The following is a 242043-nucleotide window of genomic DNA, read 5'->3' as shown; positions in this document are numbered from 1 at the left end:
TTGTAGAAAAGATGTTTTGAGTTAAGCTTTTGATACATATATGCTTCTCAGCTGTCTGCAATCATATTAGTACCCAGTGCAAAGAATAAGTATGAACTTGTTTCACCTATAGTGGCACAAGGGTACAAATATTCAATAACCTGAGCATACTAATCACTAGTGATATATTTACAATTAAAGACCAAACATTTTTTACTTGTTTGGTTTCATGTCTACTGCTGTTCACTACACTCCAGATCCAATTGTCTACAGTAAATTAAATTTGAAGTTAACGTTAGGCCATGTTTACTCATAGTAATTGAAATAGCCATCCTTTATCTTTTAAAACAAGGAAGAATAATTTGGTGAATCACAAATTCCCCTCAAGGAGTTCTACGTACTCCAGTGGCTGTTAACTGTCTAAGTTACTGTGAAGAGAATGGAGGCATTTCTGTCTCCAAATCACTGCCATTTAATTTGGGCTCGCTAATGCCTGAGAATACACAAACTGTTCTCTGGAAAACCGAGGAAGGAGGTCAAGTTGCTTTTTAAAGTTTGTGTCGAGCAGAGAAGGGGACGACAGAGTGTGAAGTAGAAGGGCTCCCTTAAAATCAGAACCTTGTCTCCTAGGCCAGCAAGAATGAGTAGGCCGTTCTAGGCAGAATTGCAGAAGCAAGAATCAGCATGGAATGCTTAGAGAACTCTAAATAGTCATCTGCCCCTAGAGCAGGGAGTCCAAAGCAAGAAAATATGGAGGCCAGCCCAATGGCAGAATTGTTAAGCTTGGGTGCTCAGCTTCAGCATCCCGGGGTTCACAGGTTCAGATCCTGGACATGGACCTACACACCGCTCATCAAGCCATGCTGAGGTGGCATCCCACACAGAACTAGAAGGACTTACAACTAGGATATACAGCTATGTACTGAGGTTCTGGGGAGGAAAAAAACAAAAAGAGGAAGATTGGCAACAGGTATTAGCTCAGGGCCAAACTTCCTCACCAAAAAAAGAAAAGGAAGAAAACATGGGACATAAAACATTAAATATGGGACATCCATCAGGACTGAGATGCTGAAGTTCCTTAAACATGAGGCCAAGGAGTTGAGACAATTGGAATGTGGTTTTCGGCCCCTTCAGGACATGGCCCCCATCTCCACCCTCACCTTTCACTCTTCTGTCCTCCGAGAAGCCTTTCATTGCCCCAGGGTCAGGTATTCAGTGCTTCCTCTATCTTAGATAATGCACCTCACTACAATGTATTCTTCATTACTGTTTTTCTCAGCAAACAGTAAGCCCTCTGATTGAATCTGTTCGCTCATCTCTGATTTCCATTCCTTTACACATCGGGTATACTCAATAAAAATTGTTCAATGAATGGATTGCTTCATTTGGAAAGCTATAAAGTGCCATAAAATAATTTTAAACAAGGGAGTGACATCATCCGATTTATGAATGAAAAAAGGCATGCTGGCAGAAACATTAATGATAGAATGAAGATGACTAAGAATGATGTCAAGGAAACTGCTTAAAAATGTACTTCAATGTTTAGCTAATAAGTCTTGAAAGCCTGCATTAATTCATTTGTTCAACACTTATTTATTGAGCATGCACTATGTACCAGCCACTGGCCTAGGCACTAGAGATAGAGCTCTGAACAAGGCCCTCTTGGAGATTCCAAAAACAAAGAAGTAAACAAGGTAATTTCTGAAAGTGATAAGTTGCTGCTAAGAAATCGCAGGCTGGCGTGATAGTAAAGTGATGTGAAGAGAAGAAGTAGCAGTGATGTGAGAGAATGGAATGAACATGAGTATTTCATAAATAGAATGGAAGGAGATTTGGGATGAGGCATTTGTAGAGAAGTGATGTAAAGATCATGGCAGGAACAGAGATTAAGTGTGGCCTTCTGATTTATGCCATTAGATAAACCAAGTTGCTACTTAGAAAATTGGCTCATACCCAAGGAGGATGAACTTGGAATAGGAAAGGAAGTATGCCACTTACCTTCAGATCAGTTCCCACATTTCCCCACCTCTTCTACACCTCAGGAGGGTGACCTATATGAAATACAGGTTCCCTCGCCATCTGGCTTCCAGTTGGGTTCAGCCAATGGGGAAAAATGGCAAAAAATGGGGAGAGATATGCCTCTGGATCCCTCCTTGAGGGCCTACCTTGGGCTGGCTGTTTCCCCTGACAGAGTGCCACCGTTTCTGTCAGTGTGGCCTTTTCTACATGAATCTTTCTTCTAGATTCCAGTAAACATTCTTCTTCTTTTCCCTTCAGGACTAGTAGTACTAATTGCTCAGGTGTTACTAGTTTTCAGCTCCTAAGTTACTGGATTATCCCTTGTGGTTTTCCTACTACCCACAACTGTATAAAGACTCCTTAAATCAAATACTCAGAGTCATCCAATTTAGATAACTTGGAATTTATCCTAATTTGAACATACCATTTGTTTTCTGCTGGGTCCCTGACTAATAATACTGGTAATTATTTCAGGTTGGAACCAATTTTGACTTTCCAACACCAGTGGGATATCTGTGTGGAGTTATCCAGTAGTCAACTGGAAAATATGGTCATAGCACTGCTAAGTGAAATCTGAACTAGAGCCGTTGAACTTAGAGTTTTCCAATATCTTCCTCACATCTCTCTCTGCCCTGATAAGAAGCAAGTTTACCACCGGGGGGCTGCCTGTGATATCTGGGGAAGAAGCACTGAGGGAAGTGTTGCCAGATCACAGACTTCTCTTCAGAAGAACTCGACCACTGATGAAATTCCCTCCAGAGTAGTCTGGCTATTCCAGTAATAAGCTTTTGTGCCTCTAGCTGCTTCTGGGTATTTACCCACAGCCTCTTTTCCTCCCCAGAATTCTGTCCATAAACTCCCACAGGTCTTACTGGGCACTATAAGTCAGCAGAGTGGTACCAGCCAGAACTCAGCTAAATGAGTCAGGAGGGTCTCTTGGGAAGGGCGTTACAGCAGAAGGAAAACAGGGAGTTTGTGGTTACTCCAAAGCTGGGGCTTGCGTCTGTTCCCAGTTTTGAATTCCCTGTGAGAGTTCTTAGAAACATATTTCGGGAGTTCTTGCAACATGCATCCCTTTCGTTGCCATTATCTGCAAAATGAGTACAAACAACTTAAAGAGAAACTGAAAGATTTCTTCTTTTTATTTTTTTAGAACAATCCAGATTGTGAGCTCTACAATCAAAGAATAAAATCTAAGGGACCGATGGTCAAAATGATGACCTCGCTGCTTTGACGGCAGTGCCAGGTTAGCATGCCCCCTTGGCACACTGCCGCTGCTGTCCTTACATGTCCTTGTCTACCAGCTCTGCTATTTCACACCATGCTCCTCCTCAGAGTCCCGAGATGAATCCCATCTGGGCGGCAGTGATTTACCGCACTTGAGTTTCTTAAGTTGTTCCCTAAGTGCCTCTTTGAGACCTCAGGGTCTAGTCAGACCACACTGGTTGCACCCCCGAATTTAGGGTGTTAGAATGAGTGTTTCCAAATACTTCTCTGCAGACAAGTCAGTTGCAATAAATGTATCCTTAATCGGGGGGGGGGGGGGTGTGGAGTGAGGGGGCTTATAACACAGGTGTCTATTATCTTGGTTCTACAGAGAAGGAAATGTGCCTTCAACACACAGCAGTTTAAAGTTTAGACAAGATTGTCAGATCTAAATATATGGTAAATTCATAAAACTTCATAAAACAATAGAATTTCTCCATCTAGTGCAGATACTAATGTTAACTTGTCTATGAAATAATACATATAACTGTCCATTTTGAAGGCAATAGATTGACATTTGTATACAATTTAAATCTATACCAGAGGCACTAGAGATATAATTAGCTAAAATATTTTCTAAATATATTATGCCTAGGTAAAAACACAACTATGCATATAAAACAGCTATCTTTCAAGTAAAATCTTCATTTGTAAGCCCAGAGTTTACTGTGGACGTATGTTTTTGATTCATGATTTAATAGTTTTGAACATAAATATTACTGTCTTATTTTCTGTGGATAGACGTTCTCAAAAGGGGTTAAGGAGGATGTATTTCCATGATTACTGAAAAGAGTTCTATTATTTTTCATAAAATAATATTGGAAGACAGATAAAAATGATATATATATTTAGGGTGGCAAACACTCAAAGTTAAATACTTTGAGATTTCATTGGGTTTTTTTGTTATGAGTTATTTTGCATAATCGACTGTTTTTGCAGAAAAATTTTTATAAGATCAATATAGTTTTAGTGAATGCTTAATTACATTTATTACATACCTAATTATATTTATTACATTCCTAGAAAAGTCTAATTGAGTGAGTCATTAAAGATAACGTGCCTCTTAAGAATAGCGGAGGCGTTATGAGGACCATGTAAACATAAGAAAAGAAATAGCTATAATTACAAAGGTGGAGAAGGTCCTCAAGGAAGTGTCCACAGATGCCAAATATTCATGATGTTATAAATCTTTTAACCAATGGGGTTACAGAAAATAGTAAGAGCCACGAAACTGATTTCTAGCTATGGATAAGGTTAAGATTCTATATGTTTTACATTCATTATTTAGTTTAATACTGACAAAAAACTCTTTGAGGGCTAGTTTTGTCTTTTTACAGAATTTTTCAAACCCTAATGGTTAAAGAGGTTAAGCAATTTCTCAGTCTTAGAATAGTAAATAAAAAATTGTAATTGAACACAGATACAGCAGATTTCAGAATCTTCTATCTTCATTCCTAAGCTCTACTCCTGACCACTCCAGTTGTAATTATGTAATTTATATACTTGCCAAACAACCAGGAAGTACCTATTTTAAATATTCTTCTCTGAGGGGCTATCTATGTCAACTTAGATCATATGTGTATAATTTGGATGCTTTTACCTGTAATAAAGTGTTTTAAACAATAAGGAATACAGATTATTTCCTATAACAAATTCAAGGCAGAACATCTCAAGGATGGATTAACTTAGCAGCTCAATGATATCTTTGAGGACTCAAATTTTTCTTCTCCACCATTTTCACTGTTCCTGAATGTCTGGCACAGTTCCGGCTTTGTATTTGTATTTGAAGAAATGGAAATATAGAAATTCAAAATGTCATAATTGACTTACTCTAATAAGAATTGACGCTGAATCACTTGGGACAAGGGTAGTCTCCCAAATAAAATCAGATTTCTCTTAGCAAAGAGGAAAGGGAGAGGGTACCTGGGTAGGGAGCCAAGAGTTTCTCCTACAAAAGTCTTCACTACTAATTAAATGATGGATATCATGGCCGTGACCAAATAAACCAGATCAATTTGGGTTTAAGTTCTATTTTTCATTTGGCTATTTGAAACTAAATAGCCCAAACCTAAAAATTTATTTCTCAGCCTATCAAAATGCTTGAGCTTTACCAATTCAGGATTTTCCCTCTATTTATTAATGAACAAAATTTGTTTAGTAGAAAACAATATTGGTTGCTTTGTGTCAATAAGAACTTTTCATCACCTTCCAGTGGAACTTCTTCCAGAAACATGGGGATCATCCATTCATTGCAGGGGAAAAGATTGAAGGCTTTGCTGCTGACAGTCACGTGCAGAACGCAGTGAGTTTTGGTGGAACCACCACTGCCTGCTTTTCTCCTCTTTTCTGGAAACTGCAATCCACACAGATGTGCTCTTTAGAGGACTCGTCTATTGGTTTGGCATCTCTGCCTTAGTAGCTCTAGAAAGGTTAAAGGAACAAATGTTTCTCAGACAATAATAAAGAAAGAATAGCAAAGGTTCCTGGTGCCAAATAAGTGAACCATCCAGGTCAGAAAGGTAATGCTTAGAAGTTAAAGGTGAGATAAAATATATAAAAGGAAATGATGGGAAACAAAATCTCCATAAAGAGGAAATTCAGAAGTAGTAGATATCTATTAGGAGCAAGTTTCAGAGACATCCTATTCTTTTTGGATTATTTGATCAAAATTAGTCTCTACAAATAATAAGCAATTTGACTAAAATATTAGAATTTAAAGATATATAATAGGGGCATTAACATATTTTGTCTTCCTGATATCTCAATAATAGAGAAAGAGCTTGGAGATTAGTTTTGAGGGGTTTGTCAGAGCGAAATGGTTGATTAGAACATGAAGATTTATCTAGCACTCCCATGTTTGTATTGAACCTTGATGGAACTGGGGCGGTGGGTCAGAGTGGTGATCAGGAGTGAGTAGAACCGGCAGTCCTTGGCATTATTGGCAGCAATCTTGAAACACACAAGGATTGTTTACCGTAAAAATCATATGAAGTATTCTACCCTTTGTATTAGTTATTTCAACCATACAACTAGGAAATAAAACAAAATATCATTTTATGCATTCATCTGATTGTCTTACAAATACTGTAAATTTCTTTCATCACAGGTATTAATTCTTTCCCATCTTTTCTTCTTCTTCTCCTCCCATCTTTTTTTAGAAACTTTTTTTTATCTGACTTCATGAAAGACAGGAGAGAAACAATCTCAGAAAAGGGGAAATCAGCTAGCAGCAGAGAAAAAGTAGAATACTGTGACAATGACTAACAAAGAGACACTGTCCATAGGAACATGCAGATCAACGTCTTTAGTCATTTCATAGCCCATTCTCCTTCACAAATGCACTTCAAGGAAAACACCCAGTAAAGTAAAATAAGTACATTACTCATCTCATAAGGTGCCAGCATGAAGACAATTACACATCAAAGGTAAATTCAATCCTACTTATGCTAATGCCTTCTTTTAGTTCAACAGTCAACAAATGTTTCTTGACTAGAAGATCCAGAAAATCCTCTAAGGGAGTACTATTTGAGTTGAGAACTAAAAGTTGAGATGGAAGAAACCACATGGTGGAAAATCATTCTAAGCAGAAAGAAGAGAAAGAACAAGTGATAAGTCCCTAGGATGAGATTGAGCTTCATATGTTCAAGCCACAGAAAGTGAAGGGTGTAGAACAGAGAGAGTAAGGAAGATAAGAGTGGTCAAAGATGAAGTCAGAGGACTCAACAGGAGGAAACTTGAGGTGAGTTGCATTTCATTCTGATTGCAACATGAATTCTTCAGATGGTTTCAAAGAGAAGAATGATATAACTTAAATTAGGTTCTGGGGAAATCTGGCTGCTGTTTGGAAAAAAGATTGAATGTAGGCAAAAATGGAAGCAGGGAAACCAATTAAGAGACTGATTCTGTATCCAGGGGAGAAAATGAATGTAGATTAGATGAGGATTGTCTCACTGGAGATGTGAAATATCATCTGGTTTGGAATAAAAATACTGGAGGTAAAGCCAACTAGGCTTATTGATATACAAGATACAGGACATGAGGAAAATCTAGAAATCAATGTAGATACATATTGGATTTTTTTTACCTGGAGTAGAATATATTTGGTAATTTAGAGCAAAGGGAAATGTATGTCTGGTTTTTGGATCCAATTATGCTTCAAGATGGCATAAACATTCAAATAAAAATTTTTAATTGACACTTGTCATATGAAGGTAGAGCCCCAGAGTAAAGTCTAGCTCGAATCATCAGTGTATGAATGTTATTTACAATCATGAGAATTTAAGAAATCACTTAGCAAAGGAATGTAGAAAAAGATAGAAAAAGACTGAGAAAAATGCCATGGGCCATTTCAACACTTAGCGGTCTGGGAAGAGCAAGATGAGAAAACAAGGCTACCATGAAGATAGCCAATAAGAAATGAAGGTTACCAGGGACAAGCCAAGTGGATAGAGGTTTCCAAAATGGAGGATATGTTCAATGGTGTCAGATATTGCCAAGAGATTGAATACAATAAGGATAACTAATTTTGACTTTGGCATAATGTAAGTCATTGAGATCTTGAATAGATCTTATTGACAGGGTGGAGACAGAAGCTCAATTACATTGGGTTAAAGAGAGAATGAAAAATGAGGAAATGAAGACAACGAATGTAGTTAATCCTTGTGAGAAGTTTTGTTCCTAAGGGGACCATTGTAATGGGGTTTTATATGTAGAGTTTCTGTGAAGTATGAGGTCATCAACTGAGAAGTGAGAAGAGGAGTTTATAGAAATGTGAGAAGGGAGAGAGTGAAATGGTTATTTTGGAAAATGAATAAATAAATGTACAAGGGAAGTATTGTAGAGGCAATATGTCTAAGCCTATGTTGGTTCAAGTCATTATTGGCTCACTTACTTGTTTTATGATTTAGGTTGAGTTGCCTAAATTCTCTGAGCTTCGTCCCCTCAATAATGAAACAAGGAGATTAAAAGCACATACCTTATAGGGTTTCAAAAGGAAGAAATTAGCTAGTATGCATAAGTCCATTATAACTGTGCCTGGAACATGGTAAGAATTATATGTGGACTTTCTACTATATAATTATTATTCAAATTACCTGACATATTTGAGATTTGTGGTCAAAAATCAAAATATACATGTCAGTAGAACTGGTTGATTTTTCTCCATCACCCAATCAGGTGTCAAGAGCTGGATTTTACCACAGTTGGAGTTTTCCCAGGTGAGTTCAATGGAGGGCAGAAGAAGAGGCAGGGGAACTTAATTACAAATTAGTTGAGCCATTCTGGCAGTGAGAGGAAGCCAGCATGGGTCATAGAAAATGGAGGATAGTTGGATCCAAGCATGGTGGTCTTGCAGGAGATCAAGAGTTGAAGTGAGAATGCTGGTATAACAACTGGATAAGTGGGAAGTGGGAGGTGAAATCAATTTCACAAGTTACAGTCAATAGGACTGTGGGAGAAGTAGCCAGAGTTGAAGGGGACATCGAGACGAAAGACATTTTAAATGAAGCAAATAAGGACTAAGAGGTCAGGTGTCAGGTAGTTAACCTACAGGGGTGTGAAAGTCACCAAAGAGGATGATAAGAGTGGTAATGGAGACAAGAGCAGTAATGGAGAAAAAAGCAAAGAAACAAGCAAAAAACAGTGAGCCAGGAACTGAAGTCATCATGAGTGAGAAGGAATTATTAGGAGAATAGAAGATGACAAAAAGGATCAGTAATGGGTACCTAAATTTGATGACATTTTCTTCAGAGATTTGAGGTATTTTGAAGCAGCAGGAAGGAGAAACGTTTTTGGAGCAGAAAAAGGAATGAAGGGGAATGTAGAACTTCAAGTCCTGAAGAACATGAGCTGTGGGAGGAAATGGCTTAAAATTGAGAGGATCGAGTCTCCAGGCTCCAATCAGGTTGCAGTTGGCCCAATGCTACAGTTCTTAAACTCATCCTCATCATAATCACTTTGAGGAGTTGTTAGACAAAGCTTTTTGAGGTCTATCTCCTGAGTTTCTATTTAGTTTATCTGGGGTGAGGTGAGAATTTGCATTCCCAGTAGGTTCCCAGGTGATGCTGACACTGCTGTCCTAGGGGCTGTACTTTGAGAACCACTGGTCTAGTGGCTCTCAACCCTGTGTAGCCAACCTAATCATCTGGGAAGCATTTAGACTTACTGATGTTGATGCTCCTTCCCTCTGGATTTAATTGATGTGACATAGTCCAGAACATTGGTATTTTTTTGATCTTCTATGATGATTCTTATATCCACTCTATGATGAAGAATAATTGAATGAGAGTAAGGAAAAAGTAAAGTGAACATGCTAAAGATATAGACAAGTATGGTGATGACCAAGAGTGAAGTCCTGAAGCCCAATGGAAGGATCTGGAAGGGCAGGGAAGAATGGTAGGTGGGACTCTACTGGGAAAAAGCAGAGTGAAGGGATAAGCAAACACAAAACAATGGATGATCTGGGCAGCTGGGACTTCTGATGGCATGTGAGGCTCTCTTGGACTTTTTCTGGAAATCACCATGCATGAAGAGAATGAAGATCTTGTAACTGATGTCTTGCAAGTGGAAATGTAGATGGTAAGCTCCTCGACATTGGTCTTGGTGATGATTTTTTGGACTTGACAGCAATAGCAAAGGCAGCAAAACAAAATTAAACAAGCGGGACTACATCAAACTAAAAAGCTTCTGCACAGCAAAAGAAACAATCAACAAAATGAAAAGGTAACCTACAGAATGGGAGAAAATATTTGCAAATCATTTGTCTGATAAGGGATTAATATCCAAAATATGTAAGGAAATCATATAAGTCAATAGCAAAAAAAAAAAAAAAAAGAAATAATCCTACATAAAAATGGGTGGAGGAACTGAATACAAATTCTTCCAAAGAAGACTCCAAATGGCCAACAGGTATGTGAAAAGATGCTCAACATCATTAATCACCAGGTAAATGCAAATCAAAACCACAGTAATATATCACCTCATACCAGTTTAGAATGGTTATCATCAAAAAGATAAGAGATAAGGGCCTGCCCCAGTGGCCTAGTGGTTAAGTTCAGTATGCTCTGTTTCAGAGGCCCAGGTTCGATTCCCTGGCACAGACCTACACTGCTCTGTTAGCAGCCATGCTGTGCTGGCGGCCCACATACTAAAAAATAAAGGCATGGATGCTAGGTCATGGAAATCTTCCTCAGGGGAAAAAAAAGATGAGATAAGTATTGGTGAGGATGTGGAGAAAAGGGAACACTTGTGTACTGTTGATGAGAATGTAAACTAATGCAGCCACTAAAGAAAACACTATGGACGTTCCTCAAAAAACTAAAAATAGAAGCACCATTTGATCCAGCAATCTCATTTCTGGGTATATGTCCAAAGAAATGAAATCAGAATCTTGAAGATATACTTGCACTTCTATGTTCATTGCACAATTATTCACAATAGCCAAGATATGGAAACAGCCTGAGTGTTTGTCTGTGAATGAATGGATAAAGAAGATAAATATATATCTTTTTACATATAATCTTCTTACATGATATGATACATACATGTACACACACAATGGAACATTAGCCATGAGAAATAAAGAAATCTTGCCATTTGCGAGAACATAGATGGAACTTGAGGGCAGTATGCTAAGTGAAGTAAGCCAAACGGAGTATATGGTAGCATTTTGATGTGGAATCTAAAAAAGCTGAACTCATAGAAACAGAGAGCAGAATGGTGGTTGCCAGGGGCTGAGGGAAATGGAGGATATTGGTCAAAGCTTGCAAACTTCCAGTTAGTTATGAGATGAAGAAGTTCTGGGGATCTAATGTACAGCATGGTGACTGTAGTTAACAATACCATATTTAATACTTGAAAGCTACTAGGAGAGTAGATCTTAAATGTTCTCACCACAAAAAAGAAACAGTACCTATGTGAGGTGATGGAGGCGTTAACTAACCCTACTGTGGCAGTCATTTCTCAATGTATAAGTGTATCAGATCATCATATTGTAACCTTAACCTTAAACAATGTTATATGTAAGTTATACCTTAGTAAAGCTGAGGGCAAAAACATAATCTTGCTTCCAATACATCCCCAAATAGATTCTATGTGTTTGAGTCTTTGAACCATTCAGTAGGAAAGAAGAGAGAGCACTATCAGAAAATAATTTATATATTGGTAAAGATAACCAGATTTTGTTTACGGCTTCACCAACATAGGGTTTAAACATTAATGTTATGACTTAATTACATGATGAGCCTGGGGTGTTTGATCTGATGCACATTTCGACGTGCAGCACCTGGGGAGGTTAGATATTGCCACATGAATTTGAACTTTATTTTTCCATCTGCCTTGAGTGGCCAGGAAGCAAAATTATACAAAGCATAAAAAATTTAAAAATAAACATTTTAGTCATTGAAGCAAACTTTTACCAATAGCTCCTCTTATTTGTAAGGATACCACTTTATAAGGCCAAATTCTCATCCTCTGCTGATCTGAGTATGTTAATTGAGGATATTCTTTATGTTATCTAGATCCTAAACTTACTATAGCGACAGTTCTAATATTTTAAAGGAATAAAATATTAGATGGAATAAAATATTACCCTTTTAATGGGTAAGTGGCCTAACACAGGAACACATGAAACAGTTCTGAGGAATCAAAGCAACTTAAGAAACAGTAAAGGATCAAAACATTATATGATTTCCTTGCAACATATTTTAGCACGCATGCAAAGATAATGAATGCTTACCTATTTATTCATGGTCCGAACTCAGAAGGCTCTATTCCTCCTGATGGTGAGAAACATATCTTAAAATTGCCGAGAAAAGTAACCCAAATGCTGATTCAGATTAATTCAGTCCTCTAGGAAAACTAATCAGCTAGTTTAACTTTTGAATTCCCAATTAGAGGACATCTCACCTCTTTTTTTCTCTCCGTCCCTAAGAGGATATGTTCCTGAATGGAAAGCATGTTCAGGTGTGCAGGCTGCCTTCTGTGTCTTTGCTGGTCTCTCCTGTGGAGTGACTCTCTTGGCTTGTCTCTGTTTGTATTTCAGCAGAGTGCTGAGGAGTGGCTGGTCCACCGTGATACTTTGAGTTTCATGATTCCTTTTCATGGCTTCCAGCTTCGAGCCTTCGGTATATGGTGGATTTTCTTATTCTAAGGTTGGGCCTCTTTTGGCTCTCTAGAGAGGGTCTCAGCCTCCCTGCATTCCTCTGGGGAGGAAAATAGCTACTTTCTCTGTGCCTTGCTATATTATGCCGTACTCTGTTGAAGCTGACTTCAAACCCCTCCTTCAGCCATGGCATCCTTCGTGCTAGAGTTGCAGCGTCATGCTGGTTTGGCAATGTAATCAATGCACAGCTTTGCTGAAAAGAAAGAAATAAGGCCCTCTTTTACTGAGGTTTTCCCGAAACATATATGAGTAGTATTCCTCATTTCTGCCCTGGTCCCAAACCCACAGTGAGATCCACCATGGCTAGGATGAGATAGTGGGAGAGGGGGCAGCAGTGGTTGGGAAGGAGTTGGGGCAGGATGCCAAAGTTGAACCTCTTGCCTCTGCCTTCCTCTTCCCTCCATCTTTCCCAGGTTGAAAGCTCACACCTATTGTGGACTTTTCTTGTAGCATATCCTCCATGTTTTTCACATTATGACTTTTAGACAGCTTTACAACTCGAGTCTACCTGAGCTGATATGTAAAAGGAGGTTTTCTGAATTTAAAAAACACCGCTGTCTCTACACAAAGCCTAGCTTTCAATTCTTTTGTTTCTTTACATGCTTGAAAAGGCTAGATTTTAAGCTTGAACTCAACACTGGCTTCTTTGTTCTAAGACTGGACCCAATCTTTCTCAGGAGTAATGAATACTGCTGCTTTGCTGATTTCGTAGCTGTAGAGTATCTCAATTCAAGGGTAAAAAAATGGAATGGTTTAAGATTTTTCATTATTTTCCTATTACATACATACAATAGTTCAACTACAAGCTAGAGCTAGTAATGAGAAAGAGGAAATAAGGACAAGGCAAATGAGAAGAAAAGAAATTGGGAAATGAGAGAAATTGAGAGAAAGGGAGAAAAGAACAAGGTGCTAAAGGATATCACAATTGGCCCTGCTTCCCTCTCTTTCCACTTCTTACAGTATCTTAGCCCTATTGCAGATAGACGATGATAAGACAGTTCTCACTATAGCATGGAGGACCCCAAATATGAAACCACCTGTAAGACGATGCTTTGTAGGCCTATTCTGATTAAGCCTTTCTTTGTTTTTTGCTTGAAGAAGATTAGCCTTGAGCTAACATCTGTGCCAATCTTCCTCTATTTTATATGTGCGATGCTTCCACAGCATGGCTGACGAGTGATGTAGGTCCATGCCTGGGATCTGAACCTGTGAACCCAGGCTGATGAAGTAGAGCACGTTGAACTTAACCATAATGCCATGTGGCCGGCCCTCTGATTAGAACTTTGGAGGTTATAGTTGCTTCATTGTTGTTTTGCAAGTCATTGCAATTATCATTGCCACAGGTCAATCAGAAAAGAAGACCCAACCTCAAGCAATTTCCCCACATTGCATTTCATTTGCTGGCCAAACATAACCCCTTTCCTTAAGGTATGTGGATCACAGCTCTCTAAGATTTCTGAACTAGCAGTAGTTTGATTCCCCTTAGTAACTGATTTATTTTTAGATAATGGACACGGAATCTAGTACCTAAATACATTCCCCTTTATGATCTGGCTGCTATAAAGCTCAGAGTTTCATTTGCATCTAACCTTTAGAAAGTACTCTTAATTGTACAGACTTTTAAGATATTTTTATTTTCCGATACCTATTTGTATTTGCCTTCATTATCTCCCTTATTTATAATAACACTACAAGTAATAAGTGTATCAAACAGGATAGGCTGGGTTATTCTGCAGTAACAAGCGGTCACACAGTGTCAGTGGATTACAATAACAGAGGCTTCTTTCTTGCTTGCACTGCAAGTCCGTTACAGGGAAGCTCTGACTCCGCTCTGTTGCTTTTACTGGGGGATCTGGGCTGACAATATAGCTTTTCTCTGGAATATTACCAAAGGGAAACTGGAGATTATGACAAGGTACTTGTTGGGTCTTGATACTTCCATCTAGGAGTGACACATGTCATTTCTGTCACATTTCATTGGCCAAAGCAAGTCTCATGGTTGCCTGAATCAGTGAGGCTGGGAAGTGTATTCTTCCTCTGGAGAAACCCAGGGGATTTGGGGGATAAAAACAGTCTACCAAAATAGAGACATTTCTTTAAGTAATTACTCTGAACCTGGCATTCTTCTAAGACATAAATTTAATACTGGTCAGAGTCCTGTTTGGTATGTACTAGGGTTTTTTTTCCTGTAGATAAACAATGAGTTTAGAAAGATTAGGAAATTTGTCAGTTATCAATTTACCAGTTGATAAGGGGCCGAGTTGGGATTGGAACTGGATTTTTCTGGCCCCAAACCCAGTCTCCTGTTTATTGTGCTGTGTATGTTTACATAATCCATCTGGGATAAGGAAGGGGAGATAAATATTTGAATACAAAAAACCAGTAAGAAGCTGAAGGATCCACATTACCACTTCAGTGTTAAGAAAATCTGACTTGATGGCAGTGAGTTTTCCTCTAGCCTTATTTGAGAAACCAACTACCAATGGGCCAAAATAGCTACAAATAAGCTAATGATCTTCTCTCACTAGTAATTAATTAACTTGTAGCCTGGGGGCACTGACCAGTAGGTGTTCAGAAAATCAATAAAAGAAGGGGTCAATGGGAATAGCTGAAAGTAGTCAAACCAGATTTCTGAAATATAGAAATTATGTACATGAAGTTAAGTTATATGTATGAGAAAGAACCAAAGAACCAAATGAAGTCAGACTTACTACTTGCCTTTGTATTTTTTAAGATGCCATCCTTTTAAAGCTGAAAATAAAACTGTGGTAATTAGATGATGTCATAGGCCTCCTGATTAACCAATTAGTGATCACAGTGCTTTTCCTCCTTACAACCACTCTTGGGCTGTTGGATGAACAGCTTTATAGTTTCCTGGATGCCATTTTTTTTTTACACATAAAATTGCTCTTGCTTTTCCATTATTTTCCAGCGTGATTTCTTATGGCTCCCCTGAGAGTATATGAGGGAAACATCACTAATTCAACAAATATTGAGACACAATTATGCACCAGTTCTTATGGTGGACCTGGACGTGACAAAGACCCTCCCTGCACGGAGCTTAGATAAATAATTGCACAAATACCTTTGCAAATTAATATCAAGCATGGCAGCCTTCATTTTGGTCACACATTCCATTTGCACTCTCTTTACTTGGTATCCTGAATTTGACAGAAAAGCAAAATGCAAATGTATTCACCTCAACTTTAATATTATGTTATGAACCAATTGGTTGTATCCCCCACAAAATTCATATGCTGAAATCCTAAGCCCCCAGTGTGATGGTATTAGAAGGCAGGCCTTTGGGAGGTAATTTGGTTGATGAAAGTGGAGCCCTCATGAATGGGGTTAGCGCCCTTATAACAGAGACCCCAGAGAGCTCTCTAGTTTATTTTCCCCCTGTGAGGATAGCACAAGAAGTTAACAGTGTGCAAGCTTGAAGAGGGTCCTCACCAGAACCCAACCATGCTGGCACTTTGATCTCACACTTTCAGCCTTCAGAACTGTGAGAAATAAATTTCTGTTGTTTATAAGCTACATGGTATTTTGTTATAGCAGCCCAAACTGACTGAGACATATTCTCATTAGTATATATGGTACAATAGAAGGTAGGTATTTGTTAGTCATGGTGATGACTATTCATGCCTGGACAATTACACAGCAGAGATCTGGAAATATTTTTATCAGAATTGAAAACTTCTATCTTGAAGCATATCATTTTTGAAAGCTTAAAACGTTTAAAATTTCCTCATGAACATCAAAAATTATATTTAATACTTAAATTATACACCAACATTCAAAAATTATTTCAAATTACTTACCAGTAACATTAATGTAGAAAAATATCTGGATTAAACTTTCTTCCATTTCTTATGAGGACTGAAATTATGTTACTAATAGACTTCTTTTAGAGTTTATAAAAATAGTACTATACATTTAACTTTATTGTAATAAAAAGCCTTACAGTTTCTGGTATCCAGAATATATGACCGTATATTATGCTCATCCTCGAATATCTTGAAGCACATTGTGGAGCTTAACATAAAAGTAACAGGCCCTCAAACAGGTGGATAACATAAATTTCATTTTCCTAATGTATACCAGAATCTAAATTGCATCTTGCTTTCATTTGAAACCCAACTATTCAGTTGTGGTAAACTGACTTGATGGGAAGTTTATCTTAAGACTTATGTAATCTTCGCCCCTTGTGTATCATGATATTTGGGGAATATATTTTCTGGGGATCACATATGGTGGAACAATCTTTCAGGTTACCTGTTGTGACCCTGAGTTTGCATTATGGGGGAAAATATGCTTCCAATTAAAATTGTCCTATGGGGATGCTATTCTTTATGAATTCAGGGTGAAGAATAGCTAAGGAGTCTGGTCTGTGTCTGACAGCTGGTGCAAAGCACCTTGAATCAATAAAACTCTTATTAATTCCATCCTAAGCACTTGCTATTGGTTCACATTGACATGATTCTGTAAAGAACTGTAGATTCGAAAACCTCTAACACAGGTTATAGTCCAGAACAATGCCAATATTCCTGAGGAAGGCCTACATACTGACAAAAATAACATCAAATAAATAAATAATTGCACATCGGCAGTTTGTGGGCTCTGTTTTAGGTGCTTTGAGGATCACAAAGAAATTTAATGATGTAATTTATTACCCTAGATGATGTTTCTAGAAAACAAGACACAGAACTTTAACTTAAGGCTATGTAAACCAGGGCTTATAGAAGTCCCTCTCAAATATATGAAGTTTCCTCCTAAATACATGATCACTTTCTTTTGAAAGTGATCCAAACATTCACAAACTATCTCCTACATTTAACCCTGCAAAATGTTAAGCCTACCAAACATTCTGTACAATAAAGTCTAACTATAGGATGATTTTTTTCTTAGTCTTCTCTTAGCATAGTCTTTCAGATTCTTCAATATTCAGTGTATCATCTAGTGCAAAGCAGGGCAACAAAAGGTCATGTTAATTATCCACTGTGTAGCCTTCTTTACACATCTCTAGTTTGTTGCTATACGCTATTTGTCTTCTGGAACATATTTTACAATTTCACCCTCTGATTCCTGTTTGAGTATCCAGATCAAAGCGACAGTAATTTTCTCTTGTTATACTTACTACGGCCCCTCACCTCTAGTAGAATGTCAGTTTTATGGCCAAGAATGGGGAATGAGCTCACAGTTCATTCTCTTTCCCCCATTACAAGAATCTCGAGGTAATTAAAAAATTTTAAAAAGAGGTATTATTTTCATTCTAAATGCTCTTTAATGACCAATTTTTTGGTTAGTGCCATCAAGTTGATTCCGACTCCTTGTCACTCTATATACAGCTCTTTGCACCATCCTCTCACCTTCCAGCGCTCTATCAGACAATGCTCCACTGCTATTCATGGCCAAATATTTTGGAGGTGGGTGGCCAGTTCCTTCTTCCTAATCTGTCTTAGTCCGGAAGCTCTGCTGAAACCTGTCCACCAGGGGTGACCATGCTGGTATTTGATATCCTGGTGGCATAGCTTTCAGCATCACAGCAACACACAGCCGCCACAGTATAACTGACAGATGGGTGGTGTGGTTCCCTGACTGGGAAATGAACCCAGGCCCTGGGGGTGAGAGAGCCAAGTCTTAACCATTAGACCACAGGGCTGGTCAGCTGGTCAATAGGAGGAAAGATAAATCTCTCTCTTCTTTGTTTTTGTTTAGTCCTAAGGAATTGGGTGTTTGAGAAATATTTATTAGAATAATAACATCACATCACATGAAAAAATTGATTCCTGCTAAGTAATTTAGTCATTTTTATTTCTGGCTTTTTGTCCTGAACAAAATATATAGTTGGGGAGAGTGATTGCTGTGTTTGAGCACTGAGCACACAGCTGTAGAAGAGGTTTGAGCCTCTAACCATAACTCCCAAGCATCTGCCTGTCTGACCTCCTTGCATATTATAATTTATGAGGTCTTTATTAACCAGTTTGTGTTCACACCTCCATATTCCCCCATTTTTCCCTGTGCTTCAGCCACAAGAGCCTTTTTTGAGTTTCCCAGATGCATCATGCCCCTTCCTTCCAAAGGGTCTTTACACATGGTGTTCCCTTCACATGAGATGGTCTTTTCCCTCCTCTTCTGCTGTTTAGCACTTAATTCTTCTTCCCCTTCTGATCTCACGAATCCTGTCCTATGAATGGATACACTTGGCAAGGTCATATCCTCTGCCGTACACTGCTAGAGAAAGACAAGCTTCTCCTTCATGGCACTTACTACCAGTGCAATTGTCACCTGATGATAATTTCTATGATTCTCCCATTTGATAGTTGTATGAGGAACCATTGGCAATTTTATTCATTGTCATATTCCTAGAACATAGTACCACCTGGCCCCTATTTGGCCTTGCTGACATAAATAGTTGCTTTTCCAGGATCCAGTCTCACCCACTTCCATATATAGAATTATTATTTTGTTTGGGATAGCAATATTCTCAAATAAAATGCTTGAGTTCCCTGACTCTTTAACAACTAAGTATAGTGATATGACACAGTTCTGGCCAGTGATAATGGGAAAGCTGCAATCTTCCTCATAAAAAGAGACAGATGCAGCAAGACTGCTATAGCTCCTTCTTCTGGCCTTGAATGTGAATATAAAGAGTGGAGCTATAGAAACCATCTTGAGACTGTGAGAAAACCAGCATAAAGATGAAAGATAACATGCTTTCATCATGTGGAGCAGAATCAGCCTTATCAGGGTTGTGATCACTCACATAGACAGAGTGGGCCTCCACCCAAAATTGGTTCAGATGTTGAAACTGATGATGCCACCCATACCAAGAGGATAGGGAGAGATGTAGCATTCTCGTACTGAATCTTAGAAGATTAGGGAAGATATCCAAGCAGATCTGAAAACAGCTTGGACGAAAGAAGGGGTAAATGGCCCTAGGTTTTATTGTGGCTAGGAGAAAGAGCCAAGGTGGTAGTTCCTGCACAATCTGAACTTCCATGCTGGTGACTGCATGGTTTGAACTTCCCCACCAGCCCCAAGGGAGGGAGCACCTGGGCTTTCTTATCAGCTTGCCCCAATGTAGCACAGAAGGGTAAGGCAGGGTAGGGGGACTGGAAAGCTGTCAGTGGTCACACGTCAACAATGGAGTCAGACATTTTATTACACAGGGCTTTAGACAATAACCGCAACCATGTTCCTAGATACTCTTGTTACTTGCAAGCACACACAATCCTAACTATACAGTAGGTGCTCAATAAATACTTATTTTTTTTGTTGAGGTATAATTGACATATAACATGGTATTAGTTTCAGGTATACAACATAATGATTTGAGATTTGTAAGTATTGGAAAATGATAAGTCTAGCTACAAATGATAAGTCACAATAAGTCTAGATAAGATCCATCACTATACGTAGTTACAGATTTCTTTTTCTTGTGATGATTACTCTTAAGATGTACTCTCTAAGCAGCCTTAAAATACGCAATACAGTATTATCAACTATGGTCACCAAGCTGTACATTATGTCCCCATGACTGACTTATTTTCTAACTGGAAGTTTGTACCTTTTAACTCCCTTCATCCATTTTACCCAACTCCCACCCCCTACCTCTGGCAGCCACCAATCTGTTCTCTGTATCTATGAGTTTGGTTGGTTTTTAGTTTTTTTACGTTCACATATGTATGAGATCATACAAATTTATCTTTCTCTATCTGATATATTTCACTTAGCATAATGCCCTCGAGGTCCATCTGTGTTGTCCCAAATGTCAAGATTTCATTCTTTTTTATGAATAATATTTCATTGTATTTGTAGACCACAAATTCTTTATCCATTCTTCCACTGATGAACACTTAGGTTCTTTCCATATCTTGGCTACTGTAAATTACACTGCAATGAACATGGGAGTTTATATATCTGTTTGAGTTAGGCTTTTCATTTCCTTTGGATAAATACCCAGAAGTGGAGCTGCTGGATCACATAGTAGCTCTATTTTTAATCTTTTGAGGAACCTCCCTACTGTTTTCGATAGTGGCTACACCAATGTAAATTAATGTAAAATAATAATGTAATGTAAATAATGTAAAATTAATCTGAAATACACCAACAGTGCACAAGGTTCCCTTTTCTCCACATCCTTGCCAACATTTGTTATTTCTTGTCTTTTTGATAATAGCCATTGGTAGGCTGCCTTTTCATTTTCCTGATGGCTTCCTTTGCTATGCAGAAGCTTTTTAGTTTGATGTAGTCCTACTTGTTTATTTTTGCTTCTGTTGCCTTTGCTTTTGTTGTCAAATCAAAAGATTATCGCTAAGACCAATGCCAAGAAGCTTACTGCCTACATTTTCTTCTAGGAGTTTCATGGTCTCAGGTCTTATGTTCAAGTCTTTAACCCATTTTGCGTTAGTTTTTGTATATGGTGTTACATAGTGGTCCAGTTTCATTCTTTTGCATGTCGATGTTCATTTCCCCAACACCATTTATTGGGGAGACTGTCTTTCCCCCATTGTATATTCTTGGCTCCTTCATTATAAATTAATTGAACATATAAGTGTGGGTTTATTTCTGGGCTTTCTATTCTGTTCCATTGATCTGTGTGCCTGCTTTATCACACTGTTTTGGTTACTGTAACTTTGTAATATAGTTTGAAAACAAGAAGTGCGGTGCACTCAGCTTTGTTTTTTCTCAAGATCGCTTTAGCTATATGGAGTCTTTTGTTATTCCTTACCAATTTTAGGATTGTTTGTTCTATTTCTGTGAAAAATGCCATTAAAATTTTAACAAGAATTGCATTCAATCTGTAGATCACTTTGGGTAGTATAGACATTTTAGCAATATGAATTTTTCCAATGTATGAGCATGGAATAACTTTCCATTTATTTGTCTCTGCTTCAATTTTCTTCATCAGTGTCTTACTGTATTCAGTGTACAGGTTTTTCATCTTTTCGGTTAAATCCATTCTAGTATTTTATTCTTTTTGATGCATTTGTAAATAGGATTGTTTTCTTTGCTTTTTGTTTTCTTTCTTTTTTTTTTTCAATGAAGAAGTTTGTCCCTGAGCTAACATCTGTTGCCAATCTTCCTTTTTTTCCTTGAGGAAGATTGTCCCTGAGCTAATGTCTGTGCCAATCTTCCTCTATTTTGTATGCGAGATACCACCACAGCATAGGTTGATGAGTGGTCAATAGGTCCGTGCTGGGGATCTGAACCTGTGAACCCTGGGCCATCTAAGCAGAGTGTGCGAACATAACCACTATGCCCCAAGGGCAGCCCCAAAATGGGATTGTTTTCTTAATTATCCTTTCTGATAGTTTGTTCTTAGTGTATAGAAACAGAATTTTTGTATTGATTTATGTCCTGTGGCTTTACTGAATTTGTTTATTAGTTCTAACAGTTTTTTGGTGGAGTCTTCAGGGTTTTTTATATATGATATTATGTAATCTGCAAATAGTGACAGTTTTACTTCTTCCATTCTGATTTGGATGCCTTTGATATTTTTTTCTTGCCTAATGCTCTAGCTAGGATTTCCAACACTGTGATGAATAAAAGTGGTGAGAGTGAGTGTCCTTGTTTTTTCTTGGTCTTAAAGGAAGAGCTTTCAGTTTTTCACGATAGAATATATTGTTAGCTACAGGCCTGTCACACATGGCCTTTATTATGTTCAAGTATGTTTCCTCTATCCTCACTTTGTTGATATTTTTAATCATAAATGGATGTTGAATTTTGTCAAATGCTTTTTTGCATCTATTGAGATTATCATATGATTTTCAACCTTCATTTTGTTAATCTGGTGTATCACATTGATTGATATTGTGGATTGAACCATCCCTGTATCATTGGAATAAATCCTACTTGATTGTAAGGTATGATCCTTTTAATTTACTGTTGAATTCAGTTTGCTAATATTTTATTGAAGATTTTTGTATCTATATTCATCAGGGATATTGGCTTGTAATTTTCTTTTTTGTGACATCTTTGTCTGGTTTTGGTGTCAGGATAATGCTGGCTTTGTAAATAAGTTTGGGAGTGTTCCCTCTTATTTTTTTGGAAGACTTTGAGAAGGATTGGTATTAATTTTTCTTTGAATCTTTGATAGAATTCACTAGTGAAGCCATCATCTTAAGTCCTGGACTTTTCTTAATTGGGAGGTGTTTGGTTACTGATTTAACCTCCTTACTGGTTATCTGTCTATTCAGATTGTCTATTTCTTCATGATTCAGTCTTGGAAGGTTATATGTTTCTAGGAATTTATCCAATCCTTCTAGGTTGTCCACTTGGTTGGCAGATAATTGTTCATAGTAGTCTCTTATTATCCTTTATATTTCTGTGGTATCACCTGTAATGTCTCCTCTTTCATTTCTAATTTTATTTACTTGAGCCCTCTCTCTTTTTCTTTGGTGATTCTAGCTAAAGGTTTGTCAATTTTGTTTGTCTTTTCAAAGAACCAGCTCTTGGTTTCATTGATCTTTTCTATTGTCTTTTTAGTCTATATTTCATTAATAAGTACTTGTTAAATGATGAAGAAATTGCTGAGAATTTATAAAGTATCCACAGGCTTAGACTTTCAGGGTCTCAACCCTTATATTTTTCTGTGCATACTATGTCCTTTAACTTGGGCATTGTAACAAAGAACTGAGTACAGAGGTGATAAGTAAATTCATGAAATGGTACATGATTGTCTACACTTGCTAGAGTTTCAGGCCAGACAGTGAGGCAAACCCAAGATAAGTAATCTGGAGCCATTGCGACTGAAAGAGATAAAGGTTGGCATAAAAATAGACAAATACACAGAAGTACATTGTGTGCCAGAAAGGCCAACAATTGAAATGAACTCTATTCGTCTAGAAACTCTTTATATTTTCCCACTTAAGCACTGTCCAGTCATTGGTTCCCAGTAGCCTTGGCTGGTCTAGATCTTGGACTCCATGTAGATCCTTATTTGGAAGACCCTGTTCAGCACATCAGGTACACTTCAGAGCCATTCAATTACATCTGTACTTGTCACCCTGTAGAGTGAATATCAAACTTACACTGAGGTACCTTCCAAGAATTTGAGTGGAATATTGATAAAGAGAGGACTGAAGCTGCTTTGTTCACTACTGAAACCTCAGAACTGAGCAAAGTGTTTATTTTATGTATGTGCTTAATGAATACTTGTTAAATGAATGAATAAAATTTACTACTCTGAAAGCTGTAGGCAAATAAGAACCCTGATTTCCACTTGTGCTTTTTCAATTCACTTACAGCAGAACCTACAGGTTTCATTAACAGCTCATTAATTTGTGCATGAGGCAATCCTAGCAAAAGTGGTGCACATATCAAATATATCTTGGCTGCTTACTAACTTTCTGCTGGGCTTCCCCATCTTCAGTGATTTAAAATAGCAAGTGAAACGGAAAATGCCAAGACATGATTTAAAAGTAAGAACTCTGCCAATTTAGGAAAATGAAGGCAAAGTTTCCCAAAACCATGGAATCTTAGGCCTTATATTTAGCCCTATATCTCATAGCAACTGAGACTGTTACTAAATGAAGTTTATAATAAATCCCCGAATTATCAAGACAGCAAGTTATGTCAATTCATTTATTCCTTCAACTTATACTCATGAGATGCTACAATATGTCAGATATCATGTGAGGCACTGGGGATACACAGGTACATGTAACATTGTCTCTGAATTTCAGAAGCTCACAGTCTAGTCAGAAAGACTGGCACAAAGAAGAGTGATCAAGGATGAGCAAGTTGGCATGGGACCATGATGGATGAGTAAAGCTACCCATGGGAGATCGACATCAGAGGCCAGAAGAGCACGTGGAAGGGCAGGATATTCAGTAGTGATGCGTTTTGAGAGGGTTTGAACAGAGGCTATGGAGGGTAGGGTAGTAGAAGATGACAGGAAATTATACTAGAATGCTAGATTAAATCTCCATTAGGAATGGCCTTGTGCGTGGTGAGCAAATAAATCCTGACCACAGAAATACTTCCTACAGAAATGTTTATTCTAAAAATACTTGGGATTTAAAGCAGAAACCTTCAATTACTCTGGAAAATCATGTATCTTTAATAGCCCATCTTTAATTATCCATCTAGATAAATGGTACTATATATGAGTTATGAGAAATAAGAAATAAAATATGATTTTTTCTAAACAAACTAGTTAAAGATAGAAGTAACCGATATCCCTTCAAAACTGCTGCCTTGTAGTTCTGGACACCTCCTCAAACATTCTGCCAGTGAAGCAATTGTTTATTTACTGCTCACTGAAATTATTTTAGAAAAATTTGACATATTCTTTCAAATTACCTAGAAAGTTGAGAACTTTTCTTGTGGCAGCCTAGATCTGAGTTTTAGAAATAAGTGAATATCATTTGAATAAAAATCTAGTGAATAATTGAATTGTTTAATATCATGATTCTTAATAATATTAACAAAACATAACAAAATTTGGTTAATACTATCTTTAACAATATCAGCATAATATAAAAATTGAATGTGACTATACATTAGCGAAATTTAGTTTTTTGTATGGAAGAGATGCAATGCAATTCCAGTTCTAAAAGATAATGTCATTGACATGAATGTATGGCTTCACAAAACGACAACTTAGGAGGACAACCTCACCTGTACACATTAAATACCTAATGATGGTGCTCTACTGTTCCAGAACTCCAGCAGGTCCACAGAACAGTCTCTGGTCACCCGAGTGGTAAAAGACCAGTAACAGCTGCAGACTAAGAGCTTTGCAATGTCTGTGTTGGACACCGTCCTTTACGTGTGTGTACAAATGCCTTACAGAAACACACACATCTACCCTCACTCATGCTCCTAACATCTGTCATCACATATTTCTCCCTTCTTCCTCATTGTCCATAATTCTAACTGAACTTCTCTGATACTCAACGCCTGTGAAGACCTTAGGAATTGACAAACCTAGGACATACTGCTTTTTGTTTAAACACAGGTCCATAGATATGTTTTTCTTCATACAAAAGTGATAGGTATCTGATCGTATAGGCTGCTATAAGAAAGAGACAGAGAGCAGAGCCCCAGAGTTTATTCATCTTATGAAGTTTGTACTCTTTAACCATGTCCCCATTACCCCCCTGGTAACCATCATTCTAGTATGGTGATTATAGCTAATAATACTGTATTATATACTTGAAAGTGCTAAGAGAGTAGATTGTAAACATTCTAACCACAAACAAGTCTTAACGGTAATTATGTGACATGGTGGAGGTGTTAACTAGGACTATAGTGACAACCATTTTGCAATATATATCAAATCATCACACTGTACACCTTAAAATTACACAATGGTATATGGCAATTATAGCACATAAAGCTGAGGCAGGGAAGCTAGTAAACACATGTGAATCTAAGTAGAAATGCGTTAGGGGTTACGCTTACAAAAACATGACCGAGGTTTTAAATCTCATTGACCAGTTTCGTAGAAAAGGTTTATTGAAATTCACTAACATATGGCTGCTTTCCTAGAGTCTGTCAGTTGTTCTTGCAAACTTATGAGACGAAATAGAATTTTTTATTTTTATAACAAATGAATTTTAAAAATAAAACCACTGAAATTCTCATTGGAAGATTTTTAGACAAAGTGAAATAGTCACTTTCCAGTGTTGTTTTAAAGGGAGAAAATAGGAAGTTTTTATGGGGAGGCGTACATTATTTTTAGCAAAAAAAAAATCTAATAATGGAAATATTTCCAAATAAACTATTTTCAAAATAAATTTTTAAAAAATCCAGACATTGGTATTCCAATTCCATTGCTTCCCCTCTTCTTTGGAGTATACACGTATTCAGAACACATGTTTTGTCAGCTGACTCCCAGATGATTCAGTTTCAACTTGATGAAGCTCCTGGGGAAAGCAGGCAGTGTTTCTTTGTAATGCCACAGGCCTCTGACAATGCTTCCAGAGTGCCTTCCCACCCATCCAAGACGTTGGCATTCATGTACTGAAAGAGAGAAGCCATTGTGAAAACCTTCTGATTGAGAGGAAGCTTTTCAGGATTCAGAGGATTCAGGATAATGGTCTGGCTACCTGTGATGTGTTGGCTTACTTTACCAGTGAGAGAGGCCTTAAAGAACTAGCTGGAAAAATGAAAGTTCAGATGAAACAGTTACCAGAAGTTATGAGGTATTTCTTCTTGATTCCTAGAAGGGTTTAAGCTCTTCCATAAACCACATAAACTTGCTACTATGGTTCAGTTAGGTCAGAGGATAGATAATTCCTATGGAAGCAAAGATTCGTCCTCTTCAACTAAGCACACAGCTTCACAATGGAAGCATGTAGAATAGTATCCTGTAGAACAAGAAGGAAGTAGGAGCCTGCCTCGCTGGATAGCCCACCAAATAAATACTGGCCACTTGTGTGGCAATAGATATCAAATCCACCTGCTCACTTGTCCAACTGCCCAAAGAGTAGGACAAATTCCCAACGTTCATGAAATTTCTGACTTTAGGTGATGCCGAATATGGAGCCTGAGCCTGTCACGATGTTCTTTAGACAGGTTTACTCAGCAAATCGCATAGTAAATTGCTACAGCAACTATAGTCATGTGAAATGCAAAAAAGGATCAGCTCAGAGTGCATAGCTCAGTGATGCAGCATAATAAGTAAGTCCTGAGAGCTTGGTGCCAATCCGAGATTACATGATTCTGGAGTTTGATGGTGAGCTGTCTCTTTTGGGATCATGGCAGGCCCTTTAAGACAATGCAGCCTTCACATGGAAGAGGAGGATCTCTTACAAGAGACTCTCTGAGCCATAAACAACTGTAAAGGAGGAAGAGTTCCACTCCAAGGCAGTGCCATAGAAAGGGACAATAAAAGTGATGATGGTTAACATTTACCGACCACTCGCTAAATGCCAGACAATTTGCCAAATGCTTGTAACCATTATTTCATGAAATCCTTCCAACAGCTGTATAACTAAGTGCTATTATTATCCAAGTTTACAGGTGAAGGAAGTGAGGTTTGAAGTGAATTTTAAAGGTATTGACCAAGGCTATATAGTCACTGAGTCGCAGATCAGATGGTGCCAAAGAAGACTCAAAACTGGTGGCTATGCAGTGAGTCCAGTAAACTTCCTCTCTCAATGGGACAGCATAATTTGGTGACAATGTCTCCCTCCCTCAATAGATGCATTATTTTTAATCTTCCTTTACGACTATCCCTAGTGCTCCCTTTAATTTGCTTTTATACTTTATTAATAAGCTTGAGGGATACTAAATATAGAAAACTGGTGGAATTTGTCTCTCATCCATGCCTCCTGGAGAAATCCTGAGGATAAGCCTGTTCACATGGCTCTTCCACCTTATGCAGCAGGGAAACAGAGTCAAGGGGATGAATGTGGCAGGGGATGCTGACATCTGTTCTGCATGCTCCACTCTCCCTTGTTTCATGTTGGAAACGTGGAGTGATATGGCTGTTTGGATTATATGAGTTTTATTTTAAATGATGCTTTGTTGTGTGAATGTAGAACACGCAATAAACTGAGTCTTGTCTGTTTTTCTCCTCAATTACAAGGGTGGTAAATCACTGTTTTGGAAGGCAGTTCACCCTAGAGCAGTATTCTCAAACTTTATGGTGCCTGAGAAGTGTCTGCACGGCCTGTAAAAAGACAGATTGCTGGGTCTCACCCCAGAGCTGCCGATTCAGTAGAACTGGGTTGGGACTTCAAATTTGCATTTTTAGTAAGTTCTAATTTGTCTTCTAATGAATTGGTATTCTGTTGCTTCCCTCATCTCTGGAGTAGACACATATTAATGATATGGATTTTGTCAGCTGACTCCCAGAGGACCCAGGTACATCTGAATAAAGCTTCTGGGAAAAGTAGGCCATGTTGCTGACGCTGCTCGTCCTGGGACCACATTTTAAAAGCCACTACACGAGAGCAGATTTTCAACTGTGGCTGCACATGAGACTGCCCTTGTACACGCGCTCTTTTAAATGCTGATACTTGAAATCCCACTCCAGACCAGCTACATGACAATCTCTGGAGGTGAAGCCCGGGCATCAGTGCTGTTTCCTCCCCCTGCCTGCACCCCCAACCCCCACCAACCTGTCCTCCACTGATGGATCGAATGTGTGGCCGGAAGTGAGACCACAGAGAGGAAGTTTGTGTCAGCCACAAAAAATTGAGTATTATATCTCTCCCAAGACATGATTCTGAAATACCTATAAATGAGAACTACTTAAGGAATACTAAATTAATGAGGTCTTCACAGCAAATTATCATGAAATCTTTAACTCTTAACCACAAAGATGGCAGCTGATGGAACGGGCTTGCTCTTCTTGATGACATGTCCCAGTGGACTTTTGAATAGGCGATGCAGATCTGGCTCCTTGGATAGGAGAAGAGAGGTTCCAGAAAGTTTCGATGAGGAAACTGGGCTTTACTGTCCCTCAGTGGAATGGTGTACACGTGTGAGTGTGTGCCTGTGAGTGTGTGTGTGTAAGAGAGATACAGATAGGAAGGAATTACATGTATTCTTGTAGCTAATGCCTCTCTTCCCCCTCAGGAAGGTTTTTGTTGTTACTGATATGGTCAACCTTTTGTACTGATTCTGATGGATTGATTCCTGCTAAAAGGATATTTGTTTCTCTGACAATTTTACTTTCTCTAGCATTTCTTAACATTCTCTTAAATTTCTTTGGCACATATATGTATCCATTCCTTAATTCAATTATTCAATATATATTTTGAGGATTTTTAGTAAGCATTACTTCCAAACTGTTATGAAACAAATAAACTCTAATGAACTATCAAGGATTCAGGAAATTTTAAAAAATATATTAAAAAGACAGAGTTCAAGTGGAACGGTTTCCTGTCTTAAATTCCTGTTTGTGTTAAACTCATTTCTATTTTTTTTTTTTTTTTTGAGGAACATTAGCCCTGAGTTAACTGCTGCCAATCCTCCTCTTTTTGCTGAGGAAGACTGGCCCTGAGCTCACATCTGTGCCCATCTTCCTCTACTCTATATGTGGGACGCCTACCGCAGCATGGAGTGCCAAATGGTGCCATGTCCGCACCCAGGATCTGAACCAGCAAACCCCGGGTTGCCAAAGTGGAACGTGTGAACTTAACCGCTGCGCCACCGGGCCGGGCCCTCATTTCTATTTTTATTTTTCTTTCTAACTAATATTTATTGGATAGCTGTTGTACTAGGCCCTCAGAAGTAAGAGTGAAGCTGGTGCATATATTCTGTCGAGGAAAGAAAGAAAATAAACAAATAAGGAGTGAAAAATTCTATAATGAAAATTAGAATTAAACTAGTTGATGCGAGAGAAGGTAACTGAGGCCTTACTCTAGATTGAGTTATCCAGGAAGACTCACTAAGGAGGTGACATTTATGCTGAGACCCGAATGGCAAGAAGGAGCCAGTCATGTCCAGAGAAAGAGCTTTACAGGCAGAGAGAATAACTGAGGGAAAGGATCCAAGATGAGGCTGAGTCTGGCTCATCCCAGGAGCAGAGAAAAGACAGTGAGCTGGAGCGCAGTGCATGAAGGGGGTGGTACAGGTGTTTTGAATACACAAAGCTTCAGATGCCCAGCAGACACCTAACGAGAGGCGTCCAACAGGCAAGTGCGTTTTAGACTGTAAAGAGCATAGGAGTCCTGTGAAGAGCCTGTTCGAAATGCAGATGGTGATGCAATCATCTTGGGTGGAGCCCAAGATTCTGCATTTCTCACAAGGTCCCAAGCGATGAGAACTCTGCCAGCTGTCAAACACATTTCGACTAGTGGGGATGTAGGCAGTTTTGTATTTGTGAGTCTATAGTTAAACACAAAGGAGAGAAGGAGGGGACCCCAAAATTAAAGAGGTGGTAGGACATGGGACCAAGGAGGTAGTAGTGGGACGCGAGATGGACATAGAACCCAAGGAGTGCTTCGTGTAGTTGGGACTGTGTCAAACAGAGAGGTAACAAGAGCAGGAGGACGCATGGGTGGACTTGGGTTTAGCAGGTAGCAGCCCTTAGGAACGTTTCATAAAGTAAGTGACCTTCTAATCCTGCTCTGGGTGGGTTTCAAACTTCTCCCTTCTTCTCAAGCCCTCACTCCACCCGACTCTAATGTCTGACATCTCACTTCCTATCGTCCTGAAAAAAATAGAGACCAATTAGTAGGATCGACCACTTTCCTCTTAAAAAATCTACACCCCTCAAATTTAAAACTTGTCCTATTTCCATCCTTTTGTCCTGTCTCTGAGAAATTGGATATGGTCCTTCCTTAGAGTTGTTAACTCATCTGCCTTCAATTCCTTTACCCTGTCTCACCACCAAAGGCGCTCCTGTCAGCTGGTGTTCCCCACTACGTCCCTGATCTGCTCAAGGTCACCAATGACCTTCAGTGGTCTATCCAAAAGGTCTTCCCCACTCTTAAGAGTTTAAGGAAGGGGCATGTGATGGTAGTTTGCCCAATGAAACATGAAAGGAAGACTGGGATGGCGGTAGGGAAACACTCTTCATTGATTTAAAAAAAAAAAGACATTCCAGAAGAAAAAAGCCCTCTGAAGAGGCTGAGCACAGTGTGGAACGTGAGGCCCGGAAATGTCACAGAAACCTTGCAGTCTGAGGAACAGGAGCCTGAAGGTGAGCCAGCACTTCAAGACAGGAACACGGGGAGAAACTTTTTGCTTGTAACACAATTGAGCCACTGAGTTAAACAATGGTGAAAAAGCAATATTTCTGAAATATTTGAGAAAACTGTTGTCCTTGCTTAAGCCTATTAAGGTTTTCTGTTACCACAGTTTAAAGCAGCCTGACCAATATACTCTACCACAGCAGAATGTGCCCTTCTGCCAGAGCTGCTCAAAGGCAGGAAACACAGTTTCTCTCCGTGCTCTCTCTCTCCTTCCTTTTCTCCCACCCTCTCCCCCTCCCTCCATCCCTTCCTCCTTATCTCCATATCTCCAAAACTATTCTTTTCCCTTTCAGGCCTGCCTCACACAAGCAGAAAACTTATATCTCCCAGTCCACGAAAGCAATTTGCAATGATTATTGGTATTCACAACAATCCTTCACTTGCCTGTTATTTCAACTCAGTTTCCTGGCTGGTTCCCAGGCCTTAATTTTCTCTCTTCTTCACAATTGTGCTAGGGATGACATTTGTGGCTTATTTATTCAATGCTAAATCACCTGTGACTCTTACATCTGGAGTTCATCATTTCAGAGATGCAGGATGCACATATATAGAAATGAATAGCCATGTAAGTGCAGCTAAAAGGGTGTTTATTAAATGTTATAGTAATCAGAATAAATGAGGGTATTCTGAATTTTCTCATAAAGTCATAGCTAGCTTCTATTTATGTGCTTTGTGAGTTTCATGAATCCAGAATTTAGAAAATCTTTAGTTTTCAGAAGACTTAAATTCTTTGTCTATAATAGGTCATCAACATATATGTGTGGTAAAATACATCACATATTCTAGAACATAGAAAGGACGTTTTCCTTAACTTAAAGGCACATGTCATAAAAGATTGCTGGTATGTGTTTCAGTAAAGGTCATAACTGCTTGGCTGCTTCTAAGCCTTCCCCAAGGCTAACCCTGGTACGGGTTTATGTGTGGGTAGGTTGTTTGGGTGGGTCCTGCAATGATTCCAAATAGTCCTGGTTCGTTGAAATATAGCTCTGGGGGATTCTGCCTATGGACATCAGGCAGCTTTATGTAATCATGTGGGGTTTTTTTTCAAAAACCAGAAAAGAAATTCTCTTTAAGCTAGCAGAGGGGTTTAGACGGTTTGGGTGGAGGTAGGATAACAAACACCTAGAACACACACTTTCTCGGGGTGAGCGTGATCAGGAAGCATCGAGGTATTCTCAGAAATGAATTGGTAGACTGATGCGTGTGCCATGCAAGTGTGTGCTAGGCTGCACCTGGGGTTTCTGACTACCTGCTCTGCTTTTTTGAACAGTCCATGGTGTTTATTCCAGAACAGCAAAGTTCTGTCCTTAGCTGTTTCTATAAGCAGTTTCTATCAACAGATGCTTTCCCAAATATCTCAAAACTAACAACTTCACAGTTCTGTAAGAGATAGGAAAAGTCAGTCTCCTCAGAAGACAGGAGGTGTATATCCTGCTGTGCACACTTAGGGCAGGTGTCCCGTTACTGCCCCAGTGCGTAGGACTGTGTTCTTTGTGAAGAGAGATGTACAAGGGAGATGGAACAGGCATATCCACGAAGAGCTGCAATTTTGTTTGCTCCCTGCACTGCCGCCACCCCTCATCACTAACCCAAATGCAAAGAATTGCTCGGTACTCTGGATGACAAGCTCCTGCTCTGCTGCCCATCACAACCTGATGAGTTGGCCTCTTCCACGGAAATAAAACTTGGTTTCGTCAATTACCAATATATTTCCCTTGTGATTCTTTTCCTATTACTGTATATCTTTAAAGTTAACTTAGTTGTAATCAGTACTTCTCTTATTTTATTGAATTTCTTTTTATCTCAATGGTTTTGATGAATATTTAATAGAAATCCCACAATGTTCACTTTCATATTCCAAGTTATATTCAAATTTATTCAAAGATAAGATCACCCAGTATTATTGGAGAAGTCTGCATAAATAATAGAACTGACGTTTCAGAACTGCATGTAATAATACTGTCCCCGTACGATTTGCATAGGTTACAGAAGTGTTTTTCTTAACATAGATTCCTTGCTCCTCTTCTCAACTTTGATATATTAATTTTTGCTATTTCTGGCAATGCTTTCTAGCACATAACATAAAATTTCAGCCGCTTGAACATCAAAAATAAGCATAAAAAAGCCAGCCAAAAAAAAAGGCGTGATTTAATCAAAGGACACTGAATCAATGGAATAGAGTTTATTTCATGAATTAAAAACTGCCTTAATATTCCCAGACTCACAGTGACATTTCCTAGGACAATTTGGAAGTGATCTGGAAATGACAAACATGGATTATGGTATATGTATACATCTATTCTCATCACTGCAACTTAGACATCAGGATGAAGTTGTACCTTATATTTCTCAATAGTTGAGTAACACCATGCTGGTTTTTACTATAACTGATGAAAGGGAAAGGATGGTAAACTGGATGCATGTAACAAACATTGGAGGTTGGGAGGTTGTAATATGTTTCCAGGATATGGCATCTTGCCATTGACCACAGCCTCTTGGAACAAGATAAAGTCATTGAAATAGTTAACAGATGTTAGCCACACTTGAAATATAAAAGTTATGTTGCAAAAAATTACGTAGGGTCAGATGGTGATTTGGCGCTTGGTCCATAATTTCACTGACTTGGCAAATGTAAAGTTGAGATCCAGAGGCATAACACATAATATCGAGGCCACACACTTTGCACACTATGCAGGAGCTCATAAACTACTGACAATATATACACTGTGCTAAGCCAGCTTGATTAAGTATTAACACGGTATTTGATACTTAGGGAAATCTAAAGTCAGTTTTCATGTCTACTAAATTAAAAAGTTATTTTTATGAGAGCAAAAGAGTAGACTCTTCTCCAAGTTCAAAAGCATGTCGACAAATTTTATTATTTAGCCTCAGCTTGCAGTTTACCTGATAACTAGTATTGCTTTCCGTTGGCTTTGTAATCTATCCAGTTATACTCTTTCTAATCTTTTTTCTCCCACTCGTGTCTATTACTTCACATTTCAGAATGAGTTGACAGTAATGATTTTCAGATGAAGATCTGGAGCTGCAATGGATCTTCTCAGCCTCAGTCACAGATTCTTTCAAGTCGAGCCTTGAAGGAGGCCTGTGCTACTTTGGAGTTCGTGCTTTTATTCACGGCTTTGCAGATAAAGTCACCAGCTTCCATCACTTTGTAAAGATTCACACCCTGGGAAGGGAAAGAGGGATACCAGGTGGGAAGGGGATTAGGGAAGAAGAGAACAGACGGGTCTCTTTTAATTTTATTAGCAGTTAGTTAACCACTTAAAATTATTAAAGAAAATGCTCATGATTGATTTGGGGGCAACGTTTGTCTCCATGAATCATGTAGTCAGCATTTTAGATTTTTCTGCTTTACTAAAAGATATCTTGAACCTAACCCGTGTATAAAACCATAGGCTGGCCACACCTGAGTAACTCAGTGTAATTCAGCCTGGTACCTAAACTCTAGGAAGGAAAATAATAGAACTAGAAACAGTCTATAAAACACCAGTGAAGGATAATTCAAACGGTAATTGTTTGGAGGAGATTAATGGTTTAGATAAAGATTTAGAAAAGAAAATCTTTATAAAGAAACAAACTTGACAAAGCTACAAGAAATATGAAAGGTGAATGCATAATTTTTATTACCATATTCAGAAGGACTATTACTGGTATGATACTGAAGGAAGTAGTTGTAGGTCAAATAAAATGAAGTAGTATTTAGTACACATCTGGAACTTGTTTGCCTGAAAAGTTGTTCTGTCTGAAAGCATAAATAGGATCAACAAAGGCTTAGGTAAATCCATGGATGACAGATAGGCAGTCAGGTATGAAGGCCAAAATCAGGGCATGCTCCTCATCTCTTGGGCTTGGTGTAATGAAAGGTCACCATCGAGGTCTCCACCCTACACCTTTGCTGTCACCGGGTGAGGAGAGCATGAGGTGGATTAACCAGAGAGCTGTCCTCATGTAGCATTTCATAAGCTCCTATGTCCTCCCTCAAAATGGACTAGAAACAACGTGCACTTAAAATTGAACAGACTCAGGCCTTCTTGCTATCAAGGAGTAGTTTTTAATATTTATGTAAGTCTGTCATTTTCTTAAAATACACAAGTACAGAATAAATACTCATAGGGGCTTTTTATAACAATGATCATAAAGAGGTCATCGTTATAACATAGCCAATTACTCCTCTCTAGACACTTTCAGAGCACTGGCTTCTTTGTAGTTTACTTCTCTTCATTTAAGAATATTCAAGAAAAATATTTTGTAAAATGACACATAAGTGATTTTATTATTTCTTTTGATTATAAAGTTGTTCTTAGGGTACTAACATTTGCTTTGCTTTGAGAAATTTGGTTTTGTCACAGTGATGACTTTAGGTGGAGTATCTGTTAGGCACATCCTTTAGTTGTGTAAATTTAACATCCTTAATCCAGTGATATTTAAATTTTGTAAATAATTAGCTACATGTGTCTTTCGCTTCTGATTTACACGTACGTAGCGAGGGATCATAGGAAGATTTTAGTCACCAATGTTCTTAGCTTTGCAAGAATTTCACTTATAGCAATTATACAGTGGAATTTGTTGATATCATATCAAAGAAGAATTTTATTTTGGCATTTCTCTAATATTTTATTTAATTAGCAGATATCATTATGAAGTAACATTGTATTTATTCTTGAATCACTCACCAGGTGCTTAAATATGTCCCATGTACTATAATATGTTCTGGAATTTCAAGAACCTCATGTAGAATATGGTTTCTGTCTGCAGGATGCTTATGATCAAGTAGGCAATATGCACCCCTAAACAGAAAGTCATCTCCTATAGTTAGTCAACATAGTGAATATGGTTGAGCATCTCTATGCAACAAGCAGGCATGGAGTATGAATAAGCTGTAATAATTGCTCCTGCCTGCAGAGGGAGCTACACACAGAAATAAGATCATCATAGAATTCAGGGCAGGTTCACAGGTAGAGGCACACTGTTAGGAGAGGAACCTAACAGTATGGCCTGGGGGATAGACAAGGAGATGCTAGAAGAAAGAGTTTTTGAGGATGGTGGTGTCTCGTTCACAAGGTAAAATCCAGTATGGGGGCAAAGGCCATTCCAAGCGGAGGTGAAAGCTTGAATGAGGGGTGGTAAGAGATGGAATCGTGCAGAAATGGGGAGGACAGGCCAGTTTGGTGTTGCAGGAGCACCAACATAAGTAGATTGAGGAAAGAGGAGAGATGGAATAGATAGAGAAGGAAAATTCCATATTGTAATCCAGATGATGCTTTTACATCTCAGAAAAGGTTTTGAACTTCTAATCACTGGTGAACAGTTTTCTCCCCTTTTATATTTTTTCCCTAAAAAAAAAAAATCTGTCTCATAGATTAATAGGTCATGCTAACAAATACGTGGCAAAAAAGGTGCTGATTTTGGTGGGTGTTATTACAGAGCATGTGACTTTTCACAGACTACCTGTACAGAGGCTACTCTTGCTCTCCAGTGTCTCACATGCTAAATGTCATTAAGCTCTGCTCTCCCACTGACCATTTTAAAAGTGTCCCGGGCTCTTTTCCAGAAGCATTAGTTGTCACTGTGAGAAAATCAAGATCTCAGTTTCCTCCTAGGAAAACATCCATACCAAAAAAAAAAAAAGAAAACAGGCAGAAACAACAATCATAACAGCAAATGCAGGGGCTCCAACTCACAGAGTGTGAAATCAAATCAGATAATACGTGAAGAAGTACTTTGGCGGTCATGAAGCACTATAAAAATGTGAAATGGTAGCCTTATTGGCGATTGAGCGATAGCAATAAGTTACTTTATAAAGCCCCCTGAAGAATTTTTAATGTGTTTTCCCAGTGTGCATTTTAGCAAATAGCAAAAACGTAGTAAAAGTCTGACCTCAAAATTGCTTCCCATATCTGAGATGCATTCCAATTTGTATCTGCAAGGAATTCATGAATATTAAACTATGTTAAATTAACTTACTGTATGGAGCCCTAGGCCATGAAGCATGTATATCAAATCCTCAGTGGCTACGTTCCCAGAAGCACCTTTTGCATAAGGGCAGCCACCTAATCCCGCTACTGCAGAGTCCACCACATTAATCCCCATCTGAAAAACAAACCAAAACACCCAAGGCCTGTGCATTTATGGCAGGTAAGTTGCTGCATTTCTATTTAACCTGTTCCACAGAGCAAAGAAACAAAATTTGAACCTGTTAACTGAACATATTCACCTGTTGCTGCCAGAACAGCCCCTGGGGTGTTCTTTTCTGACTAATCTTGTCTTTTCGGCTAACAGGAACTCTGCTAAGGATCTCAGGAACGAGAATAATTTGAGATGAAAATTAAAATGGTGCTATTCATTGATAATGAAGCTTGAAGTAAGATTAACTCACTCCCAGGTCAGATAAACTCTCCAACCGCTTCCCTTGCTCTCTCCAAAAGGCATTATATAAACAACATGAAATATTTCCAACCCCCCAACTCAAAATCAAGGTGCCTTAGAAGACTCGAGGGGGTGGTGGGGTCACTGTGTTTAAAATAAGACTTTTTGCTCAATTCACCCATTCAATCCACCCAATCTTTACTGAGCCATTATTTTGCACACACGATCCTGCTGCTTTGGGAGAAGAGAAGAGATATTTAAGAGGCAAGACACCTGCCACTGACAATAGCACCAGCTCACATTTATTCGGTCCTCACTAATTGCTGGATATGATTCTTACCTTATGAGCGTTAACTCCCAATCCTCACAAAAACCCATGAGGTAAATACTCTCCTATCTTCTCCAAATCACAGAGGAAGAAACTCAAGTACAGAGGGATCACACAGTTTGCCCAAGGCCACTTCTGTCTCCAGAGAATTCACACTCTGCTATGATTTGTGGCCTCTGGAAACATGCAAGGTGGTACACGTTATATGTTTGAATTTATCAGAAGAAGAGGGGATCTGGGTGTGCTGCAGATGTTGTGGAAGACATGAGCACAACAGAGTCTGCAAAGGGCCCCGGAGATCAGATGTGAATAAAACAGGAAGCATATCATTGCTCTGTGAAAGGTGACAGCTGGGTAATCAGAAACTACCAAGAAGCCTAACGTGATTCTTCACTCCTGGGCATTGAAGAAAAAGTAACACAGCTTCATCTAAACTGAGAAGCACCTGAAGGCGGAGTTCTTGGCCAACCTGCTAGATCAGCCGTTCTCATTCGTGGAATCAGAATCCCAGATTGCTGTCACATCCCCAGAGCTTCTGATATAGAAGGGCTGGGCTGGGACCCGAGAATCTGAATTTTTAACAAGATCTCGCTGGTCTGGGAAATCATACTTTCTTTTTTCTTTGATAAACTTTTTATTTTAGAATAGTTTTAGATTTTCAGAAAATGTGTGAAGAAAGTACAGAGCATTCCCATATATTATGCACCTAGTTTCCCCTATTGTTCCATTATCTTACGTTATTATGGATATTTGTCACAACTAATGAACAAATATCGAGATGTTATTATTAACTAAAGTCCATATGTGATTCAGATTTCCTTACTTTTGAACCTGATGTCTTTTTATGCCCCAGGACCCTACTCAGGACACCACATTCCATTTGGTAGTCATGTCTCCTCACGTTTCTCTGGGCTGTGGGACAGTTCCTTAGACTTTCTTTGTTTATGTTGACTTTGACAATTTTGAGTAGTAGTTGTCATGTATTTTGTACAATGTCTTTCAATTTGAATTTGTTTGATGTTCTTCTCATGGTTAGACTGGAGTTCTGAAATTCTGTGAGGAAGACGACAGAGGTAAAGTGCCTTGCTCAATACATCATATCAAGGGAAGCTATTAGCAACATGATTTATGATTGATGATATTAATGTTGATCACCTGGCTGAGGTAGTGCTTGCCAGGTTTCTTTTTTCTTTTTTTTTTTTTTAAGGATTGACACCTGGGCTAACAACTCTTGCCAATCTTTTTTTTTTTTTTTCTGCTTTTTCTCCCCAACGCCCCCCCGCCGTACACAGTTGTATATCTTAGTTGCAGGTCCTTCCAGTTGTGGGATGTGGGACGCCGTGCCTCAATGTGGCCTGACGAGTGGCGCCACGTTGGCGCCCAGGATCCGAACCCTGGGCCACCACAGCGGAGCGCGAAAACTTAACCACTCGGCCACGGAGCCGGCCCCGCCAGGTTTCTGTACCATAAAGCCCTCACCTTCACCCCATCCCCCACTTCCCATACTGTACCCTTCGGGAAAGTCACTATGTGCACCTCACACCTAAGGGGCAGAGAATATCCACATAAGTTATTTGGAATTCTCCCATGTGGGAAATTTGTCCATTATCCCATATTTATTTATTCAAACATTTTTTATTAATACGGAGTCATGGTACTTATTTTCCACTTTGTTTTACAATCCAATATTTACTTTATATATTTTGTTACTGAAGTTGTTTGAGATTTGGCCATTGGGAACTCTTTCAGTTGGCTTCAGTGTCCCTTTGACATGCTAAGGGGACTGCACTTTTTGAACCACTCCTCTAGACTTAAGAGGACATTTACCAAGGCTCACAAGGGCAAAATCATAGTTCAAAGGCCCTGGATGTCTTTGGGACCTAAAGCAGATTTATAAATATAATGTTTGCTTCTGCACCTCCATTTCTCCTCATCATACTCCTCCAAATGGGAAGGTCTCAATAGCTCTTCTTCCATTACCACAACCTCACTCAAATAGTGATCTGACCAGCTCAATCCTATTCAGGTGTGAACAACTCACCAGTTACAGTACTAGTCCATTTAGGACAACCTACATTTGCTATGAATCAAAATAATGAGTATAAAGAATTACGATCTAGGAGTGAAATGTGGTATTGTCCAGTAGTTGGGAAAGACAAACATTAAGACATTGACTCGTCTCCGGGAGTCTGCCATGACATCAAATAGGCAGAGGCATTCTTCATTTATAGGCTAAAACTTATCAATTCAGAAGAATTGAATCCACCGCCCACAGAGAAAGAATTTTCAGTGGTTTTCAATCCTGGCTACCCATTATAATCACCTGGGGACCTTTTAAAACTAAAACCCAAACTTCTCCCCAAACCAATTAAATCAGAATCTGTCTTGGAATGGGGTCAAGCGTTGGTATTTCTTTAAAGCTCCCCCTGGTGATTCTCTTGTGTAACTAGGTGTGGGAACCCCTGAAACAGAGATTCTCATCCTTCTCACCCTTCATCAATCTTGGTTGTGAGTCAGCCTTAATTTTAGAGAAAGTTTGTACCCTTGGCAGCAAAGAGTTAACCGTGGCTGGTCAACTTTTCAAGGAAACCAATTTTTGAAAGACCCAAAAAAAGTATGAGGTAGCAAAAGTCAGAGGTACCAGCAGGATAGGTAGAAGGTGGCTTTAACCCGCTATGTGGGCTGATTCGCTCTTGAGGTCTGGAATCCACGTATCATGTTCCTTTGCCCACTATTGAGGGTCAAGACCCTGCAACTACAGAACTACAGAAAGGAAACATGTTGTCTTGTCAAAAGAACACAATCTTAACTGCCCTTTTGGGAGAGAGTGAAAAAAACAAAAGTCACTCTTCCCTTTTGTAACCAAGGGCCAATGTGACCCATTGCATGGGCAGAAGGGAACGGTTTATTTACAATAGGAACAGTAAATAACCAACGTCCAAAGAGAACAAACTTGTTCTAATAATAACAAGTGAAGGTAGGAAAACAGGTTCAACCTCACACGAAGCTGAAGATGTTGAGTGAACACTACAACACTGTGATATTTTATGCTTTCAGACTGACAAAGGCTGTTGGCAATGAAATAGTATAGAGCGAGGGAATACGAAAAAGACCTACGACTTCAACAATATGGACAAATCTCACAAACAAAAGGTTGTATGAAAGAAGTCAGGCTCAAAAGAGGACAAATATGATTCCATTTAGATAAGTCTTAAACCAGGCAACAATCAAAACTGCTAGAAGTTAGGATAATGTTAACCTTTGAAATGTAAATAAAAATTGACACAAGGAGAGCTTCCAAGATGCTGGCAACATTCCATTTCTTGAACTGGGTTGGTTACACTGATAATATCACTCTGTGATAATTCTCATCAGTTTGAGTTTATGACGTGTGAAGTTTTATGTATGTGCATTAGACTTCAATAAATATCAATGACAGAAAAGGCAGTGTTTTCGGAACTGAAGGTAAACAGGGAAATTTAAACTGGTAGGAAAATAAACTGGAATTCTTTTTTCTGGTTAGCAATTAATTAGTAATCAGTCTTAATTGCTAACATCCATCATCCAAGCAATTCCTATCAAAAAAGTCCTTCCTAGGAATATTTCACAAATCCTAAGTAAATAATTAGATAAGAAATAAAAAGAAATATATATGGGTGAATGTATGTGTGCACATGAAACACACCCCCCCATCACAACACCCCTAATATGGATTCATCACAGTATGTTTTACAAGAATAAAAATTTGGGGGCCGGCCCGGTGGCGCAGTGGTTAAGTTCGCACATTCTGCTTCCCAGCTGTCTGGGATTTGCCGGTTCGGATCCTGGGTGCGGACATGGCACTGCTTGGCACGCCATGCTGTGGTAGGCGTCCCATGTATAAAGTAGAGGAAGATGGGCACGATGTTAGCTCAGGGCCAGGCTTCCTCAGCAAAAAGTGGAGGACTGGCAGAAGTTAGCTCAGGGCTAATCTTCCTCAAAAAAAAAAAAAAGAATAAAAATTTGAAAATAATCCAAATGTCTATAATGGGGAATAATTGAAATTAATTATGGTGTAGCTATAAAATAGAATGATAAATGCTATGTAAATGCATAGTTAAGGGAAAGAAACAGGTTAGGGGATGTTATAACAGAATGGTGATCCAGATTTCTAAAAAATAATAGGATTTGTATGATATACCAGGATGCTAATAGCAGTGAATGCTGGGTGGTCTGATTGTAGATATTTCTTTTATTTTAATTCTGTTTGTCTTTGTTTTCCAATGTCCCCACAATGAATGCTAATACATATATAAGCAGAAAAAGAAAGGTTTCTGTAAACTTTTGCCTGTCGTAGAATGATAGTAAATAAATGAGAAGGAGCATAATAAATGCAAGACTCTGAATGTCTTGATTAACATCATTATTTCGCATCTAACTGATCCTTCCAGGACTGCACAGCTCGTCTGCACACATAGTCTGGTAAAGGCAGACATGGTCTGGGAGAAAGGCTCCCTGGAAAAGGCTTTCCCTCTTTCCTGCTATTAGATTAGCTCTAGACATGAATTCTCTTTCAGTAAGCTCTTCACAAATTAATTGAATCAATTCTAAGAGCAATATGTGGATCTAAAGTTTAAATAAGCAAATTTAAAGAGGGTTTATTAAAGTATACATCACCTATGAAAGAGAATATTAAGATATTAGTTCCTTTTAAAGCCTCTCTTCAAAAAAAACCAAACAGTACTTTAAAAATATTTCTATTCATTCAATATCCCCCAAAGTCTGTCCTCTATTAAATGTGCAGTCCTATTCCCCAGAAATCTTGTCAATGGATAATGTTACCCACATACAAAGTTACACGCTTTTATTTACAAACAATCTGCTTTGGAAGTTCCTAGTCATAGTCATTTAAGAATATTTGATTTTACTATGCAGTTTTAATTTACATCTGCTTTCCTATGCCATTAGAAACAGTGCTTAATATGATGGAAGCAAGTTCCTAACAGAGTAGGAAGAAAAACATTATTTCTTCTCTTGATCCTGTCTTTATGGCAAATAGAGGGAACATATTTGTACTTTATTATTGAAATCATCATATTATACTAAATGCCATTACGTTTACTATAACATCATCATATATTTAAAAATAACAGATGGGCCACTTGGTTGATTTTATCATACAAGAGATATCTGCATTAAAAGATTATTCTTGGAAAGATGTCGTTCCCTTTCTCAACTCTCAAAATATCAAGCACTACTTTCAGACTTTCAGATTCCCAGGGTGGGGGGAATGCGTGGGTGTGTGTGTGTGTGTGCGGCGTGTGTGTGTAAGCACAAGTGATTCTTTGCGCTATATACTGCAAAAACAAAGCATTTGTTTTTTATTTTGAAGGAAAGTGCAACTTTAGATGAGTAACCAGAAGGTGGCAATGTAGCACCAAGATCCACCAAGTTCAAGCCAAGCATTTACAACCTCACCGTGTTCGAGCCCAAGATAACGGCAAACAGCTAAATAAATCACTTTATATAATCCAAATAACTATTTTTCTTACTTTTAAAAAAAGGAAACTCACTAATGATGTAGGACACATAAACTGTGCTCCAATATATTCAGTATATTTTTTATTACTCTTCCTTTGACTTGAGCGTGTTTATTAAGCATGTTCATTAAGCGTGTTCTATGTGCCAGGGACTTGGAACATGTAAAACCCTGTAGCCCACAGAGCTAAGCATTAGAAGTTAAAATTACTATATGTTCTGTCTGTTACTGAGAAGTAGCCTACTATTATCAAATGAGACACACTTCTCTTTAGAGCCCAGAACGCTAATTCTCCCTAAAGTAAAACAAACCCAGAATTAAAGGATTGAGGTGTCCTTGGCTCTCACTTTCCTCAAAGCTCATGATTAAAACTATTAACCCAGTGACTCAGATATGATAAACCTGGTGAATTCAATTACGCATGCTTTATCTGCTTGGGCTCTCCAGATGTGCATTAGGATTTAAGGGACAAGGAAAATGGATAAAATATTAGTGGCCACTTTTTCTGGAAAACGGTAAATTGGCTGCAGGTATACCATGAGCATATCACTCTGTACTACAGTCTTAGGTGAGCTCTCAGGAGTATTAATCTTGTGTGCTGCGTAGTTCCCCAGACCGTGCTGATATGCTAACTCAAAGAAAAGTACATCTTGACTTTTTCTTGGTGCTGTAAGAACTTACTCCCCAAACAAAACTGGGAACTACAATAAGAGAAGTCAAAGAAATCATTTTGCAAATTTATTATCTTCCGTATATTCATGATTTCAAAATATTTAATGAAATCTGAAATATTAGGTATTGAAGATACTAAAGTCTCAAGAAACTTAAAATTTTGGTAACATTTTTTGAAATGAAATCTACTTTACCATCTAAGATCAAATTTTTCTTTAAAAATCTGTAATAATGTTAGATTTAATTTAAAATAACAAAATTTTTCATAGTGGAAATTACTCATTTTTGGATTTAAGTTACTCAGGGGGAAAAAGGCAAAGTGCATGTAGGATAAAATATTAAAAATATACTCATTTTTCTAAAATTTATCTCCTGAACTGTTCCTCTTAGACAATATGCCCTCCAACAGAGGGCTACAATTACCCACACATGAGGCGCTACCTCTATTCCAGTGGCCAGGCCAGGCATCACTAATGGATCACAGTGCTCTTTCCAATAAGCCCAGATCTTGCCTTGAGGTGCTTCTCAACCAGTACTCTAAATAGTTACAATATACGGAGTTATGGTACCATCTGAGAAAGAACCCTATTTGCCATTCATGTGTATTGTGAACATAATATTCTATGTAAAGCAAAGATGATGGGTAGTTAGCATACATGAGTAAAGCCCAGTGTTCTAATAAAGTTAAGTATATACCAAAATTGGCAGGTAAATGATGATAGGCATATATACTGCTGTTGGGGGAGGATTAAGCTAATGGTGATTGATTACTAATGCTTTCATATAACATCGCTCACCTTTGAAAGGTTTTCCTACATGCTTCTCTCCTTACCTTACCACATTCAGTGAGACAGATTATATTCTTAGCCTTATTTACTATATTTCAAATTGTGATAGAGATGGGAGTGTGTACATAGAAGGGGGTAAGGAAATAGAAAAACAGATAACAAGGAAATTCTCGATGTCAGTAGGATTGAGAAAATAATAAATACTAATAGCAAGCATTTATTGAGTGCGTTTTTTGTTTTGGGGTATTTTGGGTGAGGAAGTTTGGCCCTGAGCCAACATCTGTTGTTAATCTTCCTCTTTTGCTTGAGGAAGATTGTTGCTGAGCTAACATCTGTGGCAATCTTCCTCTATTTTTTTTCTCTCTGTGGGACGCCACAACAGCACTGCTCAATGAGCAGTGCATAGGTCCGCACCTGGAATCTGAAACCACAGACAGCAGGCCGCCAAAGTGGAGCACGCAAACTTCACCACCATGCCAGCGGGCTGGTCCATATTGAGCGCTTAGTTTGTCACAGGTATTGTGCCATATGCTTCACCTATGATAAAGCCCCACAAATCAAGGTGAAGTGGGTAGTAAGACATGCCCATTTTACTGATGAGGAAACTGAGGCTCAGGGAAGGCAAGTGATATTTCCTGCTTCATACAGTTAGTATGAGGCAGAAACCCACGTCTCACCACTAAGCACCACTGCCCAATATGAACAGTTAGCATTTAATGAGCACCGACTGCATGCCAGGTGCCTTACTGAAGACTTCACGTGCACTGTTTCATTTATCCATCCAACAACTCCAGGGGGCAGCGTGTGAATTAGGGAGAGAGCATTGATGGATCAAAAGGCTTCGTTTTCTTATGAGACTTTCTTCAACTTTCTGAAAAGTTTCTACACAACCTAACAACATTTTCAAGAGACTTGCTGTCCCAGTGATTGTATTTGTAGGAAGCTAGTCCAAGAAAATAGTCAGAAATGTTAATAAAGATTTATGTTCAAGGATGGATATTCTTTGTAGTATTATTTGTAACGGTGGAAAAAAGTCCATAAGTTAAATGTCCAACAATAGGGAAATGTTAACAAAGTATGTAAGATAGACTACTATGAAACAATTAAATATTTTCAAAGAACATTTAACAGTATGGGAAAATGATTATAAGGAAACGGAAGATAAGAGAGCAAGATACTAAGTATGTTTGGTATGATTCATTTGTGTTTCTAAGACTTTTTTGATCCTCTATAATCAACACATACCACTCATGTAGTTAGGGCAAATGAACCTTATTAATAAATGTATACTCTTCTTTCACAATCATTCCTTTCTTCTGCCAGGACAACTCCCCCAAAATTAAACTGGCCTACCTTATGCTCGATTTTCCCCTTTCTTGGACCCAATTCAAATTCTACAGATGAGACCTCTCGGACTTCTGCATTTCTAACAACTGCCAAATTGTGCTAAAGCTGCTGGTCCCCAGAACACACTTGAGCGGCAACAGACTCCGGTTCTTCTAGGCAACATCTCAGGTGTCAGCATATCCACATTCCTGTCACCACAATGGCTCCCTCCTGCCCTTGGCAGTGTTTCTCAGAATGACCCCATCCGAGTACCAGAACTACCTAAAGTCCTAGTTAAAAATGCAGATTTCTCTGCTCTATCCCAAAATCTGAATTTTTTATTGTAAAGCCCAAATATATGCATCGTTTCAAACCCCAAGATGACTTTATGGATGATGAACCTTGAAAACCTCTAAGCTTTTTATTGAACTCCTCCTCTGTGGCAGGTAGTGCTAGGTCTCTTCTTTAGAGACGCAGCTAGATGACATTACCCAGCTGCCCTTGTGGTTGGGTGTGGCTAAGTGACTATAGTTAGCCAATGGCATGTGAGCAAAGTGATGTAGGTTTCTAGAGGTCTTTTCAGAAACTGTGTCTTCTTCCTCTTTACTAGTCAAATGCAGATGACAAAGCTGCCTTAGAGAATGGTGAGCCACAAAACGAGAGATGTCTGGGTCCCTGATCACCACCTGGAGGAGCAATGCCTACTGACAGGAACATGTGCAGTGGACTATCTAATGAGCGAGGAACAAACATCCTTGTGCTTGAACCACTATTCATTTTGGGGTGTCCGTTTATATCAGGGTAGCCAATTAGAACTAATATATCAACTAATATAGTTGGATTAAAATCTGCCATTTTGCTATAAATTTTCTATTTGTTTCATCTGTTCTTTGTTTTGTTTTTCTCTTTTTCTACCTTTTCTTTTGTTAATTGAGTATTTTTTTATGATTCCATTTTACCTCTTCTATTGACTAAATATTTCCACCTTTCCTTTAAATTATTTAGTAGTTACTCTGTGGTTTACAATATACGCCTTTAATTAATCATACTCTGCCTTCAAATCTCCATGCCACAGGTGGGAAAGACCTTGCAACAGTATGTTCTCAATTCTTTACACCCATCCTTTACTGTTTATCCTGATATTGTTTCCCTGCCTTTTACTTTTACATACATAAACTCACAATACATTGCTATTCTTTTCACTTTAGGCAGTCAGTTATCATTAGAGCGATTAAAAATAGGGGAAAACAGTAATTTTATCTTGATTTATTCCATTTCTGAGTTCTCTGCAGGAACTTGTCTAGAATAAGAATAGCAGAGATTCAAATCCTGGGTTTTGGTGAACACACTTTTTGCAGGAAAGAGAAGGAAGACAAGTTAGTGAAAGAGAAAAGAATTCAGGAGGAAGTTCAGTGTCACAAGCCAGAGGGGAGAACGTTTCTCTAAATACTAATATCACAGTGATGAATGCTTCACATAGTCAAGGAAAACGAGAGCCGAGAAAACCTACTGAACTTATGCCACTGACAAATTTTGAAGTGGATTGTTTCAGCAGAGGCAGGATGGGGAGAGCTGGCAATAGATTTAAAAACAAATGGAGAGCATACAGCCTAATGCTTAAAAGATCAGTTTAGGAGACAGACTTCTGTCTGAATTTGCTCTTCCACTAGTCAACTGTGTGATCTTGGTAATGTTGATTTACCTCTCTGCTCCCCAACTGCAAAATGAAGATAAAAGTTCTGATTCATAGGCTTGTTGAGGAGACAATGACATCTTCCATGGAAAGCATCTGTCACATAGGTTGGCACATAACACTCAATAAACGTTGGTTTTAAGAAGTGGACGACAAGGATTTAGAGGCAGACAGAGGACACGTGTGTGTGTGAGATAAAATGAAGAAGAGAGTTGGGGCAGACTTTGAGACGGGGGCATGTATGAATAGAGGGATATGGGAGTTATGTGAGATATGTAAGTTGGAAGCCATGAAGGACAGAGCTAACTGATTAGAAGTCAAGATGATGCTGCATATGGAGGAGAAAATTGACAGAGAACAAAATCTTAGAGAGGAGGATGAGTTTGAGATTAGGGCAGCAAAATGGAGTTGAGCTGGGAAATTAGTGGTGAAAAATCCTCTGAGGTAGGGTGAAAGGAGAGGACAGACAGAGGTATGGAAATATGTCAAAGGAACAAGGACTTTGAAGCTTTTGAGGAAAATAAATGATGCGTCTTCTCAGAAACGTAGTAATTGAGTCCATCTGCTAAGAGTCGTGGAAGGAGTTGATCGACTCATTTCCAGCTCCCTGACACTTGCTCCTTAGACCCAGGCTTACCCTACATTCACAATGCTCTTCAATGTGTGCATACAGAGAAATGGATGGAAATGATGGCAGTGAGGATGAGGAGGAGAGAGAAAAGTGGACAGATCAATAAATAACACTGTGTAAACAATAAAAATATTGTATCTATAAAGGCAGAAGTCTCCATGTATTTTTCCTAAGAATCTGCAAATCACGGATTTTTACAGCCAGATAATTTAAATTATCCCCCAAATTAGCCAAAATCCCTTATATGATTGATTGATTGATTTTGGGTTTACAGGGAACTAAGTCACAGAGGTCTTCAGTTGTGGAGATGGATCTAGAACTCAGGCCTTCATGTTTCTGGAATTGCACTGGTAGGAGGTAAGTAATTTCTAGTTCCAAAATGGATGTTAGAGGAGGGACTGCCTAATATTGTGAAAATATAACTAAATGTTAATAAGTAAAAAAACAAAGTTAAAAGAAAAAAGAATTGAAAACACAGTGGTGCCGACAAAGAATTGAGAGTTATCAATACTCACAAACCAGAGAGGGCCTGTGAGAATGGGAAGACCAAATTAAAAAAAAAACAAAATAAAAAAGTCCTTAGGGCAGGCCCGGTGGCATAATGGTTAAGTTCACACGCTCTCTACTTCAGTGGCTCTGTGTTCACCAATTCAGATCCTGGGTGTGGACCTATCCACCACTTGGCAAGCCATGCTGTGGTAGGCATCCCACATATAAAGTAGAGGGAGATGGGCACGGATGTTAGCTCAGGGCCAGTCTTCCTCAGCAAAAAGGAGGATTGGTGGCGGATGTTAGCTCAGGGCTAATCTCGCTCAAAAACAAAAAAAGTCCAAGCATAAAGCAATATATATTAGCTTCACGAAGTCAGGAACTTCACTGTATCTCACTCCATTATACTCTCAATATATGGCCCAGTACTCAGAACATAACAAGTTACTATTCAAATACGTTTCAAAGAATAATTGAACAATTGTGCATAGAACAATAATAAACAAGACCTTGAAGCAAGTTTGTCTATCCGTGGTAATAACTGAACTTGATACAATTCAGTTGGAGAAACAGAACGATAGACTAAGCATACCAAAGTAAATGAAAAATTTCAGTGGATCACTTCCTGTTTTGTTTGCTCCCGAAATCTTCTTCTCTGAGAAATGCCTTGTCATAGAGATGGGTTTCTAGAAGCTGTTTGTTTGCTCAGTGACTCTATTAATCCTGGCTGCAGCTGATTGGACCTCAATTGAGTCAATCACAATCTCCTCCCCAGGATTTAGAGCAGAGACAAAGACAGAATCCATCTTTCTCAGAGGTGAGATGTACAGCATCTGAGCTATGGACAAGAAATTTTTTCTACGAACAACGGGGAGAGAGAAATTCAGTCTGTAGTAAGAGTGAAAGTAAAGCATAGTTGAATCAGAAATGCTACCTGAATTCCAGACAGCTACGGTCCTTCCTGAGGTCCAGCTTCATTTCCTCCCCACCTTTGTTTCTGAAATAACATTTAATGAGAATTGTGCCAAGTGCTTTAAACCATACAATAATCCTAGGAAGTAGGTACTATTACCATCATCTTTATTTTGTAAATGAGAGAACTGAGCTACAGAATGTTTAATATGATCACACCCGGTGTTACACATTTGGTAAATAGTGAAAGCTGAGATTCAGAATCAGGTGGAAAGGCTTCCAAATCTTTGCTCTTGACGTGTGTATATACTTCCTCTAAGCGGTTTCCATGAGACACCCCTGTATCCTCATAGTAAAGTCTCCTTTTTGCTTAAGGTAGCTTGAGTTGGCTACTGTTGCCTGGAAACAAATAGTAACTAACACAACATCAAGTTAATGACCTAGCAGAGAAGATATTAATAAATACAAAGTGCTATAATACAAAGTACAGTGTGGAACTACTATGAGAATTATAAACGAAGCGATTCAGAAACACTAGTGTGATGGTTTTGATATTTTCTAGTGGATCAAGGAAGGGGGTAAAAGGGGTAGGGTGAAGGGGCTGGCCCCGTGGCCGAGTGGTTAAGTTCGCGCGCTCCGCTGCAGGCGGCCCAGTGTTTCGTTGGTTCGAATCCTGGGCGCGGACATGGCACTGCTCATCGGACCACGCTGAGGCAGCGTCCCACATGCCACAACTAGAAGGACCCACAACGAAGAATATACAACTATGTACGGGGGGCTTTGGGGAGAAAAAGGAAAAAATAAAATCTTTAAAAAAAAAAAAAAAAAAAAAAGGGGTAGGGTGAAAAGGTTGATGAATAGTTTGGCTCTGAATTGGGTCTTGAAGGATGTTGACAAGTGGGGGATGGTAAGGGAAGGGATATTCTACAGAGAGAGAAGAGCTTGAGAAAAGACACACACAATGAACAGGCCAAGGATATATTGATTTTTTATTGTAGGTAGTGTTGCAGTGTGGATGGAGTACAGATCCTAATCACAATAGGCCCTGAATGACTTTCCATAGGGTATAAGTTTAATTCTCTAGGAAATAAAGACCTACCTAAAGTTTATGAATAATCATGTCATCATCAGCATTTTGTTTTACTTAAATTTTGTTAGTAAGGTAGTGATAACTAAGATGAATAGAAGGCTGAGAAATGCGTAAGTAGGAATACTAGTTAGAAAATTTGTGCAATGCATCAAGTCAATGGTGATGAGTATTTAAAATGAAGCAGAAGGAGGATTTTTGTCAAGGAATAAATTTGAGATAAATTTCTGGGGTAAAATATTGTCTAATTAAATGCGGAATGATGGCAGAAAGAGGCATCATTAACAAAAGCACTGTGATTTCTAGCTTAACAACCAAGTGGAGGATGATCCATTAACAGGAATGGAATATAGAATCAACTCCAGTGAAAGGTAGAAGTTGCTTTCTTAAAGATCATTATAGACAGAGAAAACTGGATATTTAACATATGATGTTTCTTAAAGCATCCTTGATTTCGCAAAACTAACTTTAATTCCTTTTTTAAATCTTTCATTACAAACCTATTTCCACTTGCTTATTTGCATCTGGGGTGATTTCATGGTTTGGTAATGCTCAAATACAAGATTAAACATTCTTATAACCCAAAGCTTTAGTCTCTCTTGGGCAATAAAATAACTTAAAAACATATGACAATGTGCTTCCTGGGTCCCTGAGAAGAGTCCAAGCCTCCTCCTCTCTGCTGAATACCAGGGGTATGGTTGGGGGTAATGTGTGATAGAGATTCCAGACAGGTTTAGGGGGGCCCTAGAACAGAGGGGACTGCATCCAAAGGCGTGTACTGAAGGGGTTACAAGATTCAAAAGCTCCCATCCAGCTGGCTGAGATGCTAGGGCAGCAAGGTCTAAGTGAGGTGCTCGGCAAGTGGGACTCAAGGCAGCCACAAAGATAATAGGGCACTCAAACCTGACTAGAAAGAAAGCATACAACCATTTCCCATTTCCCCCAGTAGGGCTGATAGAGCACTGGTGGGCATGAGGGACCTAGGATCACGTCCAGGAAGGTGTAGAGAGTATGGGCCAACATCCATAGGCCAGTTAGGGTACTATCACAAGGACAGAGGCTGAATGGGCTGGAGAGAAACAACGCAGGGGAGACAAGGAGGACTAAGAATGCCAGCCGATCAGGTAACCCCTAATTAATGACAGGATAGTACTTAAATTCCCTTCAAACTTAGCTCACTCATAGGAACAAGAGGAAGAGATGGGGGAGAAACTTGAGATACTTTATTTTAAATGAGAAATGACTAAGCTGATTAACATGTGTATTCAGCTATTTATTAGCAGATATTTATTTGGGGGCATTTCAACTGAAGGATTCATTAAACTGGACATTGTCACATATTTATTAGATAATAGAGTTTAAAATATTTTACAACGTTACATCACTGTATGAGTATTACTACTCACATCCTTATTGTTCATCTCAAATAGCTCAAGTTCAACTTGATTTCTAAATGACTTCCAAGGACCTTGCTTATTCTTGAGCCATGATTTATCAAAATATCTCACAAGATATTTATGGTAACAGCAGTATTAATTTTTCCAAGCAGTGAGTACAACTTGAAAGAAGAGAGAAAGCTGAGCCCACTGCAACCAGAATGGGTTTTCCCTGTTCAAATCAGTTATTCAAAGAAGGTAGGAAAACAAAATTAGGTATACTTATAGTTAAATATATAGGAGATGAAACAGGTTTGGAGCAACCAATAGATCTGGAAAACATGATATAATCAATGCTTATGGCAGCTGTGGGTATTCATCCTGGATAAGACTCGGAGGTAGATGACAGTTGTAGTTACACAGTTCAAGATAACTATGTGCTCAAGAAAGCACACATATTCTATATGATTCCAGAGGAAAGTAGATAGAGGTAGATTTTGGTTAATTATGAGAAATAACTCTCTCTAGCTATTTAATGCTGCCGAAACTTAAGTGGGTTAGCTCTCAAAATAACGACTTCCCTTCCGGTGAAAGCATTAAAAGCCAATCCAAGTTTGTAGAAGAAATCTTTTCTAAAGTGAGTGAAGCTATTGGCTTGGACCTCTAGGGTTTTATCCAATCCTAAGGCTTTCTATAAATGCACACTGAATATAGCTTGCTCAGTAACATCCTATTCTGTCATAAAGTTATAAACATAGCCAGATAAAATTAGAATACTAAGGGCTTCTATTGTAGTTTGAGGCACACACTACTGGGGTAGGTCTACTCCTTGGCATCTCAACATCCAACAGGCACATTCTAAGCAAGACACAGTGACTTCTTGGGAAGGCCACATGCAATAAGCCTCCAGATGGCATACAACTGTGATGTCCAGTGCTAATAGCCAAGAAAAAGTCATATAAAACATAGTTTTAAAAGAAAAATACTTGTTGAAGATTCCCCTGAAGAGTGCCAAACCCACACATACTTGGAATTTGTGCCAAGGCTGCCAAATACCACTAGGCTTACAAACGCTTCCACGTGACCTGTCACATATTTTAGGATTTTTTAAACTTTAATACCTCCAAGCACCTAAAATTCAATGCCACCCCTAGTTAAGAATAAAAATAGATAAGCAGATGAGAATCTTTAGATCTGAATCCAATTCAAGTGCTATTTCCCTCACTGGCTAGATAACATTCAGGAAAAAAAAAAAAATCACTTACGGGATGTGCAGGAAAATACACCAAATGTTAATCATGAAAAGACAAGATTGATATGGCCAAATATCCTATCTTGGCCAGAATACGAGGTAGGCTCCTCAAGGTTCACAACAGAACAAGAAAGGGACCATCTGCACTTCTGATCTCCAAAGGACACAGCCCTGTCACAGTCAAGCGCCTGTTTGCTCTGAGAGGTCTGGCTTGTCCATCCCTTTTCTGCTCCTTATCACGGGCACTGATCCCTGCAGGCTGCATTCCCCAGGCTCACTTATCAGCTGGATTCCGGCTGGATCCAGCCAGCCTAAGGCTCTGATGGCAGGAGAAGCCAGAATAGTTTCCCTCTCTGACTGCTTCAGGTGGAAACTCTGGCACTGCCTGTGTTTCCTCTGTGGTTCCAAATGCCCTGTTCACTATGGACAGGCCCACCATAGTGCCAACTCCCTCCTGGTGATTCCGGATGCTGGGCACCAGTAACATTGTCCCCTTCCTTTTTCCCATCTCTTCCAGCCTGGGGACCCCATTACTGTTGCTAATCTCAGAAGTGCCTCCTTAAAAGTGAGGTTCCCAGGGAGCAAGATTTAAGGAGGCACTCACTCTCAGGGTTGGACAAGTACAGAGTCAGCACCAAGAAGGAGTGCCTCCTAAATTCTGTCCCCTGGGAACCTGGTTTGTCCTGCCCGATACAGGCCCTTCTTGTCTCTGAGTTGCCTCATTGTCTAATGTTCTGTTTTACGGTGCTCTCATCACCTGTAGAACGAATTCCCTATAGTCATTTGCTTGTATGTTTCCTGCTATCTTGCTGGACCTTGACATATCCTAGCATCTCTTTCATAAAGTTTAATCTTGAATTTGCTTCTACCTAGCTCTTGTCAAAGGCAAATTGAGAGAATATGAAAGGAAGATGCATTAGGGAACATAGTGCCCATCCTCTTCCAAGTATTTGAGTTCTCTCCTTATATCAGTTGAGTTCGCCAGAAAGACACATACCTGGATCTCATTACCTCAGACTCCTGCAGAGAGAGCTTCCCTGAATCCCATTTTAAAGTTACTCTCTTGTCATTTATTGATAGTCTTACAAAACATTAAAAAAATAATCTTGTGATGAGAGATTTTTCCCCCCACATTTATCCTGAAAACTCCTGCTGGAGCTATTGTCCATTAATTTACTATATTGTATCCTGTATTAATCAGGGTGATTAGGTTGAATTATTTAAGGGAAAACTATTGGTTCACTTAAGTGGACTGTGGAAAGAGTTTGGTGGAGCTGATCTCGGGAAGAACGGGGACAAAGGACTCCAACACCATCCTTTCTCCCTTCCTCGCTTCTCTTTCCTTCCCTTCCTTTCCTTTTTTTTCCTGTCATCCTCTGTCTCTGTCTCTCTCTCTCCTCCCCCCATCATTTCTTTTCCATGTGGGCTTTATTCTTTCATGTCCGCTATGCCAAAAGCCACAGGGTTTTATATAAGAAATGTGAGCACTTTTTCATGAGCTCCAGCTAAAGAATTCCTGGGAAAGGGATCTTTATTGACCTGCCTTGAGTCACATGTCAATCCCGGGACCAGTTATTGAAGCCAGTATACTAGAACACAAAGACGGCCGGCCCTGGGCACTGGGGCCATAAGGGGGGTGTGGGAGGGAGGGAATGCTGCACTTTCTAGGCCCTCACAAGAACCACATGGTTGGCATGGTGAGGGAAACAGTTTCCTAGAAGAAGGGGGATTTTACTTTGAGCAGACCCAATAATAAATATTTACTAGATGTCTTTTATACAAGTCACTCAATGCATTCTATTTGAAGTCTAATATCATAGACAGATTAATTAGTGTTGAGCTCTCTTGTATCTCTTTAAGTCTTTGTTTTTAGGAGACTTAAAATATCACTGATGCTTGGTAGTGACGACTGTTCATTCCATCATTGAACAGGTATTTACTGAGTTCCTACATTGTTCTGGGTGTCAGGTACACAATAGTGGAAACCATGCATCAAAATCTGTGCTCTCATGAAGCCAAATTTCTAGTGGAGGAGAAAACCACCTATGATGGTTAAAAAAGATAAGAATAGTGCAGGAAAGCAAGAGGAGAGATGCTAATTTAGACCATTCTTTTGAGGAACACTGTTCTGATAAAGGAGAATTTGAGCTGAGACCTGCATGAAGTAGGGAAGTAAACTATGAATTTACCTGAAATAATAGTGTTTAAGGCAAAATGAATAAGGTCAGAACAGATCCTTGAAAAGGGATGATGCTTGGTGTGTTTAGAGAGAGGTAGGAGACCGTCGTGACTAGAGTAGAGGGAACTGGGAAGACAGTGTGAAAAAATAACATGAGATACATAGCAGGGCCAGATCTTGTGGACAAGTATATTTTAATCATCAGTATAATTAATGTATCAGTTTGAAGCCCCGATCAGCATTTTTTCAATGATAGAAATAGAATAAAAAGTTCACTGTACTTTCTTTTCTTGTTTTTCCATGAGGAAGATTGGCTTTGAGCTAACATCTCTGACAATCTTCCTCCACTTTATGTGGGATGCCACCACAGCGTAGCTTGACGAATGGTGCTAGGTCCATCAGGTCCACACCTGGGATCTGAACCTGGGAACCTCTGGCTGCTGAATCAGGGTACATGAACTTAACCACTACGCCACTGGGCTGGCCCCTCACTCTACTTTCTTCCATATCACAAACACTTTCTTGTTTGATAGACCACAATGTTTTGGATTAGTAAGCCACAATGGGCTAGGGAGCATGTTACGAGCCAAAGCTCATAAGAAGTTATTAAATTAATTGTGGTCATATTTAAGCTTTCCTGTCTAATAAAATATGTTTACTTGAACAAAAGTCTCCTGCAATTGATTACAGGGTATTTTAGTTTCTTAGTGGACAATACAATATGAATTTCATAAATGTCTACTAGTTGAACAAGTTATTTCACAGGGAGACCTCCTCTTCTGTCAAAATTACTACAGAATGATAGCTCTTAGGAGCACATTCAGTTTTATGTAAATTAAAGAATTTATGTAAATTAAAGAATAAATCAGGCAATCAGCCAATATTTACTAATTATTCACTCACTCACAAAAGGGTTACATGCGAATATATTTAAGATACAGTCCTTGACCGAGAAAATTCACAACCTAGTAGAAAAGATATGATATATATGTTAATATTTAAAATTAGGAAAATATTAGAAATATTATAAGTTAATATTTAAAATTAGGAAAATATTATAAAAGTTCAAGGGGGAAGAAAATTATTTCAAACTGGTTTAATCAGGACAGCTTTCACAGAGGAAACGACATCTGAACTTGGCCTTGAACAGTAGGAAGATTCTACAGAGTATGGGCTTGGGGAGCAGTCCTTACAAAAGAACTCAAAACAACACCAGCGACTCAACTTGTCAATAACAATTTCCTGTTTACTGACGTTTAACATTAACCCTGACTTAATGCTGGATCCCTTCTGCTATGTAGCACAATTCGGTAGAAGTACCCCAAATATTATTCATTCACTATTTATTAAGTATTCTCTATGGATAACTCAGTATGGGTGACATAAATAAGAGTAAGATGCAGTATGATAAATAACTCTAGATGCTACATAAGAATGGATTTTTAAGGTAATGTTATGTATATACACACACATAAACTTTTAAAGTTCAATCAAATGCTGCATTAATGAATGTGTTTAAAATAGCTATATACAAATATAGAGAGATATGCATATCTATATCTAGTTATCTATGTGTGTGTATATATTTCAGCTATACCACATAATAATTGTTTAATTTAGAATTCTCACTTTCATTACAGCTAATGTCTACAGGACATCTGTAAGTACTATTGCATTTCTTAATACAAGTCTGTTCTTGCTCAGTACGTGAGGCCAGTACCTAATCATGTATCAATCACTCACACCATCTCCCATGTCCAGGAGGAATTTATATCAAAGTCTGAGAGCCATCTAACAAATGCACGCATGCTTCTCGAATATACAGCTATATTAGACACCTTACAGAGGCGGATCGCTTCCAGGTGTCATATCTCACTACGGATAAGAAAAACCCAAAACTTTACACAAAATGAAGTACACCATAGTATAGTTATCTATGCAAAAAAGAGCTATTTCTTTCAACATATAAAACAAAAATATTATTTTCAAGTTCGTATTTAGCTCTAAATTGAATCATTTATGTATGCAATAATTTATTTTCACTTTACCAGAGAAAAATGACAGACAACTGAAATTCATAGAAAGTTTAACTTTACACAAGTTTTTGTGCCTTTCACCAACCACATGTTTACAAACATTATTTGAAACCAAACAAGCTTTCGTGGAACACAGCAGAGTGGCCTTTGGTTTTGCTTTCAGTTCTTCAGTAACTGGATATTTGACTTTGGAAAAGTCGCTTTAATTCTTTGGGCCTCAGTTTCCACATTTGAAAGCATTTGAAGTAGCTCCCTTCAAAGTCCTACCTTTAGAGTGTGTAACAATATTCTTGAAAAACAAAACAAGAAGAATAGGGTTCATGGTTACTTTCCTAATTATAAAAGAAATGAGAGTGGCTTAAAAATTCGCCATAAAGTTTTAATAAAATGGCATCCAAGGTACTAATATTTACACCTGCCATATATTTATAGCACAGTTGTGCACATAGTAGGCAGGCAGCCTATAAATGTTGATTAAATGAACATATTTTGCACTTCTAATATATTATTCACCTGAAAAATATGACAGTTAAAAAATGCATGTTTAACATAAAAAGAATAGCATGTTTATTGTGCTGTAAATCTTCACGCTTCTTAATACCACAAAGAAAGCCTCTTCTTCAAGGTCGCTGTTCTAAATACTTTTAAGTCAGATTCCTCTAGAAATCTGAAGAAAACATTATATCCTTCTGTTAGAAAAAAAGTCCACAGAAAAGAAACACACTCAAAATTGTAGATAGTGATCTGATCCACGGGAAGAACACTTTCCTAAAAGAAACATATTGAATTCACTTAATTGTCACCATCTCTGAGAAAGGAAAAACATTCTGTTGTTACTTGTGAACTCTGTAGCCCGTGTATCTAAACATTTCTGTGTCATTTAGTGTTTTTTAACTCAGCAATTTCTGAAATTTAGTATGAAGATAAGTTTTAATGTCAACATTCTTTATTTATTGTTACAACACTAACAACGTTTAAACATTTATCTGACCAATAAAGTTAAGTAGGAAATCTCTATGAAACATACAAAATATAAGATGCAATATCTTCTCATGAGAAACAACTTAATGTGTTTTATTAAGACTTTTGCCCTTATGGTGCTGCTACGGGATTTGGAACCAAAAATCATTTAACTCTATGTCCTGAATATGAAAGAAAAAGAATAAATACAACGTAATTTGTAGACTCTATTCTGTGGTGTTTTGCTGGCAAGCAGTGTAAACATCCTAAAGAATAATGACCCACCATATTTTCTTAGTCATCTAGACATTCTTCAAGGCAGTAAAGATTTCTTTTTGAGAGTAAATGGATTTTTGGAGAGTCAAAAGAAGAAACATGTGGAAAGCATTCCTTAGCTTTCTGAAATCTCCAACTGTGAGTGACACATTACAGTATTTTGAAAGTTTCCAAAAAATGAAACAAGAAAGGCAAATCACATTATAATTCTCCAAATAAATAATACTATATCTACCAAATCCTGCTGCTATCAAGAAGGTGTAGCTAGTGTTTCAATGTCCACTAATCAATTTTGGGGAGAGGTGGCTAAAACCAAATATGTGAAGATTTGCTAATTTTGAAATACAGTCAGGGTTGAGTAAAATACTTGGCACATGGTAAGAACAAGAATAGAACTTTTTCCTTCACGTTACTTTGACTAGTAAATTCACTTATTGAGAAGTGACTTGATACTTCATTTAAAATTAAAACCACCCTTCAAATCAGAAAAAGTGACCATAATTTTATCAGAACTTGAAAAAATAGCAGCATAAAATTAGACAACATATCTACAACATAATAATTTATATTTTAAATATAGGTACACTTGATTGCACCATTTGGACTCAGAAAAACTGAAGAAGCACTCAAGATGATCAATAAGAAATTGGCTCCAAACTATATAGCTGTGCAAAACTACACTAATGCACATTTATAAGGAAATAGTAATATTCCTAACTTTAGAGAGATGAGTTAAACAGTGGTAAAACTAAATAAGAATATAATTCAAAGTGGTTGTGTACTAATAGGAGAGAAGGTTTGTATGAGTCATTGTGATCTATATGAATGACAAATACTGTAAATCAAGACAATCTTTCAGTCCCACGAGATATGCCATATATGCCATACATGCATGTGATTATGGGGACTTTGGGCATCCTAATGCAACCTTTGGTCAAAGTTAGAGTCAAAAACTACGAAAGATTATATAAAAATACCTTATAAATTAAAACAAGATGTGATAGGAAAGACTGCTTTGCTTGTCTATGCTCACTTCGCTAAACCATGAGTTACTTATCGCAAATGCTACAACCCCTTCTCTTGAGACCTTGCCTTCTTCAAAACTCACCTTTAGCTGTTGCAACCATACACAAAATCATTTCCTCTCTTCCTATGCTGGCCATGTATGCGCACTTGTTAAACCTATATTTTGCTTCCTGTCTCAATTATACCATGTCATAGCTTTCTCGTCTCCCCCCTCACATATCTGCCTTCAACCACAATATCTGAAGTAACAATTATGATTTTAATTTCAGCTAGAGATTTGTTTCAAAATACAATCTACAATATTGTACCAATAGAATCTTATAAATTCATTAAATTGATCTAAACTAAAGCAGACAAATGATCAGTGAAAATGCCAGCCATCTTCATATGTGCTTGGATAAGCTGCCATAAAACGGTCAAGAGGTTATTTTGAATACCACCCAAGATCAAACTGATTATGCAAACTTCCTATGTTGTAGGCATGCCCTAGATGCATCAGTTTTCTGGACCTCACATTGCTGCTGTACATTTCAGCCAAAAGGCTTCTCAGGGGTAGCTAACTGCAGAATGTGTAGACATAACAATGACTCCCTCCCAATTAAAAACACTGTTTATGAAGGAAAATTGTGCATGGAAGGTACAAAGAATTTCTTCCCAACTGGAACAATATGTGTGGTCAAAATTCACAAAGAACTTATGCTGGGTTTGCGGTACACAGAATCTTTGTCTGAGATGAGCGATAAAAGCTATGTGGAAAAAGCGGCCCTTGCAATGTGAAAAACTGTGAAGCTATTTTAAAGCAAAGGAAAAATGGATGTTATAATTCATAATTTATTAACTTTTATGCCTTAGTTTCCTTGATTTAGAACTCTCTACTAAAGAGAAAATTCCAGAAAAGTTATGCTAGATTATACAAATTTTCAAAGCATTCCTGTAAGACAATAAAATATAGTCTGATACAAGTATTGCAAAATATAACAGGAGAAACATAAAAATTTCGGTCTGAAACATTGGTGCAATGGCAGACTTTCAAGTATCTCAAAGAAAATATCTACGTTTTCTCTAAGTGTAGTAACCCCTAGGCACCTCTCCAGATGGAATCATCGCTGAGGCAAAGCGAGCTTTGTGTTCATTCTGTTTCTGATTGAGCTGTTCGTTTTTCTGCTCCACACACTCCTGCTTTTCAGAGAGAACACATGGGATACACTTTCAGGATAAAACATTTCCAAGCTCTTTTGAATGTCTTGAGTCTCACCTCCAGGGCAATACTCTGTATGTCCAGGATCATAAAAAAAAGAAATGAGAATACAAAACAGGTGGAAATCAGGCACCACACGAGGCTTTAGACTAAAATGTCTTATTTTATTTTGATTTTAGCTTGTTTTGCTTCTCATTTTTTCTATACTTTAAATTATAAATATTATATTAATAATGAGACTCTTGTACAGTTACCTAGAGTTAAAATTTTTGTCAAGATACACATTTCTAGGGCACATAACTATGAACAATATTAACATTAAATTCCAAGAGAAATTAATTCTCCTAATTTGCTAATGTGTGATATCAACTGAAAACGTAGTTGAATCTGTGTATGTCATTAGCTTTTCATGAAGATGATTTACTGGTTTTAAAAAAGTTCACAAGTTTATTACAGGAAAAAAATTTAGAGTCCTAGCTACAGGTAGAAATTAAATAAAAAAGGACAAAGTAAGGGGCTGGCCCCATGGCCGAGTGGTTAAGTTCACACGCTCCGCTGCAGGCGGCCCAGTGTTGCGCTGGTTCGAATCCTGGGCGCGGACATGGCACTGCTCATCAAATCATGCTGAGGCAGCGTCCCACATGCCACAACTAGAAGGACCCACAACTAAGAATATACAACTATGTAGCGGGGAGCTTCGGGGAGAAAAAGGAAAAAAATCAAATCTTTAAAAAAAAAAGGACAAAGTAAAAGACGTGAAAGTCCTATTCTGCAGCCATAACACTGCCTACCGTGACTTTTAGTGATTTGATTGCTTTTTTGAGTTTAAGAAAACAGTTCTACTGCCAGCACTCTATGTAGCCATGTGGATAATCACCTAAAGAATATTTTTGATAAATATAACCTAAAACAAAATTCTCCGAACACAAACAAATCATATGGCAATAGATGAGCCTAGCATTCAGTTCTGATAGGGACTCAGATTCATTCACTTCAACAACCTAGTCAGGATGAACCATAAAACAAAGTGCCCTCTGTGTGGTCCTCCACAGGTAAAACCAAATTCCTACCAGAGGGAGAGCGTTGACGCTCAGAGGCCAGGCTTCCAGCCACTCTCTCCTACTTTCTAGCCTTTAGGAATGAAGTGCTGATCATCATCCCAAGCATTGTGAGCCTGCCTGGGATGCCCAGTAGAAACAGTCCGGGAGGCTGCTTCATCGTGAAGGCTAAGAACTTGATAACGCAGGTTCTCCTATCTTGTTCTAAACATTTCTTGTTTACTCTTTGCTTCTTATTCCCGTTTTGTTGTCTTATCCAGTTTTATTAAATATAATTGAAATGTAACATTGTATAAGTTTAAGGTGCACAACTGTGTCGATTTGACAGATTTATATATTGCAGAATGATTACCACTGTAGAACTAGCTAATGCCTTCATCCCATCATATAATTACCATTTCCTTTTTACGGTGAGAACATTTAAAACCTACTCAATTAGTGACTTTCAAGTATATAACAGAGTATTATTAGTTATAATCACCATGCTGTACATTAGATCCCAAGAACTTTTTTTATGTCTTTTTCTTTCTTTTTTCCAATTATTTTATTGAGGTCATAATGGTTTATAACATTGTGCAATTTCAGGTGTACATTATTATTTGTCAGTGTCTGTATAGATTGCATCATGCTCACCACCAATAGTCTAATTTTTATCCATCACCACATATGTGCCCTTTTACCCCTTTCACCCACCCCCTAACCCCCTTCCCCTCTAGTAACCACTAATTTGTTCTCTTTGTCCATGTGTTTATAACATTGTGCAATTTCAGGTGTACATTATTATTTATCAGTGTCTGTATAGATTGCATCATGCTCACCACCAATAGTCTAATTTTTATCCATCACCACATGTGTGCCCGTTTATCTTTCACATATGAGTGAAATAATGTGGTTTGCCTGTCTCTGTCTGGCTTATTTCGTTTAACATCATACCCTCAAGGTCTATTCATATTGTTGCAAATGGAATGATTTTGTCTTTTTTATGGCTGAGTAGTATTCCATGGTATGTATACATCACATCTTATTTATCTATTCATCTGTAGAAGGCCACCAGGGCTGCTTCCACATCTTGACTATTGTGAATAATGCTGCAATGAACATAGGGGTGCATAAATCTCTTTGAATTGTTGACTTCAAGTTCTTTGGATAAATACTCAGTAGGGGGACAGCTGGATCATATGGTAGTTTCATTTATAATTTTTTGAGAAATCTCCATACTTTTTTCCATAGTGGCTTCTCCAGTTTGCATTCCCACCAGCAGTGTAGGAGGGTTCCCTCTTCTCCACATTTTCTCCAACATTTGTTACTTTTTGTCTCGTTAATTGTAGCCATTCTGACAGGTGTAAGGTGATATCTCATTGTAGTTGTGATATGCATTTCCCTGATAATTAGTGATGCTGAACATCTTCTCATGTGCCTGTTGGCCATCTGTATATCTTCTTTGGGAAAATGTCTGTTTATATCCTCTGTCCATTTGTTGATTGGGTTGCTTGTCTTTTTGTTGTTGAATTGTATGAGATCTTTATATATTTTTGAAATTAACCCCTTGTCAGATATATGATTTGCAAATATTTTCTTCCAATTGGTGGGTTGTCTTCTCATGTTGTTCCTGGTTTCCTTTGCCTTGCAGAAGCTCTTTAGTATGACGAAGTCCCATTTGTTTATTTTTTCTTTTGTTTCCCTTGTCTGAGTAGACATGCTGTTCAAAACGGTGCTGCTAAGACTGATGCCAGAGTGTACTGTCTATATTTTCTTCTGGGAATTTTAGAGTTTCAGGTCAGACATTCAAGTCTTTAATTCATTTTGAGTTAATTTTTGTGTATGGTGTAAGATAATGGTCTACTATCATTCTTTGGCTGTCCAGTTTTCCAAACACCATTTATAAAAGAGACTTTCCTTTCTCAATTGTATGTTCTTGGCTCTTTTGTGAAAGATTAGCTGTTCATAGATGTGTGGTTTTATTTCTAGGCCTTTCAGTTCTGTTCCATTGATATGTGTGGCTGTTTTTGCACAAGTACCATGCTGTTTTGATTACTATAGCTTTGTAGTATATTTTGAAGCCAAAGATTGTGATATCTCTAGCTTTGTTCTTTTTTCTCAGGATTTCTTTAACTATTCGGGCTCTTTTGTTGTTCCACATAAAGTTTAGGATTCTTTGTTTTATTTCCATGAAGAATGTCATTGGGATTCTGATTGGGATTGCATTGAATCTGTAGATTGCTTTAGGTACTATGGACGTTTTAAGTATGTTTATTGCTCCGATCCATAAGCATGGAATATCTTTCCATTTCTTTACGTCATCTTCAATTTCTTTCAATAATGTCTTACAGTTTTCAGTGTATAGGTCTTTCACCTCCTTGGTTAAATTTATTCCTAGATATTTTATTCTTTTTGTTGCGATTGTAAATGGAATTGTATTCTTGACTTCTCTTTCTGCTAGTCCATTATTAGTGCACAAAAATGCAACTGAGTTTTGTAAGTTGATTTTGTACCCTGACACTGCTGTAGTTGTTGATTATTTCTAATAGTTTTCTGGTGGATTTTATAGCATTTTCTATATATAGGATCATGTCATCCACTGTTTCACGTCATCCTTCCTTTCCAATTTGGATGCCTTTGATTTCTTTTTCTGGCCTAATTGCTCTGGGCAAAACCTGCAGTACCATGTTGAATACGAGTGGCGAGAGTGGGCACCCTTGTCTTGTTCCTGTGCTCAAAGGGATGGCTTTCAGTTTTTCCCCAGTGTGTATGATGTTGGCTATGGGTTTGTCATATATGGCCTTTATTATGTTGAGGTACCTTCCTTCTATACTCATTTTATTGACAGTTTTTGTTAATGTACTTGTTTTATTTAATTGTTTGTTTATTTTTGGTGAGGAAGATTTTCCCTCAGCTAACGTCCATTGCCAATCCTCCTCTTTTTGCTTGAGGATGATTGTCACTGAGCTGACATCTGTGCCAAGCTTCCTCTATTTTGTATGTGGGACACCACCAAAGCATGGCCCAATGAGTGGTGTGCAGGTCCGCACTTGGGATCCGAACATGAGAACACCAAGCTGCTGAAGCAGAGTGCATGAACTAAACCCCTACACCATTGGGCTGGCCCCAATTGAGAGTTTTTGTCATAAATGGTGTTGTATCTTGTCAAATGCTTTCTCTGAGACTATTGAGATGATCATGTGATTTCTATTCTTCATTTTGTTAATGTGGTGTACCGCACTGATTGATTTGCAGATGTTGAGCCATCCCTGCGTCTCTGGTATAAATCCTACTTGATCGTGGTGTATGATCCTTTTAATGTATTGCTGGATTCGATTTATCAATATTTGTTGAGGATTTTTGTATCTATGTTCATCAGCAAAATTGGCCTATACTTTTCCTTCTTTGTGTTTTCCTTGTCTGGTTTTGGTATCAGGGTAATGTTGACCTCATAGAATGAGTTAGGCAGAGTTCTATCTTCTTCAATTTTTTTTAATTGTTTGAGACAGATATGTATTAAATCTTCTTTAAATGTTTGGTAGAATTCTCCAGAGAAGCCATCTGGTCCTAGAATTTTGTTTCTTGGGAGGTTTTTGATTACTGTTTTGATCTCCTTACTTGTGAATAGTCTATTCAGATTCTCTACTTCTTCTTGATTTGGTTTTGGGAGGCTGTATGAGTCTAAGAATTTATCCATTTCTTCTAGATTGTCCAATTTGTTGGCATGTAGTTTTTCATAGCATTCTCTTATAATCCTTTGTATTTCTGTGGTATCTTTTGTAATTTCTTCTGTTTTATTTCTACTTTTATTTATTTGAATAAAAATAAAAAAAAGACTTCACTCTTTTTTTCTACTGAGTCTGGCTAAGGATTTTCTAATTTTGTTTTATCTTCTCAAAGAACCAGCTCTTAGTTTCATCATCCTTTCTACTGGTTTTTTTTTTGTTGGTGTTCTCTATTTCATTTATTTTTGCTCTAACTTTTATAATATCCCTCCTTCTGCTGAATTTGTGCTTTGTTTGTTCTTCTTTTTCTAGTTCTGTTAGGTGTAGTTTACGATTACCTATTTGAGATTTTTCTTGTTTGTTGAGGCTAGGACTTTATTGCTATGAATTTCTCTCTTAGGACTGCCTTTGCTGCATCCCATAAGCGTTGGTATGTTGTATTTTCATTTTCATTTGTCTCCAGGTATTTTTTTATTTCTCTTTTTATTTATTCATTGATTCAATGGTTTTTCAGTAGCATGTTGTTTAGTATCCAGATATTGATTACTTTCCTAGCTTTTTTCTTGTTGATTTCTAGTTTCACAGAATTGTGCTCAGAAAGAATGCTTGATATGACTTCAATCTTCTTAAATTTATTGAGGCTTGCCTTGTTTTCCAACATATGGTCTATCTTTGAGAATGTTCCATGTGCACTTGAGAAGAACATGTATTGTGCTGTTTTTGGATGGAATGTTCTGTATATATCTACTAAGTCCATCGGATCAAGTGTTTCATTTAAATCCACTATTTCCTAGTTGACTTTCTGTCTGGATCATCTATCTGTTATGTAAGTGGGCTCTTGAGGTCCCCTACTATTATTGTGTTTCTGTTAATTTCTCCCTGTAAGTTTCTTAATAGTTGCTTTATATACTTTGGTGCTCCTGTGTTAGGTGCATATATAGTCATAAGTGTTATGTCCTGTTGGTGGAGTGTCCCTTTTATCATTATATACTGTCCCTCTTTTTCTTTTTTATCTTTTTCTTTATATACTGACACTCACTGTCTTTTTTATCTTAATGTTGGCTTTGTCTGATATAAGCATGGCAACACCTGCTTTCTTTTGCTTTCCATTTGCTTGGAGCATTGCCTACCATCCCTTCACTCTGAGCCTATGTTTGTCTTTAGAGCTGAATGTGTTTCCTGGAGGCAGCATATTGTTGGATCTTGTTTTTTAATCCATCCAGCCACTCTATGTCTTTTGATTAGAGAACTCAATCCATTTACCTTTAGAGTGATTATTTATATTAGAGGGCTTAACACTGTCATTTCATGTCATTTTCCAATTGCACTGTATTTCCATCGTTTCTCTTCCCTTGTATTTCTGACTGTCATTTCAGTTTGGTGGTATTCTGTCATGGTTTCCTCAGTTGTCTCTTTATTTACGATTTGAGTCTTTGCTCTGATTGTTTGTTTAGTGGATAACATGAGGTTAATAAAAGATCTCATAGATGAGATAGTCCATATTCTTTTTTTCTTTTTCTTTTTTTGATGAGGAAGATTAGCCCTAAGCTAACATCTATTGCCAATCTTCCTCATTTTTGCACAGGAAGATTGCTGCTGAGCTAACATCTGTGCCAATCTTCCTCTATTTTGTAAGTGGGGCACTGCCATGCATGGCTTGATGAGTGGTGTGTGGGTCTGCACCTGGGGTTCAAAACTGCAAACCCCAGGCCCCTGAAGCAGAGCATGCAAACTTAACCATTACACCACCAGGCTGGCCCTGAGATAGTCCATCTTCTGATAGCTCTTTTCTCCATTGGCCTAAACAGGTTATATCCCTTTGCTCCTCCCCTTATAGGTTATAGTTGTCACAAATTATTCTGTTTTGTGTTGTCAGTTTGTGACTAAACTAAAGTGTTTATTAGTTTTGATGCTTTCCTTCCCTCTATGTTTTATGCTATAATTGTTTACTAACATGTTCTGATATGGAGCTGCAATTTTCTGATTTTGACTATATTTATCTCCTTGCTCAAGGTATTGTAAACCTTTGCCTTTTTATTTCAGGTATGAGGGCATCCTTGGTCATTTCTTGTAAGGGAGTTCTAGTAGGGATGAACTCCCTCAGCTTCTGTTTATCTAGGAAAGCTTTTACTTCTCCTCCATATCTGAAGGAGAGTTTTGTTGGATAGAATATTCTGGCTGAGACATTTGTCTTTCAGTAGTCTGAATATACCATTCCAATATATCAAACCTATAAGGTTTCTGCTGAGAAATTTGCTGAAAGCCTGGTAGGGGTTCCTTCGTAGATTATTCTCTTCTCCTTACTGCCCTTAAATCTTTTTCTTTGTCATTGACTTCTGCCAGTTTTACTATTATATGTGTTGGAGAAGCTCTTTTTGCATTGACGTAATTAAGAGTGCTATTGGCTTCATGTACTTGTAAGTCCATTTCTTTCCCCAGGTTTTGGAAGTCCTCAGCTATTATTTCTTTGAACAAGCTCTCTGGTCCTTTCTCGATGTCTCCTTCCTCTGGAATACCTATAATCCTCATGTTGCATTTCCTAATTGAGCAGGATATTTCTCAATGAATTTCTTCATTTTTTTAAAGTCTCAGTTCTCTCTCCTCCTCCACCTGAAATATCTCTAATTCTGTCTTCCATAAAGTCTACTCTGTTTTGTAAGGTTTCTAAATTGGTTTTTTATCTCATTCATTGGATTCCTTATCTCCAGAATTTCTTCTGGAGATGAAGAGGCGGCCCTCTGCCTCCACTCACAGAATTTCCATTTGGTTTCTTTTTTTTAGAGTTTCAATCTCTTTGGTGAAGTATTCTTTATGCTCATTAATTTTATTCCTGAGTTCATTGAACTGTGTTTCTGAGTTTTCTTGTAACTCATTGAGTTTCTTTATGACAAATATTTTGAATTCCCTGTTATTTAGATTGCAAATTTCTGTGACTTCAGGGTTTATTTCTGGACACTTGTCATTTTCCTTCTGCTCTGAAGTGTTACTATAGTTTTTGAGGGGGTTTGATGAACTCATCCTTCTCTGAGACATTTGTAGTATCAGGTCACAGATTCTACCTGCCACCTCTGGGGGTGGGAGGGAAGAAGCTGTGTTTTCCAAACCCATGACATCCAGTGAAAGTTGTGCTGATAGGGTTCATCTGCATTCGCCTGCTGGTCACAGCCGCTTGGCGGGCCACATACGCACATGCAGGCACTCTAGTGCAGGACTGCCACCTTGTTTTGGACCACCTGAGCTGGTGCTCTAGGCAGGAGGTGAGTGGCACTTTCTTTCATGTGTGCTCTGTGCTCACATGTGGTTAGCCTGGGCAGCTGTGCCTGGTGAGGGCATCCATGCAGTGGCTGAACCACATCACTCGATGTGGAGCATTCCTGTGGGCTAGGCTGCAACTCCAAAAGCAAAAGCTTTGGTGCTCAGGCCTGCCTGCCCCCTGCCTCTTCTTACAGTCACACACTCGCTGCTATGAGTAATCTAGATCATTGTTTCTGGGGAGAGGGAGGGGATCCACTTACCTCCTTCTACTGCTTCCCAGGGATCCAGTACCCCCACTTCAGACATATGGCTGCATGGATCTCTCAGACATCCTATTGTGATTTGTAGGGAATCTTCTGTTGGTTAATGAATGTCTGTTTGGTTGTGACTTAGGGGGCAAAGACTAAGGGAACAACTCACTCCGCCATGTTGCAGACATCACTCTGCCCCACAACTTTTTAATCTCATAACTGGAAGTTTGTACTTTTTGACCAATATCTCTGCATTACCCTACCTCCCAACCCCTGGTAACCACACGATACTCTGTTTCTTTAATTTTGGCCTTTTTTAGATTCCACGTATAAGTGATATCCTACAGTATTTGTCTTTCTTTGTCTGACATCTCACTTAGCATAATGCCTTCAAGGTTCATCCAAGTTATCACAAATGACAGGATTTCCTTCCTTCTCATGGCGGAATAATATTCCATTGTGTGTGTGTGTGGGTATGTTTGTGTGTATGTATATATACCACATCTTCTTTATTCATATATGAATAGACACTTAGGGCTCCTTTGATGTCAAACATATATATCATGTCTCCTTTGTCAAGGAGCTTTTTCCCTGTTTTCTTCCAGCAGTTTTACAGTTTCAGGTTTCTTGTTTAAGAGTTTAATTCATTTCCAGTTAATTTTTGTGAGTAGTATAAGATAGGGGTCGAATTTCATTCTTCTGTATATGATTATCCAGTTTTCCCAACACCATTTGTTGAAGAGAAGATCTTTTCCCCATTGAGTATTCTTGGCTCCCTTATCAAGTATTAGTTTACTGTGTATGCAAGTGTTTATTTCTGGGCTCTTGATTCTCTTCTATTGATCTATTTGTCTGTTTTTATGCCAGTACCATACTGTTTCAATTATGATAGCTTTGTAATATAGTTTGAAATCAGGAATTGTGATTTCTCTGGCCTTGTTCTTCATTCTCAGGGTTACTTTGGCTATTTGGGGTCTTTTTTCATTCCATAAAAATTCAGGATTGTTTTTTCTGTTTCTGTAAAAAATGCCATTGAAATTTTAAGAGGGATTGCATTGAATTTATAGATGGCTTTGGGTAGTATGGCATTTTAACAATATTAATTCTTCTAATCCATGAACACAGGATGTCTTTCCATTTGTTTGTACCTTCTTCAATTTATTTCAACTAAGTCTTATAGATCCTTCATCTTCTGAATTAAATTTATTCCAAAGTATTTTACTGTTTTTCATGATATTGTGAAAGGGACTGTTTCCTTTGTTTTTCAGATTCTTTTTGTTAGTGTATAGAAACATAACTGTTTTTCATATGTTGGTTTTGTATCCTGTAACTTTACTGAATGTATTGATTAGTTCTAGCAGTTTTTTGGTGGAGTCTTTAGGATTTTCTCTATATAAGATCATATCATCTGCAAATAAAGACAATCTTACTTCTTCTTTTCCTACTTAGATGTTTTTATTTCTTTTTCTTGCCTGATTGCTCTGGCTAAGACTGCCAGTACTCTGTTGAATAGGAGTGGTGAGACTGGGTACCCTGGTCTTGTTCCTGATCTTGGAGGTAAAAGTTTCAAACTTTCACCGTTGAGTAGGATCTTGGGTGTGGGTTTGTCATATATAGACTTTATAGATTTAATTATCAAGTTTCATGAACAAAGATCATTTGAAAGAAAACAAACTTTATAGATTAATATTTGGACAATTGCCATCTTTACGATAGTGAATTCTCTCTTATGTCAACATTACATATCTAGCTGTTTATTCAAATTTCTATATTTCTTTTGATAACAATTTTAACTTGATATACAGGTCTGCCATCAAAGATTTAATATATATTTTGTTTTAACATACATTTGTTTTTTTCTAGTACTGTAGAATTTTTTGTTGCTAACTTGAATGTTTTATTCTTTCTTTTATATCTTATTATTTCTGTGTAGGAATATTGCTATTTTGAATATTTTTTAACCTGAATCTATCCTGAATGCTCTTTTACCATATATATTCCCATTACCACACATGCACACACACAACAAAATTATCGCAAATGATACAATCGTCTAGATGAAAATCCAAGAGAATATATACCATTATAGATAATCAATCATTTGAAAATGTAGATTTTTTACTCTAATTACTTTTTATCATTTTTTTATTATTTTATTACATTGGCTAAAACTTCCTATGCAATGCTGAAACAGTGACAGACATCTTATTTCATTGTCTTTTTTTTAATTGAGATTGTTTTTCAAAGTTCATCAGTAAGCATAATATTCATTGTAGGTTTTTGATAGATATTCTTCATGAGCTCCAGCAAGTTCCCATCTACTCTTAGATTAAGAGGGTTTTATTATAAAAGTGTTTATAATTTTTTTCTGCATTTCTTAAGACATGTTTTTCTGCTGTAATCTGTTAATGTTTGATTGCATCTATTTCCTAATATTGAACTAACCTTTCACGTATTCCTGGTATAAACCTTACAAGGTGTCTTAGTCAGTTATGGCTGATATAAAGGAATACTACAGACTGGGTGGCTTAAAAAACAAACATTTGTTTCTCATATTTCTGGCAGGCTGGGAAGTCTAAGATCAAGACACTGGGAGATCAAGTGTCTGGTGAGAGCCCTCTTCCTGGTTTGCAGATGGCCATCTTCACCTTGTGTCTTTATATGGCTGAGGGATAAATCATCTCTGTGATTCTTCTTATAAGAGCACTAATCCCATTCATGAGGGCTCCAACATCATGACCTAATTCCCTCCCAAAAGGGTCCACCTCCTAATCCCATCACATGGGGTTTAAGCTTTCAGCATATGAATGGGGAAGGCAGGACACAAATATCTAACTCATAACACCTGGTCATGTTGTATTCATTCTTACTACATTCAATTTTGTAACAGTTTAAAATCTGTTGTGTTAAAACTCTTTCTCATTTTTGTTTAAGATTTTTTTTTCTATTTTTACATTTGCTTGTATGTCCATCTATGTTTTAAGGTTGGTCTGACTCCAAAACCATTGCACTTAATCTCTATTGTATACTGCCATTAGCAATGGAAGGGAATAATGTTCCAAAGACGTATTAAGGTGAAAATAAAAGCTGGATGAAAGTATTCCAGACTGTAAGACTCCTGAATGCAGTGTCTATTTGTGGAGACTTTGCTTCTCTCAGGTCCAGTATTGAGGCACAGAACCCTAGTTCATAATCCTTTATGGTTAGAGGGGCAGAAATTTGCACAACATTATACCTGATGGACTTAATTACTTTGACTAATCAGGAGGCAATATTACTAGCCATGCTAGAGGGGAACAGTTTTGTAGGAAGTTTGTAAGGGACGAACTTTTAGAATAGTGGTAGCTGAGGGGAATGAATGAGGTAGCAACTCAAGAACAAGAGCTTTGTCATCAAGTGCCACAAGAAATTGATGACGAAGTCCCACTTTGAGCTAGTCTGACAATGTGAAATGACTCGTGTGCTTTAACACTTCTGTTTCCACCGCCTCTCCCACAGTTCAGGCACAACTGTTCTCTGCACTGGAGGACAGTAATAGCAGTTTAATAAATGCTCCTATATGACAATGGTTTGATCACTGCTCAAGTCACTCATGCAAAAACCATGGGAATCAGCCTCTCCTTCCCTCTCTCTCTCTCCTTCCATATCCAGCCAATCATTAGGTCCTACTGATAATACCTCCTAAGTAAATTTCCAGTAGCCCTCTTTTTGTTCTCTGTATTCTGTATGCCCTACACACAAAGCCTTCAATATCTCTTGCTTGGTTCACTGAAAGAGTCTGTGATCTTACCTGTTTTTTTTTTTTTTTTTTTTAAAGATTTTATTTTTTCCTTTTTCTCCCCAAAGCCCCCCAGTACATAGTTGTATATTTCTTGTTGTGAGTTCCTCTAGTTGTGGTATGTGGGACGCTGCCTCAGCGTGGTTTGATGAGCAGTGCCATGTCCACGCCCAGGATTCGAACCAACGAAACACTGGGCCACCTGCAGCGGAGCGCGCGAACTTAACCACTCGGCCACGGGGCCAGCCCCTGTGATCTTACCTGTTTTGTCCTATGCCCCTTACATCGACCCTCTACAGATCTTCCAGACTGATTTTTCTAAAACACAAATCTAAAGTGCAAATATAACTTCCCTGCTTAAAATCCTTTGAGGCTCTCCATAATAACCTACTGGATGAAGTCCAAAATTCTTACCATTGCTGGTGTGGCCCTTCATGTTTTGGCATCTGGAGATGTTGTGCAGCCCCATCCTTTATCATTGTCTTATAATAAATTTACATTACCATTGTCTTTATGTTACCACTGTCTCCAACTTTATATTTCAGCAACATAAAATTTCTTATAGATTCCTCCATACTGTTTCTAACCTCCTTGTTCTTACCATAATGTCTTTCTGCCTGGAAATTTGCCTATATATTAACTAATTCTTCCTCATCTGAAGGAATTGCTTCTTCCAAGAAACCATGTTTTTGGAATAACGTTATAGCTTCAACTAATAAAGATCTCATTTTAAGAAGTTCCTCCACACATGTAAAAAACATTTACTCTACGGATTCCCATACCTGGAGTTCAACTATACAGCCTCCATATAATATGGAATGTATTTTCTCTATGTGTATATTTTCATCATATTTTTTGCAAATGTTTCAACCAAGAGTCAGTTAGGTTTCTTGTGTATAGACATCTAGGATCAAGTTACTATGCTAACTATGCTACCTGAGTGGATATTATCTAACTCTTGTTCCACCTTACATCTAACCCCAACTAGAATTGAATGAAAGAGGACAACCAGAGCTCACTTAGGGAAAATCAGTAGACCTAAAAAGAAACAGCTTCTGAATTTTAAAACTTTTTCAAAGATTCCCCATGGATTCCCTCATTACGCGCAGCTATCCTGCTCTTTTTGTATCCTTAGGTACGGTGGTATCAAGTAATCATCTACTTTTTCCACAAGGAAATCAAGTAAAGAAATTCCTCATCACTGATGGAAGACATAGAATGTTTCTATTGAAATTGTATATTGTCAGCAATATTTAATCATTATTTTGACTAAATAGTGAATATTATTCACATAATGTTCAATTAAACATTAAACATAAACTATGTGCTAGACCCTATGCTCAGAGCTATGACTCACCATAACACACACAGTCCTTCTTCTCACTAATAAGTGGAGCATAGACATGTAAATGAGCAGTGGATAAGGCTTCAATGGACATGAGAGTGGAGATATCTCTTCGATATCCTGTTTACATTTCCTTTGGTTATATATCCAGAAGTAGGATTGCTGGATCATATGGCAGTTCTATTTTTAATTTTTTAAGGAAACTCCACACAGTTTTCCATAAAGGCTGAGCCAATGTACATTCTCACCAGTTATTGAAGGGGCAGGATGCAGATTCTGAGAACGGACCTGCTCCCTGCTTTGTGCATCTTCGCAGTGTGAAGTTCTCTGATCAGGGGAATAATTCACTCTGTTATGATGCTTATGTCCTCAATGACTGACTTTTGAATGGTATAACACTCATGCACCAGGGTTCCCTTTTCTCTACATCTTCACCAACACTTACCTCCTGTCTTTTTTATAATAGCCATTCTAACAGGTGTGAGGTGATATCTCACTGTGGTTTAGATTTACATTTTTCTGATGATTGGTGATGTTGACCACCCATTCTTCACAATAGCAAAGATGGGGAAACAACCTGCGCCCATGAACTGACAAATGGGTAAAGAAGATGTGGTACATATATACAATGGAATATTATTCAGCCATGAGAAAGAAGGAAATCTTGTCATTTGTGACAACACGGATGGACCTTGAGAGCATTATGCTAATTGAAATAAGCTAGACAGAGAAGACAAATACTGCATGGTATCATTTATATGTGGCATCTTAAAAGAAAAAAAGTCAAACTCATAGAAACAGAAAGTAAAAAAGTGATTACCAGGGGCTAGGTGAAGGTAGAAATAGGGAGAGGTTGGGAAATGGGTACAAACTTTCAGCTATAAAATTAATAAGGATCTAATGTAAAACATGGTGACTATGGATAATAACATTGTATTGTATAATTGAATTTGCTAAGAAAGTAGAACTTAAATGTTCTATCTCTCTCTCACACACACACACACACACACACAAAGGATGAATATATGAGGTGATGGATGTATTAAATAACTGGCTGGAGGGAATCCTTTCACAATGTATACGTGTATCAAATCATGACATACACTTTAAATATCTTACAATTTTATTTGTCAACTATACCTCAATACAGCTAAAATTTTTTTAAAAAGCAGTAGAGATATTGTGTGAACAGCAATAAGACAGGGGATGTGCCACATGGTACAGGCACAAAGCCCAGAAACACCTGTTCAGGAAGTCTTTCTAAATTGTGATTTAAAAGATGAATAGAGGTTGTCCAGAGGTAGAGACAGGCAGAACTGAGCCACAAATAACAACCTGTGAGAAGTTCTCCAGCCTAGGCGGTTCGGGTGAAGAGGAGCGTGACAAGAGATGAAGCTGTGGTGACAGGCTAAGGGCAGCCTAACAAGGGTTTTGAGATCTACTTTGAGGACTTGATATTAAAGGTACAATGAAGTCACTAAAGACTTTAAGCAGAATGTGATTTATTATGTCAAATAATTTACTTTATAAGGTAACAATGGATTCAACTTCAATGATTTTGAAATTATTTGAAAGTGAATGACCTACTATCATCTCAAGAATGTACACACACACACAAGTTCCACAACTAGTCAAGTCTGACACCTAGTAAAGAACGCTATCTTATAGAAGGTGCTTGACAGATGTTTGAAGCATTCCTGTGAGGAACATAGGAAAGTTCTTTCATAATGCAATGTCGCCACACCCAATTAAATACATATCTATCTTTTACATTCAGGATTTAGAGAAACAGCCAACCTTCCAGTGGAAAGGTAGAATGATTGAGTGGTATTCTTGATTCTAGTACGAATGCTGGACTGACTATTAGCTGAGGAATGGAGCCAACAGGAAGGAAGAGAAAAGTGAACACTTCCAGTGCCTACCGGTACTCACATTCATTTAATCCTTACAACTGCTCACAAGTAGATACTATTAATGTTCCAAATTTACAGAGGAGGAAACATGAGGCATAGCAAAGTTAAGTAATTTGCCCAAGGCCACAGAGTCAAAATTGGAACCTAGACATTTAGGTTCCAGAGGTCCTGTTTGTAACTACAATACTAAACCCTCCTAATTCAGGAGCTAAGATGCTATAGAAAGAATCAGAAAAAAATATGAGTTGGCTTATCAGAAGCAATAGCTGTACTTTATTTCTTTTAATTAATTAGTGTATTCACTTATGTATCTGCATATCTATTTTGACTAGACATTACACTGGATGTTTGAGCACAGAGGGAGCAAACATCTTGGGTAGCGTGAGTTTAACGGGGAACTATGTAGATCTATATTTAGTTGTGCATATTTCCTCTATTCTCTAAATTGTTCTATGAGTTTCAATCCAGGGCTTTTAGGATAATTTTTGACATTGGAACAAATATATTAATGCTGAAAAGAAGAATTTAATGGAGGTAAAATACTGGAAAAACAGACAAAAGATTGCTCAAAAGATGAAAAAAAAAAACCCAACAACTCTCAAACAGCAGTTCATAACAAGGGAACATGCTACATGCAGTGGGGAGGGGTAGGCAGACTGAACCAGCAGGGAAGCTGAAGTGAAGAATTACAAGAAGCCCAAATCATTGCACTGCTATCCTACACATATTGTGGACACCACAAGACAGAGGCAGCTTCCACAGTCCATTGATCTTGAAGCCAGACATTTCTGCAGCGACTCTAAAAGCCACTTATTGATAACATGCAAATATATATATATATAAATAGTTCTGATGTTTTATATCCTTGATTATTTGAAATATTTAATGCAAGGGGATGGAGGAAGGAAAAGAGGGAGCTCTTGATCAAGCAGGAGAGCTAGCTAGCAGAGAAGGGGAGAGAGAGAGGAGGGGCAGGGAGACGAAATGGAGAAATTACTGGGTACTGTTTACTAATTTTCACTGGCCCAATGGAATCAATGTAAAAGGGGACAAATTACAAAACTCAAGTATATTAGTCTGAAATCTTATAAATAAATCACTCTTAGGGATAACACCCTGCAAACTATCACTATCAGTGTGAACTCTTCCATGACTTCCTGGTCACCCACTAACATCTTGGTTCCCTTCTCCTTATAAGAGAGTCAAGGTCAAAATATGCCTAAGCCAACACAAAAAGAAGTGATTTTTGCAGAATTTCATTTTTTATTACCAGCTGCTAATGTTTTTTCATAATATGAGTAGCTATTAATGTAAGAATGTATTTATTTTTATATTTCTACATAAAGCTTTAAAGAAACAACCAGAATATCATCAGTATTCAGTATCTCTTCACTCGAGAAAGCCTTAAGTAAACACTAATTAAAATATCTGCGTCCTTAGTTGTGTCAATACTTGTTTAACTGAAAGCTCTTTTAAATGAAAAGGTTTTCTTTTTATTGATTTCTTTACCTAGGATTCTAAGACATTCAAGAAACCAAGAAGTTATAACTTTCCCTCAAATTACACATTACACCCGTATTGTAAAAATACTGAAAATTAAATAAAATAATTAAATGTTGAGTTAAATACATGACTACATATAACAAACTTAGGAAGTGAAAGCATTAATACAAAAGAGGGCTAAAATAAAATTCTACATTTTCAAAAACAATAAAGTCTGTTATTTATTATCTAAAAGCCCATACACTTATAATTAGCTGCAGCCCATGTCAAAACATAGCATCACTCTTTGGTTTTGTTTGCTTTTACATGAGTCTTAGCAGAACTCCTAGAGAAATTAGCACCGAAGGATGTCAGTTCCAGCTCTTATCAGACTGTTAAGAAGGAACCAGTGGGATTTTGAACATATGTTATGTAAATTGCGGCCTGAAAATAACCTAAACTGAACTTCTGTTGGAATACAGTCATATGAATTTCACTGTACTGAAACTAGATTGCCCAGTGAAAATTTCCATTGTTTGTTCAATCAAATAATAGCCTATTGATGAAAAATTTCAGAAATTTGCAATACATTTCAACTTTTTATATTGTGGAAAAAAACAAATGTGAACAAAGAATCCAGAGTGCTTCTTCTGTCACGGCGTTGATGCAGGTGCATACGTATCCTTCGGCACATTTGGGAAATGAAAATTCTACTCTTTATTCAAATGCCATTAAGTTATTTACAGCTAGATCTGGAGGTTTCATATTTATCATCATGAAGTATAAAGCCAAATGTCCCTTTTTCAGGAGCACCAAAGATTAACAGATTAGAATGTTTTCCACATGTCCATTTTTACTGTCAAGAGAATTTTTAAAAAGTTTTCCAGCTTCCGCAGCCGAGCCAGATGTCAGTGGGTCCCACAGTGAAATAAAATTGGCAGAGTAGCCTTCTCATGACCCTGGGGTTGTTTTATCAGGGATCAGTTTAATGTTTAAGAGCCATTCCTTGCTGAAGACTGTAAAGTTTTTGGGTCCAAACTGCCACAATTCCAGAAATCTGCTGACTTGGTTGAACCACTGAAACCCAGCAATATTTCTTACAGCTTTTCTCACATGGTGCTATAATTGTTGTTGGTGTTGGCACGGGAAAAGTAAAGGGTCTCACTTCCACTGTACGTTTCCGGTCTCTGGTTTCAGAAACATCAGTAGAGAACATTTTACCAGCCACATTTTTTGTTGTGTAAACAAGCCCTGGTGATTTACCCTATAGGTCCCTCCACTGTGTTCTCAAATAACCACGGGCTGAAAGATATCAGATGGACACTTTCTAAAATAACTGTAGCAGTTAACACAAAAATGTTTTTTTATTTTAGTTGATAGCTATGGTTCAGGAAATCATGGCCAAAAGTCTAAATGTGCTTCCACTGACATACTTCCTTCTTTTTTTGTTTAATTTGTGTTATTGTTAATGTAAAAAGCATATTTGTTAATGTAAAAAACATATTTAAACTAGATATACAGTTTAAAACATGATAAAAAAATACTTCTACTTACCACACAGTTTAAGAAATGGGGCATCACCAATAGTTTTGAATTCCTCTGTAAGCTCTCCTTGATTGCATGTCCTCCCTTCCACAGAAAATTCTGCAAGTCATTCTTTTTTCTTTCTAGTGTTACAATATAACATGATTGCTAATTTTGTCTGTCTTTGAACTTTACATAACTGGAATACTTTATAAATTATATAACTTTATGCATTCTTCAATAATTGGCTTTTCTGCACCCATTATTAGGCTTTTGAGCTCAATCCATGTGATTGTAAATAGCTCTAGATATCCTTTCTCAAGGAATATTTCATTGTATGACTATGCCACGCTTTAGCCAATTAGAGATGGAAATTTGAACGGGTTTGGTTTTTATTATGATGAAAAATTTTGTCACAAACTCTTTTGCCGTGTCTCCAGCTGTGCATGTACAAGAGATTTTCTAAGTAGACAACAAGGAATGAATTGCTGCATCAGAGGGTGTGCCCATGCTCAAAATCACTATAAAGAGCCAGCCTTGTTCAAAGTGGTTGTATTACCACATATTCGCACCAGTGGTATGTGAGATTTTCTGTAAATCCACATCATTACCAACACTGGATATTGTCTGACTTTTAAATTTTTGCCAATATACTGGTATAAAATTGAATAGTTTAATTTGAACTTTTGTGATTGATAACAAGGTTGAATATAGTTTATGTTTATGTGGCATTTCTGTTCCCATTTGTGCTAATACCTAATGAAATCCTTTGACCATTTTCTTTCTTCCAGTTTTTTCTTTAAAGGAAACTCTTTAAGTATAACATACACAAAGGAGCACACAGCATAAGCGTATGACAGATCACAAGTGAAACCACCAACCACATCAAAACAGTATTACCAGCAAGGGATGCCCCTCTCATACCCTCTCCCACATCATCCTACTCCCCTCTTAACATCTACCACTACGGATTAGGTTTGCATGTTTTCAAATGTTAAATAAATGTAATCATATCATAGACACTTTATCGTGTCTGACTCCTCACATTCAACACTTTTTTTCAACTGAACCAGGGTGCACGTAGCAATGTTTCGTTCATTCTCATAAATGATAAATGTAGATACCACAGTCTCTCTATATAAATTCAATTACTAATATACACTTGAGTTGCTTCCAATTTTGGGCAATGCAGATAGTACTAGTGTGAACGCTCTTGAACATATCTTTTGGTGAACACGTGTCTACACTAATGGAATTCTTGGGTTCTAAAGTATGCATACATTACAAAGTGGTGGTACCAATTTAAACTCCCACCAGCAGTGTGTGAATGCCATTTGTTCCACATTCTTGCCAATACTTGCCAGACTCTATAATTTTAACGATTCTTGTGGCAGTGTAGTGGTAACTCATTGTGGTCTTAATTTATACTTCTTTATTATTTTTACTTTTATTTTTATATTATATTTTATATATATTTTATATTATATTTACATTTATTTATTATTGATTAATAAATAAATAGTTTAATGGCCATTGGTATACCTTCTTTTGTGAAATGTGTCTTCAAGTCATTTGTTCATTATTCCACTGGGTTATTAATCTTTATTTTTTTCATAGATTAGTAGGAGGTCTATAAGCATTCTGTACACTATTCCTTTGTCAGATACATGAACTGCAAATCTTTCCCCACATTGTGGCTTGTTTCTTCACTCTCATAATGTATCTCTTTTTGTTTGAACAAACTTTTTATTTTAGGACAGTTTTAGGTTTACTAAAAAAATGTGAAGACAGTACAGAGAGTTATCGTATTAACCAGACCCAATTACCATGTCCAATTTCTCCTATTAACATCATTTATTAGTATGTATTCTGCTGCCATTGGATGAAATAACCTATGAATGTCAATTCGAACAAATTCACTGATAGTGCTGTACAGATCAACTATATCCTTACTGATTTTCTGCGTGCTTTGGCTATCCATTTCTGAAAGAGATATGGTGATGTCTCCAATTATAATAGTGAATTTGTTTCTTCTTTCAGTTCTATCAGTTTTTCCTCATGAATTTTGTTGCTGTGCTATTAGATGCATGCACATTTAAACCGTTATTTCTTCTTGGATAATTATCCTTTTATCATTATTAATATACCTGTTTATCCATGATAATTTTCCTTGTTGTGAAGTCTGCTTTGTGTGAAATTAATATCGCTACCCCAACTTTCCTTTAGTATGGTATGTGTATACTTCTCTATCCCTTTACTTTTAAAACATTTGAATATTCATGTTTAAAATATATTTCTTGTAGAAAACAAATAGTTGGGTGTTGCTTTTTTGTCCACGCTGACAATCTGTCCTCAAATCAGTGTATTTAAACTATTCAAATTTGAAATGATTATAGTTGATTATAGGTGGATTAATATCCACCATGTTTGTAATTATATTCTATTCATTGCACTGTTTTTTCTATATTTCTCTCTCTTTTTCAGCCTTCTCTGGTTTTAACAGAGCATTTTCTATGATTCTACTGTATCTCTTCTTTTGGTATATCCATTATTCTTCTTGTAAAAATTTCTAGTGATTTTCCTAGAGTTTCCAATACACATTTTCAACTAGTCTAAGTTCACTTTCAAATAATACTATACCATTTCATGTGTAGTGCTGGTACCTTATAACAGAGTTTTTGCAATTTCTCATTCCCATCGCTTATAACATTGCTATCATTCATTTCATTTCTCCATACGCTAAAATTACCCTATACTTCATAACTATTATTGCTTTGAACAAAAAGTTGTCTATTAGATAAATTAAGAATAATTATAATAAAAGATGGTATTTTACCTTCATCTATGACATCTCTGATGCTTTCTTTCTTATGCAGATCTGATTCTCTGACATGTTTTTCCTTCTCTATAAAGAATGTCTTGTAACATTTCTAATAGGGCACATCTACTGATGAGGAAATCTTTCGGTTTGTGTTTGTCTGAGAAAGCATTTGTTTCTCTGACACTTCTGAAGAGTAATTTTGTTGAATATAGAATTCTAGGTTAGTGGGTTTTTCTTTCAACACTTTAAATATTTCACTCCACTGCCCTGTTGCTTACATGGTTTCTGATGAGAAATCCAATGCAATTCTTATCTATATTTCTCTATAGTTAAAATGTTTATTTTCCTCTAGCTTCTTTCAAGATTTTCTCTTTCTCTTTGGTTTTCTGCAATTTGAATAATATACATAAGGGTAGATATTTTTATATTTATCTTTTTGGGTATTCTCTGAGCTTCCTGGATCTGTGGTTTGGTGTCTGTCATTAATTTTTGAATATCCTCAGCTATTATTGCTTCAAATATTTCTTCTACACTGTTCTCTTTTTTGTCTCCTTCTGGTATTCCAGTGGTACCTATGCTATACCTTTTAAAATCCCCCTGCAGTTTTAGTAGTCTGTTTCGATGTTTTCATTGTTTTTTTCTCTTTGTTTTTCAGTTTTGTGAAGTGTCTATTGACATATCTTTCAGCTCGCTAATTCTCTCCTTGGCCATTTGCAGTCTACTGCTGAACATATTAAAGGCATTCTTCATTTCTGTTACAGTTTTTTTTCCCCCTAGTATTTCTTTTCAACTCTTTCTTAAGAGTTTCCATTTCTCTGCTTATATTTCCATCTCTTTTTGCACATTTCTACTTTTGCCATTAAAGCCATTAACATATTACTCACAGTTACTTTAAATTCTCTCTCTGAACATTCCAACATCTGTGTGCTATCTGATTCTGGTTCTGATGCTTATTTCATCTCTTCAAGCTGATTTTCTGGCTTTTTGCCTTGTGAATTTTTGGTTGAAAGGCAGACATATTGTATCTGATGATTGGAAAGGAGGTAAATGGGCTGTATAAGTGTGAGAATTTGTTAATCTGGCTAGGAGTCTGGCTGTGTTTAATGTTTGTTGTGGCTATAACTGCCAGAGGCTTCAAATTTCTCTAGTTTCCTTGATTTGTCTTCTGTCTTTTCTGTGGGCTTCCCTAAGTACTCCTCCTCAGAGAGAGTCAGCATCCTGCAGCTCTTCCAGCCATAATTCACTATTACAACACTGAAGCCTTGTTGGTAAGGTGATAAGGTGTACAGGAAGGGAGGCACTCTGTAATCTTATGATTGCACTGAACAATTGAATGATTGAATCTCAGACTTAGTTGGCCTGTGGTTCAGGAGGTGACCTTCACAAGTGTTTCTCCAGCAGCATCAACTTTTTCTACCCCTTTGTGAGACATGAAGTCTAGACGGGACTGGAGTGGGTGGAGTGAATGCCCTTCCCCAGCTGGGATAAGGCTTTAGTAAGCTAATTTTTCCTAGAAAATAGGTCTTTTTATGAAGAATGCTGTAGTTAATATTACACAATGATTATTCTTTCCCACTCCTTGCCTGAGCCACAGGAAGATCATTCTTAGATCCTCACTGTTAGAACCTGTTGGAGTTCCTGGAGGTAAAACTCATGAAATTGTGGTGACACCTTTGAGAAGGTGGCTCCAGGAGTTTCTCACTCTCATGCTGATCCACATTCGCCTTCCAGAAATCTGTCAAAGTTATCATTTAAGTGTTCCACCAGGTAAGAAGAGCTCAGCTGTGCATCTCTGGATCTGTCTCGCTCTCTAGATTTCAGGGTGGAAGTTTGCCCTGCAACCTCACTTCTCTGAGGGGTCCAGGAAAAGTCATTTATTTTTAGTGTGTCTAGCTTTTTTTTCTTTTAAGGATGAGGGTGAAGATTTCCAAGCTCTGGTGGTGGAGCTGACACCAGAATTTCACAATGTATCTTTTTATGGACAGAAAAATCTCTAATTTTATTCTAGCCTCTTTATCAATATTTTTCTATCTTGTTAGCCCTTTATTATGTAAAATGTAATCTCTGCCGAAGAAAAATATTTTCTCTCATGTTATTTTCCTCAGTATTTAGATTTACAATCCACCAGTACTTGATTTTGTGTACAGTGTAAGGTAAGTGTTAAGAGTTTTTTCTATGTGGGTATCCAGTTGAACAAGCACCATTTATTGAAAAGATCATGCTTTTCTCACTAAAGTGTAGTGATGTCTTTATCACAAGTCGGATGATTGTATATGTTCAAGTCTCTTTCTTGGCTCCCTATTTTGCCCTTTTGGTCTATATTTCTATTCTTGCATTATTACTCTGCTGTCTTATTTATTTATCTTTATAATATTTGTTATCTGATAAGTTCTTCAGGTTTGAAATTCCTCTTTTAGATTGCTTGGTTACTTTAGATCATTTGTAGTCCAACATCAATTTTAGAATCTACTTGTCAATTTCCACCAATAAAAAGAGCAAAAATCTTCTAGGGATTTTATTGGGCTCATACTGAATCTACAGATCAATTTAGTAAAAACTGATATTTGTATAATACTGAATCTTCCAAGCCAGAAATTTATTTGCTCTCTCCATTTATTTAAATCTTTAAAAATTTCTTTTCATACTATTAGCTTGCTTTCTACAAAGAAAATCACATGTCCATTATTATATTTATGCCTTATTATTTGATGTTTTAATATTACATTTGGAAATTCATTTCATAATGAAATACTGTTACTAGTATTCACAGGAATACTGAGTTTAATTTTTATATGTTGTTTGTTTTCTACAACCTTGCTAAATTTACTCATAAATTTTAATACTTTGTATAAAAATTCTTTTGAGATTTGAATACAGAATATGACATCTGAAATAATGAACACTTTATGTCATCCTTTCCAACTGGTGTACCTCGTAGTTCTTTTCCTTTTCTTATTGCATTGGCTAGAAGCTTTTACTTTGTTAAGCACCAAGCAAGAGTGGGCATCCTTATCTTGTTCTTGATCTTAGAGCGAAAGATTTCAGCTTTTCACAATTGAGTATGATGTTACCTGTGGTCTTGTCATAACTGGCCTTAATTACGGTGAGGTAGGTTTACTCTATATCCACTTTGTTGAGAGTTTTAATAACAAATGGACGTTGAGTTTTGTCAAATGCTTTCGATGTATGTATTAAAATGATCATGTGATTTTTATCCTTTATTTTGTTGATGTGGTGTATCACATTGATTGATATGCGGGTGTTGAACCATCCTTGCACCCCTGGAATAAATCTCACTTGACCATGGTGAATGGTCTTTAATGTATTGTTGAATTAGGTTTTCTAATATTTTTTGAGGATTTTTGAGGATAATTTTCTTTTCTTGTGGCATCCTTGTCTGGTTTTGGTATCAGGGTCATGAGTTTGGGAGTGTCCTTCCTTTTCTTTTTGGAAGAATTTGAGAATGATCAGTACTAATTCTTCTTTGAACATTTGGTAGATTTCACCAGTGAAGCTGTCTGGTCCTGGGCCTTTCTTTGTTAGAAGGTTTTTGATTACTGATTCAATTTCCTCACTAGTAATTAGTCTATTCAGATTTCCTATTTGCTCATGATTCAATCTTGGTAAGTGGTATATTTCTGGGAATTTATCCATTTCTTCTAGGTTGTCAAATTTGTTTGCGTGTAATTGTTCATAGTAGTCTCTTATGATCCTTTGTATTTCTGTAGTATCAACTGTAACATCTCTTCCTTCATCTCTGATTTTATTTGTGTCCACTCTGTTTTTTTCTTGGTGAATCTTGCTCAAGGTTTGTTAATTTTGTTTATGTTTTTGAAGAAACAGCTCTTAGTTTCATTGATCTTTCTATTGTCTTTTCAGTGTCGATTTCATTTATTTCCATTGTGATCTTTGTTATTTCTTTCCTTCTCCTAACTTTGGACTTCATTTGTTCTTCTTTTTTCTAGTTCCTTGAGGTGTAAAATTAGGTTGTTTGAGATTTTTCTTGCTTCTTGAGGTAGGCATATATCACTATTAACTTCCCACTTTGAACTGCTTTTGCTACATCCCATAAATTTTGGTATGTTGTGTTTCCATTTTCATTTGTCTCAAACTATTTTTTGATTTCTCTTTTAATTTCTTCATTGACCCATTTGTTGTTTGAGAGTGTGTTGTTTTATCTCATCATATTTGTGAATTTTTCAGTTTTCTTCTTGTAATTGATTACTAGTTTCATACCACTGTGGTTGGAAAAGATGCTTGATATGATTTCAGTCTTCTTAAATTTATTAAGACTTGTTTTGTGGTCTAACATATAATCTATCCTGGAGAATGTTCCATATGCACTTGAGAATAATGTGTATCCTGCTGCTTTTGGATGGAATGCTCTATATATATTTCTTAAGTTCATCTAGTCTATTTTGTCATCTAAGGTAAATGTCTCCTTACTGATTTTCTGTGTGAATGATCTATCCATTGATATAAGTGTAATATTAAAGACCCCTACTATTATTGCATTGCTATTTCATTGATTGATTTTAGAATATTTCACTAGAATTTCTGGAATACATCCAACTTGGTTGAAATGGATGTTTCTTTATATGTCACTAGATTATATTTGAAATATTTTATTTAGGATATCATGAAATAGATTTGGCTGTGATTTCTCTTTCCTGTAATATCCTTATAGGATTTGTCATCAAGGTTATACTGGATTCACAAAATGATTTGGCAGTGGGGAGAGGAGCGCAGTTCAGCATATGATATCATACTGGGACCTCGACAGCAACAGCAGCTCCTGAAGCAACTTAAGAATTTTCTCCCGAGTTTAAGACCTATTTTTAAATTATAGGCAATAAAAGAAAAATTGAATAGTGAGAAAAACTGGACACACAAATGCCCCATGAAGGAAGAATAGATAAGTAAATAAATAACGTATGGTTTATATATATTATACATTGAGATAATCATGTCTTTTCCTTCCTAATCTTTTAAGGTAGTGATTTCTAATAAATTCTCTAATGTTGAACTTAAATTCCTGGAATAAAACTAAGTTCTTTGTGATATGTTACCTCTTCAGACATTACTGGATTTGGTTTGCTAATATTTTGTTTAGGGTTTGGCATCAATGTTCATGAGAGAGAGTGGCCATAATTTTCCTTTCATATACTGTCCTTATCTGATTTGCAAGCTAAGAGTATATTACTTGTAAAAAGAACTGGGATAGGTTCTATATTTCATTATTTTCTAAAAATATTTGTGTAATACTAAAACTGCCTGCTTATTTTACATTCAATATGCCTTACCTATAAAAGCATCTCAGTATGACATTTTCATGGTGAAAAAAAATGTAAACAACTGATTTGATGAGGTTCTATTCCTTTTCCATTTCTGATAATTTATGTCATCCTATGAATTTTCTTTTTCACCTAAGTTTTCAAATATGTTAGCATAACCTTGTCAAAATAATCTCTTATTATGTCTGATCTGTGCTATCTTTGTAACGTGCCCATTCTAATTCCTTCCATCTTCTCATACCTACTTATGATGTAAAAACAAGATAATGTAAAGAAACTCAAAAGCCCTTCAAGTAGAAAGTAGAAAAAAAAAATGTAGCTGATTTTCCACATAAATTCTAAACTGGAGAAGAAAGGAAAAAAATAAATAAGAGAGGAGTAGACATGAATGAGCTTATGAGTTTGATCTGTCAGGCATGGTGGAGAGAAATCTTACACATTTACAGAGCACCACCTTCTTTGGGCGAATGGATTAAAAGAGAACACATATGTGTTTAAAAATAATAAGAAATTTGTTACCAAAATAATGCATATAACCAAAAAGAAAAAGTTCTTAAAGATGAAAATATTATTTAGAGGAAATCTAAATACAGACATGAATCTGGGTTAGTAATCACATAGATGTTTAAATACTTTATGCAATTGTTTATCTTTTCAATGATATAAGAAAATTCTCAATTTATTAGTGAGGGATCATTGCAATCAGTCTCCTTGTTTTATGTGGAGAAAAAGTTTGCATTTGAAGTGGACATCTTGTTCAACTACCACAAAACTATTTCTTTTTTTCCAGTTTTATTGAGATACAACTGGTATGCAACACTCTATAAGTTTAAGGTACACAGTGTAACGGACTTACATATATTTTGACTTACATGTATTGTGAAATGATTACCACAATAAGTTTAGTTAGCATCCAACATCTCATATAGATACAATAAAAAGAAAAAGACATTTTTTTCCCTTATGATGAGAACTCAGGATTTACTCCTAACAACTTTCATATAGATCATACACCAGTGTTAACTGTAGCCATCATGCTGTACATTACGTCCCTAGTATTTATTTATCTTATACTGTAAGTTTCTGTCTTTTGATCACCTTCCTCCAGCTCACCCTCCCCTTACCTCTGCCTCAGATAACCGCAAATCTAATCTCTTTTTCTAAGAGTTTAGTGTCTTGTTTTGTATTTTGGGGCTTTTTTTAGATTCCACACATAAGTAAGATCTTACAGTAGTTGACTTTCCTGTCTGACTGACTTCCCTTAGCATAATGCCCTCAAGATCCATCAATGTCGTTGCAAATGGCAAGATCTCCTTATTTTTTATAGCTTGATAATATACCATCATATATATATATATACCACAACTTCTTTATCGATTCATCTATCCATGCACACTTAGGTTGTCTCCATGTCTTGACAATGGTAAATAATGCTGCAATGAACATGGTGTGCAGATGTCTTTCTGAGCTAGTGTTTTCATTTCCTTCAGACATACTCCCAGAAGTGGAATTGCTGGATCACGTGGTAGTTCTATTTTTAAATTTTTGAGAAAATTCCATACTGTTTTCCATAGTGGCTATACCAGTTTATAATCCCAAAATACGGTGCAAAGGGTTCCCTTTTATCCACATCGTCACCAGTATTTATTTCATGTCTTTTTGATGCTGGTCATTCTAATAGGCATGAGGGTAGTATCTCATTGTGGTTTTGATTTGCATTTCACTAATGGCTAGTGATGTTGACCATCTTTTCATGTACCTGTTGGTCTTTCATATATCTTCTTTATGAGTTCGTTATATATTTTGAATATTAACCCTTTATCAGATATATGTTTTGCAAATATATTTTCCCATTCTGTAGATTATCTTTTCACTTCATTTATTATTTGTTTTACTATGCAGAAACTGTCTTTTTTTTGGTGAGGAAGATTGGCCCTGAGCTAATATCTGTTACCAATCTTCCTCTTTTTACTTGAGGAAGATTGTCTGTGAGCTAACATCTGTGCCAATCTTCCTCTATTTTGTATGTGAGATGCTGCCACAGCATGGCTTGATGAGCAGTGTGTAAGTCCATATCCATGAGCTGAACCTGCAAACCCCAGGCCACTGAAGTGGAGTGCACGAACTTAATCACTACACCACTGAGCTGGCCCTGACCCTTTTATTTTGATGTAGTCCCACTTGTTCACTTTTTATTTTGTTGCTTGTGCTTTAGTGTTATATCCAAAAAAGCATTGCCAAGACCTATGTTAATCTTTTTTCCTATATTTTCTAGGAGTTTCATGGTTTCAAGTGTTAGCTTGAATTTTTAATCCATTTCAAGTTAATTTTTGTGAGTGATGTAAGATAGGAGTCTAGTTTCAATTTTCCAAGCACCACTTATTGAAGAGATTGTCTTTTCTCCACTGCATATTCTTGGTTGCTTTGTCAAATATTAGTTATCATATGTTCTTGGTTTTATTTCTGGGCTCTCAATACTGTTCCATTTATCTGTCTGTTTTAATGTCAGTACCAAACTGTTTTAATGACTATAGCTTTATAATATAGCTTGAAATCTGCAAGTGTCATACCTCTTGCTCTGTTCTTCTTTCTCAGGATAGCTTTGGCTATTTGGGGTCTTTAGAGGTTAGACATAAATTTTAGGATTATTTTTTCTACTTCTGAAAAACATGCCATTGGAATCTTGATAGTGATTGGTTTGAATCTACAGATGGCTTTTGGTAGTATATACCTTTTAACAATATTACTTCTTTTAACCCATGAACATGGAATAGCTTTATATTTATTTATGTCTTCTATTTCTTTGATCAATATCCTGTAGTTTTCAAAGTAGAGATCTTTCACCTCCTTGGTTAAGTTTATTCCTAAGTATTTTATTGTTCTTGATGCTATTGTGAATGGGATAATTTTCTTTATTTCTTTTCAAGATAATTTGTTGTTAGTGTATAGAAATGCTACTGAATTTTTGTATGTTTTCCATCTTGCAACTTTACTGAATGTGTTGATTAAATATAACAATTTTTTGGTGGAGTCAAGAATATTAAATATATAAAATCATGTCATCTGTAATTAGAGATAATTTTACCTCTTCCTTTCTAATTCTGATGCCTTTCATTTCTTTTTCTTGCCTGGTTGCTCTGGCAAGGACTTACAGAATTATGCTGAATAGGAGTGGTAAGAGTGGGTACATTCGTCTTGCTCCTGATCTTAGAGGAAAAGCTTTCAACCTATCACTGTTGAGTATGATGTTAGCTATGGGCTTATCATACATGGTTTTTATCATAAATGGATGTTGAACTTTGTCAAATGCTTTTTATGTATCTACTGAGATAATCATATAAATTTTTTCTTTCATTCTATGAATGTGATGTATCATTAATTGATGTGCATGCATGTAACCATGCCTGCATCCCAGGGATAAATCTCACTGATCACCATGAACTATCCTTTTAATGTGATCCTCAATTTGGTTTGCCAGTATTTTATCAAGAATTTTACATCTGTATTTATCAGGGACATTGGTCAGTAGTTTTATTTTCTGACTTTGATATCAGAGTAATGCTGGCCTCATAAAATGAGTTTGGGAGTGATTCCTTCTCTTCAATTTTTTGGAAGAGTTAAAGATAATTGACACTAATTCTTTAAATGTTTGGTAAAATTCACCAGTGAAGGCATCTGGTCCTGAGCTTTTATCTGTTGGGAGATTTTTGATTACTGATTCAGTCTCCATAATAGGAATTGGTCTATTCAGATATTGTGTGTCTTCCAGATTCATTCTTGGTAGTTTGTATGTTTCTAAGAATTTTTCCATTTCTGCTAGGTTGTCCAGTTTGTTGGTGTATAGTTGTTCATAGTAGTCTCTTATGATCATACGTATTTCTGTGGATACAGTTGTACAGTCTCCTTTTTCATTTATAATTTCATTGATTTGGGTCCTATCTCTTTTTTCCTTGGTTAGTCTAGCTATAAAATTTTGCCAATTTTATATTTTCAAAGAACTAACTCTTAGTTTGTTTAATCTTTTCTATTGTTTTCCTGTCTCTATTTCACTTATTTCTGCTCTAATCTTTATTATTTTCCTTCCTCTGCTAACTTTGAGCTTAGTTTATTCTTCTTTTTCTGGTTTCTTAAGGTGTTGTTAGGTTGTTTATTTGGGATTTTTCTTGCTTATTAATGTTGGTGTTTATTGCTATGAACTTCTCTCTTAGAATTGCTTTTACTCCATACCATAAGTTTTAGTATGTGGTGTTTTCATGTTCGTTTGTATGAAGATACTTTTTTATTTCATCTTTAATTTCTTCTTTGATCCATTGGTTGTTCAGGAGAGTGTTTTTCAATTTCCATGCATTCATAAATTTGCCTGTTTTCCTCTTGTTATTGATTTGTAGATTCATATCATTGTGGTCAGAGAAGATATTGGGTATGATTTCAATCTTCTTGATATGGCTAAGACTTGTTTTCTGGCCTGACATATGGTCTATCCTAGAGGATGTACCATGCGCACTTGAGAAGATTTTGTATTCTGCTGTTGTTGCGTAGAATGTTCTGACTATATAGTCAGGTATATTTGGCCTGTAGTATTGTTCAATTCCACTCTTTCCTTATTGATTCTCTGTCTGGTCGATTTATCCACTGTTGAGAGTGGGGCATTAAAGGCCTCAAATATTGTTGTATTGCTGTTTATTTCTCCTTTTAGCTGTGTTAGTTTTTGCTTTATATATTTTGGTGCTCTGATATTGGGTGCACAAATATTTACAATTGTTATATCTACTTGATATACTGACACAATTTTTCATTATATAATGACATTCTTTGTCTCTTTTTATTAGTTTTAGTTTAAAGTGTATTTTATCTAAGTATAGCTGCCTCCGCTTTTTTTTTTGGTAACCATTTGCTTCAAATATCTTTTTCCATCCTTTTATTCTCAGTCTGTGTGTGTCTTTAAGGCTAAAGTGAGTCACCTATAGGCAGCATATCATTGAATCTTGTTATTTTATCCATTCAGCCATTCTCTATCTTCTGATAGGAGAATTTAGTCTGTTTATATTTAAAGTAATTATTGATAGGTAAGCACTTAATATTTCCATTTTGCTAATTGTTTTCTGGTTGTTTTGTAGAATCATTGCTCCTTGTTTACTATCCTGCTTTTTTATTGTTTTTTTTTTTTGTCTTCTTGTATCAGTATCCTTTGACTTCTTTTACCATGTTCCTTTCTGTGATTACTACAAGTTTTTCCATTGTGGCTATCATGTTACCACAAGGTTTACATAAAATATCTTTTTTGTTTTTAAAGATCAGCACCTGAGCTAACAACTGTTGCCAATCTTTTTTTTTTTTTTTTCTGCTTTATCTCCCCCAATTCCCCCTGGTACATAGTTGTATATCTTAGTTGCAGGTCCTTCTAGTTGTGGCATATGGGACGCCACCTCAACGGCCTGACGAGCGGTGCCATGTCTGCGCCCAGTATCCAAACCCTGGGCCGCTGCAGCAGAGCGCATGAACTTAACCACTCAGCCACGGGGCCGGCCCCCATAAAATATCTTAAAATTATAACTTTGGGGGGTCAATCCAGTGGCATAGTGGTTAAGTTCATGTGCTCCACTTTGGCGGCCCAGGGTTTGCTGGTTCAGATCATGGGCGTGGCCCAATACACTGCTCATCAAGCCTTGCTGTGGTGTAATCCCACATAGAGGAACTAGAAGGACTTACAAGTAGGATATAAAACTATGTACTGGGGCTTTGGGGAGGCAAGAAAAAAAGAGGAAGACTGGCAATAGGTGTTAGCTCAGGGCCAATCTTCCTCATCAAAAAACAAATCATTAAAAAAATTATAACTCTCTATTTCAAACAATAATTTCAATAGAATTCCTTTGCTTTACACTTTTACTCCTCCACCCTCTCCCTCTCAGATTTTAGGTTATCGATGTTACAACTTACATATTTCTATATTGTGTAACCAATAATAGATTATTGTAGTTAGGATTATTTTTACTGTGTTTATTTTTCAACTTTCAAATTAGATTTGTAAATGAATTATGCACCACTATTACCATATTACAGAATATAACTTTGACTACATATTTACTATTACCAGTGAGTTTTACACCGCCTTTTATGTTTTTTGATGTTAATTAGTATCCTTTGATTTCCACTCAAAGGACTCCCTTTAGCATTTCTTGTAAGGCAGATCTAGTGGTGATGAATTCCCTCAGGTTTTCTTTGTTTGAGAAAGTCTTTATCTGTCCTTTGAAGGACAGTTTTACTGGGTATAGAATTCTTGGTTGACAGGGTTTTTTTCTTTCAATATTTTAACATGCTACCCCATTCTCTTCTGGCCTGAAAAATTTCTGTTGAGAAATCCACCAACAGTCTTACGGAGGTTCCTTTGCATATAACTTCTCTCTTTTCTCTTACTGCTTTTAAACTTCTTTCTTTGTATTTGGCTTTTGGCAATTTAATTATAATGTGTCACAGTGTAGCCCTACTTGTGTTCAACCTATTTGGGATTCTTTCTCCTCTTGGATCTGGATGTCTATTTCTCTCCTCAGGTTTTGGAAGTTTTCAACCATTATTGCTTTAAATACACTTTCTCTTCTCCTTCTGGAATTCCCATAATGTGAATATTGCTTCTTTTCACTGGTCCATAGGTGCTGTAGGCTTTCTTCACACTTTTTAATTCTTTTTTCTTCTTCATGCTCTGGGTGATTTCAAATGTTTTATCTTCTAGGTCACTGATTCTTTCTTCTGCATGGTTGTTGCTGCTTTGGAAACTCTCTGTTGAGTTTTTCAGTTCAGTTATTATATTTTTTGGCTCTAGGATTTCCATTTGTTTTTTGGTTTTTTGATAGTTGCTATTTCTTTATCAAACTTGTTTTGTTCATGCTTGTTTTCCTGATGTTGATAAATCATCTGTCAGTGTGTTGTTGTAGTACCCTAACTTTGTTTAAAGGATTATTCTGAATTCTTTGTCTGAGAGTTCGTAGATCACCATTTCATTAGGATCAGTTAGTGGAGCTTTGTTTAGTTTCCTTTGGTGGAGCCAAATTTACCTGGTTTTCCATGATCCCTGACTCCTCACGTTGGTGTCTGCACTTTAGAGTAAGTTGTCTCCTCTTCTAGACTTTACAGGTTGGCTTTGGTAGACACAGTTCTTCACCAGTCACCTCAGTTTGGGTTTCTGGAAGGGTCTGCTGGTAACATCCCTGGGCACGTGTTGCCTGCTATTAAGGTCCATTTTTAGGCAAGGCTACTGTTCAAGCCCTGAGGTTGGGGGGGTGTGGGTGTGCCACTGGCTGAGAACAGCTGGACAGAATTGCTGATTAGGTTCCCTGCCCAAGTGAGGCTGTAGGATGGGCTTCATGGTTACCTGGATTCTCTGGTCAGGATTAGTAAATGGCTGGGACTGTGTATTATACTCAACAGTAAGCAGGGTCATGAATTCATTTCCCTGCCCTGGCTGGGCAGAAGGACAGGACTGAGGGCCTCATGGTTTAGTGTTTGGAGAGTTGCCCCTTGCTGAGTTCCCTAGTCAAACTGCATTATTGACTTGGTTCTGCAGACAAGGAAAGCCACTGTTTAGGATTACTATTTGGACCCTATAGGCAGGAACATGGACTGCCAAGATCTGAGTGCTGGTTGTTGGAAGCCCCTCCCCCTTCTCTGTCACAATCAGATTCCCAGTGGTGAGCCACACAGATTCCCTTAGGATCCCTGTGTGGTGAATCCAGAGCAGGGGCTCCCATGAAGCAACCTGCAATGCTGGGGCTGGGGCTAGATATCCCCCTGGGCTCTCTCTTCCTGCTGAAGGAACCAGAGGCTCAGGGGACACCTCTTGGCGTAGTGCTGCACAGGCCTAGGGCAATGTAGTCAGCATGTAGCCATTCCTCTTATCCTTCTAATGCAGTCTGCCCTGGTCTCTATGGTGCAGGAGGGTGCTTCAGCCTCACTCCTGTGTTCTAGGATTCTCTCAGTGGTGTCTTGTCCATAAATAGTTGTTGTTCTCATAAGGGGGAGGGAGTCAGGAATGACCTTTGTTATCATCTTGGTGACATCACTCAGCTAAATTAATTCTTATTTAGGCTATTCTCACCTATGACTGTACTGACTGAAAGAGGATTTCACTTCAATTAATTTCTTTTCATGATAAATGTATAAAGTCAGCATATCAAGGGAGAAATATCCTTTAGAAATGTATTCTTCACTAGTATCTCTCTACTTATATTAAAAATATAAATATATTTTTAAAATAAAAAAATAAAATATATATATATATATCATATTAAAAAAAAATTGAAAGACCATGGATCTGAAATGTCCCCATGTCTCTTAATTTGTCTCTTTTCTTTCTTTATCTGCTAACAATGAATTGAACTACGCACAGCTTTAAGTGTCTTTGACATTAAACCAAGCCAAAACTAAAAGGGATCTCAGAGATCTCCCAGTCAGCTCTCCCATTTTACAGCCAAAGACACTGTGTTTATGGATATGGGGCCCATCCTCACCAGGCCTGAGCTTATGTATGAATCATTTACTGTGCAACAGGAAAGCTCTTTGCCAGCCTTTCCACATTCTCCATGGGGACTTTTTACTCAGTCAATCTATCATATGCTGAGAACAATTTCACCATTCCTATTTTTCTTACTCACAACATATCACAACATTTGAAATAGAAAAGGTATACTTCCTTACACGGTGTTTGTATTTTGGTACTGCACACGTGTTTGCATTACAACATGTGCTAGGATATGTCCGAAAGTATAGGGTGTGGTTTATTTGAAATATGGAGGCCTAATAAAATCTAAGCAAGCTTAATAAATGTTCTGGACCATTTTTCATGGAACATGAAATTAAAAATCCTCTGCCCCTCTCATCCTAACATTTTCATTGATATAACCACAAATGAGCCTCATGTAATCCTATCCTTTCTATCTTTATATCCATGTGGGGTTTTTATTTTCATTTTTGTTTTAGTACAGCAGGTCGCTATAATGTAGAAACTCACGGTAGACATTTAATGTTTTCCTTTTTTAATTGAAAAAAAGAAAATACTACTTCAGTGCACGGAAGCCTGAATGTTAAAAGCATATACAGAAAGATAATTACAAATGTACATGTATAGATTTTTAATCACTTCAGTTCACCACAATTTAACAGGATTCATTTTAATCTCTAAATCCTGCTTCTCTAATTCAGAATCCCTCTACTTACTAAAGACCACAGTCTTTATTTGAATCCTGGGTTAGAAAGGAGCCAAAATTCTGTTTACCAATTTGTTATTCCCTAATGCCACTAGCACCATCTCTTTCTTCAAAAATTTAAATCAGATTTCTAAAACTCAAATGCTTGAAGGGGTGAAACAAGTAATGGGATACAAGATGCAAACCAGATCTAAGATCTTAGAGCATGCCAGGTCAGTGTGAACTACAGGGCGTGGGTCCTATTTCAAGGGGCTACTTGTAACTTAGTTCCAGCCTATTTTTGTCATGCAAGACTATGAACTCATTTTGATAAGTTAGCACTTCTTTAAAATCTACAGCAAAGCAGGATTTTCATGTGAATTCTCACAATTTAAGCAATCAATGCCTATATATCTATCTTTTTATCTAACTTGGTGCACCAAGATCGAATGGAAAAACATTCCATACACATACTTGCCATTAGATACTCCCTTATTAATGTTCCCTTTGAAATTGCACATTTCAAGTCAAATGGCCAAGAGAAGCTCCACTTCATCTGCCTCCTCCACTTTTTGCTCAACGCATATATCACGTTTCCTTAAAGGAAGAGTGATTTCATTTTGACTTCTTCATAGTTGAGTCACGTCTTTCCACCCATACCACACATGAACTCAATCCCCTGGAATTTCAGACAGGAACACACTTCTTGTTTCCTGATCCTGCAGCAGGATACCATGATTTTAAATAATAAAACAAACACCATAACCAGGATGGCAGACCTTAACATTTCTAAATGACAAATACTTTGGATTAACATGGTCTCAGACACACTGGGGACTGTTAATCCTTGGGGAAAGTTCTGTGTCTTTAAGCAAATGAGGCAATAATAAAATAGGATAAAATTCAGAAAGTTGTCTTCACCTCTTTATTGAAGTTCTGTCTTAGCAATCAAAATGAGTCCCTCTTCTTTTCAACATTTTATTTTGTTTTTTAGTAGACTTGGCTGTGGGTAACTCTCTTGGCCTTCTTTCTGCTGATGTGGGTACTAATATTTTTCACTCTAAGGTCTGTTATCTATAAAGTCTTGTATATTTTCAAGGGGAAGTGTTCCAAAATGTTCTATGTAGAAAAATAAGATTTTCTTTCTTTACAAAATAGAAACAGTATTCTTTTAATTTGGACCTTCAATGAAAACAGTGGGTTTTGGTTACTGAAGCAAGTTTCCTTTAAGAATGTTTACTGAACTGAAAACTTTTTACTAAGAAATGTGAGCTTTATTTAGTTATCTGTAGTTACTATGAGATCAAAGTAAAAAGAATATAATTCTCAAAGCATCCTATTCAAACCTCAACTTTGTTATCTTAGGAAATTGATGTCAAAACATATTTTCCATATCCTGCAAGGAGAGTCTTTCCCCAACAAATAGGTCAAGATATTCATACATGTAATATAAATAAATTTAAATGTTTTAAGCACAACTAAATAGAAGAATGTTCTAAGAAATATTCCTGATTAATGAGAAAATGAGCCTTGGGGAGACTCATAGTTTCTGAATGAAGGGAGGAAGAGAGATTGATAGAACACAAGGAAGGAGAAATTCAAAATCGGGAAGACAAACAAGCACATATTACAGTGATTCTCAACTAGGGAAGAAGTCTAAATTTGTAGGCCTTTATAGAAGGAAAATAATGATATTTCATTTTTATACAAACAACAACCTGAATAATTGGAAAAACATGGCAGTTTCTTAGACAGGGAGATAATATTCTTAAGTCAATCCTCTCTAAATTAATCTATGTACTTAATGTAACGGATATTTTGGTTATGAGATTTTGGTCAAATTTAGTTAAAATTCAATCAGACAAAAGAAATGTATAGATATAATTAAGAAGGGCTTGATAGAAAGACTAAAGAAAGGGGTCATGCCATATCAAATTTAAAATCTAATAAAGCCATGTTAATTAAAAGTATGGCACTTATGAAAAACAAATAGACCAAAGGGACAGGAAGAGCCAAGATAAAGTGGGTTGGCATCCTGCTTCTGTCCCCTTTCAAGCAGGGGGCTTTGGATACTGACCTAAACTTGGTAAGCCACAGTTGCCTTACGTAAAAAAAAAGTTATAAAAAATTACTTCATAGCATTGTTGTGAGGACAAAATAAGATTATTCAGGTAAAACACGATTTAAAAATTCAATAAATGCCAGCTAATGTTATTGTAGAATAGAAACTCTAGAGATAGACTCAATAACATAAAAACATAGTATGTGTCATAGCTGAACATTTTTGTACTGGTGAGGAAAATATGGGTTATGTGATGAATGGATAGTAATGTGTTTATATAAAAAATAGATTCCTATCTTGCAGCATGAATAAAAATATAGCACACTTGGATTAAAGATTTAATTGTCAGAAATGAAGCCAGAGAAAAGATAGGTAATCATGTATATAATTTTGGAGTATTGAAGGTGCCTCTAAGCAAAATTCCAAAGGCAGAAGCCATAAAGAGAAGACAATATTGTCAATCCTTGGTTCTCATCTTACTTTACCCAGCATTTAACACATTGATCTCCTCTGCTTCCTTGATATACTTCTTCCTTTAGAGTTTAGGACTCAAAACTGTCTTGATTTTCTCCAACCTTATGAGTCACTATTTCTCAGTCTCCTCGATATCCCTCTTCTCTCTGATCTCTTAATGATGTAATGTTTTGGCGCTCCATTCTTGGTCCTCTTTTCTTCTCTACCCACCATCTCACGCATTCCCTTGGATTTAAATACTATCTATATGCTGATTTCTTCTAAATTTATACCTTTAGCAAAGACTCCTTACCAAAAGCCAATTATTATATATCCAACTGCCTACTCAACATCTCCATCTAGATGTTTAGTAGATTTCTCAAAAACAACATGCCTCAAACTGAAATCCTGATCTTCACCCCCGAATGTTATCCACTCATAGCCTTCCCCATCTCAGTTAATGGCAATTCTTTCTCCTGGTTGTTCAGGTAAAGACTTTGGTGCATCTATGATTCCTGTCCTTCCCTTATGCTCCACATGTAATTCATTGTGAAGTCAATTCAAATTTTAGCTTAATACACGATCAAAAACATTCATTATATATATGTATATATAGTCTTGATATCTAGATAGATATATCTTTATATATATGAGAATGACGTATTTTAATAACTAGTAGTAATGTAAGCTGTGTGGTGGGACTATAAGTATAGTTATGCACACATAACGACATTTCAGTCAACAACATATATAGAAGATTATATGTATATGGTCCCATAAGATTAGTACCATATAGCCTAGGTGTGTATTAGGCTATACCATCTAGGTTTGTGTAAGTACACTCTATGGTGTTTGCACAATGACAAAATCGCCTGATGACACATTTCTCAGAATGTATCCTCATTGCTAAGCAATGCATGACTTTAATTTTTCTTTGTGCTTTTCTATATTCTCCAAATATTTACAAATTACCATAATTTTTTAACCACTAAAAACCAACCAATAGGAGAAGTGACATCCCCAAGATGGCAACATAGGTCATTTCTGACTTAACTCCCCCTCACAAGAACAAAAACTAATAGCTATTCATGGATAAGACACCACTGAGACAATCCCAGGACATGGGAAAGAGGCTGAAGCACTCCCCCACACCACACAGATGAAGAGGAACTGCATTAGAAGGATAAGAGGAATGGCTACACTGACTGCATTGCCCCTCTCCTAGGCAGGCACAGCACCACACAGAGAAGATTCCCCTGAGCCTATGGTTCATTCAGTGGGAAAAGAAAGCCCAGGGGAGACATGCAGCGCCCCCCCCCCCACCCCCCCCCCCCGCCCCCTCAGTGTTGTGGGTTGCTTCATAATAGCTCCTACTCCGGTTTTGCCCCATGGGAATTACACGAGAATCTGCAGGCTTCGACCACTGGGAATCTGACTGTGACAGAGAAAGGGGGAGGGGCTTGCAACAACCAGCACTCAGATCTCGGCAGACCCAGTTCACACCTGCAGGGCCAAGTAGTAGTCCCCAGCAGTGGCTGTCCTCACCTGCAGAACCAAATTGATGGTACACTCTGACCATGGAACTTGGTAGCGTGCAGGTCTGCCTGATTTGGGTCATTAAACAAGGAGTTTTGACAGCACTAGTGCCTGATTTGCCCATGCCAGGGGACTAAGTTACAGCCCCACCAATTGTAGAGCATGACTCCTGGACCCATCTGACTAGAAGGGTTGGCAAGAATACCTGGAAGCTGTATAACCTAGCAAAGCTCAAGCAGAGAGGTAAGTGGACAGAGCTAACTGCCCAGAGAGCAAAGCCTGTACCAGGGGTTGGGGGGGGTGGTGGTTCCCCTGCTACACCCAGACAGGGGAACTTCCCTGTCTGAGGGTAGCTTCCAGCCTCTCCCAACTAGAAAGCCTATGTGACTAGAAGGGCTGGTGAGAACACCAGGAAGCTGCATAAACTGAAAATGCTTGAGCCAAGAGGTGGGTGGGCACAGCTGATAGTCTGCAGAGCAAATGCAATGGCCCTGTTCAGCCATGAAAATTGTTTATGGTCTTTACTCAGACCGACTTGCATCCCAAAGAGCCTTACTGGCTTTAGAGCTGCTTCTCCTGCTATGCCCAGGATGGGGAACAATTCTTAGCCTACTCTATGTTGAATACAGCCTTCAGCCTGCCCAACCAGGGAACCTAAGCAGAGCACACAGAAAGCTGTGTAGCCCATCCAATAGCCCCGCTTACAGTGGCACTTGAATAGAGAGCACAGCCTGTGGCTTTCTCTGACAGCAGAGCAAAACCAGAGGCCTCACCTGATCAGGGAATTCATATAACTCTTGTCTGATTTGGGTCCCCAAATAACAAGCCATAGAGGCCCAGGGTCTTGTCCTGCTGCCCTGCCAGGGCAGGGAAGGCGAGTATAGAACCCAGTCGCAACCATCTAGTAAGGCTGACCAGAAACTCTGAAGTCCATCTTACAGCCTCACTTGGGCAGGGAACCAAGCCAGCAGTCCTATCAAATTTCTCAGGCAGACGCACATACTCCTACCCCTGACCGCAGAGCTTGAACAGGTGCCTGACTCCATAATAGATTCTAATAGCAGGCCTCATCTGTCCAAGAACATTACCAGAAGACACCCCCAGAAACCCAAACTGAGCTCACTGGTGAAGAAGTGTCTCTGCCAAAGTAAACCTGTAAAAGTCTAGAAGAGGAGCCAGCTCACTCAAATGCACAGACATCAATGTAAGGAAGTGAAGATCTTGAAAAATCAAGTGCATATGACACCACCAAAGGAAACTACAAAGCTCCAAAAAGTGACCCTGAAGAAATGGAGACATATGAACTGCCAGACAAAAAAAAATCAGAATAATCCTCTTAACTTTAATGAATTATAAAAACAAACAGACAACTAAACAAATTTAGGGAAAAAATGCATGAACAAAATGAGAAGTTCAACAAAGAAATAGAAACCAATGGAAAAAAAATAAGACAGAAATACTAGAGTCAAAAAGTACAATGAATGAAGAATTCAATAGAGAGCTTCCAAAACAGATCCGAATATGCAGAAGCAAGAATCTATGACCTGAAAGAGAGGACATTGGAATTATCCAATCAGAGAGGCAGAAGAAAAAAGAATGAAAAAGAGTGAAGAAAGCCTATGAAACTATGAGACACAATGTAAAGAAATAATATTCACATTATGGGAATAGCGGAAGAAGAGAAAGAGAAAATGATAGAAAATACATTTAAAGTAATAATGGCTGAAAAATTTACAAACTTGGGGAGAGAAATGGACATCCAGACCCGTGAGGACCAAAGGACCCCAAATAGATTGAATGAACATTAAGAGGGCTACATGGAGACACACTACAATTAAATTGTCAAAAGTCAAAAACAGAAATTTAAAAGCAGCAAGAGAAAAAAGAAAATAACAGAACAGGAACCACTGTAAAACTTTATCAACAGAAAATTTTCAGGCCAGGAGAGAATGAAATGATACATATGAAATACTGAAAGAAAAAAACTGTTAACCAAGAATTCTACACCCAGTGAGGCTGTCCATCAGAAATGAAGGAGAGAAAGAATTTCCTGAGCAAATAAAAGCTGAGGGAGTTTACTGCCACGAGACCAAAGGTACAAGAAATGCTAAAGGGACTTTGAGTGTAAGTAAAAGGACACTAATTAGCATCATAAAAACACAAAAAGATAGTATAAATCTCACTGATAACGGTAAATATATAATCAAAGCTAGATTCTGTAATATGGTGATGGTGGTACGTAATTCACTTTCAACTCTAGATTAAAGGTTAAAATGCAAACAGTAAAAACATCCATAACTATAAGAATCTGTTATTAGTTACAAAATATAAAAAATATCTGACATCAATAACCTAAAATGTGAGGGGGAGGAGAAGTAAAAGCTAAACATAGGAATTCTACTGAAGTTGTTACTGGTTTAAAATAGGGAGCTATAATTTTAAGATATTTTATGTACGCCTCATGGTAACCACAGGGAAACATCTGTAGAAATTATATAAAGATCATGATAATGAATTCAAAGTATGCTGATACCAAAAAACATCAAAACACACAAAAAAGACAGCAGGATAAGAAACAATGGATCTACAAAACCCAGGAAACAATTGATGAAGTGGCAATAGTAAGTTCTTACCTGTGAATAATTATGTTAAATGTAAACAAGATTGGCACAGATGTTAGCTCAGGGCCAATCTTCCTCACACACACATACACACATACAAAAAAGCTATCTGCACTTCCATGTTCACTACAGCATTATTTACAAAAGCCAAGACATGGAAGCAAGCTAAGTGCCCACTGATGGATGAATGGATAAAGAAGCTGTGGTATATATACCATGGAATATTTTTCAGCCATAAATAATGACGAAATCCTGCTGCTTGCGACACTGTGGATGGACCTTGAGGGGCATTAGGTTAAGTGACAGGAAATACAAATACTGTATGATCTCACTTGTATGCAGAATCTAAAAAAAAACCAAAAGACTAAACTCATAGAAAAAGAGAGCAGTTTTGTGGTTACCAGAGGTAGGGTGTCAGGGCAGAAGGAATTAGAGGAAAGTGATCAAATGGTACAGATTTCTAGTTTTAAGATCAATAAGTACTCGGGCTGTAACGTACAACATGAGGACTACAGTTACCACTACTGTATGATATATATGAAAGTTGTTAAGAGAGTAAATCCTAAGAGTTCTCATCTCAAGGAAAAATGTTGCTTTCTTTTTTTGCTTTTTCTTTTTATTATGTCTATATGAGATGATGGAATGCTAACTAAACTTACTGCAGTAATCATTTCACAATATATGTAAGCAAAATCATTATGCTATACACCTTAAACTTATATAGTGATGTATTTCAATCATATCTCAATGAAATGAGGGAAAAAGGCACCTTTATTCCAAAAAGTTTTACTTAATTTCAAATCTTTAGTAGAAATATATAATCATAACCTGATTCTTACAGTTATTATAACTTATAGGTTTTTAAAAATTTAAATCAATTTTATAAATTTTATATACAATTTTTTGAATTTAACTTGACTAAATGCCTAAGAAGTTTGACATGATTTCCACATTTTATTTGATAGATGAAAAAGTTATTGAGCCAACTGATGGTGTTTTACCCTGCTTCTTTCTTGTGGTTTATACCCCATAGCAGAGGCTATCACACAGAAGGTAGCCAATAAATATTTTTTGGTTAAATAGTTTTAAATAATTCATAAGATAATTCTTCATGGTCAGAATTGATAGATATAATTTCCATTTTATATTCTGCTCTATATTGAAGAGATTTATCAATAAATGGAACAAAAAAAAAAGCTTCGTAGCTTCCAGATTGGGTTCCACGTTTGATTTGCACTTACTGAGTTCCTCGTTCTCCACTGTCTTTCAGTCTTGAAGCTAACATTTACTGGTACTTTTAAATAAGTTCGGTGTTCTAAAGTGAGAAGTAATTTAATAAAAATGAGCCAGTATGATCTAATAGCATATACTATGCCTGCCTCATTCAAATCCTGAACTAGAAACATTCAACAACATATGAGAAAGTTACTTGAACAATAAAGCCAAAGGATTCTTGACTTTTGACTATTACAGTTATCAGTGGCTCCAATTTTGTGTGTGCGTGTGTGTGTATTCATGTGTGTACTTGTTTTAGTTTTTAGTGCTGGGCACATAACCATTAACTGGTTATATTAGAGTAAGCCCAAAAATAGTCATGAGAATAATACTTCTTGTTCAATATCAAATTGACCAATTTCAAACCAATATTCAAAAAAGAAAAGGTCTTTGTCACATTACATTCAAGGCAAGAGAGTATGTGCATAAAGCATCCTTGTAAATATGCATTTTATACAGAGAAAAAATTGAGAAAGGAAATTAGAAAATGAAAAGCTTAATGTGTCTTCATACAAACAACAGAGCAAAACAACAAGCTTTCCACATTAAAGCCACATGTGCTGAGAGAGATAGGACAAGTACTTGGTTGAAAACAAGATATTAAAAACAAGATTAAAACAATAAGATGAGACATTTGCAGAATGGATGAGAAACGCTCGAAAAGATAGTGAGTTTTGCAATTTCCACCTCTTATGCCAAGGGAAGAATCATATCATATCCTGGCTCCATCCCCACCAATAACATAAAAGCCAAAGTTAAGTCCTAAAGAGAAGAAAGACGAGACTGAGAAGAAAATAATTGTATGAACAGATGTTATTTTTTTCTTGAAGGTGATGATAGCAACAAGGATTCATTTAAAATTAAAAATGGTTGTTTTTTTTAAAAAGGTAAAAATTGGGGCCAGACTGGTGGTGTAGTGGTTAAGTCCACATACTCCTCTTAGGCAGCCTGGGGTTGGTGAGTTCGGATTATGGGTGTGGACCTACACACCACTCATCAAGCCACGCTGTGGCAGCATTCCACATACAAAACAAAGGAAGATGGACACAGATGTCCGCTCAGCAACAATCTTCCTCTAGCAAAAAGAGGAAGATTGGCAACAGATGTTAGCTCAGGGCCAATCTTCCTCGCCAAAAAAAAAGGTAAAAATTTACTAGGATAGGTCTGTCTTCATTATTCAAAAATTATATTGTTATACACAAAGAAAATGAAATAAGAGCTTCAGCCCTGGATTGCTGTTTTGGTGCAATCAGAGGGAAAGACAAAGAGATAGCCATTAATCTAATTTTCAGATTAATATGGTCACACTAATAAAGTCAAAATTGCTAAGAAGAGCAAACAAGATATTTTGATTAACTATGCTTTGAATGGATGAAGAAAATTTCATAAAAGACATATGAACACACACTTTGATTTATCTTCTAGTGTAACAGACTTTGCATATGAGGAAACGGGAATCTAGAAAAATATGAGACTTTCCCAATATCACATTTTGTAGATAATAGAAAGGTCAATGTCTTAGCATAACGTCGTTTGTAAGTCTTAAGTGAAAAAGAAAAATGCACATTGAGAGGACAGTGGAGAATTTCCATAAAATGAAGCAGAAAGCACAACACTTAGCCTAGTGGGGAGGGAAAAGTCATCAGGCAGCTCTCTCTCCATCTTCTTCTCTCTCAGCGGCACAGCCCCTGACTCTACTGCTCTGGACACACTTGCTCCCCAGAGCTCCACCTCTGACTCAGCCTCTGGGTCCCAAGAGAGAGATTCTAATTATCTATCATGTGTTAGGGATGCTCCTGGATCCTATGAGCTGTGACTTGTGGAACGGAGATCACAAGGTATAACCATTATTCCTCACGCCTCCTCCTTGCTCCTGGAACGTCAATCAAACGTAAATTAAAGGAGCTGATATAAGGGGAAACAAGGATAAAAAAAAAAAAAGTGAAACCATGATTACAAAGACAGACAAAAGCTTCTGCTGATGAATTCTGTGTCCTTTCTTCTATACTTTTCTGCCTAATCAGACTTTAAGTAGAAAAAAACTGATTTTCAATTTTTATAACATTTACTTATTTGATGAGCAGGGATGACTTGCAGAGAAGTTCTGGACATGTTTTCTTTCTTGGTGAGCTTCAAGTTTATGATCTAAGCGTAATCTACTATAGAAAGATTAAATACTTTCATTTTTAGCAAATTACAGAAGAATTTCATGTATTATTTCCCAACGTTGATTAATTGAATACCACTTTAAAGCCATCAAGCTCAGAAGCAGCTTTTCTCAACTACCCTTTAAATACCTGTGGATATGTAGAAATAGATAAAAATTATGTTATCTCTGAAAATAAAAACTAATTGGTCACCTATTGCCAAAACCAGAGAGAAGTTTATATTAATTAAAAGACGTTGGACATAAAGAAAACAAAATTATTCAAATGTTTATTCATTTTTCATCACTGATGTAGGCAATTGAACAACTTGAAAAAAATATATAGAAGGGCCTTGGTTCATCTTTTTCTCACTGACTTTTATGGCTCAGGAGCCCTGTGTGTACACATGAGAAGTGGATGGTGGTAATTTCTGCTGGACTTCTTGTCCTCTTTTATCTACTTATTTATTTTTTAATGATAACTTACACATTACCCCACCTTCCTATGAGAATATTTTCCAACAGGATGCCATGCTGTAGAAAGCTAATTGTGTAGCAAAAAAAAAAAAACAAAACTATTTCATGATCAAAAAGCTTTTAGAAATACTGAGTTAAACTAAAACAGTTTTCTTCAGAGCAGTACTGCTCAGAGCCTTTAACATGTGAATCTGACAGCTACATCAGTGTCTGATAAAACAAATATCTGTTGAATAAATTTATGCTGCATTTTCTAAAACCTCTGTAGGAACACCCGGTTTTCAACTTTTTGTTTTCTTTCTTGCTCATTGATTTCTATTTAGCTCTTTAACAGATGATGATGAAATGAACAATATCTAATGCTTGTATTTACAAAACACATTTGTAACACAATGCTTTACTGGCTCTACTCACAGAAAGAGTAATAAGAGTTAGTATCATTGTTACTAGTAGTAGTTTTAATTGTAACTGGTGTAATAATAGTAGGTATTAACCAAATGTACTGTTGCCACAGAAATCATTCTAGAAATTGCATCTCATCTCAATTTGGTGTAATTTGAGGAGGCAGACATCATGGTATGCATTCTACAATACAGACCTGAGAACAGAGAGACTCATGTGGCTAGTGATTAGAATTTTTAAAATTCTCCTCGAGGGGCCGGCCCAGTGGCGCAGCGGTTAAGTGCACACATTCCGCTGCAGGGGCCCGGGGTTCGCTGGTTCAGATCCCAGGTGCAGACACGGCACCGCTTGGCAAACCATGCTGTGGCAGGCATCCCACATATAAAATAGAGGGAGATGGGCACGGATGTGAGCTTAGGGCCAGTCTTCCTCAGCAAAAAGAGGAGGATTGGCAGCAGTTAGCTCATGGCTAATCTTCCTCAAAAAAAAAAAAAGAAAGAAATGAATGCTTTGATGTAAAAATTAGGTAAATAATTTGCTTTTTCTAAAGGAGAACAATAAATATACGAAAAACATTATGAGGAAGGGCACATTAGCTAAGAGTCTATTAAGTTTAAAAGTAAAAGGGCACGTCTTCTTTCTTTAGGAGAAAGCTAAATATTGCCTATTGTGCTTTGTCTGTATGCTACCAATTAACGGGATACTGTATTTGAGGTATTGGATCTCATTTGTTTTATTCTGTTTTTACCCAATTATGAAGACTCAAATCACTTGAGTGGAGAAAAACAGAGACTGTGCAATTGTTTGGTATTCAGTAGGCTAAACAGTTTGTTCACTGGTGCTTTACTCAGGTACTTGGGATTACGCAGGAGGGTGAGTCTCAATTTTTACACAGAAAATTAAGACAAGTATATTGGGCCGTGTACGTTTCTTCCATTATTAAAATGCTGTACATTTTATCACCTCATTTTCTTGCTCTTTCGGTTTTGAGTGGTTATAAATATCCTGCACTTAAATCTATAGTCTCAGAATTATTTCTCTATATTAAATAATATCTGATGATTATGAGTTCTTGACTCCCATACAACCATCTACAGTCCTATAAGTCATATGTTTAAGTAATAAAAAAAATACAATAAAACCTGGGAACCCAAGAAAGATCTGTCTACTACACAGTTACTGTGTGCTTTCCAGACTGGGGGGATGGTCCATTTATAACTCTCCTTTCTTTTCTACCTCTGTGGCCAAGTTTCCACTATTCCACGTCTCCTTGTCTTAATATTAACCTCCAGTTTGGAGCACTGTAAACTATGTCTCAACCCCTAAATGAAAGCAAATGCTATCCACTCCACAGCCACCACCAATTTTACTAGAAGCCACTTCAAAGATAGCATTTTGAAAACTGAGGTACGCCCACTGCTTCCTGAAGCCAAGGTTACCCTGCTCATAACGAAGCGAGACTTTCTCCGACTTCTCTTCTATTTAAGCCCTGGCAGTTTTTTCCAAGACATTTTTTCTCCTCCACTAAAGGTAAACTTGCTCATTTTGTTGTTGTTGCCATCATTAAGGAGAGGACATGAGATGACAAAAGGAAAAGAGGACTGGAGGACACCACCTTACTGGGTGCTGCCTGGGACCAGTACCAACGTGTGTCTGCAGTGACGCTCCAGGACCACATTCGGCTATCTTTAGGAACATAAAAGTTCCAAACATTTAAAGGTTGTCTCAGCCACATTCATTTCCAAAGAGAGTAGCAGCAGTATATTTCTTTCTTATGCTGTCACTGACTCATCAAACTATACGAAAGTTAACAGCAGAAAACACAAAAAACTCTACCCCTCCAACTTTTAGCTTCCTCAGCAGGTCTCTGCTTTTTGACTATTTCTCTCAATCATTCATGTTAACTAGTCCCTCAGGTTTCCAGTCAGGTTGCTTTTTATACAAGCCACTGTTACCCTCTTCTCCACCCACTCACACTTAAGCTACATCTTAAGCTCTGGGGCCACGGAACACTGACCTGGAAAAACACTCTTGCTTTCCCAGGTCCCTAGCTTCCCTCCTGCCTTCTTGCCTCCCACATATACCTACAGCTTGAGCACACAGTCAAAGAACAGAAGACACAGTGACAGATGCTTGTAGACCCACTTCCTACTAACTACCACCGAGCTGCTGAAGAGCAGACTATCCACCCCTCCCCTGACACACAACACACAGACACACACCCTAAATAGCTCAGTTTAAGTTGAAGATGTCTTCCATCAGAAAAGATTTATATTCTTCCTGGCACCTGTAGGTGCTACTAACCCACAACCATTTGAAAATAATTTATCCGCTTGGGTCTTTCCAAGTCTGCAGGCAATGTGAACTTGAACCCTAAACCCACATGAAGGTCAACAAAAGGTTATGATATACAAGCAGAGACTGGATTTCTCCTCTCCCCATACTCAAGGCCCTGAAAATGAATGTGCTTGCCTTCTCCCTTTGTGAGGGGAATATTGGGGGGGTTCACCCTTTGACTGAGGGTGTGGTATTTTGGGGGTTTCAGCCTTATATAGGTGCTCATCCATGCTCCCCATTTTACTGGGGCCCAAGGTTGTTTCCGGTCCCCTGAGTGGCTGCTACAGGATGGGCAAATGCCCCAGGATTTCAGTCCTCACCTCTTTGTAAATAGAGACTTTGCAATTCAACTCATTCAGCAAATGTCAGAAAACTTAGCTTCTCCTCTGAATACATTAGTCTTCTTCAGTTCCTGAGGCACGATCCTCCCCTCTCCCAAGGCCTTTTGCCCAACTAGTTTCATCTGCTTGAACTATTTGTTTCACACACTGGTGTGCACGCACGCACACACACACACACACGTTATTGGAGTTAGTTCCTCCTCATTGCTTACATCTGACTTTAAACATTACTTCTTCAGATGGATAGGCTTTCCTTAACCATTAAAATCACAATGGGGTATCACAATACTCGGCACATGGACATTTTCAAGAGGAAGACAGTTTCCAGAAGCAGAAGTCTAGGTTCCCAGATTTTGCACTATCGCCCTGTAGCCCAAAGAACTGACCTATCATTAATTATATAATAAATATGCTACATGAATAAAATATGAGTCCAAGTGTTACCACATAGACGATATATCCATATAGAGAAATAGAGAGACACACACACACACAAAGAGACCTTTTTAGGAACTTGCTGGTCAGGAACACTTAATAAGTTACAGAGGAGCTGAACACAGAATCCCGAAGTGATGCCTAGTTCTCTATTGTTTTAGAAACTAGAATACCTAGGGAAGGGAAATTGTAAAAATTCCCACGCCCAAAAGTCCACGGGATATCATTTTCTCTTCTAATTCAATACAACGTTCCTTGCCTGCTTCCAGAGGATAAATAAGGATTTGTGCACATATGTTACAAAATCAGAATAAGCCCTTGTGGGGCTTGATCTTCACATTGTTTTTTAACTTCTGCCAAGCAACTGTACACTTTAGGACTGTGACACTAAGCTTTACATATTGATTTTCAACCGCATCAAAAAGCTTTCGTTTAGTCTTATCTTTAGTTGTCAAAATCTTGGGTTTTAAGAACATCAAATGAATCTAATTTTAGCCACATTTAAGAAACTAACATTAGTTTGAAAATAATACCCTTCAAATGCTATTTATATTTATTCTTTTAAATACATTCAAAATCACTGAGTTATCACTAGGACTGAATAAGAAATTCTTCATCCCCTGACTTTCTAAATCTCTTTGTTTTGATCATCTAACAGAATATACTTGATAAAAACCAGGGGTTCTTTCAAAAGTATGCTTGCCAACATCAGGAAAACATCTTAAACAAAGTATTCTATGTTTCAGCACCATATCTTCTCATCACGGAGCACCAAATTATCAAGAGGAGCATGAGTTACATGATTGCAACAGTGCACTCTACTATCCTTGTGCTTTGTGCTCCTCAAAATGCCATCATATTTCAGTCTATTAAATTTTATGGCTGAGAGCATATGGGAGTTGAAAAAAGCAGACATAGCTCTAAGAGGATTAATACTTTAAAAAGAGCGAATTCAGGGATTTTATCAAATCAAATTAACACTAATAAGAGATATCGTTGCCCTAGAAAATATGTGCAATTTACAAATATTTCCTGAGTGCTTGCCACGTGGCAGGCACTGTTTAAACAGTGTAGTCATAGCAATTTATAAATATTATCTCATTAAAGCTCTTAACGTGTTTATATTACAAATAAGGATATAGACCTTTACACACAGACACAAGTAATACCAAATACCTGAAGTGCCGTAAGGATATTTGCTAGGGCTTGTCCATATGTGTCATGACAGTGAACAGCGAGAGCGCTTGGTGGGATTTCTTTCATGACACTTTCCAACATTCTTCTCATGCTTCCTGGAGTTCCCACTCCAATTGTGTCTCCCAGCGAGATCTCATAACAGCCCATGCCATACAATCTCTTAGACACCTATTGGGAAAGGTGAAAAGCTAGTAAAACAATGGAAATGAACAGACTCAAACCCTGGGTCTCCTTAGCAAACATCACCTAGACGTACAAGTCACAACCAAGATCAGTTACGTACCCATGGGAAACATACTTCAGCTTTCTGGTCCTTTTCCTTGCTCACTAAATTCTAAGCATTGCATAAAATTTGGAATGACATCACTGCAATTATCTTTTTCTAATATTCAAGTTTGTCTTAGAGTCACAACTATTTATCTACATGTTCAATTATGAAACCATAAGCTACCATTCCAATTATAGGGGGCTTGCTTCCTCAACCCTTTAATCAAACAGAAGCATTGCAAATTTACTTTGAAGGTAGTCTTTCTCAAGGCATTAGATTAGGGGTCGAGAAAGATCAATAGCAATTTCAGCTCTGTTACTGACTAGCTTTGTAATTGGTAGCATCACAATATTTCTGGCTTAATTTTTCTGGCTCATAAATGGATGCACTTGTGCAAGGTAAATTACAAGTTCCCTTCAAGCTGAATAACTAACGTTACATTCAAAGAGCAATGTGACTTTGCATGAGGGCTGCATGGTATGTTGACAAAGACATGGGTTCTGCAAACAGACGGGTTTGGATTTAAATAGCTGCCACACATGTTAGACATGTGATACTCGGCAGAAGAGTAACCTTTATAAGCCTCAGTCCCTACTCTGTAAAATACAAATGCCAAAACACCCTTACTTAGCATATTTTCTAAGCCTTATTAATTTTTAAAAATTACAATAATAATGTTGATGTTAATAATGACATGTTTGGTTGTAAAAATGAAATAAGAATATATGGAGATCACTTTGTACAAATTCTGGCAGGTGATCACTCATTAATTCATTTATTATGTATTTCTTCAGTGCCTCTTTTATGCCAGGCACCATGCTAAGTGCTCGAATATAATGGGGATACAAATATTGAGATGGTTCATGCTGTTATGCAGCTGGGGGTCAAGTAAGGACAGACTTTAATCAATTCCACTCAGGAATGTGTAAATACAGCTAACATAAGAATTTTTAAACAAAGAAACAGGATTTTAAGAGCATGTGGCGAAGGAACTTGGCCTAGGTCTGTCAAGCAGGAGGGCCTGAGACGTAGTAAGCATTTACTTGTTGAAGTGGGTGAGAACAAGTGTATGAGAAGAATGTTCCAGGTGGAATATCAAATGCAAAGGCTGATATGTTCCAGGCAGCTGAAATATAAAATGCACAGGGCATTCCAGGTAGGAAAAATGTAAAATGCAAAGAACAGGGGTCATAAGAAAGCAAAAACCAGGGGAGAATGGGGCTACAAGAAGCTGGCGAAGCAGGTGTGGGACAGACCCTGCAGAGTCTTATAAACCAACCAAGTTTGGGATTTTGGTTAAGGACTCTGCCATAAGTGCAATAGAAAGTCATGAGAGAATTTGGAGAGGTCGTGATATAATCAGATTTATGTTTCAGAAAGGCAATAACAATATTTAAGACAGGTTTAAGGGTACTCAGAAGGGCTACCTAGTCCAGGCAGAAGATGATTATTGGACAGAAACTGGGGTTACAAAAGCATAATGCTCATTCTCCTCAACTACCTATTAAATGCCGGAATTTCTTAATGGCCAGGTAAAGGAGAATGAGGCTTCAAAGGAGAAACCTAACTGGAGGAAAATTGTAAGTGTGGTGTCACGGGAATACAAGGGACACAGGGATGTCAGGAAGGAGGGAAGGATCATGAGTCCCAAATTCTTCTGAGAAGTCAAGACAAGGACTGAATACGATCTTGCATTTCTGACCCAAGCACTAATTAGTGATCTTATAAAGAAGGATCTCAGTGGAGTGAAGGGTCTAGAAGTCGTCTTGAAGTATGATGAAGAGTTAGTGACACGTGACTAAATGGCCACCACCACTGTAGACAGCCCTGTGAAGAAGTTTAGATGTAGGAAGGTGGAGGCAGATAGTCAATAACTGGATGGGGATGCTGAATTAATAAAGGAAGTTTTCAGATGGAAGAGGTTTGAACATGTTCAAGAGTCAATGGGAAGGATTCTATGCAGGTGAATAAATGGGAGTAAATGAGGGGAAGGACCAGAGGCTTGAATAGGGTGAACGCAGTTTGCAGTAGTCACTTCAGAGAGATGGAGAGTGAGTTGGCCACATAATGTATTAGAATAGCACAGAAGACCCATTTAAGGTTGCTGGTCCTGAATTCCTAATGCTTCCGATCTTTCACATGATTCTCTTTAGCAACTCCTCAGGCATTCTGGTGCAAATAATGAAGAACCCGAGGGTGTGTGTTGTCCATCCAGAGATGGCAGGAGGCAAAAGGCAGAAAATCAAAGGGTTTGGTGTGCAGACAGAATTGCATCCAGGTTTTGTGAAGCCTGAAGTTACACCATTTTGGAAGTGTTCTTTAGAAAAGAATGTGTCATTGTGAATACAAATTAATAACAGAGTTTTGGAAAGGTTCTATGCAAGTGAAGGACTAAAAAATTTAAGCTTCATTATTTTATAGTACACTTGCCTCTGTGTGTAAAGGTCTTGCTTAAATAACAGACCATGGGATATCTCTGAAAAATCTGCAATATATTTCAAAAGTTCAAATGAATGTACAAAATAGGAATGGCTTCAGCCAAACTGAAAGTTTATCCTGTCTAAATTTTGATTTTCTAACAACGTCACCGTCACTGCTTCAGGACCATATTACTAAATTTATGAAAATTAACAACCTTAACAACACTTAAACATTAATATACTTCATCTACAAATGAGTTACTGAGATAGTCTAATAGAACCTCCAAGACCGAGCATTTTGTATTCATTGCTTTCAATTAATAAACAGGAACAGGAAGTAAAAAATGAACTTCAATAAGCAAATTCTTAACAACTATAATCTACTGTGCACCCAAATGATCAGACGCAAGTGTTATTTAACTTTGAACAGTTATTGCCAATATACAGGTCTTCAGTGTTAACATGAAACTATTAGTTAAGTGAGCAAACATGTCTGCCATTCCACAGTTCTCCTTGTTGTTTGTTGTGCAGGTGCAATAAATAGCAAGTAAAATAGCCCACTTTTTAAAATAATATATGGCATTTTACCATGAACCAAAAAACCGGAGATCTATCTTACTTCTGTCACTTTCTGCGTCGTGATGCCTCCTTCATATGGACAGCCCAGGGCGCAAGACACATACCTAAATTTAAAATACAGAGCCATATAAATTTGCTATGGTGGATAAGCCATTTCCTAATTTCCATTTTATACAAATGAAGAAATAGCCAAAAATGTATAAGAAATTTACACTATTCTTTCATTATTGTCTTATTCTCAGACCAACCAAAAGCAATTTTGTATTTTCAATTTAGCTTGCAATTTTTACCTTTCTAAAAATTAAAATTTGATATATGTCATTTGATGGCAGATGGTGATAAGATAACAGGTGTTTATTTCATGGGGTTGTTTATACTATAGCAACATATGAACATTCAACACAAAATACCAGTGAAATATATCGTATTATTTAAACAAGTACATACACTCAACTGTTAAATATCCAGGTCTTTGGAATTATATAGAGAGAGCATGTAGATGACTAACTGAATTTCTCTCTTCACTCCCATCTGGATGTTTTGGCCTCATTTAGATACAGTCATTAATCATCCCCAAACTCCTAGAACTGGCCACAACCTCAAAGTTCATCTTGTTTATCTCCCGGGGGTGTACTGAATCATCCCAAACAGAAGAGTGTCTAGTCTGTGTTTAGGCTCCAAATAAAGATATTCCATAAACTTCTTCAACAATTTACTCTAATCTACAAAGTCAAGCCTTTCCGGCAAGGACAATTTCCATCTTAAAGTATTAAGCTTTAGGAAAAGCCTGTTTTAGCTATTTTCAGCTCAACACCAATCCCATTTTATTAAACTTTTCTCAGAGGTTGTATAATACTTCTATTAAAACAATGCATCATGTGTCTGATTGTCAGGAATGAAGTAATTCACATGAGGGAGAAACGGGTGGTGGGAAATGAGGCTGGAGATCCAATATTTTGGGCCAGAATATGAAAGGCTTTACATAACAAGGCCTTTGAATGCCACACCAAGGAGTCTGAAACTTTGAGACTGCCCAAAATTATTTTGAGGCACACAAAATTATTAGGTAAGGTAATGACAAGATCAGATTTGTTTTCCAGAAATGTAACTCTTTGGGAACTCTGGAAGTGATTGCCAGAGGACAATGGAGGCAAAAACGTGAGAGAAGACAATACCATTATTTCCTTGTTTCTAAGATGCTGTCATTTAGAAGATACACTATGAATTTCATAAAAGGTTTTGAAGTAAAGAAATAAAATATACATTCAATGATTCAATACATATCCATTGATTCTAAAGATGTAACCTAATTTCAAAAGTCTTAAAATGTGAATAAAAGTTGTGCTTTGGAATTAAAATAAATAAGCAGTTCCATAAGCCAGGCAAGCAATTATGAGGACAGGGAAGAAGAAAAGAGGACAAATTCAAGTAAAAATTGGACGTTATGCTGGACAGGAAACATCTCTCTGCTCTTTCAATTACTATAATCTAAGCTTACTCTTTGGATAATCTGTATAAATTTAATCAGATACGTGCAAAGAAAATGTTCTTATGTGAAGGTAACACTGAGAAGGTGGCCAAGGACGAAAAAGGATAAATATTTTCAATTCAGATACAATGATTATAGATTACGTGCTGAAAATATAAGTACACTTATTCTAAACCCAAAATATCTTGACGTGATTAAATAGAAAATCCAAGCCATCCATTTACATGCCACCCCTCTAAATGTGAAAAATCAAACAAGCTAAAATCAACAAATGCAAACCAACAGAAAACAAACAAACCTCTCTTGTATTCTCAACTTACTACCCGGCTACAACTACCCCGTTATGTCATAACCCTAACTCTTTCTGTGTGCATTATCCCAGTTTTCCCTCTGAATCCTCCCAGGCCTATGGTTTGCCTGGTCTGCACACTCCATTGCATTTCATCCTCATATGCTCTTCTCCATCCTTGTGAGTTGTCACTTCTTTAACCTTTTCACATATGTGGCTACTTTCTCCAAAGCAAATGTGATGGTCCTCAACTGGGTCCATTAAGTGTACTTTAACACTCTAAAGCAGAGGTTGGCAAACTAAGGCCCACAGGCCACATCCTGCTCCTCACTCTTTTGCAAACAAATTTTATTGGAACAGAGCCATGCCCATCTGTCTACCTATTTTGCATGGCTACTTTTGCATTATAACAGCAGAGTTGAGTAATTGCAACGGAGACCATCTGACCCACAAAACCTAAAATATTACTATCAGGCCATTTACAGAAAAAGCTTGCCAACCACCAGTACAAAGTGAGCCGTTCTCATCAGGGTGAAAAGGGCTGGATCATGATGAAAAGGCTACATACTCTGCTTTGACTAGTGGCTAAAGTCAGTTTCTAGATTTCTGCTCTTCTTTAGCAATCTATTACAGTGGTTCTCAACCCTGGCTGTACAGAATCTACCTGGGGAGCTTAAAAAACAAAACCAAACCCTGATGGTTGGGACACACTCCAAACCAATTCAGAAACTTAGGGAATGGAATCCAACCACTAATATTTTAAAATAATTTTTAAAGTTCCATTATTCTACCAAAATTGAAAACCACTCAACTATTAGCAATACTACTCACCTGGAATGCCTGATTGATTTCCGTTAGTAAAAAGTGATATTACACAGACTTGACAGTATCTAATCTCAGGAATTTCCTCATTCCTCCACCACAGCATTTTTAGCCATCTGTTACTGGCTGGTGATTAAATTTCTTACAGACCTATTCCAAATAGTTTCTACTCTGCTGAAGCCTCAAACTGCCAACTCTCCATTTCTTTTTTCATCCCATTCCTTACTTCTCATTCAATGTCCTCTTTACTGAGCTATATCCTATAGGAGTTCTTTCAGTAATGGCAGAATTTTGCAGACTATTCTATCAGCAAATAGTTTTATTTCACTTTCATTAATGTGTAATAGTTTGTCCAGGTATAGAATCTAGGTTGACTGTTATTTCATTTTTCCATTTTGAACATATTATTTTAGTATCTCTAGTCTCAGTTGTAGCTGATGAGAATTTTGCTGTCTAATGATAATTCTTTCATAGTAACTTTTTCTCCACTGTTTTTAGGATTAGCTATTTATATCTAATATTCTGCATTTTACCATGAGTATGTCAGGACTTGTCATACTTCTTCAATATTAATATTAATGCTTTTCTTCTTTTCTAGAAAATTCTAAAGGTACTAGTTTATCAAATGTACTCTCATATCTATCTACCCCCTTTTCTCCTTCTGGAAATTCTATTAGGAATTTCCTTTTAACTTCACTTTCAAAATTTCTATTAATTTATCTTTCATTAGTGCAATTTCCTCAAATCCTATTTCCAGATCACTAATCCCCTCTCCAACTGTATGTAATTTGCTGTTCAATGAAATCATTAATCATTTTCATTTAACAAATGTATTTTTCATTTCTAGACAAAAATTTTTTTTGGTCAAATCTTTTTTTTTTTTTTTTTTTCAAAAAGGCCTCTTCTTTCATTACGTTCTTCCTTTCCCTCCATACAAATTTAAGGGGTTAATTCACAATCTCCTTTTTGGGTTGTTCTGTTTCCTTCTTTTCTCAAGTTCTCCTGCTTTTTCCTTTGATTATTTCTTCTTAGATAGTTTGTTGCCTGACGTGGTTTATAAGTTTTACTGTGAGTGCCTTTTCACGGTGATTTTTGTTTCTTTATGAGTTCCATGAGAGTCTTGAGTTATTTAAACGTCCCTAATAAAGGATATCTAATTTCCTTGTGCTCTTGCCTTGCAGACTTTACCAGTTCCTGGACAAATTTCTACCTTAATTTCTCAATTTGGGTTCCCACAATACTCATGTGTCATAAATCCATAACCCGTAACTATACCTGGCACAGGTTCCAGTGACTTTGCATTGGCAAGGAGGTGCTTCCAGACTCCAAGAATACTCACTTCCAAATCCATGTTTTAGCAGAACATCTATCTTCTACCATGTAGACATTTAAATCCCATTTCCAAGCCACTAGGGATCATATCTGGAATAGATACCCCGATGTGCTAGTGGCATCAACCTGCGTGCTTGCCACATTTTCTTTGATGACATCTGGGGATTTTTCTGAACTTGGCTATGTGTTAAAAGTTGTTATAATTACATGTCTGTAATGGGAACAGAAAGGGGAGTCTCCACATTAGCTCAGGTCCCCATAGTCTCTCTCTCTCACTCTTAGGCAGGTGTCTCCAGGAACAACTGAAAATCTCCTCATGAACATTATGGAAATTGATTGCTTGTCACATTCACCCCGGATATTAAGCTCAATATGTCCAAAATGGTGCTCATCCCTGTGTCCCTTGCATTTGCCATTTAAAAAAATCATACAGTCATTTTCAGAGTCTGTCCTGCTAAGTTACTTCAAGGTCACCTTTGAGAACATATTCAACAACCAAGGTTGGCTGATTCTTCCCCTCCAGCTGCTAGAGCATGACCTAGAGTGGCCTCTGCCAGTGCCAGCCCAAGTGGACAGAACAGTCCCTGAGTGCCCTCTCCAGGACAGCTGCAGATGTCTCCTAAGAGTTCTCCTTGCCTCAATTCTCACGCCACTCATTTTTACTGCAATATCTATTGCCAAAGCAATATGCCTAGAGCATAGATCTGATGACATATTTTTCCCCTTTGAAGAGCTCTAATGATCTGCCATAGTTTACTGAACAAACCTGGTATTCAAGTTCAACAGTTTGTGAAACCTCAGTCTAACTTTCTACCTCTCTTCCATTACACAGCCTCAAAAACTCCTATTCCAGTAAAAGTTAACTTCTTCCTGTTACATAAACATTTCTTGAGATTTCTCTTCACTATGCCTTTGCTCTTTGTGGATTTCTTGCCCTGCTTAAAAAGGTCATTATTTCTGATTATGTTTCCAGATGTTTACCAACCTTAGACATTTCTTTCTATGGACACCTTCTCCATGAAGTTTCTACAAATAACTCCAGAGAAATTTAATACAGTATTACTTTAAACTTTAATAGGATTTATCTGTGTCTCTCTTAAGGTACTGCCTTTTTTGACAATACAATAATTATTTCTATAGGTATCATTTTCCAAGTTAGCTAGAAACTCTTTGCAATTAGGCTACTTTTTCATTTTCATATTCCACATATTATCACAAGACAGTCAGAACACTAGGTAAAACACTCAATATTTCTGGAATGAATTAACGTACAAATATGTTATCATTTTCACTTTTTGAATAATTTTCTACCAAATTCCTAATCTTCACAATAAACATATAGCTAGTTTCAGGTTATTAATGTTCTAAATCTTTTAGCCAGGGATGACAGAGTAATACAGAAATCACCAACTGTATTGAAGCTAATTGTGCTAAAATTAACAAAAAGCATAGTGTTATAATAAACTATGCAGATAAAAATGTGAGTTAAAAAATTTTTGTGAATGCTTGTTGGGGCCATTTATCAGTATTTTGCAAAATCATAAAAGATAAAACTGAGGTATTCAAGTCTTTAACAACATTACCCAGTAGAACTGAGTCATGGAAAAGCACCGGCAGTCAGGCCGTCCTCAGGCCTACCTTCCCACAATTACCCCATGTTCCCCCAATCACCCTAACAAAAAGAAACAAAGGGATGGGTAAAAGCCTTGAATAAATATCATAAACACCTGGAGTGGGAAGAGCCAACAAGGGCTATCCTCAGAAGAGAAAAACAATGCCAAGAGTGATGAGATAATACGTAATGTCAATTAAAAGTAATTAAGACATTTAAATACAGGAGCTGCTTTGATGCACTATACAAAATACAAAATAGCATTCCATTATTTATAAGCCAACCAAAAGCAAATTTTGAGCACCTATTAAGCACTTATCACTGTGGATGATATAAGAAATAAAGACTGTCCTTTAGTCTCAAGGAGCAATTCTACTAAAATTCTCGTTTTGCTTTAAAATGTTAATTTCATGAGAAATGACAAAACACATTCTTTCCTCAAAAGCTCTATACGAAAGCTATTAAACATGACTGCACAAACACAGCTTACACATATTAACTATATGTGTTATTCTGGCACACAGCAATGATGGGATAATATGTAAGGCTAAAAAAAGTATAAACCCTCAAACAAACCATATGTATGGAGGAAAATAGCTTTAACAGATGTCTCACTTTAGAGTTTTATGAACCATATTTTGGTAAATGAAGATTTGAATTGCTCTGCCAGACCGATAGAAAGGACTCACTTTAACAGTAGAAGTTGGAAATGGACTTGACCAATAAGCTGTCCATTTATAAGAAGATGGTGCCATATGTGCAAGTGAATTCCACTGGGGTAGGTCATCCGATGGAAGGCATTTGCTACATCGGTCATGAGAAACACCACCTGCCAGTCACTATGTTTTTAAAAAACTGAACCCTTAATAAGGAGGCTCATTATCTCACTCAATAAGACTGCTATTAACTTCAGGGTCAGGATCAGAACCCATAATGATATTTTGCATTAGATAGGGGAAGGGCAGGAAATACAATATCATCTAGCTGGTTTGGCTATCAAACAAGCAGGTTTCAAGTTCTTGAATAAGTGTATTGAGTTATAAATTCTCTCTCAAAGGGAATACCAGTGAAAATTGGCCATTTCGAGGGAAAAACACTGTGTTCTTATTTCACAGTCAAAATATAATTCAGCACAGGAAGAATTTCCTAACATTGAGTGTCTTTCATCAAAGAAAATGGTCACTAATACACATGATACAATCTTATCCAGAACCTTTAAAACCAGATTGGATTTTCACTGGTTTGGGATCCGAGGACAGTAGGAGGCGAGGGCGATAGACACTAGATGAAGAGATGTATCAAATACGCACTGTAGATGCATGACGGCTGTGGGGAGCCCTGATTCCTCATCCCCTCCTAAATGTTGATAAATATTAAGGATATTTTATACAGAAATTAATGACCAAAGTAAAACATTATCACATCCTACAATTGTCTTTGTTTTTCTGTATCTAAAAGTTATCTACCATTGTCTATGTTGGTTTAATTACTAATGTGCCTTTTACTCCTTGTTCTCATTATTTTGCACATTTACTTGTTCTGGGAATTTGAGAAGTTGAGCAGTTATAGTTCACAGTTAAGTATTCTTACATTTTGTAATTTTTTAATGATGGATGAAAACTTTTGTTTGGCCCCTAGGAGAGATGTTACAAATACACTTCTTTCAACTTTCAGGAGGTTAATCACAGATCAGCCATCTTACAGGAGAGGCCTAAGCCATAATTATGTAAAAAAGCTTTGCTTTGAAATGCACAACGGCTGACCTTATGAATTTATATTTATAAGCCTTTTAATAGAGAAATTAATAATGGTACCTTAACGACAGTTTCCTTTTTAAATTATTATTCTCACAAAGAGAGTGAGCATGTGATTCTTGTGACTTCATTAAAGAGAAGCTGATACTCGCTTTAAACACAAAGGAATAAAACCTGAATGTCTAATATATATTAGAGCACTACTTCATATCCTAAATATAAAGATATGAAGGCATTTCAATTTTAAAAGGATATTGACAAACTAAGAGATAATTCTTTCAATGCATGCCATGGATAAAAAGAGAGAAATTGATTACATTTATCACAGGCCTTTCAGTTTTAAAAAGATCTTGACAAACTAAGAGAGAATTCTTTCAATGCATGCCATGGATAAAAAGAGAGAAAATGATTACATTTATCACAGGCTTTTATTTTTCTTTGCCTTTTTAACTTTTTAAAAATTTAGACAGATAAGAGAAAAATAACCTAGATTTTTTCAACATGTCATGTGAATTACACATCAAAGAATGAAATCCAAAAGATAGACATTTCATTGCTCATTCACATATAATGTATATGCAGCAGTAGTTAGCTGACTCCGCATTTTATGTCAATGGTTTGGCATGGTATCTTTTCCCAATGTGTCCCAGATGTTATGTAAAGTTTTGAGCATGTATAAAAAACATACACATGAGTGTGTGTGTGTGTGTGTGTGTGTTTTGGGGAGGGAGGGAATCAAACAACAGCCTTCGGAACTTTAATAAAAGCTGCTATTTAGCCCATATGAAAGTTTACTATTTTTATAAAAATTTAAATGGTTTTAGTGAGCATTTATAAAACGTGTACTGCCTTATGGCCTTTAAATCTGACAGATGAAGACATAAATTTTCTGGATGAGGATCAAGTGTATGTTGATGCAGCTGCTGTCATACTAAGACATACTGAAGTATCTACTTCAGTTTCAACTAGCTGAGCATGGCTCTTTTCCTTAAACGAGCACCAATGGTGTGTGACTCATAATAATGAGTGCCTAAAATCTAGATGGCCAGGAAAAATAAAATGTAATTTAAATTCTGTGAAAGTTTGGGGGAAGAAGAATATAATTTTCAACTGCACAATGAATAGTGAACTCACATACTGAAAGGCGTATTTCTAAAAATGAAGTGTTTCAGAAAATCCAGGAGTGCTCCAAAGTAACAAACTAGCATTGGAAAACATCTTTTTGTCTACCGTATAACTCTACAACAAGTCGCCAATGTATTTTGCCGATTTTATTCAACTGTGGCCCATTTCTTGTCTGTCTTGTAATCTGTGCCCTTTTTATCAAAACCTGGGAAAACTTTTTAGGTTGTAGGATAGTTAGAAGTTTCCTTACTGATGGGACAATATTAATTGTTCAACAATCAGTATTAAAGAGGATTTACGGTTTCAGTTAGCTTTATTGCATGATCTATTCTATTTTATAAGAGAAAACTAGGATGACAAGATCTGATATCACACAATTTATGTTTACATCCATCTTTTGACATTAAAAAAATCTTCCTATTTGAAGTGCGCATGCACTCTACTTCTTCTAGGATCCTTTCCAATGAGAATTACTTTCCTCTAAAGCCTATACTCCACATTGAAACACATATTGAAATAGACAAGCTTCTTCATTTTTCCCATTCTTTCAAAGGAAAGCAAGACAAAACAATTTATGGATGTTTCAATTTTGAAACTTATCGTCCATCTCTCCTTTTTGACTGTGGTTATGTAACTTTTGCCTTAAAAATACACATCCTCGATTTTCTGTCTATGGAAATACATTCTTGATTTTTAAATTTTCTTGTATGTGCTTTGTATGACATGCATATATTTTAATAAGAAAAACTATTTTACATCTTTAAAAACTCATGTTGGAAATTTACTATGGAGAGAGGAAAAAGATGTTAAAAAAAAGTAAGCAAACCAGCAAGATCATTCACTGTGGCGTAGTCTAACTCTATTTGCTATCCAAGTGACCTTGGATGAATTCCAATCTTCTTCTAATACTGTCACTCAGAATTGGATCCACTTGTCTTTCTCATTAGTCACTGAACCCTTCCTGCCACTGTGAATTTTGCTCACCTCAACCACAGGAAGTCCTACCTGCATCTAAATCCAATTAGAGCACTCAGCCTTCTCTTACAAATGCCACGCAGTTTAATTTATTAAGATGATAGGTATGCTTATCATATCTCCATAACTATAAAAATCAATAGAAAATTAGCCAACGTCTTAGAAACAACTTCTTTCTTAAGTAACACAGAATTTATTATGCATTTCACAGAACACAGGCCTGGGTGTAGAGCCTGTTCTCAATAGAGGCTGCCACTGCTGGTCCTGGAAGCAGACAATAACCAAAGCAGGTTTTCTCTCTTCCTCCTCATATACCTTTGCTTTGGGGACACAGAGAGAAAGCAGGGAATTTGGCATTGAGGGAGAGGTTGAATGGGTGAAACGACGGAGTCAACTTCCCAATGTAGCTCAAAGGCTCAGTTTTAGGTTTTACATACTCTGTTGAAGTTCTACATAAAATATTCTTGGAAGAAAAGTCATGGTTCTCAAAAAAATTAAAAAAATATTTGGAAACAACAGTTGATGATTCCTCCCCAAATGCTATAATGAGTTTACACCAATTTATCAACTCACACTCGGCTGAGACGAAAAGATGGTGGCATTTAGATAATTCAGTACTAATAAGTAACAATGTCAGAGTTGCATACTAGTCTCTATGATGCCAACTGCATTATACACTTCACAAGCTAGATACACCCTAATAATTGGTAACTGATATTAATGAGATGTATCATTAAACAGTGATGGCCCTGATCACATAGCATACAAATAAGATACCCTGTGCAAATTAGTCTAAATGGTAAAACGGGATCTAGATGGTTCGTAACTGAGCTTTCACAATGGAAGTTAGCTAAATAGAATTTGTGGTATTTCATTAGTACCCTCGTGCTGGAATGTTCATGTGCCTTGCAGACTTAACAACCTCCTCAAACTTCTCCATACTTTCTTCAATAGAACAGTTAATATTCTTCTTGCTAAAGGATTCAGATGCAGCACCAAAAACTGATATCTCAGTGGCTCCAGCAGCAACCTGAAAAATATAATTTAAAGGCAACAGCTAATAATTTCAAAACTGTAAATGACAGCGGTAGAAGAAATATTAACTACTCTATAAAGGCATACTTGTAATTCTTTAACATTTGCTTAGAATTTAAAATTAGATTCCTCTCATCTTGCCACATATACACTTCTTCGATGTAAAAACATTTATAACAGCAGAATAATGCCACAAACTGCAACACTCATAAATCTACGAGGCATAAAAACACAGTGATAATGTTCCAATTTCATTTTGCCTTTCCTAAATTACATGTTATCCTCAGAAATACTTTAACCCTAATTATGGAAAACACTAGCACCCTAATAAAACTTATTAACATCTATGGAAAACATTATTTTTAGACAAATCATTAAAATAGAGGATAGTAAATGCTGTTTTCTTCTCTTCCTACAATCCAATGGAAAAATGTTTTTCCAATTCATTATTTAGATTTTGCCCCAAATTTTCTTCCTATCTCTTAACCTAGCTTCTATTGTTCCATACCTTGACTGCTGCAACCATCAACCATACTCTTGGGTGTCTAATGCCTTAATCCTCTCGCCAGTCTTTAAATCCACTGTTAACCTCATTGATTTCCCTTTGCCATCTCCACTCCTCCCCCAGGCTTCTCTAGTGACTTGATTTCAAAGGTCAAGCCTCCTAGTTTTCCACCTGGATTTTTAAGATTGTCTGTTAATGTATCTCTAGCATTGTGCCTAGATTCCCCTCTCTTTCTGATACCCAGCAATACATTAAGAAATAAAAAAAATCTGTCATCTTTCCTCCAACAGTTTTAAAAATATTGGCTTCTATTCCTCCATCCAAAGTAAAATTTTAACCTCTAAAATTAAAATTCTAATTATTGAACAGCTACTATGTGCCATTATTGTTGTTAGTACTTTGCATGCCCTGTTTCTAATCCACAAACAATCTTGTCAACTAAGTATTATTACATCCCTTTTACAGATGAGAAAACTGTGGCTCAAAGAGGCTAAATCACTAGTATGAGGTCACAAAGCTAATAAACGTCCTGGGGCCATGTTTTGAGCACAGGTTTGCCTGACTCCCAAACGAAGATTTGTTCCACCTCATCACTTGCTCTTCTAAGCTATCGTATGAGGGTGTCCTCTGAGATAGTATCTTTCTCAAAGTGGAAACACTCCCTACTTTGTTAGCACCGGATGGCAGCCATATTTCCAATTTTTCAAAATGCCTTTTTCTTTCTTTACAATGCAATAAAAAATTTTACCAAATCAAACAAAAGAAAAGTGGTTTCAACAAGATACACTAACGGCCATATGCCAGTTAGCCCTCACAACCTCAACTTCACGCAACACAGTCCCAAATACAAAAGTGAAAAATAACCATTAATTCCAGAATCGGCTGCGGCAAAACTTTTACATTAAAGCTGTATAAGCATAAGACTTCAAGCTTTTACTTAAATTGCATTGATTCTTCTTGTATATGTAATTATTAAAGCTTTTAGCATATACATTCCTAAGTCACATAGGATTGGAAGAAACAAGCCAGAAGAGAAATAGGGAAAGTTGCTAGACACAGTTCCAATGACAGCAATTAGCTTCCCTTAGAGGGAGAGAAGAGCAAGAGAGAGCTGACCCAAAAAAAGTTAACAAAAATAATTATCCACCATAAAAACATTAATAATTATAATATCATATTAAGAAATGTTTGTTATATTCCATATTCCTTATTCAAGAGGGAAGCACAAAATATACCTTTAAAAGAATTTCATCCAAATGGATAATTGTATTTTTTTATTTTGATTCTGGAAGAGCCATTTATGGGGAGTGCTCTAGTCCCTAGGAATGCCTTGAGGTTACTCTCTCCATGTATCATGTGAGTAAATTAGCACAGTATTTATGCAGGATAAAAAGTGAGTTACATATGACACCATTTTGACTTTGTAAAGATCTTTAAAACAAAAAGAAGCATATCGATTTTAGAAAAATTAGTAACACACTTACAGCACGGTGAAAACCCTGAAGATTAGGGGTAAGGACAGGATATCGAACGCCTGGATGTTGATGAATGCCTTTCATCACTTCAGTGTGATCAGCCATCTTAAATATATAATAGTTATATATAAATATGTAACTTTGGATATTCTATCAAGCATTCTTTTAGTTTTTCGGGACAGTTATAATTATACATGTAATTATCTTCTATAAATAAATGTCTGCAATAACAAAATTATGTCAATGTTGCTAAAGACAAGTAGTTCTTGGTATCATAAATACATAATAACTAGATATGGGTTTAATTTAATCACGTAATAGGATCTGGTTAAACGAGCGATTACAAAAGTCAGGAATTCTGAACTCTACTATTTTCACTTGACTGATCTTTATTCTCTTCCTTGCATTTCATGGCCAAGCCTCAAACACTCCTGAGATTGGGGAGAGTCTGAAAGGCAATATGCTATGCATTTACCTTCCACATGAAAATTTTATGTCCAAATAATTTCCAGAGTATGAAATTTTACAATGTTTAGTAAAATGTAAATTACACGTCTCTGTTAGAATAATCTAACAAGGCTGAGACCCTAGGATATTATTTGGTTAGCATAGATGTTTTAGTCAGTAACAGTCATAACGCGTTATGCAGTGCTATCATCAGATTACTATTTGTTCTCATAATGCGAACAAATGAATACAATGGAGTACACAACAGAAAAATGTAACCCATCCTGCCAAGACCTTGTCTATGACTCTATAAAAAGCCAACTTTGAATTAAAATATCAAATTTACTAGTTTGCCACAAAGTCTATAATTTAGCCTCCTAGAGCAATAACTGATGATCAAATCCCACAGTCATCACACAGAGAAATTGCCATTGACACACCATGAGCTTTGCATATTTAAAATAACAAATTATGGCATGAACAATAAATATAAGGAATAATATATAAGCAATAAAAAGTATACAAAATGAGCAAGGAGAAAGCTGTAAAAATATCGGAATGAATGAGGGCAGACTTGCTTTTTTCTCTTTACATCTTGGCTCATTACGATAAGCATGTACTGCTTTTGATTTAAAAATAAAAGAAAATTAAAGTATAAATGCTCTCCTTAATATAAGTACACACTTTTGAAAAATATAAAATATATAGACTTGGATAAAGTCTGGCAGTGCATCATAAAACAGCATAAAGGGCACAAAACCAATTTTATTTTTCAAGAAGTATAGGTCAAATTAACCCGTAAGGGATTATTTCATTCTACATGTAATTTAACAAAAATCTTGAATCACTATGAAGAAATTTATTTAAGTAAACACTGATTTAATAGAAGTTTCAATCAGTAAAACTAGAAAATAAACATAGATGATAGTAACCAAATTCCCAGGTCATGCATACTAAACTTTATAACCATTGAAGACACCTTAGTGAAACGATGATAAATGCATTAATTAGAATCCAATAAACCAGTACTTCTTCATTTTTAAAAATAACTACAACTTAATAAGGTCATTTAAGAAATAACAGTATTCTGTCTAAATTTGGTCAGTAAAAATGATTATATAAAGAGCTTCAAGAAATCTTGACAGGTTATAATTTTATTCCAATGAATAAAATAGAGCAGGCTTCAATTAAAGGTATAAAATCCTTGCCTTTTTTTTTTTACTCTTAGGGTGTCTACATTATATTTCAATCTTAATGCTATTTTAATGTGTAAAATTTAACTATTATTCAAACAATAATGGAACTATTCCTTTACAGTACTATTTGACATTTTAACACGATTTTCTACATCTGGTTTGATTTAACATATTTATAAGATTTTGCTCTGACCTTTCATTTAAGATCATAAAAATCCCCATGATTTGTTTGGTAACATGCTTTGCCATCATCTGGCCACAGTCTAGGAATGGCAATACCTGTATCTATCTAGCCAACAAAACAGCCTATACAATGGTTAATCAACTTCTTAGGCCTCTACATTTTGATGTGGATTCAAATAATCACAATATTTGTGCAACCCGTTGCAGTAATCTTAAAGATATGCAAAAGGTCATAAGGATTAGAACGTAACAGTCATATAGTTTAGAGATTTTATTTGCTACTAACTCCATTCATGGGGTAATTAAATTTGGACACTCCAAATTATACATAGTTAGACATCTTACTGATACTTTGCCACTATCTGAATACTCCCTGAATAATCTCTCCCAAATATTTAGGCTTTCCACGTGTTCTCCAGACAACAGCAACATAGTTAAGGTCTGCATCTGCTATGCAACATTCTGCCTAGTTAGAACTACCACAGTGTACACTTAAAAAGTTGTTAAGAGGGTAGATCTCATGCTAAGTTTTCTTACCACAATAAAGAAAAAGAGCATATGAAGTAACCTCAGATATTACTTGAATTTTTAAAATACTCTTCCTTTAATTATGAGATATCTTGGATATTTGATAACTTTCAAAACTTTAAAGTTTTGTGAATTTTTTCCTCATTCAAAATTAACATTTATTTTCCTACCTAATTTTGTATTTGACATTACGTATTTTTTTCTTAATGAGAGTTCTCCAAATTGAAACCTTCAGGACCTGAAGTTCCCTGCAAGTGGTTGGCCCATGTCCCCTAGTGATTTCCAGATCTCAGCCAGAGAGACGGCCATGAGCACCAGCACAGCAGTTGCTTCATTTGGAGTGATGAGGCCTGGGTGCTGGCCACCGACTCTCAAAACTAAATGACCTCAGAGAGCAGACCATACTTGGCACCTTATCAAAAACACAATCCTTGAAGAGGAAGGAGAGTGAACCATCCCTAGTGCTTGTTCCTTGGAAACTGCATATTCTCTAGTTCAAATGTTTATGATGAGAGACCCCGACAGAAGGCAATAAGGTTAAACTTGTCAGAACTTCAAAAGCATCGAACAGGAAGTAAATTTACCAAGAGAGGGAGGAGAAGGGGAATAGACCATGAGAGGTTTTTTTTTTTTTTTTTTTTTGTTAAAGATTTTATTTTTTCCTTTTTCTCCCCAAAGCCCCCCCGGTACATAGTTGTGTATTCTTCGTTGTGGGTTCTTCTAGTTGTGGCATGTGGGACGCGGCCTCAGCGTGGTCTGATGAGCAGTGCCATGTCCGCGCTCAGGATTCGAACCAACGAAACACTGGGCCGCCTGCAGCGGAGCGCACGAACTCAACCACTCGGCCACGGGGCCAACCAACCATGATAGGTTTTTGAGTCGCACAACTAACACTGATATCTTTCATGGAAGAAAAAAAAAAACCCAACAAAATAAAAGTTGGATCAGAGCATTGGAGGACTCTCCATGACCTCACCACTTCCATGACCCACCATCACTCAAAGAAAGCTCTGTCATTGCAGCACAGATCCTTCCCTTACCCAGATCCATAGACTTTCTCTCTGCTGGCCCAAGCCAGGCACCCATCATAATATGGAATCAGGGGACTAAACAAAGATATACAGGGCCTACGAGGCATAAAGCAAAGGAGAATCATTAGAGAATGAGAAACTCTAAAACAGATGTGGGGGAAAAGACATCTGCAGAGGTAAGGAAAGTGGATTTTCCATGTCCTGTGGTAGGATATGAATCGAGCCCCCTTTAATCTTCTATGTGACGGACAAGTGAAGATTGGAATGACTTTTCATTACTTTGACATTCTGAATGTACCTCTAAATATTCAAGTTGTTGCCAAGCCATGATCCTGTGGGGCCCCAAATTTTGTTTTAATTGCACCCAACTGAAAGAATTAAGACCCTTCATCTTGTTAGCGATGCTCTGGGTAGAGCCAGCATTACAGTGAATCGGGCCTGGAAATCTCTTAGAAAATCCATTCCCACCAAGAGGAATGGGCATAGTCTGCAGCACTTACTGCAAGGTCAGGTGTGCCTAGAAAAGTGCCTCTCAAACACTGTGCTCTGAGGACTGCCTGGGTCACAATTAGCTGGGATGCTTCTTAAGACACATATTTCTATAGCAGCACCAATGAGCCAAAACCTCTGAGAGTAAAACCTGGACATCTGCATTTTCAATAAGTTCCTTGGGTGATTTATACGCATGGTCTAGAGAAGTCTGAAACCCCTCCCTGAGGTGAGAAACAAAAACATTTCTCCTTCAACCCACATAAGCCCTATAGAATAAGCCTTTTTCTTCTACTTTATATGAGCATCATCATTGTCCAGAGTCCTGTGGTCAGGTCACACCACACCCAACTTATAGGACTCCAGGAAATTGTGTCATCTTGAATCAGACACCCCTGACCACTATATAGCTGAGGACAGCCTTACATCGAGGTTATCCATTCCCCAGCTGGGACCCTGCTCTCCCCTCCCCACTGTTGAGATTCCAGAATGGTTTTCAGCTAATCCCTTGAAGGTCTTGAGAACTCCAGAATCCTATTTCTCCTTAATAGCTTATCTAGTCTTGCTGAAGTGCTCCCAGCTTACCTTTAGCCATAGCGAAATGTCTGCAATGCTATGCCATGCTGCTTCACAACTCCCATCCTTGGCCTGTATCATTCCACCTGCCTGAAAACCACTCATCCTTTTTCAACTAGTCAATTTATTTCATCCTTCAATATTCAACTCAAAAACGCCTCTTATTCGATGTCATCAACAACCAGCTTGATTCACATGTCTCTCTATATCTCCATAGCTCTCTCTGTATATATACAGATATATTATATATAGAAAGCTCCATAGCTCTCTCTGTATATATACAGATATATTATATATAGAAAGATATATATATATCTCATTACCAAATTTTGTATAATTTACATTGATTTATGTGTCTCTCTCTGTGGCTAAATTATTAGTTCCTTGAAGACTTTGCATAAAAGGGGCATTGAATAAATGATTGTTGAATTGAACGGAAATTTCTCCTCCTTCCTCATATTCTAGTTTGGATTAATTTTAAATTCAATCCACTTTGAATCATGATTCTTTTTCTCCATTAACTTTTCTAAGATTTTATTGTTAGTAAGGACGGTGATAAACAATCAAAGCAAATATTTACGCCAGTGTATGCGTTAAGTTTATATGTGCTGAGTTCTTAAACGCATTCTCTCTTTAAACATTTTTCACTACCTAATGAGAGAGACAGTTTCTGTTGAAGAACTAGACAGAGATATTGAGGATGAGGAAGATCATCCAGCTAGTGACTAGGAGAGTTGGGATGAGACCCAAGTCTGACTATCAAGCACACTCTCTAATACCTCCTTGATAAATACACCCTTTAGATCATTTATCTTCTATATCTTTATCTTAGTCATTGCTAAAGATTTTGTGGATCACAATGTCAAGGGAAGAGCTCCCAGAAAGATCCTACACTCCGGCTGAACAGCTTAGGGGACATATTTTATCACATAACCCATGTCTCTCAAACTGCATTCATAATCGGAACAATTTCAGGTACTTTAAAAAAAATACAGATTTCTTGGACCCATCTGTCCAGATTCTGATGTTGATCTTCTATAGGACCCAGGAAGCTATCATCCACAAAACTTCTCAGGAGACGCTGGACATCAACAAGACTGCGAATCACAGTTATTCCATCACCAAGGCTGTCGCTGGGGCTGTGGGAGGCCAAACAGTGAATTTGAGGCCCCCACCTCTGCTTCAATAAGGAAGCTTCATTTTATTTTTATTCAGAGGTAAATCCAGGTTTTATGGGTCCAAAATGATTGCCATTTTGGAGGAAGCCTCTTTAAGACAAACACCACAAAAATATCTAACTTTTGTAAATTTCACTAAAACATACAAACAGGAAAGCACATTGCTAGGGCCCCACCAAGGAGAGATCCATAAAAATATTTTATGGTAGTTTTCCTGTCTATGTCATATACTGACATTCTAAATAAAATTTTACCCAGGGTGAAAACAGTTCCACAGATAAAAAAATAAATAAATAAAAATTTAGAAAATACCAGCCTTGGTGAAATTTCCATCTTGCTCCTAGCAATCTCAAGATAGTTAAGGATCTTCCTGAAATACAGATTCATGGTGTCTATAGCATTCCTTTTGCTCACCACTCCAGAAATACTATCAAGAAAGAAGTGATATCATTTTGGCACTTCTTCTTCTTGGTATATCCATAATATTTCCGAGTATATCCATATTTATAAATTCTCTGCCTAATAAATCAATTTAAATTTTGCCAGGAAATAGACTTAAATTCATTTTCACTGCTCACTAATATAGTTTGCTATTGAATTATTTTATTTTTTTTTTCTTTTGAGGAAGATTAGCCCTGAGCTAACTGCTGCCAATCCTCCTCTTTTTTCTGAGGAAGACTGGCCCTGAGCTAACATCCATGCCCATCTTCCCCTACTTTATATGTGGGACGCGTACCACGGCGTGGCTTTTGCCAAGTGGTGCCCTGTCCGCACCCGGGATTAGAACCGGTGAACCCCAGGCCACCGAGAAGCGGAATGTGTGAACTCAACCGCTGCGCCACCGGGCCGGCCCTGCTATTGAATAATTTTAAAAAATATTTTTGAAGAATTCTTTGTTTGCACACCCTGTCCCCCACCCCATCACCCAGAATAACATTCTTCTCTCTTTCAAAAAAGAAAATAATGTCAGAAGGTATTTGCCTACATTCTCCACTGGCCAGATGAGACATAACTGATGGTATTACTTTCTCCACGCAGGAGTGCAACAGGAAAGACGGATATAGGACGTCCAACTTCTTTAACACATGCCATCGATTACTATAAAAATGTAAATAATGTGGTTTCAGACCCTATAACTCAAAACTCAATTTGAGCAGTAACTCCTCTTAAAGGTAATACATTCGTAAATTCAGTAATGAGAAAAAATGAGACTAGAGCTCTTCCTGACAACCCTGGGTGAAAATGCTCTACCCAGCTATGAACAGCATTGTAGCCTGGGTACTATAGCCCTTTCTCATTCACAGACTCTTTGCACAAACCCCATATATCTTAGCCTCAGTAGCACAGAGGAAATCTTGGTCTGCTTGAAGTAGTAAGACAGTTTTAATAAATCACAGTCTTACAATAATAAACACAGGAAATCTCTGGAAAATTGAACATCCAGTTTTTTTTTTCCACCCAATACCCTGTCTTGGCTGCCACTGCTAAAGTGGTCTGACACCATATTCACAAAACTTCTTAAGTCCAGAAGCCTTTAAAACTATTTTGGTCTGGTGTATAATTTCCTAGACTTCCTTATTTAACATTACCATTGTGTTCTAAGGACCTTTGTACTGCCCCCTATTGCATGGAATGCACATGCTTTTTAAGAGTGACCAAAGCAAGTAGCACATGACCCATAGTCTTTTACTGTGAATGTACACAAGACGTTTCAATCATAATCCGTTAATGTCTACAAATATTCACTTTTAAATTATAAAATAAACTCAATCTACCCAATGGATTTGTGGGTTATAAAGAAGGAGACCAATGTTCCAGACAGAGAAACCAAAGCCATTTTATTCAATAACATTTCCCGGTTTCCTAAGATAAACATACCAACTATGCATTCGCCATTCTTTGTTCAGTTCAACGCCTTTTGTGACCACCCTCTTGGTCTTCCCCTGTCAAAACAATCATGTTCCCAACATCACTCTGAAGTAGGGGCAAGAAGTCTCAAAGCTCCCAGTATAATTTTCTCTCCATTCAACTGTGTTGCCTCTCATATATCATGCCTCTGTGTTTCATAATAACATTGCCCGTGTCGTTATTTCCCATGCATGGAAGCACAAGTGATTTTTAAAATACTGTATCTAATTGCACTCATTTGATCCTAACTGTAAATGGAGTTTCCCTTTTACACCTACACTTCCTTGTGTAAGCCGCCTCTGCTCACAGTGGATAGCTGCACTGATGAGGAGAGAGGAAGCCCGGGTTGTCTGAGGGAGACTCACTCACTGGCAATAAAATACTGGCAATAAGAAAAGCCTATCGCAAAAAGGGTCTTGTTACCGTACAAGAAATGCCATCACTGTAACAGCTTGTGTGATCAATGGCTACAGTGATTCAGCCATCACATGCATCTGGAGGTCTCTGTTTTGGTAAGCAGCACAGAAGGCTGAATTTTAAAAGGTTAGCCAGAGTGACCAATGACAAGCTGCTTAACATATTACAGTTACCAGCTTCTATTTTAGTGTGACTCATTTACATTTATTCACTTGACTTTAAAACCTCTTTGCATGAGTTTTAATTTTTTTAGTGGTTTTATTCCCATTACACATTTAAACTTTACAGTTGGGGCTTATTACATAGATATTATGGTTATTGTTAGTGACTATGCGTTATTCAATTTTTGAATCCAACAAAGAATTCAATGTACTTTTTAATAGAGATACAATAAAAGCAATAAATGGGTACATGAATAAATGGAAATGATCCAAGGCACAGAGAGATGAAAATACTTTGGCAAATCATATGATAAACGAGAGAGTCATGTCTCAGATTTTCTATCGTTCCATCAGAAAATTCATATGTTGTTATATCTAAACCACAGATACAATTATGTTGCCAAAAGCTCAGGAAACCTGCGACCTTGACACACATACTATAAGCTGATCCAATACAAAATGCATTGGTCTTGACTAAGAGTAGTATTACAGTTCGTCAATGGATCCCACATCAGAGCAGGACAAGAAGATCTGGAGTAAGTGGTATTAGTGCTCTGAAGTTATTGGAATGAATTTGCTTCAGCATGCTGATATTTCAAAGAGTACTTAATTATGTATTTTAAAAGGCAAACTTGAATGTGAGTACCTAGAAAAATTAAAACCATAACCTGTGAACTTTTGCAGCTACAAATTTGAAGTTGTCCAAGCCATTCATAAAACAAACAGCATCCTTCAAAGAATGTTCTATATATTAGCAATGAACAAATATCTGAAATTCACGGATGTTAGAAAAAATTCTATTCTCCTAAAAAAAGTATAATTCTAATCAAACGTTAATTCTATAAATTAAATATTCAAGTTAAATGAATTTGGATAAAATTTTAAGTATAATAAGATAAAATTATTTATAAAATATGTTTTCTACTCACAGGTATACTCTAAGTGAAAAAATACACACTACTAGTCCTTTTATTTTATTAAATGTGGAAGAAGTGAAACGTTAGCACATATATGTCTCAATGTCTAAGTTTTGAAATATAAAACTTACCTATTGTTTGATGTGATTTTTGGAAAGCAATATTACTTTTAGCATTCAGATTTATCTCGTTCTTTATGTTTCCTACATATTACTCCTAGAGAGCTTTCCAACAATCTAACCAGGCAATTTTAGATTAGTGTATATGTGGTGTGCGTATGTGTGCCCAAAAATTTTTCTTTAAAAAAATTAACTAGAAAGCACAATTCTTTATAAGCATATTAACAAAAATATGTCTTTTAAAATCATAATCTATTTAAAAATAACTGCTATGATATTTTCATTTTCACAGTTCAGGGACAACGATCATGAATTTGAAAAGAGGTGCCACTTGGACAGACTTAAAACTGAGGAGCAAAGCAGTTCACATGTAATCTCTTACCACTTTAAACTTTAAACCTAGTTTTCACTAATGGTCGTGATTCTCCACGTGAGCGAGTCATACCTGAGGCTCACTGGAAGTCCTTTCGTTCCTTCCAGTCTAGGCCTCAGGACATCCTCGGCTTCCCTTAAAGCGGACCGCACTTAGGAGGCTTGGCAGGAGCCACATCAATGGGATGCGCTTACACTGAAGTAAGACTGGCAATGTCTGTCAACCAACTAATCAGAGTAACGTAGAAAAGCCCATTAAAAAGTTAGACCAATGTCTTTTTGTGCCAAACTGTACCTCTATTCAGCTTTTATGCAACTATATTATGTACAGACCTTTCAACTGTCAACACATACAGATAGTCCCACAGGACCAAATTTTAAGATAATTTTAATCAGATACACAAATGGAATTTTAATATGATCAAAATGGCTTGGAAAGTTTCTTTCTTTCTTTCATGGGAAAACTTAGAGAAAATTTGATAAACAACATAATTGAATAAAAGGTCAGATAACGTCTTATAAATACCCAATTTGTTCAATAATAAGGACAAAAATACCCAATTTGTTCGTCAAAATGTAATTGATCAAATTAAGTAATTAGAAAAGCAGTGCATGCTAAGCGTAATAAATCTTTGAGTATAATTATAGCTTTGGACCTCATGGAAAAAAGTCCAAAAAAATATTGAATTATACCATCAATGTGAAAAGATAAAAAAATCTAACCAGGGGAACTGTTGACATTATTGCTCTTAATTATAAGCTTCGCTTTTGCATTGGACACAGTAGTGAAATGACATCTTACCTAGAGTATAAGTTGCTGTTGAATGCTAAGTAATATGTACAATGTTAACAATACATATTTTTTCCAATTTTATCACAAAGTATAAGCTTAAACAAGTTCAGAAAGAAAAAAATGTAGTGCCCACTATTCTAACCAAATAACCATTTTTATAATTCCATGTTCTTTTCTGAGAGACACAAAATGTGTTTTAAAAATTTGAGAATGTGCTTTAGGCAATTTGCTTGTCCGATGTGAGAATAGTAGCAATGATCTAATTGTACAAAGGAACAACTTTAAAATATTGCCATTCAGGATAATCACTGCTTAAAAACACAGAAAATGATTAAGCAAACCTCCCCCCGCCCCCTCCCTGATCAGAGGAATGCAGGAATTTACACGACCATTATTTGTAAAGTTATAGCAATGCCCACTAATTTAGCAGCAACGTTAATATAGGATATAAACCAGATTCACCGCCATATTGTAGAGAGTTAGTACTCAGAAGGCATGGGATTATTTTCATTTAAAAGAAGAAAATGTTCACTGTAAATTTAGGGAAACATTTTAACACAGCAACTTAAAATAATGCAGGGTGTTTTGTGCTAAGAAAGAGCAACAAAAATCTAATTGCATTTTTCATTTCTTGAGGACATTGACAATTGCTCTGAAAAAAAAAAGGCCTTCCTGCCCTTTATCATTTTGAAAGTAAGCAGGCATTTCCTAAATAATTTCACACATTGAACTGAATCATGTGTACATGACAAATAGATTACAATCGACTCTCTGAAAAAGTGTTAGTCTAGAAGTCAGGACTCTGCTGAGCAGGTCTAGATGTGGAAGGCACAGCTTCACGGGGATCTAGAAACAACATATTCTACAGTGAAGGCAGCGATTCCCGCAGCCGTGTGTGCTCCCTGCTCTCAGAGTGGACGGCAGGGATTTTGGGGTGTGGAGCGAAACTGCAAGCTCTACCTTTTCCCTTCTTCTTCCTGGCTTTTTCTTCTTCCTTCCATCCCCATCTGGCAGGAGGTAAGTCTCCCCTCCTGTGGCCTCCTCTCTAACCTGGGCTACGTGTTGAGAAATCGGTATTTAGGGGGAAGCTGGCTTCACTCCAGGGCAGAAGCGGTGATGAAGGCAAATGCGTTTTACTCTTTTACCAGCTTCCACCTCATTTCTGCCTGAACCAGAGGTGAGGATGAGAAAGACATGGAGGGGGCTGTGGATGCAGTGCCTTCCCCTCATCTCTTAAGTTGTCCAGGGAACACACCTCTCCCTCAAATACCAACCTGAACCCCATGTGAGGCAAAACAACTTCGGAAAGAGAGCGAGCAGGAGTGGGAAGAATTAGCAGCATTGACAGTGCTAAAATATTTAATTTTTTTTTGGAATTTGGGTGTTTCAGAATGCAGAACCTGTTTTTCTATCAACTGTATTTATTCTTTAATTATTAGGAAGAAAAAGCACATAACTAGATTAAGTACTAGACCAGTTTTAGAAACATTAAGTGTCACAGATTATAAAAATGGCTCTAGTGATATTTCTGCCTCCATGTGCTCTTCTGAAACGCATTCCCCAATCAAGAGGTGGCATTTGTCCCCTCCCTTTGAAACCGGATGCCTTTGTAACTATCTCAATGAATAGAGTATGGAAAAGTAATGCTATCAAATGTACTAGGCTTGGTTATTAAAGGCATACCACTTTTGCCTGCCTCTTGGAACGCCCACCTTTGCAGCTCTGAGTCACCTTTAATGTCTAAGGCTGTGAGGAAGCCCAAACTAGCCCAGACAGAGACCACAGGGAGAGGCTCTGAGAACATACGAAAAAAAAAGAGGTGTTTAGCCAGCCCCCAGCTGCCCCAGCCTTCTAGCCCCTGCTGCTCCAGCTCTGACCACCATCTCTGAGAAACCTCTAGCCAGAGGTGCCCAACGGAGCCATTCATGAAATCTTGATCCCAGAAACTATAAGCAAAAACAAAGGTTGCTATTGTTTAAAACCACAAAATTTTGGAATTATTTGTTATGCAGATAATCAAAAGAACCAGTATTAATTCTACCAGCTTTCAGGGATATGTGGCAATTGCACATACTTAAATTCACATATGCACACACATTTGCACAAACACACAGCTTGAATATTTGCCACAAGCTACATAGTCAATGAAAAAACATCAGACTTATTGAAGCAATCTAAAGAGACTATGGTTCATGCCATTAAATGCTGGGAACAAAATGAGTTAGAAAATATTGTATGCTTGCTTTCTATTTTCTCGAAGAGCTAACATTTTACCTATGTGGATATAGCTCTCATAGCACAATTTTATCCCTATTTAACTTTCAATAACCATCCTAGGTCATTTACTAAAGAACTTAGTATCTTTATTTCCTCTCTGAGACCAAATATTAAACACAAAGCAGCAATTATTATTTGTCATGTAAGAAATTCAACATGCTCAAATAAGTTGAAAAATGAAACAAGCCTGGTAGACTTAGAAACTACTGCTAAAGAAAATATACTCTTAAACCTCTTTAATGCAAACCTTTTCACAAGCGAGCAGCTCTCCTGTGTGTTCCTGGCCTACCAATTCAGGAAAAAAGACAAGGAAATGGAAACTTCACCAATGACTAGTCTGGGTGAGTTCAACTGGCTGGTTTCTAACGCTGACAGTGATAATTAAACAGATCCACCTCTATCAGAGAAATAACATGTGGAAAGTGTAAGAATACCGAGGAGGATGGCAACTGAGAGTTAGTCCATCTTAGTGTGTAGAAAAGAGTGTACTAAGCCGAGAATTGAGCATTCCAAGTCAGCCTCCTTTGAAGGGAGTTTAGATTAAATCTTGCTCTCCTCCCCACCTATCTGAGTAAAAGGACTCCTGTAACTCCATGATATGGGCACTGTGGTCTTGGTAAATCTCACCAGGATCCTCTTTGGGGAGATGGCAGAGGCCAACTCATCTAGAGTGTAATAATGGATGAGACTCCTCCTGGAACACTTCCCAGATGATACAATTATCCTGCCAGTTAACTGTGCCTCATAAGCAAGAGAATTTGAGGGTTCTGTGGATTTGTACATGATCTCTCTCTTTCTCTCTCTCTCACACACACACACACACGCACACACAACCAATGACTCTGCTAAATTACCCCCTTCTTTGCCTCTTCCGCACACACTGATCCCCCTCAAAAAGAGCAGAGCTAGGAAGACAAGCCAGGAAGGGGCTCAGCAGCAAAAGCTACAGCCTCCTACAACTCATCAACATTAATCTAAATCTTAAACTTCAACCTAGCAACTGTGTTTTCATTACCAATAAAGAACTAATTGTATCACACACTAAAAGGAGGGTAGGGAAAAGTTTACACGTTCCTCCTTGCTTACATTGTACTTAAGCCTCATTTCTAAGTGTGAGACTGGCTTGTAAATAATCCTCACCGTCTTTTATGTATATTTCTTTCTACTTTTATAGAGAAAGTCTATTTCTAGCCCTCGCAGACATGTCAAGACTTGTGACCCACCCATTCCAACAGTTACAAATTAATTTAAACAGGGAGTAAATATTTATAATTGAGACTTTGGATATGACATATATAAACATACACTGTCGTATATGTTTAATGTATTATTTCTAAATAAATGATGTTCACTTTAATCACTCATGTGAATGAAAATGTTTAAAACCAAATGGTTAAATGAAAGATGAATGTAAAATTCTAGTTCACTTTTTTAAATTATTGTATTTATAATGATTTAAATAGCTTCCTATGAAGAGGCCACATTCCAAAGTTGCAGTAAACGTCTCTGTTTTTATAAATACGTTTTCTTTCTGCTGTCATTGTTGTTTGTTCCATTGAAGTGAGAGGCTAGCTGGACTCATTTCAAATGTCCTTATATTATATGTCACTCTAAGGAAAATGTTTTCCAGATAAGTTGTAAAGAACGTTTTTTTTTAATGGCAGGTATTTTATTATCTCTGGCCATTTATATTATAGGTGTGGGATCCTGTTTTATATGGCACCCTGCTACCGTGGAACTTTTCTGTTAGCTGCTTTAGTTGGAAAGCTGCTGCCAAATAAAACAGTAGGAGGAAAACTGTAAAAAAAGCTTTAAAATGCTAAAAAAAGAAATAAGCGAACAAGCAGCCATCTAAACATAAACTAGAGGACTATTCCCACGACCTATGTTTGAGGGAAAGAAAGAGAAGAAGCGGCAGAGAATTAACAGAATTCCAATTTCGAGCCACACTCATAGTCTTCAGAAGAAGTAGAAATTACTCCAGACAATGACATGTAAGCTGTTGCGCTAACATTGTTCTGTCACAAATCTCAGAAATTATTTTAGGTTCGATGAGTCTGATGTCTTAAGATTCTCTTCCAAAATGAGAGAGAATGAGATAAAATTCCAAAAGAGAAATTAACATCATGAATTAGTTCTGCTGACTTAAGGCCTTTTTTGTTAGCATAAAAACAATGAAATCAGCAGTGACATGATGAGAGAACTTGCAACTATAACAATAAAAAACGCTCTGCTGAGGCAAGCTCAGGGAATTCTTAAACGCAAACACAACTATGGAAAATCAACTTGAAAAATGGAATATTTTCAATAACACCCTTTCACAAACACTTGCTATATTATATAGTCAGTGACCAGTATAACTTTGGAATATGAATCTCATACTATCTTTGATTCAGGCACCCTGCTCTTTTACAGATATGTGATTTATTCAAAACACTTCTGTTTTTTTGGATTGGAATGCATGTAACTGGAAGAGTACTAAAAGTGAAATATGTAACATATTCTTTGGTATTTGAATGATTAGTATCTTTCATTATTCAGATTTGGCCCAAACAAATATGTAAACTAAACATCTACTTTAATCTTTACAAGAAAGCCTGTTTATCAAAGAGAAGGCAGTTAGCATGTATGGAACCCAGGATAAGGCAGTCAGTCCCTCTGTGAGTCAGGCATTCACTTGAATAACACTGCTGAGCACTGTCAGGAGCCAGGTGCTCTGGATTCTGGGCATTCACACACAGGGACCCATTCACAGGCCTTAGTGCCCCAACTCTCCCATACTGCAGGTGCCATTGCTGGGACTGCCAAGGTTCAAAGAGGTTACGTCACTTACTCAAGCTCAAGGCAGAATGTAGACAGGAACGCAGTACCAGAGGTCCTTCTACCTCCTCACAGCTGTCCTCTGGAGCTACGTGGGGAATTCCATCATTTATTCCATAATACCTTGAGCCTAGGAAGAGTTCATGAATCTCAATAGGTTAAGTCCTGAATTCACCTCAGGACCAAGCCCAGAATAAATCAGATTATTTTATGGTCCCTTCACATGTATCTACTTAATGTGAGGCCAGAGGGCATTTTCCTATTACTACTCACAGAGGGACTGCCTTCCCTTTTGTTTTGTCCATCTTTTCTCTGAACTAGCTGTTCAACAAGAAGCATGGCCCTCTAGAAAGAGGTCTGGCCTCGTCCTTCTAAATGTCACGAGGTATGTCCTAGATCAGTCTGAAGAATAATGTATCAATCAATTTCCAGTACTGTATGATAACAGAATATGACCAGAAGCATCGTAATAGTAAAGAAGAATATTTTGCAGGCAGCTTTATAAAACTATTGGGAAATAAAAGTATGTTGAAGAGGACTAGTAAAATATAATGCTTGAAATATATCTTTGGATGGTCATCAATTAATATTACCACGACCTGTCCTCTTTCTTAATACTCACTCTCAAGTTATGCCAGCCTATCCAGTGTCTCTCCAACAATAATCAAACATCTGAAAGGAGCACTGACTGAATCAAACACAGAGGCAAGTTCATGAAGACTTAAAGATGATCAAAGGGTCTCACATTCCCTTAAAATCAATGACAGGTAGTAAAATAATCGCTAGCATTTTACAAAGCGACAATATCAAGGAAATACATCTAGTCTCATCAAGCTATGTGCGTCTTCCTAAGAAAAATATTTGTGGCCTTCATCACACAGGACCAAATAAGTGAACAAAAGCAAGTCACTTGTCCATACCAAAGAATTGAAAGTAATACGTTATTACTTTTTCAGGCTGACTGATTCATTGTTCATTTCACAACGATTTATTGGGCACCTACTTACTAGGCACCAAGCACTAGGGATACAGTGACGAACAAGAGAGACATGGTCACTACCTCCTTAAGGCGTACAGTCTAGGAAGCAGATAAGTAGAAGACATTCTCAAAAATATATTATTATAAACAATGACAACTGGGATGAAAAAATTACAGTTTGTTTTGAAGATGAATAAAAGTAACCCTGATATTTAAATACTGATTCTGTGAAAAGTGACATATTACTAAAACTATTAATCCTATTGTAGTTTCTGTTGCTTCCCTTGCCTTGTAACTTAAAAAGCTTTTAAGCTTTTTTTTTTACTTCTTTTTACACCATCTGGTTATAATGTCAGAGCAATGCAGAAAATGAGACGTACACAAGCAGATACAGATAAAGTGCTACATAGATGGAGACACAGGACATGTAAACAGGGAACAAGAAGCAATTTGGTTGGGCAGGGCTTCAGCAAAATGAAGTGGGGAAATAGAGTTCAGGCTGGAAAGGAAAGGAGGGACCAGGTATAGAGGGCCTCAATTATCGGGCCAAAGTTTCCAGACTTTTTCAGTGGAGAGAAGGAAACCTCTAAAGAATATAGAACATGAGTTTATAAAGGCTGCTATTTCTGGGAGATTACTTTAGGAGCAATGGGCAAAATACATAAGGAAAGGGAGAAACAGTGCTCATGAATATCATTTAAGGGACTATCACAAGAATTAGTCAATAAGAGTGTGGGTTACCACTGTATCAATGGGATTGAAAAGAAGAGGCAGGTAGGCTATATTGAGGAAGAAGAATTTTTCATGAGTCTGTAACCGACTAGATATAGAAGAGAGCCTACTGAGCATTCAAGTCCATGATTCCACAGGGAACAGTTAAGCTATTAGCATAAAGTAGGACGGACAACAATGAGTTTGATTTTGAACCCACTGAGTTTGAGGTGTTGGTGGCACATCCAGCTGAAGCTTATCAGAGAGGGCAGGGCTAGAAACATAGATCTGTCACCCTCTTAGAAGTGACTGTTGATGTTGGAAGGATAGGCAAAGAGAGCATAGGCAGAGGAAATCACTGATGGCAGAATCTTAGGAGAACCTTAAACTTAGTGGTGGTGAAAAGACGCTGGGGATGGGCCTTACCCTCTGTTCATTACATTGAATCGTATACTCACCTATGTTTAGGACAGAGACTCAAAAAACTTTTTAGGACTTAACTGATATATTTCATCAAAAGAGTTCCTCTTTAATCACATCTCAGTGTACGGGCTAATATTTTGTAAAAACACAGCGAATTAGTCATTCTATCAGGTTAACAACACAATGTATATCAACATTGTTTACTAAATCTTGGTAAAGTTGAATTAAGTGTCCAGCTAAGGAATTAGGGATTTACATACCTGTGGAACCCATCGGGAAGACACAAAGCTGGTCACTTCTATTACAGACAAGCCAGTTTGGGAAAGTTGATTGATAAATTCAATTTTTATATCTGTAGGAACTATAACCTATGAAAACATTAAATATTATAAGTAAATCTGTATAGAGCCTATTGAAACATAAATAGAAAATTACTTAATAACTTAAAGCAAATCCTATTTTAGATTCATACATTCAAGTAGCCATTGAGAACAAACATAATCATGTCATATATGAAATCCATGTTTAGAATCTTAATAAATATTAATATTTAGATTTACCATTTGAAATAAACTGTGTAAAACTAATATCAAACTACCTTTTCATTCTGCAATCCATCCCTTGGTCCAACTTCTACTATTTTAACATACTCAGGGAGTCCAGAAAACTGAGATGATTCCTGAAATGGAAAGTATAAGGCAAGAAAAACAGACAACTGTTAGATCATCAAACATGCTTATGTGAAAAGTCAAACAGTTACACTTTGTTAAATCAAGTAAGAAATCAACACAATGATATAATCCAAATACCAAGTTTATATTATTGGCAGTCTGAGCTCTTCTTTTTCTTATAACTCAGTGATACTCAGTCTAGTTGTGATTAAAATTCAAAAGATTAATTTCTGAAACATAACTGTGGAAAAGACACCTTACTCAAGATCTAAAGAGCAAATCTACTGAGTAATTCTACATGTGATGATAAACTGACCATGGTTAGAGTTCATTCAAAAATTAGATCTTTGTATCAACAAGATTCTACCAAGTACAGTCATACAGATGCCACACTCCATAGCCTGAACTTGAGGAGCATGGATTTGATTTTCCGGCCTGTGCCCAGAAAGCTGAGGCTAGAGAAGAAGGTGTGCTGTTTCTTTCTTTTCTATGTCACACAGCACAACCAGCCCCTAACACAGCTTCCTGAAGGACAGACTTTCCAGTAAGACCTAACCCTAGCCCAGCTCTAGCCCAGTGGAACACTCTGTTCTATTTTTCGCCCAAATATGAAATGACAGAGGGTCTGGACTCTGGAACCCCTGTCCCTAAACTAAGAACTATGAATACACCATAGTTACAAGAACACTAGTTTAAAACAGGAAAAATAGGAAAAGCCTTTCTCAACTTCACATTTGTGTTGTCTCACTCTGTCCTTGAAACAATCACTGGCCTATACTGGTGAAGTGGCTGTTTTGGATACAGGACCCAGTTTGTTTCTATGACACAGAAAAATGCTCACTTGCCCTTTTTCGGTCCATAGTGTTATCTGGTTTTATTAGCATTCTACGCTAACTCACTCAGCAAAGGAATCCAGATGGTCCCTGTTACAAGGTTTACATACTACCCTCCACAGTTTCCATGAAATCAGGCAATTCAATATGCAAAAATTAACCAAGAAGGAAAAGAATTCTCATTTCTGCATCTTCTGAGCAGATTGTGATGCAGGCATTTGGGAGGGTGGGGGTGAGAGAGGAAGATGAGGTCCCTTATCTTTAGGCTCAGTTTGGGATGGTAATCATGAAATTGTGCCGCATTTACAGAGTGCCCATAATGTCACCCAGGCAATAAGGGACAGGGATGGCATGGGAAGGTGGAGTAAACAAGAGAGGCTCACGCCTCTTTCTTATTACCTCCAGTCCTAAGACTGCAGAAATGAACAGGCACAACGAAAACAAAACCAGGCAATCTTAAGGCATGTGGCCTCCTTATTGCTGATTATTTCCTGAAACTGCGTTTTCAACAGCAATTAGCTTGGAGCATTCACGGATGAACAATACTTTTTTATTAAACAGCAAAGTTTAACCAAAAAAAAAAAAAAAGGAACATAGGGTTTTTTAAAGTGATAACAAAATGCTACGTACAATTAAAGAGCTTAGGACCTTCCTTTGCATCACTGTTGTAGTAGCAGAATTAAAAAACAATCTGAAGAAATTAAAGTATAAACCACTACCAATCTCAGCCATTTCAGTCAAAGCAGAATACGTGCTCACTTGATATTACTTTGGATTTCTTCTTGAATCTAATGCTACTATTTTGTCTTTCTAGGCATGGGTATGAGTTCCCTCTGCCTGAATACCTGAGAAATCAGAAGAAAGTTAAAATGTGTTGGGTAAGGTCAAAGAGTAACAGGAAGGAGGGAGGGAAAGAGAGAAAGAAAGAAAAAAATAACGTCAATTAACACATACTTATGGAATATGCACGATGTGAGAGCCCTCTCTTGGTGATCTTTAATCTCTTTCTGGGCATTACTACCTCTGTATTGACTTTTCTAAGGAGCTTCTGCTATACAAAAACAAGGCCTACTGGGAAAATCTCCTTAAATGTTGAACAAGCACATAGAATTCAATAATTCAAAATAGATCTCATTATTTCCCCACCTCATGCCTCTGCTCAGATATTCCCCCATCAGATGCTACTCTTCACCTTCTCTCTTACCACTTATATCTAATTAGTCCATTTATTACCTGTTCTATTTCAGCATACACCCAGCACAAAGCTTGACACTTAGACTGTGCTCAATAATTATCTGTTAATTATACTAGCGAATCTCTCCTGTCACTGGCCTCATTAAAATTGTCATTTTTTTCTCATCCAGTCTATTTCTATGGCTCCCTAAATATTCTCCCTAATCTTGCTTTTCCATTTTTAAAATTCTTCAGCATCTATCAGTCACCTTCAGAGAGATCTATCAGCCTATGGTAAAAGACGATTCACGACTAGCCTCTCATCTTCTACCACACTCTACTTCATGCATCCTCTGGTTTCAGCCACACTAAAATCACATCTTCCTCACTTTCAGGTCTGTATACATGAAGTTTCTGTCAGCTGGAAAGAGCTTCCATCTGTGGGAAAGACTTTCCATCAAATCCATTTCTCTTCCTCATGGACACAGGACTAGACCGCATTTCGCCCCCACCTAAGAGCTATCTTTGAACAAGTTCCAGTCAATGGAATGTAAAAGTGAATGATATGCACTACTTTTAGGCTTGGTCCATGAAAACATCCCATGTGCATTTCTCCATGCTCTTTCCCCTTCAGCCAGCTTGATGCAGATGCACATGGCAAACTTAGAAGCTGATAAACGCAAAGAAAATTGAAGGAGCCTACCTCCTTGAATCACTGCTTGAATAAGAATTCCATGCCAAGAAGCACCTATCACTTTGTACCTTATCTGGACAAAAATAAATGTCAACTCTTTTAGACAATTGAGATTAGAGGTGTATCTTTTATAGCTACTAATTGTGAAGAATGTTGAAGGGTCGTAAATCTTACCCTACTTGTGAGCTAAGAAGTAAGCCTGCCATGGACGCTGGTGGAAGGCACAAGACTCCTGGGTCAGAGAAGAAAAACAGCTTATCACTCACAGCAATAGCAATAGCTAGAAGATCAGGATCTGTGCTGGGTTCTCGAGCCCCAATTCCCCAACTGAAGCAAAGAGAACCATGTGACGCTTGCACAGGCAATGTGTTGCATTACAGGAAAGGAACCCTAAGCACAGAGAATCCGACTCTTGGTAATGGGCAGCAAGCATATCTTCCCTCGGCAATGGAGGTAGACATTATGTTTATTATGCTGGACCATGAGCATGCCTGTCTTTTGCTTCAAAGGAAGACACTATCTCTCTCATCTGCAGCTTTAAGTACACTTCGCCTTTGCTACAGAAGGAGGCATTATTTCTATCATGCAAAGCCGTCTCCCATATAGAAGGTCTTGAAAAGATAGTCAGGAACTCAGGAACAAAGGCAATTGTGACTCTGCTTGCAAGACATACAGAAATTCAAGATACCAGTGGAAAATTCTTTCCCAATAATATCCTCTCTTTATTTTTATGTCATCTTGGTTTATGGCAAACTTTTCCAATTAGTTAAGCTACTCTGTTGGCCTCTCTGATTAATGTGTCGAACAGATGCTGAGACCAAATTTGTTCAACCTATGTCATAAAACATTTAATTAAGGCTACGTTCAACAGCATTCCCAATAGCAGGAGAAAGCCAACCTGCAGTATTGACTTCAGCCATGCCCCCTCCTCCCAGGGGTCCTGGACCCAACCAGCTGAACAAATCCTATGCAGTAGTGGCCTCTGCATCAGAAACCAAGAGTTATTTACTTTGTGCCTATTTTATAATGGTGGATGTTGCCATGTTTACTACTACGATGGATCAGGCAGCAATGGTGGCTGGCCATGCAGGTGATGGAGACCTGATCAGCAGCTTGATTGCGGTGGGCCTCATGAGAGCATGGGCCTCGAATGATTCAATCAGCAGAGTGACTTGTTGCCACAATCCAGAGCTCCCCAAAAATGTGTCTTTAATCTTTCGGTCTGTAGTTTTCCAAATGGCAGGTAAATAAGCTAGACCACTGACCACAACCCAAGAGTCAGTAAAAATACAGGAATGGCCATGCATTCTACTGAGTGAGGAGAGCAATCACATTCATTTTCAGTTCTGCACAGCTGTTATGGAGGTTACACAACTGCAGCAGCCCAGTGGACATGAGGTCTCAGCTTAGCCAAAACAGCATCCAACCAGCCCCAGGTGTTAAGAAAAGAACAGAGGGGCCCCACTGAGCCAGGAGCTCTGTTTTAGCCAGTGGAGTGGGCAGCATACGGTAACTGCTACTTTTTTTGTGTAAAGCTGAGATTGCACTGGGAATAGGCTAACCGCTTTCCTGAATATACCATTTCCATTTGATTAGTGAAGCCTGTTGAGACTGTCCTACCTTGTTAGTCATTGAGTCTAAGTTGACTCCCCAAATGGAAATAGGCCGGAGAGTCACAAGGCCTCCATGACTCAGGTATCCAGTTTCAACAAGAGCTCAATAGCAAGCGAATAGCTGATTTTTAAAAGATACCTGGTAGCTGTGTCAGGGAAGTGAGGGCTCCAAAACCCCAAGCAGCACCTCCAGGTAGAGGCTGCCTGACTTTATCAGAAGCTCTCATTCGCAAAGTCACTTTGAGACTTGTAGCTCAACGAAGTCAGAAGGATTTGGGGACCCCCAAATGTACGTTCACATCACTACACGCAGCTCTTCCTAACTGAAATGTTCCCCTCTGGCACTTATGGGACAGAAAATTATAATCACATCGTATGTCAACTTTCACCACACATTCAGATGTGGAAGCAACAACAGTCCATTGAATTGGGCCCAAAGCCCCACCCCAAGGTTACTTTGGCTCTCCTTTCCCACTGCAAACCCTGCCCGAACCCCATCAATTCAATCAGGACTCCCACTCTTGTGGGACTGAGCAGGCTGGTGACTTTGATGCCTTTATCTGACAGAGTCATAAAAGTTTGAGTCCCTGGTCTCCCCAAAATTCCCCAGCATTTTCAGATGGATGATCTTCAGGCACCGATAACCATCTTTATCATTAAAGTAGCAGAAGGAGGAAGGTTGGGAATAATCAGGGGACGCAGAGGGAGAGATCAGCTCCACATCAGTAAGCAAAGCACATTTACCTTCAATTTAAAGTAGCATAGCAGCTGCTCAGTGGCTCAACCAAATGAACTTGCAGTGTTTTGGCCCCATATAAAGCCCTACACTGGATATCAAAATCATCATTACTAACACCATTTACTTTAACCTTGGGAACCCCTGGACTTAACATCCATCGCTCCAATGGTTTCCAGTATGATGACATGGTTTGTTCCCTCTGACTGAAATGCGCTTGACTTGCATGTGCTCCATTATCAAGATAATACCTTCTAAGTCCTCATCCAGTTACAATATAATGGCTAAGGGAGTTTTGCAAGGTGGCACGGCTGACTATAAAATTTATCCTGAATACTTTGGGTCCTTTCTTATGCTCCGGTGGTTGCCTTTCAGCATTATAAACACAATCTGGGGCAATAGGACCACACACACTAGTCAATTACCCATCTACACTTCCTCACAGGAGTTTGTCTATCCCAGTGAAATCTCCTGAAGAAGGCTAGAGTTCCTGTATACAGCCAAGACTCACAGCAGAGAACCTCAGAGACCTTCTGCTGTCATCTCCAATCGTATCTAAGTTTGGCAAGATAGACTGCAGCATGGGCTAAGCTGTAGGAAGTTCTAGTTATTGCTAGTCCTCCTTAACAATCATTATATACCCCACTCACTCATCTCCCAACTGAACCAGTCAAAGTCCTTATGATTCACCAGCTTTCTTCTCATAAAGTTGGCCAAATTTCTTCCTTCTACACTCATAGTAACTCTTTACGGAAAGAGAGAAGAGAACCTTCAGCCCACACAGGAGTCAGCTTAGTGCTAGTTGTTACAGAGGGTGGAACTGAGGCTGACCGCCACATTGCCCCGCCCCTAGGAAAGTTAGCACAACCAGGGCACCATTCAGCCTTTGAACCTACTTCCTGGAAACCAGACTGCAACCATCTTCCCAACTCCTCATTATTCACAGGCAATAACGTAGAGGAACATATATTGCTCAATTAAATATAAAATCTGGTCAACAAGTTTGTTACCAATTCCCATTGTCTTCCCTCTAATCTCTTTAATCCACCTGAAGAGCCCTCATTCTTCCTCATTCAGAAAGTCATGTCTCCCTCAGCATCCCATCCTCATCAACAAAACTGTCAAAACCTGTAAGGGTTGAGATTTTTTATGGTGCATGCTAGCTCATAAGGAACCCCACCACAGTTTTATGGCTGCTGGCAGAAGATATGAGACTCTTGAATCAAAGATAAAGGCTTTATTGTCCACATTAATAGCAGTAGTCAGAGCATCAACCCTTTCTTGCACTGGTCCCCTGAGCATGACAGGAGCTGTGTTTGGGGAATCTGAATATTTCATAAAGGTCAGATAGCATGCCTGCCCTTTGCTCCAGGAGACACTATCTCTATCTCCCAAGGCTCTTTACCAGAGAAATACCTCAAAAAAATATTTCCAAGAAAGGTAATTAGTGCCTTGATAGTAAGACCTGCAGACACCTGAGGGATCCATGAAGAACTGTTTCTCAACATTGTTATTACTTCAATTAATACTCAATTATTGTCCTCAGTCAAAACTCTTATTCATTTCCAAGATTCAATTTGTCATCTACTCAAGAAAGACTTTTCTGACCTCTCCAGATAGAATTAAGTAATTTCATTTCTATGATTCCATAATACTTTGTGGAGACCTCTGTTAAAATATATCTATAATTACTTCTTTGTCTGCCTGTTTCCCATTTTTTATTAGGAACCTTCAGAGTCATCAGAATGGACACACACTAAGCACGTGGTCACTATTAAATGAATGAATGAATGGAAGAATTAATGAATGAATTCACATCTAAAATTTAGAAAAGTAAGGTTGACCTTTTATTTATCTAACACATATTAGCCAGCACTATTACAGTTATTGGATATATAGAAATGAACCAACCAATCAGAAACCTCTGCCCATCACAAGCTGACATTTTTGTGGCACAGGGATCTGCATGCTACCTTCTGGGAGTGGGGACATGGCACTTTTCTTACATACTGAATATATGAAAGTCAATGAATGACTTGGGAGTTCCAAGAAATTGAATTAAAAACATAGTCTGCAGAAGTTAGCAACATAGTCTTTAAGCAGCTCTATAGTCTAAATTTATTTTTATAGCATTAAAGTCCCTATGTTACTGAGCGCAGTGTATCCTGTTTAATGTGGAGAAGTGTATGATACCAGTGAAAAACAAAAGACGTATTATCCAGAATGAGGGTTTCAAAAAACCATGTCGTATGGCTGAGCATATGCCCACATTTGGCATCAGATTTCTAATGGTTCACTTTCATAGAGCAACAACAAAAGCAATACTATCTTGCATTTATATGTTGCTTTATTATTCCAAAGCACTTTTCTATCGACATTTCATCTGTGAAGCTACTCTGTGAGGTAGGCAGAACAGAAAGACTTTCTAAGGTTACCCAACCAGGTTCCCTGGCTCTTATTCTAGTTTTCTTTAGGATGAGATTAAATACATCACCGACCACTGAGCCTAGGTTGAAAAAGTAATAAAGACCCATTCTTTTATGCAGAATATAAGTGGGCTGCTTTATTCACATTTTGAAATCTTACATAAAATTAAATGGAAGGCATGTTTTAATGGGGATTTCTCTGAAACCTTCAGGGGTTGTGTGTGTGTGTGTGTGTGGATGCACTTTATATATATACATATATATACATTTAATTTTTCTCCCCATAGGAAAATGACACCATCCACAGTAGAAATTTCTAGCCAGATTTGTATATGTTCCACTCACTTCATTTCTTGCAGAGTAATTTTATGCGTAAATAAAGTCTTTATAAATTTGACATATCCTGTTTCCTAGTCAGTGCTCCCATGGAGAACCGCCACAGTGACCAAACTCAATGTTCCCACAGCACAGATGAACAGTCTGAATCAGGAAATTGTATCATTTTCTTTTGAAATTAAGTCGGACTTTTGAAGGAGGCATAAGACGTCCACTTTTCCAAAGAATCTAATTTTGTCATCTCATCTGAAATATGCACATGGTGCATTTTGTGGTAATGTTAAACTCTTCACACTTGCTCTTTGTTATTTCTTAGATATTAATTTCTCTTTTAACCAAACATAGTCAGAAACACACACAGCATTATCACGGATGGAGTAGATAGCCAGAGTAACCTTGGTCCTCTGGAGCAATCTAAGGACCTTTCTCTCTCTGGGTGCCTTTCTAGGATGAAGGACTGAATCCGCGAAGCTGACATTTGAAACCCTTCTTTCAGAATATCCCTGTCCCAAGGTTGTTTCAAAGCCAATCTCTGGCAGTTTAAGAAGAATTTATTTGTAACCAAGTAAAACTAAGTTTGTAATGTGCTATTAACCACCTCAAACTCCGAGAATAATATATTTTAATTTACTAAATCTAAACGTAAAGGAAGGTATCCACTTACCTTTTAGTAATTTTTGGACAGCCAGGAGGAAAAGTGGAGCATGTACAGTACTTTGTTCCCAACGGCATTCAGTCGGTGTAACAAAGGTTAAAAACAAGCTCTAAAAATGTAACACTCATCTGCATGTATGATACGAATATTTGTTCTCGGCACTCGATGGAAAATTAGTGCTGAGTGTCAGTGTAGATATTCAACATGATTAAATATGAATTCCATCTGGAAATGCGTAAATTTTATAAATGCTTAGATAAATCAAGAGTAGTTACAAAAAAAGAATTAAAAATATTATATAAGGGGTATGTGCCATATACGGCAGATTGAAATGTAGTAGAATGATGGACAATATAAGATCATCTAAAATTACTTATTAAAAGCTAAAGAATGAGGCTCTTAACATCTGCATCATGTAAGCCCACTTCCCCATTAAATAAAATCCATTTTTTAAAGTGTCTTGAGCAATAAATGCATACATATGTATTTAATAGTCATCTGTTAATTATTGTTTTAATACAAAAGCATAACCATATTATAAATAGTGTGTGGGAACTGAAAATGCAGAATATTAAACTAGATTGTGTGAACAGTTTATGGGATGATAAAATAGTAGAAATCAAACAAAAATGAGATGAAGCACATGTAGGGAGGAACAAATTGAAAATATTAAGAAGAAAAGTAATTTTTAATTCAAGAATTCAATAAACCACCCAGTGAAAGCATTAAGAAAAGTTAAAAGATGGGGCCGGCCTGGTTGCCTATTGGTTAAGTTCGCATGCTCCGCTTCAACGGCCTGGAGTTCAAGGGTTCAGATCCCAGGCACGGACCTAGATACCGCTCATCGAGCCACGCTGTAGTGATGTCCCAAATACAAAATAGAGGAAGATTCACACAGATGTTAGCTCAGGGCCACTCTTTCTCAAGCAAAGAGGAAGATTGGCAACAGTTGTTAGCTCAGGGCAAATCTTCCTCACAAAAGAAAAACAGTTAAAAGAATTCAAAAAAGAAAAACGTCTATGCCTTGATATAGCATGAGATCCTACACACCAAGTTCCGCTTCTTTAAGTGGTGGCCATTTACATTATTTAGTTTCAAGAAATAACATTATTTATTCTTGCATTCATGGCAATTTAACAATAAAATTAAATAAACTCTACGAAAAATAGACATCATCTATAGATTTTTCATTACTATTATTATCACTATTGCTGTATTAAGGATAAGATGGTAAGACAAGTGTTAATTAGAAAATCCAAAGAAAAAGTTTGACTTGAAATATTTTAAGTATGGAAAATTACCTTTTCCTCAGTGTGTTTGCTAAGAATTTTTTTAAACCACTAAGATTGTTTTTGCCTTTTGCAAACACAAAAGCAGCCAGATTGATTGAAAAAAATATACATATTTGGAAAAGCTGAATCTCCCAGGATAAAATATGATATGCCATGTAATATACCAAGTTTCATCACGGAAATATTTTTCAGGATGATAAATTTCTGAAAACACTGGCTTATAATAGAAAGCACAACTAACTATATTAAGCTAGTTATACAAGAAGCATGACCTTACAGCCAAGTTTAAGAAAACTGTCGGGATATATATAACTTTCTCAGAGTTTCAAGTTCATACTCCCAAGCTGCTATAGCGATGCCTTTGCTGGGGAGACTTAGCTTATTATTTATTGGCTAAGAAGCCACAATTCATTGTTCTAAATAGTTATTTAAATTTGGGTTGTCATTATAATTGACGAAAAGCAATTACATTACTTTTTGGTTATGCCATGTTGGTTGTTAACAATGGTAAGTTGGGAAATCACATCAGAGATGTGCTATGAGTTTGCAGGTTTCTAATACTCTTTGTTAAGCACAGAAAGACTCTTCAGTCATCCACAGAATTCATTCAAACTTTGAATAAAATTTTCCAGATCTTAATGAAGCCCCTCCATCAAAATACTCCCTTCAGTAATGTGTATTTTCTGATTGGCAAAAGTCAATAGAAATGCCAAGGATTTCCATGGTTATAGATGTACACCAAAAATTCTCAGAAAATAAGAAAACAGATTATCTAATTAATAATTTATAATGTCTCATACCTCACAATATGTAAACAGTTTTGATGTTTGGTAGGGACGAACTGTTGAGTGCTAAAGGTGGCAGAATAAGAGGTTCATAGAAACGCTACCATATGCTAGTGGAATTCGGTGAAGTCTATACCTTTGGGAATTTTGGTTTCTATTATTAATGGACTATAGAGGATGTTTGGTGTGCTGCTCAGATATCCCTTTGAGGACTGAGACATTCCCAGAAGCTGGAGTTACGGCAGCTGATGACATGTCACTGAAGCCTTCTTCAGGAACTGACCTCAGCTAAAGAAAGCCACTTTACCCAAAGTCATAGCCGCTCCCCATGATATCCAAGGAGGGGTTGACACAGAAACATAAAATCCCAGCTTTGCCCCTTTCCTCAAGGTAGTACAACTCTGAAAGGCCAAACCAGCTCGAGAGCCCTGTGGGAGGGAGTGAGGCCTTTGGTATGACTGCATCACAGCTCCACCTCTCCCTCTGCCTACTCCATCTTCCCTCGCTTCTTCACAGGTATCGAATCAAGGGCAAGAACTTCCATCATCGAAGAATCTGATTCCTGGGGAACCAGAATTAAGAAAATTGGTGGCAGAAGTAAGCTGAGCAAGTACCATAGTCTCTAAAATGGGATTTGGGAGCTAGATCACTTGCTTGTTGTTTTTTTTTTTTTTTCCAGTTACTTTTCGTTTTTGGAAATAGGTGGGACATTAATACTCTTTGGCAATCTGCAGTAACACAATTGTTAAAAGATTCACTGGTTCTCAACCAGAGTAATCTTTGCCCCCCAGAAGACAGTTGGCAATGTCTGGAGACATTTTTGGTCGTCACAATTGCTGGGCACTACTGGTATCTAATAGGTGAAGACAAGGAATACTGCTAAACATCTTACAATGTACGCAACAGGCCCCCACAACAGATAATTATCCCACCCAAAATGTCACGTGTTGAGTTTCAGGCCTCTTGATCTATATAATCGACATAAACCAAGAATATAGCTGATCAGGTAATTGAGGTTAGCTGCCTCGATAAAACGTCACGACCCCTTGCATGGTTTACATATCTGACCCAATTTTCAGACCAACAACCAACTACTTGAAGAAAAAGCCAGATTCCCCTGAGGAACACCCTGTACTACTGTGGCAACTATATATAGTAATTTATATTATGTTTTCCCCAAAGGGAGCTGCAGCCATTTATTTGAATAGATGTATACTGGGCAAAAGAGAATACCATACATTTTAGACTCTTGGACACAAGGTCCAAGCTGACATTGACACTTGGAGACGCAAAGTGTCATAATACTCCCTTTGTTAGAATGGGGAATATGGAGGCCACATAACAAATGCAGTCCTGAGCCCTTGTTCCCCCATGGCCATCTTCCAGTCCCCAAATGTGTAATTGGAATAGACATATTTGGTCATTGGAACAGCTCTTACTGCACATTCATTCCTTGACCTACAATGTAAGAAGTGTCATAGCAGGGAAGGGCAGGTGGAAGCTTCTTAGATTCTGAAACTTCACCCCTTCCATGCCCCATTTAGCCAAGAAAGCAGGGGAAAAAAAAATAAATCAAAGGAAAAAAGCATCCTGGGAGAAATGGCAGAGATTATTGCCATCTTTAAGTATCTGAAGTAAAGGATACAGGGTGACAGCCCCATCATAAACCCACTTCAATCACCTGTACCACCTCTACTAAAACCAGAAAGATGTTAAGATTTTGAAGGACGACAACGGACCACCCCAAACTCAACCCCAATTGTAGCTTCTGCGCATATGTGTCAATTGTGGTATCTTTGCAAAGACAAAGTAATATTGCCTCAGATATATGTAGGTAGCCACTGATTGGGCAAATGCATTGTTTTTTAAACCTGATGGAAAGGAGAGCATAAACAATTCCCACTGGCTTGGCATAAGCAACAGCAAACATTTATAGAATTCACCCAGGGCTATATTATCTCTCCTACCATCTCTCGTAATATATTTCAAGGGACCTGAAATATCTGGAGATTCTGGAGAATATCACATTGATCCACTATATCAATGAATAGTTAATCCAAGTTCTAGCAGTATGAAAGGATACTCAAAGTGCATTAAGAAATTTTAGAAGTAATTCAGGGGACTTTGGGGCTGTTTTTTAATGCAGGCATCTAAAAACAACCAAAACAAACCAAAAATGACTGCTGAATATTCAGTACTGAATTCAAGGTGTCAGTCTGATAAATACCATAGAAAACCTGTCTCTGTAGGGCATTGTATTGGTCAAAAATTCCAAGCATGAATACTACCACTCCTCTAATTCAGACTCAGGGTGGACAGCAGGAATCAAACATGGCAGTCTTTCACAACGAGTCCAGGTATGGTCTCCGAGGCCTTCTCAGGACAACCATCTACTTGAATCTCTACTATCCAGGTAGATACTAACATCTAAGTGCAGGAATCTACTATCAACGATTTAACCTTTCAGCCAGGATAACAACCTATTTGCCAGACCTGTCATAGTGGAAGTGTTCTTCTCACCAATCTGTGCCTCATTTATTCCTCTATAATATTGAGATCATAATGGCCCTAAAGAGTTGCAGCAAAGCCATGCATAGTGCTGTTCATATAAGAGCCATTAGACAAATAGGTACGGGCAATCATGTTTTGTTCATTCTTTCATTCATTCACTTAATTCTGACTGGACACCTAACGTATGCACGAACCCATACCAGACTTGGTCAAAGAGAGCCCATTTGAATATGAAGATCAATTTTAAAGAGGTACCTTCGTTAAAATATTCCTAAAACAAATCATTCGTTATTCTAGTGGCTTTGTTTCTAATGCTACTACTGAAGCAAATCTTAGCAGTCTCTTAAAATGATAACGCAGTGGGCCATCCAGTGTGGTAGGGAAAAGCTCTGGAGATGACCAACCGTGTGCTGATGCACAAACTTGAGAAAAAGATTTAAACTGGGAATCTGACTCTCCTCTGAGCCAAATGGCACTTAGCCCATAAGTTCGCTGAGAATATTAAATGAGAATGTGAATATAAAGCATGTAGCACAGTGTTTGGTGCAGAGTTCCTACTTGATCAATGTGTTTTGTTTGCCTTTCTTAAGGCTAACTTGAAGACATGAAAAGTTTTTGCTAATACTTTGAGAGAAGAATAGCTTAAAATTATTCCATTTATCATTTTAAAATACACCAACTTCTTTCAAATCTGCAATGAAAGGAATCATTGTTGATAGCAGAGCAGATTACCTTATCCAGTTCTTGCCACAATCAAAATAATACGTGGAAATCATTCAAGGTCTTTCAGCAAGGAGCTCAAAACACTTTGGAGACATTATCCCATTCTGGAGCCTGCCAACAATTTTATCCACCTCCAGTGCTGACACCATCATCTCCACCCATCCTGTTCCACTTGGCAATGTCAACCCCGGGTTGAACCTTTGAGAGGCAACAGAGGGGCACTCACTTCATCATGAGAGTAAATAAGAGCTCGTATTCAAAACCTGGCTGAAGAACGCCATAAGTGAACACAGGAATCACAGCTATTTACCTGTTGGAAATCTTTTTATGGAAAAAATATGAATTTAAAAGGCAAATTAAATACATTAGTAATTCTGATTGGCCATCACACGCTCAGAGGCAAGAGTATCAAAAAAGCCCTCTATCCTCTGCACAAGCCAGATTCTAATTTCTTCTCCAACCCCAGGGAGCTTCCTTTCAACTTCAGAGTAGTTTTGGGGTATAGAGCAGTTTTTGTAAAAATGTAGATCTTCCTGTGGAATACAGAGCTGGCAGATGAAGGGTTAGACATTCACACCACAGCATAGGATTTAAGTTGATCCACACCCTTGAGCAAAAGAGATTTCACAATGCCATAAAGCAACTCAATTACTCATTTTGTCATCATTCTTGGAGTACACTGATTATTCCAACTGCCCCTATAGGTAACAGAATGGAAAACGTTCTTGACCTCAAAATCTATCAGAATTTTCAGAAACCACATCATTTGGGACACTCATAATATAAGGGCAATGAAATATACTTTTGAACAATTGAAGCAGTGGAGGGCGGCTTAGACAATTTTCAAAAAGTTATGCCAACGCACGTGGCCCCTAGAGCCTGGAGTCCAGAGCAGGGGCCCTGCTTGCCCAGGTCTAGGAGTGGTTCTGTCTGACATGGAGACTGAGTTCACTCCTCCACGATCTGTCCGCCTGCGGGCCTCCCCATCTCAGTAAACAGCATATTTTTCTTTTAAACTGCTGTTACAGATTGACTGTGTCCTCCTCAAAATGTATATGTTGAAAGCTAATCCCTAAGGTGACAGTATTTGGAGAGAGGGCCTTGGGGAGGTGAGTAGGTCGTGAGAGTGGAGTCCTCGTGAACAGGATGGTGCCTTAGAGACTCCAGAGAGCTCCCTTTCCACTTCCGCCTTGTGAGGACACAGTGAGAGGCAGCTGTCCATGAACCAGGAAGCGGGCCCTCACCAGACTCTAAATCAGCCAGCACCCTGATCACGGACTTCCCAGCCCCCAAAACTGCAAGAAATAAATTTCTGTTGTTTATAAGCCACCCAGCTATGGTGTCCTGTTACAGCATCCCAACAGACGAAGATAACTGCTGAAGCCTGCATGTGGCTTCACCCCTGACTCCTCTCTTCTTCTTATGCCTTTTATCAGGTCAGTCAGCAAACCATGTTCTATCTTCAAAATAGTCATTTCTCACCTGGATTACTACAAGGGCATGACAAGTGGTCTCTCTGCTTCCACCCTTGACATCCAGTCCCCAGACAGTAGCCTTATGAATACTTTCCAAACAAATCCAATCACATCACTCCTCTGGTTCGACACCCTCCATGACTTCCCATTTCCCTTAGAGAAAATCCAAAGTCTTTATCGTGGCTTTGGAGGCCCTCCATGACATTGTGCATTATCACTTTTCTGAGCTCCTCTCCCACTCTTCCTTCACCCCCGCTCCAGCCACACTGAATTCCTGGCTGTTCTTTGAACACCTGGGCATTCTGCACTTCTCCGCTGGACTGCTCTTCCCCCATCTATCTCTGTGACTCACTTCCTTCAGATCTCTGCTCTCCAAAAAGCCTAAATAATACAAGAAATAAAAAACTCAGAACAACAACAAAACTCCTCTTCACTCTCAGTCACCCTTAATCTTTAGTCTCTCTCATTCTAGCCCTCATCACCACCTAGCATGGTATATACAGATCTGTTGATTTGTCTACTGTCTACTTTCCATTAGACTCTTTGAGGTTCACTGCTATATCCCAGCCCTCAGAACAGAGCCTGGCATATGGACCATGCTCCGGAAACACTATGGAATAAACAAATAGGTATGGTTCATCCAATCAGAGTTCACAGAAGTTATTCACATAATGGAGGATGTTCATACTCATACTACGGCTTTGAAAACTAACAAAAGTTCACTACACATAATGCTCCCTGAAACTCTGATGAAGATAATTGGAATCATTATTTGCACACAAATTGTCCAAGGGAAACCTTCAGAAACACTTGAAAAGAGAGTTGCATGTGGTGAGGAGGCTTCAGCAAAGGGAAGGTGGGCCAGATACCTGGACCGCTGCTTTTCTAAAAGACAGAATGCCCTGTGGTCTAAAAGAATATGCATCTTTCTGTTGTGTAGATTCTCCTGGGCAGGCTGGGGCAGAGCAAAAATCTTCCACTGCTATTACTAGCTATGATATATCAAGATAATACATCAAGAGTCTTGATCCTGATGGTCCAAATACCTAGCAGTGTGCCAGATCTCTGCAGGGTTCCCTAAATTGGAAGGGTGTGGGGGGAGGGGGTCATTGTTATCAGCATCAACTTACCAAGAGCCCCATGGAATTCTGAGACTATTACTCAGCTTAGCTTTCTTTTACCCATTCATTTCATGAGCCCTGGCACATAGCAGTGAACAGAACAGACATAAGGCCCTGTCTTCAAGGAGCTTATAGATAACGGCAAAGTAAAATACATAGTGATAAGTGTCATAAAGAAAAATAAATCAAAGAAGGTAGGGAAAGAGGAATTTGGGGGACAGGAGACACGGTGCAATTTCACGTAAGCAGGTATGCTTTGAGGTGGGTGAGGGGGATGGATGCTAAGCTATCAGATATTTTGGGAAAGTGTCTTCTAACAGCCAGTGCAATGTTCTCTGAATTTACTAGGGGAAATGTGCCCCATGTGTTAACCATTCTAGGAAGGGCCAGAAAGCCAGTGTTGAATGGCAAAGAGTAAACAAGGAGTAAAATAACAAGACAAAAGCAATTGGAGATATAGAGAGGGCCCAGGTAAAGACTTACTCCAAGGCAGACGGGAAGCCACTGGAGGGCTTTGGAGCAGAGGACTGACATGATCTGAAGTAGGTTTTATTGGACTCACTCTGGCTGATGTATTGAAAATAGACTGAAGGAGGCCAGGGTAGAAACAAAGAGACTAAAAGTTAGGAGGCTATACAACAATCCAGATGAGAGATGATGGCAGCTTGGATAGGATGGTTTGGGTACAGAGGGCAAGAGGAGACCCTGAGGGAACAATAACCTTCACCCTGACTCCTGGGCTGGGCAGGACACATGAGAACCTTATTTCTGATTTTCCCTGTAAGTTTGACAGTATAAAAGGCAGAGAAAGCCAGAATACTTAGGAGACAGAACTAGTCCTAAATGGAAGAAAAAACAAATTGTTAAATTTATTCAAAATCCGCTTCTCCATTAACGTCCTTCCTACCTTCCCCAGAACGCTATTAAATATTTTCCTACAAGAAGCTTTCTCACACTTTATAAATTCAATCACCCTAAAGATACCAATACTTCATTTTCTTCATTTGACTCCCTCAAGCCCCCAAAACTAAGAGTTTATCTGCAGATACTAATTTCTACTAAACAGGGTTATTGTTGTTAGTGTTGTGGAGTGGATTGTGACTCCCAGCAGCCCATGCACAGCAGAGCAGAACCCTGCCTGGTCTTTCTGTGCCATCCTCTCCCCTTCATCATATCAGACAATGCTCGCTGCTATTCACAGGGTTTTCACGGCCAATTTTTTCATAAGTGGTGGCCAGGTCCTTCTTCCTAGACTGTCTGAGTCTAGAAGCTCCGCTGAAACCTGTCCACCATAGGTGACCCTGCTGGTATTTGAAATCCCGGTGCCACAACTTTCAGCATGACAGCAACACACAGCCGCCACAGTATGACAACCGGCAGACCAGTGGTATGGTTCCCTGACCGGGAAATGAACCCAGGCCATGGAGGTGAGAGCGCTGAATCTTAACCACTAGACCACCAGGGCTGGCAAACAGGCTTATATAAAGATTTAATTTTTCTCCACTTACTAAGCTTTAGAGTATAAGGCTGTGTTTAACCTGTTTCCCACTTTAAGTGATGAGCCCCTGAGCCTGAGCACTTCCCTCTTCTGTCTTGCTGCCTGTGATAGCTAACCTCAGGCCAGCCCACAGCAAAAAAGCTACGTTGCACGTTGCCTGGCAGCACCTCCATGCTCCCTGACAGAACTTGCCACCACAACCCCAGCTCTGCATTCAGGGATTTCTAGACTGCTTCTCTCACACTGACTCTTCACCTGGCTCCACCCACACACCGACCTCTCCTGGTCCCAACTCTAATTAAAAGTTATGTTGTGTTTCCTCAGAGATCCAAACCCAGCTGATGAGGTTGCTACAGGTGGCCAATTTCATTTTAGAGATGCTCTATGTCGAACCCCAGAGATGTCTCTAATGTTGGGAACGAGGGCAGGCTGGTGAGGGGTGGTCTGGAGCCACTGAATTTCTGATCCTTCTTAAATCACATCACGTGTATATTTGTTGATTCCAGGTAAGCCAAAATCTAGCCCTGCTTACATCTTCTCCATACACCAGGGAGGAGGGGGTTACTCAGTAAATTATGTTGCCTGAATAGAGTACAGCTGGCACCCATACTGTACTTGAAAGTGCATCATATACTTGAAGACTGTGCCTAATTCATCCCACAACCTTCTATTCTCAAGTTGAACAAGTCAGCAATTGGATCCTCAGATAAAAATTTAACCTGTTGGGGTCAGTGTAAGATACCCCTGCCTTCCTCAGGGTTCGGTAGAAGTCTAGTGAGAGAACACAGTCCTGCTTCAGGCTTCATTCTAAGAGACAAAGAACTTAGAAAAAACCTGCAAAGTGATTAACGTAGCAGTTTATAACTAGGATCAGAGAGGGAAAAAAGTACTAGAAATACTTTTGTGTATAGAGAACTAATGGGCATGTTATGACATACTACGTAAAGGGTTACCCTACAAAGATTTGTGTTTCTGTCGATTTTTATTTAACACAGAAATTGAAACAGTAGGTTGAGTGTGAGGATGAAATTTTCTCAGAGTCAGGGCTCTTAAATATTTTGAAGGCCTATTGTTAGATGAATGCAATATCTTAAAAGCAAGGTGGCCATACATCCCTTGTGGCGTGAGGTGGTCCTGGATTACACCTGTGGTCCTAGGGTAATTAATACTCTCTCTTTTTACTTTCAAAGTGCCCATGTGTGAACTATAAGTTATATGATAATCTCATTTAAATTTCCTATATAAATTTACTTTGAAGGAATGCAGGCTTAATTACACTATGCATCCCTTCTACGCCTACCAGAATACAGAGCTTTCACAGTGACAGAACAAGTTCCTGTCTATGCCCCTGCATATAATTCTCCCGGTCCCTCCATGTGACCATGATGACCAAGGGCAATCACAAATAAGCAAAGCTACCCTCCCAAAATACTTTAATCTTGTGGCCCACCCTAGAGACTGAGCATTTTCCAGTCTCTATGTTTCTACGGAACATTTCTCTGGAAATGAGGGTCAGCTCCAGGCAATGTGAAAAAGGAACCTTGTTTTCAACCCTGCTTCCCCCAGAGTTGCTTCTTGACTCTTTTTTTAAAATTTTGTTTCTATCCCTCAATAGGTCCATCATCCTCAAAAGAATCCAAACTGCAGCTCTTTCCCAAATCTCATCAAAATTTTCCTGGCCTGGACCATAATCTCTCAGGACTACAATCTTGGGTATCTAAGCGTTATCTTCACTCAGAGGGAGCTGAGAACAAATTCTGGGCCGGTGGGCATTCCTGTCCTTTTCACCTCCCAGTGGAACCAACCCTAAGACGCATTTTAGCAATCCAGAATTCCTTAGGTTTTAACTTCTCAGAGCCATTTGATGAAACGATCATCCTAAGGGAACACCAGTCTAAAGAGCCAGATATGCACCAAAGCTGGACATAAGAGGCCAGGGAGGTATTTAAATAGAATTAAATGGGACTTCTTGTTCCAAAGTTTTATTGTGGGCCAAAAATTACATACACAGCCCTTTATTTAATTTGCCCAGTTAGTTTGAATGTACCCAATTAGACTTACATTTTCTTCTAATTCAGAAAAAGATCCTGCCTAGAGATTTGGCAGGAAGCTTAAGTCTATATGGTAGAGATTACAATGGACACTCGCCTGCCACCCTCGCCTCTGGGTTTGACCATTCAAGTGAGTTCCGGACAATGAAGTGAAACAAAAGTGTGTCACTTCTTGAGTTAAGCATTAAGAAGATGTGTCTGTCCTATGATCTCTTTCCCTAACCTCCAGTTAAGCGGAAAGGACGTAGAGGAGGGCGGGGCCACAAGAAGGAGTCTGGGTCCCTGAATGACCAAATCATCCACGATGGACGTAAGCAAGAAATCATCTATGATTATTATTTTCCACGGAAAATTTGGAGCTGTGTGTTACAGTATTTAGGTGTACTGGCTAATAAAATCCTATGCTTAGATTTTGAGTCTTGAGCAAAGATTGAGCCTGTGTTTGCAGAATCTTCATACATTAGGATTAAAGGACCTTTAAGTAACTGCTGGGAAGGATGGCTGGGGCTAGAGAAGGGCATTAGCTTGCAGAATGCTGCCTTATCTTTCTCTCTAATTTCCTACTTTTCCAGACATTCCAAAATCTGGCATCAAGAAGAAAAATTTGTATTCAGAGGGAACTCGATTTTGTTTCTAAGGATAAACTTAAAAGCCTTTCGGGGAAAAACAGTTTTCATCCTGTATCATCTAAACTAAACATGGAGTCCTATTTATTCATTCACTCATTCCTTTATGCACTAATTCATTCATTCATTCACCATCGAGAGTGGGGAATTGTCAGCAGGCAAGAGAAATGGGCAGGAAGATATGACGGTGTAAAGCAATTTAAAGCAGCACTGTCTTTACGCATTATGAATGAGTGAGTACTGAACTGCCAAAGTAAAACCACTCACTTGATCAAAGCCCAGAGCTTTTTAGGACTTTAAAGTAGGGCCAATATAATCAGAGTAAGACTATAAAGGTGTAATAGCAGGATGTCTTTCCAACTGTAAGAAATGATTTCCAGTGGCTCTGAATAACTAGACATCATCACTGTCCTTTGTTTTCCAAAAACATATGTCCCAGTATGTTCTGTATTATGCGAATCTTATGTTCTGTTTCACGTGATACCTATAAGCTGTTCTGTCCAAATTCCAATTCCAGCTTTTCATAAGTTCAGCTGTGATCTACAGTTTATTCTGTTAAGCCTCTTCCACGATCCCTCCGTTCCACATTATATACTCACCTTCAGTGCTTCCTTCCCGCCCTCACATCCTAACACCTTCATTTAATCACCTCTTAATCATTTGCCTGAGAGGTAAACCCTCCAGTCACTTATTGTTCCCTTGCAGATGCTGCTGGGGAATGACTCTCCGCGGGCTTCACCTAACATTCCAGCCCTGCTCATTTGGCTGCGCAGGCTGCGATTCCGGCACTCCAAAGCTTTTAAGCTCTTTCTTTCCAAGAAAACTCATAGCTAACACCATTATTTCCTCACAAAAAAACAGCTAACATCTGCAGACTGAAACATCAAAACAAAGAAAAAAGTGTTGCACAGTTCTGCTAAAGTTGGATGCAACCTTGATCGGCCATTTTAGGCAATAAATCAATGTTCTTCTTTTCGATTTCTATTAAAAAATAAAACATAGCGACTGACTTTCTATTTGCCCTCGGAGGAGCAGTTAACAAACAGGTTATATGCAACGACTCATTAGTCTTAATACCTTCCAGTTAATCGAACTAAGATTCTATTTAGAAACCTAATTGCTAACAAAATTCATCAGGTTGCTCAATAATCTTTCATCTTATTCTGTGTATAAATTCATTTCATACCCATAAAGTCAGAAGTTCATTTCGGCAGCATTATTTAATTTATTCAATAAACTGAAATATCCCAACAAACTGCTAATTATAAACTAACAGTATGCAATATATTTACTATAATTATTCATTGAAGCTCTCATGTTAATTAATAGCTTTGAATATAACTAAACTGTATTATCTTACAAAAGTCATTTTTTAAACTCTGATCTTATTTGTTCTACAATCTCAGTTAATGTAGGGTCCTTTTTAGAAATAAGGAAATAAGGATCCTACAATATAAAACTGAGACGAAACCCAAGCCCCTAATTCCAGCTGTTTCCTGTGTAGATCATAACGGCCTGCAGTCATGGCCTCTTCCTTCAGATCAGTATTTCTCAAACTTTACTGTGCATATGAAACCCCCCGTAGAGCTTGTTAAAACAGTTTCCTGGGACCATCTCCAGAGATTATGATTCACCAGGTCAGGCTGGGTCCATGAATTTACATTTCTAACCAGCTCACAGATGATAGCAATGCTGTTGATCCAACGATGACAATTTGAGAACTACAAGTCTAGCTTAAGGCAACTTAAAAAAACAAACACCTATTTGATTATGCTTAAGTAACAGCCCATCTCCACCAACTACAAAATCAATAAAATCCCTCTATCGATATAATGTAAAAATGATAAAAATTAAAATTCCAATTTTTATATTAATACCCATTCTAATTCCATAGCTTGAATACCACTTTCTAACTCCTTTCTTTCAAATACCTCTATTTTATGTCGAAGTGGAAATGATTTCTCTTTCCTCACTTAGACCATTCCAAATCGGTCTTCTCAGCACACGCTAGAGTAAATAATGAGTGAAATTTTAAACCATAACACTAGAATCTTAATTCTACAAAATCTCTTTACGAAGTTCACAAGTCATTTAAACATTTTTCTATCCCTCTTTAAATTTCCAGTGGTATTTTAGAAATACCAATACCAGGAAGATCGACATATGTTAGAGTGCACTAAAAGAAACAGACACATACCTTCACTATTTTAATGCTGCATAGCTCGACAGAATGGGAGAAGACTTTTCAGGAAAGGGCTCAGAAGCCGCTCCTCCCCCGGCCCCGGCCACCTTCCTTCTAGGGGTCTCCTTTCAGTCCTTGTGGAGGGAAGGGTTTGGACATCATTGCCCGACCAACATAGGTTTGGTCTAGCAAGAGTAAGAGTAGATCCTACTGTCCAAAGGCACATAATAACTTACAATGGTCATTTGAAAGCTTATCTGACATACATTGAAGTCTCAAGGATGCTCAAAGACAACAGCAGAACAGGAGAAGCAATCAACTACAAGCCAGCTGGGACTAACGGAGCAGGCACTGTGAAAGATTTATCCCAATCATTGCTTTCTCCCACATGCCACTTCTCAATGGTCTCTCTCAGTTCTTCTCATATCAATCTTACAGACAATGTCCTCAACTGCTCCAGGTCCTAATTTCTCTTTAGTCAATTCATCATTTACCCCCCGAGTGCTCTAACTCCAAAAAATATGCTTTGACATACCACCATTTACCCAACAGCAGCAAATATGTACTTACATATATTCACAGACATAAACCTACATACACAAGACTGACATTCATACACTCACAAACACGTCTGGATATGGATGTTGTCATTTTCAGTGAGTGTATATACATACACATGTTGATAAATAAACATATATTTACAGGCACAAGTTCATGAGCTATAAATTTTTGTCCTTTTGAAAATTAGAGCAACTAAAATTTATCAACGCTTGGAAAATATTCAAATTTTTAGCTGATAACTAACAAATAAATAAAACCAGTGTTCTAAGAAAGTATTGACATGTGCTGGAGGGGATGTTAAAGTCAAAATGTAAACAATAAAACACACACCCTATAGACCACATATAACTATGCTCTGCCACAACAGTAATACAAATAGCAAAACTGGAAAGAATATGCTCAGTTTTTATGGTTTTCAATTCCTGTGATTTCTACGGCATATAAGAATTGTATATTTTACTAACGATCAGGCACAAATTTACCTTTTCACACTTACTTCTCCGTTTTGGAAATTAATGAGATATTATTTTACAGCATGTCTCAGCCCATTTTAAATATTTTAAGCTTTCTAAAAAAGTTCTCGGCATTCACTTTCTGGTTAATAGGAAATGTCTCCAACTACAGGATGAGTCTGAAAATGGAAGAAAATTATTACATGTAGTTTAAGTAATTAAATAATCTGACACCAAGTGTACATGTGGCTCCATCAAAATTAGCTAACCAGGAGTTCATAGAAAGTTAATGACAAGGGTCGTGTTTTTATCTTCCTTTCCCAACAGTTTGAGACCGAGCTGCTGGTCTTCTCTTGCTCTTGCTTTTAGAAAAGGAGGGAAAGTTGCTTCCTCAGAGGTGGAGGGCACAGCATCAAAGCCTGATGTTTCCTTGAACAAAGCTGCCCCCTGTGTAGAGGAGAAATGAGGAGCTGCTAAAACAGCCATGGGGAACTCCTGGCTACCTCAACATTCCACGCCTTCAGCACAGAGTTTAGAAATGCTGAGGTGAAATGGAGGGACAGCAGAGACGCATGAAAGTGCGTCTGTGATAGTGGAAACAACTCAAATATTCAGTCGTAACGTGACTGGCTGTGGTTCCTGAGCTCTTCGTTTCTCCAAGGATCCTGTAGCAGTTCTCTTAGGGGCGCACTGTGGGTGTTAGAACAACGGCCTTGTCATTATTTTTTTCTTTCTCATCCATTATCTTTTTCGTTCTATGAGCAGCTGTATATAATTGGTTTCATTATCTTTACTTTTGTGCTTTCAGTGACAAAGGAGAGGAAATTACTGTTTTCTATGCTTCAAAAACCCATGTCTCATTAATAAAGATTTCTATTAACTTCACGAGAGCACTTCAGCACATTTGAGGTCACTGAGGGGTTTTTTTTATTCCATTTATTCTATTATAGTATGGTTTTACTCCACACACTATGGTTTTGGATGACCACTTAGCAAAAAGAGTAAAGATGCAATGGTTGAAGTAAAGTAATAGATTTTTCCAACAGAAGTTACCCAGGAACTTTCAATATCTACATAAATCTACATATACAATATTTGGTATGTATACAACAATACATTTTATATAAATCTGGCCACTTTGATAAGACTTTGAGTCAACTATACTTGTCCTACAGGGCAAGTAGCTCAAGATACTTAGTGAAAACCTAAGGAAGGATGTACACCTCAGAAGTACCCTATAAAACAATTTACCTGAGCACACGGTAAAAAGAAGGGATGTTGGTAGGTACACAGTGAAAGGGAGAGGTCAGGAAAGGTTACAAAGAATGATGGAATCATTTTAAAGAGCCTAAACAACCTGTCTCGAAAGTAAGAGAGATTCATTCAGTTTCACCCACCTCAAATTTTAAATGTTGGGTCTCAAACTGAACTAATGATGGAAGTTGAGCTATATCATCTAAGCCATTTATAACCAACTACAGTTTGCTTCCTTAAAGTGATAGCTTAATCTAGAACTTTACTAACATGTTAAATGAGGAAAAGTTATATTAAATGAGTACAAAATAATTTTCTTATAATTTAAGTTCCTACTGGTCAATATGCTAACATGATGTAAGGGAAGAAATACAGGCTTTGGAACATGACATAGATTCAAACTCAGTGCCTCTATCAGCTCTGTGGCCTGGAGAGAGTTTTATTAATTCTGAGCTTCCCTTTCCTCCTATTAAGAATGAGAGTAACCGGGGCCAGGCCTGGTGGCCTAGTGGCCAAGTTGGTTCGCCACACTTCAGCGGCCCAGGTTTAGTTCCTGGGTGCGGACCTGTACCACTCATCTGTCAGTGGCCACGCTGTAGTGGTGGCTCACATACAAAAAAAAAAAAGATTGGCAGCAGTTGTTAGCTCAGTGTGAATCTTCCTCAGCAAAGGAAAGAAAATGAGAATAACAGGATCTTCTTTGCAGAACTATAAGAGTTCAGAAGTTATGTAAAGCCTTCTGCAAAGTCACAGGAATAAGTTTCCTATATGATAATGAGTGGTTGATATTAATATTATTATTAGTATATAATTTCCCAAACTCTTGCTAATAATACTCTAGTAACAGTTAATGTAGCATTTTGTATCTCATATATTCTTTCATTTGTCCCATGCAATATGTCAAGTGCAAAGCCAGAGCAGGTATGCTAAAATAATACTACTGCCCCTAAACAAATACTTTTTGATTAACACAAATAATTGACATTTTATTTAACAAGTTATCACCATGTCTTTCCCATCAAAAGGTCAACATCTGCATACATTCTTCAAAGAGCAAACATGGAAGAGATCGTGCTCTCCAGAGATGAGTATTTTTGCAGGCTTGTGTTCCATCTCCTTTAGCTCAAGTTTTCCTTTCAATATTTTCTGGAGCATGCATTCAGCAGAATTATATTGAATTAAATATTAAAATCTTGTCATAAGGGAATGGGGACTAAGTGATAGCAGACATCCATGAGTGAAACTCTGAATAGCTACATCTGTTTCTCCACAAGTCTTGAAAACGTCTTTTAAACTCAGCCCTAAAATCTAGGCAAACAGAGCTCCAAATTGCCCTCCATTTTTACGTTTTACTGGGTCCCCAGCTTTCTGGAAAATGCAATGTTTGAACTCTGTCATAGCATTTTAAAAATCCAAGAATTCTCAGCCCTTAAATCAAAATTCTCAAAAAGTAGAAATTGCGTCTAACTAAAATAAGATTTATATTTTGACTTCAACATTAACCTATGATCGGCTTCTATTTCACAGTGAAATAAATACAGATTGAGGAAAGAATTTAAAAAGTGAATGCCAGACTCTGTACACCCAGTGGGTTACAGATGTATGAAAGTGGTGGCAGAGAGCCACTCCACTTCCTTCAAGATCCAAAAACATTTGGAAGGAAATCCCAGAAGGAAAGACGTCTGACAGACATGTTCTCTTCGGGGTTTCCTGCCTCCTCGTTTGCCAAGCTTCTAAGATCCCATTGCTTGTTAATAAAGTTTAACAAAAAGACTTTATGAAATGCTGATTTCACAGAGTGAAATTTCTATTAAAGGCCTTTTTATGTAGTTGAAGTTTCCTGCCATCTGCATTTCCCTACTTCACAAATCCAAGGAAGCGTGACTTGGAAAGCTACAAGCATAAGGTGACATTTGATGCGCTTCCTATCAGTGGGATATTCACCCCCAACACAGAATCCAAATCAAGCAACCATAGCTTAGACACTGCAACAGAGAAGCTGCTGCCCCCTGAGGGTATCCTTATGCCCCTCAATGTTCCTACTCCTTCTCCTGTAAAATGGAATCATTAGAAGATGCGTACTGTACACTGTGTGAATTAACTCAACAAAAACAGATACAGAAAATGAATGAAAAACTAGATTCTACTTTCTCTGACCTTTACAAAGTGGCCAAGAGAGAAAAAAATAGGTTTTCAAACTTCCAAAATTAGCATCTAGATCCTACAATATACATTAGTCCAACACGAAAAATAATGTGAGTTAAAACTACTAATTCTATTTTACAAAAAGAATATCTTTGATATAACTAAACACATATTTTTGCTAATCAGAAAGTCAGTTAATTTGGCTAAAAGCACCTGAAGTTTTTCCTGTGGACATTTGCTATATTTAACACATATAAACTACTCAGTTCTATAAACATTTAAAGATGATCTAAGTATTTAGGTCTTTTGGATAACAGAAAGGTAAATAAAATATAGTTTCACCCCTTGTGAAGACCACAGTCTAGCACTACAAATAGATATTTAACAAAGCATATTTCAATCTATGCAAGCATACTTGGGAGGGAACTCTGCTTCAAGGCAGGAAACAAAGGTGGGTCCACTAAGCACCATACAAGTATTGGGGTTGGTGCAGGGAGAGTTGAAGGACAGAAGAGAAAACACTTAGAAGAAAAGTTTCACCACTTGTAAAAAGTGAGCATCCATCTTCAAATCAAATATAAAACAAATAAGGCAATTGTTAAGATTAGGGGTCTTTAAATTAGTTTTTTTCTGTAAAAACAATAGATTAGATATATGATAAATAGATGGATGGATAAATGATAGATATAGATAGATGTAGATACAGATATAGATTAGCATGTATATACTCATATCTATTTATAACTAAATGAATAATTCTCCATGATTTCACAAGATAATTCTCCCATAAATCTTGAATCATTTTATTCTGACCAGGAATGCTATCTACCCAAATCCCACTTGACCTCAAGTCTACCTCCGACACAAAGATTATCATCATCATGCACTCCTCCTGCACCGAATTAGAACAAATTTACAGGCTTGTGTTTTTAATTCAATTGCAAGAAAGGAGTGCAGGAAAAAAAATGATGCAAATACAAAGCAAAATGAAGAAATGAGCTTTCAGGGGACTACAGCAATGAAGAATGAAAATGTGGCCTAGACTGTGCCCTTGAGACAGAAACTCCAGCGATTCTGCCTCCCACAACACTCAGTCCGTCCTCCCCGACCATGGTCCTCACCATCTTGCAAGCATCAGAGAGCCAGAGCACAGCTCCTCCTCTCTATAGACCAGGGAAGGAAACACCAGTTCCTCCTATGAAAGCGTGTTGGGAACTCACATCTCTGCTTCCTTCATCACTGCCTAGAAACAATAGCTTTCGTTATATTTCATATTTCTCAGAGAGCTTTTCCATTCTTATTATTACTTGACTTTCATATAAATTATATGAAGAAAGTTTTAAAAAATATAAACTTCTATGAACCTAAATAATGTTTAAATTATCTTCACATAAAATTCTCTTTATATAAAGTCTGATTTTAGAATAAATGTTTTAGGAACAAGATCTGCCAATCAATACTATTTTCCATGAGAAAAGAACATAAAAATTGGCTCATCAAGATGGTTAGACCCAGGAGAAGAAATTCTAAAACACCTGAGTGTTCATTTAGCAATAAAAACCGATCACTCAGAAAAGAAAGTTCATCGGAAAGGGAAGATGACAAACTTCTTGTAATTTAAAGACAATTTCCTGCCTGCTGAATGACGATGATTAGGTTCTATGTTGCTGAAAAATATTCCAGTGTTCAGAAATGTCCTGGATGGTCTCATCAAAGTCTCCCCATGTAACTGTCCATCAGGGATCACAAAACCCAATATCCACAGGCACATATATGGTAACCTGGACCACATATATGAATAGAGTACAAGTTTCGCTTAAGGCACTCGGACGCATTTACTTATCTTTTAAGTATAATCTCAACCAAACAAAACATTCCCAGAGGTGAAATCTAGCTTACTTCTGCAGCAGCTAATTTGCATCTCCTACTTAGTCTAGAGAGACCAGCCGGAGGAAACTGGGATTCTAGATGTTGCTTTTATTATTAGCGCTTCAAGCGAGCTGGACAATCACTTCCAAATCAGAATTTCTGTCAAAATGATATTCCCCAAATATATGTTTTTGCTTCATTTCTTTTAAATACCATCTATTACATGAGAGTGACCCATAAAGTTATGGGTCTGCATAGTCTAGCCCCTTCGTTGATTAGGGAAAATAAAAGGAAACAAAAATAAAAGCTAAACTTGGAAGGGGATAGACGAGAAGAGAAGAAAGGGTCAGGGAAAGTTACAACACAGAGTGAAAAGGCACAAAGAAAGCCAGAAGACTTGGAGGAGCTCAGAGCTAATGAAAAAAACAAGGACACAGGGTGGGGGGAGGCAAGGATGTGAAAGCCAGCTGGAATAAGAGAGAGCAAGGAATACAGGAGCCAACAGAAATCCAAGGACAGAAAGTATTGGAGATTGAAGGGAACAGGAAATTTATTGGAAAGCAAGTTGTTTTTCCTTTTGTATCCAATGCAATTCTATTCCAGGCAGAACTCTAGTCTGAACCTCAAAGAGGATAGAAGGGAAGTTGAAACTCATAGGGGTCTTTCATGGGCAGGAGCCAGGAGCTCTGCAAAGACAGATTAGAGGAACATGATATGACAGCAGACCCTCTGACAGCAGGTACAGGGACGGAGGGCTGGCAGCTTCATCCAGCACAGTGTCTTCCAACTTAGGTGAAGCAAAAACAATGATAGCTGGGCTCCAGCTCAGAGCTACTGAATCAGAATTTCCAGCACGTGTAATAAACACCTCGGGTGATTCCTATCACCAGAAAAGTTTAGGAAGCACTAAAAGACTGGGGGCTCTGGAACCAGAACAGCCAGAATTCAGTCACTGGCTCTGTTATTCATTAGCTGTCGACCATGAACAAGTTATTTAACCTTTGTGTACCCCAATAACTAAATCTATACAATGGACAGTTGTGAGGATTAAATGACTTCTTGCCTATAAAGCAGTTAGGCAGTGCTTGGTACATATTGAACACTCAATAGTGGTAGCTATATAGCTATAAAAGTCCTTTGAATAGAGAACTCATGCAAAATGACATTTTAATTGATTAAAACACAAAATATGAGGAAGATATAAAAAAGGCTGCCTCTCTTATAAAACACTTGGGAGCACATTTCCCAATGGCACAGAGATCAAGCCATAACCCTCAGAGTTTCTGCCCTTGGTCTCAGCATGCACAAACCAGGCATTTCCCTTTGGGAATCAACACGTGAACAATCTTGACAAAAAGCTTTTTTTTTAAGCATGTATAAGTCAATTCAAATTAAAAGTGACTCCAAGATCTAGAGTCTCCATGCTCAGGGGTAAGGGCTCTCTTGAAATGAAATAAATCCAGGACATGGCCAATGCTGAGATACCCAAAGAGACCCACATCCATCACAAGACTGTTGAGGATCATTCGCCTGGTAACTCTCATCTCTTTAGTCATTTCCCAATATATTATTCTCAATAACCACCTACTTCTTCTGTAGAACCTTGCATAGTTCTCTTCCTTTCCTGTTATGCTAAGATTCAGGTCTCTTTATATTTCCAGCTGAAAACTCAGCTCTATAATAACAAGCTCCATGACATTCTCAACCTCTTTAGTGAACATTCCCACCATCTTCTGGCATTAAGTGAAGCCACAATCACCCTTGTGGAAAGCACCTGACCCGTAACCCTCTCATATAGAGACTGCTTAGTCTCCTACACCTTGCTTAGTGACTAGAAGTATGAATGACATCTTTAGTTTCCATTACTTCTTTAAAATTGTTACTCTTTTCAACTTGTAGAAAAAATCCTGCCCCTTTGAGATCTGAGTGATTTGGCCACACTGTCCTTTATCCCTCCTTGAGGACTTGTATCCCTCAAATACCAAAGCCATTAAAACTTAATTCACCATTGTTCCCCTTACCCCAAATTTTGACACTATTTTCCAATGTATTCAATGTCCTGGTGAACCTTCCATTTACTATTTGAATTCCAGTGAAATTCACTGGAGTTTTACTCCATTAGAGCCATGAATTCACACGGTCATACAAGGGGCTTATTATTGCTTGTGACTGGTCACTTATTAAGGCTCTGACCACAAATATCAATATTTTCAACTTTCCAACTTTGCTGTGTCCATGACTAAAATCTTTGGCTTTATCAGTTCTACATGTCTTTGGAACTCCCTACTTTCACCTTATCTGTCAGATATCTTATGTCAACAAAGCGGGTCTTGAGAATGGCACTGTACCCGCTAACATGATATTTGAGGAACCATGGTGTAATAATAATGAAACAGATTTTTTTCTCAAGGTGAGTGAGTTCATTCTGTGAAATACAACTTTTTCTGTAAACAACAGTATCGATTTAAATGTAAAATAAGGAAACCAAAAAGGATAAACAGCCTCAAAGATAAGAAATATAAAGTCACGAGTGAGGCTGAGAGATATGGCAGAAAACAGGATAAACATATCAATAGTCACATCACACATAATTAAAGTTAAATTCACCTAATTAAGGAAGACAATCAGATAAGTGGCTTATAAGAGATACATTTAAAGCAAAATAATAGAGAAATGAACATGTGTCTTAAGGCATTTACTTTTTAAAAAGACTAAAATCTCATGAGTTAAATATTCAAATAAAGAAAATTAAAATGCTAATGCAAAAAGAATAAAAATATATGATTTTTTTTCAAAAACTAGCAATCAGTTGTCAGTACATTACACATGTGCACACAGACACAAACACACACAGACGAGAGAGCTAACAAACCTAGAAGATGCTTTTTGAATAAACTGATAAAATATGTAGATTTCTAGAAAGGTTTATTGAATGACAGAGAGACAGAGAAAGAGAAAATGAACCAGGGATGAAAAGATGCAAAGCAAAAGAGAAGATTAAAAAGAAAACGTTAATAATAAGAAAAAAATGTTTACCAACTTCGTGCCCCTAAAATGGAAAGATCTGAAATAAACATATATCAATAGAGATAAAATATTATAAAGGAACTACCCATTTAATCATTCATTGATTCATTTAACAAATTTTATTGAACTATGTCACTAGAGAAGGAGTAAATAGTACATTGTTTCTCTGAAGTCAAATACTGAAGTTGAGCATATTACTTTTCATATTCTTTTAAAAAGACCTTCTTTATCTTTTATAACTTTTATCTATAGTGAAAAACATTCAAATAGTAGTCTATTTTTCCATAAAATATTACTTTTCCATGAAGCAGCCAATCTTTTTGTTCCTTTGTTGAACTTTTGTTATTCTATACAAACTTCAAGCTATAAGATGAATAAATTCTGGGAATCTAATGCATAGCATGGTGATAATAGTTAATAATACTGTATGATATACTTGAAAGTTGCTAAGACAGTAGATCTTATACGTTCTTGACACACAAATAAATGGCAATTATGTGATGTGATGCAAACGTTAGCTAACGCTATGATGGTAACCATTTTGCAATACGTAAGTGTATCAAATCTGCACACAAACTCACACAGTGTTATATGTCAAGTATATCTCAATAAAACTGGAAAAATATGTAAATAAATAGTTTTTCGAAACAGTTTGCATATTACCTGGAATATAACCATTTCAAAACTTTTGTAATATGGTAAATGAATATATTTTTACAACTCAAATTATATTGCAAAATTGGTATTTTTTACGTTTTCCCTGTCATATTGTTAATCTTTCAACTAGCTTCTTTGGAACAAATTTCTCACTGAGAATAACCAGAAAATCTGGACAAGATATTAATGAGAAACACTTGCTTGATAGGCTGAGAGAGTTGCAAAGGTAGTGAGGACTTCAGTGACCAATTTAGCAAGGAGGAGACACCCTGGTAAACACCCTAGGCCTTTTAGTTAGAACCCCTGAAGAGCTATAAAATAAAAGCAAGAGAGAAGAGAAAAAGACAAGTCCTCACAAATGAAGAAGGCTCAGCCTCAAACCAGCTAAGCATCTGACTGGCTTAAGGTAAGCTATCTTTACACTTGCTACTGCCTGCTAGAAGCAAAAGATCATCCCTTCTCCACCTCACATCTGTTAGAACGACTATTCTCAAAAAGACAAGAAATAAGCATTGGCAAAGATGTGGAGAAAAGGAAATCCTTGTGCACTGTTGCTGAGATAAATTGGTGCAGTCACTATGGACTTCAGTATGGAGGATCCTAAAAGGTTAAAAATAGAACTACCATATGATGTAGCAATTCCACTTCTGAAACGGGGAATGGGTATTTAATTGAAGGACAGGAAATCACTATCTTGAAAAGACATCTGTACACCCATGTTCATTGCAGTATTATTTATAACAACCAAGACATGAAAACAAGCTAAGTGTCCATCAACAGATGAATGGATAAAATCTGGTACATACACACACACACACACACACACACACACACACATATATATGTATATGTATATATCTCTCTTAGAAATCTTGCCATTTGTGACAAGATGGATGAACCTTGAGGGCATTATGCTAAGTGAAATAAATCAGAAAGCAAATGATAAATACTGTATGTTCTTACTTATACAGTGGGGAAAAAAGGAACACCTCATTGATAGAGAACAGACTGGTGGTTGCCAGAGGTGGGAGTTGGGGAGTGGGTGAAACGGGGAAAAAAACAAATAATCCCTTGTGGAGAAGGATAGTATCACTCAGAGCCTCAAATTATTTCTATAATTTTTCCATATCAGGTGTCTAACAGAAACTCAAAAATTAGTAGGCATTTCAGGAGGGAAAACATCATGAAACAGACCCTCTGGAGATCTGAATATTGGAGTTATCAGACATGGAACTTAAAATAACTCTGATAAATATTCAAGAATTCATGATAAGACTGAGAATTGTGGCAGAGAATTAAAAACTGCTTTTAAAAATCACATAGAAACGCATTAACTCAAAAATACAATGAAAATTATGAACTCAATAAATTAGATAAACAGCAAACTAGACAAAGCTGAAGAAGGAATTAGTGACATGGAATACACGTGAGAAGAAAATATTCAAACTGAACATGGAGAGAAAAGAAAGGGTGAAAATACAAAAAACAATGTAAGAAATAAATGGGGTACAGGAAAAGTTCTAAGATTCTTCAAACTATAGGCCCAAGTGGAATGATTAAAAAAGAAACAAGCAATACTTGAGGAGAAATGGTTGAAAATTTTCCAAAACATATTAAAGCAACAAGTTTCAAGCGATAGATCCAAGTGCTATGAACCACTAGCAGATACAAAGAAAATTAAATCTAGACACATCACAGTCATATTGTTGGAAACCAAAGACGAAGAGAAGAGAATGAAATATACATTATCATTGAAGAACCAAAAATAAGTCTGATAGCTGATTTCATTGTCTCTGTTGAGACAATGTTGAGAAATCTGCATTTTATATTGCTGTCATGTATTTTATTTATATGGATATACATTTATACTCAATATCCATTTATATTTATGCACATTATATATATATGTACATGTGTGTGTTTCAAAACAAAGTAATTTCAAACAAAGAAAAACTGAAAGAAATCATCAGCAGATTTTTACTAAAGAAAACATTAAAGCAAATACTTCTAGTTGAAGGAAAATAATTTCAGATGGAAGAATGGAGATGAACAAAGGAATGAAGAGGGGGCCGGCCCAGTGGTGTAGTGGTTAAGTCCGGCATGCTTCCCTTTGGAGGCCCAGGTTCACGGGTTCAGATCACAGGTGCAGACTTATACCACTCGTCAAGCCATGCTGTGGCAATGACCCACATACAAATAGAGGAAGACAGGCACAGATGTTAGCTGAGGGCTGATCTTCCTCAAGCAAAAAAAGAATAGGAAGATTGACAACAGATGTTAGCTCAGAGCAAATTTTCCTCACCAAAAAGAAAAAAAGGAACGGAGAGCAAAGGAAAAAAAAAGTCTATAAATATAAATGCATATTGGCTGTACAAATACATATTACAAATATATCATATAGAGAATTAATATACACAACAATATAAAAAGAAGGCATCAGTAAATGGAGTTAAATTACTATATTTGCATTTTTAATAAGTTGCAGTAGTACTAATATATAATATTTTTATAGGTCAAGGTTGTGTATTGACATCTTATAGATAAAAACAGAGTAGACTACAAAAAGTACATAACTAATAAGCTAATGCAGGGGGAAAACAAATAATAAAAATACATAATTTCAAAGGGGCCATAAAAGGAGAAAAAGGGGTAAAAAGGAACATGGAACACCTGAGACAAACAGAAACCAAACACTGGGAAGCTACCTTGGTTTCCTTCCGAAAATTCCTCCCCAAACATGGGAAGGAATTTAGTAAATGTCCTAACAGGTGCATGGTGACAAATTAAAAAGAATATAGTCACTTTATCCTCCAATTAATTTTAAGTAGAAATATAATACATTTAGGTCTAATTCCAGAGACTCAAATTCCAAATACTTCACTCTGAATCATAATTTTTGCTGACAGCAAATGTAACTTAAAGGATCAAGATATAATGTAAAATAACTATAAATTTAATCTCACACAATCTACAATTTTGCTTTTATAAATCTAATATATTTGAAACACTGTCTGTGTTAGAATTTAGATCATGGGAATTTTATTGTTGCAATGCGGTATTAACATATGAAGAAATTTAGCTACTGCTTAAGCAGCACTCGGAAATCTCAAGGTATTAGGAAACTTAAATTTAATTGAATCTTTAAAACATAGCAATTAAGCCAACTTCATCACACTCGTTTTAACAGAGACAAATATAGAAAATAAAACAAGCCCTAAGAGACACCTTGAACCGCGAAATGATCCATTTTAACCTCTTGGTCTATTAAGGGAATCTTCTGCAAACCGGTATCATTAGCAAAAAATTAGAGGCAAAGAATTTAGTTAGTAGAGCTAAAGTAGAGTAAGTCTTTCTTTCAATCACACTGACACGTTTTATATTTAATAATAAATTAAACTTCAAATGTGTGTATGTGTATTTATACATACACACACCCAATATTTAATTTTATCCTAATAATTTATCAGGGATATATTATTACCTCTAATGTGTAATCTGAAAATTTAAGATCTAGCCAAGCTACAGCCTGCACAAAATCACAGAATAAACTGGCAGCCGAAAAAGGTTAGGTTTCCCATAGAAGATTGGATTCTTTCCTAATACAGCAATCTATCTGTCCCAGCTGCAATCAGATTATTTCAAACCACAGAGGTCCTGCTCATGACTCTCTCTGCCAGACTTAACAGTCCGCAATTGGTTAAACACTGCGCTGTCTCTCCACAGCCTTCAGAATCCACATTCAACTCTCCTCCCCATAAAAGCGTGACTAAGTCCCATGAAATGAAAAAGTAAGACACAAACAGAAACAATATTCATCTTCCATCACTAAGACCAAACTCTATCAACACCATGTATTAATTTTCATCACTCTGCATTCACTTAAGAAATATTTATCATTGTACTCCAATGTACCAGTCATAGTTTTAGACCCCGAAAAAGTGCTAAGAAGAACGTCATGGTCCCCATAAGCATCAGATGCTTATGGCCTAGAAGGCTAAACATTCATTTATTTGTTCATTCCACAAGTATTTGCTGGCCATCAAAAACTAACCAGACATTCTATTAGCTGCTGAGAACTCTGTGGTGGATTTTTTCGTCGTTTTTATGATGCTTAGAGTCTGGTAGGGAATTAAACATCAAATAATCACAATAAGTATATAATACATATTACATATAATGAACAGTGCACTGTGCAATATATGATAATGAGGGCTGCTTGCCTCGAAAGTCTAGGAAAGAGCTCATGAGAAAGCAACATATGAGTTGAGATCTGAAGGGTGAATAGAAGTCAATTAGCTGAAAATCTTCCTAGCGGAAGGGAAAACAAGCAAAGACAGCATTTCAAGAGGAAACATTATTAGAGAACTCAAGGAAGGCCACTGCGCAAGAACAAGAGAGAACAGCTTAAGATAAGGTTGCAGGGAGATGCAATGAAAAGACCATTTGAAGCTTCAGAGAACACCTTAAAAGGTTTGGTACTCATTCCTAAAAGCAATGATAGAAGGTTGTGAAACGGGGGAATAGCATGATTCCTCCTGAAAGAGAGAACATCTCCCAACTATCTACACAGACGTTGGGTTGGAGAAGGATTGCAATAGTCTAGTTGTCCATATGAGAGAATGCCATTTTGAAATTGGCAGTAGCAGTAAAGTTTGAAAAATGAATTTGAGAGAAATTCAAGAGGGAAAATCACAGGACTTAGTGATAACTTGGATGTGGGGACATGGAAATAAGGAGCTCTTGGTTTGTGGCTTGCAGAGCTGAATGAATTATGATGGTGTTCCGTGTGATAGGAAATATTGGAAAAGATCCGGAGTTATAAGGGGGAGAACATGAATCCAATTTTGGAAATGTTGAGTTTGAATTACTTTTGAGATATCCAAGTGACGGTGTCAAGTGAGCAGCTGAACATCGGGACTGGAGCTTAAGAGAGAGATGGGAACATAAATCTGGAAGACAGAGATACACAAATAGGAACTGAAACCGTGAGTGTGGATAAGAAGTGATGAGGAAGCTGAACACTTGCCAGACAGACAGAGGCCACTGAGCCAGTCTGGTTTAGGACTGAGGAAGCCGAGGTAGGGCTTAAAGCAGGAAGGGTGCCATTAAACAGAAGCCAAGGAAGGAGATACGTTTGAGAGTCCACTGTCAGGTGTCAATGCTGCTGTGAGTTCAAATAGGACAAGACATGAAAAATGACAATTTGACAAGATTGGGACTAAAACAGAATTATGCATAAAATGCCATAAGTGCACAGAAATGGGGCATGAACTCTGGAGGAAGAAAAGAGTTGATAAAAGAAGTGATATTTAAGCCGTGTTTGAGGAATGAGTAATTTTCCAGGCTAAGGAGTTGAGGGATAAAAAGGCAGCATTTAGAGAAGGTAGAGGTATTTCTCAGAAAAGAGCAAGAAGTTCTTCATTAGGTTGACAGATGTCCAAAAATCCTATTCCTCGAATCCCTTGATGAGTCATCCAGTCATTTTCAATTACCCTTCTTTCACATCCTAACAGGGCAAATTAGACATCGTCACGTGGCAGCCCAGCATCTATCATTGTCCCCAAAGCCCACAAAATCAGAACACAGGGGGAGAGAGAAATACAATGTTAACCCCACAACAGAAGTCATATGAAGTCAGGTTTAGGGAATAAAAGTTAAAGATTCCTGATTATATAACAGATTGAATATGAAAGTTAAAAGAAAAGTTGTAACGGCAAGATCAAATTAGAATGTAGGAAAACTAAATAGCAAGACGTGAACATAGGAGAAGATAAAGAATAACTTTCCTTCTCTTGCATTGTCAGCAACAGACTTTGAGTCGGATGACCATGACCGTCTTTTAAGCAATAAGGAGCAAAGTGTCTCGTAAAGAATCCACAAATGATGAATTCCAACTTGTAGAACTAAGATTACAGTTTCACATATTCATACCCTCAACTGAGAATACACTAAATGTAAAACTATAGGAAAATGGATATCTAACGTTAGAATAGTTGATTTAAAGCCACATCGTAAAATTATGCTTACCCTCTAAAATATTAGAATTAATACAAGTTATTCTTTTGTTCACAAAATGAATCCGGAATAATCATTTCTGCAACTAGGAAAATTAAAAAAACTAACAGCTAAACCTTCACACTGTCCTTCCATTTTTCCATGTTTTAACACTTACATAATGATTATCACTGTCATTGCTTTGGAGAATTTTAAGCTCTTTTAAGGGACAAGTACATTTCTTTACATATATGTTTTTCATTTACTTGCCATTTCTGGTTGAGAGTGCATTAAATCGCAAATACGTGGATACCATTAAGTTGCCTATTGTCTTAAAATGGGTTTTCAGGAATCCCAGGGGAATAAATTTTGATCTGAAATCTCTGTTATCTACAATTTTTTTTCAAGCTTGTTCCAGTGTGTTGAAGCATAAATACATTAAGGATAATTAACGATATGATGGATAATTTCTTCCTACTATGTTTTCTTAATCTTCTAAGTTGGCTTCCTTCCCTTTCTTGCCTGCCATTCTGACGCATTTGTCGTCTTTGTTACAACAGAACAAGGAGAGAACTAAAAAGAAGGGCGCTATCCTTAGAGGAGAGCCTACAGATACAAATTAAATTATCTAATACATCTCTTCCAAGGGAAAAACAAAGAAGGCACAGTCTCCTTTAGGCGACCTGCAAACGGCCACAGGTAGGAATTTTGCTGGGTCTGATCTTTAGAGGCGGGTCTATATGTTCACAGCAGAGAGACGATGGGAAACCTTTTAAGGGGTGAGGCCTAACACGACAGAAATGCTCCAGTGAGGCCCCTGGGGTGCGGAGGCGACATCATAAGGGGAGAGAACACCAGCTGGTTGATGGGGGAGAGGCCGGCCGGCAGTGGGCAAGGGGTGGGGACGCCCTGGGCCGCGAGGTGGTACCTGCGCGGGGTCGAGCGCCCCTGCCACTGAGTCCCCGATCCAGAGATGCTCCCGGAGAAGCTGCTGGTAGCTGAGGCAGTGCTTCACCGCGGATGGCACATTCCCCATGGCGGAGCCTGGGGCTGCTGGTGGCGACAGGAGGGAGCCGGAGGACAGGGCTGCGGGGAGCGGGCGGCGAGGAGCAGCGGCTCGGCGCACTGCGGCGGCGCCGCGAGCGAGGGCGGGGAGCGGGCCGCGCCCAGGCCGGTGCGGAGGCACCTGCGGCGGATGCCGCCAGCACCGGGGAGGAGAGGCCCCGCCGAGCCAGAGGACCTTCAGGTGTGGCGCCCTTTGCACACGGCGCTGAGCACGCCGGGCTGATTGCATCTGCACACGCCCCACTTGCCGGCTTCTCCTCTGGTTCAGATGGGATGGAGACAGCAAGGGATCGAAATAAAAGGAAGGGGCCTGCGTTTTTGTGTCGGTGAGTTTGTTCCTTCCCAGCTACAACCTTTTGTGCTCAGTGTAGATTTGTCCCGCGTTGAACTGACTGAGTTTATGCTTGATGACAGTAAACTCGATTTTAAAAGATTTTGAGGCAGTTTGCAAGGTTAAAACATATATACAACAATCTAATAAAGAAGAAAATATAGAAGGTACTAAGTTAAGGGAGATGTCACAGATAACTTGGTAGGTCAGTAAGTTGTCAATAAGTCACTGAAATGACGTTGAGTTGCTCGAGAGACGCATGGGCCCAAAATTATGGAAGCCCTAAAAGATTAATTCGTTCCAACTGAAGGTTCTAAACAAATCCTTAGGACGTTAGAATAGGAGCAATCTGTGGTGAGGAGGGGGTAGGGAAGATGGTTCTGGAACAGACCACTATCTGCTTCCCCCACTTTCACAAGCACACATGTCGACCCACTCTAAAACTCATCAGAGCGGGTTGGGCAGCCTGCTAGTGAGCCATCATATTCATCAAGAAGAGTCTCGTGCAGCCAAGTGCGCATGGCCAGGAATCCCAGTCCGCCTTACTGGTTGCTGCAGCAAAGATAAATTAAGAGCTCGCTGCTGCACACATAGTTGCACACCAGATGAAAGGATCCAGAGATTACATTGTAAAACAGAGTGTAAACACACTTAAAAGGAGTTTAACACCCAGAATAAACAAACCGTCATTATTGTATGAGGGTGATGAGACTTGTGCTGGTGGTAGAAACAAAGCGGTTAAGGATAGAAAAAGGCAAAGAATGGGAGAGGTAGCGTGGATCCTGCAGAGGAACAGCTCTGGGAAGGGCCAAGAGGATGAAGGGACTCTTAGACGTCTCACAGCTGTGACCAATGGTGGTTAACTTGGAGAGCATGCTCTGAGCTGCCAAACTGAAGCCGTGCTGTTATTGGGCACCTTTAAAACTCTCTACAGTGCCCAAGTTTCCAATTATTATTTACCTGAACATGACAATTTCACAGGTATATATTCACAGTGCTAAATCTCTATTATATGTCGTTTTTAGCAGAGCTTGTATTAATTATTTTTCCACCAGAGTTGAAATGCAACATACAGTTTGCATCAATGCCCACTACCATTTTTCTCTCTTTGTTGCAATTTTATAACAAGGAACACAATATCTGAAAGAATTTAAAAGGGTCCAATTTGAACAACAGTAATTTAGCAAGGTAACCTTCATAATGGGTTATATGGGTTTGAAGTTCAAAACAGCAAAAAGTTTTGACAATTGACATTGAAGTCTAAACTTTTGGAGAATATGACCTCTAAGATAAGCCAAATATTGTATGATCCTGCTACCAAGGAAAACAACACCTAGACATAAACTTTACTGCTTAACAATTTTCTAAATGGGAAAAGTCTTCAAAAAATTTCATATCCCAATTAGTTCACCATAGTAATATAGTTCTTTTACAGAAAAAATCCTTATAAATATGAAAATATTTTTTGACAGTTTTATTTTAATGCATTCCAGATGGAAAATGCTATAATTTCAAAAATTTAAACTATAATTCCTATAAATAACAAAACCATTAGCAATAATAAGGACCAAATATCTTAAGAATGTTTAATCACATGAATTAAAGGGAGTGAAAATAGATGTGCTTTTGCAGAAAGTATGGTTTGATCTTAAATCTAATCATGAATGCTTAAAATTTATAGATTTGCACAGCTTCAAATTATAAATTTGAACGTTTGTTATTAGTATACATCTCTTTTTGTTTTATGATTAAATGAACATTCCCAATATGTATCCCTGTTATTGAAAATCTAAAAAGCTCTAGGTGAAATGATAATAAATACAGCAAACTCCTGTCGTAGATAATGAAGATTTCTCTCCCTAATATTGAAGGTTAGAAAACCTGGGCTCCATCAGAACAGTAAAAGAATCACTTGTTAAAAATCACAATGCTTGTGACATATCCTGATCTGCCCTCTATACGACTCCCTTTGCATCATAGGACTAAGCTACCTCTATTTCGTTGCATTTCATATCATTCAAATAGAAGAAGATACAAAAATTCATCGCAAACTGAAAGGAATTAAATTTCTTGTTTTCTCTAGTGAATTTAAGTAACTTTTAAGTTACGTGAAAAAACATTTGAGTTTACCTGTCTCTCCTGAATTGTTCTTGACTCCCTTCTCTCTTTTACCCTCCTACCCCTCCTAATCTGTTAACCAGAGGTGTTAGTTAACATCTTGGACCCATCTCTTGTCTCTCTGTGTTCCATTGACTTCAGGGGCCACCACGGTGAAGGGAGGGAGAGCTGAAGTGCCCGTCTTACATTACCTGCAGTGGGAGCCTGTCTTCACTAGTTACTAACTGAGTGACGTCCAGCAGGTTCTTTAGCCCCTGTTTCCTGATCTGTACGAGCATGATAATAAATGTTCCTACTTGGGGCTGGCCTGGTGGTTAAGTTCGCAAGCTCCACTTCGGTGGCCTGGGTTCACCGGTTCGGATCCTGGGCGCAGACCTAGGCACTGCTCCTCAAGCCACGCTGTGGCAGCGTCCCACACAGAAGAACTAGAGGACTTACAACTAGGCTCTACAACTAGGTACTGGGGCTTTAGGGAGAGGAAGAAAACTTCCTACCTGACAAAGCTGTTACCAAGATTAAATGAGCTAGAATCTATAAAGTGCTCAACATGTGGTCCCTGGCACATAGTAGGCCTCCAATAAATGTTAGCTATTATTACTACAGTAGCCTGGTTTTCTGCTTTATTTTGCATGCACAAATCTACACTGTTAAGCCTGAACAATTTTTTTTTTTTTTTTTTTTTTTTTGGTGAGGAAGATTTGCCCTGAGCTAACATCTGTGCCAATCTTCCTCTTTTTCTGCTTGAGGAAGATTAACCCTGAGCCAACATCTGTACCAATCTTCCTCCACCTTATATGCAGGTCACTGCCCCAGCATAGCTGACAAGTGGTGTATGTCCGTGCCTAGGATCTGAACCTGCAAAACTGGGCCACCAAAGCGGAGCATGGTGAACTCAACCACTACTCCACGGACCAGTCTCCAGCATGAGCAATTTTTGAAAATCCATATCTAATCAACACTTCTAAGCTTAAAATTCACAGAGATTTCCCATCACCTTTACAGAGAAGCTATTTCTTAAAATGACAAGGTCAATTTTTCTTGATGAGACTCTTAATTACCTTTCCTGTCTCAACTCCTGTCCATTTTCTAAACTCATCCTTAACTCAAGAAATATCAAATTATTTGTAATTCCCAAAGTTTTAGGGCTCTCTATCATTCCAATTTTGTTCCTTATAGACATTTTGGGAAATACAGAAGATGTGTACAGTTATCAATGAAATTACCCATCAAACTAATCCTAGAAATACTTTAATATATTTTCTTTCAAGGAGAAAATAAATTAACGTTCTCCTGTCTCTGCTTTTTATTCTGCCCTTTTCATTTAACATTGATTTGAATTCTTTGAAACTATGATGCTAATGGCTGTGTAATATTCATATATACATGTATAATCAAAATCATTTTTCCATAATCTTCTAAGGTATAGCCTTTTAATTATTGTTGAAAGGGAGATGGTAAGCTGGAATATGAATATGTGAACGTTTGTGTAAATAGTTATTTAATTAATCTTCCGAAAATAGCATGCAGTGGAAATCTTCCACTGTACTTGTGTTTCCGTCAATTTCTATTTTCTTTTTAATGAAGTTTTGCTTCATATACACAGTATTTCCTAGTAAGGTTTATAATTTGCTTGTTTAAACTTATCTTTGGTGAAGGTATTTTGTGTGTTTCCTATGGGGATCTTGTATGGGTTATTGGAATACCCCTAAAGGCTGGTTTCACTTTTGCTTGGCCGGGATTTCTAATGAGTTTGGTTTGACAGCTCTAGGATTTATTTTTTTGTTAGCATCTTAGCTTGGGGTACCACAGGGATATTATGAATCTGGAACTTGAAACCATGCACAATGGAACTTGGCTTCAGTTTTCTTGCAGGGGTTTAAGTTCTCACCTGCAGAATCCGGTGACCTTTTTCCATTTCGCATGTGTGGAACCGCCTTTGGAGACCCAGTGGTTCAGGATCTTGGCTCACTGAGCTCCCTCTCCTCAGATGGCTATTGGTTTAGATGTTCCTTCCCATGAGATTGAAGGCCCAGGCTCTGGCTGTCCAGCCCTGTACCTTCTTGTGAGCTTCTTGGCAGTATTGAGCCCCTAGTTATGTCCTTCAGTGTTTGAGGGGAGGGAGAAGCATCTCTCACATCAGCTTAGTCCTCCCTATTTATTAGAATCCTAACTTGAACTTTTTTCTATGATCATTCTGTTTGCACATATTTTTCAATACATTCTGGAGTTACTCTCTCCTCTAGGAAGGGAAAGGTAGGAACCCAGAGATGCTGAACTGAACTAAGAACATGACATTTCACTCGGAGAGCCTGAGAATCTTACTACAGTTCTGATAGCTTGATGAATCCACAAAGACGAAAACCCCATACTCTCTATACCTGTTCCCATCCTTCTCTCTATCTCCTCTCCGTGGAAAACGACAACAATGAATTACAGACTTGTGCATCGCCCATATCCTAAACAAAGACTCTCAGAAACAAAATGGGGAGGGCTTTATACTCCGGAGACTGGTCAAGCCAAAACTAGTAGACTGACCTTATCAATTCTCTCAAGTGGCAAGTCCTTGAGGAAGAAAGGTGTAGGTGAAACAGGTTATCTTATGAGTCCCTCTGCTCCCAAAGATGGCTATTTCAGGTCTGTGTGATGACAGCATGGAAAGATTCAGAAGCAAGGGAAAAAATCAAAATTGTAGTAGTGGTAAGTGCCAAAGTGGCATGTAGCCAAGGTACCTACTGGGCAGGGATCAAAGGCACATATGGTAAGTCGCAAAGTGATGCCATAGAACTTTGGCAAGTATCACAGCAGTAATGTGCTCCAGCCTTAAACAATAAAAAAGAAAGAATGAAAACAACTTGGTTATCAGTACTGGATGATACCTAAGGGGAAGCAAAGCTTTCATCATCTTGGTTTTATTGCTAAAAAATTTAGATAACTTCTCACACATGTTATATCTGGCTGATCTAAATTGATGGGAAGGATCACAGAGCATTTGAAAACATTCTTGGCATTTGGTCACTAAAATCAAAGTTCCATTAACAATACCATTGCTCTGAAATAGAGCATTCTTTTGAGAATAAGTAATGAGATCTATTTTACCAAAATAACTCCCCACCCCAGGTGATGGATACCTGGCACTCGATACAGAAATCAGAACAAAGCTGCAAACCATATTTCTCCAGATGTAGGAGTCTATTTATTCTTTCACTAATTCAGAAGGATCCAAAAGCATTAGCTTTGCCAACTGTATTGTAAAATGAAAGATACAGACATTGATTGTTCATTAACTATTATTAGTTTATTAGATGGCCACGGTGCACATATTTTTTGCCAATAGATATAAAAATATCTTTTCATTCCATTACTTACAAACTCAGACTCTACTTGGAAAATACTTTTATCAATCAGTTGATATATTTTGATGGGTTATAGTAAAGTAAGTTTAACAGGTAAGCTATATTAGCTCTTACTCATGGACAACGTCATTCTTTGAATCTTTCAATCTGTATCAAGTAGTATTGAACAAGACAACATGTCAATATCAATTACAAGGACAGAGCACTTGGTATTTTTCTTTGCACACAGTAGGTACTCAATAAAGCTTAGCTTTCTTTTTCCTCTTTTCAAATTAAATCAGTCCACTGTTAAGAATGTATATGTGACATTTTTCCAGTTCAAGGAAATCTGTAAAACCCCAATTTAATTAATGACTTCTATAGAACTTTAACTCACAAAAGAGATTTTTGGTTTTTTTATTTGGTAATAGCTAATGGGAAAAAAATATGAACAAATATGTAAGATAAGCTTTCTTGACTTTGAAGATCTCACATTGTAGCAGCAACATCTGAAGAAAACTACCTAATTATAAATATTAGATGTAGCAGATGCGTTCTAATCAGAGGACTGTAAGAAATTAAATTCCGATGTTGTAGAATCTGGATTAAAAAAAATTATAGAAGAATTTGCATATTCATCAAATGTTTATTGAGTAATTAATCACATAATAAAATAGTGCTCTATACTACTATGTGGGGAGTAATGATAAGCAAGGCAGTTTTCAACACAAAAAACTTCTAATTTAGTAGTGAAATATGATGCTACTCAAATATCTGCAACAGAGCAGCATGTTGCCAAGTACCAAGTAATAGTACTGGTTGAGAACTGTAGAAGCAAGAGAGTCTATTGACTCGGCGTTCAGTTGGGAAGATGAGGGAAGACATCCTGAAGGAGGCCCCGTGTGAGTTAGGCAGACGGTGCCTATCAGGATGAAGGGCAGGGGCTGGGGAGGGGAGAGAAAGATCTGCTGATAACAGGCTGCATTACTACCAAGAACTATCAAGACATGGAAATAACTTTCAAAGGAAAATCTTCATAAAAGCACCGGATTTAATGACATTTTTATATCCATGATTATTTCACTGTGGATATCATAGGTAAAACGGTCATTTTCAATTTTGCCACAGATGAAGGTAAATACATAAATCCACCAGAGGTGCTAAAGAAATTGATTTTAAAGTATTTATTTTGCAAGTCAGGCTTTTATATACAGCTTTAGATTTTTTTTTTTTTCGTTAAAATTCACTGCCAATCCTCCTCCTTTTTTATGAGGATGATCGGCCCTGAGCTAACATCCGTGCCCATCTTCCTCTATTTTACATGTGGGACACCTGCCAAGCGTGGCTTGATAAGCAGTGCATAGATCCATGCCTGGGATCAGAACCAGCAAACTCTGGGCTGCAGAAGCAGAGCACGTCAACTTAACCACTGGGTCAGCCCCCATATACAGCATTAGATTTTTTTAGAGGGTGTTATACCTGTTCTCCATGGCCAGGGGAGGAAAGATCACATATTTAAGTGACTAGACCTATGGAGCACTCTGCTGGGTATCTTAACTGTGTGCATTGTTGCTATTTAACAGGTGAAGGAACTGAAGCTCACAGACCATGGAGAACTGTGCCAAAGTAAAATGGAAGTGTAAGAGGTGGACTCAAACTTGTGTCTGTCAAAGCCTTTGCTCTTTATTTTTCATTTCATGACTTTCAAGAATAGATAATAAAAAGACACTGTTGACACATCCGGTCATTTGTTCCTCATACCGTCTTTTAGAAAAGGAAACCCTTGCTCAGAGAGGTTCAAATGTTTCCAGAGAAGCTTCTTAAGAGCTAAGAGTTGAACTCAGTCTTCTGACTCTGCATTCCATGAGATTTCCACAATATATGGAGGAATATATATGAAAGAGGCTTGTCCTAAATATGAAACCCAACGACCTTTTCAGGTTTGATGACATTAAAAGTAGCATTCATGGGAACAACATAAAGTTAAAGAACTCTCTTAATAACTTCAGTAGTTGTGTGTGCTCTGTCTTATTCGAGAGTAAGCCTCACTTCCAGATCTTCAAAGACAATTTGTGGAGGGGTACTTCATCTTGATAATGATGTGTGGCACTGGTGGTAATGGGATTTCTCTTTTTATAAGCCACTCAAGCCATGGACTTACTATGGATCTAAGTTTGTCAAAATATCTGTGTATCTGATAGGAATTTTGATTTTTGAGTTCCTGATCATTTCATTTTTTTCTTTTCATTTTTTCCCTCTATGACCTGGCATATTCATTAGTATATTTCCAAAATATCATACGGTATTTTTTTTTTCCTGAACTAATGAACTCTTACTCGACCACTTTAGGAAGTTTTACCATCATGGAAAAAGTGGTTGCCTTATCAACAGTTTCCCAGAGTTTTCTTGGAAGTACAATTCTCTAAAGAATTCACAACTGATTGGATAATAGTGTTCCTTTCTTACTGGAAAGCCATCACTCCAAGAACCTTTTATTTATAAATCGTAAGGGCAGAAAGTCATAAGAGTGCTTTAATAATTGGCATTATTCAATGTCCTGCATTTTTCTGGCCTCAGATCTACACTAAATTCACAAATGGAAATGCACCAATGTGGAATGATATAAACTGTCAAGGGAATAATTTATAGTTATTGTGTAATGCAATATTAATTTTTGTAACTTTAAAAACCTCATATGTGATATTTGGATAACTTTTCACTTATTCATTTAAAGTTTGAAATTAACTAAACAGTTGACCAGAGGCCTGGGGGTGGGGAGTGGAACAGGAGCCCTAAAACCACGTCCGCTCTCCCCGCTCAATCTCTGCTCCCGTTAGTTTTCCTCCAATGTCTTCTATTTCACCTTCTTACTCTACGTTGCAGGAACACACTTGTTACCTAATTTATTTTATTATTCCCTCAGAAACTTTTCTATACACCTTAGTGGTATATTCAGGGAGAGTTCTGAATCTTGATGATTCATACTTTGCTTAACAGAAGTGATATAGAGTTTCATGTTAGGATTAATCAGCATTATTTGAAACATTTTAAAAATGTTTTTTGGCCTTTAAACTTCGCCTTCCACAGTGGAATAATTTAAATCTATGTTTCTCAACCTCAGCACTATTGATATTTGGGCCTGATAATTCTTTGTTGTAGGACCTGTCCTGTGCATTGGTAGGAATTTTAGCAGAATTCCTGGCCTCTCCCTACTGGATACCAGTACCTCCTCCAAGTCATGACTGCCAAGACTATCTCCAGACACTGCCAAATGTCCCCTGAGAGGCTGAAATCACCACTGTTTGAGAACCAGTGGTTTAAATGATGATGATGGGGTGGTGGCTCCATAACTCAGGGGATAGAGCACTGGTCTTGTAAAGGATGACAATGGCGATGATGACAACAAACTTATCATGCACCAGGAACTATTCGAAGCACTTTAAGTGTACGTTATCTAATCCACAAGAAAGACTCTGTGATTCCCACTTGACAGATGAGACAACCTGAGCACAGAGAAGTTAACCAAATCACTTAGCATCACAGGGCTAGTTAGAAAGACAGCTGCAATTCACACCCAAGCAGTCACTTCAGAGCCGACATTTTTAATTGTCAGGCTATTGGTGCTTTGCTGAAATCACACTAAGCAAGAATGAAATCATCAAAAACATGGAATTTTTAGGTTTAAATTCTTTTCCGTCATTTCAAACATTTAGAACTTGGAAAATAGACTTCCTACAAATTCAAACCCTCTCCAGATAAGTAGGTTCCCTTGTTCCCTTAGTCCTGCTCTTTGAGCTGTTGACACTCCATCAAAGACCAGATTTCCAAGGCAGACATGTAAAGCTCAGGTCAAGGAAATAGATTCCTGGGATCACATCCTGACAAAACCGTAATCGTGAGTGTGAAACCCATGAACATCATGAGGCTGCTGACATGTTTTATTACTTTATAATCATCATTCAGAGGTTAAGAGTATCTATTTATTCTTGTTATTATTAGTTCAGAAGAAAATGATTAAAATTAGTTTATAGCATTTATCCTATGTCCCTCACCATTCAAATATCATTTTTTATATTCTTATAAATAAGAGCTAGCAAAAATTAGATTTCTTTTTTCACCTCCCCATCTTAACTGTGTGTGGCAGAGGTGACATTTTTACACAAAATAAAAACTATCATACATCATAATTTATAAGGATTTAGCCTTTGTAAGTAGTCTGTCTTCAGAAAATATGGTTTCTCTCTTGCTCTAAAATCTTGTTTTAATTCATTTCAGGCTGACTATAAAATGTTTAAAGGAATATAGTCTAATAACCCAAGTTTTATATCTAATCAAGCACAATTAACTTATATAATATTAAGTGCATGGTACATATTATCTCCTTTCAAGTTTCTAGGAAAATTGAAATAATAATAATAACCTATATTTAACTTACATTTATTGATTGATTTCTATGTACTATGGACTATCTTAACAGTTCTTTACACATTAACTCATTTACTCCTCACAAAAACACATTTTGGGTAGGTATCTTTAATATCCCCATTTTAGAAGTGAAGAATCAGAACCACAGAGAGATTAAAGAACTTGACCGGGTCACATAGCTGATGTAGCTGGTTTATAAACCTGAGCAGTTTGGCACCAAAGCTGTGCTGGTATCACTTATGTATACTGCCCTCCTAAAATGGGAGAATTATCACCATATCTTATTCTTCATTTTAGTAGATAGATGAATTAAATTAGAAAATCTATCTCATATTGGGCTGGCCCCGTGGCTGAGTGGTTAAGTTCACATGCTCTGCTTTGGCGGGCCGGGGTTTCCCAGTTCAGATCCTGGGTGAGGACATGGCACTGCTCATCAGGCCATGCTGAGGCGGCGTCCCACATGCCACAACTAGAAGGACCCACAACTAAAATATGCAGCTATGTAGTGGGGGATATGGGGAGAAAAAGCAGGGAAAAAAAAAAAAGATTGGCAACAGTTGTTAGCTCAGGTGCCAATCTTTAAAAAAAAGAAAAGAGAAAGAAAATCTATCTCATATTGACACAGTAGGAAAAATGTACCTGGCTTCTTAAAAATTGTACCATCTCTGAGATTCTTGGCAGCAGAGGATGAGGATTTTATCTTATGAAGAAATTAATAATTATAAAAATGATATTCAATCTAAAGAGTCTAAATTATTAGAAAGTTAATTTATTTTCCTTCTTCTCCTCTCATTAGCTTAAATATCTGGGTCCTCCATGCCTTTCACATCACCAGTGTCAGTGAGACCAAATTTCCCAGTTTGCTTGTTTCAGTCCTGGGTTATACTTGTCCTCGTGTCCTATACTACTTAGAATTCCCTGAATTTCTCACTTTTAACAAAGATTATTTTATTTAATAATTGTATTAAAATAAGCTGGGATGGGGACCTGCCCCATGGCCGAGTGGTTAAAGTTCTGTGCTCTCTGCTTCAGTGGCCTGGGTTCACAGCTACTCCACTCATCAGCCATGCTGTGGAGGCATCCCATATACGAAGTAGAGGAAGATTGGCACAGATGTTAGCTCAGGGTGAATCTTCCTCACCAAAAAAAATAAATAAATAAATGAATACAATAAAATACGCCAGGATGGCTTGAGTCAACCTCCACCCTGTACTTCCAGCTTCTGCCATAATCTCAGTTTGCAGTGTGTGAGACATTTGTTCCAAGGGTGGAGTTCTCACTTTAACATGTAGTTAAATCTGTAAGAAGGCCAGCAACAAGCCTCTCTCCTTGTTTGATCTTTTTCGGAGGCAACATAACTATTATCTCCCTTTCAAGGACAGCATGTGGGGTGCCAGCTGATAAAATGAAATGTGCTTTTCGAGAAGCAGGTAGGGACAGCTAACTCCCTCTGGTCCTGGGTGGTGATGGTAGAAGAAGAAATCTAGCCATCAGCCCCTGCTGTTCCCTTGGTCTACCAGCTAGTTAGTTGTTTCATGATCCCTTCCTAGTCCTGCGAGATGCCTGAAGTTGTCAGGATAGCAATCATCTGGGTCAGAGGGGAGGCTGAGTAGTCCCACTATGGAGCATCGTGAGTAGTGAACACTCCAGATATTGTGGGTTTTTTAAAAAAATTATTGTCCTATATAAATATACAACTGTTAATTGACATTGTATTTAGCAAGTACCTTTCATTTTGTAATAAAATCTTTTGATAGCAGTCGCATGAGAAAACAGAAATGTGCATATAAAATAATGTTCTGAATTTCCATTTCTGAAGAAAGTGGATGATGCACTTGTACTTTGAACAAAGTGCATGTCAGCGTTCACCATCTACCACGAGGGTTGAGCTGACCACATGAAAATCAGAAGACGTAAGTCACAACAGAAGCATCAGCATTTTAAGAAGACTATACCCAAAGACATCATCTAAACATATGCAAGTGCAGAGCTGATATATGTGTCAATCTATAGAGCATGACTTTTCACTTAGATAAATGACTATTCTGAGTTAATCCTGCCTATTTACATTATAGGACTTTTGGGGGGTTGTTTGTGTGTGTGTGTGTGTGTGTGTGTGTGTGTGTATGTGTTTGCCCATGTGGATAGTAAAGAGAGGGCTGTTAATATATTCACTCCGTGAGGAAGAGAACTCGTAAGTGAAGTCTGTTTATTACATTGTCTTCCGAGATTTCAAATAGAAAAGCAGCTCAGCTAATTACCACAGAAGTTTGGTTTTGTTTTTTACCTGATTCATGGAATCAAAGTCAAGCTGTTGATATTTACTCCTCCAAGATAAAAGATCTGACTTTACTGTGAATGCTATTATAAGTTCAGTTCTTCAGTTCAAAGTTCAACGCCGAAGATAATTTGTTTTTTTTTGCTGTAATACAAATTTCAGTGGAGCACAGCAGTATAGTAAAAGCAGCGTTCTTACTAAAGAACCGATGGAGGAAAAAGTGTCTTTGGAATTGGTTGTGAAGCACAAATAATACATGAATGTGGCCAAACTGGGGAAATATTCTACTAATCACAATTGAAGATATGGATGTCAAAATTTACACATATTAGGAAATATATCATTGAAACCACATTTTTTTTTGCAATGAACTGATGCTGAATCAACCCAAACCAACCAAACCCTGCAGCACAGCAGAGGGACAGTCCTTCTTCAGGGGCCATCTCTGATCTGATTTTAGAATATTAGAGTCTTTGGGAACAGCCGTGAATCAACGTCAGTCTCTAATCTGCACTGAGTGTTTCTGCAAAAGATCTCTCTAAATCATGATGGCATTTTGTTCAAAAAAGATCTGAAAATCTTTAATACACATGTTCAATTAATAGAGGGTCCAAGAATTCAACTTTTGAAAATCTTAGCAAATTGCAATTATAGAAAATAAAGCTTGCAAAGAGCAATCTTTACTATTTATCTTTACTACTTCAAGGAAAATAGTGAAAGTTAAATGTATAAGATTTGTCTGAAATTCTGTCATTGAGTTTTGTGATTTCTTGAATTTGGGGAAGAATCTTTTGGTAAGATTCATATGTTTTCTTGAATAAATTCATATTCTGTATGGGAATAAAATTAAATGATAAGATTTGTACTTTCACAACATTTAATTTGTAAATATTCAACAAAATAGATATTGGATGGGATATTGATGTTCATATTGAAAGAAAGATATTGAACTTGAATAAAATAACAAATATTCATAGAGACAACTTGCTGGGTGAGTTTTATCTTGCAAATTTCTTTGTCAAAGCATAAGTATTCTAAATGCAATTAAAAAGACAGTACTTTATAATTAGTTGGGTTAAAAGATTTTAAAATTTGAATAAAATATAGTAATTGAGAACATTCTCTATTTAGAAGTTTTTTTCTGAGTTTACCAAGAACCTCAGCAACTGTATAAAACTATTTTCTCAATTAAAAAAATATTATAATTCATAAAGAAGAGTCCAATAAAGAGGTAAAATTTCAATTTTATTAAACAAAATATATATCTTTGGAAAATAATGTGGAAGTGTCATGGAAAATTTTGATGTGTATTTGGAATATACATTGAAAAAGCATACACACACACATTTCAGACAATATCAGTGATATGCTGTTACAGAAAGATATGACTAACAAATGGATTAAGTTCATTTAATGTTCAGATAATTACTACAACAAAATCTATTTGCTTTAATCTATTTGGATGTATATTTTTCTTTTTTATAGAAAACAAAGTACTTTTTGCAAAGAGCTATTTTGTAGGTGCACCAATATACTGGTCAATAAATAAATATTTCAAAATTTACATAACTTTACTTTTAGTGCCCTTTTCAAATTCAAAATGATCTCGGTTTGGATGACAAAATCATATAGTCATTTTATATGATCAAAACCACAGCACACGTGGGAAGCTGCAATATGGTTGTATTAGTTTTTGGTCGCTGTGTAGCAGATTACCACAAACTAAGAAGCTTAAAGCAACATACATTATTATCTCGCAGCTCTGTCTGTCAGGAGTCTGGGCATAGCCCAATTGGGTCCTCTCTGCAGCATCTCACAAGGCTCTGATCAGGGTTGTATTCTTAACCGAAGGCTTGGCAGGGGAAGAATCCACTTCCAAGTTCATTCTGGTTGTTGGTAGAATCCATTGTTCTGTGGCTATACCAATACAAGTCCTGACTTTTTACTGGGTGGAGGCTGGAAGCCACTCTCAGGTCCTAGGGGCCACTCATACTTCCTTGCCATGTGGGCTTCTCCAATGTGGCCACATACTTCATTGAGCCCACAGGAAAGTATCCAGCTCCAGTTGGCGAAGTCAGCACCTCAGATGATGTAATGTAATCACAGAAATGACATTCCATCGCCTTACTCCACCAGTCAGAAGCAAGTTCAGATTCTGCCCACAAAGAGAGGGGATTACACAAAGACGCGAACCCCAGGAGATGGGAATTGCTGAGTGTCAACATAGGGATGGCCTGTGACAAAGACGATATTAGATATTTTAAAATAAGAAAATGAGTGTGCTGGCGTATGATCGCATATTATTCATACATTGCAGTAGTTTTAAAATATGTCCTCAAGTTCTTTGGTAATCCTCCCCTGAGAGGTCGTGTCTTTGTGTCCTCTCCTTGATCCAGGGCCAAACTTAGTTGACTTCTTTCTAACAGAACGCTGTGGAAGTGATGTGTTGTGACTTCTAAGACTAGGTCAGGAAAGACTATGCAGCTTTTGCCTGATTCGCTTCCAACACTCGCTCTTTGGAAGTACCTCCTGGGGAACCCAGCCACCATGCTCTGAGGAACCCACATGACATGGAGAGGTCACGTGTAGGTACTCCAGTCAATGGATCCAGCCCAGATGCGAGAATGTGAGTGGAGCAGCCATCTTGGAAGTAAGTCTCCAAGCCCCAGCTGTTCAAGGCCACAGCCTTTCCTAAGTCTTCCCAGCTGAGGCTCCAGACATCGTGGACCAAGGAAGATTTGTCCTCTCTGTGCCCTTTCCTACTTCCTGATCCACAGAATCCATGAGGGTAATAAAATGGTGCTGCTTATAGCTCTAAACTCGATGTGGTTTGTTACACAGGAAGAACAAGTAGAATGTATATTGAGGTCTTATGTGTGATTTTTTTTTAATATCATAAGATCAGAAAACTGATATAATTCAAAATGTCTCTGGCAAAACTATGAATTAAAAAAATGGAAAGTTTGGGAACTTCATAGATTGGCATTTTAAAATCTTCTCAAGTATATTTCCCTATGTATTTTAATTACATATGCACTTAATTCTTTTTTCAAATTTGTTATCAGCAATTAGTTCATGAAGTTTCTATCACTAGAAGCACAATTTTGCATTAAACTATTGTCTGCCAAGTTAAGCATTTTACATTTAAAACAGCTGTGACATTCTATTTACTATGTGGATATTGAAAATCAATAACAAACACTCAAATACACATACCCCATAACTAAAGCCAGTTGTTAACATGGGAAAATATTTAAATTAAATACTACCAACTAAATGAAAAATATATTAAAATAACATGTTATGCATAAAAAGTAAAACGTTATGTGTGAAATGCAGTAACTCTCGATCAGCAACAAAATGTGGGTATCATTTGCTTTTCCACAATTTATTTGGGTTTTATTTCAAGGTCAAGTTGCAGCATTTAGATGTTATGAATAACGTAAGATCTTCCTTGGAACGTAACAAAAGGAAGTAAAAATATTGTGATTTTTGGGTTTCATTACAAACACCATGTCAATAAACTTAACAGTACTTTAATAAAGAAATTCTGAAAAAATCTGGGAGTCATGCATACTTTTAGAATGTACAAAATATGATGCCTCTATGAGACTTCCCCTTTCATCACAAGAGTACTAAAAGCATATTAAAATAAATGGTTAAATATGATTTACAGCTGTTTTCTATCTAGGAAGACATTGCTTCTTCCATAACAAAACAGTTGTTACATAAGAATTAATCCCAGATTTTCAAAACTGCCATTGCAAAGGGTACAGAAGTTGTTAAGAGGGAATTGAAACACAAGATATACTAAGGAGTTGTAAAAGGAAGAGGTTGTAAGAGCCCGGTGCTCATGGCCCAGAAAACTACACGTCTGGACTCTATGGGAATGCCCCAAATCTTTGAAATGCCTGCACTCATTCCATTATCTTTGAGGGATGGTGGAAAGCAACTACCAATGACCATGGTAAAAGGAAGTCATTATTTTCAAAACTAAGGGCTTACAATATAAATTCCAGGTAAGACGCTAACTCAAATTAGAAATGGGACAGTTTGTAAGTACAGAAAATAGAAATGTTATTCTTTATGGCCAGCACAGCATCACAAAAATGTCATTTTAAACTAAACCCATTTTCTTTTTTTTGACAGGCTTATTAGCCTGGTCAGACAAGGAAATGGAGTTGAGTATCTGGATATTTCACCTTAATGAGACAAAACTCAGAAAAGAGCATGGAAACTAAAAGGAAATGTCTGGGGAAATCCATTGTGGAAGAAGGAGCAGACTGGTGCTGTCTGACTACAAAGATGAGGATTTGGATCAGGTGTCCTGTGTGTACAGAACATGTCCTGTATGACAGACTTATTTTTCTGCCACAGTAATTGAGGCTTAAATCACTTAAATGACAACATTAGCTGAAAGACGCAACTTCACAAATAAAGATCTGGACGATCTTTTATGTTTCTCCTGCAGTTTGGGATGAGGGAAGATCAACAGGGGGCACTGATAACTAAAAGTACTTGTTTTTCATATTCAAAGAAAGGAAAGAAAAAGACTTTGTTTTTAGCCAGAGTGCTAAGTCGTGACAAGTAACCACCATTGAGTTGAGATAACTTCCCATATGCGCACATGCTCTGGAATCAGCCAGTCAACAGCAGTCCGGCTGTGGAAAGTTAGAAAATGAACGATAGCCCAAAACTTTTGAAAGTCAGCCAATCAGGGACGAGTCTAGACAAGAGCCAATCAGCCAGCACCTCACTCTGGTGACTTTGAAGGTCAGCCAATCCACAGCAGCCTTACTCCTGTGCCCTACACTAACACAGCTAAGTCCATCAAAAACACACCCGTTGCTGAAAGTGCACCAATCCTGGAACGGCAGGCTTTCCAAAACGTTACAGAAGATAACCTCTGGCTTTGCACTGGTGTCTTAAAATACAGGCAAACCGGAAGTTAACCATTTTTTGTATCAGATATCGGTCATAATATTGTTAGCTTGGAACTCTGATGGTTCAAGCCAATTACAGTGAGCTATGAGTTTGCACTCCTGAAATAACAGATGCACTGATGCGGCTGCAAGATTATCAAATGGAATCTTTTCAATTCTTGCAGTGCTTGCTGTTATCTATTTTTTATTTGTGTATTTGTACCCCAAAATGCAAGGGTACATTTCGTGATAAATTTTCTGAACGGTGGACATACATTAAACAAGGAAAAAGAATTATTGAAGCTCTTTGAGCAGTATACATTTGTTAATTCAGTGTTGAAAATGATGGAAAGTCAGACACAGGCCAGCATATTCCAGCTGAGATCTTCAATTAGTGCCAAAGAAAGAGAGAAATTACAAAAATTTTTTTATGAAGAGAAATTCAGATAAAGAAAAGTTGTAATGGCCCTTCCCACTAAATTATTTCGTCAATCATTCAGCTCAAATAACTGAATGCCTTACTACCAGAAGTATTTTCTGATTCCAAAATTGCAAGCAAATCTTCAAGTGCCAGGACAAAATCTACTGCAATAATTTAAAAAAAGTATTGACTCTATTATTATTATAGAGATTATCTAAGATATAAATATCTCACTTTTTACAGCATAAACCGTGGACACAAGTAATCACAATGCAGAAAAAATTTTCCCTTTGCCCATGCAATATTTTTCTATGAAAAAGTCTTGTTTCTAAGATGGAACTTCAGAAACAATAGAAATTTTTGCAGACTCTCTTATTAAGTTAGCAGTTAATGAGAAAAAATGTACTGCTTTTGGTGGATGTAATACGAATATAAATTTGGAGAATGTTTGCTTAAAGGTGAAAACAGTGTTTATTCAAAGTTGAAGCAAAACATGAGCGATTCTTTGGAAGGAGTTGGCTGTTCTGTCCATATTCGGATAACGCTCCTGGAGCATCATTGGATGTCCACCCTATTGACATTGAAGTAAGTGTTATAAAATTATTCTCTCACTTCAGCATTTGTTTTGTTCAAACTGAAGGATTCAAGAATTTTTGTAATTACTTTGGCCTTCAGCGTTCTTTAATTCTCTCACATTCAAAACCCTCGTGGCTCTCTTTAACAAAAGCAGTTGAGAGAATCCTCAATTTCTTTGAAGCTCTGAAATCTGTTTTAATTCTGAAAAGGCCCTCAAAATTCTTGTTGACATTTTTAATAATCCATTATATGAAGCCTAGATGATTGCTTTAACAATGATATCGTGCAAATTGAAAAAAGAACAAACAGTATTGCTGAATTATTCCTGTGCTTAAAGGAACTAGTTGAATGTATTAGAAAAAGAATTAATGAAAAATGTTAAGTGTCAAGGCTATTCTTAAAAGAGGCAACAGCACTTATGAATAGGAAAATAGATGCTGATTTGAAGAGGGTAATTGTTAAGGTACTAGTCATGACTATCTTTTGAAATACATTTCATCCCTTAAAGAATTAGATTCTTGTATATGGATATTAGAAAATACTCTTCCAGCATGAGAATATGAAATCATATGTGTAATGCTGAAGAATGGAATAAAAATTGATAACAATGCTCATTTTCGTTAGTGAACGACATTTTAAAAAGTTGTTGATCAAGATATGCAACATTATCTTGAAGAATGCAAAACCAAGTTTTGCCATGAAAAATAGTGTCATGTGCTTCAACAAATCAAATCGAAAGTCCTTTCTCAGAGTTGTGAATTTTATGCCAGTAAGTGCTCAGTATACTACCTCGTGATGCTAATGTTGATGGTTTTCTCATTAATGAATGCTCAATGGACCAAAGAACAAAATAAGTTGGATATGAAAATAGTAGAAACTATTGTACAGTGGAAATGGAGCATAATTGTAACTGCAAGGAATTTGATAAGCAAGCTGTGCAAAACAAGGAACCGTTCCATACAGCCACATCAATGGGGAAATAGTTAAAGAAAGAAGTATGTAACTTAAATATTTATAATTTATTGCAGATAAATAAGACATAATTTTCAGTATAGACATGCCCTGTGGAAATTTTATTTCATCTGAATGTAATATACATAGCTAATTAGAAATAACTCAAATTTAACTGGGCATCTTGTATTTTGATTAGCTAACTCTGGCAACCCAAATGGCCACAGATAGCAAAACCTTAACGCCAAAAACTTGTGAATGAGACCTGTGTTTTGAATTATGTCCACAGGTCAGGTGGCTGGCACTGCTGATCTGGGCCAGCCTTGCTAATCAAAGGTGGGCTTTCTCCAGCATCTGTATTCAGTTGGTGGGAAAGCTAAGGGCTGGTTGTTTGAGGATGGCCTCACTGGTTTGTCTGGCTGTTTGCTGACTGCTGACTATGACTACTGGGTGCCTGGGCCAAAGCAAGTCCCATGTTTAATCCAAATTCAAAGGGTAAAGATATTAACTTTACTCCTTGAAGTTACTGAGTCACACTGCAAAGGGGATGAATATAGGAATAAATGGAGAATCGCTGGCATTTTTGAAATAAACTTACCACAAAGGGATTCAAGTGGTTTAGCTCTAAAAACTATTTTTTTCTTAGTAATTCAGCACACATTCTAATTAGAAAATGTTCTTGATTAAAAGGTGAGTTGGAGGGGGCTGGCCCCACAGCCAAAAGTAGTTAAAGTTCCACGCACTCCACTTCGGTGGCCCAGGTTCATGGGTTCAGATCCACTCATCAGCAGTGCTGTGGAGGCATACGAAGTAGAGGAAGACTGAAGATTGGCACAGATGTTAGCTCAGGGCAAATCTTCCTCACACACACAAAAAGGTAAACTGGAGAAAAATTAATGTTTAAGAAAATCGACTTGGATGTTAAGCACTGATTTTGAGCAAATTTCTTAACTAGTATGTTTTATAGTATTAATTTCTAATATTAAATAAAGGCTATACAATATAAATATTTAAATCATAGGTAATACAACTTAAGCTTTATAATATAAATAAACTATAAGTAATATGACTTAAGCTTAGTATGTTTTCTTATTGTTTTGGCAATTATTTTCCTATACATTCTTTTCAATCTAGACAAATGCAATCTATTCAGTCCTCATGTTTTCCCCTTATAGGCCTTTCCTCATAGTTTCCATGAAAGTTTCTTCATTTTAAAAGAAGATGAATATGAGTAATATCTTATTACTAATATATCTATGTTATGTATCTAAAAACTTTTTATTTGGCTCTAGATCTGTTGCAGGCTAAATAAAAATATACAAAGATTACAGTAAAAGAATATCTTTAGTCAAATAATGAAATCAACAAAATCTGCAGAGCACGGAGTAGTGTAGAGCTGGCATTTTATATTTGACCCTCTGGTGCCAAAAGAAATTTCATAGATCTTTTAGTTTGAGAACAATTTGACTTAGTTAATTTGGGGTGGTACTTGAGAACATAGTTTATTTAGGTTATAATTTATCCTAGGTTTTATCTGTAGTTAGCGAACTCCATTTTTAACTATAGGATAGGGAGATGTTTGTAAGCACTCTTGCTACCTGTGTGTATCTATTCATGTCAGGGATTCTCATTTCTCAATTCAGGAGATGTGTGATTGTTTGCCATTTTAGCTGACATAATCGCTTGTGTTCCCTCAGCACAGGAATGTACAGATTCTGAATGCGAAACTCTTCTCAGTGGTCTTGGTATTTGATTCATTCACTTTATGATTTGGGGACAGAAAATGTCCACGCCACCAGCTTATTCAATTTTGTGTCGCCATGGCAGGTCTTCTTGTGGAAGAATTGGTGGTGTCCTCCCCATGGCCCATCATTGACTTTAGTCTTTTATTACATCTCACCAGTCTGAAAGTTCTTAGGACACTGAGCTTGCTTAACCTGGAAAAACTAAAAGTTATAGAGCATGTTTATGTTTCTCAAAAATTTCCTTTAAAAAATCAGTAATTTCTCTTGTAGTTTATGATTTCTCCAACAAGAACGTTCCACTTTTTCCTTTTTTTTTTTGGTTCAAGATTAGCCCTAAGCTAACTGCTGCCAATCCTTCTCTTTTCGCTGAGGAAGACTGGCCCTGAGCTAACATCCGTGCCCGTTTTCCTCTACTTTATATGTGGGATGCCTACCAAAGCATGGCTTGCCAAGCGGTGCCATGTCCGCACCGGGCATCCAAACTGGTGAACCCTGGGCCGCCGAAGCTGAACATGCGAACTTAACCCGTGCGCCACCGCGCCGGCCCTCTACTTTTTCTTAATAGGGGCAAACTAAAGAGCAGAGGCACAGTAAGCCTCTTGGTCTCATCCTGTATCGAAGTTAAATTGTCTCAGGGAAAGCAGTCAATAAAACAACGTAACTTGATTTTATTCCGTAAGTACATACAGAAGTATATTGATTCAGTATCTATTTCCATAGACAGGTAGTTTGTTGGGTGTCTAGAGAGTTTGGTGGGGAGAAAGGTCATTCATAAAATTGTCTCATCCAAAATTTTCCTCTCCTTTTTTTCTTTTAAAGGAGGAGAAAGGTCAAGTGGGGCAGGGAGCTGGCCCAGATGCTGCGGGTTCCCCCACCAGTATATGTTTTATCTGCAGAGCTCTTTGCCAAGTTTCCTACCAACAAAGCAGCTCTGAAATAAGAACCCTTGAGTCAATTCCTCGGAAAACAAATATTACATATAAATTAGTCTGAGGCAAAGAAAATCATACACATTCTTTAACTTCTACAGTTATTTTGAAACAAAACAAACCCCTCCCACCTCTGCCAAAGTATACAGCAAACACACATAACCAGCTGGGTTTTAAGCCTTAAGGCTGAATCTATATTTCTAGATTAGTTTCAATTAGCTTTTGTGTTGCTCAAGTTTTCTAGGTTTATATTTTATAATTTTCAAATTACATCTTCAAAGATTGTGCATTTAATTTCCTAAAGCTTTTGATTAAGACAAAAGAATTTGTAAAATATTAGTGTAGAAACTGTGATACTTATACTAAGGGGACACATTAAAAACATGACAAAAAAAAAAACAGTGGAAGTTTTAAGGGCTACTGGCATAAAAGTTTGCAGTTTTAAGGGTCTTTTTTTTTCAGTTTTTAAGTTAATAATCAATGAAATGTTTTCCTTGAAAACATTCCAGTTGACGGAAAACCTAAATGTACAGAACAGTTATTAGGATGAGACAAGCTATGAAGATTTCACCCTCTCTGAATGCAGGAAGATATATTACTATTTTATGATCACTAACATTCATACAATGGGCACTACATTACAGAGAGTATTCTAAGCATTTTTACATGTGTTAATTTTCAACAGCTCTGTGTATAAAAGTGACCATTTTAAAAAATGAGGAAACTAAAGTACATAGAGGTCAATTAGCAAAAGATCATGTACTGTTGTTTATATTATTTAATGTGTTGATATTTAAACCCATAATGTGATCTGCATGTGAACAGGGAGATCTGCCATCCAGATCCTCCCAATGGAGAATTTGTAGCCCCAGCTGCTAGAAGTGCTGTTGGCAGAAAGCCTTCAGCTGGCGCTGCTTGCAAGGATGGCCTCAGTGCAGAGAGCAGCACCCTCCCCGGGGAAGCCTATCTCCAGTGACTGATGGAGACTGGGGTAAAAAGACTTGGCCATTCCATCCAAATGGGCCAATTCTGGCTGCCCATTCTGGCTCCAGAGGGTGTTGTCAGGCTTACATTGCAGCTTGAGTATTCCCTCTACCCTGTCTTGCTTCTCTCCCTTCCCTTCCACAGGTATGGATTCCAAGAACACCTCCTAATAAATATATTACACACTAATCTCCAGCTCAGAATCTGCCTCTCAGAGCACCTAACCTGGAACACTGCGTAATAATGAAACACATTTGTGTCTGTGACTTACATTTCTAATTACTCTATATAATGTTTCAATGAACATCCTTGTACATATATATGTAGGAATTGGTGAAAATTAATATTCTAATGGATATGATTATTTTTTATTTGATGGCTAATTTTGCTTTGGTTTAGTATTCCATTTTATGTCATAGAGACTTATCATATCTTGATTTAGAAAAGGCACAACAGCTCTCTAATTGTAATAGTAAATCTTTTGAGATTGGTGATCTGCTTATCTGTTCTCTACATTGCCGGTTTCTGCAGTGACGAGTGATCGGAATTGCCACTGCAGAAATCCTCTGAATCAGCGCCCCAAGCCCCTGACTTAGAAATCCGTTTCAAATGTTTTACTATTGTCTTTTTCATAAATCATTCCTGTTATATAAACCTTGGGATTATGTTTTCATCAATGTCATATGTGCTTTGCAATTTTCCTCCAGCAAAATAATAATGCAGTTCAACTTTTGCTGTATCCTTTCTGAAATAGATGAAATAATATAAGGAATTCATTTTATAATTTTGGTTGGGGCAGACTGAAAAGGTGCAGGTTATTGAAGGGCTGGTCATCCCGTAGTAAGGGAAATAAGAAACAAGAATTCAAGCTCCTGAGTGAAGTTCATCTCTCTGATTAAAGCTTTGGTTGAAGAACATTTTTAAATAGAAAAAATAATGTTTGAGATATGTAGGGGTTTTTTTCATACACATATCTCCATATTGGGACAAATAACCTATTAAAGAATGTAGGAAAATATCTTTTTATATTTTATATCTCTAATGAACCATCCTACATTTAGAAAGAGAGACTAAGAACCACGAGCCTTCACAATCAGTTAGTGGCAGAGGCAAGACGTGAACCCAAGTGGTTCAGTTCCTGGTCCAATGTCCTTTCATTAGCCAGTCAGTGTTTCCTGGACCGCCTAACCATAGTTCTTCATTTAATCTTTTGTACACTATGAACCAATACTAAGCAAATTTTTATAAGAATTTTTTGGCAGGTATCCTAAAAAAAGGATAATCTGTATTTCTACATCAAAGAATGAGTCTAAAGGCCTGGCATCTCAGCCCAATTGGGGACAATGCCAAAGACCATTCTAGCACCAGAGCTCCCTGTGGGTCAGCTGTGGCCATCACAAAGCCTGACTTTTCCCTCTACTCATTCCTGCTTTCTTCCCCTCCCTTTCCCAGGTGTTGATCCCAAGAAGAGTCCTTAACAAACATCCTACATGCTAAACTCCAGCACAAAAATCTGCTCCTTTCAATGAAAACTAAACTATTGGTGGTGAGCACGATGCATTCTATACAGAAACTGATATATAATAATGTACACCTGAAGGGGCTGGCCCCGTGGCCGAGTGGTTAAGTCTGTGCACTCCGCTGCAGGCGGCCCAGTGTTTCGTTGGTTCGAATCCTGGGCACGGACATGGCACTGCTCATCAGACCACGCTGAGGCAGCGTCCCACATGCTACAACTAGAAGGACCCACAACGAAGAATATACAACTATGTGTTGGGGGGCTTTGGGGAGAAAAAGGAAAAAATAAAATCTTTAAAAAAAAAAATAATAATGTACACCTGAAATTACACAATGTTATAAGCCAATATGACCTCAATAAAATAATTAAATTTTTAAAAATCTGCTTCTTTGAGAACACAACCTGCAAGAGATAAGGTTGTTTGAAATCTAGTTCTACCTGTTGCCATTAAACATTTGTAAGTTGAAGAGAAAGCCAGCCTTCCTGCCCCTCCAATTCTGACTTCTACTTTCATATGAAAAACAGTATTTTGAAAAATACTTTTGTTCTTTTAATGCAGCTAACTCTAACCCTCTGCCTGGTAGACCAAGATCATTTTCTATCTTCTTAGTATACGTTAACTTACTTCTTATTTTAGTTAAACATCTAGGATATAAATCTTGGCATTCTCCCCAGTTTTCTCAAATACTATTCAGTGTTTGTCCCCTTCTAAAGCCATTTCCTCGGTCGACTAGAATCTACTGCTACCACTTAACTTCTGACCTTCCTTCAAAAGTCTTATAGTGTATCTTTTGATATTTCCTTTATGGGACACTATTACGTGTACAGTTACATATATCATCTTTGGAGAAAGTCAACACCCTGCACTTGTCTTTGCTGGAAATAAATTCTAAGTTTACTGGTCAATATGTTCAGTGGCTCCAGAGAAGTTTGTGGATGTTTAGTTTCTGTTCCAGACTGAAAAGAAACCCTGCTGACGTTTGTGTATTTCTGCTGGGAATCAGACATTCTTTAGATAAAGGTACTGAGAATGAAAAAGAATTTAGAAGAGGGCACCAAGCTAACTCAAATCCAAAGAAAGTTTATTTTAGGGCAGCCAAGAAGACCAGTCAAAGTAATTGCGTCAAAATAAAGGGGGGAAAAACCCCAATACATCATGGTAAGGCAACTCTTCTTTTCCTATTTTTTTTCATCCAATGTACATGTGGAAATTAAGGAAAAATATCTATCTTCTTTCCAGTCTCACCTAAAATAATTTCTGAAACTCACACTGTGGAAACTCTAGAGTATTATAAAATGGCTCGCATGACAGCTCTTAAAGTTGAGTTTGAGTGTACTGAAAAGTACTAATATACATTATGTGTGGAAATGTGTAGATGTATTATATAAATAAATTTCACTAAAAATGACCATACGCTATGGACTAAATCTTATCCCTCCCAAATTCATATGTTGAAGCCCCAACCCCTAATGTGATGGTATTTGGAGACGGGGCCTCTGGAAGGTAATTAGGTCAGGAGGGGAGAGCCCTCATGATGATATTAGTGCCCTTCTAAGAAGAGACAATATCCATCTCTCTCTCTCCTTCTCCCTGATGCATACACAGGATACAGCATGAAGGTAGCTGTCTGCAAACCAGGAAGAAAGCCTTCACCAGATGCCAAATCTGCTGGCACCTTGATCTTGGACTTACCCGCCTCCAGAGCCGTGAGGAATAAATGTCTGTCGTTTAAGCCGCCCAGTCTATGACATTTCTTATAGCGGCCCAAGTTAACTAAGACACCATAATTAACATATTTTTACAAGATGGACTGATTCTAATCACGTGCACATAATCTTTCTAGTTTATGAAATTTCTGTTACAGTTCTTTCTTCTGATTAATTTAAGATTTGGAGATATCTGTGAGTTTTGTATTTTTGTCATTGTTGTTAACCCATCTCAGTGTAAAGAAAGTTTGGGTTTTTATTATGTTCAAATTCTATAGATTACTTAATATTTAACTTTCTAACATTTAATCTTAAGATTAGAATTATAAAACTTCGAGAATATTTACAATGAGAAACATATCATTCAGCCCAAGCAATATCGACAAATACCCCTACTTAGGAGCAGTTTCTCTGTTAAATATGAGATGGAAAACTTCATACTATATTCTAATGAATAACTTTATGAATAGAAACAATAATCATGAACTATATTTTATTGCCATTTGTCAAGGGCACATTTCATTTTGGATTGGCTTTGCTGTAAACCAGGCAGTGGTTTTCTAACACCAGATTATATGTAAATGGTTGGTTGCAGTTTTGTAAAAGTGAGAAGAAAAAAAAAAGGAAGGAAGCATGTATATCTCCTCCACTTTCTCCTGTAAAAGTTACAATATGGTTAAAACCCACAGAAACAAAGAAAACAGGAGAGGAGATGATAGCAAGGTGATAGCAACAAAAGGTTGAAATGTGGAAGGTGTACAGAGGAGGGCTAACCGCCCCAGCACACCAGAGGAAAGCCAATCCAAAGCCAGCAGCTGGAGTAGCGCTGCAGACGCTGGTAAGATGCCAGGGCTGCAGGCACCTGGTGCCTCTAAAAAGTCTGCGTGCAGATGGAGCGGAAAATGGGGAGTTTGCAGGAAATCTTCATAAGAAGAATTCCCAACTCGGTTACCTGATCCAGTGCACTTAGGATGGCCAGACTTTTGTGGAATGTCTTGGACTGAACATCAGGGAAGGATTTAGCCATAGACTATTTCTGAATAATAGTATCAAGTAAATCCTGCTCAAAAGCCAACTATTGCGTCATAGGTACATTCCGTCTCTATTTAAGTCCTTGTCTACTGTCTACACAGCCAGACAACTCCTTCCCTACCACACTATCGGAAGAGTGGAAGCACACTCTGGGGGAGTAGGGGGCTAAGCCAGGCGGTCTCTTGATTCAGGGTCAATAGGCAGAGATGAGTGTGGGGCATCAAGAAGAATACAGGAAGTTTAAGAGAAAATTGGCATAGTGACTGGTAAGACCCTTCCAGCCACCCCCCACACCATGCTTGAAACAGCAGCATTTAGACTTATATTCCCTTGAAATTTTCTTAAGAGAAAAGGCTTACAGAACTCAACATTTAAAAATATCCAACAAAACAGCTGGGAACATTTCTGTGGTAGAGTATGAAAAACTATAAAAAAAATTATTTTATTTAATGAAAATAGCAACTTAGTCTTCTCCTCCCTGCATCTTACAGTGTGACATTGTAGAGCTTCTCATCAAGAAGCAGGGACAATTTCCCCACCCATTGAATGTGTGGTGGCTATGTGGTTTGATTTGGCCAAAGGAACATTAGCAAACATGATACAAAACAGATGCTTAAAAACCATTCGCGCACTGGAGTTTGCTCTCTTGGTGCACTTGGAATCCTGAGACGACCATATGAACAAGCTCATTCTAGCCTGCTGGAAGGTGAGAGGAAGACAACAAAGATGCCCCAGCCAACGGCCTATCAACCGCCACACAAGAGATCCTAGATCATCCAGCTACCAGTCAACATGGCAGTTGATCAAAAAAGCATGAGCTAACCCAGAGAGATCAGCTGGGCCAGCTCAGACTCCACCTGAACCACAGAATCATGAGCTAAATAAGTGATTTATTATTTTAAGCTACTCATTTTGAAGATGAATTATTTCACAGCAAAAACTAACCGGTACACTGGCTGACCAATCTATTGTAATACTCAGCATGGAATAAGACCCATTTTTGGACGTGGAACTTCCTATCAGCTTTGCGGGACCTAATTTTGACCAAGGGAAAAAAAAGTCAAGTACAGTCTTAACTCACAGATGAGAAAAACACTTATTTAGAAAACTAAGACACAGATAAAACAAATTTTTTAAGAAGTAGGATATAACAAAACTAGCAAAGACAAAAGAATAAAACATTATAAAAACTTATTTAATGGCCTTGGAGAGATGAGAAATGATATTTCACTATGTAACATGAAGAGAAAGTTATAAAAGCAGAATCTTTAAGAATAAAAGCGTGCTATTGGAATTTTTAAAAATGATAGCAGAAATGGAAAACCGAATAGAACATTGGAAGATATAATTGAGAAAACCTGCTAGAATAAAAAACAGTAAGACAAAGTGAAAAGATAAAGGAAGGGAAAGGAGAAAAAAAATTGAGAATCAGTTTAAGAAGCTGAGCATGAATAATAGACATTTAAGAGAGAGAGAGTAGAAAAATACAGAAGAAATTATCAAAGAAATCATTCAAGATTTTTTCAGAAGTTAAGAACATTAATATTCCAGATTAGTGCACTATAGTTTTAAAAAGACTGAGGTAGGGCATATAACTTTGAAAGCTTATGACTCTAGAAACAAAGATCCTAAAAGCATACAGAGAGGAGAGGAAAGGAAAAAAAATGTTCATAAGTAAAATTTCTGGAGTAAGAATGTTATTGGACTGCTGAATGAGTAACTTTTTAGATTACTGGAGATTAAAAAGCTAAAGATCTTTGAAAGTTAAAAAGCACTGAAAGCTAAACACCTTAAAAATGTGGAAGGGAAATAATTCTCAACTAGACTGATACACCTAGTGAGCCTGTATCAAATGTGACAATGACCTAATGACATTTGCAGGCATCAAGATTTTAAAGTTTTTACTGCCCATGCAACTTTTCCCAGGAAGTTATCAGAGATGTTTCCTCAAAAGAGAAGATAAAACAGGAAGGGAGGAAAACATGGATTCCAGGAAACGACGAATCTGACACAGGATGATGGAGACCGTCAGCAGGCATCCTGAGCAAGCTGACACACTTGGGGTGAGAAGGGGGAGGACTCCATAGCGATGTCGCAAAGAAGATGAAATTGATACAACATTGGATGCATTGGGAAGATGTGGAGGAGGATGGGAGAGACCTTTCATGCTGGGTTCCGTATACTCATTTATTATGAGGTTGAATCCATGTAGCACCTGTAGTGAAAATGTTTCAGTATAGAATTGCGCTGTACATGCAGTAAATGCACACTTCCTATAAATTAGTGTCTCCAAAAAAATGAGACTTTGCTTTTAACATGAACTGTAAATTATATTTTTACAGAGCCAATAAGGCTACTGATTTTAAGATGTTTCAAATTCAAACCAAAGTTTCAAGAGTGGGGGGATCCTGTAGGCTGCATATATTTAAATGTGGTCAGTTACATGCATTGATTCCTCCACGAACCATGGAGTTAATGAATACCTTATGATGAATTATTCATACCACTATAACCATGAGCGTCTTCCCCAGGAGAAAATAATTCTAGAAAGACACTAAGGGGATGGTTGTCTGCCAAAAGCCAAGATTTTGGGACAGCCTTTCAGAAGCGGTGCTGTCCCAAGGACAGCCAGCGTCCTGCTTGGTACCCACAACGCCCGGCAGCACAGTGCATTTCCCATGAAGTCCCCTGATTCTAAACTAGAACAAAGGATACTGCTGTCAGAACAATTGTCTTATACATTTAGATGTAAGAATTTATTGATTTCCTCTGTACCGTTACTGGGCACCACCTCCACAATTCACTCTGGAATTGATTCATGTGTTCTAAGTACAGTATGAGAAATAAATGAAGACAGTTTTAAATATACATAAATTAAGTTTGATATAATAACGCTTATACTCTCCACCCTCCTCCATCAGATCGGATGCTGACAGTGTAGTTTGGAGGCGCTGAAGAGCAGAGAAGGGCAGAATTATCTTCCAGGAAAGGTATTCCACTAGCCTTCCCTGTTTTCTCATATGCCCAGAAGGGATGCTGAGATTAGTCTCTATGAACGCGTGTTTCCTAAGTATTCAGCTTTTGTTTGTTTTTAAAGTTTTTAACGAAGCCATGACTGAAATAGATCAATACCCCATGGAAGCCCCCAGATAAGAAAGCAGGGAAAGCATAACAACACTTGAGCCGAGATGCAGCCTATGATAGGATGCACTGGAAAAAAAAAGTCGAGAGGACCATTTCTACTTGCCTCGCATTGTTCACCTTAGTAAAAACGTACAGTAATTGAAATTCAGAAAAGATTAAATAAGGTTCTAGTCGGTCAAGTCTAAGAATTCTTATAATGAGAGAAAATGGAAAATAATATACAGCTAATCACAATTAACTAAAATGATCTTGGCATGGTCACAGCATCTTTATTAATTAAATGAACATATTTTAATATGTTTATGTTATATACATAGTTTATTATTAAGAATAATATGTGTAAATTTTATATAAAGTTATATATAATTTATTAATAGTTCAAAATTAATTATTGTTTTATATAAAAGAAAAAGAGCAAGCCTGGCATTTTGATTCAACCTACGGGAACAGATTTCTTGTTCTATTTTAGACGTTTATAATAAAATTCATATCAATTTAAGTTTTTTGGAAGTACTTATCTTTCTAAGAGACCTACTAATCACATCAGTTGAGAGACAGTGAAGTTTTTACATATTTGTATTATAATATATATCACATCATAATGGATAGTAAGCTCCTGAGGTTGAGTAAAATATTCAAAGTATCAGATACTACGCCTGGTAGGTAATCAATACACTTTGGTTTAATAAAGATATGATCATATTTTTCCTCGGACTCTGCTAGATGATTTTGGGGATAGAGAATTTCAACACATAGTTCATTCTCCTGTGGATTTTATTGACTAGCTAGAGAGACCACATAGCTATACGTGAAGCAATGAGGAAACCTCACAAGGCACATAGGCTCTTGACATCTCTGAGAGAATCATCTAGAGTCCTATTTGGACCTCCATATTGGCAAGGATTTGCTTTTGGGGTGGGTGTTCTTATTCACATGAAATAAAAATTTTATTACTTTACGAAAGACTGTAAACGTGAATATAAATCAGAGGCCTAAAGTGTTGGCCACTTTGCTCGCTAGTCAGTGACTCACTAGCCCACAACAGCCTCAAGACATGTATGATTCAAATTTACGCCTCACCCAATTACATGGAAAAATTACATGGGCTTTTGTGATCTTGCAAAGGTCAAAACCACTAGTGTAAATGTGAGAATGCCTACGGCCTAATATATGGTCAAGTGTGCCCTTGAGTTACAGGAATCAAAAAGGAGCAGACCAATGTGGGTTGGTCTAGTCATTAATTGTTCATGGAGGAGAGGATATGTTGAACAGCCTCAGAAGAAGGGTGTGTTTGAATAGGCAAAGAGAACATTTCAAGTAGATATATTCACATAGCTTAGGAATAAAGATTGAAATGAGAATGGTGTACTCGTGGAACAATGAAGAGACCAATTTAATGCAAGTAACAGGTAGATGTATGAAAAAGTGGACAATAAGGTAAGAAAACTATAGAGGAACTATATTATGAAAAAAAACCATTAAAGTTAATCTGAGAAATTCAACCTTGACACAGCAGGCATCAGGGAACAACTGATGGTTTTCCAGCAATGTAAAGTGATGAAAGCAAATCGTGTTTTACAAAGAGTAAATCAATATTGATGAACAGAACAGACTGAAGACGTTAAAATTTTATAGCAAGAATACTCATCGAAAAACTTTGAAGTGACTAATTAAAGTGCAGGCAATGAGAAATAAAGAGGAATGTACAAACCAAAAAGACACTGAAATTATATTATTACCAAAGCTCAGCGACTGGATATAGGGAAGGAGAGATAAGTGACAAAAAGTTGTTTTGTTTTTAAGCCAATTTCCTTAGGTGTTGCAAATATCTTCTGAATAAATTTGCAAATATCAACACATCTCACTTTGAGAATTGCTTCAGCTTGTCTTAGCAAATATTCCACTCAAATCCATTATGTCTTCTCATATGTTATTACTGCCAACCCCTTTACACTTATTAAAGAATTATATTTTTAACTTATTTTTTGTCTATACTCTGACCATCTTCTTTTTTAGCTGAAAGAAGTTAAAATTTTTGTTGAAAATAACACCAAAGTCCCATCATCAAAGACAGAAAACAATCTTAGGTAACGAATAGGAGTGTTACAACATGGTGTCCTGGATTCAAAGTGTCAACCAGCAGTTGAGGCTAAGGAGGCCATTGACCAATGACAGATGTTAATGAAATCAATAGATTTAGATCTTTACTGAAAATGTGTATGTGCACATATAAATGTGTAATGTTTGCTAAAACATCTGCTCAGCTACAACATTCAGTGAGAGTAGCAGAAGAAATGAAAAGGAAAGGGAGATAAAAGAGAAATTATATGTCTGAAACCTCAGAATCCCTAAGTAAGTTTTTGCTACTTGACTTTAGCATTTGCTTCGAGACTACTACTGTGAACCCAGCAGGAATTTAAGACAAAGAGGAATTAGAGAAATGACTTGGAACCTCTTAATCCATGTAGCCAGAGGTGATAAATGACATTTCTAAAATGACTAAAATGCTTCTTCCCAACATTCCAGCCGTTGAATGTCCATGATAATGATTGTAAACCCATCACATCTCTTTCCCAAGTAGATCAATCTGTTGATACTTTCCCAAATTCTGAAAGCGTCCTTGGTTGAAATAATAAGCACGCTCACAGCACGTTGAGTAAATTACTCATCTGTGTGGGGAACATTATTCACGTCCCGGAAAAGAAAGATTCCTCAGAGGAGAATTTGATTCCCTAGAATACGTTTTATTTACCACCTAGTTGGACCTTTTGTGAATAAAATCAAACACTGCCTAATGTGAGGGTGGAAAATTGCGTTCTATAAAGGCAATTGGAAGATGAGGATTTCTAAATCTTCTAAAAGTAACCAAGACAGTTTATTATTTATTAAGGCACACGTAGCTTGAGTCTCCGAGTATACAAACCTCCGAATATAAAAACTCAAAACCTCCCTAAGGGAGAGTTGGATGTGCCCACAAACTGGAAATAAAATGACCTAGACTAAACACTTAAAGTGATATTGTCTGGATAGACAAAATGATCTGATTCTAATAGACATGTTTTCACATCATTCTCAAGAAATGTGAGTAACTCATAGAAAAAAATCATATACCCATGACAACAAAAACAGAAAAGTTGAAGTATATATGCAATTTTTTTTCAGGGAAAGTTTATATAGCTTTATTATTTAGCTATATTTTTCTTATTTAGCTATAGAATTTATTATTATTTATTCATTACATAGCTAAGGGAAATGCTGACTAGGTAAAGGGCAAACCCGTAACTTAATCTGAAACATCACAGAACCAGACACTGTCAAATCAGGTATGACGAAGACCTGACTGTTATGAGGCCCTAGCCAGGAGTCCTGGGTGAGAAAAATTCCCTTCACTTTAATGGAATATACTAGCTGAAAACAAGGAACTAAATTTCATGTATATTATATTCAATTTTCTGTGATTGAATTGATTATCATATCAAGTTCCTAAGACTATGTACCTTCTTTCCAAAACGTACTACTTGTCAATTAAATGCCATCCTTACAGAGGGTCAATTTTCACTTTTGCTTAAATTTGTGGAGAAGGTGCATCATTTGAATCCTTTGCCAGGCACCTACAGCAGGATTCCTTCTTTACTACACCACTAGGGAGTGGGGCAGGGGAAGGGCAAAGGAGCTCAAGTGCCAGAGCACAAAGTCTGAGAGGGGAATTCTTCGTCCGAGCTTCATTGACCCTGGCCATCGCTGAACGCAAAGAATGGCGACGCGGAAAAAGGAGTGTAACTAGAGAAGTAGAATTGTAGCAGCCAAGAGAACTGATCACAGATGCTGCTGTGAGAACCTTGCTTGTCTGCTGGCATCGCCCACCATCTGACCTGACACTAGTCAGGTGGGAGACAAACAGAAGTCCTCCGATGGTGTCTTGAACCCCTGGATAGAGCAAGACTCCATTCTGAAACACTGAATCTGTAAATGTCATGGCCAAGTACAGTACTGGCCTTTGGGACTCTTGTCTCATTTTCACAACTGATCAGTGTTATAACGCAGGACATCACATAGAACCCACTGACACACTGATAAAACTGAGACCATCTCAAAAGGGAATATAAATGAAGAGTGATTAAAATCATTTTAAATTAGAAATCAACATTATAAAGCATTTTAAAAGGTTTATGTGTCAATAGTCTGTAAATGTCAGGCATAGGGTATACATAAACATTCAGATAGGGATTGTGATGGAATATCAATGGAACTTTGAAGGTTAATATGAATCATGAGTAAAATGTACGGTAACGTATTCTCACTAAGAACAAAAGGTCAAAGTTGCCTGGTTATGCCAGTCTACAGCTCCTTCATATTTCCATATGTCATTATTACTATAAATGCCTTGTTTCCAGTGTTGCAGCTGGGCTCACAACCTAAATCTTTTAAAGTCAATTGCTGGTAAGCTAAATAACTTATGGCTTAGTGTGAGGATTCGTATTTCTTCACTTTAAGCAATGAGCTCTTGCCTGTGGGGATGTGTTAAACTAACATCTGAGTAATACGCCTCCAGAGAGTTCAAACAAAGGCGGTGGCTCGCATTCACACCAGGTCCCCCATGTATTTTTCTCATTACTATTACAGACAAAATAGTATCATTTTTAAATCTGTACAATAATAAAGAAAAAAAGATTAGAGACCAAGGTGATGAACTGTTTAACAAATTTAATAAAAGGAAACGAGCTCTGCAAAAGAAGGTGGATTGAAAAGCAGGTGCCTGGCTTCATCATTTACTCCTGACAGACCTACCAGGGGTAAAGGATGGTGGAAGGAGCTTCCTGCAGTGATATAAACTTTGAAAACCCTGATTCAATTGTCCCTCAAAAGTTGAAATAAATGTGATAATAAAATTACCTCCCCTACAAAAACACATTTGAAAATTGACTTTAGAAAAAAGTCAACTGAAAAATAAAAACAAGGTCAAGACCAGTGGTGTGGTGGTTAAGTTCGCCCACTCCGCTTTAGTGGCTGGGGATTTGTGGGTTGGGATTCCAGGAGCAGACCTATACACCGCTCATCAAGCCATGCTGTGGCAGCATCCCTCATACAAAATAGAGGAAGATTGCCACAGATGTTAGCTCAGGGACAAACTTCCTCAAGCAAAAAGAGGAGGATTGGCAACACGTGCTAGCTCAGGGCCGATCTTCCTCACCAATAAATAAATAAATAAAAATAAAAACAAAGATAATGCCGTTTTTAAAATATACATATTCAAGAAATGTCTTCTCTTTTCTGCACATCATTGTTAATATTCATTTAGATGTTTCAGCCAAAGAACTAGTATACATCCCTCTGAATAGAGACCACATCTGATCGTATAAACTCCTGTATTCTTCCTGGAATACTGAATACACAGGATGAATATTAAGATGAAGCATAAGTTCCCCTGGTCTTTCTCCCACAATTTTATGTGTGGGTACATGTTTGTGTGCACAAGTACATATATATACAGCGTAACTGACAGAATTGTCCAGTAGAGAATTAGGACTGAACCGCTTGTCGCGACAGTGGCATTGTGAGCCCAAGGCAAAGGGCAGCAAGAAAGCACACAGGGAAGAGTGCTCAGTGGCTACCAAAGTGTAATGTATTTTATCCACATTAGTCCCAAACATCAGAACCACAAAACTCTCACCTTACACACGTTCTAAATAACTTTGACTCTAGAATTGATGCTTGCAACTGATACAATTATGTCACTATTGCAATCATAATCATTTTACTACACTTTTGTTAGGACTATAGACCAAAATATCAGAGTAGGACAAAGTGATATTAGAAACGAGAAATAAAAAGTAATTTAGAAACAGGGATTTTTCCTCATTCAGGAAGAGTTTAGCAGTATTTGGCTTCCCAAGCTGCCTTAAATAACAAAGCACAGTTAACACTAGAAAATTAAACCCCAAAACAAAACAGCAAGTAAAAACAACATGTGCTCAACCTGAATCGAGTCCTGGACTTTTCATTTTTAACCTTTATTATCTTGTGAAAGTTACATTAACTTCTTGAAAACTCACTTTCTTCATTTGTAAAATGTAGATGACACGCCTGCCTAACCCACAGGGTGCTTGTCACGATGACACGATGTAGGGCCCAGGGGAAATTGATTTCAGTGTCTCCTGACCCTGTTTGGTTGTAGTAGCTTTCAAAAATATATATAGTAAAAAATATAAATTAAATAATTTAGGGAATTAGGATAAGTGGAAAATAAGAATAGGGAAATAAAGCTAGGAGTATAATAAACACTAAATTTATACCATGTGGTCCTAAATATTGATAAAGGTCAGCAGTAATTTTAAACATAAGCTTCTCTGAAGCTCAAGCAAAGACTGCAAGATGATAATATTTACAATATCTGAAAGATAGACTAATTTTATAGTTAATATGTAATCACTGTAAATTGTAATTAGTAATAGGTATTTAAATAAATTTGCTTCAGTTTTCTTATTCACAAAATGATGATAATCATGCCTACTCAAAAGATTGCCAAGTGATTGAGTTAAGTAATTCATGTTCCTGATGTATAGTACAATCTCAATAAATGTTAGCTGTTATTATTACTAATAACAACATCACTATCATCAGCACCGGCACCACCACTCTTACTGACAGCATTTTCCCAAAATTACTATTACTGACTGGACAATGGCTTACTAGCAAACTTTAATGAGCTTTCACCATGTGCATAGATCTTTCCAGTTGCTATATCATTTAATTCTTTAATCCATTCTAACAATTCTTAAATATCTACTAGATGACAGCACTATTCCAGACACTGAAAATATAGTGGTGAGCTAACACACATATTTCTGGTCCTTCCAGAGCTAAAATTCTACTGGAGGAGGTAGGCAAAATTATATTTTTCTAGTGTATTGATAAGGAAATTGAGACTAATAACCATGAAAAAGCAAAAAGCAAGGATCGATAGAGTGGAACTCAAACTCACGTCTCCTGCTCTCTACACATGAGCACCAGAAAATCCACACTCATTTTTAAGAATGGTATAAATGTTGCAAGGTTCAGACATTAAAGAAATTGTGATGCACAAATTCAGTAGAGCTAACAGTTATCACGTAATCTTTCTCTACTCTGTTTTCTTCTAGTTTCCTTCACGTGTCATATAAACCAGGTAAAAGTAAGACTACGACAACAGTGACGACTAGTGAAGGAGGAGAAGGAGAAAGAAGAAAGAGGAGGAGGAGGAATTTTGCAGTATCTCACAAAGCTGCAGATGCTCATTTATTCTAGCAACTTCACTCTTCAGTACATATAAATGGTAAAAAAAGTAAATGTGCATCAACAAGAAAATGAGTAAGTTTGTCAAACTTTATTTATTCAATAGAACACTATACCAAAATATAAAAATTAATGAATGACAGACTTGCCTATCAACATGAATGAATTGTATAAATGCAACGTACAACAAAAAAGCAAGGTATAGAAGAGTCTGTACAGTACTACTCTTTTATATAAGGCTATAAACTTTGTCCATTTAAAGATATATATATATAAATTAATTCATAAAAATGAAAAACTTCACGTTCCAGATTGTGTCTATCATTAGCACTGTAAGGAGGGGGAGGAAAGAAAGGTGTGAACTACAATCAGGAGTAGATAGAGAAGAGTCTTCAATGCTTTGGGGATCTGCATCACTGTGGTCGGCACGTATCACATCATTCTTTAAACCTTGGTCACATCGTATGTACACATTATATATGTATCATGTATATTATAATATATTATATACCATAGCACATAATTTACATTTTACATATTATATATACTATTTAATAAAATATTTTAAAATTTTACTTTCATAAAACAAGCTTTTTCTAATTTTTGGTTGTTATAATGAGAACATTAATCCAACAGTCTTGATTAAATTTAACAGTTTTTTTTTTTTCTTTTGGAGAGGAGGATTAGCACTGAGCTAACATCTGTGCCAATCTTCCACTATTTTATATGTGAGACACTGCCACAGCATGGCCTAACGAGTGGTGAGCAGGTCTGTACCTGGGATCTGAACCTGCGACCCCTGGACTGCTGAAGCTGAGCATGTGAACTTAACTAGGCCAGCCCCCTAACTGATGTTTTCTTAAAAACACAGTTAAGTAAATATATGTTTAAGGATGTCCATTATGTTACTGTTTATGAAGCAAAACAAGAATAAAATTCTCATTAATGGAGGAATGGTTGAAAGAATTAAAGAACATCTACATTATGAAATATCTTAAAGCCATTAAAAAATGAATTAGAGCCATACCAATTTATCTGGAGAGCTTTTCATAAGGTATTATTGAGCAAAAAGACAAGAGAAAGAGAAAATAGAAGTTTTTGGTTAACAGGGACAAAATCAATATGTTTATATTGATGTATATTTTAAGTTATTGTGAAAGATAGGAATTTACACAAAATTTAGAGACTTCAGTTCAGTATGTAGGAAAAACTCCTAAGAAAAAACAATTTAAGAGAATAAGTTGTTGTGAGAACAGAGAATACCATCTTCTTCACCACATAGAAAGCAGGTATCAGTGTCTGTGGTAAGGAATCCTTGAATGGTTCTGCAGGTGTTTCTCAGACGATTAGGTTTGTCAAGGATGCGCATGCTCTGCAGCTTGTCTGTCGTTTCTGTTTACAGAACTTGACCTTGCAGAGCTGAAGGTCAGAGGAATCTCGTGGTCTTCAGAAATCGTGTTCAAATCAGTCTTTTCTGCAAACTCTGTCTACTTGAGGAAGCAGAGAATGTCTATGTCTTTCTTTCTAAACATCCTATAACCATCCTAAAAATAAGGAAATATCCATGAATAAATGAGTATGGGGACAAAAATTAAGAGTAGATCTTGGATTGTGACATTCCAGGACAGATTTTACACATATATCTTCTTAAATAGCTTCATTCATTTATCTGCATGCAAATTTGTTATTGTTGTTAGTTCATCTAATCGAAAAACTAGCACATTTTTTATTTACTTCTTTCCTCCAATAACTGACTTTATGCTGAAATCACCATTTTCCCAGTAAGTCTTTTGTAGAGGAAAACCCATGTTCCTAGGGACAAGAATGATATCCGTACTCAACTTGATTTCTAAAGTCCATTCTCTGCCATTACTTCTCCAACTCTACATTTAAAAAAAGAAAAAACAAAAATCCTAAAGTTCACATCATTCAGCTTCTTTGTTTCTATTATGGCAAGATATATTTCTTAGCTAAAAACAAAGATTTTTCTCCCCAGCGTTTTTCTTGTTATACAGCAATATCTGCCTGTTACAAAGGTCTTCATCACTCTAGGACAGAAGCCATCAAAGGAACTCAAAGAATTTTAAGAAACCAATTGAATTTTTAAATATATTTTATTAAGTCCAGAGCAGAAACAACATTTTGGAAATCCAAAAGAGTTTGGATTTTCAAGAGCCAGATCTTGGAAAGGAAATGTTTTTTCTTATTATCAAAAACAAGTCTTCAAATAATAACAAAAAGCTTGAAGGGCTCCCTCTATATGTAGAATTTAGATGATAGAAACAGGACTGCAAAAAATGTGTGACAACCAGCATAGGTGAAGTCTATCCAGCTGGAGAAAAAAACTGGGGAAAGATGAACAATAAGATTAAATAAACTTTGCTGAGAGTCTCTAAACAGGTACCCCATGCCCCATCCCAGCCACAGGCAGAGCCATTAAGGTGTGACCAATAGGAACACTGGAGGAGGCTGAAGGGAATTCAGAACAAGGGACCATAGTGTGTATTCTGGAAGGCCCCTTAGGAAAAGCTCACCTCCCAGAGAAGTTACCCTTCCAGCATGACCCCAAAGTACATGATAAAAAATGGAACCCAGCATATCTAGGCAAAGAGAAGACCTGTATGAATCGTCCAAGGCCCCTGAGGACTTCCTGTAAAGAAACATCCGAGAATTTTTCATATCTCAAAATGATTATGTTGAGTTTGACAGAGATGACCAGCAGCCATGCAGATTCCTGATGGTGGGGAGAAGGAGGGCAGTATTATAACGGTGAACATGGTAGGAATGGGTCAGCCTTTTGAGTATAAGCTGCAGAGGACAAATGCCACATCATAAGGCCACCCACCAGGTTGTACAATTCAACAAGAGCCTGCATGAAAAAATCCTGATGACGACGGGCAAGGAATGTCTTTCCCAGATGCCACAAAATACACAAATCTGTGAAAGGGGAGGAGGAGGAGAAGGGACAGAACTTTGAATTTTACTTTGTTTATAATGAAAGTTTTTGAATACTCACCAATTTAATTGTGTTTATCTTGTAATAATGACAATATTATGTAACCATATATCTTATATAATTTATTATTATAATATTAAAGTTTATGATTCAAACTCCTAGGGACTTGAAGTTAAAACTTAAAGTTATTTATAAATATAAAGAAAATTTTATTTTGCACAACAGAGTAAGGTGCCTGTGAGTGAATAGTTGATCTTATGGTAGACCTTATGGTAGATCATCTATTGACTAACTCCGGTTCCTTGAAGACTTTAGTGTAGGGTTCACTCTCTCTCCACTAAAAGTTCTGCCATCTCTAGAGAATTTCAATGCCAGAGTATGATACATCCAACAGAATAACTTCCTAGTTCTTTGACTTCCACGTCACCAGAGTTCTTGATCATACCCTACTTCAATCTTATTGTCCAAATTTGTATCTCAAAAACACCCAAGATAGCTCCATCTCTGAAGTGTTAAAGGTAAATATCTGATTTAATCATCACCACTTCCCATCCTTTGGCTTGTTCATATCACTTTGTTTTCAAATTCTTTATGACTCAAATATTTTGACACCTCAAATTTCTTCCTCTCTGTCAACTCATTCCAGGATTCGTTTCCTACAGCATCCACTGCAGGCTGGTTAATCTTGTCAACTCCTCTTTTCCTCCTAACCTTAAATCAGGTCTTCTATGGCCTTGCATTGATCCAATCTGCAAACTCCAACCTTGAGTCAAATGGTTCACCATTTTTGCACCTATGCACACAACCGCTGAGCACTGTTAGAGAAAACCTCACAATCACACAAATCAGCTGTGTTACAAATTTAACTTCTCTAGCCTAAATTGAGTCCTCAATGGTGCTGATTAATATTTCTATATTTCCCTAATAAGCTATGTTTTCAATTCTATACAACATATTTTCAACCCACCATACTTTTATCAGAACTGTGATATTTCCACTTATTTCATTGCTTTAGTAGATACACTTTCCTCTGACTTATTAGAGAAAACATGGTCCACCAATCAGTGATTAAATCAATTTACTCACAAAACCCATACATTAACCTTAATAAGAGTTTTTCATCCTCCTGTTAAAATTAGAGAGAATTCTTCATCCTAAGGTAAACCCTTTCACCCATACTCTGGATCTCATATCTTCTCTTTCATATTCTGTTTCTACTGGCTTCTTCCCAACATTTATACATGTTGCAGTATTTTTTCACCAAATTGATAGGTACATGATAGATAGGTAGATAGATAGATAAATAGATAGATAGATAGATAGATAGATAGACAGACAGATAGATACAGATTTCCTCTCTAGACCTTGAGATTGCTTACAAACCACCCTAACATACTGAAAAAAATGTATACTTACCCTTTCCACCTAACTACCCCTATTTCTTCCTCAGTTAACGGCCACTTCAAGATTTACCAATACTTGTCTGCAATACCCTCTTGACAACGTTATCAACAGCTTCTTTTGGCTAAATTATTAAATAACTCTCAATTGTTATCTTAGGTGATGTCTCAACAGCATTTGAAATTTTTAACAATTTCCTCTTCTCAGAACCATCTATTCCTATCACATCACCCTCTCCTGGTTTAACTCCTGTCTTAACCCACTCCTGGTTATACTTTGGCCCTCCCTTAAAATTTGCTGTTACTTAGTTTATCTCTAAATATCATTTCTTCTTAATCTTCCTAGTTAATCTGATGCATTCTCTTGATTTCCATTCCTATCCACACATTGATAACTCCCCAATAATATATGGGTACCCAAGATCTCTCTCCTAAACTCGCCAGTTAGAAACCTAACTTCCTACCAAGAATTTTCAACTGAACAGCTCATCACAGCCTCAACTTTAACATACTCAAACTTTCCTTCTCCAAAGATGCTCCTCATCTCTGTCAGTAACATCTCTATCACAAATCAAATATTATATGTCATTTTTGACCATATCCTCTCCCTAAACTAAATTTCTCCAGGTCCTGTCCTATGGCCATGGTGAAAATTTTGTAATACGTAGGCAGATAATGTTAGGGCTCACCAATATCTGTGCTTTTTTATTTCTTCCTGGGCAACCAGCTAAACTATATTCCTCAGCTCCCTTGCCATTATGTGGGGTTATGTGACTGAGTTATTTGGTAGAAGTTATATGTGCCATTTCCAGGCCCGGCCACTTAAACATCTTGAATACTTCCCTCTCTCCACTCCATCTCTTTCATTTCATCTATCTGTTGGTCAGATCCAGAAGATCCAGCAGAAGATTCTGAGTCCCTAGGGGATGGTAGAGTCACAACATGGAAGGAACCTGCGTCTCTGAATCCCTACAAGAAATACTGCCCACTGAATTGTGATGTTGTTAGAAATAAACTATTACTGTGTTAAGCCACTGAGGTTTCCTTTTTTCCCCAAAAGCAAGTAGTTTATCTATTGGAAGTTTCTGAGCAGAGAAGTAACATGATACGATTTAAACTTTAAAAGATTACTCTGGTTTCTGTGTGGAGAAAAAGACTAGGGGCAACTGGTAAAAGTTAGTTGAGGAGGAGCAGTTAAAAGGCTATTGCACTTGTAAGCAAGAATGCTTTCTTAATTACCTTTTCCAATAATTCATTGGTAGTAGATAGAAATGCAGCTTACTTTTGTATCTTAATTTTGTGCCCTACAACTTTACTGAATTAATTTATTAATTCTAACAAGGTTTTTGGTGGTCTTTCGGGTTTTTGGTACAAAATATCATGTCATCTGCAAATAGAGGTAATTTTACTTCTCCCTTTCTGATTTGGATGCTTTTTTTTTCCTTTGCCTAATTGCTCTGGCTAGGACTTCCATTACTATGCTGAATAGAAGTGGTGAGAATGGGCATCCTTGTCTTGTTCCTGATCTGAGAGGAAAAGATTTCAGCTTTTCACTGTTGAATATGACTTAGGAATAAATTTAACCAAGAAGGTGAAAGATCTATACACTAAAAATATCAAACATAGATGAAATAAATTTAAGAAGACACAAATAAATGGAAAAATATCCCATGTTCATAGATTGGAAGAATTAATATTTTGAAAACGTCCATACTACCTAAAACAATCTACAATGCAATCTCTATCAAAATTTCAACAGCATTTTTCATAGAAATAGAAACCAATCCTAATTCATAATGAAACACAAATGACCCCAAATAGCCAAATCTATCTAAAGCAAAAAGAACAAAACTGGAGGCATCACACTTCCTAATTTCAAAATATATCACAAAGCCTTAGTAATCAAAATAGTATGGTACTGGCATAAAAATCGATATATAGACCAACAGAACAGAATAGAGGGTGCATAAATAAATAAATCTAGGCATTTATGGTCCAAGATCTTCAACAAGGGTGTTAATGGAGAAAGAACAGTCCGTTCAATAAATGATATTGGGAAAACTGGATATCTAAATGCAGAAAAATGAAACTGGATCCTTATCTCACACCATTTATAAAAATCAACACAAAGGTCCATACTGGTGGCACAGTGGTTAAGTTCACACGTTCTACTTCGGCAGCCAGGGGTTCACCAGTTCAAGTCCCAGATGCAGACCTATGCACTGCTTATCAAGCTGTGCTGTGGTGGGCATCCCACCTATAAAACAGAGGAAGAAGGGCATAGATGTTGGCTCAGGGCCTATCTGCTGAGCAAAAAGAGGAGGACTGGCAGTAGTTACCTCAAGGCTAATCTTCCTCAATAAATAAATAAACTCTAAATGGATTAAAGACATAAATGTAAATCTTGAGACTATAAAACTACTAGAAAAAAAGTAGGGGAAAAGTTTCTTGACATTGGTCTAGGCAGCAATATTTTGAGTATGACCCCAGGAGCACAAGCAACAAAAGGAAAAATAGACAAAGTGGATTGCATCGAGCTAAACAGCTCCTTACAGCAAAGGAAACAATCAACAGAGGTAAGAGACAACCTATGGAATGGGAGGAAATATTCGCAAATTGTATATCTGATAAGAAGTTAATATCCAAAATATACAAGGAGCTTAACAATTCAATAGCAAAAAAATAAATAACTCAACTTAAAAATGGGAAAAGGACTTCAGTAGACATTTTCAATAAAAGACATACAAATGGCCAACAGGTATATGAAACGGGGCACAGCATCACTAATGATCAGAGAAACTCAAATCAAGACCCCAATGAGATATCACCTCACACCTGTTAGAGTGATTATTACCCAAAAGATTAAAATAATAAGTGTTAGGAAGGATGTGGAGAAAAGCAAAATCTTGTACACCATTGGTGGGAATGTAAATTGGTACAGCCATTATGGAAAAAAGTATGAATTTCCTCAAAAAATTAAAAATGGAGCTATCGTGTATGACTCGGCAATCCCACTTCTGGGTGTATATACAAAAGAAGTGAAATCAGAATTTTGAAGAGATATTTGGATTCCCATATTCACTGTAGAATTATTCACAGTGGCCAGAATATGGAAACAACCTGTGAGCATTGATAATCAATGGATAAAGAGTATATTATATATGTGTATGTGTGTATATATACATACCGTACATATATGTATATATACATATAGATAATGGAATAAACAGAAGTTAATGGTAGCTTGATCTTGAGTGACAGCAGGGGAAATGAACAAATGAGAAAGAGACGTGAACAAATGCAAGGGTATGGGAGAAATAATCTATCACACATGGGTGAATATAGGTGTTGAGAGAGAAAGAGAGATCAAGGGTTACTTCTGGGTTTCTGGCTTATGTAACTGAGTAGATGGAGTTGTCATTCCTTGAGAGGGAGAATACAGGAAAAAAATAGAAAGTGGGAGCAGGGAAAAGCAAATGACTATTTGTTAAATGCATAATACAACAGAATTGCATGCTATAGCCCTAACGGAAACAGTTTATGACTTTATTGGATATTGTCTCAATCATAGTTCAAAAACTCTCAGGGTTGAAAAAGTAAATTTACTTCCTCTCTCTCTGAAGGGGCAACCCACTCTACAGTGATAGAATCAGAAACACATGTCTTAGATGTCAAATGACTGCTAAAGAAAATAGCTGGCTTAATTGCTTAATTGGTAGTTGTCAAGTAACTGAAGAGAAAAGGAAATGCAATTAGAAGTAGGTGATTTTTCCAGGCCTCTCAGATAACTATCATATTCTTCCTTTTTCTGCCCAAGAGGTGTACATGAAGTATTATTTTTCATTGACTGGTTTACTTATATATTTAAATTTTTCACATTTTCTGAGATGTTGATTTCCTTACACAATAACGAATTATCCTGAAGTTCCACAGACGTGTGTCTTCATTGTTCACTTGACACTGCATTGAGCACTAGATAAGTCCTTCCTCAACACAGCTGAGAGGTAGATTAGCCTACAGTATCCTCTAAACTTAAAGTTATCAAAGCATTTCCCCCTAGAAGTGGCAGTTTGTAATGTAGCTGCAAGATTAAATAGTTATGAATATTCCTTTACGTTTTGGAAATACCGCTCTCTGGCCACACAGCAGAGGGCTGCAGAATTAGCAATTTATTTAATTCATTGCTTTCACAGGGTATCATGGTACCCAGCATCAGAGAGGGGCAATTTTATTTCAAAAGCAAGTGCATCCTTTAGAATTTTCATCCAAACTAGATTCTCCTCAGATTCAAAGAGTCAATTGAACAATTGGTTAGCGAACTGAATTGTTTTATCAAAGCTTCTGACACCCTGCATGACTGAAACATATTCATTAAGTAACAAGTATTTAGTAAGTCATTATGTAAATTGAGTTACATAATTAACAAGTAGATCAGGACTCTATCCATGTCTCAGAAAGTCAGGGACAAAGCCAGGGATACTCACTGCCCTCTCACTTTGCTTTTCCTTTTTTTCTATTTTTCATTTGCCCACGCGCCTTCAGTCGTCTCCCTCAGCCCTCACCCCTCACCCTGTACCTGCTGAACGATTTTGTCTTGCTCCAGCTGTGGCTGTTCTTTGAAATTAAATCGAACTGCAGCACTTGCATAGAGTCTTTTCTCAGCCCCTCCACAGTGACGTCACCAAAGGAAAGCAGCCACTCCTTGGTCATCTGATACCCCTTTAGCTGACACTTTGTAGGTGGCCCTCAATAAACACAAAGTCATCTAAGCACAGCTTCACTTCCATTTACCAGTCTTTGATGACTGATTCAGTTCTCTCACTATTTTATGTCCACATGCTCATAAACAAAGAGTAAAAACAGATGACCAACGGGGGCAAAAAATTCAAACATATATAAAAGACACAAAGCTAATTTTCTTACATACGAAATGCTTCTTCAAATCACACAGAAAAAGATCAGTGACCCACTAAAAATAAATGGGCAAAGAGTATGAATACACAGTTCATAGAAACACAAAGAGCTTTTAGATATCCTAGGAAATGTTCAACCTCACTGCAAATTAAAATTAGACCTAAAAGGCAAACATTAAGGCCAAACGGAGCCATTTATTTATTTAGACTTTGAGACTGACAAAGATCTAGAAGTTTGAGAACCACATTAATACAAGTGTGGGGAAGAGAGCACTGCCTTACATTGCTGAAGTGAGTGTAAATTAGAGCAAACTTCATAGAAGGAAAACTGGGCAATATCCACCAAAATTAAAAATTCAAAAAATCTTTGGACACAGCAGTTCCCTTTTTTTTTTTTTTCTTGGCAGGGAAAGATTTGCCCTGAGCTAACATCTGTTGCCAATCTTCCTCTCTTTTTTTCTTTTCTTCCCCAAAGCCCCAGTGTATAGTTGTATAGCCTACTTGTAAGTCCTTCTGGCTCTTCTATGTGAGCCACTGCCACAGCATGGCATCTAACAGACAGGCGGTGTGGTTTCAGCACCAGGAAACAAACCCAGGCCACTGAAGTGGTGACAGCGCCGAACTTTAACCACTAGGCCATCAGGGCTGGCTCCAGCAACTCCATTTTTAAGTTATCCAATAGGCCCAGATACAACATGTTGATTTTAGCATTGTTTGTAAGAGCAAAATACTGTAAATCAAAATGGTCATCTGTGGGGATTTTGATGGATAAACTAGGCACCTAATAACTTGATTCCCAAACCTGTCAGTAAGTTGAAAAGCAGCATGTATAATAGTTATGTGGATGGCTATTTTGTATTTTTTAAAGATGTATAACTATACCTACTTGTATATTTAATGACTATCCCCAGATGGATACATGAAACAGTAATAGTGGTTACGCCTGGGAAAGGGTACCACAGAACAGAGAGCACAGATAAGAGGGAAACTTACTTTTTAAACATAAACAAAGATAAGTAAATTATATATGTATATATGCATTAGCGAATATACTATTAAAACTATAAAGTAAAATGTTACATTTTTAAATAATAAAGTATTTGATTTAGCTGTCTATTGCAATATGACACATTATCCCAAAACTTCAGGGCTTAAAACAGTAAATGTTTATTTAACTATTGTGGGTCAGAAATCTGAATGAGGCTTAACTGAATTCCTCTGGCTTGAGGTCTCTCATGAGATGAGTTCAAACTGTTAGCCGGGCTATAGTCATCTCAAAACTTCATTAGGGCTGAAGGATTCACTTCCAGGCTCATTCACGTAGTGGTTGGCAGCCCTCAGTCCTTTTCTACATTGGCCTCTCCACACAGCAACTCCTCACTGCATGGCAGCTGGCCTCTCCCAGAGCCAGTGACCAGAGGAAGAGCAAGAGGGAGAGTGAGAGAGATCAAGAAAAAGCCGTGGTCCTTTTGTAAGCTAAACTTGGAAGTGACATCCTCTCACTTCTACCATACACAGTTCTTTAGAAGCGAGTTAATAGGTTCAGACCATACTCAAGAGGATGGGGGATTACACAGGACTGAATACAAGGAAATGGGAATCATTCGGGGCCACGGAGGGGCAGCCTACTATGTATTTTTAAATGTCTACCTTAAGAAAATAGACTTATAACTAAATGATGCAAGAAAATTTTAATTTCGTCTTTATGGGCAATCTTTTCTGATGTTTTTAGTTTGATGTTTGGAAGCAGAGAAGTATCTTTTTAAGTAGAATCTGAAGAGTATGGTGGATAATCAAGTTAGGTAATGCAATTTACTCCAAATTAGGGCGTGACTGTGAAGTGAGGGTGCACTCCCTCGTTGAGTCATTTGTAAGTTTTCGTTCATCAGAGGAGCCACAAGACAGTTTTTAAGTACACACATTTTCTTAATTAGGCGGTTCCTTTATGTTTTGGACGGGGAAACGTTAGTCAGATTATAGTTGACTGGGGAATATAAGATTTAGGAAGAGATTCCAACACTGAAACCTGTGGTGCCCCTCTTGATAATTTCACTAGCACATTATCTGCCTCCTTCGCCCACGCGACAGTTTTGCAGCTGTGGAAGTCGCTTCCCCATGCAAGGCCAGCTCCAAACCTTGCTTTTTATTCTTCTTGGGAAATCCTCTTGGGCTTTTAACTGGAATTACAACGATACTGAAAAGTGATCTGTCTCAAATCTCGACTGTGGTGCAAAGGATCTTCATGTTAACTGAACTGGTTACACGAGATAATTATTTAAATCATGCTTAAAAATCCTTCATGTAGCCTATTCAAATATTTCTCAAGGTCAATAGATGGAATAGTTCATTAAAATGTTTATTTTCCTGAGTTCTAAGTTATATTTTATTATAAAGGCAAAATAATGTACCTACTAGGAAGTTGAATAAATTGATAAATTATTAATTATGCAACTGGAACCTGTAGGAAGGGGCACATTGCTCCTCAATAACCATAGGAGAAACTACTGCTCCCTTGACTGGAACGTAAGCTTCTGAGAATGAAGTAACAGGGAGAAGCTGAGGAAAGGAATTCCTATGCTCATGACTTTTCAGCTCACACGCTTTTCCTCTACAGGAATGCACTTTTATAAACTCTCTTTTTTCAGCTCTGAATCAAGCGTGGACTCGGCAGTCCCAATCGTATGCTACAAAGTAATGGAACCAACATGACCCAGCCATGCAAATAATTTTTACAAATAGGGCCTACAAACGGCATTAATTGAAACTGCACAATATGCTAGAAATAGGATCCCATTTCAAGAGTTAACCCACAGGGTACTCAATAATAAGTTAACCCTCTTCGTGAAAAAACACATTTTTTATCCGCTCAAAGTATCACAAGTCAGTTATTGCACTTTGTGAAGTGCCTGAGTTCGTCAAGGTAGGTAGTTTTTCTAAAACTTGAAGCTAAAGCAGTTACATTCTCTTCTCTCCCTCCCTGCCATGTGAGAGAAAAAAAAATTACATGTTATTACATCTAGTATTACATGTTAAAGGCTTGTAAAGATTAGAGTTTTTATTTTTTTATTATGGGAGACCAGGCCACAAATTATCATAGCTTCATAGCAGAACTCATTCATTTTACTTTAATATTTTCTAACTAACAGAGCATGAAGGACTCACACAGATATTCTTTCCAAAGCAATAAAACTCAAATTATTTTCTCTGGGCTATCATCTTAAAGGTTTGATTTATACCAAAAGGAAACAAATCCTACTGCATGGGTAGCAGCCAGTTTAGAAAGCTGCACCAGTTAAACATTTCAAAATTTTTGGAAACATTATTTGCCAGAACTGCATAGAACATCCCTTAAACAGACATGGAGGAGTGTACCAAAGACACTCTCTTTTATAACATCGTACATGGAAGCCAAGAAACATTCACAGTTTTCTCCAAAAGTTTGGACTTCTATACATCATGTGCTTATACAGACTGGGTTATAAAAATCATGAGCTGAGTTTCCATTGACCTTTGCCCTGCCTTCTTAACTTTGAAGAGCATTGTGACTTGTGTTTGAAGATAAGCATAAGTGGGTTTCCAGTAGAGACAGTCCAGATTCTAGTTACCTTCTAAGACCACCACATATGAGGAGGTGGATGTGTTTAACATTTAGAAGCCTTTTAATTTACTGGACACTTACCAAGACCACATCATGAATCAGAAAATATTCACTAGTTGTAAACAATTAGTTTTCATTTTATTCAACAACGAAGATCTTAGAAGGTAAAATGAATACCTTTTATTAACATATTTAAGAAAAAAGACATGGATAATACCAAGCATAACTAAAATGTACCGAGAGATTAGTATGGACCAGTCTCCAAAATTCCCTCGTTAACACTCTCAGTGATTCTATGAGTTTGGAACTGACGTTATCATCCTCATTTGACAGATACAAAGAATGGATGCAGAGAAGCTGAGTGACTTGACCAACGTTACTCAGCTATTAAGTAACAGGAGAGGGTACAACGCAGGCTTTTCCACTTCAGAGTCCGTGTTTTTAACCACTACACATTAAGACATAAACATTTCAGAGGACAAGAATCCAGTTTGTGCTTTGAGTTTGTTGTTTGTTTGTTTATAGCACAGTCCTAAAAATGAAATATATGTCATTATGAACTCTAAGCACAATAGACACCAGTATCTATGCAATATTTTCCTTATCGACTCATGTTGAATACCACAATAAAAGCACTTAAAAATACTAGTTAATTTCATTAAACCTTCTAGGTATATAAAAGAAACTAGTACTTTTACTGGTATAATTGATCGCACTTATTAGTAAGTAAAGCAGGACGATCACGTCTTTTGTCTTATACGATATACTCTAAACACAGTGGACACTTACCACATTTCCCGGACCTTTGATTCCCCTGGCCATGCTGAGGTGATTACCTTCCGTGAGGTAGAACCCATAGGACTCACTCCTATGGCTCCTCAGACACAGGCATGTAATATGATTCTCATCAATTAGGTTCACCTATGACAGACCTGGATTTAGAAGTGAGTGACTTGAGCAAGAAGGCATTTGGGGGTAAGACAAACAGTGGCTTGAGTTCTGGGTTTGGGGACACAAAACCCAAACTGACTCCGCACTGAGAGCAGCAGCAGCTGTGGAAAATCTGTCTCTGGTAAGTGGTTACGGCAGCTGCTTGTTGATCAGGCAGGTTCTATGGCAGGATTAGCAGCCTTGTTCCTCAAGCGTGGCTTCTAGCATAAGTCTTCAACACCCCCAGCAATTCTAGGAGGTATCCAATAAACTTAAAAAAAAAAAAAAAAAAGGCAGTTTTTCTTCCTTATCAGCCAGAGTCAGCTTCTATTGCTTATGTTTAAGAACTCCAAGTTGGGGATGCTGGTTCTGGATAAGATGTGAGTACACACGTACCACCCTGTCTCTCTTACTGAACACAGCTATCAAACCTGGACAGATTGAACGTGCCACACTTTGAGGACTCCCAAAAGTAGAGAGCAACAGGTGGGTAGAGGAAATGCACCAGAATTCAAAGCATCACTAAACCTGGGGTGAATTTACAATTGTTTCCTGTCTCTTCTGAACCAAGTAGAGCCTCCTGGACTCTTGACCTACAGAACCATGAGGTAATAAACGTAAGTTGATTTCAGCCACTAAATCTGTGGCGATTTGTCATGCAGCAACAGAAAACAAAAACAAGCACACTGGAAAAAAAGCTTTGACATAAAGCAAAAACTGAGAGAACCGAAAAAATGAGGGATTTTAATCTCTAGTTGAAGACTTCAACACTCCTCTCTTAGGAATAGTTAGAACTAGCAGACATAAAACCAGCAAAGATATATAAGAACCTAAGCTTGAGGGTTTTTAATTTATTCATATTTAAATAGTGGAAACTTTCAACTCAGTCCTTCGAGGAAGGAATATCTGGAGTCAGGTCCCCAGACAACAGTGGGCACAGAGCATGAGGGAAAAACAACCTTTTGTTACATAATCAACTGAGACTTGGGGATTTTTGTTGATGTTACTGCAGCAACATCTAGCTTCTCTTGGTCAATACATTCCCTCAATAGGGTATTGTGTAAATAATTACAAAATATTCATATAATAAAATTCCGTAAGAACATTAGATAAATGAGAAAGCTCTCTGGATACTGGTCTGGAAAGATCTCTGAGATACATTGTCAGTTGAAAAAGAGACAGTGCAAAAGAAAGTGAAAATACGCTAGCGTATAAGGGCACGTGTTTGTGTGTGTGTGTGCATACGCTCCTGATTAGCTGGGCAGGTGTGTAAAGTGATAATACACACTGATTATTTTGGGGGACAGAACTGGGTGCCAGGGGATAGAGTTGAGAGGGACCTTTTCAGTTCACTTTTTGAATTTTCAACTTTGGGAATGTATTACCTTTTCAAATATCAATAACTAATCTTAATTTTTTTAAAAATCCGTACGATCACAATCATGTTTAAAAATACATTTCTAGAAAGGAGAGTAAAGAGAAATAAAGTAATATACTACCTTTTAAATTTTCTGATTCATTAAAATATACTCTGTGTACTTTTGTCTTCCATGTTTTGTAGAGTAAACATAAATTAATTGTATGAATTTAAGTTTTATAAAATAAGAACTTATTTACTATGCTCAAATTCTTAGCCTAAGAGTAAACTTTAATTCCTTGTTTTGGCATTCCAGATTCTGTACCATCTTATACCTAATCTACCTTCCTAACCTACGCTATTGTCCTCCTTCATAAGCCTCCTATTACAATCAAATGGAACGACTTTCTCTTTCCTTGAACACATCTTGCATTTTCTTGCCAAAGGGCTCAGATACACCATTCCTCATGAAAACCCCTGTTTCCTTCAACCATCAAGGGTATGCCATAACGGAACAGAACAACAAAGCGAAAGTGGGAGGTAGATGCTTTGCAGTTGACTTTCACCTAAGTGTCTTGTTACCAAACATCAGCCTTGAACATAAGTACTATTCAAACATGTCTATACCTCACTAACATTACTATTGAATGTAACTGTACAGTATTACAATAGACTTAGATCCTGCTCTTTACAGGAACCTACATCTGACTTGAATTTTCCATTTTGTGTTATTAATAATTAGTACTTCTGCATTCTAAAAGTAGAAAGATCCATTTAACCATAAGAATTAATATAAATATATAATTATAATCAATATATATTGATTATAAGTGCATGTTACACGTTAGCATGGAACACTTTTAGGCACACTACTATTGGAAATTTTTTAAAGTTCTGCAGGATTAAGATTTCCAATTTTCGCAACTATCATTACTGACAACTCAGTTTAGCCACTGGATGACCCTAACAACTCTTCCTTAGGAGATCTAAAAAAGGTAGGCTTTTTAGCAGGGTGGACTTCAAGGCCTCCAGGTGACATAAATACTAAGATGCAAACTTCCTAGGGAGTCATTGTCCAAATAGAAGGTGTTTCTCATGCAGCAAGATTTTAAAGTCAATATGAAAGTCCAGAGTCTTCCAACCGTTGGGGGACGATCTGCCTCCTCACAGCTCCTGTATAAATTTCAAAGGAGGCAGGAAACTGGATCCCTCTCTTAGTGGGGAATCCAGCTCTATTCAACCTAATTGTATTGTCTAGAAGCAAAGTAGACATAATTGTGGAGAGCCGTGCGCATCTTGCCAGCCTCTGCGTGTGAGCTTCATTGAGCCTGTATAACGTGTTTTATGTCTTATGTGTTTTATATGGTGGTTGCCTTCTCCCTGTGTTGACGATTATCAAACTTAAAAAAAAAAAAGAAATGAAAACAAAAACTACCCACATAAAGATAAATGATGCAGTATGACCAAAAAATGTTAAACCAAGCTGGAAATAATGTTTTAAACTTGCACAAGTGCAAATAAACAGCTTGTGGGAAGATAGTAAACAACCATTAACAAAATTAAACAAGCGAATAAACAACAACAGAGGATAGGATTGGAAAGCAGACATGTCAAAATATTCCTAAGGCTAGTAACATGCTACAAAGTAGATATGAGTAATGCGTAACAGAGAAGTCTATTCTGGTGGTGATGTCATTTAAGGGATGATGATAATAACAAAAAATAATATAATTACAGTGCTAGTAATAATATTTATAGTTTGCTTGTTGTGTGTCAGATATTTTACAAAGTATTTCCAATGTATCTTCCCATTTAATTCTCATAGCCACCCTGTGATGTTGTGGTCAATTTTGGTTTTGCCGTTTTATGGATGAAAAGACTGAAGTTTGAAAATATCCAGAACTTTCACATGTATCAGAGAGGTAATAAATGCTAAATTTAAAACTCAAAACCCATACTCTTAACAACTGCTCTCTCGCTCGCTCGCTCTACATACATATATATATATAGTCAATATCTGTGAATACAAATAGACTAAGAGTAAGATCCATAAGTTTGAGAGTAAGCAGGGAAGAAAGAGATTGCTTCAAAAGTCACTAGTATTTCACAGTGTTTGTGGATGAAACTGGTGTAGTTACATGTCATTATCAAATTATTCTTTGGATGCCATTATTTTTTATATATTGACTCCTACAAGGACTTTAGTGAATTAGAGACCTAATCTAAAACAGGATAAAAAATTTGGAAGATAACTAACTTAATTTAGGTCATAGGTAATACGAATAACTAATTTAAACAATATCCAATACAAAATTCCTAAATTACAAAAAACAATGCAAGGATCACAAGGAATCTGTAAATTTACCTTTACTCTATGTTATTATCATAATTACCTGACAAGTTACACGATTGAGCTAGGCAGCCATACCTTTGTGATAAAGTACAGTTTTTTGAGGCTATTCTTCCCAGCTTGGGGCTCCACACACGTGGGGCAACAGTAATACGACTATAAGATTGCATTCAACAATTTTAGCAAGGATAATAGGACCTATGAGGAAAAAGTCAGGGCTTGGGGTTTTTAAATGAACTGAAAAAGAGAAAGTTAAGGAGGGACTTATTATTGTAAGGAGGTGATGTCCAACAGCTGTTCTCCTTTTCCAGCGAACCCAGAGGAAGAGAAGACAGGCTTCAATTGTGGCAAGAGAAATTTAGATTTGACATCTGCTGAGTTGACGTAATGACCCCATATTTTTTTGGAAATGGAAAAAAAGGAAGAAATTCATGAGTTGAGGTTTGAAAGTATTATTAAAACAATTTCATAAAAGACAAAAATCCAGTCATGCCAATAAGGAAGGAAACAAAAACATTTACTTGTGCCTAAGAAGTATTTTTGGTTGCATCATCTGATAGTATAAGTAAATAGTTTTGATCAAAATATTTAAATCAAAAGTTCCATGTAAACATAGATGTAAGGTAGGAGTACAGGATGTACTGAAAACTGTTTACGGGGAGTTTCGAGAAGACATTTTACGTTTGTACACAGGCAAAACAGAAAATGCCAGGGAAGCATGCACATTTTTATCTAGTCTATTCTTATCCTCTCTGAGTATACTGATGCTAATGCTGCCTGTAACGATAAAAAGTTTTCCATCCTTGGAAAAAATGATGAATCTTCTCAGGTGTCAGCGGCTATGTTCAAACTGACTAAAATATCAAAGATTGGTTTTTGGAGAAGGCTATAATGACTAGCTATCTTGTTGTGATTCTTGGAAGGCTCCTAAGGCATTTGAAAGAGCAATAATATGAAATAACGAATAATAAATGAATTTAGGCAGGAAATATATTTCGCGATGGCCATTGGCTCTCTCTTCTGTCACGCGTGACCCTTTTTGAAATCCTTAAGACTTCTTTAACCAATATAACCTAACTACGTCACTCTTTGTGTGTGTGCTCATTTTTATTACATCTGA

General features: G+C 37.5%; 1 protein-coding gene and 2 long non-coding RNA genes across 11 annotated transcripts; 2 read left to right on the top strand and 1 right to left on the bottom strand.

Moving 5' to 3' along the window:
• Positions 1-12188: 12188 nt before the first annotated feature.
• HMGCLL1 (3-hydroxy-3-methylglutaryl-CoA lyase like 1) lies at positions 12189-185962 on the bottom strand. 9 transcript variants are annotated; one of them, XM_014851757.3, is made up of 9 exons: positions 185597-185962; positions 145907-145987; positions 145569-145676; positions 127793-127888; positions 125650-125798; positions 115411-115474; positions 112083-112271; positions 37072-37197; positions 33254-34273 (listed from the first exon to the last, which is right to left on the bottom strand). In XM_014851757.3, exons 1-9 carry the CDS (start codon positions 185960-185962, stop codon positions 34151-34153), a joined length of 1302 nt encoding a protein of 433 aa, XP_014707243.3. In that variant the 3' UTR covers positions 33254-34150. The 9 variants fall into 9 exon arrangements, with proteins under 9 accessions (XP_070370794.1, XP_070370792.1, XP_014707243.3 ...); XM_070514695.1 differs by lacking the exons at positions 33254-34273; positions 37072-37197 and adding exons at positions 75754-79193; positions 79561-79673; XM_044776891.2 differs by lacking the exons at positions 33254-34273; positions 37072-37197 and adding exons at positions 75755-79193; positions 79561-79635.
• LOC139045815 (uncharacterized) lies at positions 185199-206568 on the top strand. The gene is made up of 3 exons (XR_011504927.1): positions 185199-185367; positions 202367-204145; positions 205778-206568. It is a non-coding gene; the product is annotated as an uncharacterized lncRNA (long non-coding RNA).
• Positions 185924-197097, top strand: LOC139045814 (uncharacterized). The gene is made up of 2 exons (XR_011504926.1): positions 185924-186059; positions 193098-197097. It is a non-coding gene; the product is annotated as an uncharacterized lncRNA (long non-coding RNA).
• Positions 206569-242043: the final 35475 nt, after the last annotated feature.

Source organism: Equus asinus, chromosome 8 (genome assembly GCF_041296235.1).
Source record: "Equus asinus isolate D_3611 breed Donkey chromosome 8, EquAss-T2T_v2, whole genome shotgun sequence".
Lineage (NCBI taxonomy): Eukaryota > Metazoa > Chordata > Mammalia > Perissodactyla > Equidae > Equus > Equus asinus.
This window is presented reverse-complemented; position numbering and strand designations above follow the sequence as displayed.

Excerpts from the sequence above, each read along its gene's own strand:
- HMGCLL1 (XM_070514691.1), bottom strand. The coding sequence starts at position 185,962 with ATGCAATCAGCCCGGCGTGCTCAGCGCCGTGTGCAAAGGGCGCCACAC. Across the intron at positions 125,799-127,792 it reads TTCAGGGTTTTCACCGTGCT|GTTGCTGCTGGAGCCACTGA; the intron begins GTAAGTGTGTTA and ends TATATTTTTCAG. Across the intron at positions 12,618-112,082 it reads ATATCCTTACGGCACTTCAG|CAAAGCTGTGCATTGATTAC; the intron begins GTATTTGGTATT and ends CTTTCTTTTCAG.